At 43.5% G+C, this 221050-nt stretch overlaps 5 protein-coding genes across 12 annotated transcripts; 3 read left to right on the forward strand and 2 right to left on the reverse strand.

Annotated features, from left to right (window-relative positions):
* Positions 1-2203: 2203 nt before the first annotated feature.
* Positions 2204-38504, forward strand: TMEM181 (transmembrane protein 181). Of its 4 annotated transcripts, XM_063329412.1 has the most exons (18): positions 10210-10414; positions 11914-12025; positions 15426-15529; positions 21046-21101; positions 22446-22536; positions 23158-23276; positions 24387-24506; positions 27157-27237; positions 28245-28344; positions 29128-29258; positions 29803-29894; positions 30922-30979; positions 31644-31746; positions 31845-31896; positions 32562-32644; positions 33762-33851; positions 35571-35637; positions 36562-38504. In XM_063329412.1, the coding sequence occupies exons 3-18, from the start codon at positions 15436-15438 to the stop codon at positions 36638-36640; spliced, it is 1416 nt and encodes a 471-aa protein (XP_063185482.1). In that variant the 5' UTR covers positions 10210-10414; positions 11914-12025; positions 15426-15435; the 3' UTR covers positions 36641-38504. The 4 variants fall into 4 exon arrangements, with proteins under 4 accessions (XP_063185480.1, XP_063185483.1, XP_063185482.1 ...); XM_063329410.1 differs by lacking the exons at positions 10210-10414; positions 11914-12025 and adding an exon at positions 2204-2427; XM_063329411.1 differs by lacking the exon at positions 11914-12025.
* Positions 38505-41848: 3344 nt separating this feature from the next.
* Positions 41849-47279, reverse strand: DYNLT1 (dynein light chain Tctex-type 1). Its single transcript, XM_063329415.1, has 5 exons — positions 47145-47279; positions 44202-44243; positions 42862-42985; positions 42577-42654; positions 41849-42271 (listed from the first exon to the last, which is right to left on the reverse strand). Exons 1-5 carry the CDS (start codon positions 47169-47171, stop codon positions 42201-42203), a joined length of 342 nt encoding a protein of 113 aa, XP_063185485.1. The 5' UTR covers positions 47172-47279; the 3' UTR covers positions 41849-42200.
* A 2456-nt stretch (positions 47280-49735) lies between these two features.
* SYTL3 (synaptotagmin like 3) lies at positions 49736-84932 on the forward strand. Of its 2 annotated transcripts, none has more exons than XM_063329416.1 (16): positions 49736-50052; positions 54022-54590; positions 55934-56149; positions 59801-59865; positions 62192-62243; positions 63612-63684; positions 64649-64721; positions 68096-68220; positions 71993-72136; positions 74927-75105; positions 77385-77487; positions 79535-79705; positions 79909-80008; positions 81185-81293; positions 82199-82404; positions 83655-84932. In XM_063329416.1, the coding sequence occupies exons 2-16, from the start codon at positions 54481-54483 to the stop codon at positions 83783-83785; spliced, it is 1857 nt and encodes a 618-aa protein (XP_063185486.1). In that variant the 5' UTR covers positions 49736-50052; positions 54022-54480; the 3' UTR covers positions 83786-84932. The 2 variants fall into 2 exon arrangements, with proteins under 2 accessions (XP_063185486.1, XP_063185487.1); XM_063329417.1 differs by having other exon boundaries at positions 59801-59859.
* Positions 84933-85109: 177 nt separating this feature from the next.
* On the reverse strand, positions 85110-122969 carry EZR (ezrin). Of its 2 annotated transcripts, XM_063329418.1 has the most exons (13): positions 122418-122969; positions 104770-104853; positions 99831-99926; positions 98726-99000; positions 97954-98037; positions 97166-97312; positions 93922-94018; positions 90348-90511; positions 89264-89394; positions 88395-88555; positions 87986-88078; positions 86725-86976; positions 85110-86388 (listed from the first exon to the last, which is right to left on the reverse strand). In XM_063329418.1, exons 1-13 carry the CDS (start codon positions 122427-122429, stop codon positions 86224-86226), a joined length of 1761 nt encoding a protein of 586 aa, XP_063185488.1. In that variant the 5' UTR covers positions 122430-122969; the 3' UTR covers positions 85110-86223. The 2 variants fall into 2 exon arrangements, with proteins under 2 accessions (XP_063185488.1, XP_063185490.1); XM_063329420.1 differs by lacking the exons at positions 98726-99000; positions 99831-99926; positions 122418-122969 and having other exon boundaries at positions 85444-86388; positions 104770-104828.
* Positions 122970-208788: 85819 nt separating this feature from the next.
* Positions 208789-217274, forward strand: TAGAP (T cell activation RhoGTPase activating protein). 3 transcript variants are annotated; one of them, XM_063329421.1, is made up of 10 exons: positions 208789-208896; positions 209325-209409; positions 209519-209572; positions 210144-210210; positions 211652-211824; positions 212548-212709; positions 213160-213269; positions 213982-214177; positions 214773-214890; positions 215096-217274. In XM_063329421.1, the coding sequence occupies exons 2-10, from the start codon at positions 209383-209385 to the stop codon at positions 216271-216273; spliced, it is 2085 nt and encodes a 694-aa protein (XP_063185491.1). In that variant the 5' UTR covers positions 208789-208896; positions 209325-209382; the 3' UTR covers positions 216274-217274. The 3 variants fall into 3 exon arrangements, with proteins under 3 accessions (XP_063185491.1, XP_063185492.1, XP_063185493.1); XM_063329422.1 differs by having other exon boundaries at positions 211655-211824; XM_063329423.1 differs by lacking the exons at positions 214773-214890; positions 215096-217274 and having other exon boundaries at positions 213982-214186.
* The last annotated feature ends 3776 nt before the right edge of the window (positions 217275-221050 follow it).

Here is a 221050-nt window from a genome sequence, read left to right on the forward strand (position 1 = left end):
TTCGTAGCCCTCCGCTGGACTCTCTCCAGTAGTTCCTTATCTTTCTTTAACTGGGGAGCCCAGAACTGGACACAGTACTCCAGATGTGGCCTCACCAGGGCAGAGTAGAGGGGGAGGATGATCTTCCTCGACCTGCTGGCCATGGTCTTTTTAGTGCACCCCAGGATAGCTTTGGCCTTCTTGGCCACAAGGGCACATTGCTGGCTCAGTGTTTGGGTTTTTTGACAGCAGAAGTTGGTGGGTTAGTACACGGTCAGTGCTAACACCTCCTCCGTGCGAGCAACCTGCAGGCCTGACTGTCAGCTTCCCACAGGGGCTGTGATGTCCACTTATGGTGCTTGAGGTGCAGGAGACAGACACAGTTTGAAGCCAGTCTGGGTAATGTTCAGCACAGCAGGGAGGAAACCAGGTTGCATCTCTCTAATGGTGCTGCTTTGTGCCCTCAAGCAAACCCTGGGCTTTTAGGTTTCGGATTTTTTTGAGAAATAAATACAATAGACGTCACTTAGTTGTAAGTAATTAGATAGTAATCAGTTTTTAATCTTTGAGCCTATTTCTTATTATTTTGCTACACTAATTGCATAACTCCCAGCAGTGAATATGTTTTTACTCAGCTGAAGCCTTAAACGTTTTATTTCCTCCTTTTGGTAAATATTTAGAGATCCCATTGATAATTCCTGCCTCTGAGCCTTAGAGCTGGAATCAGCACATTCATCACACATAACAAAGAATTTTAATTCTTGCTTTGAGGGAAGACGTGGCTAAATCTTAATCACAAGTGAAACATTTACACGGAAATAAACACTTCCAGGAAAATCCTACGTGACTACATCAGCCACATGCACTGTAACGAGCAGGGTGCTGCCAAGTTGTGGCACACAGACGGCCACAGAAGCACAAGGGACACGCTGAGCCTGTCCCTGAGGTTCCAAAGCAGCCACCCAGAAGCTGGTCAAGCTCAACCCTGATGCTGGCCGGGCTCTTTGCTTCTCTGTGGAGACTGGTCCAGAGCAACAGTCCCGTGGTTATTAGGAATCTTCTAGTCTCCAGCCTAAATGTCCACGTGCCTTTTATCTTGTTGCTACGTCTTCTCAGGCTTAGAAATATTCAGAGTTAGGAAATAGAAATTCTCAGTCAGAGGTGAGCCTTCCTCTCTCTTTCTCCCACCTGCTGGGGGAGATGTTATGTCCCTCTCTCACTGCACCTCTTGTCTCCACATATTGGTGAGACATGGAAGTGGGTTTTTAAGTAAAAGTGCATGGTCTAGTATGTGATAAAATACAGAGTAAGGGCAATGCTGAAAAAACCCCCTGTCCTGCTTCTTGAATATGAATGAGGAAGATATATACATGAGAGGGACAGCATGGCAGACTTCGGTATTTACACTCTCTCTAAACAATAATGACATATCAATAGCAACGTATTTTCATATGTAATATGGATACCATCATTGACATTAATTCATGGCAATTATTAAGGTTTGAATTGAAATAATAATTTAAAACTGAGTTTTTAACTGTGAACGTGAATGTGAATTTGTTTAGGAAGAAAAGTTTAATACAAGTGAAGCTAACATGGCACTCTGCAAATTGACGGGATCTCAGCAGAAGCCACTCTGGAAATCTAAACAGCTTCATTCTTAATGTCAGACCATTTATGGCATTATGACTGTGGAAAGTGGATTTAACATAGGATTTCTTTTACGTGTGTTAGGCCGCTTTTGGTGGTGCAAATTTGCCTTATTTAGGTCGGTTAAAAGAGACAATAAAAATCAGGGCATTCATTTTAAATAGAGCTGGTATATTTTTAAGAATGAAACAGTTTTATTTAAAAAAAAAAAAAAAATCAAATTTTTTTCCGCAGAGGTAATGCAAGGTCTTTGCTTATTTCCCCGGCCAGCTGCGGGCCGGAGGGGAGAGGGAAGCGCTGGGCCGGGGGAGGGAGGCCCGGCTGCCCGGCAGCCGCTGCCGTGGGGGCCTGAGAAGCTCCCGGCACGACCGACAGAGCCCGGCGGCGGCGGCGGGGGCGGCGGCGGGGGCGGCGGCGGGGGTGGTGGCGGCCTCCCCCGGGGCCGCGGGGGCGCGCCCCGGCCGCCCCTCTCCGTGGTGCTGAAGCGGTTCCCGCGGGCGCGGACTGTGCGCCGAGGGCCCGCCCCTGCCGCCCCTGCCGCCGCCGCCGCCGCCGCCGCCGCTGCGGCTCCTGCGCCGCCCCCGCCCCGCGGCCGCGCAGCGCCGGGCGGGCCCTGGCGGGGGGGAGCCATGGCGGAGCGCGGGGTCTGAGGCGGCGCCGGAGCGGCATGGAGGCGGATTTCGCCGCCTTCGGGAGCCCGCTGTGCGGCGAGGTCAAGCGCTTCTGCCGGCGGGTGCGGGAGACCTACCGGGAGATCAAGGAGGACCTCACTCCCTACAGGGATGACCGTTACTACCGGTACGGGCGCGGGCGCGGCTCTCCCCCAGGGCCCCGAGGCCCTGCCCGCCCGCCTTCCTCCGGGGTGGCACCCTCGGCGCTCGGTCGGGGCTCTGCGGGGGGACCAGGCCGTCTTCACGGGGCGAGCGGGGGGGTTGGGCGGGGACCGGGGCCGGGCTCCATGCCATTACCCCCGCCGCGCACCCGGCGTCCCCGCAGACCCGGGCGGGCGGGCAGCGGCGGGTGGGGCGGTCTGCTCTGCCCGGGGCGGGGGTGGGGACGTGGTCCGGCAGCGCCTCTGGGCAGGAGGGCCAACACTCCTGCTTCTGCCCTCACGTATTAATATCTTTATGTAGGCGATAAAGGCAATTTCCATTCGCATTCCTCTGTGCTAGGCGTCTTCCACTGTGATGGCAAGCAGGAGGAACCTGGGATAAAGCAGCCGTGAAACAGTCCTGAAATAGCGCAAAAGTGTCTAGGAAATCAGAGTGGCTGGCAAAGGTTGAGGTCAAAAGGGACAAATGTACTGAGCAGACTACACCCGCGTTTCTTCTGTCCCTGGCCCCGTCTTCTCCTTCCATGAATGGCCAGTGATGGCTGGAGAGTGTGAATGTGCTGAGATTACACAAGGCTAGGAGGGACTTCAAACGTGTTGGAGGACTGGGTTATAAATTAAAAGAATTTCTGGATCAGAGAAAGGGTCTGAAATAGTAGAATGAAAATCAGGAGAAACAAATGCCAGGACCTCCACAGAGAAGGAACGCTGTTCAGCCACACAAACACAGGTTGGGGAATGAACAGTTATATAACATTTTTGTAAAAAAAGGGTATGGGAATTATAATGCTTCATAAAATAACTTCTTTCAACAGTGACATTGTCTTATACGTGTGACAAAGATAAAAGTCATTTGGGGTGTAAATGGGAGCACAGTTTGCAAGACGACATATAATTTAGTCACCACTCCAGGCCTTAGCTGGAGCTGTGTCCAGTTCTGGGCACCACACTTCAAGGGCCTGCCAGTGGAAGAGAGCCTAAGGACAGAGATATAGACAGTCAAAGGGCTAGAAAATACAGCTGTGAGGAAAAACTGGAGTTGCTCACCCAAAAGAAACATCCAAGTTGGGGGAATAGGAGGTTCTGTAAAGAGAAACTTGGTGCTCATTTGGGCAAAATACTACAGAATAACTTAAATTGTAGCAAGAAAAGTTCACATAAGACATTAAGAAAAACCTTCTGAGTGGGAGGGATGGTCAAACAGTATAGAAAGGGTTATCCAGGAAGACTTTAGTGTCTCCATTGTTGGAGGTTTTTAAAAACTTTTGACAAACGCATACCAAGAAAGACGTAGATCTGGCAGATATACTCCTGAGACAGAAGGAAAGATTAAGTACCTTGTGAGGTCTCTTCTAGCTCTATTTTACTATGAATCTGAGCATAAGTAATTGTCTTCGTGCACAGTGCCCCAGTTCTTCTGCTTAGATCACTTGACTTCAGTGCACTGTGTCGGTTTTCCCCAATGAAGGGGTATGTGGTCCATTAGAATCATAGAATCATAGAATTGCTGAGGTTGGAAGGGACCTTTAAGATCATCGAGTCCAACCTTTAACCTACCCTGACAAAAGCCACTTCTAAACCATGTCCCTAAGTGCCCCATCTACCCTTTTTTTAAACACTTCCAGGGATGGTGAATCCACCACCTCCCTGGGCAGCCTATTCCAATGTTTAATAACCCTTTCAGTGAAAAAATGTTTCCTAATATCCAATCTAAACCTCCCCTGACGTAACTTGAACCCGTTTCCTCTTGTCCTATCACTTGTCACCAGGGAGAAGAGGTCAGCCCCCATCTCTCTACAACCTCCTTTCAGGTAGTTGTAGAGGGTGATAAGGTCTCCCCTCAGCCTCCTCTTCTCCAGGCTAAACAACCCCAGCTCCCTCAGTCGTTCTTCATAAGGTTGAATTTGTCTTGTTGTTCACAATAGCAAAAACTACGGAGAGCCATGGAGTTTGGAAACACTGCCTGACAGCTTGGCAGAATTTAACATAGCCACCATCCTGCCTGTCAAAACAGCAGCTCCTTGTACCTGAGCACGGTGTGAGAAGCCATGGGAGGTGATAAGGAGTGATGGAAATGTACCTGTGTGCATCTGGCAGCACAGTAACGAATATTGGCACTAGAGTGGAGAAAGGAGGGGGAGATAAGCTCTGGAGTAACAAATGAGAGGTCCTGGGGGAGGCATTTATTCAGCTTTGTTCCCAGAAGAAACCCAAGCTCTCCAAGGTAAATTGTCATTAACTCATTTTCATGACTAAAAGTGTGTATGGAAGGACTTTCTGTATTGAAAAGAGAAGACGCTTCTCCACTGAATCAAATGAGCTTGTAGAGTTAGTGCTAGATTGCCCTTTCTTCAGTGAGAGTATCCCCATGAGGTATCAGCCTCAGGTCGTGAATGAAATGGAGTAACATTGGGCTCTTGGCAAGGAAATAATATTTCGTGACTTAGAAATCATGCTAGTACTTCTCTGCATTTGCACGGTCTTAACCTAAATGACCTAGCGTTAAATAAGTTTACTGTTACTGTCACTGCATACCTGCTGTTCTGGTGAGTGTTTCCCTTTAGCATTACTGATGGATGTAGCAATGGAACCTGCTTTTTAGGTTCCTGGTAAGGAGGAGGGTTTCTTAATGTTACCATGCATTCTTCTTACAGCCAACTCTCACTTATAGGAAGGAGAATTAGATACTTCATCTTCTTCTCTCTCTCTATATATATATTTTATACAATATGTTTGGTCAGGTTATAAATGAGCATGCCCAGGGATGTAATGGAGAGCCTTACTGCTCTGATGGCAGAGGGAATTTTGGAAATTTGACCAAGGAAATGCAGCGTGGCTTGTGTTTACCTCAAACCATGAGGTTCTTTAAAGTAATCACCTTCATCAGAGCAAATAATATCTTATACCAGACTAACAAAATGAAGAGATGATAAAAGCATGTTTTTTCCCTCTCATGCACTGCATTCACAAATGTGTAGCTGTCAGCTACTGCCAGCCTTAACTCTCCTGTCCCGACGGCTGAGCAAAGTCATTTGGCCATCAACTGGTGGTTTCCATTGCCTTTTTGGAAATAGAGTGGTCTAGTCCATTAAGTGATAGAGGGAGGGAGGGCATGAGCTTGCAAGTAATCAATATTTGCTAGAAAAAAGATTTATTTGGCTGCTAAAGTCTCACTCATGATTTCTATAAGGACATCCTTCTCTGAGTGTCAACAGGAAAACTCAAAGCTGGAAAGCTTTGGAGCAGATACAGAAATGGAAAAACACCAAGCAGTCCCCTTTGTGACTGGCAGGCAAATAGCTTTTGTTGTCTCAGGAGTGCCATTTGTATGCTGTGCTGGTGTGTGCTCATTCTCAGTGACAGGGGATTCGGTGGGAGGGCATGACCTAGCTCAGAGACGGCTGGTGAAGCTGTTATCCCAAGTAAGTGTGCTCTTGCTGCACAAATGGCTGAGTCATTTCTGATCCTGTCCGAGTTTAGTGACATCTTTTGGTAATGGTTTCCTTTAAAGCACAGTGATCATGAACATGTGGTTCAGCAGCTGTCTGTGAGCAGCCTGTTCTTTAAGCAGGGTTGACAACTAAAGGTGGCAGGCTCCTCAGCCATCTCAAGCTACGCCATCCTTGCTCTACAGAGCTCCAGGGCACTCAGCCACACTATACAGATGAAGGGGCGTCAATGTTGGTGAGTTTGTTCTGCCCAATATCCCAGAATAGTCTCTAAATTGTGCCTCCTGGTGTATTTCCCCACAAGCAAGTGCTAGTTTGCGCAGCCATCTGGGAGGGATGGAGAGAGCAGGGTTAGCCATGGCTCAGCACGCTGATTAACACCATCTGTCTGGGTTAATAGTTCCCTTAGGCAGACATGGCACTTCATGGTATGCTTGCAAAAGAGACTGTGTATTTACAGACTAATGGGCGTGATGGTAGACAACCTCATTGGTAACCCCAATACAAGATTGGTCTGGACTTGGTACACCTAAGATTAGTCTGTGCTACACCAGGAGGTGCTTGGTGCAGCAGATGAGCCGAGAGAAGGCAGAAGAAGGGAAAAGTGTTATGCTCTCCCATCCGTCCAGAGGACTGCCACAAAGCATATCAGCCCTCGACTTATTACAGCAGCTTCAGGTTTGTTCTAATTTATACTTCTGAAAAATTGCTCCAAACAAGCCACTTCAATGAACAGTTTGTTCTCTGGTGTCTCTCCCTCCCACTCCAGTATGTTCCTTCCGCCACTCGCATGCCTCCTGGTCGGGATGGCAGGGCAGGGATTGCTGATGGAGGGCTGGCAGCCGACGGCTCCCTCCCCTGCACTCGGCAATTTTAGGTAGACTATTGGTACAAAGACAGCTTAGTACCAATGGTACTAAACCACCTACATTTTTATCTCTTCCACATGTCATCAGATATGTGAAGCTCACCAGAAGACACCAGGCCTCACAATCAGCTCACTGTTATTTCAGTGGGAGTTTCATAACTCTACCCCCTAGCCAACGTCGAAGAGTTCACCATGCTGAAAATATTTTGATAGGAAAGCAAGCAATTAAAGTGCCTGCCGGGCAGAGAGGAGAGAGCAGGAGGGTGGCCAAATTGTGGTCTGACATCAGAGTTGCATAAATACAAGTAACAACTTGGTATTCTTGAAAAATCAGTTTCTGAGTTAATAAACATATCTCATTGCACAATTAGCTTGTACAGGAAAGCAGGGTGCTGATACTGAATTTAGTAATAATACCCAGAGATTAAGATAAATGACCTACAATCTGCCCTGCTTTAAATAAGGCACTCCTAAACTCCTATCATGCAATAATATGACATTTTGTACATCAAAAAGAAAAGACTACATATACGACATTGTGAAATGTATTATTTACCTTGCAGCTTTAGTTAGTGCTTGATGTTGCTTATACAGGTAACAAAAGAGGTAATTATAGATGATACTGATATTCTTAATTCCTCAGCTTCTCCTGTTAGTGCTTCCAGTTCATTAAAACACAGCTAATCTTCGAAACATGTGGGAAAAGTTCATTCACAGTGGTTCTCCTCCTTTGGCAAAAAGACCAGAGAGCAGCACATCATTTGACTCAGCAATAAAGACACACTGTTCCTTTTTCCTTAGAGAAGCTCTAGTGCCTGCGTGTGTCAGAGAAGAAACTTGAAGTTTGGCAGAGAGGGCTGTTGCGATAAGGCTACAATTCTCACCTTCTTAAAATCTCTCCCAAGTGCTCAAGGTACAAGTCTGTGAGAAGCCAAGGGGTCAGCAGGACCTTGCTGGAGAACTGCAGTCAAAGTCCCTGAAGGTTCATGCTGCTTTCCAGACCCAGGGCAGGACCTTCGGTTACTTCCTCAAGCCACAGATGGAACCTCTCTCTTGTTCTTCCAGGGCTCACTGCTGGGTCCTGACAACTGGGAGAAGAACCCGAATGACCCCAGTGTGACGTACACAGCTAGGGCTAGAAGGCTTGAAACATCAGAAGGAGGAGACTGGCACTATAGCTTCATGATTGCTTTAAGCTGCCATAAGCCGGCATAAGCAGCTGGAAGAAGCCATCCTAACTCTCTTTTCCGTGGTCACACATTTCTGCTCTCTTCTGCCCACAAATATTGCTGTAGCTGCACAGTGACTGAGCAACCTGTCCAGCAGAACACTGTTTTTTTTCTGAGTGACCTTTAAATCAGGTAATTTCCATTACTTGACTGGCCACTCTACTGCGCAAACATTTGTGCTGGCAAAAATCAAAGGGCTACAGAGAGGCTGGATTTCACCTTTTGTCACTAAAGCTGTAGGTATCAGCCATGAAAGTATAAACTGGTCATGAAGGTACAGCCTAAGTGTTAGGGTGGTTAGTGTAAGTAGAGTCCTGGCTGAGCTACCATTCAGCTTACTTATTCATAGATCAGCCTGCCTCTTCTTGCAAGCCGCATTCACCATACACTGTCTGGTTTCTACAATAGATGAGGCAGACCGCAGCTTCTTGCACTATTTCACCCCCGAGCAGGTCGGACAAGGCACGGAGTGAGGCACCTTCTTGTAAGGAGACAAGTAGAGTGAGGCTCTTGAGTGACTCTGTGTTTGTGGAGGGAGAGGGGTTTCACAGTGCCTCAGTTCCTCTGGGTGTTTAGTTTGAAAGCTCAGTACCATTATTTTCACAAAACTTACAGGGTGCAACGTCAATGTGCTCACGACCCTTTGAAAGTTGGTAGATGGCAAAGAGAAATGCGGACCCCTGGCTAATTAAAGTGAGCTGGATGTCAACCTCTGCCACCCATGCTCTTCTCCAAGTGACTTTTGGCAAGTCTCAGTCTGTCTGTGCTTCAGTTTCCTATCTGATCAATGAGAAGCCTGTATTTTTGTTTTGAGGAGAATAAATTCATTCATGTTAGTGAGACACCTGAGTGCCAGAGGGATTGGAGCAGTCATCCAAATAGCTCAGATGTGCGCACGGAAACGGCAGCAGTCGTAACTCTGCAACTGCGCTTCCCAGAGTACTGGAAATCGTCACAGATGCTGTAAGCATCATTCCATCGTTTTCTGGCCAGAGGGAACTTGTTGGAGAAGCCTGAAGCGTGCTGAAAGCTACACGCTGCATGTCATAGTCACGTGTGACCTAATGACTTCAAATTGTGGCTTGGCAGTGCCATCCTGTTCTGAGCAGATACAGTTTGTTAGGTTATCCCGATTACTCAAAGCTTTATTTTCTGCCCTAGGGTTGTGATTCTTTTTGACTTAAAATTTATAAGTGCCTTTCCTTCATCACTTGCTATTATGTATTTCTCAAGACAGCCTTTTTGTGAGACTACTAAAGGAACATCATGCTGTAAATCACAGATCTAACTGATGGGATAAATACCAGTATCAATGACTGAATTAATTCCTAGCATGTTTCTTTTGGGTTTAGTGGTGTTACACAAGAAACATACTGGGTCCCGCTGGTCACCAGTAATGACGTGAATTACCCGCAGGGCAACTGAATGAAACGAACAATATTATTAATGTTGAGAGTACCTTTAAATTAAAGTCACTCCAATAAAACCATCTAAGTAAGCTTTTAATGGAAGCATTTTATTGTTGAAGAGATAATTTTTAAATTTTATGCTGACTGATATATCTAAATATTTCTGGGGTCATCCTGAGATGGCTCTACCTTATGTATTTGATGAATACCAGAGCTGGGAAGTTACTCTGAATTTTATCCTGGCTTAGACACCAAGTATCCCCAGGTGTTTAAGTAACTGCAGTACTGGCTTTTTAGAAACAAATATTAGAGCTGTCAAAAATTAATGAAAAATATAACTTGGCAAAATCCTTAAATTTGCCTAATTCTCACAATCTGTACCCAATGGATCGGTTGACAATCACTGTTGCCCAGTCTCAGGTTACTTAATAGGAGAGCAGAACAAAATCCACCTTTATCTCAACACTGGTGCAAGAATAAAATAGCGTTAGGTGCGATCTGGGGATTTTTTTATTAAGCGGCGTGTTCAAAGTAGCGGCTTCGGGATTAAATTTAGGATTTAAGTTCCAGCTGACTTGTGAGCTGACTGAATCCTCCGTGAACGTGACGCACCAGCCCGGTCTCTCGAGTACCACGGACCCGCCCGCAGGTGACGGCGGCGGCGGCGGCGTTTTCACCCCGCTGGATCCCGACACCGACACCGCCACCGCCGCCGCCGCCCGGGAGCGAGCCGCGCAGCGCCGGCCCGTGTCCCCTCCGGCTCGCCGTAGCGCCGCCGCCCCCTGCCAGCGGACTCGCCCTTCGGCCCCGCGGCGGCGGCGGTGGCGGCGTGGCGAGGGTTGCCGTGACGTCTCCCGAGTCGCGTGGCGGACGGGTGACGCACGCGGAAGCCGCCGGCAGGCACCGCTGGCGGTTGTGCCACGGAGGCGGCGGCGGCCCGGAGAGGGCGGGCGGCGGCGGTGGTGCCGCCACTGCGCATGCGGCGCCGGGATGGAGCCGTGAGTGGTGGTGGGCGGGGAGGAGCCGGGCGGGGGGTCGCTGGTCGTGTGCTGGGAGGGGAGACCCTCGCGCGTGCTGGCGGCTCGCGGGGCTGCCCTCGCGCTCAGGCGTTGGCGGCGGGAGCCGGCCTGAGGGGAGGCAGGTCTCGGGGGGGGCGCCCACCGACCCGGCGCTGCCGGGAGCGGGACAGGGAGGTGATTGTTCGCTTGGGGCGGGAGCCGGGGGCGTCCTTGTTTGCCTGGGGCCGGGGCCGTGAGGAGGAATGCCGTCCTCTGGCCGGGTGCGGTACTTCGAGCTTTTTCCCTTGTTAAGACCAGACTCTTGTCATTGGATTTTTATACGCGTTAATTCTCGTTAAGGAAGTAAGATCACCGAGGATTAAATTAGTGTTATGTGGCTACGGTTCGTCGGTCAGAAACCTGACGGTAACTACCCACTTCTTCAGAGAAACGCTGAGGTTTCCCCTCTTACGTGGTGAATAACCCGCCCCTTATCTCCTCTCTCAGATTGGGTCTGTTAAGGAAAAACTTGTTTTGCCGGATATGTGTCCGCATGGACAGAGCCATAGTCGTGGCTAATTATTCAGACTTCAGTGAATACCACAAACAAGACACTTAAAAACCCCCAACCTCTCCCTGTGCACTTCAGCTATTCAGCATAGTCATAGTTATCTGACAGTTGTCATGTAACAGTACTATGTAGTACTGCTAATGTTAATTGTATGCATCTTTTTGTGTAGTCATGTGCTGCCTCATTAGTTATTAACCATGGTGGAATACATCTGCAAGAAGAAATTCAAGGTCTTCTGAGGGACACCAAAGCAAGTAATGTCTTTAAACCGTGAAAAAGTGCAGTATGTACAGATAGACCCAGTACTATGAATGTAGGTAGCATATACAATCATTTAAATCAAAGTGGGTTTGATGGTTTTATTTGGCAGTGAGCCTAAAATAGAAAAGAGCAGTTGGAGGCAGAGATGTTGAGGCTAGTATGTCAGAAAAACTACTGTGCATAAAAGTGAGTTATTTCTGATTTTAATATCAACTCTGTGCTACCTACTGCTTAATCCCACTTTTGTCACAGCCTTCCCATCTGTAAAGTGAGTGTCTTAAGTGAAAACTGTTGTATAAAAGGCTCTGGTTTATTATAGTCTTTACTCTAGTAAAGGCTGTGTTGTGCAGGCATGAGAAGTGATTTCAAGGTGAGGAATAGCCTGAGAAATATTTTGTTTAACCATTTGAGCCAAAACTTTACTCAAAGAGCAAGATTTAACCTACCTTTGCATCTCACATATGAATGGCTGCTGAAAGATTGCAGTCGTTGTGGCTGAGCATTTCCATAATTCACTCCATCACAAATTGCATTAACGCAATTTAGATTTTACTGACTACCAAGTATAGTATTTCTCTGTCTGTATATCAGTGCTTTCTGCTCCTTTGCAGTTAGTTTCAGAGATATCCAATTTAATTATAAAATATTTGGTTTCTCTCTGAGTTAGGATAAAATGCAGTACAGGTGGTAAAAGCTGCCTGAGAAGTCTGCAGACAGTTGTATGGCTGCTCTCAAGCTTCAGACTGCCTTGGATGGGCTGATTAAAGCATCTTCCACTGGTAAAGCAAAGCACAGTTTTTTACTTGTTTGAACTGGTGCTTCCAGAGGAACCCTTTTTGCTTTTTCCATAAATGCCTTTCAGACATTTCATTCTTTATTAGGCCTTTCCGATGTAAGAAAGAAGCTGTTGGGGGGGGATCATCAACTTGCACTTATGTATATTCATAAATTTTATATAATCTCTTTCCAAAAGGCAGATGTTAAACAGTGAACATACGGGAGGATCATTTATCTGCTTTGTATGTCAGCTGGTGATATGTTGAAATGAGACATTTAAACCACACAAGGAAATTCAGTTATTGCAGTGAGGGCTAATGAAGAATACATCATCTGACAGGAATGCTCTAAATTGTTGTTTGCTGTCATGATAAATGTAGTTAAGATTTGGCCGAGTTCTTACATTTGCTCTTCCCAAAAGTGTCCATGTTGCCTTAATGACCTATTAAGTAGCATATAGAGTCAGTGGCTTAAATGAGACTTCAGGAGTACCAGTATGAAAGAAGGAGGTAAAAGACACCCTGTGTCCCTTCTCTCTTTGTTAAATGCCAGCCTGACTATTCTTAGGTAGGTGTATACCTACCCATTTTGACTACTAGGTGTTACACCACCTGGAGAGGAATTGGAATAAAGAATGAGCCAATGTCTGGAACATGTTTCTTTGAAAGCTTGCAAGTGCATCTGTGCTGTGGCTTGTGAGTAAACCAAGGTGATAATTGCTAATAGCTGTAAAGCTGTGAGTGTTGGCTGCGTGAATTCTTGTGACTTTCCTCTGAGGACTGTGGAAATGAAGCTGCTTTTCATGTTCACGTTATGCGCTTTGAAACATCTACAGAAACTTGGAAAATAGGAAGCTTGTGCAAAGAAACCAGAATATGCATGGTATGTCAGAAGTATCCTGCATCAGACTTGTAGCTGTTAAGCGGATGCCCCAACGTAAGCTGTTAAGAACAGCACGAGCATATGTGATACTTTCCTGCATATATATGATACTGTTCCAGTCTTCAGCTATTCTCAAACCATGGACTTTCCAATCCTGGTTTCTGTATATTGAGTGGTCCTCACTGGGTGAGCACTCATGGTGCTTCCATGGAGCATTTAGTATCCACTTGAACCCCTATAGTTAATTTAGGCATATCAACATTTTATGTACCATTTTTCTGCATCAAGGATTTTCTTGTTAAGATTAGTATTATGGTATCTCAAGATAATATCCCATACGTGGTGTTCTTAGGCAGTCAAGGAATACCAGGTGATCTGTGGAACTGAAGGAGCCCTTGGAACAGATAGGAAAATGCACCTTTTTTATTTAGTTATATAGTTATTTTAGTACTAGTACAGATGTAATAGCTTTAAAGTGGTTTAAGTGCATGAAGGCTGAAGCGTTAAGACATTGATTTAAGGAAAACACTGTAGTTATATCCCTACAAAAGTTGTGCAGACAAATTCCGGTTTGAATTGCAGCTATTAATTGCCATTTTTCAAAGTCAACTTAAAATTGCCCAGAGAGGTGGTGGAAGTCCTGTCCCTGGAGACGTTCAAGGCCGGGCTTGATGAGGCTCTGAGCAATCTGATCTAGTTAAAGATGTCCCTGCTTACTGCAGGGGGTTGGACTAGATGACCTTTAAAAGGTCCCTTCCAACCCAACACATTCTGTGGTTCTATGAAAATCATTTCTCTGTGAGAATTCTGTGTCGTGATCTCTGTGACAGAGATCTGATCTGTTCCCGCTTATGATTGCGGTAATTTAATGCATGATTTACCTTTTTTTGCCTGTACAATCAGCAATTCTGACTTCTCAGACCAGTGCAGGCTTTTTCCCCAGGATAAGGGTGTGTGGCAGGAGAAGTTACGCTGTGTTTGCAGGTACTATGCCTGGGGTCCCATACAGCCAGTTTGTGCAAACTTGTGACATTTACAGTTACTTGCTTGCAATTCTCATTATTTCTGTGGGATTTTCTTCCCTTCCCCACCTCCTTTGTGACTTAAATTAAGATTTGGATCTTTCAAACTTTACAGTAAAGGAATAATGTAATTATTTTTGTAGTGCCTCGTTTGGAAAGAACGCAGTGATTCTTAAATAAAATAGAAGTTATTATAAAATCCTTTTACTAGTTTAAAGTGAATTGTTTGCCTTGCTTTCAAGGGCTGACAGTTATACAGGCCTGCCCCCGGAATTCAGGCTGACCTTATGGAAAGGATTCCGCTACCTTTTCTGCAGTTATTCATTGATGTGGTGAACCAGTAAGAGCACCATTCAGCTGATGAAAAGAAGTTTTATTCCAAGCTGAAAGGGAGTGCTGTCATTAAAGTCTTAATGCTTTCATTTCTTTCCATGATGGTGCTCTTACAAATTTATCAGAAAACAACACATCTCCCTCCCCACCCCTTTACACCCTAGCCCCCCCGCCAATACTTCAGCTTTCCCATATAAACTTTACAGCTTTCTATGATCACACCTGCTGGAATAGCAGTAGAAAATCAACTATATGTTGGCTCAGTTCTGGCATAACTCAAACCAGTATGTTGGCTGTATTTTGAAACATGGTGGATTTGTCCTTTTTTGAACTATTCATTTAACAAAAAGGAAGATAGAGGGATATGTTACATAAGATTAATTCTGTGATCATATTTCCCTTAAGCTAACGAAACTGAAAGTTACCTATTTCCAAGAGAATGCAATTGGTCATTTCAGTGCTTTTTCCCCCCCTCTATTTTGTGTTTAACCTAATGATAACCACCAACCAGTTGTGGAAGAGATGTCATTGCTTTTATGTGTATTTGTGTTTAAGTGTCTAATAATAAACTTAAGTTCAGATTTCTATTTCCCAAGCTTTAGTGGAGCTCCGACAAGAATGCAGAGCCTGAGCATGCACATCTAGCATATCTGGAGTTCTGCCTTACTCCTTGTTAGGGGTGATCCTGCAGGGAGGAAGTGTATATATGGAGTGTAGAAAACTCATCAAGATCTTGTGTGGGTAACCGAGATGTTAGTGACGTCAGTCCCTTTAGGTTAAGCTGTCATTGCAGGAGATGTGGTGTCTTGGTTGTTTAAATTATTAACATATGAACTAAAAAAATGTAACTTTTTCTCCCTCTGATAAATGTTTTCCTCGTGCTCAAGTCTTAGGGCAGTAGAAAACCCTAGCATAGAAAGAATGGGCAAAATGAATACATTCTGGGGTGCGGGTGTGTGTGTGCATACATATGTCTAATAATTCCTATCAGTTATCATTGCCCTCTAAAGTAGCATTAATTTATTTTTTTTTTCCCTTAGTGTTACATGTTACCTTGGATTTTGGTTTAATTTTCTTTGTGGAGGAATTAATGGGATCTGTTTTTCCCCCCTTTAGAAATATGACCGACAGCTAATAATTCTGTGCTTTCTTTTGCTTCCTGTAGGCTGGCACCGATGCGATTATATACACTGTCCAAACGGCATTTTGTTCTGGTCTTTGTAGTATTCTTTGTTTGTTTTGGTTTGACAGTCTTCATAGGAATAGCAGGTAAGGATGCTGTCTTTTAAAAAGATAACAGTTCTTGTATGCTTTGTCTAAACCTGTTGGTATTTGCAGATGTATTTAAATGCTAATGAGCTTATTGCCCCTGAGATGTCTGAGGAAGCATTACTTTTGACAGGGAGGGAGAAGTGTTTCTTCCACCTCATTTTTTCATGGGAGGACTACCTACACAGATTTGGTATTTGCAATTGCTTTGCAGGGAAGAGTCAGTAAAGTAAAACAAAACCAGCTTCATTGTAGCATAATTTTTTAGCTGACTGCTACATTAATTTTCTTCTTTGTATTTCAGTCTGTAAAATGGGGGTGCTAATGATTTCCTGTGGGGAAGTTGATAACTATTTGTAAAGCCTTCTTAATGTTTGGGTGATAAACATCACAGAAATATAAAATATTTAGTAATATAAAAATACGAACTTCTGTTGTTGAACATATATGAGCTTAGGTCTCTGGTTTCAAAGACCTTTGTGGGAATCATGACGTGGTCTGGGAGACTAAGCACTTAGTGCCTGGATAGTTACCCTGGAGATCAGAGATCTGTGGAAGTCTGGTTGACAAAGATGCAGATTGTCGTTAGACAGATGGAAAGCGTGGGAGCTTTTCCTGCCAGAGTATTTCCTGCCAGAGAGCTTTTCCAGGTCTAAAACGTACTTGAAAAAGAAGTCAGCATGGTATCACTGCAGTGTTAATAAGCTAATACTCTGCTGTCAGGATAACTTTGTCAACATAGAATTTAAGTGACAGAGAGGGAGAGGGGAAGGGAGGGTTTTGTGCTCATTAAGCAACCCGCCCCTCATGTAAGAATTATTAAAAGGAGGTTACCATGTCCCCCCACTTTACTGCTTATTTCCATGTCACCCAGGGTGTTCTCCTGTGCCACTCTGGCACCTTTTGACCTGTCTGTAGGGTTGTCTCTACCTTTGCCCTGTCCTTCAGTTCCTTTCGAATGAGGTGGGTTGCCCAGGCCTGAGACCCTGGGACTCATCCACTCCTGCCTGCCTTGGAAAGAAGGGGGGGTTAATTGGAGGCAGCTGTTTGGGCTTTTTGTGCCCATCCATGCCTTGTAGGCAGTACATTCTTCATAATAGCATTAAATAATAAAATTTGTCTGTGAAATGAAACCTTTTTTCCTGCTGTTTGATTTATTGTATCATCCTAAAGTCCAAACAGATTTCAGTTCGTGAAGGTTAACCACTGATATTCCTGTGACTTGCCTAAGGATGCTGGAGGCCATTATTTGGCCCTTTGGTTTTTGGTATTTATTTTATTTGGTATTTGGTATACCATATAAATACATTTACAAAAATGCATTTTATATGAATGATAAAGGAAAAAAACCCCTGGAATTACTTAATTTAGTGTCATTCGGCTTAAAAAGTGAACCATATCTGTAGTTGTGTATTTATTCAAGAGGTAATGGGCACAGACTTGAGCATCGGAAGTTCCACCTAAACATGAGGAGGAACTTCTTTACTTTGAGGGTGGCAGAGCACTGGAACAGGCTGCCGAGAGAGGTGGTGGAGTCTCCATCTCTGGAGACATTCAAAACCCGCCTGGATGCGTTCCTGTGCAACCTGCTCTAAGGTGACCCTGCTGTGGCAGGGGGGTTGGACTAGATGATCTCCAGAGGTCCTTTCCAACCCTATGATTCTGCCTGGTTGCAAGAAATGCAAGAAAGTTGTTTTACGTAAGACTAGTCATAAAGCAGTGCTCCTGGAAGAGAAAACTGAGTATTTAATTCTTAATTGATAGCAGAACCTGAAAGAGAGCTGTGTTGATGTGTTGCGTTGCATCTGCATGCAGAGTGGTCTGATGATGTAGTTGTCTTTGGTCCAGGGGACTTGACTGCTGTAAGTAATGCTTGGTCATCTGTAACCTGCCTGGGGTCCCAGGGCTCGCCTGTGATCACCTTCAGGAACTGTCACAGCTGTGGGATTCTTGTCCTTCTAAGATTGGTTTGTTGGATAGTTTTGTTCACAAAACGTGAACACAGTTCATTATGACTTAATTATTTTTAAAAGAATCCTGTTTACCTTGGGAGGAGACCCACTGAACGCTTACTGTGATGTTTTTCATGGCTTTTGTTGACAGCTCCTTGCTTCCTGTGAACAGAGGGAGGGGCACTAGCAATAGAGTGCAGTCTGAGCAAAGCTCACCAAACCCACTAAGTAAATGAAAAAGTGGGAGATAGAGCCATATTTTCTGTGCTACTTGAATATGCCATTGCCCACACTCAGCTTCTCTATTTGCAGTTTGGGAAGCCTGGCAGAAGTCTTGCTTCTCATCTGAGAAAACAAGACAATTTAATCTGTGGTGGCTGATGCTCTTCAGTTTTTGTAACCCAAGACAGACACAGACTTTTTTTTTTTTTTTCCCCAAGTTATGCTCACTTTCTTTCCCTTATCCCAATGGGTTTGTGTTATCTTTGGGGTGAGACAAGGTGCAGAGCTCGTTTTCTGTGCCTGTTCAGTTTTCATGTTCGCCACCTCGGGGTGGTTCTTTGCTTTCAGATGTGATTCTGTTAACTGAGTAAGACTAAAAGAAAAACAATAACAATGTAATTGAATCACCACTTTTTAGTAATATGAGCACAGCATTGTTTTGGCCAGTTGCTTTAAAAACCTTTAATATGTGTGGCCAGCAGGTCAAGGGAGGTGATTCTGCCCCTCTCACTCTGGTGAGACCCCACCTGGAGTACTGTGTCCAGCTCTGGGACCCCAACATAAGAAAGACACGGACCCATTGGAATGAGTCCAGAGGAGGGCCACAAAGATGATCAGAGGGCTGGAGCACCTCTCCTATGAAGACAGGCTGAAAGAGTTGGGGTTGTTCAGCCTGGAGAAGAGAAGGCTCTGAGGAGACCTTATAGCAGCCTTCCAGGTACCTAAAGGGGGCCTACAGGAAAGATGGAGAGGGACTCTTTATGAGAGAGTATAACGACAGGATGAGGGATAACGTTTTTAAACTGAAAGAGGGTGGATTTAGATTAGATATTAGGAAGAAATTCTTTACTGTGAGGGTGATGAGGCACTGGCACAGGTTGCCCAGAGAAGTTGTGGAGGCCCCATCCCTGGAAGTGTGCAAGGCCAGGCTGGATGGGGCTTTGAGCAGCCTGGTCTAGTGGGAGGTGTCCCTGCCCATGGCAGGGGGGCTGGAACTAGGTGATCTTTAAAGTCTCTTCCAACCCAACCCAGTCTATGTTTCTATGATTGCTTGCTAGAGGAGTAGCAGTTACAGCAGTAGAACCTAATTTTGTTTTTGCTTGCTGCTCTTAAAAGCTGTGACTATGATCTCTCTGCCCTAATATTGGTTCATATCTTCTAGTAAAAAAAAACTTTTTAAAAAAGCTCATTCTGTTGTTTTTGTTAAGACTTAACGACTGAATTATGATGATTTACCAACTGTAAGCACTTACTAAAATTGAATTATGATTTTCAAAACAAAAATGCCTTCCAAAATCTGTGCTGTTTATATGTACTTGAGAACTGAAAAGTTCAATAATGCAAAATTGACATTATGGTAGGTGCTGTTAGTGAAGTTAAACTGTAATTCTGGTATGACGCTTTGGTGAAATTCTTGATTTTTCCATTTAAAGTCTGTAAGATGGTTACTATTGTAGTTAGAGTGGTTATAAAAGCCCAAGCAATGCTGCATGTTTAGAGCTGTCATGACAGCTAACCTAAAATACTTCTTGCACAGATTTATCCCATATTGCTCATTTATAAACTTCATTCTTTGTTGTTTCTCTGTAGTAACTTTGAAGTCCATGGTCTTTGTGAAAAACTGTTTTTCTTGCATAATTTTTGTAATACTAAGTTTGTGGCTGAAACAGCATGTTTTGAGGATTAATAAATTACATTAAATTGACATATGCAAATATGGAAGGGGAGAGATCATTTGGACAGAGAAATCTTGCTGTGATGCCTCTAGAGTGACCCAAATATACACATATATATTCTGCCTGTGTCCCTACCTGCTATACATCTCCTCTGTGTTTGTTCACACTCCAGTATATAGATACAGACATTTTCCTACTCTTGCCTGTAATTTTTCTGGTTTAGTCCTTTTGTGTATGTACATATGCATGCATGATACATACTTTTGGGAATGTACATACATGCATGCATTCCTCTTCTCCCTGGTACCGTGTGTTCTTGCATACCTTAGAAGGCTAAGGGGAAACTGTACCACTGTCTGCAACAGCCTTTTCAGAAGATACACAGAAGATGGGGCTAGACTCTTCTCAGGGGTGCATGATGATAGGGTGAGAGGTAACAGAAACAAGTTGGAACACAAGAAATTCCAGTTAGGTATTAGGAAAGATTTTCTTACTGTAAGGGTGGTTAAATACTGTAACAGCTTGCCCAGGGAGATTGTGGGAGTCTCTGTCCTTGGAGGTTGTCAAGATTTTGACTGGACATGGCCCTGAGCAACCCAGTCTAATTACACAAGAAGGTGGACTAGGTGGCCTCTGGAGGTCTCTTCTAACATAAATTATGACTTTATTGCTTCCCATTTACTGCATACAGAACTAGAGGTACGGTGTGAGTGGATGGGTGCAGTTGATCAGTACATGTTAAGTGTGTGTGTCTGTATCCAGAATGAGTGGAGGAATGGTTGCACGAAAAGTCTGGTAGCAAGCTGAACATCTCCCACTACAATTGGCCATGAAACTCCATTGATTAAATGGATTGTCTGTTTTAGGAGAAACTGTTTATAGAACTTTGATGCAATTAAATTTATGTGACAATATAGATAATATAGCCCCAGATTTCTATAGAAAAGGAGGGGCCCAATCTGAGAACTGACTGAGAACTGTTTCTAAACAAACGTGGGTATTTTGGCTCAGACCACTGTGATGAAGATCCAGCACTAGCCAGAAAGTACTATTATTGTGGTTGTACAAGCAAGTACACTACATGTACATAAAAAGGCATTAGCATCATACACTTAAATACAACAGGATGTGTTTGCCTTGGTACCTGAGCCTTGAGTGCAATGCATTATGGGCACTGTGCTCTATGTAAATCAGATAGTTGTTGCAGTTTGGCTATAGAAACTTTATAGTGCAATTAAATATGGTGGTTTTTTCAGGTGGTTTTTGCAGCCCTTGTTGAGCTTCAAGTTGCTGTTAACAGCAGTGCCACTGCTGCTTAGCTAGCTTTTTTGTAGCTGAGTATTTTCATGATTGCAGTGTACAGCTTAGCTTGGGAAAAATACCACGTGGTTTGTTGTAGGAGTTTAGAGTACACATGCAGGGCTTCTAACGTGGAGTTCTTGATTTATAATTTGCTTCCTATTTAATCATGCCTAGAAATACTTTGGCCAAGACACTTAAAAGAACATTCAGGCCAAGTTTATTAGTGATATTGAAGTGTCTAAGTGATTAACTCTTCAGTTTAAACATCTGAAAAGTGGGATACTAGTTACCTGCTTTGTATAGTCTTTTGAACATTTCAATCCTTCAATATTGGTTTCTTTCTTCCTTCTTATATATTCTGTAGGTCCTAATGTAATTGAAACTTCTGTAGCAAGAACTGACTTAAATAACAGCCTAAAGGTAAGAGTTAATAAATATTGATGGATTATGTGAATGGCTTTATTTGATGTCAGTAATGCTAAACATTCCCCTCCTTCCCCCAAATTATTTTAAGTACTTAGATTTTTACTGGAAAGCTTCTTGGCCACATGGTGCTTTCCAGTTTGAAATTGAACATGCAATATGGTACTACCACTGTGTTATTTCATGAGTGGCTCAGCAGCAATTTGCAGTCTGTTACTTTCATGAGCAGGTAAGGTAGAGAATTCTACATGTTTCAGAACAGTGATTTCTGATAAAGTAACAGTTGAGTGTTGATAGGATTCCCTGGTGAGTTCACGTTGGAGATTCTTGTAGGGGGTCCAGAAATAGAAATTGAGATCATAAACTGAAAAACAATGCTCTCAGTGGCAACTAATGATAACGCTCTTGTGAGCTTCCTTTCTGTCATCTGGGAAGGAATTTTTCTTTTTCTTGTTAACTGTTCACTGTCACGTGACCAAGACATGGAATCTGGCTTCCTAACGTGAACCTTCAAGTTAATTTTCTCAAAAGCTTTCATATTTTGGTTCTCAGTTCTTGCATTTTTATTTCTGTCTAGCTGTTTGCTGTCAACCTAATAACTAAAGTAATTTTTGTGAAAGTGCTAAAAAGTTTTAGTTTTTTAGTTTTAGTTTTTTAAACTAAATTTTCTTTAAATACACTGGAATGTTTCTTTTTTTTTTTTTTGTTGGTCTTTTAGTCACCTGTATATGTTTGGATTTGTGCCGTATTATGTACTGTGTATTTTTTTTTAAAAGCATATTTTTTTAATCAAATAAGAAAAGTCTTTCCTGCATGTAGATTTTATCTGTTAATGATATCTTCTATGCTTTTGAAATGAATGTGAGATTTTTAGGAAACCTAGTGGAAAAATAGTTGTTGTTTTCATAATTATAGTTGAAAGGTTCAAAACTATGTAGCAGATGAGGGGTCACAAACCTGACTTTTGATGTAAAGTGCCAGAAATGACTTTTTATTTCCAGGCCAGGTCTCAGGATTTTGCATTTTGTATCCTAATGTTTTTGTTTTATTGCTGCTACTTTTATGTGCTTTAAGTAGTCATACCTTTCCTTACTTCAGAGCTGCGCAAAATACGTATGCTGTTTAAGCTACTTTTCTGAAAGACTTACATTTGAGCTGTTTATTATACTGTCCACACAGTAGCACGTATTAAATCTATTCCCAAGAATATTGTCACAAACATAAATAACATGCCTTTCATCATTGTCACAAACATAAATAACATGCCTTTCATCATTATAGCTACAGATATATCATGTAACAGAATAAGGGCTGGTGCTAACCTTGTGGGTTTTTTTACAGCTGAAGCCATTTAATTTAAGTTCGCCACCACTGTCTACTTACAATCAGCAGCTGTGGCTGACCTGCATAGTTGAGCTGGATCAGCAAGATGGTGAGGATCTTACCTAATTCTCAGGAAACTGCTATAGCAACCTGTATATTTTGTATTGTGTATTAATTTCATCTGTCATGTACATGATTGTTTTGCTTTCTGGCTATGGTTGGTGGGTTTTCCCTCTGACACAGTTTCTCCCCCCCATGCCCTGCCTCCAGTAAAGACACAGAGAGCACTGATCTTGAGAACTGGAAGCAACAGGTGCATGGGATAAGTTTTGTTGTTTTGTTTTGGGGTTGTTTGGGTTTTTTTCTGTGAAAGCAGTAATATCTAGAGAATCTGTGTCTCTGTTATTTTAATTTGGGGGGAATTAGATGTGTAGTTTGTATTGATATTAATTTTTCAATAAAATTCCCTGTAAGCATGTTAGAAATACTGTATTAGTAATTGTTGATCTGTCAAGATTCAGTACAGGGCATTTGTGACTTACTGCCTAAGTATGTTAATAAAAAGTTTTGGTTTTTTTTTATTAATATACAGGACCCCTACTTCAGTAAATTATAACTGAATAACTTCGAGTCATCTTTAGATATGTGTTTTTAAACTATACTTGGAACTCTATTTGAGATTTCATTTCTGCATGTAGCAATAGCTTAATATTCTCTCTTTTAATTACAGTGTCCCTCAAAAAGAATGTTAGTATGACAGTCAAAATACTTGGAGTGGTGAAGGATGGAAGCACACCATATGTTAATAACCAAGTTCACAATCGGACAAGATTACTCAGTTGTGCACAAGTATGTACCTGCTTAAACAAAACTCTGATGCAGTACGTTTTCTTTAAATCTCTTTGTGTGCATGTTACATTACGTTGCAAATGAGAAGAATATATCTGTTAAGCATGTCTTGGGAAAGACTCTGGAGTATAGTTTAATTTGTAATTGCAACCTAGCTAGTAATGCTGAGCAGGATACCTACTATCCGTCTTTTTCTGTTTCCTTCTATGACTTGTGTCTGTTACCCCTTAAAGACCACTCTTTCTTGTTAGAGTAGCTCTCTGCCAGCAAAGCGGTGTGTGCTGCGTAGCCACCTAAGTAGATTTATTAGCAGTGAAGCAAGGAATATTGTAGTAGAAAATTGGATATAGGGCTCCAGAGGAGAGAAGAGTTCTCCCCCAACACCTAGCAGAAAGTCTGGTTGAACTCAGCTGGCATCTGTGTTCTGAAAAAGCCAAATTTCTTACCATCTGTGAAGAAATGTTTAAGATTTTGAGTTTCTAGTATAATTTGCAATGAATTTTTTAAACTTAGAGACATCCAAAACAGCTTCTCCAAACACCAGTCCTTTAGGAAGAGCATAGCTGAAGTTTTTTGTGATAAGCATATAGGGTAAATCATATGTTTTCTCTTTATATGTAGACACATATAAATGATATTTGCAGAAATTAATGAACAGTGTTCCATTAGATTTAATTACACACAGCCAAGAGAGCAATATGCTTGGGTTTTCTCTTTCCTTTTAACTTTTAAAAATGAGTGAGCACAAGATAGCCCCATCTCCCAGTCCGATGACCTAGAACTTGACTGACAGTTATTCAGATCCTTCCTGGTGCTGCAAGCAGTTGCTTTCACCAGCTTAAGTGAAAAGCTAGCCTTGTTTATTGGTTCAAGCTTTGATCCTGCTGACTGACTTTATCAGTTTCTTCTGCTTTGCCTGGTATCTTTCAAGAAATTATCTGCAGGTCTTGTTTGAGTCTTACTCTGACTGATAAAGATTGGCAGGGCATATAATAAATATCATCAATATCTGAGCATTTGGAAACAAATTCTCCAACCTATATTAACAGCGCGTGTTCTGGAATAAATTGAACGCCTTTACATACTATTCTTCACTGTATGTGTTCACAGAAATGCAGTGAAATCATTGTTGCTCACCTTGGCTACCTGAACTACACTCAGTACAACATATTTGTTAGCTTGGAAGATCTAAATAAGCTAACATACACCATCCAGAATATTACTTTCACAGTAAGTATAAAGTTTTATGCTAGCAAAAGAAATTCCTTAGTTACTAATGCTGTAGAAGTCTGCTTTAACTGTAATAAAAAAGTTATCTTGTTTTTGAAGATAAACATAAAGATGCATCATAATTAATTTTTCTGTCACTACTAATGTCAGAACTATTGTAGCATTTGCTGTTAATAAGGGTCTAGACCAATTTTTTTAACTCTGTAAGGAAAGATTTTTCTTTCAGAACTGCTAATGCTGTTTTCCAGACCAGATAAATTTAGTCTAATTCTTGGGAGATATTTTTAACAGTAGGCAAGCTAGACTAGAACATCCAGTTTCTTCATTTGCTCAGAGATGTTGCCTCTCTAAAGCATGGTATCTGTTTCAGCCTTTCCAGTAGGTGTATCTGAATTAGCAAGATTTTTCGAGACTTTACAAAAGCATGGACTAGAAAGATTTAACAAACTCAAAGAAAAATGAAGATTTTTTTTTTTTTTACTATGCTTATGAGGAAGAGAAAAATGTTTATTCAGCTAAAATAAGCGGGCTAATAAAATAATTCACTAAAATAATCCCTAGTGAAATATCTAGCTAGTTCATAGTGCTAAAGATTGCTTATAAAACAGTTTCATCATCAGTGTGTGCTGATTGGCTCCAAAAAGAACTTTAGAAACATTTGCATTGGGAGAAAATGGAACTAAACCAAACTTATAATACAGGTTACTATGATATGTTCTAGCTGTATGCAACGTTCAGAGCAGGTAGCAAGCAAAAATCTTACTGTAAAACAAAAGTGTTTTTTATATAGTAAATAAACATCCTGAATATTAATATTTGTATTATTGTAGTGCGTAAAGCACATCATTAAAAATTAGCTGTAAGGGGGGGGGGAAACCCCAAACTCACAACCCTTTTGCTTAGTTCCAGATTTCAGAAAGGACCAAGTGTTGGAGCATTTATACTTGTACAGTTTTTCATCATAAAATCATAGCATCATAGAATGGTTTGGGTTGGAAGAGACCTTGAAGATCACCTAGTTCCAACCCGCTGCCATGGGCAGGGACACCTCCCGCTAGACCAGGCTGCTCAAAGCCCCATCCAGCCTGGCCTTGAACACTTCCAGGGATGGGGCCTCCACAACTTCTCTCAGCAACCTGTTCCAGTGCCTCATCACCCTCACAGTAAAGAATTTCTTCCTAATATCTAATCTAAATCTCCCCTCTTTCAGTTTAAAACCATTACCCCTCATCCTATCACTACGTTCCCTGATAAAAAAACCCTCCCTGTCTTGCCTGAGTTTCTTCCTAATATCTAAAGAATGTCTTCCTAATATCTGATCTAAATGTACCCTCTTTCAGTTTAAAAACGTTATCGCTCATCCTGTCGTTATACTCTCTCATAAAGAGTCCCTCTCCATCTTTCCTGTAGGCCCCCTTTAGGTACCTGGAAGGCTGCTATAAGGTCTCCCCAGAGCCTTCTCTTCTCCAGGCTGAACAACCCCAACTCTTTCAGCCTGTCTTCATAGGAGAGGTGCTCCAGCCCTCTGATCATCTTTGTGGCCCTCCTCTGGACTCATTCCAATGGGTCCATGTCTTTTTTATGTTGGGGTCCCAGAGCTGGACACAGTACTCCAGGTGGGGTCTCACCAGCGTGGAGTAAAGGGGGAGAATCATCTCCCTTGACCTGCTGGCCACACTTCTTTTGATGCATCCCAGGATGCATCATCTTCCAACCTAGACAATTCTATGATTCTATGATCTTGCTTTGCAGGCTGCCCTTAAGGCAGACTTGTGCACAAAACCAAAAAAACCAAAGCCCTGCTTTCCTGCAGCAACTAAAATTGTCATTTTATTTCATTATTACAATGATCTCTGGTAATGTCAGTTGAAATCATAGATTGCCTTTGTATAATGGTATTCTCTACACGTAAGTTTCATTCTACATTTATACTTTAAGAAGACAACACAGTGGTTGACATATTTAATCCATTGAAAGGTAAAGCTTCTTGTTCACATGGGCAGAGCGTATGTTGTACCAGGGAGTTTACATTTCTAAAGTGGCTTCAAAGGAGGAGCATGCCATGTATGAGGTAAATTTTCAACAGAACAGAGTTTATGCAAACTGACAAGTTAAAATTGATATTTGTGCCCTTCCAATAATTAGAGGAGAAGGAGGAGCTTTTCCTCCTTAAAAAAAAGTTATTTATTTCTAATTAGCTCATTTATTTTTCCCTTACTGGATTTTCTTTTTTCCACTTCTCAAACAAGAAAATAAGCTTTAAGAAAACAAAACCACTACAGGAAACATGACTGTACTTTTTCAACCTCTTCATAATGAATTTATGCATCTGACCTTGGTAATAAAGAAGACCATACTGAATTTACTCAATTATTGGCATTCAGACTTTGAATTAAAGTTGAATTGAAATCAATGAAGAACATCCCGTTTGTCCTAAGAAGTGCTTAAACACATGACAGCACACTGAGTATGTTACAAAATGGCAGGGTAAAAGAGAAGCAAGGATATTAGGCAGCTTTGGTTATCTTTTCATCAGTTAGTCCTATGGGTATGAACTTTTCAGTATCTGCAGAAAGTGCTAATTATTGATGTCGTATTTACCCTGTCAAAACATTGTTCATTGGGCTGTTTTTCTTCGGTTTTCTTGTAGTGGAAGACCTACAATCCAACTTTTTCCCAAGTGGAAATATGGTTCCGATTTGTCTTTGTAGTTCTTACTTTTATGGTCACGGTAAGATTTTGTTTTGTTTTCTTTCTGGAGTATATTATGTAGGTGGCTGGTAACACTGCTGTGTAGTGCTGTGCTTAGTAACTTCACCCCAGGCAGCAGAGTTGAGATATCACTGAATGGTGTAAAAAAATGTTTCTAAAATACTTATGTAGTTGCTGCTCTTATATTTTTGCAAGTAGTATTGAAGGGGACATTAAGAAAATAGGATAAATGGGAAATCCTGTTTTTCTGAACTTTGATTTTGAATTGAACAGAAAGAATTTTGCTTAAACAAAGGAAATCGTGATTAGATGCTAGCAAAACTATTTTTTTTGCAATGCAGGTAGGGTCAGATATTGGAATAGGATGCCCAGAGTGTGGACTCTCCGTCTCTGAAAATGAGCAAAACTCAGTTGAATATGACCTTGATGTAACTTTAAAGTCGTCACTGCCTTGAGTGTGAGGATGGGCCGAATGGCCTCCAGAGGTGCCTTACAACCTAAATTATGCTACAGTTTAGATTATCTCTCCCCTCCAACCTGGTTTGGCCCTGGAAAAAAAGTGTTTGGGAAAAAACCAACAAGATAAAATCTAAAATGCAGAATTTTCAGAGTAAGGACACTAAAGCACTGAACACTTGGTCAGCATTTTTCTCACATAGATGATGTCACTCAGCAGGTAACTGTGAATGTGATATGGAATCTTTTTTTAAAAAGTGAATTTAAGTGGAATTTGTTGGTAGTGTGTGACCAGTAATTAGGCAACATTTTTTCATACATTGTTGATTTGCATGGTATTAGTTGGTTTCCTTCCCAGTTTGCTTGAGATTAAGTAATTTGCATTGGGGTAAGCCAGAAAACTTGAAGCAGAAGTGGAAGCTAGGAGATGTGGCTCCTGTTTTACAATGTTCTCAGTGGCAAACACCTCATGAAGTTGCCTTTGCGATGTGCTGTGTTATCTCTTTACTCTGGGAAAACCATAACGGCTGTATTCCTTCCTTAAAAATTTTTGTTGTTATTGTTTTATAGTGTCTGTTTGCACATTCCCTGCGGAAATTCTCCATGAGAGATTGGGGTATTGAACAGAAATGGATGTCTATCCTCCTTCCCCTCCTGCTACTTTACAATGGTACTTGTATCCTGGAATTTTTAGAAAAGCTCATTTAAAAAAAAAAAAAAAAAAGAAAAAAAAAATGAAAAAAGAGAGTGAGAGAGTGAGAAGGCAAAATGGAATTTGGCCTTGAACTCATAAGCAGCTGTTTATAAGGCTTCAGAAAACTAATTTAAAAACAAAACAAACAGCCCTTTTTAAGTGTATCAAATTCAAGGGCATAATGAGTAGGTGGATTTCATTCTTTTCAGTCATGTGAATGTCAAGTCTGTTTGTTTAAAGCTCTGATTGGAATAGGTGGCTGCAACCATACTGAACCTTTCATATAGCAACATGTAAATGCAATTTCTGTGTTGTCTGCTAAGTCTTACTTCTTCATTTTTCAGATAATCGCACTTTAGTTAAGAATGGAGGTTACTTTTAGTCTGGTAAACCACATCAAATTCTATCACTCTCTAGCATTACCAAAATAATATTTGTCTTTCAGTCATTCTATGATAATTTTTAGGTCATCACCAAGAACAATGGTTTAGTAGAAAGTCTAATAAACCCTGAAATCTTCTAGTAATGTTGGCTACCATTTCAGATTATTTCTACAGCACAGAAGATTGCTGCTGGAGGCACCATTTTCTTTGTAAATTACTTTAAGATACAGCAAATTTCAATTTCATTTACTGGTGTAATTTGAAAAAATCTAGGGGTTTTTGTTCCTCTGAAGATAAATTCTGCTTTACTTTTCATAATGGAAAAGACTGTGCTTTTTCCCCTCTGTTTAACTTGTTTTTTCTTATATTGTTACAGATCCATTTTTCCCCCTTTCTTTTCTGGTGAACAGCTGGTTTCCTGGAATGCTGGATGATCTATTCCAGTCACTGTTTCTGTGTGCACTGTTGTTGTTCTGGCTTTGCGTCTACCATGGTATAAGAGTACAGGTAAGGGTACAACAGTATCTACTACTTACTGAGAAGACGGTACTTGTTTTCGCAGTTCTCTCAAAAGCTGACAAAAATGTAACTATTTTTTTTTTTAAAGAGAGGTATTTATTTTATTCTTAAAGTACAATGTGACACGTGAAGCTTTGGAGTTAAAAATATTTGTGGTAAAGTAGATTGTCTTGAGGCTAGCATGACTAAATGAGATAGATGGGACAATCCACTCTAAACTATTGCTAGACAGTCTTCAGAATTATGATGCCGTTATGCTTTGTTCTTGCTTAAAGGGTTTAGTTGTTGTATATGGTAGCTGCTTGTTTTTTAAACCACTTTAAAATACTGCATAAGATAAATATGAATTCTAGAGCATATTCCTATAGTTTATGTCTTTTGTAATCGTCTGTGCAGGTTAAAAATACAAAAGGTGAGTCTCTTAATCTAGTCCAAGTTGAATGAAAGAAGATGATAGTTATTTTCTTGTCAAGAATGAATGAAATCTCAAATGTGGGTTCACTGCTTCACCACACTATTGTTTTCTCAACAGGGGGAAAGGAAGTGCTTAACTTTCTATCTGCCCAAATTATTTATTGTTGGACTATTGTGGCTGGCCTCTGTTACATTGGGAATATGGCAAACGTAAGTAATTTAAAATTAAATGCAAAAATAACAAGCTGACAGTATTCAAGAATGAGAAGATTGTTTATAAATGAGAAGATTGTTTATAATTAGCTGTATGTGGTTTTTAATGCTCCGATTATGATATAGGAATGGAGTTCAAATTCTTACATCTTTCTGTTTTTCAAATTATGACTGATTTGAAAACAGAATTCCTCATGGACGATCTAGCAGTACATAATTTTATAAATCAGAGTGAGATCTAGAAATCACCACTTTGTCAATATGTTATGGCTCCCTACAATACTCCCTCTAGTGCTGTCTGTAGCTAGCTGTTACACAGTTAGGCCAAACTTTCTCAACTATTAAACCTGCACAGTTGGTATTGACACAATGCTCTCTCCCCTTAAAACTCAGTTCTTTTGCTTGGTTTAGTGTTTTTCTCTTTTTTTCCAAAATGTTGTGTTAACATAAAGGTGTCACTGTTCCCCACCCAGAAAACTTTCTCAGTTTTTTTATTCTCAAGTGTTTGCCTCTTATTTTATTTCTCAGAAGGAAGATACCTTCTAACCTTCTCCATGCCATTGTACATTGTTGAAAGCGGTGCAGTTGTAGGAAATACTTGTGCTAATGCTCTATCAGCAGAATTGTAGTGAGGGAAGGGCTTATACCACACTTAGTTCTTAAATATGATTCTGTCACCAAGGATAAATTTAAACACGAAATCCCTAAGACTTGTAGGAATTCACAAGATCATACATTTTCTAAAAAATAAGTGGGGAGATAAGACATGCTCACAATTGAAATTCTCCATATTCCTTGAAAATTGTGTTTGTGAAGAAGGGGGATGTCATGTAATGTAAATTGTCATGACTTCATTGGAATCAATGGCATTGCACCAATTTATACAGTCAAAATCCTTAGTTATAAACTCTGTATAGTAACTTTAAACCTTTTCTTTGTTAGAGGGTTTCTTGGTCAGTACGGCTTTTGACCTTGTCTTTTGTAATGATGTAAGTACCACTGTTTCATTTTGAATCTTTTCTAGTGTTAATGAAGTACATGATCCTACATATCAATACAGGGTTGACACTGGTAATTTCCAGGTAAGTCAGAAATGTTCTCTTGCTATTAACTTGTCACGTGTAGTTAGGCAATAGAAGGAGGTGGGGATTGTTCTTCTATTAAAATCTATAACACAATTTAGGAAATAGAAAATGCTGGTCTTATTCTGGCTAAGGTACTTTTAATTTTGCTTTAAATCATGCATAGGCCATGTTGAGCTCCATCCCAATGAGAAGAGTAATTATCTTGCAAATCTTGAGACTCAACACCACAACTTTAGTCACAGACTCATGACTGTTGGGATTGAAAGAAATTTTTTTAAGCCTCTTAAGTCAATTTTGTACATCTTTACTCCTGCCAAGATCCTCTGTCCTATTAAATGTCAGACTTTTTTTGTTTTAAAGGAAGATCTGATTTATATGGGTCCTCGTATTGTTCTCAGGAGCTGTGTTTTCAGAAAATCATTGAGATTCAGCTCACTGTGAACTCAGTGAACAAAATGATGACTCCTATTAAACATCCTTTCTTTACATTCCCCTACCTTGATGTATAGCCATCCTCATTTTGTGCTTCCTTTCATGAGCCTGCTTTCCCTGAATAAATGGACCATTCTATGTTGTGCTTTGGGAAATAATGATTTCTATTGAGGGAAGAAGAAATAGACCAAATCTTGTTAAATAATAAAAACTAACACTCTTCTTCTAGGGAATGAAAATCTTCTTCCTTGTGGTGGCAACCACCTACATTCTCTACCTTTTGTTCCTGATAGTGAGGGCATGTTCAGAACTTCGTAACATGCCTTATGTTGGTAAGGATTATTTCTTTTGATTCTTCCCCAAACAGGCTTGCCTTCTCCTAGATGCAGGTGGAAGTTTGCTAATAACAACTTTTCTCAATCTTTTTCAGATCTCAGGTTAAAATTCTTGACTGCATTAACCTTTGTAGTGCTTGTCATTAGGTAAGGCTTTTCAAAGTCTGTTTCTCAGTATTGTAACTTTATAACCTTTTTTTCAGGGCTTTGTTTATTTTGTATTATTTTGTTGATAATAAAATTGTCAGTAAAACTGAGGAACGTCTTTTGATATGATTTTTATGGCAAGCATTTCTTAATTTTTTTAATCCTTCTTGAGGCTTTTAGAGCTAACTTTATATTATTTCCATTACCACAGCAATACACTGCAAGATTTAGAGGTTCACATAGCAGAGATGTTTTCTGTACTGCTGAGTGGTCTGCAGTGCATCGTTCACCTCTTTTGTAGCTTTGTAAGCTTCACTTAGCCAAAGCAGAAGTTTAGAATTAATTTCTTAGATTATTGTTAGTATCTGTCTCCCCCACTCCAATCAGTTATTTCACATTACTGTTGACTCTTGTATTGCCTGTAGTGGGTGAAATCTGAGGGAAAGAGACCATGGGGGAGGGAGGTCTGCTTTGCTCAGTTGACTGCTGACTTTTAATAACAAAAGAGTCATTCTTAATTTAGAACTATGAAAGCAAATGTGTCTTAAAATAAATGGTCAGTATGTTAAAATAATTGTTTTCTCATTTACTGTTCTATCAGCTACCATTTCAATTTTGTGGTTTAAAGACACAGTACATTTACATGCTTTAACTTTTTTCCGCAGCATTGTTATACTCTACCTACGCTTTGGAGCACAAGTTCTACAGGACAACTTTGTTGCTGAGCTGTCAACTCATTATCAGAATTATATCCTTGTGTTATGATAGTGCTCAACTAAGAATATTAATCTGTTTTCATGCAGAAGCTACTTAAAAGTCATGTACCTAAGAACTGAGACCTTTGACTTCTAGGTGGGCTTTTGAAGTTCAGTCCATTTTGATCGAGGTTTCATGTCAGCATTTTGTAATGGCTGTTTGTAAAGATTGGGAGCTGAGACAGTTTCAGTCTAATTTGTTTACATCACACAAATCACAACTGCATTTGATATTCTTCAAAAGGAATGAAGGCGTAGCTATGCATGCATTCAAGTAATTTTAACAAGTTATTGTGACAAATTTGGGTGTGTTTGCTGCATGAATTCAATTTGCTATATACCTGTCAGTTGGCATGGGGCGTACCAAAACATATGAGAAATTAATAGCTTAGAAGTCACTGAAAATGCATTTGCGTAGTGGCCCAAGTCTACGTGTGGAAGAGGTAATAGCAGAGAATTTAAGTGGCTTGAGAGAGACTATTTCTGATGTCTGTTGGCAACAGGATTACAAACTGTATTTCTGGACCTGAACCATGAGATCCTAGTTCATTCTGCTTTCTGAAAGTGCCTCTGTGATTGCAACTGCTCCGGTTACTGATAAGCGTAGATACGTGTTGGGAGCTAGTAGAAAACAACATGTAAAGCCTTTAGTATTTTCCCAAAATGATCGCAAGAAGCCATCTCAAGTGTTCTATCTATAGATAGTCCTTTCTCCTTCCTTCTCAATCACTGTGCCAAGGAAGAATTTTTTGAAAAATAAACAAAACAACCCCACCTGAACATCCCCCTACTCAGCTTTCTTTTGCTGTTGAAGGCAGAACTATTCGATTTACCGTGCACTGCACCACTCAAGAGTAAACGTTATCTCAGCAAATGTTACTTGTGTTAAAGCTAAAGCTTTGTCTTCAGTGGGAGCTTTACCTTTAAATAGATTGAGTACATTCATTGTCATTGAATTTAAAACATGCAGTTTTGTATAGCCATTCATGCTCTCAGACTTTAGTAATGTAAGCATTCTTTCCATTGAAACAGCTTATGTATGGTTTGGGTCTCATATCCAAAGTTACAATGTGCGGAGCTATATTGAGCAATATCCTTGACACTTACTACCAGCAGAATTCTTATCATTTTACGGTTTATTGAACTTTTATCTCTACACGTTAGCTTTCGTGTATTCCCCCTCAAAGAATGCACTGTATGGTAAGTATAAGCAATTGTCTGGCAAACTCAGATGACAAGAGCTGTCATTTTAGCAGATGCTGTGTAACATCTTTGTATTTCAGTTGTTTCTTTACTGTTTCAATTTGCTTTGAGTTAACATAAGCAGAAGCTGCACTGCAACCCTATGATTCTATGATTCTATGATTCCATGATTCCTGCGCAAATTAGTATTGGAAATATGAAGAAACGCATAAAATGTATACAGCTAATCAGTTGGACTTGAATTCTTGGAATGCACTTAGGTCAAGCTTATAGTCAATAGGATGTGTGCATATAATGCACTAACTTTTGCACTGCCTCACAGACAGTCCTTAAGGAGCAGCAATACTTCATCTGTATTCTAACAATAAAGTTAGTATCTTGGCATGCTGGCAAAGTGGACTCTGAAATAGGTAACATGCTTTTGGAAAAGTAGGAGTGAAGCTGATCTCTAATGTGGGGAAATTTTGGGGAACTTGCTATGGGGAGACGTCTGCACAGAGCCCACGTAAAGAGAGATAAAGGATTTAATCAGTGGCACTTCTGTTTTTGCATTCCTATGTAGAGAGTGTAATCTGACTCACATGATGATTATAAAGCTTTATCCCTCTCTAACAGATAATCTGTTAGAGAGTTTACAGAGTCTGTAAAATAGGTTTTTATACTGAGTGCATTCTCCACTGTAAGCGTTGAGTATAAATATAGAACCATAGAACAGTTAAAGTTGGAAGGAACCTGGAAAGATCATCTGGTCCAACCTTTTATGGGAAAGAGAGCCTTGATGAGATTATCTAACACCCTGCCCAATCACGTCTTGTATGCTGAGAGATATGCAGGGAGAAGGCGCTAAATAGTGGAGCTGATCCTATTGCTAAACTTTTTAGAGTAGAGATGGATGGAACTGTTAGAGAAAAATGCTATTTTTCCATTAAGACAGACAGGAGAAATGGCTGGGTAAGGATAAAGTTAAAAACTTGCTGTTGGGTTGCAAGAAGTATTAGTTTATAGAAGGCAGAAGGTAAAAAGCTGCCAGGGAAAAGGTGTTTATAGCAAATTCCTGCATTGCATTGAATTTTACTTGCATATAATTATGAACTCCAGCTAAGCAGCACAGATTATGCAGGAAATGAAGGCCTTAAAACAAGGTAGAGGGAATTGTCTTAAATAGCCAATGGAAAGTACGTGCTTCCTTTCATCTCATCATAAAGGCACGAGTGCTTCCTCCGTCTATTACAAGGATGAAAAATAACTGGCTACTCATGGGCTTGCGTACAAGGGATTACAACTTCAGTGTATTTTTTTTGTAGTTTAGAAATAACCAAGAAGTTAATGACATCTCTGCTTTTAAATGCATATGAACTTTTGAATAATGATTAAAAATAATGAAGTCTGTCTTAATAACTCTTATGTGCAGGTTGAAATAATATGACATGGGAAACTGCACAAGGGAGGAAATACACTTATACAACATGGAGAATATCTATCTAAAAATAAGATTAGATAGTTATGTCATCTCCTTAACTCTTAAGAATATCATGATGTTTTGTCTAAAGGCTAAAAGAATTTAAAGGAGAGAATTCTTGTTTGGATACATTTTTGTTGAATTGTAGTAGTGACTGTCTTGGAAGTTGTCAAGTCTGTTGCTTCAGTATTGGATTACAGGTACAGCCAAATTTCTGTATTTAATGCGCTAAATTAACCCTTATTTGTATTTTCCAGAATCACAGTTGAAAGACAATCCTGCTTTTTCTATGCTGAATGATTCAGATGATGATGTGATTTATGGGTAAGATTTTAAAATACCTATGGAGAGTTATTTTTGGTGTGTTATTTTTGTAATGTTCTTTATTCATTAAATAAGTGAAGGCTTTGTAGGTTGCTAGTGAAAGTATTCTGCCTAAAGAACAGAAACATAACCTTGTTCTGAAACACAAATGCAATGAGAATGCGTGTTATTTTGGTTTTCCTTTTTTTGGTTACTAAAAGGGATTGCCAGGGCACTGATACAAACAGGTAAGTATTGGGATGCTGGCAGGTCATGAGGGCAGCAAGAGATGTGAAAGGAAAGGCCTTCCTTTTAAACTGGGAAGGGCTGCAGGAGCCAGGTGAAGTTAGCAAAGAGGCAGCTCATGTGTAAATGGTTTAGGGAAGAATGGCTCTTCTTTGGTGTCCATCACTTAATGAAATAAGAATAATCGAATCTAGCAAAACTTCCTGGACTTCTGTGAGTTTATGTGATATGAGAATTACAGTAGCACTGAAAACTGATCCCGATCAGATTTCTCTGTATAGACACCGAACAAGCTCATTTTCTGCCCTTGATGTTTTCACCTCTTACCAAGGTCACTGAAGTGGTTGGAACAGTGAGGATGGGGTTAATGCTGCAGTAACCTGAACACACTTGTGCTAGACTAGCTATAGGCGTTGTCTGAGATAGCTTGCCTTTGTTCAGTTAGATGAGTAGTAATAGTACCAGCTTGCTCCTATAAGAATCCTTGCAAAGAGTGGCTTTTAGTTACTGGAATAACTTTTATTATGCATCGTCCTTCGGAGAGAATTCAATATATTGTTTGTATCTCCAACAAGGAAGGCAAACAGATACCATACCAGCTTCTTACCCAAATGACTATTTGATGCCTCAGTGTAGTTTATTTTGGACTTCCTGTCTGAACACCGTATTCAGAGTTTTTAACAAGTATCTGTTTCACAGGAGTGACTATGAAGAAATGCCACTTCAGAATGGCCAAGCTATTAGAGCCAAGTATAAAGAGGAATCGGACAGTGATTGATTTTGATGTAGACAGACTTGTTCAGTTGGAATTAAACCAATCCTGAAGTTTTCCTAGATGGACAACTTCTTTGGCTTCCTTACTCTGCTGTCATCTGAACACCGACTCCGAGGAAGGACATTCTGTTTCTGTTTACAAAGTTAAAACTGAAAAAAATAATGCTTGAAAAAGTTGTGGTGAAAACTTCAGAAACCAAAATATTTACACATCTTATAAAATGCCAGATAGAAGGATGTCTATGGACTAAAATCTTTAAGTCTATTTCCATTTAGAAGTGTCGCTGATTATATGCTGATTTTAAAATTGCTTCCTTGCTGCTTGGGGTTTTTTTGAGGATTATGTACAGCATCCTGTCATTCATCTGTTGCGTTTGTGTTAGCTCCTTTGTATATTGTCCACTGCTGTACGAAGTGCCTCATTTCCCTTTCAATTTTCTACCTTAGTCTTTTGAGCTGGAGGCAGGGAATGAAGTGGTTTACAGTTTTCTCTCGTTTTTTTTTTAATACAAGAAAACACAAGCTTTCCATTCTTCGTTTGAAGAAGTGATATAGACTTAAGACCAATTTTTAAATTCATTTAAATGAGTTTACCAAATTTGTAAGTGTGAGATACGTGCAAATAGTCAACTTCTAGTGAGCCAAAATAGGTCAGTGGTGCAAAATTATCTGTATAATGTATGTTTCATAACATGCTTTACCGCTGCAACAGAAGTGTTTCTTTTGGTTTTTGTTTTGTTTTTTCAAATAGGCCTTTCAAATAGAAATATTTAGGCAGTAACAAATCTCAGAAGGAAGTCAGTATTCTTTTTTCTGGGTTTTTTGTATACTGGAGGAGATTGTTACAGAGAATACAGTACGAAAGTTTCATAGACAATTTCAAATTTCCAAACATTTCATTTTTAGAGACTTTTTCTACCAGAATTTTTCTGTAAGTTTTATTAGTAGATAGTTAATCTACATCCTAGGAGCAATTGTGGTTGCTCTCATATTGAACATGCATGAGAGTTGGCTTTTGGGCATGTTCTGTGCATAGTTCAACTTCTTTGTCATACCACAGTTGCCACCTGTACTGATCGGAACTTTTACTAGTCCATTTAGTGATTATCTGTGTTCCAGTCTGTGCCGGAATGGAGTTATATGGGAATTAAGTATTCCTAATACAGTGCTGCTGCTTCTCTATTTAAAAGTTGGTTTTCTCCTACACCATTATTCAGTTCTTTATTTAAGTGGATGCTGTTTGTTTCTAACTACTTTTATTTTCAGGTACTTGACCTGTCTGAAAGTATCCTTTTTTCATGGATTCATAACTGTGATTTATCTTGTAAAATTTCTCTGCCCTGCTGCAGAAGAAAAGACTCTCAAAAGTACTGTTAACGTATTAGAAAATGGTGCTGGCTTATGCTAAGGAATTGTACTCGTCATTCAAGTAGTTTAAGCAGAAGAGTGCAATGAAGCCCTACTAGATTTGCTGAATCGTATTGAGGAAAAAGTAGATTTGTTCCGCTTTGATGCGACAACTGCTCTAGATCATTCCAATTACAATAACCTCTCCTGGTAGCTGTTCCAAGATCATGAAGGGGAGACTTCCCAGGACAGCAGTTTGCTAAGAGAGGATCAAAGGAACTGCTTCATGTGGTTACATCCTTTCTGTCATGGCATAGTTCAGATTAAATGGTTAAATCAGTGCCCTGCTAAAGACAAGTGTGGTAAGATACTCTGTGTGTGGGAGGGAGAAAACTTTGTAAAACTATGTAGAGCTGTGACATTTTTTGAAGGTATTTGAAATTTACAACTTTCTGTACCAGGGATCATGTATTTGTTAGGAGCCAAAGCACTATTGTATGGCTAAAGCAAGGAAACTGCTGGGGGGGGGGGGGGGGGGGGGGCGGGGAGAGGAAGGTTTTTTTCCTTTAATTTCTTAATTAATTGGTGTCTGTTTAGAAGACCATATAGGAAAACACTAAAGAAGTATTTTGAGTTAGTGGTGGCTTTTTTTTTCCCCAGTGAACTGTAGTAAACTGTACCTTCAGCACTTCCTTTTAGAGTTTTATTTTAACAAGTATGGGAAATACCTTTGCATCCTAAAAAAGGAGAGCCCATCCTTGTTTTTACTGTGAGGCTTACAGCTGTTTGAATTTGCAAAGTCAGACTTGGGAACCAACTACGCATCCTTTGCACTCCCCAAATCCTTTTGACTTTCATTGGAGTAACAGTGGGTGCAGGAATTAGGTCTTCAGAATTTGATATTTACGTGATTCTTACATATTCAGATCTTTTTGGCTCTGATACTCTTTATTTCTGATCTAAATTGTTCTGAAGAGATAAAATGTTTGATTTGACCAATGTGCAAAGTATACTAATGTTTCTTACAGTCTGAACTGGTTGTTACAGTTAACCCTGAAATACAGTGTCATGCTCTGGGATTTCAGTGACTAAAGAAAATATTTTTAATCTAACTTTGATTGTCGTGATGTAGGAAAGTTAATGCAAACAAAACGGCAAGTGAAATGGGCTGGGAACAGCTTAAGAAAAAAATCATCACCTCAAACAGAAATAGGAAAGCCAAGAATGGGAAATGTGTACTTAAAATAAGTATCTTACTAAGAAAATTGTGAGAAAATAGTTTCTTTGTTAATTTTTAGAGATTATATTTAAGCAACGTTTGCCATGTAAAATAGTTTTGTGTTGCAGAAGTGCTGGAGTGTAACGATAAGCTTGGCTCAAGCACTGTGGCATCAATTTCAATATACAGAAAAAGACAAAAGCAGTGAAGCAGATGAAGAAATCATTTTGCTAGCAAGAAATCTCATTTTCATTCCTCTTATTTCCACAACTGGAAAGCAGAGACAATATTTGAGGAATATTACAGTACGGATTGTAAACAGCTTGGGAGTAGGTGGCATAAATTCACCTCTGAGTAAAGTTTTGTAACCTAAGGGTAAAACAGAAGAGATCTGGATAAGAAACTAGCTGGCTTTCCCTTCCTTACTGCTACAGTAATTAAATATTCCCATCACTAGTGGGACTGTATAAAATAAGCATGCAAAAAGGCCCCACAACATAGTGTTCCTGCTCTAAAGGGGATGCCATCTGTTAAATAACTGCGACTTCCATGTACACAACGATCAAGAGGGACTTTTGAGAAATCAATAATCATTGAGTGGGAGCCATTCATGGCAACCATTTTCTGTAGTATTTGCTTTAGAAATACAGTTGGAGTTGGCTGGGAACTTTCCTAGGACTGGCAAAGAATAGGAAGCATAAGGCTTAACCACTGGTAGGGAACAGCGAGTGCAACCAGCCCGTGGCATTAATACTGGGGAAAATGGGAGGACAGATCCAGCTAGGAAAGACTTTGATGCGTTGTCTTTCTCTGAGCCAAAAGACAACTTTGTAACCGTAGTCACCTATTTTTCCCCCATTTCCTTTTGCCAGTAATAACCTTTGCATCACTGTAAAATTTTTTTTAGAAGTTTGTAAATATGTAAAATGAAAATATGGAAAAAATGTGTACCAAAATGGTATAAAAATGTGTAAGATAAGTGCTCTGTTTAATGAGAAGCTGTAATTAAGTGCTGCTTTGAGAAAAGTGTGCATGAGGATGTGTTGAATATTCTATGTGTCTAGAAGTTGTGTTAATGACAGCAAATTATCCATTTATGTTGGAAAACTTCATGCTAATATGGAATATGAAGGAAAAAACATTTTACTTCAAGCAAAAGTTGGGTATTGAGTTTCTTGGAAGACTTAATGTGCATAATCATTGTTAAATATGTTCATAATAAAGTTTTATATCTTTATATTGTATCTTGGTTTTATTTTCCTTCTAGCGAATGACTAACTGTACTATTTTCATAACTTACCCGTGTATTTTCTTATGCGTATTTAAACTTGATTACTTGCACAAGGATGGGATCCAGGAGGCTCTGTCAGCACAGGTTAACCAGGGAATTACGATTTGGGCTGGGTTTTTTTGCTTACCCTGCCTGGGCTTGGAGGAGGAAAACAGTGTTGCTAATTTTCCTAAGAACTAGGCTAGCCAGTTTACAAAGGGGAACTGGTGTTCTCAAATGGCACCGCAGTGGCTATGCAAAGCCCACTGTGCTCATGCTGGCAGTCGGACTTCCCCTGGTGAATGCCAGTGGCAGCTGCCTTTCTGCCAAAGGTGCTGCTTCACCGTAGCTGACAGCAGAAATGGACAGGAGGGCGGAGGGGTGAAGCCTTGCCTAGCACAGGGTTTTCTCCAGTCTGGTTGGACACGCTAAGTGGAGGAGTTATCCCAGCGAGCACCCCCAGGCACCTAGCACTATGAAACAAATCCTCTACTGTCACTTCATTTTTCAGTAGTACGTCCTTCCCGATCGTGCAAACATAACTGTTGCATCAGCAGTCGTCTCATTCTAAACAGCTTTAGTTCAGAGACGGATTCTGAAAACATTTGAGAGGGCTTCCTAAACACAAGCAAATGCAGGTCGCTCTGACTTACCCTCCTCCAGGAATACTCTCCCCTACTTGCTTTGTAAGTAATTTTTTCAACTTCACTGGCCGGGAGCTACTGCTTACAGAAGCAGCACAGCTGTTCACCGAGGTAGTCTGAAATTCATAGCATGCTCCCATTTCTTTAATTAGCTGAAAAAGAAAACCTTATCCAAGCCTATGCTGAAAACTTGCTTTACTTGTTATTGCTCTGCAACTTTAGAGCCAGGAGACTTTACTCACGTGCTACTTAGCGATGTCACCTTGATGCAGTCTTTTGCCCCTTTCAGAAAGGATCATGTTTCACCAACTATCAGAACTCATCACGCTCGCTATCAGCAAAAGCAATGTAGAAGGTAGCAGGTAAGTTCAAGACCTACTTAACCCAGGTAATTGGCTGCATTCTCTGCATTCTATTACTATGCAAATAATTTTCACATTCTAGAATGCAAAAAACTTATCTGGCTTCGTTCAGGGAAGATAGTTATTTCTGTTACCATTCCATGCCCTAAATACCATACAATAAGATTAAACACGTCCCAAAAATGCATCCAAATTACTTTCTGATAAGCATCATCTCATTTTCTTGCAATTTTGTAGTGACTTTGGCAAAATTATGGAAGTGCTTCATCTTCTGCTATGTACCTCAACTACCTTGAAGAGAATTAAAAGAATTGGAACTTTTTTTTTTTCAGTAACAGAAGAATTAAGTTTAAATGAGTCACACCAATGGTTATGAATTTCAATAATTTAATGCTAACTAAAAGTACAAAGTGTGAAAGTCGGTGTCTCATTTATATTGGTCTTAAAAAAGAAATCTAGAGAAAGTGTTTACACTGCAGCAGATTTCAGCATCAGCACCTTGAAGAGAAGTTCTTGAAGTGTTAAGACAGTACGGCAACACTGGTACAATACTACGTACAAACATAAACCATGTAACAGCATGTTTTCACATTTCTACATTTAAAAAAAAGTTACTTAAAAAGTACATTAAAAACAGTTGTTGTTCAGTGTATTCACAGTTTGAGTAGAGATGGAATCAAGTGCTGGAGTAGAAAAGAGAAGGATGAATGATTCCAAGGCAATTATATTGCAAGTCCAAAGGCACTGACAATACAGTACATGGTCTTATTCTCCCATCTCACAGTGCAGGTTCCTACAAATACAAAAAAAGGGTTTCAGAGAAAAAAGAAAGTTACAGTGATTAAATGCATGGCCTTATATACATGTTTGTAATTGTTAAACTAAAAATCTTGGGAATGAAGCTTTCACAAGCTTAGTAACAGCTGAGCATTTAATATATAGCAGAGTTAACATCACAGCCAAATGGAAAAAATACCAAACTGTGTGCTATTACTCCAAACCTATAGCACTTGGAAAAAAAGAAAAGTATGCTGCCTAATCTTAACGGGACTAGCATTAAAGCTGCAAGCTGAAAAACCCAACAGTTGCGTTCCTTACCATCACTGGAGTTGTCCCAGAAGCAAGAGCTTGCGGTATGTAGCCCAGCACCATTCTTTTGCATAATCACACAGGTCACTGTTAGTCAGGAGAGAAGCTTTTAGTAATTTATCACTAACATTAAGCTACATTTTTGCTTAGCACAGTACATACATATGAATATAGGCATACATACATGCTTATGAGTAGCTTAGACATGGTTCTTGCTAAGATTTTCCTGCGCCCCCCACCCATCAGTGCACTTGACTGTACCAGTTCTAACAGGAAAGAGAAATTTGCGCTCACCAATGTACTTGAACGGCTTCCCCAGCTTTGTGAGTTGGCTTAGCGTTTGTTCCACCACACTTGTTGTCCACTGGTTCACTTTGCTATGCTGATAGGCGTTGCCACCTATCGCACTTTCTATGGCCTATTGGCAACAAAAACATGAAATAAGCTGCACTGATGTCAATCTGCAAGACGCCCATTCCAACAAGGAGCGCTAAAGATGAAACCCCATACGCACAGAAAGAAAAACCCCTAAATACAACTTGTCCATACTGATTGTTGGAAGTGTTCTCAATTACTAAAAAACTCGTAGGTCAGAGTTTGAGCCAGGCATAGGGGAAATTATCATAGATTCCATCTTCTCTTCATTTTGTGATATTTTGCTTATTTGTAATTCCTATCTCATGTCCTGAAGCCAGAGTTATGAAAAGGGCCTTGCATTTAAACAGTCCTGAAGAGACTGAAAAAATGCACACAACAATGCCTCACTTGCACACATTCTTCCATGGAAATGAACTTCAGATTCTTCAGAAGAATCATTTTTGGGAAACAAAACTCCGAAGCAAAACAGACCCATGTAGTTGCTGGTTACTAATAGAGCAAAAGCCTTCAGCCAAATAATCCATTTTACCTATGAGGATAGTTTCCCCCTTAAGATACAAATAAAAGTACATTAAAACTGCATGTTTTTCATTGACACATCTTTTTTCCTCACAGAAATTGTTTAAAAAATAATCACAAAATTATTTCAGATTCAGAAGAGATGGGAGCATGTATTAAAGCATGTGTATTCAATTTACAGAGTCTGACCAAAACAGTAATTTTGCAGCAAGAAAAAGATTGCACTAGTCTACCCTTTAAGAGGAGTTCTGGATACAAAAAAATAAATCCCTCTGGAAATTTTCTAGACAGGAAATTCATGTATCTTAGCAACAAGAATAGTTCAATCCTCTTTCAAACAAGCAAGAACTCATTTTGGAGGAAAAGCATCTCAAAAGAACAAAGTAACATGCATATGCAGATAGCCTATAAACCCCCCTATATGTTACTGAAATATAAAGTCTATCTCTATAGGGATTAACATACAACATCCCACTAGAAATTCTAATAGGCATACACTGCAACCAAAGAGGAGCATATGAAATTACTTTAATGATCTTTTGGATTTGTAATGCATATAACAACTAAAGCTAGGTATCATTTCCACTTGAAGTATGTACATTGGTTAAATCAACAATTATCTATACTTTAATAGCAACCTATTACATATCAGTCACTAGATTTTCTTGAATGGCTTTTAGCACACAGCATACAACATACTATACTCTCATGCCAACAAAATGAAAATATTAGTTTACCTCTTTAATGATGCTACTGACTTCATCAACAACAAAGGAAGTCTACGAAAAAAAAAGCGGGATTTTAAATAATGGACACACTATTTGGACACAGTGGACACATTCTTCTGTTTACAGAGTTCAAGCTTTGTTAAGAATATGCACTAGAAGCTTAATTTATGCTTGTCAGATTTCTTGCAAGTCAGAAGATAGCTGGTCTTCCTCTATTTTCTCGTACATACTCTGGCTTCCTGAACCCGGTCCAGTTAACATCTTAGCAAAGTCATGAAAGGTAACAGATGAACTAATACTGGCTGGCCTTTTGAATCAAAATTTTCAAATTTTATTTTGAAAGTATTTTAAGATAATATGTATAGCAGGCCTGTACATATATATTCTCATTTTACAATAAGCATTAATGTCCACAATTCACAGTGGGGTTGGTTGCACAGATAGCCTTAGTGTGCAGACACAACTTACAGTTAAATGAAACCGACATCTCCAGGGCAGTGATGCGGGCAAAACATCAATTCACAGCTCAAGGAAAAGCTGCCGTGACAATCTCAGCTGTGGATAGGAAGAAAACTGCCCCTTGGAAACCAAAGGGGAAATGCAGCTTGCTGGAATTGCCGCCACCTTTAGCCTTCTCTCAGGCTCCTGGGAGCAGAGATTAAACATGCAGAATGGGGACAGAGAAGGTCACAATATTTTATTAATCTTAAACCTACTATGTGTTTTCTTGTATGGCTAGCATGTTTTCCTGTTTTAGTCCCTCAGCTGTTGCTGCCTCCCATGTCAGGTGGTTAAAACAAGCCGAGGGCAGCCCGACAGCCCTTCAAACGGCCGGGGAGCCGCATGGTGCGTCTGCGAGCCAGGCACCCCGTTTTTGCTACAGGTATCTCACAGCCTCGCCTCACACACCAGAAGAAAGGAATCAAACAAAAGAAATGCACGCAACAGCAAACTAATTAATTGCAGAAGACTGAATAAAGATTTCAAAATTAACCTAATCAAGTATATGTCAACTTAGTTTTCTCTGGGAGGTCTGTCAGCTTCTTCAGCTAGCAAAGATGAACAACAGCCTAATTCCAGTGTGCAGGCAGGACATAGTTACACCTGTTCAGGATAATTTCAGCATTATATTCATCAAACATTTGGTCAGAAGGTGAACAGTCTAGTCAGCTGCAATGACATGCGACATTCAGAAATGAGCATGCAGCTGCATGTTGTCCCTGACAGAAGAAACTGCATGCCCTGGGAGACGTGCAGGCAATGCCTTTTCTCTGACCATTCAGAAGCATCAACTTCCTCACACACTTCAACATTTTTAAAAGCTTTTATGTGCTGTGGCAAACTGGCTTTTACTATTAGCTTCTTGACTTTGATTTATTTTCAATATGCCTCATTTGCATATACGGGTATGATACTGAATTTTACAGGTGCATACTTTTAAGGTACACCACTATATTTAACAATAAGAGCTATAATTATCAAAACATCCTTTCCCATAGAGCATTAGTCAAGAATACACACACCAGACATGCTGGCAGACATGAAGAATGCTGTCAGGCAAGATGATAAACCATATATAGATTTTTTTCTTCACAAAGTCTAGAACTCTGCTCAGAAACACCTTTAAGTGAGAACAAACATGGCTCAGCAAAGTAAACTGAACTAAATCCAACACAAATTCTCAAAGGTATTTAGATCCCTAATTTCTACGGAAACAAGTGGGAAAGAGCCATAGATCTATTTGAGAATTTGGTTCCAGAGTTGCTGTTACTTCTCGACCCTCTCCCTTTTTTAGGGGGAGAGCGTATATGGGTCCAGATGGATGACAAAACAGAACATTCTATGATAAAGTCCCGATATCCAGCTTTGTGATTTGTGTGCTGTAACTGAGTTACCAAATGACAGAACACTATTCCATCCTTTAATAAGATCATATTGGCACTGGAACAGGTTGCCCAGGGAAGCTGTGGAGGCCCCATCCCTGGAAGTGTTCAAGGCCAGGCTGGATGGGGCTTTGAGCAGCCTGGTCTAGTGGGAGGTGTCCCTGCCCAGGGCAGGATGGTTGGAACTAGATGTTAATGGGGCATAATGGCATAGCTGTCTCATTAGTGTGCCTGTAACATGCAGGCCATCTGCTTGAACTCTTCTTTCTCTATAAAAATAGCTTATTTGAGTCTTGCTCACGCTGATCTGAACCACATCAGCAAGCCGTCACCACCACAGCCCACTGCTCTGTCCTGTTGGCAAAGCCATAAACCATGAAAACTGCTTGGGCATTTTCTCCAAGTGACTTGCAGTGGCAACTTTTGGGAGAGAAGCAGGTGTGGGTCAATGCCAAGGGAAGAGGAGCCCAGCGAAGAGAAAAAATTATGAAGAAATTCTTTACTGTGAGGGTGGTGAGACACTGGAACGGGCTGTTCAGGGAAGTTGCGGGTGCCCCATCCCTGGAAGTGTTCAAGGCCAGGCTGGATGGGGCTTTGAGCAGCCTGGTCTAGTGGGAGGTGTCCCTGCCCGCGGCAGGGGGGCTGGAACTGGATGATCTTTAAGGTCTCTTCCAACTCAAACTATCGAATCGTCATGAGTCTATGAACACCCGAAACGCAGAGAAGGCGCTGGCCCACTGGCCCGGCCGGTAGCCACATCTGGGGACAGGGAGCTCCCGGGAGGGCTCCGGCCCGCCCGACGGGGAGGTGGGGGCGGGTGCGGAGCAGCGTGGCCGGGCGGCAGGAACAAAGGCTGGGCCTGTCTCCAGGCGTTGCCCGGGACGCGCGGCTCGGAAACACCGCCAACGCCCGCCGCCAGCCCGGCAGGGGGCACGGACGACGCCCAACGGCCCCGGGGCAGACCGATACCGGACAGGTATCGCCCAACACCCTCCGCTGTCCCGCAGCCTCCCGAAAGGGGAAGCCCCGGCGCTGCCCTCCCCCTTGTCCCTACCCCCCGGCCCGTTACCTCCTCCCCCGACTGGAAGTCGTCCATCTTCCCGCCGGAGCCCCCTCACGCCGTCAACCGGCACTCCGGCGCCGCCCCCCCCCCTCACCGCCGACGCCCCACACGCCGGCCGCTGCTCGCAAGTGCGCCTGCGCCCCCCGGCTCCACCGCCCCGCCCGCCTCCGGCCGCTCTGCGCCTGCGCGCCCGGCTCCGCGCGGGATCCGCCCCAGCGGCTGGCACCGCGCCTGCGCGCTCCTTGTGCGACCCCCGCCCGCCCCCCCCCGCCGGCGCTCTCTTTGCGCCTGCCGCAGTGCGCTCGCCGCCTGCCGGGCGCGTAGCAACGGGGAGCGCCGCCACAGCCACGGGGCTCCGCCCGCCCAGCGCTCGTCAAGATGGCGCCGGTTTCCATAGCGACGGCGCGGAGGCGCCTGGGCGGGGCGGTGGTGGGAGCGCCATGGCGTTGTCCGACTCCCGACACTGAGAGGGAGAGGAGGCAGCTGGTCTGGGTTGTGTTTTCCATACGGGTAGCGTGCTCTGAGGGCGGAGGGGTGGATCCTGGTGGTCCTTCCGTGGGAAGGAACATCTGACTCGTTTCAGGAAACAGCTTGGAAAGAAGGCCTGAGTATGCCATGTATGCTCAGGAACTGAAAAAAACAAACAAACGAACTAACCCATGGAAAGTCATGAAGAATATCTGTATTGTCACAGTCCTAAGCAGATCCTGTTATTTTTAGCAGCCAGAATTGGAATCTGGACAATAAAATTAAAGGGCACGCCTTTCACAGTTTATAGGCTTTGTGTGTGTGTGCAGTGTTTACAGATTGCCCAAAGTACTTACGGGATACCAACCTCCAAGAGACGATGTAAGCAGTGGAAGACGCTGTTTGGGTTCAGAGTGGCCTGGGTGAGCTGTAGAAACAGCCTAAACGAAGGAAAAAATAACTTCCAGGGGGCAAGTGCGAAGGCCTGTACTGAGGCAGGAATAACCAGCTCGGAAGGCAGACAGGGCAGGACCAGCTCACTCGGTAGCCATTCCATAGACAAGAGAGCAGGGGGGTGTATAAGGCGCGATTTACCTCAATTTGTCCTACAGTGTTAGGAGATGCTGTACTGGGAGGCTTAATTAAGGATGTATAGCTTGCCAGGCCTGGGAAGCAGCATTCCTACTGCGCTCTCTGCAGCAAGGCCTCACAAGGGATACTGTGTCCAGCTTTAGGCGTTGCATTTCGAGATGATGGAGGGAGTTACAGCCTGAGGGCCTGAGTGCGCCGAGGGGCCTCAGCCGTGGCCTCCTTCTCTGCGCCCTCTGCTCCAGGCCAGGCTCTGGGGCAGACCTCAGCGCTATGCTTCGGCCTTGTGTCCAGCCCTCCTTCTCCTGCAGAAGACGACCCTGACTGGGCACCTCGCTTTGGGATGGTGTGGGCGCCCTGCGGGCAGCACCCGCTCTGGGACGTGGCGGGGCTGAAGATGGCTGCCCTGCTCACCCTCGGCCCGTCTCCGAGTGCTGCCTGCGCTCCCTGCTCCCCCTGAGCAGAAAGCAGAGCCAATGGGGAGGTTGAACAAGCGGTGCTTGTTTAGACAAAAGAATAAAAGGCTATAACCTGGTTATACTCTTAGCGTGTATAAAATACTGCAGCAGTTTTTCATGTCTGGGGGTGAGAGAGAAAAATACAATGAGTTAAAAGTTGAGGCTTTGGTTAAATATTGGGGGAAAGCTGGTGCTAGGGGTAATGTTCCTCAGCCTGGATTTGTGATACTACAGATCTGTCACCATGGGTAGTTACAATCCTCAGGTTATTTCTGGTCTTTTATTTAGTTAAAATTTTGCCCAAAATGAAGGCCCAAATCATCCAAATATTATTTGTTGAGCGTAGCTCTGTGCCCCACTAACAATTGCTTTCTCTTCAGTGATACAGTTGAAGAAAGTGATTGAACTTGACGTACACAGGTGGAAATGTTTGAACCTATTTAACTTAATAAGGTTATAAAATTGCAGGCTGTTTAATTTTGCCACGTGAATAGAATTTCAGTGCTTTGTTTAATTTTAACTAAAATGTAGTATTTCTTAGAACACCCAAAACACTAAGAAGGGCTTCTGCATTGTACAGACAGTTTATCTGGTAGACCCAGGAACAAGAAAGGAGATTGGCCTACAAGAACAGCCTCTCTTCTTTTCCAGACTTCAAAATAATTTGGATGTAATTTTGAACTTCATTACTCACACTTGGTTCTGTAATAGAATGAATTGGGATATCCAATCCAAATAATATTTTAACTTTTAATCGTTACCTGAGATCAGATTTCCAGTTGTGAGGTAAAATAATTTTCTTCTTTTCATAGATGCATAAAAAAGAATTCTTTTGAACTTTTATCTGTACTAATTGCTTTGTCATTCAGACCTGAATAGAAAACCATTTTGTTTTCAGGAAAGAACCGTTTACGAAACAAGCAGAGTTTTCTGTGCAAGTCCTGGGGACACTGAGGTTAGTAGTATTTTCACATCTATAGTATCAGAAAAAGAAACGTAGAACTCAAAGCCACTTCTCTTCCTGTGTGTGGCTTGAAGACTGAGCGTATTTTGATGATATCAGTCAGCTTTTATAGTCTTTTGTGCTGAGTCTCTTTTTAATGTTAGAAAAATGAATAACTTGTCTGTGATTGCTAATTGCTGTCACTGGTAACAAAATCAGAGACTTGGCAAAAGCTGTTGTAACACTAGAGCTCTTCTTTGAGTGTGTTTGCTTTTAGCTGTTTTGGGGATGCTCCTCCGTATATACATCAGTCTAATTTTGGTGCCCAAAGGAAGGAAAGGGGGTGGAGAACAGCCACCAGTTTTCTTTAAGGAAAGATAAAAAAGTAATAAGAGTGCTACTCATCTCTTAAATGCAGGGTACTTCCATGCATCTTTCTTTGATGGCTGCTGAAAAGGTAAGGACATTGTTTTAATCTATTCTATATGACATCGCACAGGGGAATGCATTTTTACTTACTGAGATGGTGGGTTTCAGACTACAAAGATTTCATGGAAACAGCAAACTGGAACTTAAAAACATGTTTGGCTATGTTTTGTTTTTTGTTTTTTACTTTAAGTGCTGGGGTGGGATGTTATTAAAATCACAAGACATAACTTTGGTAAAACGTTATCAAAGAAGTTACAAATAATTTGCATGCATGTATGCAAGGATGTGAAAATACAACTGTTGCAGCCAGGTAATATAAAATAACACTTGTAATTTTTAAAGTAAGAATAAATTTATGTGATTTGCCTCTGTAGAATGGAAAATAACCATAAATTCCAGGAGCTTTTGTGATCATTTTTACTGTGAACCTCCTTAATCCGTGTCCTAGCTACTGATGTCTTACATCCATCTTCTGGATTAATGGATGAAGTAATCCAGTTATCTCAAGTCAATGAAGGCTGTGACTTTAGAAGAGTAGTTTATTTATACTCATTTAATTGTCATTATTTTGCTAATGCTTAAAGATCCGAAAGGACGTCAATAATACATTACATGTAAAATTGCTTTAAGAAAAAATAGCTTGCTAAGTCAGGCATTTCTAAGTTCAAGAACTTAAAAATTAAGCTACCTTTTGCAAACTTAATCTTGTCTGAGGTAGGCCTTTTGATTGCTCTTCAGTTACGTAACATACTATTTTAGCCTGATACAAGTGAAAAAAGCATGGTCTGCTGAGTTTGCCCCGTGTGCGTGTATGCCTCCCTCTCCTAAGATGTGACCATGTTGGTTGTCCCATCTCTTTTAAGATGGCTTTGAGACTTCACATGATAGTTTCAGAAAGCTACTGATCCATCTACAAGGTGCCTGACGCTATATTATTTTAAGTATGTAATTTAAAATAATGCTTGAACAAAGTATTTTATGTGAGCTTTGTGCTGAAAAAGGGAGAAGTGTCATGATATTTTTAAAGAGGTTGCTGTTGCTTTTGGTTTTACATACAAGGTGGTTGGCTCTGAGGTTAGCTGACTGTGTAAAACAGCTAGCGAGCTGGATTCAATGGGTAAATATGAAAGTAGGGCATCTGTGAAGGTTTTTAAGATTGTTTTTTCCTGCCAAGGAGCATCATTACTGAAAGCACCACTTCTTTGTTACTGACAAAAAACTAACCTAATGTAGGCAGTTTTGGTGTTAGAAAGGCTCTCTTTTCTGTTAGGAAAACAGAGCGCTTTTCAGTCCAGTCTGAACATTGCTGTGAAACGATTACGACCTCAAGTCTGCTGTGGGGCACACGCATTATCCCCCATTTGGGGGGATATAGTACTTTATTCTTAAAGCTACCTTGTCGTTAAGCTAGATTTTGAGTTATCTCTGAATGTGCAAGAAAAATTGACAGAACACAATGATTGTCTGAGCTTAAATCTTCATGAAGATTAAAAAAAACCCAACAAACCAACCATACGGATGTTCAGGTGTAATATTGGTAGAGCTGCTGGCTACGTGGTATATTTTAAGCTTTATTCTCTGCAGCATGTGACGATCTTGGCCAGTGGTGAGAGAGCCATGGTGGCTTCTTCCCTCTCTGCATAGTACAGATAGTGTAGGATGTCGGGCCCCTGGCACTTCACTCTGCAGTAAGCTTGTTCTGTTGTTTGATGCCAGAAGACGATCCTCGTCTTTCCATCCTAGTCCCTGTTGGCAGTCTACTGCTGGCATTAGATTCAATGCTTATGATTTATCACTGTGAATAGGATATGAAGTGTAGCAATAGACCAGCTGTTTTTGATGATGGTGTTTGTAGTATCAGTGACAGGCTGAGGTCGAATGCCCTTCTAGAGAATCCTGCCCTGGCTAGGGCAGAAACCGTGTCTCCTGGGGAGAATAGGTGTGAGCAAGCCAAAATGGAAACAAGGGGAAGCTCCAAGCTGTTCCTTCTCTCACACCATTTAGATTTATGCAAGATTGAATAGCTGAAAACATATTTTTTTTTTTAAAATTTACATGCATCTCTAAATAAGATTTGATATGCCTTCAATATTTTTCATAGACTAAGATGTCATCTGAAACCCATTTCCCAAACAAAACAGGCTTGAAATATCGAAAACTTTGCACTCTTCTATGAAGAGAGCCGGTCCTTTTTTAAAGAATTTGAAGGAGCTATCAAATAGCAACTATTTCTGTGCTTGCTTAACTGCAGATGTTGCTCTTAGTAACTGTTTTACAGTGGCACGTTCTTAATAGCTGTGTAAGACATTCGTATATTTTCTTTAAGATCTCTAAAGCAGTTTTATTGGATCCACCTAATAATAACTATCATGAATTTGCTAGCTTTTACTGATGCTTCAGTGGGATTTTCTGATGACATTGTAGATATGCTAGCCTTTGGAAATCTGGGGAGTTTATAGAGAGCGTAACTTAAGCTGTAGTGGGTGCTTTGCTACCTGTATAGTGCAGAAGTCCCCGCCTTTGTACTGACTGGTCTTTCAGATTGTATTGACCTAAATGGAGTTGAAGGCTCTGAACACGCTCATCAGTCCTGGGAGGTGAGGTATTCTTGAGGTAAAAGATGAAAGCAGGTGAAGGATGAAGGGGCCTTTGAAAATTACATACAGTGTGTTAAAAAATTGCTCAGGCTTTTTAGGTTTCAACTGAGTAATTTCCTGTGAAATTGCAGTTGGTAAGGAAATAAAATATGATTATGCCTATCTCTGTCTCTTTTGTTTCCACAGGAAACCAATCTTTTTTTTTTTTCTTTTTTAACACTGCTTCTGTGAAGTGCTTTGTCCTTTTGGTGTCTGTTGAAGGGTTTCACAAAAAAATAGAAGAGAATGCATACTGTTTTTAAATACAAATCATCACCTCCTGCTTTTTTTTGTGTGAAATTAACTTAATTGGAGCAAGCTGTATGTAATTTCCCGCATCAACAAAAATACATTGTCACTATGTATTTTAAAATAATGATCCAGCAGTGCAGATAGTTGGTCAGATTCTCAGATGAGGTCCATCAGTGAAACATCAGTAACTGCTTTGGGAAAGATTTACCCTTCTGTCCTAGTGTCTAGAGCTTCTGTCTAGAGGCTAGCTGTATGTATTTAGTTCAGATTAAGTTGGAAACACTTGAACCAGTTTTCATATACACGTCTCTAATATTTGGTGTACCGAAAGTGGAACTCTCTTACCTTTCTTGTAATACACACTAGACACTAGGCAGTAGTATTAAAACTGAATATGGTGTGTAAGGTGAATTAGATTGAATAATAATTTTCTTTTTCTGGTTTGCTGCAAAGTATATTAAAATTATTTTCTATTTTAGTGGAAGTTTTACAAAAGTGAAGGTCACAGAATATACCCAAAACACAGTTGTGATTCTGTTTTAATTTCATACTTCTCGTATATTTGTACATTAATATAATCAGTTTGGGGCAAAAATTTTTAGTGCATTGAGCTGGAAATAATATATATCTTTAATGTTTGTGTGTATTAACAAAGGTGATAGCGTTATTGGGTATTAAACCATTTATCAAGACTTAACAGACATAGGTAATTGATAGAAGTGACTCTTAGAGAGCATCTTCCCCTCTTTCCTCTTAGGCTTCTGATGTTTTGTCTTTTCAGTAAGATTAGATTAGAAAGGGGCACTTCTGTCTCAACCAGTGTGACTTTTCCAATCATGGGACCTGTAGGCCTGTGTTCAAAACTAACTTAAGCTTCTTTATTGGTTGTTTTACATTGACTGTACAGAAAATGTGATGGTACATGGCTGAGTGTTAATGGACAATATGGTGAGACCGTCTGAAGAACATGACTGTCTTAAAACCTCTCCTCTATCTGAATTAGTGCATGAAAAGTCTGAGTATAGGAAAATGTGGTCTTCACATACTATTTGAAATGTCTTGAAGAGGTGAGGAGAAGAGATAATAACATGTATTCTTTTTTTCCCTAGGCCTGAAAATCCCAAGTCTACAAGATCAAATAAAACACACACCCCGCAAGCCCCCAGCCCTGCTCCTTTATGCCATCTCTTAGTGAATTGTCTCTCCATCTGGTGACAATTAAGCCCTATCTGGGACCTTGCTGCAAGGTCTCATCTCTTTTGGAACCACTCTCAGCAAAAGAAGAAAAGAAGTTCTTTCATGTGAAAAAGACAAGACTGCAGTGACCTTGCTAACTGTTCATATTCCCTGGGTAGCAGAGACACTTAAATGATGACTTGTGTGAGGACAGACACGGTTATTTTTCTCTTCAAGTATATGACACAGTGAAACATATCACCAATCAAGTCAGAGCACAGGCACTTAGGACACACTCAGACCACATTATACTCTATAGAGTATTATCCATTGTTCTGGATGTAGTAGGACCATAGGACAGGAGTCTACAAAACAAGTGAAGGTTGGTGAACATGGCCTGTGAATTTAATCTGAACTTCCTTAAGGGACTGGAGCGAGAGGCTGTTCTGGAAGTCCTGTACCGTGACCAGATGGTGAGAAAAACAGAGGAGGAAAGAATAAGGTATCTGCCGTTCCCCTATTCCTGTATTTCTGTTCCTTTTTTCTCAGAAGTATTCTTCTTCCTCTTTGCTGTCCTTCCAAATGTATTCCTTTTTTTTTTTTAACTTCTTGTTAGCTGTTGCCTTTTTATTCTTTGTGAAAACTAAGGGTTATCCAGAGCTTCTTGGATTTACTATTACTAATGACTAATCTACAGTAAAGATGAGCAAATACTGGTCAGTGAATAATCTACTTGATGAATTTTACTTCTAGCCTTCACAGAAAGTTCAGCTGCTGCCTGTATTTTTCCTATGAAGAATTTATGGCATTCTCATCGTGTTCCTATGTATGCCTATAAAGTTCTGGTAACGCAGAACATGTTTGGGTCTTTGGCTGGCTCATGTAACTTATGTTGTGCCAAAACTGGAGTTAAGAATCATTGGATACCTCTTCATTTTGCTGAATCTGTCACTGTCCCTTCTCACATACAACAGGTAGCAAGCGCGCCACACTGCCTTGGAGGTTGTTGCTAGTGTTAATAGGTGTCATTCGTTAGGAAAAGGATTCTATTTAATTATCTCTGAGTGTGTCAGTTGTGAAGGATAAGGGATAATCCTCCAGCATTTTATTTGCTTTGTATCAGGGCTAAGGCAAGGATTTCCTTGCAGCTTGTACCCTGCTTTGTCACATTGTAAAACAGGGTATTTGTGTTGCTAAATTAGAAATTTTCAGTCTCTTAAATGTCGAAACTTAAACTTTGTTTACAGCAAACATTTATGTAGGTATTCCTGGACATATTAAATGAGTGTGAAAAGTATGTAAAGGGTTATAAAGAAAGTCCAAATGGGTTAGAAAATCCCTGACAACTGTTGATGAGGTAGCGAACAATTAAAAACATAGATCTTGATTATTGGCATGTGTAATGGAAGCAAAGTTAATGAAAGGGAGAGGCTTTGATATTTTGGTCTGATATGGTTTTTATTTAACTTTCAGATGATGCATTTGTTATGGTTATTCTTACTTGATAGGGGGTTTGATTCTTGGATAAATAAGATAAAAAACATCATCAAATGAAAGAGAGCACCATAAAGTCTCAGGTTTTGTATGTGAATATATAATCACTTGCACACACAATTGCGGTGCCCTGCCCTGGGCATGCATAACTGACATGAACAGAACCCCATTTGTACTAGACGGTTATTCTGTATGCACAGTTGTGGTTGTGTATACAGTCACAGTGCAAAAATGCTGTGTGTAGACACTTTCAGACAGTGCTCAGGTGAGGTCAAACTTGTGACTTACATGAGGGTTTTGGTCTATTTTATCTTTTTTTCCTTTTTTTTTTTTTTTAACCTGGGGGATTAGAAAACTGAACCTGCAGCTGCAGCAGCTTCGGTGGAAAGGGGCAAGAAATGTAAGCCATGAATACCAGGAGAGATGTTGCGCTCGCTGTCAGAAATCACTGGGGTTATTGATGAACAGAGGCGCAGTATGCAACGGGTGCAGTCATCGAGTGTGCTCTGAATGCCGTGTCTGCCTGAATCCCTGCCTTTGGAAATGCACTGTTTGTTATGCTCACGGGTAAGAAATTTTACTGGTTTGGGTAAGTGCTGTTTTACAATAGTTATCCAGTGAATGCACGCTGGTTTTGTGTGTATCTGTTGCTTAAACTTTTAATGAAACAAAGCCTCTGGCACAATAAAAATGTTGGATGAAGTCCTGGTAGCAATGAAATTGATGGGAATTTTATGTTCTACTTCATGTAGTCAGAATTTCCCTTCCTGTATTTAGCAAAATGGATCTTCAAGGTAAGTCAGAGTGACAAAAATGATAACGGGAAAGCTAACAGTTGTTAGTTTCTGAATTGTAGATAGAACTCCTTCCCCTGACTCCATACGGAACCAGTGCATCACAACAAGTTGCTGAAGGTGCTGTGGTTTTGGTTAGTATAGCCAATTTCTTGTCAATTTCCTAATCATGAGGTTTTTGCCTCATACTATAGGAGTGAGGAACCTGGATTGATGAATAATTTGAAGTCATGTTTTTTATATATTTAAAAAGCAAAAAGCTTTAATAACATTATCAGGAATTGTTTAAATGAGGTCAGAAATCAAAATTTATTTACTTTTAGTTGTTTTCTTCTTTTACTGTGTCACCTTGCTTTTTTTCGTTTTCCAGGAAATGGGAAACAATCTTTTACTGTATTGGTACAATTTTTACATCAAAAGATTCCATCATAGTCCCTCCTATTTATCGGAATCTTTCTAAACCAAATTGGTGAAAAATAATATTACGTAGGCAAAGAAAGACAGTTTTGAAAATGAATCAAGAGCTCTGCTGGATGATATATATCCCTGTACAAAGGGTGAGGATTTGGATTAAATTTTACTTTATGCCAACACAAGATTAACGCACCACTTCACTCCCTCTTAAGATGCCAAAATGAGATTTAAATAATGCCTGAGAAATGTAAGGCAAGGTATTGGGCTTAACCTAAATGATTTTCTACTACTAGTTTGAAGTTTCTATAGTTTGGAAGAGACTATAAACTATCACTAAAAATCTGTTCTCCAAATCCTCAGTTTATTTTGTGATTTATACATAAAATAGACAGATTAGCTCCGTCTATATTTGATACAAAGCAGTTACTAAATTTTGATGCATATATTTCCCTATCTTGTGCTTCACACGGTAAGCACTAAAAGGAAAGGTTAAAAAATTAACTTTCAGTATTCCCCTCTAGATACCTCCCTCCACTTCCTCTTCTTATAAATTGGTCTCCAGTTATTTTGTGGCCACAGTGGAAATCCCCTAACGGAGTAGCTAGTTGTTAAGCTGCCTTGTATAGTGCTGCACACCCTTAATTATTTCATAAGCTTGTCCAGATATTTTATGGTAAAACCAGGAAAGCATTATTTAAAAGAAATAAAAGACATTTTTACTTTTTCTTGAGGAAATTACTTTTTTTGTCTTGCCAATATAGAGGAATTCTTCAGCTGTCATTGATGTTCTCTTTATAGCAGAGAGACAGCACGTTTGATCTGGTTTAGTCGCGATGCAAAGTCCATTAAAATAGGTCAGACTTCTTCCGTTCCCTTCAGCGAGCTTTTCATCAAGGCTGCAAATGTGAAGAAGGGTAGGGAGCGCAGCAGTGTGGTAAATGTTACTCAGTGCATTTTGTTTACCCCAGTGAGGGGAAAAATAGGATGACTAAGAAATGTAAGAGCTTATTTTCAAGTCCAGAGCAACCCCAATTTTGAGATTTGGTTACCAGTAGCGTATTTTTTTCCTCAAAAAAACATTATCAGCAGCAGCACTAGGAGATTCTCACGTAGACACTAGGGTCATATTTGTAACGAACGTGCTTAAGTGCCTCAGTGGAAGAACTGGGATAGGTGAATGTTTGTTGTTTACAAAATAAGAAATTTAAAAAGACTTGTGAACTGACAAAGTTTGTATTCCTCACATGGAAGAGGCATCTCTTATGTGAATGGAGTTGGTATAGTGTGTTTTTTAAAGGAGTCTTTTCTTCTAGGTGTCTAGACAGACATTTGGTTTGAAGAAGGTTAGCCTATTTTACTTGACAAAGATAGTTGTTTATCAGCTTCGTTGTCATACTTTTGCTCATAGCTTAGCTTAATACACTCTTTAGCCTGAAAAAAAAAAAAAAAGAAAAAAAAAGTGTATTTCCAGATCTCCAGATCTTTTTTCATCTTGTTAGTGGTCTCATCATCACATGAGCCTGTGCAGAACTGGAGATTAAACTCTGGCATGATAACCATGGGTAGTGTGAAGAACATAAGGGGAAGGCTGGAGATGAGAACTGAGGCACTACCAATGCAGAGCCCTTGAAGATCTAGTGCAGCCAAAGATTTCAGACATTTATTAGTTAATAGGTCTCTGCCCAAAGTAAATAAGTATCCCGTCTCAAAGTTATTTTAACCTAATTTTCAAACTCCTCTGTGTTCAGTTCTGCTCAAGGATCAATGGTTAGGCATGAAAATAAATAGTGTGATCTACACAGGTAGTGAATTTTTTTTAATATTCTGCATTGCTACTTACAAAGGTATATTTTAAATGCCTTAAAATCGAGCCACAGAAAAAACAAACAGCATGCTATCTGTAGTTTGTCTGTCTTACCATAGAGTAAGGTGAGGTGTGAAATGTCAGACCCAGCGGTTTTGTTGCGTGGCCTTTGGTGGATATCAGCATAGCTCTTTTGTTTAGAGATTTTTCTTTCTTAAGGAGGCAAGCCTTACATGAATTTACTGTCTCTATGTTGTTGCCATTTGCAAGCAAGTTTGGCAGTGGGAATGGTAATAAAGAGATTAATTTCATAGAAGGAAAACGAACTACTGGGTAGAGAAGGAAGTTTATCGGTGCCTGCACTGAGGAAATTTTTGCAGTGGGACTTCATCCTATAATAAGCATCAGAAAATCCACAAGGAACAGAGATATTATACATGCCCTAAAAATTAGTAAAACATTTAGATGAGAATTTGGAACCTGAAGACTCCAGAGAATCTTCTCCTCAGTTGGAGAATTTTTTGCCTCTTTAATAACGGATGAGTTCAGATTGCAGACTTCATGTAATTCAGTTGGAGACAACAAAACGCAAGAGTCAAATCTGCTGAAAATCTGCCCTTGACAGAGCTATTTAGTCTGATATCATTTTATACTTGTTAATCATTACTTTTCTCATCCTGTGATCCAGGTGCCTGTGTATGACATGGACATCATTGATGTTAACCTCCACAAAATGGAGACAGATAGGCCATGAAGCTATCACACTATCAGGGTTGTGGAGCTCAGTGTTCCCTGGTAGCCATCCCAAGTTCTGCTTGGGAGCGTATCCACTATCACTGACTTTCCCTGCTTCTCAGAGTAGGCTGCAGCTGTAAGCAGTGGTGTCAGCAGAAGTGCCTGGGGCTGTTACGCAGGTTGGTTGTATAAACTGGAATGGACCCAGAACTCCTGGCTTCAGAGCAATGCCGAGAGCAGTATATATTGTTTTCCATGGGCATTCCTACATAGCAAAAAGGAAAAAAAATAATGGAGGGGAGGAATCCTTTGCTTACAGACCCACAGCAAAATCGGTCAATGGAGCGAGCAGTCATGAAATCCTAGTTTTATGGCAGGATTAAGAAGGATTGTTGGATTGCTAAATGGTTATCAAACACTTGAAATACACTTTGGAAAAGTTGATTCAAATGTCTTTTGCCTGTTTTTCAGAGATGTTAAAGTAAAGGCTGGTGAATGGTTCTTTGAGGAGCGAGCAAAGAAATATCCAGGTGAAGGTAATTGCTGGAACAGACCATAAACTGCTGTGTAATGTGTAGTCCTCCAAGTGAAACACAGAATGTAGTCTGCCACTGTATTTAATGTTTCTTCCACTTGGTGAGAGATTTGTCAGAAATTATCATGCAGTGCGTTTGTCTATGCACTAAATAAAACATGAACATAACCTAGCAGAATGTGTTTAAAAGTATAATTTATTTTTTATGAGTAATAAGAATAAGAAAATTGCTGGTCATATCAATTTGAATTAATGAGCGTGTAAGGCTTCTAAGAAATACAATGACATGAAATAAACATAGAAATGTTAAAATACATGTGCAGGAAGGAAATGATCTGGCATCCATGGTTTGTCGAAGTTAAAACTTCAGTTGTTTTCACTGAGAAAACTCTAAAGCTTAAAAAAATGACAGAATGGAATAAAGACAAACGTGTATAGCTATAAATCAACAGTGAGCTAAATGCTTTCTGTTTCTTTACTTTCAGCCAGCTGCGGCATTGCCTTGTGTTCAGTCTTTTCAGTGCAATTAAAAATACAAAACCGTAAAAGAAGTTACAGATGATGTGGATGGATTGCCCTATGGGCAATGTGTTTCACCGGTGAAGGGGCTGTTAGTCTTGGTTTTCACCTACAATGACTAATAAGGTGGAGAGGATTTCCTTCCTCTTTCCCATGAAGCAACAGTTCAGATAGGCAACTATTTCACTTTGTGCCTGACTGTAGCTAAATGTTAGTTTCATTTCCAGTATCTGCATGGTATCTAGATTTAAAAATAGCTGGTAAAAAGGAATGCACTGTAGCTGTTGTTCTCAGGCACCGAATCTGATATTGCAAGATACTAACTGTCCCTCTTTTCAGTAAAATAATTGAGTTCTCACCTTGCATTATCAAAGCTTTGTGGGTGCTTGAAGCGTTTTGCTGAATTAGTCTAACAGTAATAATGTTGAAGTCACAAAGATCTAAAGGATATATAGATTATAAGCCTGCAGGGAAGAATATGTTTTGTTCAGTTCCTTTGATTAGACCAACAGATATGATTAAAGGGGTTAAAAAATGGCAGACTTTTAAAAAACAGCAGCCGCAGTGGTTATGTATCCTTCACGCTCGGAGACACAGTGCCCTCTTCTGGTTTGAGAATATAACACAAGTGAAGTATTCACTGTAAAGTAAGTTTAACTGAAAACGTATACATTACAGTGAAGTTTTCTCATGTTGCAGAGTAAAAAAAAAAAGTTGCATCAATATGCTTTTCATTAATTTTGTATAGCTTATACATAAAGAAAAAATACTATTTTCATAAAAGTGATAGATTGTCTTACTGACTAATAAACTAAAAATCTAAGAAATCATATAATGCTGCAATAAATCAAGATACCAAATATTACTTAGTAATAGCAGAGCATTAAGTCTGGAGTTCTGATTGAAATTTGTAACATCAAAAAAAGATTATTATTTCTACCACCGCCAAGATCTGCTACTTATATGTAAGTAAAATGTTATAATTAATAACATCTTCAGCAAAGCATAGATCCCATGCTGCTTTCTGTATTAGGAATGATTAGTGGCTAAAGCCACTCCAGGCATTTTCAGCTGGCCATTTGTTACTTGCATCTAGCCCTTCTTCCTGTTGGCACTCACTCAGGAGCAAACTGCATTTTTATGAGTCTTCATTGTTCGTGCCTGGTGGAGCGATTGCTCCTTGGTGTTCTTTACATCATGTGTCTGCTCACCTGAGGAACGTGACATGGTTGAGGTTTCCCCACAGGGATGGCCCTAGCAAAGGGTTTTGCTCCTGGTTGTGAGGTAGTCATGTGTTTTTGTGACTGTTCAGGTCTCTAGTAGGAAAAGTGAAAAGAATTTTTCATAAGATGCAAGAGATGACCATGTGCCTGCTCTTGTACGCATTTTCAAGCTCTCCATAGTGTTTGACTTTTATGGTTGAAGTATTTAGTGCAGTAGGCCCAGGCACTACCTACCTTCTGGACCTCAGGAGGCTGAGAGCACTTAGTAACCTCTAGGAAAGGGCCTGTTAGCATCTGTACATGGTTGTCCTCAGCATTTGTGAAGAGCTCATCTGAACGTGTCACCTGCGAGAGGTGAAGGTGAAATCATGATGGTGTTTGTGATACAGGAGAGACTTGTGTGTTGCTTGGCTTGTATGCGGATACATCCGTGGGGATTGATTTCACTCCTGGCTTGCATGTGCATGAGCTTCTGTAAACACAGGCCAGTTCCTGAAAAGGCACTGATTTTAAAATGTATTATACAGGTGTAACTGCTGTTGTTGCTACATGACCTTTGGGTGTTATTTTATTTCTCCTTCACAGGCAGACATGAAACAGTTGGTGCAAAGCTCTTGAAATCTTATCAGAAACTGAGGTAAGACTCATAAAAGGACAAATGGTCCTAGGACACCGAGACTTTGTATAGGCCATATATTGTGTGTTATAAACCAGCCAGCAGACAGTATTTTTTTTATTATGAAAAACAAATTTAAATATTTCTGGAGTACAGATGATAAAAGCATAGAAGAAAATGCCACTTCTGTCTCTCGGCAATCCATAGAAAGAGTCTCAAGTACAAAAAAGAGTACTACGTTTAGAGTAATAGTTTCTTATTTTGTTGAAGGAATATGCGTTATTTTTTTTATATCTGTGTATTTTTTTTGCATACCTCTTCACACCGTTGTCTTTCAAATTTACACACTACTTGTAAATGGTCAGAGATTAGAATTATTTACTAGGTGTAATAGCAATAGCATTATTTGCTCAATGGGAGATGTTGCTGATTTGATTGGTTTGGAATAAATAATAGACAAGAAGCTCTGTATGCTGTAAAACGTGCTCACTTATCAAAACTTAAAACAAGTAAAAAATCCAGTTTACACTGAATAAATGCTTTGACTTGAGGCCTAAGCATGCCCATACTGAAGTTGTTATCAGTGATATATCATGAAATAACAGTTGTCTTAAACTATATTGTATAAAAGAAACCCTCTTCCTTAAAAAAATAAAAAGTAAAATAAGATACAAAGAGGGGGCTTCAATTTTATTATAATTATCTGGTGAGGCATAGCTGCATAAGACAGAAACTTATAGTCAGCTAGATACGATCTTAACCAGGGCTACATAAGGACTTGTGTTTACCGAGATGTGGTAAAAGAGAATCAAAACGGAAGTTCACTGCCTGCCTTTAGGGTCCGTGATTGTGCCGTGATAACAGAATCAGTCAGATAATGGTCAAATTTTTTTTCACAGACCAGGGCTATTTGCAACAGATGAAATGGCTGGAATGCTGTGAAGGGGCTCTAACAGCTCTAGGCCCAGGCAAGGAAGGATCCTTTTAGTGTTGTAAATAAAGATGACTGTTTTCTGAAAACATCCCTGAAACTGAGAATGAGGTGTGTTACACAGGAATTGTGGTTTAACACTTGGGACACAGATTGTAATATTGCCAGCCATATAGAAATCTGGGAAGCCTGTCCTAAATTAGGTCTTCGGGATTGTTTTAAATTAGTAATTCTGCCTAGAGCAACCCAAGATTGAGAAGATAGAAAGGTGGTCCTAATTCTTACAGACAGGCAATAAGCCTGTGCTGCAACTCTTAAACACACAGGATCTCAACCAAGATCTTTAGGTTGCAGGAAAGACGGATAATAAAGATACTGTGCATGAATATGGTTTATTTATCCATCTATTAGCATAATATATTAATTGTTGCACTCTTTATTGTCTCTTAAATTTCTAGTAAAATTTCTGTCGTACCTCCAACTCCACCTCCTTTCACAGAATCCTCAGCAGGAAGCAACATGGCAGTAAATGTATGTATCTGCATAATATACACATACACGCTCCTCTTAGGGTGTCATTCGTATGAAAAGGCCAGCCACAGGAATGCAGTAAATAGCAACTGCTGTAGCATCATATTGCAATATAAATGCTGCTTTGTGTTCCTTTGTTATTTTTTTAATGCTGCATTGGTAGTAGGAGAGAAAGGCCAGACTCTATCATGAAGGTTGTTTTCAATTAGTTTTCAGTTTTTGAGTTTTTTTTTTATTAGGCAGTAGAATACTGCACCTGGTTTTTGATGCCTTGCTACGTAAGGCTGGACTGAGATCTCCTAAGCTCCCCTCCAGCCTGAAGGATCCCATGATCCTGTGATACTCAATAGTCGTTTATAAAGTGATCATTCCATGCGTTACTTTCATTACTGAGTGAAAAGTGGTGAATTTGATGATTGCCTTTGCATTACAGTTTCTAGTGGACAGAATAGTAGGACATGACTCATAACTCATTGAAATTGCACTAAATTACGATTGCAGTTCATTTTGGACTGGGGCCTCAGGCCCTGGTTTTGAAGCACGTTGCAATTATGTAAACATTCTAATACGTGCTTACCTGGAGTTTGATGAAAACTCTTGATTCAGAGGCACAGGACCATCTGTAGTGGATAAGACTTTTCTACTTGAAGTATTAAATACGTTACAACAAATCAGTGATGTAATTAGTTGTATTTATGAAATTGCTATGTGATCTTTCTATAAGGAGTTCCACTTATATGTCAAAAAGTATGGAACTGAAAAGATTATTTTCCATCTTCAAGCATCAGTGTGACAGTTTCCAACCGTGTCAACATATGTCCTCAGATGCATTTGTCGATAGAAGTGAGCAAAGGGCTGCAGCCTTACCATCTGATTGTTATGTGGTCTGTAGATACGTGATCATGGAAACTTTAAAACAGCAAATATTTTGTGTTTTCTTACTTTTGGCATCTCCCATTTGCAGGAACTCAGACAGTCTAAAAGTTTTAATAAATCTGTGGAAAACTTGTTTTTGTCTCTCACAACACATATAAAAAGTAAGTAACTTTCACTGCTTTGTTATTCTAGAGTAATGTAGTCAAATGTTTCAATTTTTTGTCCAAATTGTTGGCCAAAAAATAGTGATAAACAAAAGGTATTGAGTAATGGCTGAAATGACTAATGCCAAGACTAAGCCAACCTGAAAAATAGTACACTAAGTCTAATTTTCCTTCAGTAATCTGCTGGTTGTTTAACAAGCTGGTGATACCAACACAGAATGCCTTTTTTATAAAGAGGTGAAAAGACTGTATTTTTTAAAATATAAATTATATGTCATGTTAGCACAGAGTAATAATCACTTTCTACTGTAGTGATCTTGGTGTGATCTATCTGACTGAACCCCAACTGACCCCATCAAAGAACCTGTCATGTAGTGGAAGTAGAGTTTATTTTCATTCCCTGGCAGTTTTCAGGAGGACTTCCTTCCTCTTTCTCAGTCTATCTAGTTGTGTGGTTTTTTTCAGTGCAAACTTCTGAGCCACCCAGTCCTAACAACTTTTCTTGCATTCTGATACTTTTGGTTCCTTCCATTCACTTTACGCTGCCTGCTATTGTTTAGGGTGCAGACTGTGTATGCCCCTCTAAGGCTAACTACACTGGGGACAGCCTGTCTTTGTGAAGAACAGATTAAAGGCATCAGTGACCAGAGGAAAACAACTTCTGAGTCTCATGAAGATTACAGGGGCTTGCAGATTTGCATGTATTTGAACAACCCTTAGTGTTTTCTTACTAGCATCATCTTAGACAACACCAAATATGAGATTAAACTTGAATAAATTTGGCTTTAGTGCCTTTCTGCCTTTCCCCCTAATTCTTGTCTTAGCTCTGGTTTGGTCTTTCCTCTAACTTCTTCCACTCATCCTAAAGGCGTATTCTTCTTTAAGTACAAAAATTTAATGTTGTGTTTGTGTGAACACATACTAAATCTATGCAGACAGACAATGGCTCTCTCTCCTGAAGAGAAGTGTAGTGTAGGGTGGCATAGGATTCTTTGTTACTGGAAGCTGGTAGCTGAGACAGCACAGAATTGGATGCAAAGTAATTTATTCTGCTTTCTGTTAGTTTGAAGCCTGGTCATATCCCACAGTTACTGGTAAACACTGTCAGGACTGCAGCAAGCTAATTTAGTACTTTGCTGCTACCAAACGGAAGGACCTACTCCTCCCACATCTTTCTTCCCTCCCTTTTTCTGGCCTTATGCTGCCTTCACTTCACTTGAATTACCACTAGTGTCTCTGGACCCCTCTGGAAACTGATTTAGATAATTAAAAGGGCAGAACATTAACCCAGACAAAACACATAGGTACTTTTCTGCTGGTTTAGTGAGTTAAATAGGCTCAAGGTACGGTCTATATGTTGGAGACTGCACAACAGAGGGTGCTGGGCCATGTATCTAGGAGCCAGGGATTGATGAGGGAAGAGCCGGGGTTGCAGAGGGTGATGGCAGCAAGTTGTTAGCTCAGTTCAGCTGTATGTGAAACCCCACTTAGGTGCTATCATCGGGTAGAACCTTTTAATTTCTGAGAAAATAACAGGCTGTTGCAGTCACCGAAGTCAATAATTAAAAAGCATAGGAAGTTTTATAGAGAGAAAAAGTTGGGCTTCTTGACTTAAGAAAACAGCTCTTTCAGGCAACATGGCCTCTTAATGAAGCCTGGTACTGTGCTGATAAATGCTTTCGGTCACGAGTGTCTAAAGTTAGTACTCTATATCTTATCTAGATAAAAATGTCCTGGTTTGCAGAGGTATTTAATACACCCAGATCTTGTGTATTGCAGTAAATAAACCTGGAGAACCTCGTTATGTCTCTGATTCTATCACTGGAGCCAGTGTGCGTGTGTGTGTCTGAGAGCAGTGGGAACAAAGGACTAGCGCGCGCAGCACAATGCTGCCATTGTACAGTCTGCTCTTTACGCTGTTACCTCCTGTTCCAACATGGTTTGGCAGCAACAGGAGATTATAATCCAATGGTTACCATTTGGTGAATGTAAAATGAGTTGGTAGTTGCAGTTTTATTTGCAGTGCAAAATTGTCCCTTGCACTGGAGGTAGTGTCCGTCTTACTGACCATTTGGGTAGAGAAGTCAAAGGAGGAATAGACAAGAAACTGAAAATATTTTTTTTCTCACAGTAACCTGCACTGTAACCTGTTCATTTTAAGAGAGTGTGAGGCAAGCTAGTGTTTCTGCTTCTGCTGCTGGTCAAGCTACTCAGATTCTATCTACTCCATTAGATCTCTCACTCCAGTCTCCTTTATGATCTCTGATCTCACTCTGTATTTTAAAAACCCGGTTTCATTTACAGTCCAAGATGACTTAATTGAGCTTGCCTATGAGTATGTCACATGATGCCTTAATGGTGTACACAGAGTACAGTAAACATCTGAGGACTGATTGCTGCTAAGAGCAAAACTAACCCAAAGTGGCTTTAAAAATCACACTTAAGCGTGCCATTGTTTTTGAATACCCTAATGACATATTGTCTGCTGTCTGAGGTTCCTCCACAGAGGCTCATGTTGTGAGAGAAATATTTATTTCTTCTGTATGAATTAAACATACGATAGCTATTTCATGTACTGCTTATAAATTGTTAATTCTTCATGAGAGTCTATCTGGGATTTACAACAAAGTGTCTGCTGCTAAGCCTGCTAGTTTTCAGCTTCAGAAATCATGGATTAGTGCTGCCCTTCACTTTAAGTGAAGTTCTGACTGTACCCTGAGGAATAAGAAGCAAAAAGTGGTGCACTAAATGTCCAATTGTCCTATAGATTTATTTGACAATAAACTAGATGTTACTGAAGTGCTAATTCAATATGCTTATCCATATGAGTAATGTTATTGAAGTCAATGGGGGCTACTCATGTTCTTAAAATTGTATGTGTTTTGGGACCAGAGTATGTAATATCTCTCCTTTCATCCGTATTTTGGATAAATGTCTAAATATTTTCCAATATGCTCTGCTTTCTAATTTCCACTGTCATGTCACTTTATGTTGTTATAATGATCTTGCTTCTATCCTGAACCAAACCAAACTGCTTTATGAATCAGACTGTATATAGGAATTGTAGTAGCTACTTCTGCAAGGAAACTGTATTTGATAGCATACAAGAATTCCTTGCAGCAGCTATAATGATAGGAAGCAAGGAATATAATTTCCAGTTGAAACAGCAGGAAAGATTTAGGTAGGCAAAATATAATTATACAAAATGGGACAAGCATTTACCTTCCCATCTGTTTCGTACCCTTAGGAGATCAATACTAAAATTCCAGGATGAAAATTTGAAAGCTACAAAATTAGCCTATAAATCTTGGATTTGCAAGGATTACTTGCAACATTTGTTATAGTGACTTCTCTCTTTATTTTCACTTCAGAAATCTCTAAGTCCCAGAATGATATGGCTGACAGACGTCTCCTAACCACAGATTATGGGCAGAACATGGAAAGAAGGAAGCAAAGAAGGAGCCAGTCTGACACTGCCATCAACCTTACAAGCAGGGTATCCGTATTATTATACACAGTCTCTAACTGTAAGGGCTGTTTCAGGAATGGAATATATTTGTAAGAATAATGACTTACACAGTGGAATTTTACTTTTATTATATGAGCAGGGCTTAGCTGACATTCACTGACTGTGGCCAGAACTCTGATTCTTCACAAGGTTTTTGACTGAGTCTGCACACTTGATCTCAGCCCAGAGCTGAAATGTTAGACTGAGATTTTACAAAGACCCTCACATAGGGAGGGAGAGGTTGGGTTCTTTTGCTCTCAGATGCTCACAGTCTCTCTTGGGGCTGATTGATGTCTGCTCTGTGTGATTATTGGACTGCAGGGAGATGCTTGGTCTCTTGTCCTCCTCCTGCCCCTCTTGCTGCTGAACAGGACCAAGCTATGACCATCCAAAACCCATCCTGACACTTTCTGAGCACTTTTGATTTGGCAAGGAGAAAATGTTGACTGCTGTTAGTTGTTGGGCAGCTTCCCTTTTCCTTTTGCTTTGGTTACAGTCTCTAGCTTTCAGTGTTTTCTTGAGAAGTTTGAGAAAAATCCAGTCATCTGTTTTTCCACAAATTGTGCAGGGCTAAAGGTGATGTCACACATCTGCTTTAAAGTAACACTGAAGATTTTGCTTTACAAAATCTGCTTTACACTTCACTTTAACCTCTCAAGTGACTGAACTTTGTCCATACTCAGTTTTCCATATAATGGGTGCTTACTGAATCACCTTGTTCATCTGAATGAGGTAAATGCGGTCTGCTAAGTGCCTGAATTAGATGCTGAGAAAAGCTTTTGCTTTGGGCCAGACCTCATGGCAAATATTACAGCTCCCTTGGTGCACAATTTTCAACTTCCTCTGAAGTGTTAGGTGTTGATAAATGGAAGAGACAGGAGGTCAGACCACATGGACTAGTGGTTTGAATTGGCCCAGCAAGGTCTGTGAACTCTGTGAAAGTAGTTCTGGTATTTTTGTATGCAATTATTTTATAAACAAAATTGGCAAACAGTTACTAACTACCTGAGTGCTGCTTTCACTGTGGCAAACCACACTTCAGTGTTACTTTATTCCATTGGCAGAGCACTGCTCTTTTAATGCATTGAAAAACATCAGAGTTGGAGATAATATGAACTTAAACTGCTTCATTGCATGCTGATCACACACAGCCTGTCATATTTAAAAGATGGATATGGGTCTTTAGCTTGAGAAATGTGTTAGTAGGAGATTCCAAATTATTTGTGTGGGGTTTTAATTGCTCATTTAAAGATTTAGGACTCAATTTATGTCCACCCTTTGCATTACAGATTTTGAAAGATAGATTTCAATATTGTTTATGTGTCCGAGCGCTGTTTCTCTGAGTCAGGGAGCTTTTGTTTCATTCGAACCAGTTAGACTATATTTAAACTAGAATTATAGTTTTGCTAGAATTACTGTGGATCTTTTTTCTTGTGAATGTCATCTTTGCCATTTATTTTTTTTTTAATATTGAAGGAAATTTTACTTGTCTATCCCTGCACTTATATGATGTCTTTTTTGTATCTTTACTGTGATTTTAAAAATTATTTTTAATGTCTGTCAATGGCACTATTGCATTATTCTTGCATTTATTTTTTTCTTTTCCATCTTTGTTTTTCCTCTAGTAAGGGTAGCTGTTTACATCTTTACAAGAACTATGACTTAAGTTTAGGGACAAAACCTGTTTTAAATTACACTTGCAAAACAATTAATTACTGAAACGTAGAACAAAATACGATGTAGAAATTTTACTTGTGATTTCCACCCCAGAAAGAACTTTAATTTTCAGAGAATGAATCCAAACTGTATTTTTTTTCCGCTAGAAAGTGTGGATTTTTCTCCCAGGAATGACTGGGAAGTAATAGCTGTAACTCTGCTGTTTTGAATGTGCAGGGTGTAAGGCTGGGGCACCACTTCAGTCTCAAGAGCACTATCTGTTTCTTAAGTAAGTTTTCCAAATTTGTGATATGTTTGGAACTTGATTCCTTCAGATTGAAGTTGAAAGAGATTATATTTAACTTCAGTAATAGTTAAAAATCCAATGGCAAGAGCTACCAACCAGTGTAAAATCTGGATTTAGGAAGTTCATTGAATAGTGTTTTCTAGGGCGCCTCATCATCAGAATCTCTAAGTTCATTAAAGGAACTGCAATTATACCTGCCTCAGTTGGGGAACAAGCAGACATGTGCAAGCTTTGGGAGCTGCTTGTGGTGTGTCAGTAGCTGTGGGTTACCCCTCCTGTGACAGCAGATGCGTGCGGCTGCAGACGTTAGAGCTGGGCTAGGTGGGAGTCTTGCTTATGTGACCTGATGCTAAGTTTAGCACTGGTAGTTCTGTTGCCCTGTCATTCGCTTATGTTCTGTTTAACACAATAGAGAAGTCTTTCTGATCCAAGTAGAAGCTAAAATTCAGTGTGTAGTAGGTTGTTTTGGTTAGCAAATGAAATTGGTGGTGTTCCAGGTTTTCATCAAGTGGAAGACAATCTCTCTGCTGAGAAATATGAAGTTTTGGTTTTGTTTGGGTTTTTTTTGAGGCTATATTCTGAATGCGTTTTCTGTCTGTTTCCTTCTCACAAGGGGACTTAATGAATTCTTACATCTATTCTTAAGGTAGGGCAGTTATTACGCATAACAATTTCTGTGTGCTATAATAACAGCATACTGGTTTGGATTTTGCACATCCTGTTTTTTCAGAAGCAATCTCGATATATTATCTCCTCGGTTGCCCTCATTCTTCAGTGCTTTCTGCTGACTGTGCAGGAGGGGTTCCTAGGTTTGTTAAATATATATTATCTGCTCCTTTTATGCAAGTAAGTCCCTATCCTTTTTGTTGATTCAGTCACACTATGTTCTTTCTAGTCTTTCAGGTAATCTGTGTTACACAATTTTTTAAAATAAATCATTTTCTTAGATCCTAACTATGTACAATTTCTTACCTCACTCTTTTCCTATCCATTGAACCATGATCATACTTTGCACAGATTGTATTATCCAGGGCTAGTGGCATGCCAGAATGAGCTAAAATCTATTTTCAGCATTTTTCTAGCTGTATGTATTAGTCTTTTGGCTCTTCATTCCATTAACTGTTGTTATTGGTAACAGAGGTGGCTGAAGGTAAATCTCAGGGAGTTTTGCTACTATATATACCTTAATTTTCCAGAAATGATCAGGGTTTTCATGGGAAGATTGGAAAGGTGAATGGACTTAGTCAAAGGAAAGTCAAGAACACCTCAGAAATTTAAACTTTTTCTGTAATAAAAGCTAAGTAAGAACTTGTGAGTCTGTTTCTGTTTTCAAGTCTCTTTCAACCTATATTTGTTCTGGCATGGGTAGACATAGGCATGTGTCATGCATATTGCAAAACACTATTTTTAATTTTTTTAATTTCCTGGAGGCAAGATTTTTTTTTTCTTGCAAAATTACTGTTTTGTTTAAGGCTAATAAGGCCTTTTATTGCTACTTTTGGTGTGTTATTAGTAGACTGTTGTTAGTAGTTGCTGTGGTAGTGATCCTTAGATTAGGTGGTGGTATGTTGATTTTAGAAGATTATGAATATAATGAATGTACTACTAGCTGGGATGACAGAGTTGTAAGTCAACATTTAAATTAAGTTACTACATTGTCTTAGAAAGTGTGCCACCTGCGTGACATTGATCAGAGTGAATTGTATTTACTGATTTTTTTTTTTTCTGATAGCATTCCTGAAGGAATCATGAAATTTTTCTTAAATTAAAAAAAGTTACTTGCTGAATTTCTTACAGATTAAAAGTACACCCAGCCTTCAACAGCTCATCACTAGTGCCCAAAATGACAGTGGAATTCTGACCAAAAGGAATTGCAAGGAGGAAGAAGACATGACAACCAGTCCCACAAGTGATGCAGTTTTCTGTGATGGCAGAAAACATGTAAGTTGGAGGGTGAAGCACACCAGAACAGGTGCCTAATGGGGACAGATACAAAAGCTAAGATCTTGTGCAAAATGTTGGTGTATTTTGGATTATATTACAAAATGCAGGAAGAATTTTACTTGACTTTGTATCTGATGAAAGGCTGACTGCCTTTGGCATGGTCCTCATAGTAATACCGTGAAAGTATAATACTTTTACAGCAGAAGCCCAGTCAGATTAATAATGGATAATTGATAGATGGATATATCCATTAATAATGAATAATTGATAGATCAGCTTCCTCTGAAATTTGCAAATACAACTAATGTTCTCCCCATTTTATATTGGGGTTGATATCGTGGACACAGTTCTTTCTAACCTAGTAGCTAGCCTTTTCTCTTAAAACTTCATTTATCTGAAGGGCTTTGTTATTCTGCAAGAACTGTGGTAGTGGAAATGTCAGTGGAAATTCAAATGTCAGAATGTCAGTGAATGAAGAGGAAGCTGACAGTGATGAAAGCCAGGAGAGCAGTTCATAGGTTTAGGGGATGGCATTGAATCATCCTCTGATGGATAGCATTTTGAATCCTGCAAATGAGAGAGAAGGAAGCCAGGTATAAAAGAATTCAGCACATGCTTTAAAGTTTCTGTGATTTACCGTGGAAGCTAATTTCTATGTATTAGCGATGAGGTTAAGCAGGGGGAAGTATCCAAAGAATCCATGACTGATATTGTAAAAGAGGGCACTAAAATGACTTTTAGGGAATCAAAATTAAACCAGCCTGGTCACTTTGCAGAGTAATAAAAAAATGCACAAGGACCTTCGTGCTCTCTCATAGTTTACAGCACTGTGGAGTCCAAGGTGTTAAACTGACAAATGGATAACAGTTCTGGATTACATTTGTGATTCTAATGACAACCGTTTGAACTGGACTATAGACAGCCTAGGCTTAAAAGTGAAGTATTTTCTACTGTCTTATAAAGGGAAAGGTCAAGATCCATTAAACTTCCCTTTATGGGTAAGTGTTGGATGTTGATTACCACTCCGTGAAAATGTATCTTCCAAAATATCAGATGGTGTTGCTTCCAGTCATGCCACCAGGAGTGCAATACATGAAGTCATTGCTAAATCCCTGTTCACAGAACCAAAAGGATAACTGATTTCTACATTGAATGTATTTGGCTTTTGCTTGAGTGGGAGACATACGTGATACTCAGTCCAAACATCATTAATCAGAACACCTACCCAGCCTCTCTAAATAATTAAGAGGTTCTGTGGAATAAATATCAGGGGCTTTTGCAGAACTTTTTTTAGGACATATGAGCTAAGACAAAAATCTATTTGCATTCCTTTGTCATGAAGGATTTTGGGGGAAAATAAGCATTTTCTGGTCAGATGAATAAAAATATGTCAGCGAGTGAAAGACCAGAGCTGAACAAAGCTGCAAGGGAGATTGATTATGCTGATAACACGTCTTGTGGAGGGAGCAAGATTCTTGCAATAAACATCGGGTCAAAACAGTCCTAACGCTTCTTGTCATTTCCTCAATAAGGATCTGACCCTTCTTTTGTCAAGTTTGTCTGTTACTTAAAGCTTATAAAATAGAGGAGATAGCTTCTTTAATCTAATTAAGCTGTTGGTGTGAATTTTAAAATGAATATTTGGCAAACTGCATAAACGAAGAGCAGCATCTGCATGGAAGAGAGATATGATCTTATAAACGCTATTCTGAACTCTTAGCTGCTGGGTTGGGCAATGCAGAACTCCTTGGTAAACCAGTCCTGCGTGGGTTGGTGTTTACTTTCAGAGGGAGGAGTGATCTTACACAGATACCTTAGCGATCTGGGACGGTGTTGCTGTGAGAGTAATCACAACAACAATTGTGTCTTCATGACATATGCTGTGTGAAAAATTTCTAGGGCTCACCTTAAAGAGTATCATTCTAAATGAATGGAGACCAAACTATTTTGACTGAATTGATAATTTGTTACACTGAAGGCTAGATAGCACCATAAAATTATATGTCTGTGCTGGGCCACAGAAAGGATTGTAGTCTCTTCCTTCATTGCAGTTTCATGATCTCTGTAAATGCTGGACACAAATGTTGTTTATATATGTGGATGGACAGCATCCAAACCTTTGCCCCATAGGCAAGAGTAGATGAGAGGACAGCAAAGTGTCAGAGGTGAGCTAAGAAACATCTTCTTTATGCACCAACATACAACAACTGGATGTCTTTGTATTTTAATCTTTTCTGAACAGTCTGCTGCAGTATGGAGTATGCCGTTTTTACATGGAATTGGGGAATCTTGTAGAATATTTACTGGATATACAAAGCCACTTTTGTTTCCTTTAATACATGATAGAACCTGACGTCTCAGCAGTGTACCCTATGAGCTATGTATTAAATGCAGTCTAGTTTGATGTTTTGTATCTTTTTGTTCTTAGATTTCTCAGGTTTTTTTCACTCTCTTCCTTTCAGAAACTTGTCTCATTTTATCATGGGAAGCCACATGGCAGTTTTATTTGGAGACAATTTCTAGATCCAGAAGTTACCTAAGAAAACATTTTCTTAGTCTAGAAAGCTTACTAAAGAGAAAAAGGCAATGCAGTAGAACTGCAATTACAGTCATAATTTTTCAAGGCTGTTATGGAAGCAACAGAATGTTTTATATAGGTTACCTTAAATCTTTGTGATTTGCAGAAGCTCTATAGTCATGTCTGTAAAGGTACTCACCTTTGAGGGAAATAAATGTTTTATCCTGTTTGACCTGAAGGTACTTTTCCCAAAATTTGTCTTTTCTTAGGGGAGTTTGTATAGTCTTAACAGCACTTGCACTGAGTCTGGCAATTTTGGCAAGGCTAACATCACGGGAGAAATAGAGTTTGCCATAAGATACATCTTCAAAGCTTGCATCTTAGAAATTTGCATCAAGGGATGCAAGAACCTGGCTTATGGAGAAGAGAAGAAGAAAAAGTGTAACCCGTAAGTAGAGAAGGAGAAATAAATAAGGAAAATATTCTGTTTTTAAGATACTTGTGTATGTTGTGATTGAAATTGATTGATATATGATGGTATGCCCATGTTAGCACCTTCAGAACATCCAAAATTTATACCAGCCCTTCTTACATATACACACTGCAAGACAAATAGGTTTCATACCAGTGCTTATTCCGTTCTAACCATTTTCTGCTAGTAACTGTCTCTTTCCTTGCCTGTGACCAGGGAGATGGGTATCTATGTTGCTGATGAGCACCTCTGGATCTCAAGAATAGCCGTTCAGATTTTAGCTCTCAAGTTGTGTCTGCAAAATTAATACATATGTGGCTAAAACGTGAGATGTCATGTTCCTAATTCATCTGCTGACTCACTGTGGGTCACTGGGTGATTGTTACACAACTTCTGTGCTTCCATCTTCTGTAATAAGAATAGACATTTCAGATACTGCAATATGTTTTAAAATCTAAAGCTGTTTAATAACTATGTATTATTGTAAGAGGAAGAAATACCTACTTCTGTGGATAAAATATGCCATAGAAATGTTTGGTTGGATAGTTAAGCCTTGGTGGTTTGTCTGTTTATTACTAAACGATCCTCTCTGACCATGCAGCAACCATTCATAGAAAATCACCAGGTAGAATAACTACCTACCTGTTCTGGCCCCTGCTGTCATGCCATGTTTGAACACTGGAGTGACCACATTGGAATTGTGGAGGTGCAGTCACCATCACCCAGAAGGAATATGGCTTTTGCGCGTCTTGCAAAGGTTGTGCGTAAAGACGAGCTTGGTGACAGAAGGAGCCTTGCTGGAACAGCAGCTCGTGAAGCAGGGCAGTTTGAGAGCACTTCGGAAGTGGGTCAAGGTTCTTTAAGTCTCAGTAATTAAGCCAGGCAAACAGGTCCAGGAAGCCTGAAAGGCAATGTGGGAAGTGCTGTATAGAGAATATTATGTCTCTATTGGTATATATTTATATATTTCTGTTGGTTTCCAGGCCAACAGAAGAAGTACAGTCAGTGTACTCACTTAACGCACTTGCTGAAAAGCAGACTTTTAACTGCTTTTTAAAACCTGTTGAATTATTTAGCTTGTTGACTGGTTTGATGTCTGACTGTCTGGTTTTTAATTAAATTGATCTGGGGTGATGGAGTAAGAAACTAAAACTCCTACTACCCGAATATTTTAAAAAGGTAGTTTTACGTATGGATGAGTTTGGAATGAATAGGGAAGATGTTGGACTAGGTGATCTGAAAGGTCCCTTCCAACCTGGGCAATTCTATGATTCTATGTTTAAATTCTGCACTGATGATATCAGCTACAGCTGATTTTATTTACCCAGTAAGTTAATCAAGAGTCTGTTTTAAAATTGGTTTAAAACATAATACCTGAGATAAATACAACAAATACCATTTAAAAATATTTAGTATTATGTTAACAATCACTCCTTTCCCTGCCAACCTGTGAGCCAGCAGTCTTTATTGCTAATACTCTTTAGTTCTGAAGCCATAACACAAATACAGCCCACTGAATTCAGCCCACTGAATTCATATTAAGGGGAATACTTAAATATTATTGTTCATGTGATCTACACATGAGAAACTGTGGGTAGGAGTCATTGGTGCTTGATATTGGTCCAACTTGGCTTCTAGAATTTTTTTTTGGTGATTTTCTTTCAATCAATGTTAGGGAAATTTTGAGCACTGTAGACACTCTCCCATTTTCACTCTAGTGGCTACAAATTAGAATTTGTGAGTTGTGAGTTATTATGTATTATTTATATGATTAGACCTTTTTTTGCTACATGGTACTTTGTGTTGTAAAGATGAGGTATTTTCTTCATGAAATGAAGCAGCAATGATCCTAAAGTTGATTGAGTCGATTTTTTTTGGTCTTTGAGCACATAATATGCTGTTTGTTTTCATCATAAAACTGTTAGTACAACTGACAAGGTTGTGGCTTGGTGGCTATTTTATCAGATGCCAAGAGTATGAAAAAAAAAGATTCCTATTCTTTTCCTTTCCCAGTTAGAATAGAATTGAAACACATTAGCCGAATGATATACAGGGATCATTATAGTCTGTCTGCTTTTATTGAGAAAGGATATAAATCACAATTTTCCATTTTATTGCTTGGAAAATTATAAAGTCAATAAAATTGTTTAAGAATTAAGAAAAAACTCCTCTCATCTAATTAATTTTTCTTCTTAGTTTGGTTCTCCTCCCCTTCTCCCCGTCACTTTCCATATATCGTTCTCTCTATCTACAAGGTATGTTAAGGTTTATTTACTTCCTGATAAATCTCCTCGGAGTAAGCGGAAGACAGCTGTCAAAAAGAGCACTGTGGATCCAGAATTCGATGAATCTTTGAAGGTACTGGTTTAGATTTTGTATCACTAAGTGTACTTTTCCATGGTAATGCCTCCTTCTGCAATGTAAAATCCTGCAAGCTCAGAATTGTCCTGGTAGGGGCAAATCTAGGAGTCATTGACAACAATAATTAAAAAAATAATGTTTTTCAGTCCAAATAAGAGAAAATGCTTTTGGAGGTACAAATAGTAAATTGCGAACCATCAGAAGAGTCTGCCTTTGTCCATGAAAACACTTTTAATGAATTCCAGTGTTCCGAGTTACCATGTGGCAAAAGCAAAGTGTCTTCCATAGACACTTTGTGCATTCAGGAACTGGGTGTATTGCAGAGCAGTTAGTGTTTTAGACAAGTTTCCCTTTCAACTAATATCCCTTTTGTCGGTGCCACCTGGGAGTGTCTCTCTATAGTTAGCTGAACACTAACTGAATTCCACCACCTCTAAAACGTTGTCTGCTTCCTTTTCCCCGTGCAACTGATGTCAGGCAATCTGTAGTGTCTGATTTCAAACATTAATAAACCCACCAGAGAACAGTAGTTATGATTTTAATTCCTTAATGCCTTGCAATATTACTTCTTGCATCCCTGTAAGAACTTTGTGTAGAAAACAGGAGCTGTTATTCGCAGTTCATAGACACTTAATGAAATGTGACGCTGAAGCTGAGTACCGTCAGCTGGGAGGGGCTGGATTAGTTTGGTTGTTCCCAGCTCCAGTTTTGTACTCGGATCACTACGAACCCATCTTTTTGTGTGCATCAGCAAGCTGCAGCAGCACATAAGATGATGACCTCTTCAGTAATGTATTGTCTTGGAAAAGATATGAAACAAGGTTAGTGGAGGGACAAACTTGTATTGTTGCTCCTTGAACTACAGAAGAGTTTCAGTTACCCCCATCTCTTGGTGTGTACGAACATCAAGAATTTGTAGCAAGTGAAACAGGCAAAATGTTTGAAAAGACCATTGTTAAAATTTGATAACAACAACAAAAAATTTGTATAAAATGTATGTGATGGCCATGTATCCCAAAGTATGTATGTAGGGTTTAAGTTGGGAGAAAAAAGAGCCTGGAGTTGGAATAACTGGTCCTAATTTTATAGTCCCTTTTCAATGCCAGAGCCATGCAGAACTGATAAAGGGAGAGGGAGGGCCATGCCTGAATTGGCTGCATGAACACTAAAGGTAGTTTAGTTAGAAATCTTTTAAATTAGTTTAATTATTAGTTCGTTCAGAGTAGCAGAAATGGTCAAAAGACCACCACAGTGCTAGTGCAGGTCAACTGTATCATGACACTGAGATCCTGCTCAGTGGGATTCATCTGCAAATTAAGGCACCTGCATTTAGGTGGCTGTATGTATGTAAGTGCTCTTGAGAATCACTGGGCGTGATTTGCCCTAAAGCCTACACCCAGCTTGTGATTCAGCAGCTTAAATGTGGGTAGCGATGCCCTTGTCCATGCCTTCACCTCCATTTTTCAGTCCATGTGGGTGCAGGTCACTTGCAGGCTGGATATCACATTTACCAGTCTCATGTAGGTGTATTAGATACCCAACAATGTCTCAAAGGTTTCTTACTATGTTTCAGGAGTGGATCAGGGCTCTAATTAGTGGTCAGCTGAATTACTTCCTTGCCCCTAGTGACTGCATTGGGTAGATGTCCACTTACTAGAATGGAAATTTTAGCATCTTCGCTAAGTGTCCTAATCTTGAACTGACCTCCAGAGCAGCCAAATTCTGCTGGGACTGTGAAACGCAAATATAAAAAAAAAAAAACCCAGAAAAAAATGGTCAAGGATTTAAAGTGCCGAATCAACAATCAACATCTTTAACAAGGCAGGCCAAGGTATTCCTGGAATGTTTTTTCATATTTGGGTGAGCATTATTTAGCATTTAAGTAGTGGGGTAATAGGCAAATTACAAAGCACATTCAGACAACATGGTTCTGTCTGCATCCAGATGCCGTCAGCCATGTGGCTGGGCTTCCTTTGAGCAGGTTGTGAGCATAGGCCTGTGTTCATCCTGTGTATTGCTGTGTAAATGTTGTTTATCTTTCTAGTACAAGATTGAATACTCACAGCTGGGAAGTCGGCAGCTTCAGATATCTGTGTGGCATGCAGGAGCACTCAAATACAGGGTGTTTTTGGGGGAAGTGGTGATTCCGCTGGCAGCATGGAATTTCGAAGATAACTCGATGCAGTTGTTCAACTGGTACCAGCTCAAACCCAAGGTGATTCTTAGTTTTTGTGCTTGTATCTCAAGAGCAGGATGTAGTGAAAGCTAAGAAAAGATCTCCGTTCTGAGGTCATTGAAGGAAAAATGCTGCCAATCCAGTCCATTAGGAAGATGTGTTGCAAACGTAAACAATCTGTGAGAGCAATGTGGAATAGAATGATTACAGTAAAGCAGATTTCTGTATGTCCCTTTCTTCAGCTTGAAAAGCCTGAAGACGATCTTGTCCAGTACAGCGGCGAACTCCTCGTGTCTGCAAGACTGTCAGTACCAGCCCAGTATAAAAATTTCCAGTTCGAAGGTATAAATCGTTTCAGTACACATGAATCCTTTGGCTAGAAAATAATTGAGATCAGTGAAGGACTGACAATATGTTCATATAATATTCCTGTATGGCATTGATAAACAGCTACTGCAAATAGTGGTTTTTGGTGTGCTATATTTTAAATTAATTGAAATACAGACATTTGCCAACTTCATCTTTTTGTTCTTTTTAATGCCAATGAAAGCTGCACATTATAATGACAGCAGTATGATGCATCCAGCTGTTTGGCTGGACAGCTTGTGCCTGTCGTGGTGTTGCCAGTAGATCTTATTCTGGAGGAGATGCAGCAGTTTTACTGCCCAAGGTGGAGACTGCCAATTTAGGAAAAAGGGAGAAGGGAAATGGCTGCAAGGGTACCAGACCGGCACCCTTGGCTTCCTCCAGTGGTCTCATTTTAGAGAGGTTGTTTCACTTGGAAGATGTTAGGTTCAAAATGTACAGTCAGGATCCAGTTTTTGGTAATGAAAGACTTGTGAGGTACATTAAGTATTGCTGTAGTGTCTGAGCAAGCACCTGCTGGTGGAATAAAATAAACACTTGGGGAGGGCAGGGATAGGACAACCTCACTTTCCTTACTTCCCTGGATCATAGTGACGCATGCAAACGTTCAGAGCTCTAGTGGCGTCTGCGTTCAGGATCACAGCAACAAGTAGAGACCAATAGAAAGATCTAATTAGCTGTTACATTAATTTTGTGCCCTTTTCTTTTCCAGATGACCCCAAAGTTACCAGCTTGCTTTCTTCCATTTTTCCTCCCTGTGCAAGCCCGTGTACTGCGTCTCTGCTCTGTAACTAGAGCTTTAATAGTGGAGCGGTATCACACTGTGGGTTTGGCTGTTTCTCCTGCTTCTGGCTTTGTTTCAGAAAAACACTCCTGTGGTACTGCCCTGTGTTTACTTTTCACAAATACAACAGAAAGCTCTGTGTTTGGAACAGGCATCACAAAGCGACCTGCTCCTTATTGCTTGCTTTTTTTGTGTGTGAATCATACACGGTACAAGCAGGTTGAAATCTGTCAAACGATCCTAATATAGCGCTAGGAGTCCTTATCGCAGTAGTACTGCTTAGTCATTTTCCTACTTAGTTATAGCAGCATCTCAGGCTAGCAGCTGAGATAACTGGTTATTTAATGTGATGAGTTCTCCTGTTTCAGGAAAAAAAGATGAAGGAGTTCCTAACTGCCAGCTTCAGGTTATGATATCTGGGGCCAAGAACTTGCCTTTGCTGAGATCTGCTGGAGTGCCCAACTCGTTCGTTAAAGGGTACGTATGAGCCCTAACACTTCAAATAGCACACGGTCTGTGCAAAGGTAAGTATTAATGTGTTCTCATCAGGAGACTGGCATGTGGAAGTGGCATTGTCCACACTCTCACTCAGACTTCCTTGTAATGGTGACATTTGGCTGTCTGCCCAACAGCAGCACTCAGCAGGGCAGTGACGGGTCCCACCTGAATGGGCTGTTTGGGTCCTGAATGAACTCCAGAATTTACTGATGTCATTAAAATTTAGAGTTCACTAGTTTAAAAATCTGCTTGTAGCTATTAGGAGAGGAGAAAAAAGTGCAAATCATGAAGGTATTTTCATTTCTATTTTCAGCTGTGCCTTTGCAGAATGAAAAACAGCTTTGCATATATTGAAAAGGAAACTTTTATCCTCTTCATTGTAGACATTTTAAAAAGAGGAGGGACTGAGTTTTTCTTCAGTGCACTGAGTAGCTTGTATGTGGGCTCACTTTACTTTCTTACTGTCAGGCATCTGATGCCGTTGGAACTGTGATACTGGGGTACACTTAAAACATCTCTTAAAGCCATTTCAGCTGCTGTGGCACCTATCCTCAGTGAAATGGGTGAGCATTTTATCTACTGAAAGGCAGGTTTTGGGCAGTGTTGGGTAACAGAATGGGGAGTAAAGACTCCCTCAGCAGTCAGTGACAGCAAAACAAAAGCAGATCAGAAGAGCCTACTTGCACCGCGCACACACTGAAGGCAGACAGGAAAAGGAGCAAGTCCCAAAATAAACACACTGGGCACCATGTTCTGCCTTGCACTTAAGCTGAACTTTTTTGCTATTTAAGGCAAACCAAAGAGTCATAGTTGATTATTGCAAATGTTCCATTTTCTGGTTGAGCAATCACTAACCTTGCTGAACTCTCATTGTTTTTGGGAAGTTGTCTTATCCTTCCAGGCCAAGCAGAGGTGAAGCGAAAGACTCCTGTCCTGAAGAAAGAAGCCTGTCCCCAGTGGAAACACTTGTTTGCCTTTGATGGTGTTACCCCAGTTCAGTTACAGCAATCGTGCCTACACTTGACTGTCTGGGAGCAGTCAGCTTTCAGCTCAAGTGATCAGTTCCTTGGAGGCGCCAAGCTTGGTGCAGGTAAGTTCTTTATCACTAAAAATTGAAGGTAATTTGGGAAAGAGTTCATTTAGTTTACATTCTAAATAATAACATTTACACTGTACTATTTATTACCTGCTGTCGTGTGCCTGCACATATAGCCGCAGGCCCTGTCCAAAGCAACTTGCAATCTTGGGCTTTGATCCTGCGAGAACTGATGCATGTGTTGTAGTTCAGATCTGTGCAGAAGCTCAAGGGTGTTAGGGGGAATTTTCAGGAAAGCCATGTGGCAACTTTTAGGGCCAGAGCCTGGCCATGGTAAGACAGGCACAGAAAAGCTGGGTGGAGGCTACTCAGCTAGAGATTTTTTTTTCTTATTTTTTTTTAAGACTTGTTCCTTGAGCTGTCTTTCTAAGAATTGGCTACTCTGAACTACTGTCTCATCAAAAGGAAGCACAAGAACTAATGATCTAGTAGACTCCAACCTTCCGTATATTTGTGCTTATAATTTGACACGCACAAATCAAGCCAATTAATGGGAGATACAGAAAGTGAAACTTGTGTGTGTCTGAGTTTTGGGCTCTGTTCTACCATAGCAAAGAGCCCTCTTTCTCAAGTCTGAGAAACCGTCTGCTCACTGAATAGGCGCGATTTAACTGGTAGTTGAGCAAGGAAGCATTGTCACTTGAAGACTGCGCAGAGAGACTGGAGTCTCTCACCCGTCTTCCCAGAGAATAAGTGCTTTGGTTTCAGTATTTGAGATGAAAGGCTCAAAGAGATTGAGGCGCTGTCATGGTGTCACATGCACTTCAGAGGCGTATTATCACTAGTAACAAGTCAGTGCTGTGCAGGCTTCCTCCTGAGCTTCTTTTGATTGTCCTACCCAGCGTTTTCCTTTCTGCTAGAGCAGGGAATACCTGATGCCAAGTGACGGAGACTATCCAAGCCCTAAGCCTAGCAATGCGTTAAAGTCACTGGAGATGAACTGAAGCAGGAGGCTTTGTGCCATTCTGCTATTTGTAGTGTGCACACCTGCTGCTCTGCTTTTAAGTCATACAACCAAAAAATTGTTCTTTGCTGCAGGCTGAGCATGATCCTACTTTAACAGGATGTAAATAATGCTTCAAAAATATAACTACAGTTTATTGCAATTAATGCCTTTGGAGGTACAGAACAGCTGAAATCACTGTAGAAGTGGGAGAAGCAGGTTGGTTGTTATGTAGTCAATTGGGCCAGAAGTCAGGGAAGCGAAAAGTAACCCTGTGACCTTTCCTTTTGCTTTCTTGCAGAGGAATCGTTTGGCTGCACAGACCTTGCTTCTCCATCAGTGCGGCAATGGCAGGAAGTGCTCCGCAACCCAAACACGTGGACGGACTTCACACTTGTACTGCATTCAAATAAGGAAAACTTTAAATCATGAGAGATTACCACACAACAACTTTTCCTTCCCCATGTCTGATGTTTTAAATTCAAGCGGCACATGCCTTTCAGCTCTGGGCAAAGGTGCACTGCAACAGTACCTACTCCATCTTTTGGGGAATAGAGTTATGCATTTGAAAGTATGTGATGTTCTGAAGGTTTTGTTTCTCCAAGAGTTAAGGCTTTGTTATCTGTGTCTGTAGCTGCAGTTTAAGGTTAGTATTGTTTCTTCAGGAGCGGCAAATACAGTATGCTGACAAGGCAACAGTAGCCAGATAATATGCAGGTTTCCATTTCTGGGCACGCCAAACTGTAATTATTAAATTTAATCATAGATAAGCTTTCTCTCTAAGAAGTAAGGAGGGTATATGCTTTCACTCTGATCTTGATATTTTATACATGTTCAGAGAGAATTGAAAACTAGCTTATCTTTACTTGCTGCAGATGGGTGATGTTGACACCTCCATGCTTCAGACTTACGTACAGTAGCAGTATTATTTCACATGATCCTAAAAAGCTCTGGCCTGTGGCCACATGCCTTCCAAATGCGTGCTCTATCATGGAGCTTAAAACCAGGTAAATGTATAAATTCTCCCTCAGTAGGAGTGTGGCACAACAGCTAATAGAGTAAGTGTGGTTGTAGGAAGTTCCTTGTTCTTATCAGCTGCTGATGCAAGACAGTATTAACAAGTCTGACGCGTATGGCGTACAGCATAGGACAAGAGTTTAGCTAAGGTTATCATTTATTCATGTGAACTGGTGGAAATGCAAGCTTAAGGCCCAACTACTGTGTCGGTTCATTGTGCCTCAGCTGTAGTGTTACAGTCAGCAGGAACTCCACATACACACTGTACCTAGTGCTGCTGCTGTGTACCTCTTCCCTGGGACTTGGGTGAAGATGGTCACACTGGTCATTACAGCACGCATTCTCCTTTCTTCCTTTCCAGGTCAACATGGCCTTTAAGGACTTTAGAGTTAAAGACACAGGGATTCATAGGCTAAGCTCAGGAACTAAAAGAGCAGTAGCACACCTTACACAAAATACACCCCACACAAGAAACGCTTGACACCAAGTCCTTTGTTACTTTGCAGATCTTTTATTTAGGTGTTTGCTGCTGCAAATAAAAAAAAAAAAAACAAAAAACCACACACAGGATTCAACTCAAGTATAAAGCAGCATAGATGTTGTAAATGGAAGAGAAGAGCTGACAACATACTGTATCTCACTTTCTAACAGATTTTCAAGGAAAGGGGGAGATTAGTGGGGAAGGAATGGTCACAGAAATGCTCTCTACTAGAGAGAATACAACTGTGATATAAACAAGCAGTCCCTTCATCTTTGGAGTCTGAAACTTTAAATCAAACATTTAAAAAAATTAGAAAATTTGTTAGAAAAATAGGTGCAGTAAAATTGTATATATTGGATCATGTGTACATATAACAATTTTCATTAAGTAAAAAAAATGATCTTTACAAGTAATGCTTTATAGCAAATAATCAGCTGCACTGTATCAGACTACAGTGTTGTTCAGGCATTTTTACAGATGCAAGTCTTATTAAATCTGAAAAGTAACAAAATATACAGAGCAAAACTATTTTCTTTTAAACTAGTATTGCAATCCACGTATTGCATGTTTTATATTTATATATATATATAAATATATATATATATATATATAAATACTACACTATAACTGATCAGGAATGAAGCTGGAATGCAAACACAGTAGTGTATTAGATTCCAACAGAGTATTTGCCTAGCTGTTACGCGAGGAGGGTATCAGGGTCCCTATACCACACTTCGGAGCCATCACCGCAGAATTTCTCCACTTGAGAACAGCAACCAGAAAAAGCCTAATTTCTACACAAAGTAGTTCTGAGGTGTCGTCAGTTCTTTTGGGAGCAGGGTGGTGGTGGTCGTCAAGACAAAACACAGGGTGTAAAACGACATGGACACACGTACATACAGGTACTTGCAGATCTCGAGTTCTACAACCTGTCTTTTCCACTGTTGGACTTGTAACTAATAATACAAAGACGTATGGCACAAAATTCACCCACAGTTGCTTATTTTTAGACCAAGCTGAATCCAGCACCTGCACAGGGCACGTATCTTCAACTAGAAGCACGGCCTATTAAAATTTTTCTTGCTTCAAGAGAGCTGTGACATAAGGCCTTTTGGCACTAAGCAAAGGCATGAGCAAGTTACCAGGATCAGCAGTACAATGAGTTTTTAACTATACCAAATTTAATAGAAGGTATGGAATAAAAGGGAGATTCAAACACCTCTGGGTTTAGAGAACATTTGTTAAGTGTCATACAGTGACTCCCTCCTCAGGGAAAAAAAACCACAAACACACAACAAAAAAAACCCCAAAACAAGAACACAGCATCAAGATCTGCCTTTCCCACAGTCCTGCCTTCTTGTTATAAGCGTTATTACATCGCCTCAAACTCATCAATTCTCTGCTTGGTGTTGCCTTGCCGGATCTGCCGCAGCGTCTTGTACTTGTCACGTCCCTGTCGCATGTTCTCTGAGTGGATAATATCATTGTGGGTCCTCTTATTTTCATCTCTAGCCTGGGCCAGCTCATCTGTCAGCGCCTGCAATATAAAGAACATTAAATACAGATTATACACGAGAAGGTTTCAGCTCATGCCAGTAGTGTTCTTTGGTGAGAACTGACAGTTGTTAGATGACTGGACAGATCAGTGATACGCCTACAACTTGTGCTTTCCATAAACACTATGGATCATGTAAGTAATCTCAAAGCCTGAGCAATGAGAATGATCTTTGTATACCTTGTCTTTAATACAAATTCCTTACAGGAACTGTAAACAGAGACTATCACGTTTATGTGCTTAACCAAGTGGTTAAATGATCTATTTTCCAGGAACTGATTGTTTCCGTTACTCCCCCTCCTGGAAACTTTTTCTTACCCTCAGTTGCCTCTGTACACGTTCATTCTTCTCTGCTTCAGTAATGCGTTTCTCCTCATTGCGGTCATTCCTGATCCCCTCGCTGGAGAACTCTGCGCTGTAGGCAGAGTACTCGGATCCTTCATCTTGCAAGTTATCCTGGACATGGTAGCTGACTGGCTCGTAGACGGGCGGTGGGGGTGGAGGCGGAGCAGTCATTACCAGGTGTAGCTCCTCCTTTGTCTTTACCAGATCCTCCTGGGCTTCCTTGGCCTTTGGGAAAAGAGTGAAAAATATTTTCATGCATTTCTTTACACCAGCTTAATGAATGCTTCAATGCTTATCTCCCCAAGTTTTGTCAATCTACTATGAAAAGCAAGAAAGGAAGAGTTAAATCTCTGCAGCTGACAGTGCTCTGTTACAGTCTTTTGCAGAACATTTTTTTTTTTTTATTTTGCTAGTGATGCTATCGTCATCCACTGCGTAATGTGCAGGGGATCGAAACAAAGAATCTTCTTCCAATAAAACATAGTCTAGGAAAAACGGTTCTGTGGGAAGCTAGTTACGTTCATCCTGTCCTCCGTTTGAAGAGCTCGGAGAGAGGGGTGGGGGAGAGCCTCTGTCATTCGCCTCAGTCCGGCCCAAACCACCACAGCTATAAATATGGCTTCCACAGAGCAAGAACTCAGATTCCTGATTTGGCATTTTTAATGCAATTATGCACTAGACAGTCAGCTTCCTCGCTACTTTAGTGGTTGTGCCCTCCCTGTAACTAGCCTGCAGCACTAGTTACAGGGCACTGGGCACACTGAGCCTCGCGTGGTTTATTTTTGGTTTTTGATTTATTTACTGCATCAAATTTTTCAACTCTCTAACCAGGAAGAGACTGGCCAGGAAGCCACGGACAACAGCACAGACTCCTGGTACCTGCAGTGTGGCTGCATTTGCAGCGTCTTCTCTTGACTGATATAATGTTTTCAGACATTACATCATGGAATAAATGCAGCATTTATACATGTGCCCCTTCCCCTCCATGGCTCCAAGACAATCAGCGCGCCTTTAGGTTTTATACAGGCTTCCACTTTGAATTTTGACTGAAGGCTTGTTGGAAGAAAGGTGTTTTGCTGGCATGTTGCACATTCATCACAAGTCTGCCCTTCTCTGCTCGTCTATGAGATGTTTGTCTCTGCATGTTTAGAGAAGTCACACCAGGCTGGGCACTGCGGTACGCTCTGCTCAAGCCTACAACTTCAGAGCATCTTTGTAAAACAGGGATACTCACTCTGATTTGCCACTCTTCAACCTCACTCTCTTTACGCCTCCGTGCCTCTTCCAGAAGTGCAATCTTGGCCGTATATTCTGCAAGCTCTGTAGCCTGTTGAATAATAAAACTGGAGTTATAAGGACTCTTAAAAAAATAAACTAAAGCAAACAAAAAAACAAACAGAAAACCGAAACATTGTTGACTGAGAAAAGACCCAAGTGTTACACTCCACTGTAATAAAAACTGAATAGGAAATTAAGAGCAAAAAAGTAGATTGCTTGTGATAGAAGCCAGTGCCATAATGATACTATCACATGGCCTAGTACTTCACTGCACTACGTTTTTCCCTGGAGAACAAGGCTTTGCCTTACTCAGAGGGCACAGTAACATGCCCACGTATCTTATCCTCAACATGACCGGGTCTTACCAGCTGTTCCTGGCTCTTTATCTGGTCCATAGTTTGTCTCTCCAGCTCTTCCTTGGCCTGCAGAGCAGCCAAACGATCCGCTTCCAAGCGTTCTGCTTCCTCCTGGGCTCGTCTCCTTTCCTCCTCCAGCTGAATGGCTCTTTGGATCTGATCTGAGAGCTCTGGAAAAAGAGGGCTCAATGCAGTTAGTCCACAAGCCCGGTCAAAGCGAAGGGATTACTGGCAGTCTCTTGGGTGACTGCAGAAGTCATGACAAGCACTTGAGTCCTGCCTGCAACATCCCTTCACTGCGCACCTCAAAGTAGTTATTTGCATAATACATCAAGCAACTGAATTCAGAAGCAGTCAGCCACACATTATAATTAAATCTTCCGCAAGATATTTGCGGTCTGTAACACCGACATGATTCTGCTGCCCTTAATTGACAGTTTACTGCAAGGATCAGATGTTGCTGTCTCTAGTCTGCTCATGGGTACATTGAAACAGGAGCTTCCCTTTCCCTGGAAAGGCTCGTTCCCAAAGTACTTTTTCTGTTAGGAGTTAGGTGAAGAGTCCTTGAGAGCTGAGCTCTGTTACTCACTGCTGGAAGAGGCCACACTACCCAAACTCTCTTGGCAACGGGGGAAAACAAGAGTTCGTGTGACCTTCAGTTCCCAAATACAATCAGCAGATTTTATGCTGCTTTCACGCTGTGGATGATCTCAGCAGCGCGCGCACATGTGTGTATTTGTTTGTACGGGCAGATATTAGTAAACCTTGACAAGAGATCGCAGTGTCGTCAGATTTAGGCTAGGTGTGGGCAGCGGCCCATATAACCCTTCTGTGGAGCACAATACACGAGGTCTGGTCAGCCCATACAAGTACTTTACCTTTCTCTGCTTTCTGAGTCTTCACCTCATACTCTTGTAGCCTCACCAGCAGCTCCTCCTTCTCCCTCAACATTTGTTCTTTCTCTCTCTCAATTATCTCCCTCTTCTTCTTTTCATTTTCTAGTTGTTGCCTGTTAGAAACAGATTTCATGCTTGAAGCTCGCTTTCAGACCTAAGCTACAGCCAGGCAAGAGAGTTGGCTGGGCATTTCTCCAGGCAGCTCCATGAGAAATGACCATGTGACTGCCACAAAACAAAAGCCAGAAGACAGAAATACATATAGCCTGTTCCTTCATTGCTTCGGAATTTTTACTCAGTTTTGGATATCTCATTTCATAAAAAATATTTGTATTTCTGTTGCCCACCCCAGAAATTTAGCACACCAAATAGCTACTGGAAGCAGAGAGAGAAAACCAGGACTCTGCTCTGCACAGCAGAGGAGATTTAACTTTGTTACTTCTGTCATAAGGAAAGTCAAGGAGGCATCAAACACAAGCACTGAGGGAAGGAAGACAAACAAGCCACAAAGACAGGAGAAAAGCGACACGATTTCTTGAATCATAAGCAACGTGCAGCCAGCAGCAGAAGTCCAATGGAATTGCTAATCCTTTTTCCATGCCTGTAAGAGGTCTCCCAGTCCCCTCTCCTCTCTTCACAGTGTACACACATCCTCCCTGGGAAGGTTTCTCCCTTACTCCCAACCATCCCATGGCCCAACACAGAAATTGGGACCTAACACTCAAGAGCTGGGAGAAGCCCTCTCTAGGTGTGTGCCACCACGCAAGAGCCCACGCCACCTTTACTTGCACATCTCCCTGCAACTCTCAAGACCGCAAACAGGACAGCAGACTACACGGCCACAGGTCCAAGCCAGCAGAGCAGTGCTTATAGTCCTGCCACAGGGCATCCCGAGCCCACCCTGTAAGCCAGAGCTCTAGAGCCACACGGGGTGGCTCACGGCCTTGCCTAAGCGAAACCCACGTTACCAGCCGCTGCCCCGCAGGTACAGCTGCCTGCTGAACCCCGGCAGTTCAGCGTCATTTCTCTTTGCCACCCCGTCCCTGCTCTCTATAGTCACGCTCACCTTTCCAGTTGTTTCTGGTGCTTCTCCTCCCGGGCCTGGGCTTTCATCTGCTGCACCTCAATGGTGTCGGGCTTCCTGCGCCTCATGTAGAGCTCGTGGTTGCCCATGCAGAGCTGCAGGATCCTCTTGTTAATTCTCAGACGAGGGGCGTAAAACACAAAGTCCTAGAAGAGAAGACACCACACAGTCAGTTTTCCAAGCGTGCTTTCTCTTCCGCCAACTAGCTGCAGGCAGGTCATCCTGCCACTAATTTCACTGTACTCAAGACAATATTTAATATTATATTATATTAGTATTATATTTAAATGACACAGGTCCATTTAAATATAGCAGTAGGGACTGCCAACATCATTTCAAGCCAAAACAATTGTTACATGTATTCTCCATTTCAAATTTACATAGAATTGACAAATTACTCCTCTAGAAAAAGTATCTTTTAGATAAAATTAACAGTTTCTATTTAGAGGAGACCTTGTGGAGTTTGGAAATGTTGCAAAAGATTCTGGCTTGGCAGGTAACCATCTGGGCAACTCACAGACCTCTAGTATTGAGTAATTAGTTTTTAAGTTTGCATGGCTTTGTGACCGAAAGATAAAGCACAAAACTAAAAATGTATTGCAGACTATTAAAGTAACTTTGTAGAATTTCCTGATCTATTTGAATCAGTATTCAAGGCACCAACTGTGTTTTTTCAAAGAAAGAGAAGAAATCCCCACCCCTGCAGAAACACCTTCCAGTATCATTCTTTCCTCTCCGTGGCATTTCCTAGCTAAGTTGAGCTGGACTGTTACACGAGTGTTGAGTAGAAAACTTTTTTTTATTATTTTTTCTTGAACAACCAAACATACAGATTATTTCCAATATCGGGTTGCAAGCAGTAACAAAACACGAGATATTCTAAAATTTCTGTTTCTGCAAAAAGAAGAGCTCCAAATTTTTTCTTATCTGTGTTATAACCAGGCTTTTACAGAAATGACACACCAGGCTGGATCTTCCAGAAACAAATCTGCTAAGGAAGGGATACAGAGGGCCAAGTCCATTACCTGCCTGACGATTTTTCTGAGTCCACGACCACCCATGTTTACAACGCAGTCTGAAGTTACACACTGAAAAAACTCTGCATCTATGTGCCCTTTTTTTGTGTACTATGTGGACGGCGATACAGGCAGTGGGCAAGCTGCCACACTACCACTATAAACCAGTACCCATTCCTTAGAATCGCTCTCCTGTGGACTGCCTCCCTGTTGGCAACAGGTGGAACCGAGAAGGGGCGCACAGGCTCTAGATTCTTGCATGGCAGCAGCGATCCTGTTTTTAGTTGCCGGAGCTGAGAAGCACAAGTTGTGGCTATCTCCAGGAAAACTGGCAGTCACACTAGAAGCAATGAAAAGCTCTCCAAGTCCTATTAAGAGGAACATGAATATGCTGACAAAGACTCGTTTTCTTCAACGCGTTTTCCTAATCCACACGCTGACTGCAAAAGAGGCAGCCAGCGCGGTGTGCTGTGGTGTGCTGTGCTGCCCCACCAAGTCCTGCCACAGCCATTCCGAGCTGTACAGGTCTGACACTGCGCACTGTCCCTGAAGGTTTTCATCCCACCTCCTACTTCTGACAACTAATTTAAAAAACAAACAGTTTGTCTACATGGTGATGAACAGGTCCTATCCTGAGGCAAGGTTCACTTCCATGGGAGTAAATACCGCGGGCATGGATGGTGGTTGCGTTTGTCATTTAAGGCCATAAAAGAACATGTTCCTTTCCTCATCCCCAGCCTCCCCCTGGTCTCACACAACTGGGAGCACCATCAGCCCAACTGGATATTTTAAAGATAACCTGGTAAAGATGTTGGAGTATGTGGGCAGACAGGCCTAAAACTTAAGTTGCAGGGGGAGGGGAACCTCAATCCATCCCACTGCTACCAGTTTGATGCCAGTGCCAGCAACAGATGCCCAGAGCCTGGAGAAGGATCGCGGGTCAGCAGGAGAGAGTCTAGTGGGAGGTGTCTCTGGCCATGGCAGGGGGGTCGAAACTAGATGATATTTAAGGTCCCTTCCAACCCAAACCATTCTGTGATTCTACGAAAAATTAAAAAGCTTATTCTTGTCAAGGTGCCACAGGACTCTACCCATTACATTAGTGTCCATTTAAACACTGACACGTAGAGTCCTCCAAATTAAAGGGGAGCTTCCAACCCACATCTTGGGTGGCCTGGCTATTTCGCTGTAGCTATAATACTTGTCTCTTTAAAAGGAGACACAAGCATATGAAAAGACCCAGACAACTTCCTCAATGCTCAGAATTAGTGTCCAGATAAATCCTTCTTTCAGGCATAGCTTCAAACATACCACCACCCAGAGGGAAAAGCACAACTGACAGAAGGAGGAAATGCAATTAAAGTTTTCAGTGTTAACACCTTTCTGTATCAGCCTCTTGCAAGTCTCCCATTTCAAACTCAGTCAGATTTACTGTTGGGGAGTGGAGGGAAAACTGCGATCCATAAACAGGAGATTAATATTTCATAACGTGTACAACAAGTCAAAGAGGCTCTTCTATTGAGAAAAGCATGCCTGACAGACCAGCTTTCTGTCTCTGTGGAGTTTTGTTGGCTTTTGCTAACAGCATCACAGAAAGAAGCTCCTCTTCCCCCAAAACCCAGGTCGTTATCTGGAGCAGCACACTGTGCATTATTATTCTTTAAATTACTGGGAGGATCTTTTTCTGTTAAAGAGATTTATAATCCATCACTCTTTGCCAAAGCCAAACTGCTTATTATTTCTCAGGGCTGTACTTACCCACCAAGGCCAAGCACTGGGGTGGGGGAAGAGAAGAAGAGGAGGCCTTTCTCAACTATTCCAATAGTTTCACAAGACTGACAGAGTGAGATCCACCTATACCAGTTATTCCACTTTACGTTCTCAACAGGTCAAAGTTGATAATTCTTCACTAAAATAACTCTGAAAACATGTTTGTAAGTGTTGAAAAAGCAACATTCACAGGTAGCTATATTTCAGTTTTCCACGGAAATCAAACCCCTGCCATTTACCCTAGTACTTAAGGTCAATGAACACCGTGGCCCTTAACTGGCTTTTACTCTTCCAGTAGTGTGGAAGGGAGCATATGTAGACAGGTAGTTTTGCAGTAGCATTTGAATGATTTTTGTGTTTTGTTTTTTTTTTTTAATGAACAACAAAAAAGTTACCCACCAGCTTCCACGCACTGAAAGAAGTAGGGAGAAGACTAGTCTCAGTATAATCTGGCTACACAGAAGACTCACAGAACTTGCAAAGAATCGCAGATTTAAGCATAGGGCTACCTACTTTTCTAGAAAGAAAAAAAAAAAAAAGACTCTGCACTTGTAAAATCCTTGTCTTTCTCCACGTTAGATACCACCATAAGCCCTTTATTTATGCTGCACAGAAAACCAGACAGCTCTAAATAGACCCTAAATACTAAGGCTCATTTTGCATCTAGAATATCTGCAGCTTTCTCCTTCCCAAAGACTACTTTATTTTGAGATGAAACAGCATTAGTTGTTCGTATGCAGTATCCAGGAATCCATACTAGATATACTTACTGGTGCCTTCTTGTCAATAGGCTTTATAACAAACTTCTTGTCATTGAAAGAGATGTTTCTGATTTCACTCCAGGGGAACCCAATCTTTGGAGTCAGCCTGGACAGAAGAGAAATATTTTTAAGAGATGCTGCAATAAACATTTTTCCCCCCCACACACTGCTTCTAACAACAGACTCAGTGGGATGCAACACTTCACACAGCTCTCCCAACAGAGAGAAGACAGGAGTTGAACCACAAACCCACAGGGAGTAGAAAAAGAAGCCCAGTCACCTCCCTTACAGAGTCTCTTCTCATTTTGGTCAGCCACGCTACTGACCTTTGGCTATGCAACAGGAATGGTCTCTACCGAAGCCACAAACCTGCTTTAAGTTCACTTTGAAGTGAGGGCCTAAAATCCACAGAATGCAGACTTTAGGTATATGTGCTGTGCTTCCTGGAGGCTTCTCTTACATCATGGGAGGCAAAAGCCAAAGTAACTCAGCTGCTCCCACCGTCTAGCAGCCACAGAGAAGTCTACCCTGCCATGTTACAGCTAGCCCAGTTACCGCCACGCTGCCTTCACTTCTGAAATGCTGGGCAGGCACGAACACAATTGGTAAAAGCAGATTTCTAATTTTTTTTTTCCCCCTCCCCTAGATTATAGGCGAGGCTAATAACAGAGAGCCCTGTTCTTTCCTTCCATGCAAACTGCTCTTTCAGCCCACCCCGCAAGTCCCCAAGCAGAACTTCACATGTTGGTCGTGCAACGAGCTGCACCACGTGGGCTCTCTCCTGTTGGAGACGGACTCCTTAAGAAGCAAAGGGCGAGACTCAGACTCCCAGCTCCTCCTCACTGCCTAGGAGCTCAGGTCAGTTTGTTTCTTTAAAATTACTTCTTTAAGCTTCACTAATCATTTGAGATTTTCCTCTCCTTTAATTTCTCCAGAGTCTTGCATATAAAAAGCATCAAGTTATTCCCGAGATCAAATGTTTCCAAGCCATTCCAGTACATACCCTTACATACCTGCCCATACTCTGCAGCAAGTTCTGATATTACAAGGACTTGCACATTTGACTGTAATTCCTTTAATTCCCCCCCAACCCAATATTTCAAGTTTTATGTTTAATATCACATTATTATTCTTTTATCTTATCAAGGAAGGGTATATTCTCTACAGACAGCAGTTACTGATTAAGAATTGTGTCTTACATAAATGATAATCATAGAATGGTTTAGGTTGGTAGGGACCTTAAAGATCAACGTCTTGTTATTATTTAACCCTTCCAATATATGTGTGTCTGACAAACACTGAAGTGCTAACCATTATTTCTAGCAAACGGTTTGAAGACACAAGTATTTCATGTTTAGCACTTAGAGAAACGTCTATCATCACAGTGAACCGCTCAAACTTTGTAAGAATCCTTTGTATGGAGCTCATTGGTTAAGGAAGGAAACTGGAAATTTTGGAGGAATTTGACTCATTGTCACAGAGATTGAAAGCTACTGCATAGCATGATTTTGCTGGGCCCAAGCATAAAAAACCCCACTTCATTTAAAATCAGACATCAAGAATAAAATACATCCTATGCAGAATTTAGCATTCCCTAACCTTTAACTCATCTGCAAGATTAAGCAACAGTGTGTGCATAACATTAAGTAAGAACTATAAAGAAAATTATTTGATTAGACTAAGATTAATTAAATACTCCAGCCTCTGTCATATTAACCCTAGATAATACAGCAGGACAGACAAGTAAAATAATTCACTTATTAATAAGTTCCATTGCCGACTCTGCTCTTTAATGCAGGAAAAAAAAGCTTGAAAATACCTAGAAGTGAGACGCCGCCATACACTGCAGCACAGAGGTTTGCAGATCTATAGCATGGTCTCATTTTCCTCAGGTTGAACTTCAACAATGAAGCCTTTGCTTTTTCACCTTTGCCCCTGTCCCCAAATTTTGCACGTACAAACCAGAGGCGAGGTACACGTTACTATTTTTCTAGTCCCCGTATCTGCTCAAAAGACTTAATTACAGAGTAGCAAGAATTACAGCAGAAACATGCAGTTTATTCCAGCACTGTATTTGTTTTGCAAACGCTCTTGATAGTTCTTTACAGTCAATGGCTATATTCTGTCTGCTTCTGCAGCTCGAAAAACCTGTTTGTGTGACCATGGTTACATAGCAAGACTAGTCGTTCAAGACCGAAGTATTACATGAGCGAAACTACTTTTCTTTCAAGTGACACTCCTTGTTTTCTGGGTGACAGCACATATTAGCATTGCAGAAAAGACTGTATTTCTCTTTGCCATCTTAACAGAAGCTCCGGAGAGTTCCAATTAACATTTGGGTTGCATTCAAAGCTTTTTGGAAGCAAAGACGTAGAACATGTGAAGTGCCTTCTGTATTACACTGATAGTCTCATAGATTCGTGACATGAAACTGAGACTTAGAATGTAGGGGAAAAAATAATTTAAAAAAAAAAAAGCATTCTAAGACAGCAACCTTCATCTAAAAAATGTCTGGTTTAACTCCCCTTCAATCTTTCAGTTGTGGAGTATTAGAAGAGACTAGCAGGCTTAGACACAGCTGTTCTCACCTTCCTTCTGTGTTTATTTATAGATGTAGTCTATCATTTCCCACCTAATAATGGCTCTGCCTTTACCAGAAGGGCTGATTAAAACTATGCATACCTCAGCAAGACATCATTTCAGTCCTCGTTCACGATAAATATACAGGTTCACTCCTTCCTGGGTTTTGGGTGTTATCCAGCTTTGGTTTCGTGTCCACCCCATAATCTGTCTTTTTCAAAACCAGGCAGCTGTACGCACATCTATCATTCACTTCACTATAGGAATGGCCTTAGATGTCCAAACACTCTGCAGGTATGTTAGCCTATCTAGGTTCTTGTATTGTATCCACTGCTGGCATACCTGGCAACTTGACTCAAGGAAAAGCTCCGTAAACTCCTGAGTTCAGGGTTCAGCTCTACAACTGTGCCCGATTTGCCAGATGCCATTGTACAACTGACATCTCTTTTTATACAGTAGGTAGCATTAGCAGGTTAGGCTACAAAGGTCAGGAAAGCCATGAAGGCATAAACGATGTGGAAGTTCACTTCCTAGCGCAGTTCTACCTACTGGTCAAAAACTGTAATACAAACAAGCTCTAAACTTTGCCCTGATCCTGTAAATGAGAAATGTCCTTTGGGTCCCACACCAGCCCTCGTTCTGGGAGATCAGAATAGAAAACAAAAAGCCTTACTTATCATCCTTTTCATAGATGTTGAGCCCCAAGGCATCAACCCCCAGCCAAAGGTCAGTTCCTTTCTTATTCTTGATTTCAAAGTAGTTAATTCCATACATTTCCAGGTCTTGAGCAATCTTCAGGTATTCCAGCATGGCATTCTCTCTGGTCGAGACAGGAAGGAGAGCAGATGTTAGCTTCTCATTTATCTAACTAACTATCTCAGAAAGCACAAAGCCCTCAGAAGAAACAATTAACTTCCTAAACACACACATCAAATACAGGGTTTAAAACTGAACATTCGTCATTTGGGACTCACTATAGAAGTTATGATATTACACCTATGAACAAACACACACAGAGTACTCCCATTTCCCGAGCCCTAATATTTCCGGACAGAAAATTAGCAACATTCATCTCTCTTGGCATTCATCCTTGTCTCAAGGTACAGTCAGCAGGAAAGGTGTAGTATCTGAACTTTCCTCACCTGCCAACGCAAATCTTCAATGAACATAAGGTTAGACATACACCTTTACTTTCACCCTGCTACTCAGTCGTCACTGATACGCTATGCCTCGTTCCAGGATCCTCAGGAAGCCATGCAAGACACCATTCTCAGCACAAGTGCAAATATCCTACTGAGTTTTACCATGCAATTTGATCTTGGACTAGAAAACATACATGAAGAGTTCCCACACACAGGCAACTCTTGCAGTCTATTTCAAAAGCACGTTGTAGAACCGCAAGCTTAAGGCAATCAACCAGTAAAAAAGTGACCAGCCTAAGGACCAATACAAAACACTTACTTGACCATGCCACTGTGTTCAGCATGCCACACCTGGATACGTTCTTCCCACTGCTCTCTGGAGAGTTTGTGCTGGTCCATCACCCTACACAAGGAAAGAGAAATTAGGAAGATTAGACTTTGTGTTTTGCAGTATCCATTGATGTTGATCTTCGCTATAGCTGACTGAAAAATTAGTCCTGCACATGAAGCCTTACTGAAACCAAGAGGAAGATCCTACTCAGCCCAAAAATGTACGCTGTGAAGCAGAGCAATTCAGAGTGAACAAAACCCCTCCACAAAGCCTTTCTGGTCACTGACCCAGCGACATGAGAGGCCTAAGCAGAACACTGGAAAAGAATCACATACACACTGTAGATATTACAGGGTTAAAACAAAGCAAAAGTGTCATTCCTGGAATTAGACACTGCTGCAGCGTATCATCAGGAAGAGTAAACAGAAGCCATTTGTCTGATAACTTACACTTATCCTGTGATTAGTCCATCCTGGGGATGGACTAAATAGCCTCAAGACACACACTGTCCAGATACAAGATTTTTAGGACTGTACGTCAGGATTAAGGACGCACAACCCAACATTCTCCAGGGATGACACATTCTTGACTGAATGCCGCTCTTTTCTTCTTATAGAGGAGACATTCATATTGCCAGTTACCAGCATGCTCTCGGTGAAACTCTTTGTATTTAAGTAGAATGCAAATTCTTGACTGTTAAACAAACAAACAAACAAAAAAACCCGAAAAAATGGGAGATTGCATCAACCAACTCTTTCACCTTTGGGGAATCAGACGCTCTGAATTGAGGTATCCAGGCTTGTGCACATCTTTATTGTAATCTCCAAATTTGGCCTGCACCGCATAGGAGCCAAGAAGTACTGCTGTTTCAGGAGGACAGTAGATCTCATCGCTGAGGATCCCTTCCTTCACCTGCAGGAAGAAGAGCTTCTGCGTGATGTCCTGGATCAGCTCTTCAGACACATCCTCTGGGAAGAACTTGGCACGAAATCTGAACTGGAGGGGATTCTCCTTTCTGATTTCTTGAGCAGAAACCTGACGACAGAGGTGACACCACAACTGATCAGGGTTGCAAACAACAGAATATATTGCCTTTACACAGAAAAAAGGATTTGGGGCATTTGCCTTAAGAGGTGAGTGACTGGCAACTCATTACTGGAATTCCTTAATTCTGGCTGCTTGCTGGTATGAGAAAACAGGGGGGGATGCATTATGTTTTACAACTAATCCAGTAAAATTCTGTTTGCACAGCAAGCCTTCATCACTGGAGAATGATTTACCATGCTGTATCAGATGGCAAACCCCATCCAGTATTGTATGCATTTGACAGAGAACAGCCCCCTGACATTTAACAGGTGTGTCACTGACTGTCCCATCAAGAAAAACAGTTCCTACCATCATAAGAATTGCAACTCCACAAACAAGAGCACATCTGAGGCATCCGCACACTGTTACAACTGCCCGGCCTTGAAGTGCAACTGCCCAGCCCTAATTAGTGCAACAACTGATCTTCCACAAACAGAGACTAAAACCATCACTAGCCAAGATGCTCCTCCAGTCACAGCAAGAATAGCTGCTTGCACCCAACACAGTACAATATCAAGCTGCTGCTGTACATCTGACAAATGCCATAAAGCTTTCTACAATTTACACAGAAAGACAGGGCAAACTTCCACCAGGTCACACCTCACCCAAACAGTTCTCATGGAGGTCTGAAAGTTTTCTCTAAAAATAATCCTGAGTTATGAGAATTAAGGAACAATCAACAACAGGTACAAGGTATATAAAGTTGCAACCAATAACAAACACATCAAGAATAATGTAAACTTTAACCTTCGTTCAGCAATTAGCCCGAAGTCTGTTACCTTTTTATCAAGCTTCAGCCAAGTCTGGAATCCCTTGTTGTCCACATACTGAAGACCAAAGTACCACACTTCTCGCAAACCTATGGTTTTAACCACCTGAAACAGAAAAGTCAAGAAAAAGAAGTTATTGTAGGTAACAGTTCACTTGAGGTCCAGGTATCCTCTCAAGTCCCATATCACCTGCAGGTACAGGCAACAGCCTAAATTTACTCATCTGGCATTTCTTAATTTCACCTTGTAGACAAAGATATACAGCTGCTGTAGTAGACGACAGCAACGGCATAGGCTAAGCTACTTGTCCCACCCAGTTCCTAGGAGAAAATGATTCTGGGCAAACAGAGAGACAGACAAAAGGGGCAAGTGACAGGCCACCAACTGCTTGACTGGCACACTGGCAGCAGGCAGGGCTTCTGCTCGCTTGTATCTACTGGTCCTTAAAACTGTACTTGGTGAAGCTGATAAGTTACTTCTTTCACCAATGCTTACGGTAAGATGGTCTGTAATGGTGTTAGTACTAACTACAAGTAGTTAGCAGTACTAATGACTCAAGTGACCTTGTCTGTCAGTCACCAAAGATTATTTGACTGGAGGAAGCAGCTGAGGAATGCTTCACACAGCTGCTGCAGTAAGCTCCCCATATGGTTTTGAGAATTAAAACAAGCTGCAAGTATTCTCAGTCAAGGGTATTCTTTTTTTAAACTCACACAAAGGCTCGTTTTGAAGGAAAAAAAATACATGGATGGCCCAACATTAGGACAAATTTAATTTCATATATTATAAATACTGACCAGATGAAAGATCCAGAAGCACCATCTGTTGATTGGATGGCACACTTACTAGTGAAAATAGTCCTGATGGGACACATTCCTTTTTGTCAGGGAGGAAATAGTCTAACAAGTTCCTGACCTCCTCCTACTCTTGACCACTTGTTCTTTTAACCCAGTAGTTTGCTGCCAGCCCATCTACCTGTAAAGCTGTGCTCTAGACAGAGCCGAGATCTAGAAAGATCCACTACGTACATATCTGGATCACTTCCTTGATGTTATTTGCAGAGTAGCCCCTCAAAAAGTGATGCAGGCATCATCATAGAGAGCTGAACTGAGTGGAAGACAAGAGCTTTTTAAAACTACTTTGCAAGTTAGGAAAGCATGACAGGCTCAAGAGGGTGTAGCTACATGTGCTTCAACAAGTCTAAGATCTCAACCAAGGATCCGTTTCGCCCTCACCATTGCTGGAGACATTGCTGGAGACACTCTGACTAAAGAGCAGACTTGAGACAGACAATGATTTTAGGACACTTAATGAGTTTTTGCTGTAGTTTCCCTTAAATTTTCATACTGGTGAGCTAGAAGCCAGTCTGTACCTGTAAGCAAGAGCCTCCTGGATTTGTTAAGGTAGATAGGGAAAAATGCACCATTCTGATTAGCACACTGAGAATTACTGTTTCCTGTGACATCATTGAATAGGCAATCTACAAAGTTTAGTGATATAAGCAGAACAAGAAAATTGCATAGTAATATGAAAAATGTAACTAAGTAAACATAATTTTTAAGGATAAAGAGGTCAGTGCCTACTAGTTGAGGAAATGGGATAGCTTCACAGCTAGACATGGTGGGCTGTATTCAGTAGGCTATGGTTTATATATTCTACTTCAGCAGGGCCGTAAGTAACTAGTTATCACTAATTAGAGTTTACCTTAGGAAAAAACCCAACCCAACAAACAAAAAACCCCAAACCCCACAATATTTTTTAAAAATACCTGAGGTCTGAAAAATACTTCAGCCTTTACTTGACTAAAATTCCTTTCACCTCCTCCCCCAAAGTGTCTTGTTTCACCACAGACAAGTTTTCTGGCAGCTACATGTATTTTTAGAAGGGTCAGAACTGGGCTTTACTCAATCCTAGCAGAAAAGCAGGGGTATGTTGAGTGTGGTGCTTCCTGTTGCACAAAAAAGTGTTGCAACTTTGTTAAAATAAAGAGTTACATAAATCAAGCAGTTATCAGGTCATTATTGCTGACTGTCTCTTACAACTGAAAAAATACATTTTTTCCATAAATCAAGTTAGAAAGCTTGCAGAAGTTATGACCCCCAAGTTCTTCCCAAAACCTAAAGGCAGGGAAGGAGAAAGTATTAAGCTAAACGTCACAATTTGGCCATTTGGGTCCCACACCGGCCCTTGCTCTGGGCTGAGGACATGAATGTTTTAGTCTGTATTCTGGAAGTGGTTTGTAAACTTCTTCCATAGCAAAACAAGGAAGAAATAAGAACCAAGGCATTCTGTTCAAGATGGGAGACACCTCCCCCACCTCCTCAAATGCATGAGACAGCAAATCTTAAGTCTGGCCACTCTACCCAGAAATGCATTCACCCACAGAAACTGCCAGTGACACTCTCTCCTCCATTTGAACCTCTTTCTCGTGGCCAGGACAGCACACGACCGCCTGGGAGGTACTCCAGCCCAGCTGCAGAGCCCACTGTGTTGGCTCTCGGGACACCTCGGACCGTTCTGGTGTAAACTCTGCAGAGGTCTGGCTTGAGTGGAGCTGAACTCAATATTCACAGGTTTCTATTACCTTCCCCTTTCTATAAAAGGCAGTTATAATCCACCTTACGCGCACGATAGATTTATGCTAGCAAAGCCTAAAGCACAAAGGCACTGCCAGAGTAGTTTTGCTAGCTGACAGGAGGCAAAGAAATCATCTTGTGGTTTTTAAAAATAGCCTGCTTCGTCAACACCCTTTCCCCCCCACCCCCCAGTGGTTCTGCAGTTCAAGTCGGGCCACTCCCCATACCTGCAAAAACTTGTTGCCCCCATAGGCTTTATCTGAGCGTAAACTCCATTCGAGATAAGGGCCTAGTACAAGGCTTGCACAGCAGAAGTGAAGAGACGATGCCAGAACGGTTGCAACTAAACACATGGTCTTCATCTTCCCTGTTTTTCTGCTGCACGCTTCTGCCTTAGCCTTCTCTCGGTGTGCAGAAGTGCACTCTAAGGTATGGGCTACAGACAAGAACTTCCAATCACAGGTTTTAAACTAGAGCCATAGGATGTAAGGAGCAAATCTTCATGAGGTGATATTCTATCCCAACAGTGCAATAAGTGCTGCAACAAGCAGTCTTCACAAGTTCAAAACTACATAGACAGCAAGCTAGAACTATCTTGGATCTGAAGCATCCTGACTTTTTCCATGTTCTCAGGATTTTCTGCTTCTCAGCTGAGGTCAAGAAAGTAGTTTCTCTTCTGCCAGAGATGACTGACTGTTAACAGATGTAAACATTAGTGGATACATGGTGGGGAAAAAAAGAGTCCTTATTGAATCCTTGTCACAAGGAACACAGGACATACTTACACTGTCTGATCTAAGGCATTGCTTTTTAAAAAAGTGGCTTTTAGTCATTTGGATTTTTGTATCCTCAGAGACAAAACACGAGTTCTCTGTTTTGAGTTCACATGAAACGGGCTGGGGGAGGAAATTACCCTGATGCAAGGGTGGTCAGCAGTGAATGGGAAGTCAAATGCTGGTTCCATAAAAATGCAGGTTTCATATGCACTTCACCAAATTTCCAGTCAATGAATACTTGAAGTTTATCCCACATCAGTAATAAACAAAAGGAATTAAAGCTATATTTAATGCTAAACACAATTTGTAGTTCTCTATTTTGTACTGCAAAGTTCTGCGGTGTTTATAATTTGGTTTCCTCCTTTCACTCCCTCCAAGAACCCACCAAATATTTGGGGTTTTTTTTTTTCCTGTTTGTTAGGGTTTTGGGCTTTTGTGGGCATTTTTGTTTAGTTGGTTAGTTGTTTTTTGGAAAAGTTGCCATAAGGCCTAGCAAGTTCTAGCTAACTCAGCGTAACAAGAAATTGTACCAACAGAACTTAGAAGGAATGGACACTGTTTAGCTGGTTCTGCCTACTTGAGTTAAAGCTCAACCACCCTTTGCTATGAAGGCTAGTGGGGGACAAGGGGAGAATTGCAAAGGAATTGCTATAACACTTTGTAAACAACTTATTGTGTGTAACTGAAGTCTGCCTAGATCAATTCTTAGTTTTCAGAGTTCCAGCAGGAATAGCCAGAGCAAGCTCCTTTTTTTTTTTTTTTTAAATTCCAGAACAACAAGTTAAATTTGTCTGCTGAAATATTGGCCTTGTTTTAGTTTTATAAGAGCAAGCTTCTTAAAAGAATAATAAAGTTTTACAAAGCGGTGTTTATTTATTTTAGTTGTCTTTATCTGACCTTTGTAGGTCCATCTCCAAACAGACCTCTATATTGTTAATGCAGCAGCAGGAAGAATAACAGTAAGGGAGGAGAGTCTTGGCTACTCATGCCCTCCGGTTCCCCGGGAACTCCCGGAGGAAGGCTGGACAAGTCTCTGCTCCATCTTGCTGCGCAAGGGCTTCTTACAAGGCATGTTGCTATAGTTGCTGCATGGAGATCACAAACTTTTCTGGTTTTTCAGTTGTTTGGCAAACTCAAACACCTGTGGCAAGTGGCTGCCTCCAACCCCGCTTCTGAATGAATGCAGCTATGCCTATAGAGCTGATTCTGAAGAGGTTTGGGGTTTTTTTTGCACAGGGATAACACTTCGAATTTAGAATTTCAGAAATTAATAAGAGCTAAGCTGTATTTCAAAGCAAAAGGTGCATTTTTACACGCTACCTATGCTGTCTAGACATTTTAGATCCCTTATGACATTTCATCACCCAACACTGCTAGGAAGACAGGTTTCACTGGAACAAAAAACATACCTGCAAGGATTTTTGCTTTTTTCTTTTACTGTGATGGAATTTAAAGATCTTAGTTCAGACCAGGGCCCGTTGATTAAGAGGTGGAGAGAAGAAAGAAAGGTAGATTTGGAATCCAGTCTTAAGAAAACACTATAGTCTGCAATGTACTCCAAACTTAAACAAGAGCCCACACCAACCCTTCACTGACCTGGTCAAACAGCTGTTTGCCTGTAGTGTTTGGCTGGATGGCAAACTCCAGCTCTGCATCCATAGTAACCACTCGAACATTGATCTAGGGAGAAAAACAAAAAGCATTGTTTAAGATGTATTTAAAGCTATTTCTCAGCGTTAACACAGTACTTTATGTACAATACAGTCTCCACGCTTTGATGCACTACCGTAACCTCTGTAATATACACACTTAAGGCCCAATTAGATTTGCGTTATCACACCACGAAACTTAATTGGGGCACTGACTTTGCTGTCTTATCCAGATTGCTCTACAGGTTTTCCTACTCAACACAGGATTGGACTGAGCTTCTGGTTTAACGGCAAGGCATTTCAGAGTTGACTGTTTTCAGGCCTAAACCCCCTTGGAGTAAGAGCACTTGTGAGTGCACAGCATAGCTGCCTGCAGGCCATCCCTTGGATTACGAAAGGCCCTAATGACTAAATTAAATTTAAGACTTATAATTTAACTTCCATTTATATTAGAGCTGGAATTAATCTGAGGTTTTAAAGGCAAAAGGCTGCAGATTATTCTTATGAAGCAATCAGCATTAACCCAATAAACGTTCATTCTTTCCCTCATAATAATCTACTCAGCACACAAAAACGGCAGCTACGGGAACCGAATGATAATATAGGGCAAGAGTTCACTAAGCTATTGCTGTTAGTGAAGAAACAGCATAACCAGATTTACTGCAATGGCAGCAGTAGGCTGCAAGACAGAGGTTACTATTGTATGCAGAAGGCAGTGACTAGAAAAAGTCTATTAGCAGTTAATCAGGAGGCAAAAGCAGCAACTAAGCTTCCAGGGAATAGCATAAGGGCTGGCAAAATGGCAAATCAGGGAAGGATTATCTCCAACTGTTCCAACTACAGGAGACTGTATTGCTTGCAATATTATACTATGTCTCAAAAAAAAAAAAAAACCAAACCACAAAACAAACCAAAAAACCAAACTACCACCCCAAACACAAATTAAAAACAAAATAAAAAAACCCCCCAAATTGTATGATTGGGTAGTGTAGTTCTACTAACAAGTTAGATTTGTAGCTTGGTATTTTAAAGGAAAAAGAAGAAAAAGTGGACACATAAAAAATACAAGGCCAGACAACGGGTAAGCTACACACAGATAAGATTTCATGACATTTTCCCAACATTTTACAAATGTCACATTACGGAAAGCCAGAGCTAACAGCCCAGGAGAGCCTGCTACAGCTGCGGCACTGGTGCCCAGCGCAGAGGCACACATTTGAAGAAACAAAAGGAAGGAGCAGAAGAGGAACAGAATCACTCACTATAAAACCTTGACATTGCAACAGTTCCCAGGCACTCAATAAAGTATATTTAAAATCTAGGCTAAGTGTCAGGTAAAGCAATGTTACAGTTAACACAGAACTGTGAATAAAACAAGTTGCCTCAGCTAAGTTTCGTCCAATGTATTAGAAAATTTTGTGTTCTTTTTAGTAAGACATGAAGGCATCAAGTGTCTTCAAACATTTATAGAGACGGTTGTTTTTCCTGCTCCCTCCCAGATGACAGAGGACCCTCCCACAGAAAGATGACTGAAGGCAGTTTCCAAGACATGGAACCCCAGAACTGAACCAGAGAAGATGACTGCTCAGGTGCCTTGTCACTTTCAAGCTACATTTATGAAGCATTGTCCTTTAAATTAGGATTTAAAAAAAAAAAATAATAATCTAAAAGCAACAAGAAAGAACAAGCAAGAAATGTTTTCTAAGAGCTCCTTTTCCCAGCTGTAGCATTTGGGATCCATAATGGAAGTAAGCTTAAGGCTTTCTTCCTGTGCCTTAAGAACCAAAGGTTTCCCAAACGCTGCTTCCAGTGTAGGAAGGGAGGATTAGTTCAGATACCACATTATCAGGAACAGCAAGACTGCAATTTGAAGATGTGACCTTAAAAAGCTCCTGTTGCTTAATCCCTCTCAACAATAAATCCCTAATCATATTCTAATCCCTTTCTACCCCCTTCAAGAAAACACATGCTCGTAATCCGCAGTTTTGTATTGTGCAAGTTATTTAGTACTTCTGGCTGAAGCACCACAGTGGGTGTGTAAAATAAATATCACTTTACAAGAAAGGATGTGCTTCCCACTCCTTACCAGAAAACCTGGAGGATGTTGGCTGAGCGCAGAATTCCTGTCACTACCGGTACATTCATCTTTTACCCCATCTCATTAGTGGTTATTTGCTAGTAAAAAAGGTAAAGTCCCTAGTCTAGGGGAATACCCTGTATTACTGAAACCCTGAAAGCCCCTCCTGGATACAGTCGCCTTCCTAAAAGATCAGCTATACAGTGAGCTATTTAGTGCTAAAGCCATCTACCTGCTACATCTTTTATTTCAGTATTAAGACCAAAAATTTAAGTCATCTGCTTTCCACTTCAGTCATTTAAAGCAATAAGCATGCAGGAACATGACTGCTTGGTTACCCAAAAAGCTTTCAAGGACACTTGGGCTGTGTGGTGAAGGTTAATTTCTGTGTTCTTAAGGGCCTGAACAACCAGCGGGACAAAGAGGAACTCCCTGGTGTGCCCTCAGACAAGCTGCTAGCCACATGACAGGCAGAGTAAGAAGAGACAGGGCCTCAAGCAGTTGTCACCTCAATGTGTTGATGACTGCCTGGGAAAATCCTTTGAGTCTCCTTCCTGCCATATTAAGTCCTCTTGCTTCTCATCTCCAAACCTTAGCCTTGACTTCAAGATGAACATAATGGTTTTAACAGTGCTTCTAAATGGATGTCCTACAACCACTCCACACAAGCTTTTAGCCACAGAGAAGCTGGTAGCAAAGCAAACAGAGCTTAACCCACTTGAAGCCCTGGTTTAGACACTCTGAAGAAACCTTGGTGTCTGTTAGGCTGAGAGACGATCAGTTTGGCGTTCAGCTCAGACCACATGAAACTCCCCATGGCGCCAAGATGATTAAATCAAAACCCAAGGTGCTAAACTATTCAAGATATTGTTGGGGAGGAAAACAGGGAACAACTCAGGCTAATTTCTGAACAACAGAAGAGCAAAACACAGTTACGACAACTTGTGAAAGTGAAGTCCTGCTTACCCTGTGTAGACAAGGCAGGTCATTTGCAAGATCCCTACCAAACCCTGGCAGTACCCCAGGATGAAACTGAAGCCATAACCAAAAAGAAAGCAGTTTTTAATTGTTTCAGAACACAAGGTGCACGGAGGGGGGATAACACACGGCTGTTATACATGAAATATGGGTTTTTAAATGCACACAGCACGCTTCCCTCTCAATAGGCCAATGCCGTAACACTTTATGATTACACTTTTATGTCTGAGCCTAACATACTTAAAATGAATGACAAATAGGGCCTTAGAAGATTTGCTTGTGTCTACAAAAACATTACAGAACACAAGGTGCTCCTCTTCCCTTCTCTCAGGATGCATAAAATTGCTAGCAAATTTGATCCAGAGGGGAAAAATGCTGTGGAAAAGGCAATGCCATTTGCATTTAAAGGAAAAAGAGCTCCATGAATTGTAACAGACAACAGAAACCGAACAACTTACTACACCAAATGCTGAGCACTAATTCCATGGCTTCAGACTGTTCAGAGTGGACTGTAACGTGTTACCTACATTTCCAACAAGACAGCGGAAGTAAGATGAAAGATGGAGCTGGAGAGAATTCAGAATATAGTTTAAATAATCATAACACTATGGAAAGTTTCTGTACTAGGAGTTACAGTAGTTAGAATGGGATCTTCCTTGCTTTAGCAATGCCCTCAAGTCATGCCTTTGTTCTTACTTTTTTGTTGTTAAGACAGCATCTCTTCTAATGCTAAGTCAGTAGATCAATCTATGGGACACTGCAGCCTTTCAGAGACTGTGCACTATATGGTATCTAACTTTGAAAATGAAAGTGCCATTTGAAAAACATTCAGAAAACGTTGTCTCTTAAGGACGTAACACATTGCCAACCTACTGAGTGGCAACATCTTCTCTGTGTAAGATCCAAGACCTAGATAGGAACCCAAGATGACATTGCCTCTTCAACCACTTCATCTCACAAATGCACAGTTTCCAGGCGTGTTGTACACTCTGGGTGCACAGGTAGGTTTTTTTGCTAAAGTCTGATTCTTGAGCTACAGCCTGTTGGTCCAGAATCTGTCTGTGGTTGCAGGCAACATATTATCTTTGAAGTTAACCATCATCCTCCTCCTGATATCGCAGCTCCACTGCAAAACATCCTACACAGGAGGGGAAGAGGAAGGCAGAACAGGAAAAAACCCCCACAGCCCTCACACACAGTAAGCCATCAAGGATATTTGACATCCTGATGCATGAAATCCAATACTCCTTAAGTTCACTTGCATAATAAAATGGTTTAGTGAAATCATGAAGTTGTGCAAGTCATTTAGAATACCATACAATTTATTTCCAGTGAATACATAAGATAAAGGGTAGTAAATACCAACTTTTACCCGCATATGCAAGACAAACCAGTACTCAACATGCTGCATATCATTATTATTATGCAGCTGTAAATGCCTCAGACAATGCTCAGGAATGTTTTCTTCCTCCTTCCAAGGAGGGATAAAGACCAGAGTCTCTTAAATAGCAGGTTTACAAGTGCAAATGCTGGAGAAGTATCTTTCCAAGTGGTGGCAATTAGCAGTATCATAGTGGAGAAACCTCCCAGATAGGCGTGCCTTCTTTCTTCAGTCACTGGATGTCTGGAAATCCCAGGCAAGCAGCTGGAACACGTAAGCAGATCAACCACATAGCACAGAGGGGATAAAGGGCTTTGAAGCACTGTACCTGCACAGCACATATGGTGAAAAACAGCATGCAGACCTGTTAAGGTTTCTTGCACATAAGCAAACTGACCATATATCACATGGACATGCTTGTGTCTCCAACTCTGGAGACATTCAAAACCCACCTGGACATGTTCCTGTGTAACCTGCTCTAGGTGACCCTGCTCTGGCAGGGGGGTTGGACTAGATGATCTCCAGAGGTCCCTTCCAACCCTATGATTCTATGATTGTGGTGAAGGAATATGTCATTCTTAACAACAACAAAGAAAAAACGGTAGTATTAAGAATACTACTAAGAAAGCAGTAGTATCAAGCTTGCATTCTCACTTCCACAGGTCTACTCTGCCACAACACAAGCAATAACTACTATTGTACTTGTAATAAATAACAGACAACTTTTTTGCCCTGAGTTGCAATGCATCTGCATGGACAAAGTAATCTCATTTCAACCTTAGCAACCAGACCTGTTCATAGATGCGTGTAGTGATTAGATATCTCTGGTAACAGGGAGAGCAATTTCACATAGCAGCATCAGATGAGCACTGAAACTGCTCTCTATTCTTCTACTTTCCATGCATTAGTGTTCGTTGGTTCCAGGCCCACCAATAAAGAAAGATATTGTGCTAATTGATGGAGTAACTGTAGTCCCAGCTCCTGGAAACTATTTTGGAAAATTTTCAACCTTGATTAGGAAAAAAAAAAAATTAATCCTAGAGGCTCCAGAGCTCAGAGCTGACCTACTAACACATCAGCGTCTACATTTCTCTATCCTCAAGTTACTTCAGTCAACAGCTAATGGTTCAGAGACTGGAGAGGAGAGGGCAACTCTGGGAAGTAAGCAGCACAGATAACCCAAGCAACTGGAGAGATATTAATTCAATTTAATATATTATTCTTTAGTACTCATGAACACTTATGTGTCAAGAACACAGCACCTAGAGCCAGTTGTTTCTTCTCCGATAGAATAACCTGCCTGATGAATCAAACCCCATCTAGTAATATAATTTATGTGGTCCCATATGACATAGACTAGGTCTCTGACCTCAGACAAATCTGAGCCACATGAAATTACAACTGAATGACAAGTTGTACACCAAAATTCTCCATAGCTTCCGTCAAAGCAAGAGACAATGTCATTAATATCAAGGAAATTATCAATTCTATTCACCACTGCAGGATTGCCAAAGCACAATTTCCATCTCAGTTGGGCTCAGCACCTTCATCTTGTTGGAACTACTGTTGGGAAATGTATTCTGACCTTCTCATGGCAGGACAAGGTCTTGAAAGAGGGATATGAGTGTGGTGGGGTAGAGGGAATAAGAAAACGCAGTTAAGTATTCTCCCAGTCCTGGAAGATGGAATGCACTTTAAGTTCACAAAGAGCACCTAGTCAAGAACGAAAAAGAAACCCTTTAGGAGGACAGGGTTGGAATGCAAAGATCTTGGTAGGTCTGAGAAATAGTTACAGGTGTTACACTTGGAGAGGTGAGAACGGAGAAGAAGCAGACAAAGAGATGAACAAATTACAGGCTTGCAAACAATGGGGTACAGCAGGACTGCAGACAAGGATGTGGCCTATTATAATCCCCACAAAAATACCACGTTTCCTTGTGTGATGCTATTGCATAGGAGGAAAAATTACATTCTTGAGTGTATTTGTCACCGGAAGCATTACAGAAGGTGACTACTCTGTTCTGCTTGCCTGATGACTTGCCAGTTGGAATGCTGTCACCCAAATTTGAATGCTTATTTTGGAAGGGAGCAAATTAATCAAGGAAAGTCTGCACTAATCTGCAGATCACGTGGTTTTGAGTTGGTTGCAGGGTTTTTTTGGGTTCTTTTTTGTTTCAACCTGGAGTTGATTTCTTAGCATGACGCTGGTCTCTTCCAAATGGGAGCTGTCTGAAGCATGAAGGGTTTATGGAGAAGACAGCAACTTTTAAATGCACACAGAGGAAAACACCAAAAAGCCCTCTTATTTTGCAGGCTGGGTAACAGGAAAAGAAACAATAATTGCTGGAGTGGTAAGATATTGGGATACTAAATAACCACTTCCATGAGGCCTTCAGACAACATGGGTTCATGTCCCCCCCAGTGCTACATTTTTGTGATTTAAAGGATCTCCAAGAAGCTAAAATGAGAAGGCAAATGACAAACCTGCAATTTCTCTTCTGTGGGAGGGAGAGTCTGATTCCTATGACAGTGGGAAAGAGACGTACAGCACAAAACTGAAGAAAGCCTTTCAGTAGGATCCACACGCTCCTCCCCTGCTCCCATGCCAGAATCTTTTCTGCACTACCTGTGCAACACCTAACATTTCAGAGAGGGCACTGGCAGCACAGCAAAACAGTCCCAAGAGTTCCCTTCCACACTGCAAAGCACACAGTTTGCTAATAAGGGAGAAAACAGCCTCATCAGTTCACAAAACATGAGTAGGGGACGGTCTTATTGGCATCCACTTGACTGACAAGGCAAGCTCATTGCACCGATTTAACCACCCAAGTTTCTCAGCATACCGTGTTAAATCAGAGAGACCGGACTGTGAACTGAAGGACACGTTCCATTTCAAATCTCATTGTGTTAAACATTGCTTCCTCATTGCAAATAAATGGGAACATTAAGTCACGTCCCACTGGAATTCCTCCGAGTCTATGAAGCAGAGTTAGGTACTGCTGCATTTGCAACAGGTAAAATTAGAGTTGAATAGGCTAGTCTTTGTTCCTTAAGACCTTGCTCACCTTCCCATGAGAGGGGGAAATACCACTGAGGGTAAATAAAGGTGTATATAATAAGCTAGAAAGCTAGTACTTACTTTAGAATTCTCCAGCATGGTTGTAGCCTTAACTACTAGTCAGCTTTAATGCAACAGCTTGTACAACCATTTTATTTTTTTTTTGTAGTAATCCTCAGTATTTAAGGAGCAATAACTATACTAGCTATACTTCACTGAATTTTTTTAAATTTACTCAAGAGAAAAGGAGACCAGGTATTTGCGGCTCCCATGCAAGGTGAAAAAGCTTTACAATTTCTGTGGAAGTTTTTCTGAAGAGAGGAAAAAGTACTTTGAGGGGAAGCCAAGAATAATTTTGACATGAAATCTGAAAGCTAGAGACTCTTTTGATGAAGTTGGTGGGAGGGTGCTCACATGGGCAGGAAAACCTTGAATACCCAGACCTGGGGAATCATCCAGAAATTCCAGTTTTAGCAAAGCAGGTTGAATTTTCAGAACAAACTTCCCCCTCCCTGCCAGCATACACAAACAGATCACAAAAAAGCCAACGCATTGAGTTTGGTTTTGCAGCCAGGTCACTTGACTCTTCTTTGTGATATAGCATGAAACCTTCCTTATAATTAAACATGAAGCTAATCCTAGAACATAAATCCAAACTTTTTCAGTTTATCTGTGCAAAAGATGCCATACTAAATTACATGCCTATCTCAGTTTCCTTAACCAAAGCCTGATATATCTTCTGTCAGCATATAACAACTGCATAGCATCTGCGTGAAAAGCTTTGAAGCAGCCATGGCTGTAATTCACTTCTTTATCTTAGCTCAAGCAACAATGCTCTGCGTGCCAGAAGATCATGAAGATTTCATGCAGGTGTGGCAAGCGTGCATGACATCGCATCTCTGACAGCCCTGGTTCCCAAATGCCTAGGCCTCAGACAGACTTCCAGCATTCTCCACCACTGGCCAGCTCTGTAAAGTTAACATTAGTTGCTCAGTGAAACCATAAAACCAAGCAGGTACTCTTCCCAGAGAAAAACCTTTCTCTATCCAGAGTTAACTGTCCCAGTTAGGGACAGTTGAAAAACTGAGACAGAGACCTTTTAAAGATTTTACAATTCAAATTGTTTAAAATCTTAAATTACCTAGGGACAGCCCTACGTTCTGACAAGACATAAAGCAATGCAGTTTGAGCCTGAAAAGCCCCAAGACATTGCCCTTTAACAAAGCCCCACATACCCGGGGAGCACAGATGTTTTTCATGCAAAACATTTTCTCAAGATCTGTAGGAACGGTTTACTCTGAACACAAGACACGGCTAGGAAGCAGTAATAGGGTTTATGGCACTCTCTTGATATGCATTAACTTTCACTTTAAAGACTCTCTGACACTGTATAATGCTCTATTAACACTGTCGGAATACCTGTGTTTTTCAAGGAAGGAACACACAGCCAGTGACAGCAGGCTCAGCACAGCACTGCTGCTTGGATGAGCCATTTGCCCTCAGCTGACATTAGAATGGATTTAGGAACACAGACTGCAGCAAGAATAGGTCCTTTGTACCTAAAGGATAAATACAGAGGGAAGCTGCAGGCCACGGGATCAAACTCCTTCATACACAGACTGTTTTATCATGACAGCTGTTGCATCTAATTAAACATAATGAAGTTGCAAGACTAAGGCTTTACACATGAGGTTTAAAGAACGCCTCACAACCAATCCTCAACTAAGTTTTACCTCAAGAAGTCACCGAGAGTCCAGAGCAAATCAGACCATCTTTTGTGCTCTTCTATCAGAAACATCAGTGTGGGGCCAAGTGCAAATAATATAGAGGTTTAAGATTGCAAGTTTTATTATAGTTTCAAAGTCTTTTAAACAAGTTAACATCTCCAATATTTATAAGTCAGCTACATAAACTAATATGATCCTTCTGCAATCCCCACAAGGGAAAATAAAAAAAAAATAATTGAGTATCTTATACTCTCGGTCCAGAACACAAACATCGTTTCATACCTCTGCCTGACTTTCTCATTCAGAAATGAAAGGTATGCAACAATCTATGCAAAAGCTGAACCTCACAGTACCAAGTCACAACAAAACAGAGGCAGGGTCTGAAGACATGAATATTCTAAATAAAAGCTATAATAGCCTCAGAGCTTTGCCTGAATACGAGCACCAATACCAGTGCCTTATACTCCAATGCTTATGCAGATGCAGAGGTTCTAGAGAGCACTAGCAGATACTCACTTGGAGACCAGGCAACACCACAACCTGTGAACGCACAGCTCTCAACACTTTCAGTAGACCCTGCATGAACAGTACTAGCACAAGGTACAATGAAGATTCTTCTGAGGTAGAAAACTGGCACGTTATGTTGAAGCAGGCTGGGCTGTGTGAACACAAGGAGAATCTACGACTTACGCTCTCACAGGATTATGCCTTCAGAGTTTAAAGGGGACCAAGAACCAAATGTTGGAGAAATGGTCTCAACAACTGTGCTCTTCCCAAATGCAGACATTACAGGATGCAAAACAGTATTTTTCATCAGATGTAAACTGGAAGAAGCTTGAGGATGTTTAAAGGCACGGAATAATTTCCATGCAAGGATCAACTAAGCTGGTTAGGACTTCTCGGTTTGAAAGAAAGTTAACTGAGGCTAGGATGTAAGAGCATATAAATTAATGAGTTATATGAACAGCATGGACAAGGACCATGTGTTCACTGCTCTATTGATAGAATAACTACAGAGCACCAACACTCTGAACAAGAGAAAAGTTTTTCAAATAATGCTGTAGCAAGGAGTTTCGTTGATAACTTTCCAAACAACGTGAAGGTTATCTAGGACAGCCTTTGTTAAAGCATGCTGTGGATGCTGGAGTTCACATGGTTTCAAGGGGAGACTGGACAAGTTCACAGAAATCCATTTAGTAACTCATTATATAGGAATTTTCAGACTCCAGGACCTCAGCAGCTCAAAGGAAAGCAATGCTGTGTATCTTTGAAATACTCTTCCTCAAACATCAGCTTTTGGCCGACATCAGAGGCATACTATTAGGCTACAGGGGCTTTCTGCCTGACCTGGCAAGGCCAGCCATGTTCTTATAGAAGTCAAAGCGTAGAAGGAACAAAAACTGCCTTTACTTAAGGAGAAATAGCAGTGTAGCAAGTCACACAAGGCCCAGTAATGATGTGTGTTCATTCTGCATTCTAGTTATGAATCCATTTGTTAAAGAGGGATTTATTGATCCAATACCCCACCCTTCTGTTTTACCTGTTCTGTAATCAGCTCTTTCATTTTACTCCATGGACTTCAGTGGAACATAGCACATGGCATTTGCAAAATTTATGAGTGGAATTATGTGATGTGATCACCTCCTATAGCTTGATAACCTGATCTATGTCCAACACACTACAACGCTCACACCTCCCAACAAGGTACTTCAAACAGTATGCAATGGGCGCTATTTGCTCCCAGATAAAGGGAGGTCATTGCAAGTCCTGGAACGTCACCTAAGCACAAGGAAATTGCTCTTGAGAAGTTATAGATTGCACAGGAAAAGCGATTGGAAGGATTGACAAAATACCCCTTCCTGACTCCTAAAACAGCTGGAGGGCTTCTGAGTTTCATACTCTTCACAGGCCCTTCACTTTATAAGTGTGATGGCAAACAAACATGCCCCCGTGATTCCCAAAGTGTACCCAGAGCACAGCGGGGACAGAAAAAGTAACTTCCAAAAGTTTGCCTGCATGGCTGTATGAGTTTTTAAGGGCAAAGTTATTCTCTCCCACACTGACATCACCAAATATCAATTATGCAAATCCACCCACCAATTCACACCACATACTTTGTGCACCAGAAACTTTCTATAAACACTTCTCTCTACAAAGACAAAAAGTTAAGCAAACTAAGCTTTCACGATTAAAGTGTATTCAGGTAGGTGTTAAAGAATAACTTTAGCTCCCACAAAGAACTCTGAAGCCCAGATCCTACAGTACAGACTTTGAAGTCCTCTACTAGGCTACTCGGGTTAAACTCAGGCACCCTGGTACAAATGCGAAATTCTTTCATCTCTGCTGCTTCGGGTAGCAGGCAGCTCGTAGATCTGCTCTATATGTACAGAACGGTGGACCTGGCAGAACCGAGAAGCTCTGTACCCGTTTCATAAGCCTTCTCAAGATTCATCAACTGCATGTTTGCTCGCATCCCTTTCTTTCACACATTCCACACTGAGGTTTGAACAACCACAGCAAACAAGGACAGAGAGGAAGAGATGGTGATAGCGATGCCTGAGTTTTACCCAATAGCTAGAGCACCTGCTCATGAAAATGGGAAGGAGAAGCAAACACACAATAACCCGCTCTCAAACTGGGCAATTCCATACTCCCTTCTCAAAACTAGCAGGAGGCCACAGGCCTTGTATAGGGGTGCCAGCACCTCTTCTGCCGAGCTTACACAACAGGTAGTCAAATACAAGTCCTTGGTCATCAAGCAACAGTTTCACTTGCTCACTCAGTCAGATGAGAGTCCTGCATGCTAATTCTTAGACTTTTACTTTGACAGCTGATAGTATCAGGTGCTCATCAGTCCCAGCTGAGAATATGGCTGCTACTCATGCTCTCTCAAAGATGAGAGCAGAGGCAGGGAAGGCAGGTGATTTTTCCTTACTATGAAGTAGGAACTAGAAAGAGAACCAAATCTGGATCTGAACAAATGAGTAATATAGGGGCAATACGGTTAGCTGTTATACTGAGCTGAACATTGTTTCCAGACTCACATAGCAGCAATTTTCTCCCTTTCCTAGGGGGAAAAGATCCTGTACAGTGCCAGTGAAAGCCAAGGACTTCAGTTGCTTCTGCAAAGAGCTATACATCTCAGCTCACAGGCTAAATGTTATCTAATGCTGAAACCAGGCTTCAAAGCAAGCACACAACGCAGCTAAAACACATTACTTAACACAGAGTGCTGTGTGGTTCAGTGATCTTAAGCAGCACTGCCTTCCTTCAAGGTCAATTGAGTGATTATGGGATTTACAGTGCACATAAAGCCCTTTGGACACAGAGTGACAAACAAGAACAACACTGATGTGGGAATCTTCAGTGGTCATCAAGAATTCTTATTCTCAAAAAGTCCTGACGTATCGCAGGTTGTTTTTTTCACGGACAGAGGAAGACTGTGGGCCGAGGGAGAGCGAAGAACAGTAAGGCTTATCTCCCCCCCCACCCCCCCCGCTCTTTAAGAAGGCTAAGAAATTCTTTAAGTAGTGACTAACATAACAGTTAACACCCTTGATTTCTCTGCAGCAGTTAACATCCCAGAACAAACTGCCCTCAGAAATGCTTACTCAGCTCATGCAGTAATTCAGATTTTTGGCACAATTGTGAGCTCATTCTCTTGTAACTTTAGTCATCTGTGAACTACTCCCTAAATTTACTATTAATAGAATCCTCCACCTTCCTTTTGCAGCTATGAGTGGGAGTTCTTATATTTGGTAAATTAAAGCTTCCTAACATTGCCATTTTGCACCGGAGTATACACCTCCTGGTATCAGTTAAGTACGCCATACACCATATTATCTGATGTACTGGAATTGGTGCTTACAAGGAAAGGGTAAGATTTTATTCCTGACTAAATCTATAGCTATCCATAAGCTAAGAGTATTTTAATTAATTACGAGCACTTAAGGATACAAAAATAAATAATTTTTATTTCAGCCCAGTTATATCTACTGTGAAGAACTTGGAGATAAAACTATGTGTAGTCAGCAGATACACATTCAAGAATAAATTGGGAAGGTCTAGGAACAATTATTATTATTATTTGTATTTAGAATAAATTCCTGTCACTGCACTTGCGTCTCTTGGGCTGGCTTATCATAAACTTGTTTAATTTTAATACCATAATCTGTTAACAGACAGCTAAAGGTTAGGCAGAAGACCTGCATGCTGTCTTCAAGTTCTTTTTTTTCAGAATTAATGTATATTCAACATCAAACAGGTATGGAGGACTTGTCTAACCACTTAACGCTTAGCTCACACTAGCACATTATTACAACGCAGGGCTGGGAAAAACCTTTTGAGTCATCAGTTCCAGCTCCTCACTCCCACAGGCAGCAGCATTAAATCGTGTCCTTGTCAAACTATCTTAAGGGATGCAAGGTCTTGTAATAGTCTCCTAATAAGACCAACAAGCAGGGGAAAAAAACAAACCCACCACACACACAACTGCTCTAATGTTTAAAAGTCCCTTAAACCACAAGTTCTGCTTAAAGCAGTTCCTCCTCTTTGGCATTTAAACCCCTTACATTTTATACAGGTGAAGGAAGAGGTAACTTGTTTAATTCTACCAGGCTAAAGTAGCCAGGCACTTCCTCATCATGAGGTGGCTTTCTGCCTCTAGCCAACCCAAACCCCTTCTCTAGGTTCTGCTTTGAATTTGACTCTCATGTATTCAAGGAAAGATCTCACTAGCACTTTCAATTAATGCTTTCCATTAGAGAAACACTATGCATTGCAGATGACACAGGCAACAAAACAGTCACCTTACCACTGATTAATCTATATACTTCTATCCTATATAGTTAGAGACCTTCTTCCACCCGTCTAAGTTTAACTATTGCAATGGGACCTTATTATCCCAGTCCTTCAATCCCCTTTATACGGCCACTCTCTGCATCAATAATACTTCCCCCTCAACAGCATGGTATAAGCAGATTTCATTAGTATGCTCAGCTTTCTGACCACAGGCCACTAGTAAAGGTATTAAAAAAAAATGGTGCCTCTTGAGATTATCCACTCTTTAGCACGAGAAGCTGTTAGATTGCATTTACTGCTGTACTTTCTTTACACAGTTTTATATACCTGCACACAAGTATTAAAAGTTCTTGTGTGACAATACATCAAATGCTCTACTGCAAAGCTGACTTCATTTCTTGTGAAGCTTTAAGTTTTTTCCACCAACTGGAAACAAAAAATCCACTTTTGATAATGTAACAGAGAATGCTGGCAGGTCAGATCAAATTAACAGGTCTATAGACCAGAGATCACATTTCCTTCTCCTTCTGTAAGTAATGCTCATTAGCCCAGAGCCATGCTGTTCTAGCCACAATTTATTAGATTGGTTTGTTTTGCAAAAGGATGTAATTCTGCTAAAACACCAACCATTCAATGAGTCAAACAGAAATAAACTAGTAACACACATCTAGGGAAAACACAGAGAGCACACAGACACTCCATCAATAAAAAGATGCAAGGCTGAGCAAATAAGTTTATTTGGCATTTCACTTGTCTTCAAATAACACAGCAAGATTTGGACAAGATGACATCTCTTGCATTTCCTTACATAATAATTCACCACCTATGAAACTTAACGAACCTCTGTACAGACTAGATAAAAAGTTATGCATCTGAACTGCTGATGAACTCCCAGCCATAAACCCTTACGCACCAGGTACAAAAAGTTATATATTTATAGCTTACCTCAGAGGGATCTTGTTACTTTGTAACTGTTACACATCGCAGAATGTCTGTGTCAAATTATAAATTAACACTTGCCTATATTAACAAATATTTTTATGTCAGAATTATTTTCTCAACTGGTACTAAAATTTATTTTGAGCACTGTAAACATGCATCAGATCCAACTTATTGTCAGTGAATGTCACCACAGAATCTGGAATACAGTTGGCTCTCTAGCACTTCACTTTGGTACTCAATTAAAATACAAAATCACTAACGTTCTAGTGTTAATGGACTTACCACTTGTTTATTGTGAAAGAATAGATTCCAAACATGGTCTGCAAGCTTTGTGTGTGCATGCATAATTTTTGTTAAAACAAAAGTTTCTATAAAGGTTTAACTTAGTGGTTTTTGGGGGGTGGGCGTTGCCAAGATTTTGCTTTCCGTCATCTTAATCTTTACTTGTAAGAATTGATGACCAGCCTGTCAAACTTCACCCACAGCAGAATGAAGTCTGACAGGCAACATCATATCTACTTATGCCATGCAGACAAGATACATGCAAACAAGCGTAGGTAATAAATATTTAGTACCCACGTCACATACCCATCAGAAACTAAAACTGCTTCCCTGTGCGTCCCAAGAGTTCATGCTATCATTCCTCACGCATGCCAAAGGCTGTTGTCATGTTCGTCCTGAGCACAGTTCTGCCTCTGGAGTGACAGCTTTACATCCTCTCCCCCTGCTCCCTGCAAACTGACAGGAATCCTATTTAGCTGCATTAAGAACAAATGAGCTGGGTTGGGAAGGATCCAAATCCAGTCTCAGTCTGAAGCAGTTGGACCAACCGGTGTGTTTTATTAAAATAACGTCTGCAAGATTCCTCTTTTCTGTGTACTGTAAGGTGAAAGTTAGCCCTACTGAACAGCAGGTTAAAAAAAAAGTGCTTGTATCATACAAACTATTGACACAGAGTCTTCTTCATAAATCCCAGCCAGTAGGTCACTTCTCAAATCACTAGAGTACAACTGTCCTTCCCCAGTGGAAGGTGGTTTACACCATCCACCTTTGTTATTCACTGGCTAGTCAGCCAAGAAACAAACAAAAATCACAATCTATGAATAATACGAACATAGCTATGTCAGGTAAAAGGACGAACATGACAGTAATTTTATTTTTTTTTTTTATAAGAGATTAAAGAGTTTTTCCACACCTATCCATGGCTTCCAGTAAGGCTTAGTCCTAAACCAGGATTTCAGATTATTCTGACCAGGATATTTCAAGAAAGCACTCTGTAATTAGCAAATGGCTAATAAGGCAGTGAGAGATTATTCACACACAACTTTTTACATCCATGCTTTGTAAATTACGTATTTTCTCCCCCATCTGCAGAAGGGTCTTCCAGTATACATTTTTATATGCAGTGATAGATCACCTCCTACGGGTGAAACACACCCAGGGAGACTAAAGATTTAGCAGTTCTTAAAAAGGATTGAGTGCATTTCTGGTTTACAGAAACTGCAAAATAAGTTAACCTAAGCACTCCTTTTTTGGAGGGGAAAAAAAAAAGTAGGAATTTAAACTAACTTTAATGTTATGGTGGTAAAACATCGATTACTTATTACCATAAAGATAAGCTTTTTTTTACTCCCATTTCACAGGGGGTAGCTGATACTCAGATAAGTCCTTCACTGCACTGCATTTTAAGAAATATTGCCTCTATTGGAAATAGATAGCAACAATAATCTGTTTTGATTATGCTCTTCAGTGTTCAAAAGCGCACCTGCTCCGATGACTGCTCAAAGCTTCGTGTTAGGCAGTTAGCTCCTCAAGGGAATTGTTTTTTTTAACCGGCGGAATAGTGGCAGATTTTAAAATAAAATAAGTAAAAAAAAAAAACAAAAACAAAAACAAACACCAAAACACTAGAAAATCGAGGGTGTCGAGGAAAAAAGAAGGAGGGATGAAATAGACTGACAAGTTTGTTCAATTAAAAAAAAAAAAAGATACAGAAAGAAAAAACAGGTTTTGATAATGACTGCTAGAGACCACTGCGGAGAACTGCATTAAGAACCCCTGGCACTTAGTCTTTACATCACAAAGCAAGGGGGGGAAAAAAAGTTTCTCCTACGTTTGCAGACACATGGACACTTCCCGTAGATAAATTGCACAGGCCATGCAAATACTACGTGGAAGCCGGTGCAGTTTTGCCATCCCTCGCTAAGCGGGAGGGCGATAAAAATCTCTTCTTGTATGAGTTGCTCGGGAGGGCTGTGTGTTCCGAGATCGGGAGCGCCGCAGAAGAAATCCACCCTTTGATCCCCGGCAGGCGCCTTCCCGGGTCCCACCGCTCCTTCCCGCCCTCCCCGCGGCGGCAGGGCCCTCGCACCTCCAGCCCACCCCGGGCGCCGCCGTCCCTCCGCCCGCTCGGTGCAGCTCTGGAGCCGCTCCGGAGGGCTCACGCTTAAACAAGCCGCGGCGGAGCCTTGGGCGCGGAGGCGGCGGGACCCCGGGAAAAGCCCTCACCGCCCCACCGGGGAGACGACCGCCCCGTCAGGCGCCCGGGCAGACCTCAACGGCCAGCGCCGGGCGGGCCCCGGCACGGTCCCACAGAGCGTCCTCTCCCCTCCCAGCCCCATGCCCCGCTTACCGGCTTCGGCATTTTGAGGGCTGCTGGTGCTTCTCCTGCTCCTCAGGCAAACGTTCACGCAGCGGCTGCCTCGCCTCAGCCGAGCGCCCTGTGAGGAGGAGGTGGGAGAGGGAGGAGGAGGAAGGAGCCGCTCCCGGCCACGGCGGCAGCACAGCCCGCGAGTGCGTCGCCGGCCGCCCGGCGGCGGTTAAGTACGCAGGTGGGGCCGCCGCGGTGACTCACCGCCGCCGGCCATTACCCGCCGCTCCCCCCCTGGCGCTTTCCGAGCGCGGCACCGGCCTCGCCCAGCTCCGCCGGGCACCCCGGCCGGCCTCGCCGTCCCCCGGGGCGCGAGGGGGGCACACTCGGGTTCAGCCTCCAGGCCCCGCGGAGTGAGAGGCGCGAACCGCCAGGCAACAGGTGCCGGTGGGCGGGGGCGGCGCCCGGTAACGCGGCGGACACAGCCGAGCGGCGGCGGGGCCTCCTTGGGTCGCCTCTCCTCAGTGTGTCCTCCCCCCGCGGTGAGACCCTCACGCCCACCGCCCTGCCCAGCGCAACATGGCCGCCGGGGCCAGCGCGCCCCCGCACCTGCCCCTGCCGCCGCCGCCAGCCGGGCAGGGCCCCGCCCGGTGCGGCGGGGACGGCGCTTGCCAAGGCGGAGGATGGCTCGGGGAACGGTGTCCGGCACCGGGGAAGGAGAGGAGTCTGAGGGGGCTCACCCTGCCGCCAGCCCCGGGACGGCGGAATGGGTTACCGGCGTTTCTTGTGATGAGGGGCACCGGCGTGTCTTCCGTCTGTAATAGTCGGTGTTGTTTCTTGCAGTTCAAAGCTGGGAGATAAAATTACTTAATCAAACACAGGATTGTTTTGTGTATTAAAGCACATTTGCAGCTACAGCAGCAAGAGAGAAAAGTTTGAAAATCCATTTAAACTCAGAAACTAGAAAGAAAAGAGTATATTCATCTGGCCCCGACCTTTCATCAGGACCAAAAAAGATCATGCAAGTAGCCTAACAATTTATAGGGATACAAAGATGACAAAGTCTGTGTCTCTGCCCCTTGTTCCTTCTCCCTCTTCATTCACGAACACACTGCTGCAGCTAAAGTGTCCGCCAGCTCCGTAGGAGCTGCTGGCCTCCCACAGCATCTCCTCGCTTGGCTGGTCGTAACAGCACATTGTATTTACATAGTCATGGGCAACGGCCTGTAGGACGCAGCTCTTCCGCTGTGCCGGCAATGGCATGCAGCTGAGCTGTGGGATTAAAGAAATCGCACAGCCTGCACCCACGCTGCTGCCTGCAACAGCCCCGCTTCAAGCAGCGCCTGGCTCTTGGGTCAGAAACGGCATAGGACAGGAACTGGGAGGCACAGAACAAGGCAAATAACAACCCAGTAAATGGAAAATACAGGGCAGTGGAGAGCCTGGTAAACATCAAGGGATGGTAACAAAAAGGACAGCCCTAACAACACAGTTCCTGCATAGGAGAAGATCCAAATGGTGTCTTCCCCCACAGAGTCCACTTGGCAACAATTGATAGTGCCACATTAAAATCGAAGAATCGTTATTGTGTCAGGTCTGTGGAGAAAGCCAAGTCAGAGGCTGAGAGAATTCACGGTTATGTTCCTTTCCTGTTGCATGATCCCTGGGGATTAGAGGAGGCTTTACTGTCAAAATGGAGCCCTGGGGGTGGCAGCCGGCAAGAGCAGGTGAATAGTCTAAGCTGAACAGATTCTAAGCAAAGGGCCATGGCATCAAACATCTTTGGGAAACAGATGTGGCCTCTGTTTTCAGATGAAACAATTCCACTGAGATTTGCTTGGATCAGGTTAATTTAACAAAATATGATTTGTGAGGAGGCTTTCTATGCTCTTCTGTTAAGCAATAAGTTTATGTTGGGATTTGTGCCTTATTCAGTAGGATAATACTGGAGATGGACCAGACCAGATTATCACAGTGTTTTGGGTAGGCTGCCAAGCACACGGAACGACTGTTTCAAGTAAGCAGTGCTGTAAGAACCCAGCTTTTGCAGCTCTCACTCAGAAGCCTAAGTGGCGTTCATGGATTTTTTTTGGGGGTGGAAAAGGATAGAGGTGAGATATTTTCATTCCTTAGTCTTAAAATCCAGATTTTGGTTGTGATTGGAAAAAGAAAAGCCAAACAAAGTACATGTGTCTGCATACCCAAGATAGGGTATTGCACAGATCTAATGGGAAGCTCATTTCCATCCTGGGAGATTTCCATTCCCAAAATCCTTTCCTGTCCATAGCTCAACATGGGTTTAGAGACGTCACCCTGGGGCTCCATGTTTGAGTGATTCCACGTCAGAACGATGCCTCATTTAATAAATCATAATCTCTTCAATGTCTTGAATCAGTCAGGTGAGTATTTGTTTCCCTATGTTAGTTATATACGCAAGCTTAAACCCCTTTTTATTTTTACACTTACCATTGCTACCTAACCACACAGACCTAGAGGCAAAAGGAATTTCGGTGACTAATAATTAAGTGTGGCAACATACAATCTTTAGGTTCCTGTTTGCCACAGCACATAACCTTGTGCCATTCTCCCACAATCACCTGCAATACATGGGGAAAGGTAGATACCTCAATGGTATCCATAACTACCAGCTTACTCAATGCCGCTCCACCCAAAACCAACCACCATGAACATGCTGAGCTTACACATGCAGAATTGTCTTCAGTGGAAGGAACCAGAACAACTGCCAGCTTGGAGCATAAGTTAGAGACCCTTTGCCTCCTTCTTGGGCTTTTGCCTTCTTCTAGGTGCATTTTCAAACCTCGGCTCCAGAGCGTGGTGCCTTATTAGATACTCAGTTAGGTGGGGGTAGCAGGGTGTCTTTGTTGCAGTAAGAAAGTCTCTTCTATAGCTGGGTCCCTGAGCTCTTTATGTTTCTCTCCCCACCTCCCCCTCGAATGGATAAGACAGTATATAATTCCTCCCTTTTATACAGAAGCCCACTCATCCTTTGCAGACGCAGTACAACTAGTTGAGCTCCCCTCTCCTCCAGAGGGGGGATGAAAGCCTTCAGTACCCTGCCTTTCTTTAGAGTGTCCCGATAGTCAGCATATTGAATTTTTGGAGCATGGACATCGTGTAATACTGAGAAGCATCATCTGTGAATGCTTACAGACTGAAACTCCTTTGGAGCCATCGGAGCGGGCATGAAATGGGTGCAAAGAAATCAACCCCCATCAAGACAGCCTGGGGCAGAAGTACAAATGTAGAAGCCAGGGAAATTTTCACATGAAAAATCTATGGAACTTGGTTACTTCTAGATTTAGGCGTTAACTAAACAATAGAGCTTTTATAGCCACCCTAACTACAGCATCTTCAGTCAGACCTCACAAATAAGCGTAAGACTGAAATCAAAATGAAGCCTTTAAATTACAGGATTAAGATCTGCTCTGATCCAGCACTTATTCTTAACCTGCTTTATTAAGAGGATAGCATTACTAGCAATTTACAGGAATTACTAAGGCAGAGGAGGTGATGAAAGGATCTCAATTGCTCAGCAGGTCAGTAGCAGAACCTAGTTTCTGTTTTCTTCTCTGTAACAGTTCCTGTACCTTACTGACCCCTAACCAAACTGTGCGTTGTCATCCTCATCAAGCCTGCCATCCGTGTTTTAAAGAGAAGACCCATTTATTTTTCCTGGTCTACTTTAATCTGTAATAACATTCCAACTTGATGTGAAACATTTATGAATTCCAAGTATTTGCCATAATTTGCTCAAGCAAATCCTATCACTATAAAGTGGCTTTTGCTTAACAGGCTCAGTGCCAGCCAGTTTTTAGTCACTGTAAAACTTCCTAAACTGGATCATCCCGGAACTGGGAAACATGGAACCCTGTGCCCTAAAACCGCCATTCGTGGTCACTCACACAAAATGAACAGTCTCAACAAGAGGCAGCCTTGAACTCCTTGTTTCTCCATATAGAAAGCTTCACCCAGGTTTAGGATTTTTGGCAAGGCATAGCTGGAAGAGTTTTGCAGCATCTCTGCTGGTTCGTTTGCCATTTTACTCTGGGGCTTTTTTACTAACTGGAAATCTATAGTAGCTAAGTCTGTCCTATTAACAGCTCACAGACTGTGCATTTAGTATAGCAGTTAAAAGAAAGGACATTCAGTATAGAGATTAAAAGAAAGGATGCCACATTCTGCACCATGTTGTACAGATTTAACGAGATTTGCCCTCATCGAGGACAGTCAAGAGGGTGATTTTCTTTGTCAATTGAAAGAACTGTAGGAGGAAAAAGAACCACATGGTTTTATTGACAATAGCTTCTTTTTCATTGTGCGTGACTGAATAGGCAGTTTATTCCCCATTGCAGTTTCTGAAATTTTGGCATGATAATTCCTGAAATGTCAGACTTCAGGAAGAGTGGCCAAGGACCTGCAGAGTTCTATTTCTGTCTGCACTGAGAGCTGCCTTCCCACTACCCACACTGAGCTTATTGAAAACCTGATGAATTCAGGTCAGAGTTGACCAGGATCTATTTGACAAAGCAGTGTTGACATTCTCTGAGTTTCTTTTGAAGGGGATATACAAGTGCAAAGCTTGTGCCTCATTTTCCGTTGTTCCTAAATGAGAAGCTGCTGCCAAGTTCAGTTAATGGTTTTTTTTCCAGTAAGCGTGGATTCCCACAAGTTACTTCGTACTAGCAAATGGTTAGGTGGTTTCAGGCCTGCAAATAAATCTCATTATATGATCCAGTGGTTACATGCTGGAAGGCCCTTATTTTTGCATTAATTTTATTTTCCAGCTGCACCCCCAAGCGTTGCTTGGGATTACCTGACCCTTTGATTGATCATCACGGAGCCCTACGGGGACATGCTAGGTTATGAAGAAATGTATATATAATGAAGTTCATGAAGGATTATTTTAAAATGTGGTAAGAAGGAAAAAGAAGCAGACAAGACTTCAAGCTTTTATCTGGTTTGTTCTTACCCATCATCAAAAGAGAGAAAAGCTCAAAGGAAGATTATGTTTCTTCTCCTCAGCAAAAATTCTGAAAATTTCCAAAGCCAGTTTGCTTTTGGCTCCCATTAGAATTGTCTTAGTAATAACTCTGGTAACACATTCTTTGCTTGTCTTCCATGGGAAACTTTCACAGGGAGTGATGCAAAGTGTGCAATAAAATCTTTTTGTGGACTGAAACAAAACATAATGTGGCATTTACATTTGGAGTATGCTGAGACTGAGAAATTATTTACAATGGATGGGGAAGGCAAGACATAGTGATAGGTAAAATATAGATAAAATATTAGTCAAAGTAAAGGCAGGTTTAAACACGCATGTGATCAGGGAAGGAAAATCTATGGTAATCATCTGTGTAACTGAAATCCACAATGAACTATTGATCTTACCAACAAAAATAAACAAATAGAAAAAGCACTAAGTTTTCTGAATCTATTGAATGAGAACAATCATGTCACAAAACATTGTTTAAAAATGTGTAAAATGACAAATGAAGTTCATGACATACTGAATTTGTGGAGATTATACTACACATGTAAATCCAGCCATGTTTGTTGAAGACTCAAAGCAAATGGAAACTAGGGGCAACGCAGCTTTTACGTCTCAAAATGAAATAATGATCTTAATGCATATGATAAGAAAGGAAAGAGGAAGGGAGTTCCCTTGGTTAAGTAATCTCTATTCCACCTTGATATCTTCCTTTGTGTGTTTTTTATTTGGAGTCTGATTAAAAGCAGAGCTGAGTACCATATACTGCAAATGCCCCCTGCAAGCCTGAACTCTTTCTACCAGGACCAGCTCTTTTAGTTTTGTTTTTGTTTTTAACATCAGACTAGAGATGTATAAGTACAGTGTTGACAAAAAAAAGCAGGTCAAATAATTGTAACTAACTTAATTCATGTGCTTCACAAATGGAGCACAGATGTGTGCTTAGAGCAGGTGTGAGCAGTAAGGAAGGTGGAGGCAAAATAAATGCCCATTGGTTGATAGAGGGAAAAATAATTCATCAGTCTATGTTCAGGAGTTTTTTTTTACTCCAGGTTGTTTTACAATTATGTATGCTGCTGACATTTATATCACTCTCACGGTGGGAATGAGGCTATAAGACTTCAAAAATACAAATAATAAGCAATTTCAAATTAACTAAGAGTGCCAAAATTTAGACTTTTAGGGCTAAAATAAGATTGTAGAGTTCAATGTACAATTAATGGACATAGAGTACCTTTTCTTTTCCTGTGATATGATGCTGACTCACACCTTTTAAGATCAGAAAGGCCATGTTATTTGACTTTCAGCGTAAACTAAGCTGTTGGGTTTCGCCTGGTGAGTCTCAAATCAAGCCTGTAACATTAGAAAGGCCTTAAATCCCAGTCTCAAGACTGAATGACAGTGATTCTACCTCCTGTCCAGTTCTCTCCATAGACAAGTGCTCTTTCAGTATGAGTTGTGAAAGTTGTTTGCGTTGACTGGCACTTGTATTTCTCATTCAATTTCAGAAGATGCACTATCTAGAATGCAATTTCCAGTTAAATACTGAGACAAGATAAAACATTTAGCATGACTCTTACCTCCACTAAGTAATAGAATTTGAGCATTACTCTCCAGCTATCAAAATAAATGACTGTTTTCTCTTATTTTTCCCTAATTGAAACAGAAAAAATTGCTTGATGCAGAGGTTACTAGATAAAGTTCAGAAGGTCCCAAATATCACTCTAGCCTATTTTTCCACTCAGTACTGTCTCTTTCAGATTATCTTCCTGTATTTTGCCTAGCCTCATTTAAGTGCTCTACACAACAAGGCCTCCCCGCCTTTGAACATTACAGATGAGGTTTATTTTGCAGCATAAGGCTGGTTAGCTTTAACAGCTGCATCCAACAACAAGAGAAACAGAAAATACATAATATTGGTGCTGCTGTTTATTGCTAGTCATACATTAGCCCTCCTACTCTGCATCACTTCCCTCTGCTGTAGACAAGAACATTTCCAAGTGCCACGAGGAGCTAAAGTTGTGTCTGCTCCACTCAGGCTGCAGCTGCCCAGCGGCAGTGCAGGCTGCACAGGGAACTCCCAGCACCGAGCTAGAAGCGAATATACAATAGAGACTTCTCTCGCAGATAAAGGAGGGTAATTTTGACCTTAATATATCAGGAGTAAGACACTAAGCTGGAGTCTGAAGTACAAGAATCCACCTATCTCCTGGGAAATCCTGTTTGCTCTGTGATAACACAATAATGCTGAAAACAGGCAGCCACTAATAAAGACGCAAGACCAAACACAAGGCAGGTATAAGCAGGGTGACATTGCTAAACAAAGCAGAACACTGCCTACTTTCACCAGACTTTAATTTTAACTCTGATATTTTGCAAGAGTTTAGCTGGAACTGTACCGCAATCAAATATTCATTCATGAGAAAAAGCTATTTGTGTTTCATAGCGAACAGCTCATACACAATTTACAAATGGCTACATATATCCTTAATTAGTTTTCAACAACCCCGCTAAACACTGAGGGCAAACTAAATCCATTTTATGTGAAGGCTGCAGATACACAGTCACCTTATCTAATCAGCCCCAGCTGCCTTAAAGTCAGTAACTCAGAAACAAAGAGGCTACCAAACCAGATAACTTCTGTGAGGCCTCGCTGGAGGAGAAGGGGATCGGGTTGATTACTGCTCACCTGCCACACTCAGGCATGCAGGCAACCTGAAACAAAGGGAGTTTTCAGTGCTTCCCAGTGACACACCTAGTTTGTGAAGTAATTACCTCTGACGCATGACACTAAAGATAAACACTGAGTCTTGTAGCATGTTGGCTAGCAACTCAAAACACGTTGGAAAATAATATCATTACGCTACCTTTAAAATAGCAGGTGGATTTCACCTGTTTGCAGCAGGTAACTCAGGACCTAGGTACTAATTGAGTACCACTTCAGCCTTCAAAATAGAGGTGAAGTGCTGCCTCAGAGGTAACCAGGATTTCACGCAGACTTGGTTTGCTCCTAGGCAGAACACGGCTCGGCATTTCACTTACTAATAAGCTGATTAGCTTTTAAAGGTGACATGATGAATTGTTTGGTCTCTTTTAATAAAAGGCAAATGTAAGATGAGGGGGAAAAGCTATGTGGTTGCATGTAACATATAACCTTATGATCACCTTCTCATCTGCATGACCTCTCAGCAATTCCTAGCAAGCCCTTTGGAGCCAGATTTGTTGGCCCACTGCTCTGTTTTGACCTTCAGGTGCTTACAGTGTGGGAGGAGAAGGGTGAGGTGCTGCTGGACTCCAGAAGCAGGGTGTTGTGTCCCTCCACCTGGTATCAGTTGAGGGTGAGGATCTGGTGACTCCGGAGCTGATGGCTCATGAGCTAATTGTTTAATTATCTTGCAGTGGTAAAAACATTGTTGTTGCAGCAATCGGGCATGAAGTAGAGTTTCTGTATCCTAGATTTTGTCTGGTTTTCCCAACTATGTCATTTGGCCTTACGGACTTTGCTTTGGGTGGTTTAGCATGAACATATGTCCATTAGAGACCTTCATAGACTTGCCTTGGATTATCTCCAAAGCCATGCTTAGCTCTATGCTGGATCTGAGAGAGACCAGGAGCACAAGAGCTGGAGACACCTTGTAGAGATGGCTGAACCATGTTGTCCCTAAAGCATGCTACGCTGTTACGTGTGGCATTTTCCTATGAGCAAGCGGGCTGCCCTGTGTTGTTCTCCCTGACCATGGGCTGCCCACCAGGGCAGATGGAAAGTGAGGTGAAAGTACAACATCAGCTATGGCCTTTCGCAGAGTTCAGTTTTAAGGCCAAATCCTGTTAGCGCTTGGGATATTGTTACAACAAGGGCTTCACAGTAGGCCATACTGGCTAACACGGGCCTGTTTCTGACACAGTGTGTTGAAGAGCAGTCACCTCAGGCATGGCCTCAGTTCAGTCTCTAGGTGCTCTGGGCCTAGGGCCACGAGTGGCTTCTTGTCTACCTTCCATGGGGAAACTGGTCTCTGTGAAAGCCTGCGAGAAATGCTCGGCCCACTCCATGCAGACATGGCAGGCCAGGCCTGCGGGGCAGTTTCTCTGCCCAGCCCTCCATGGCTGCTCTGCCAGGCAGGACAGCGGCACAGAGTGGGAAAACGGAGAGTCCTGGCTGTTGGCCTAACTTCCCTTCACCTGCCTGACGCAGTAGGCCAGGAACACGCCAAAAGGGCCTTAGAGACGACAACAAAACAGGGTGTGTATGTGCAGCTGATTCATGGGGTGGAGGAACAGCTGGATGTGCTTGCAAGGAAAGCCACCGGTCTCATAGGCGGGGACCCTCCACGATGCAGATGTGGCTCAGGGGCATCCTGGAGATCTGTGCCTAAGGTGCTCCCAGAAAGCAATGTGGACAGGACTAACAAAAGCAAAAAAACCTACCCTCTAGCAATACAGCATTTTTTCCAATTGTGTTCAAATTGATGGGAACTCTCCTCATCCCTTCAGGAGGCTGTCCCATAAGCGAGCAATGTCACAGCAAGGAATAATTTTCTACCAAGTTATCTTTCCTGGTATCTAAATGTGCTCCTTCCCTGCATTGCTCTCAGTACCCTCCACCCCTGTCGCCTGAAATAACTGCTCAGTCATCACTGTAGTGGGTTTAGCTGTGCTGTACGGATCCAGAGAGATAAGAAACAATATTCTCTAGATAACAGCGCAGACTTGCACAAAGTTCTCTCTTGTCTCAGAGTTCAGTCTGCACCCTTATTTGAAAAAAAAAAAAAAAGGAATGTAACAAAACCCTCCACTTTACAGGAATTACCTTAAAATGCAGCATGCAATATCATGAGTGCAGCGCTAAGGACTTTTGAAATAGTGGTGGTGTTTCAACTAAGATTTCTTTGCAAAGAAATGTGCATGTGATTCATGGGGCGGAGTAACGGCTGGACATGCTTGCAAAGAAACTCACCATTTTCCTCATGGTTGCCAATGTGTAGTATTTGAAACGATCTCTTTTTCTGTGCTTCAAGCAGCAATTAAGTATTGTGTTTCAAATGCCACGACACAGCAACTGGTGAGTAAAGAATGACTTAAATAAGAAGTACGAAAAAGTTTTGTTTGCTTTTGCAGGTGTTAAATTTCAGCAGGACAATCTTAACTCAAACAAAGCCCTAAACAAAAGTTACTGGAATTCCTGACTGACAACCTGAGTTTCATGTTAGACCAGGCAGATAATCAAAATTATCTCTCCTGGATGTAAAATCTTTAACCACTGATTTTTACCATGGTTGTAAAACTCTGAGTTTGAGTTTTTTCACTTCAGGTATAAAATTTTTGTTTAAATTTTTAATACATGGGAAAAACAATCGCAGCAACTACACGTGTCTAAATTATTTATTTCTGTAATGAGTATACTTTGAAAAAAAAACCCCAAACCAGTAAAACTTGCACTGGGAAGTACATTGCAGGATTGAAATGTGAATTTTTGTTATTTTCTTGCTCTTCTGGTAACCTGGTTATTCCTCCCTTGAGGAGAAATGCAATGCTATGTATCCAGTACCCAGATGGATTCAAACTCACATCCTGTAAGCCACCTCAGAACATTTGGAAAAAGGTAACTGAATCATGTTTAGACCCAGTAATTAATTCTGTGGAACCCATTTACAGGAAACACAGGTGCAGTGAAACCCTGCTTGCAGAGAAGAGAATGAAAGCTGCAAATTCTTTCAATGCAAACTACTGATGCTTGTAAGTAAGCCCCTTCCCACAGGACTCAAGCTTGTAATCCTGCCCTGATGTCAAAGTCCTTCAGAGTCAAGATGGTGGGACCAGGCCTGTAACCGAGGGGTTTAGTGGAGAAAATTCCATGACTTCACTACGACAGGCTCCCATTGTAATTCTTAATTGGTTACTTTAGATTACTCTCTCAGCCAACCCTTGTTAATGTGAAATGATAACCTTGAACTGTGTTCATGGTTTAAGCATTACCAAAAGACCTGCACGCAGCATACAGGGACAAAGTCAGAAATTCTTTTGCGCTTGTGTGGGGTCAGAATCAGGCTGATTCTGTCAGCCTGATCACAGGATCGCAGTAATCCAGCTGTTTATGGGCCTTATCAGACATTAGATTAAGAGTTTGTGCGTGCCAGTCTGGAAATGGATCTTACCAGCCTCATTCTGCTACTTTTAGCCACAGTGCTATTACTGGATTTATAGAATTGTAGAATCATAGAGTGGTTTGGGTTGGAAGGGACCTTAAAGATCATCGAGTTCCAACCCCTCTGCAATGGGCAGGGACACCTCCCACTAGACCAGGCTGCTCAAAGCCCCATCCAGCCTGGCCTGGAACACTTCCAGGGATGGGGCACTGACAGCTTCCCTGGGTAGCCTGTTCCAGTGTCTCACCAGCCCCAGAGTAAAGAATTTCTTCCTAATATCTAATCTAAACCACCCTTCTTTCAGTTTAAAACCATTACCCCTCATCCTATCGCTACACTCCCTCATAGAGTCCCTCTCCATCTCTCCTACAGAATTTGCTCTGCTCAGCAGTTCCTTTTGTATCTTCCAACCCAAAGCTGCTTTTTCAATACTTGTTTACCCAATGCCTCCTCTTTCACAGCCTCTCAACGATGCCCTTCAAGCCACCCCATGGTTCAGCTCCTCTTTGAGCCCTCCTCACCCCTCATCCCAGCTGGGGAGGCAGCTGCACCCAGGTGAGGAGGGAGAGAGAGGAGAGCCCGGTGGAGCGAGGAGCGGATCGATCCCTGTCGTCCCCAGGAAGGAAGGAAGGTGCAGCTCATCCTGAATTTGCCTGAAACACTCTCTCATCAAAGGCCAGCCGGCAAGCAGGAAGAAGGTTTATCAGGTGAAGGTTCCTTGGAGTTGCCCATCCAGGCCCTACAACAAAGGCCGAGCCTTATGGGATTAAGAGTTTTGTTCTGTGCAATATGGTTAATAAAAAAACTGCGTATAAACAGGGTGAGCTGGCTCCAGGTGTTCTGGGCTGGGAACAGGCTGCTCTGGGATGCACAAGGACCTTCACTGGAGCACATGTACAGGGCAGCTACAGCAGCCAGTAAATGTTATATTATCCTAACAGTGTAATGAGTTGGTTTCACTATTCTTCATGTCTTTTTTTCATTAATTATTAATATCCAGTTAGCATGGCAGTGAGCAGAATGTACCCACAGGTCTATCCATAAAGGAATTAATTTACTGCCTCCTTTACAATGGTTCTGTGTAAACACTTGAGTCACATTAAGTACTGCATTTTTATGGGAGTAGTGGCAAATTCAGGTGAGCAAACACAACACATTGGAGAAAACCAAGCACTTTTGATCCAGTCCCAGCCCGCGCCGCTACCAGCCTGTGACAGTGTGAAAATAAATCAATGTTGTTAATGAAAAAATCGAGGAACTGAAAATGATCCCAACATGCTCTTTAAAAATCAATGTTTCGGTTATTTCCACAGGACTTCTGCTTCATGCAGAATGAACACAGCATTAGAGAGGCCCTGCCCTTACTCCAAAACTCTCATGGATTTCAGTCAGTCGGGATCAGGCCCGGGATGGGTACCTGAAACCAAAAGGGTGAGAAAGGAAGCCCAAGGGATTGATTACTTCCCAGCATCTGAGTAATTTGTTAAAAGCACCTTAAAATACTCTTTAAAAATTAGAATTATTTATAAATATACAATTGTACAACCCCTGTATTGTCCTGTTACATCTGCCTCTGTAGAAGAGGCAGATTTTCCTCTATTCTTGTTCCCTAAATCACAAAGCAGGTTTCAAACGTCATTACTGCATCGTTTCTTTCTCTGCAGATGTAACACTGTTTCCAGCAGTGCAGTTTCACTGATGAATGGCAAATGGAACTGACCCAGATGGAGACTGGGATCTGCAAGACCCTCCTCAGATTTGCATTGTTTCCTTGCAGGTATCCAAACTGTTCGCCAGGACCCTGTGGCAAGGCATGTACCTCTTTGTGAGGCTACTGACTGGTTCATTCTTGAAACCAAGCATCCTCCATAATTCAGTGAAATGACAATATTTTTTAACCCCATATGTATACTTGCGAGTCTTGCTGAACTGGAGCCTGAATAAAGCATGAACCCAGCAGGCATTCCTGTACATGCTCAAGGATAATAGTTGACTAATCTGTAGGGGGAGAGGTGATGGACAACTTCTAGTGACTGATCTTCAGTAAAACTAATTTTCATCCTTAACATTTTTAGAATCATTTCAGTATGGTGTCTGTACATCGTCAGTCACTGTGGCACACATACTGCCCTGTTCTCTTGTAGACACAGGAGCTTCAAATTTTTACTCTCTACCCTCCCACATTCCGGTGCAATTCCTTTCCCTAACGAGCATGCACACAAAATGACCTCTGTGTTCCCTTCTGCAAAATTGTGCACTGTTTCCCTGAACTCTGGAGCTCACATTTTCACGATAAAAGGTGCAATTATTTTCCTGTGCAGCAACATTTGCAACAAGACTGTTTGTGCAAACAGATTTTCAGCCTCTCATTAGGTTGACAAGAATATGGGCAGCCTGGTAAGCGATCTTTTGCATGTGGCAAATTCATTTTATTTAAGCACCCCTTTACATTAGTCTTTTAAAAGAGCCTTCTGAATGCAAAGGCAGACACTACTGCTCAGTCTACCCTTCCCTGCGCATTACAAATTGTTTATTAATGAGGCCGTCTGAATCTGATTTTATGCAATCTATCATGAAAATGTGTTAACAAAGGTGACCTAAAATTAGCATCTTTTATAACTATAACATAATTCCCAAACTTTCCTCAATTACAAGCTGTTCCTTAATGGTTACAGTTCATTATTTGTCATTCTGGGGTCTCAGAAAGCTCTGAGCAGTGCACTAGGCATTGGCATGGCAGGCACTGGCAAGGCAGAAACTGGATCTATGTAATTCTTAAACACTACTCTCAAATCTCTTTTTCCCCCCAACAGATGAGATTCAGCGAGTGCAAAACTTTGCTGACATTCTTTGATGATGCCTTTGATTTGTGGTGGTGGCAAAACTGCTTGTCCCAATACAATTACAACATTTAATTGATAAAACCCACACAAATCAACACCTCCACTAACAATGCAGTTTCACTGTTTTAATGTTGGGGAATTACTTGCATTTTGCTTTTGGCACAGGTTCTGATTTAATTCCCAGTTAAGTCAATGACACCCTGGAGAATCTCTCGCTTTGCTTCAGTGACAGGGGATAATCCCAGCAGCCACAGTTTATTCTCCAAATATTAGTAGAAGTGCTTTGCTTATCAGGCAGTTGATATTGTTAGCTCAAAGGTAATAAAATCTTTGCATCCAAATATGAGCTTTCATGGGATCTTAGTTGACAGATGGATTTATCAATTGATAACACAGTCTTGGATTTCTTCTTAAATTTTGGTTAATTGAAGCATTTGGGAAGAAGTTTCCAAAACCACTCATTGAGGAACAATACTGAAATTATGTTGCCTGGTCAGGACCCTTACTGTCAGTGAACTTTGACTTTCCAATCATTGTAAACTGGCTTTAAATTAAGACTATTCTAAAACCAGAATCTAGTTTTATTTTTATTTGGCTAAAGTGACTGAAGACACATGACATGGTCCGAGCCAACCAGCTATGAGGCAGATCTATACTAAAACTGCAGACTTCACTTTCTGCTCCCTCCTTAACTTTTTCCCCTGTAAAGACAATTTAGCAGCGGGCTTATAAAAAATTCCATGAATCTTTATGGCCTGAGGGCATGGCCTGGAATACAGTGAAATTCTTGAAAAGACTCATAGGTTTCAATGGACTTGTAATCAAGCTCTGAACGTGAGAGGCAAGAGACTCCTCAATTTCCTTTTCTAGATAGTGGTGGAACACTATCAATGTTGGAACACTAACAGTGACGGAAGCGCCCAGCTCTGTGAAACATTGTGTAAAATTTTATAGTACGCTGTTGTATACAGCTTGACAGTGGTTCAGCTGTGACAGCGGTTCAGCTGTGACAGCAGGGGAACCCCTATAGTATAGAATAGGGTAATTCCTGAGTAAACCGCCTTCTGAAAGAAGATTTTCTTTTAATGAATTAATGGGCAGCAGATGCTGGGAGGAATGTGTTTCTTTGTCTTTCTTTCAACAGTGCTTCATATGTAGAGTAAATACATGGAAAGCATGATACACCTCTAAATATATGTATAAGACATATACCCAGGATTGCTCTTTAGAAATTAAGAAGCACTACCAGGTGACCAGTAGCATAATCTTTAGTTTAAACAATTCAATGCTTTTGAGAATAATTTTTAATCCATAAAATAAACAGGTTCTGAAAGCCTACAACAGAAGTTGGACAAAGTGAAAGAGCTTCTGCAAAGTTTGTGTATTGCACTCCACTTGCCAAAAATGTGGTCTGTCTCAGGAAATGGCATTAACTAAGCCAAAGTCCAAATTATTAATATTTTACTACAGGTGTTATCAGGCAAAACTGTAAAAAGTGCTTCTTCACCATCTTTGTGCTTAGCATGTGATAGGCCTATCACCTGGTGGAAACTGTCCAGGAGTCTTTTGGCCCAGGCTCCAGATTAAGGTAGATCTTGCCTGCGCAGACAAATTCCTGTGGGAGAGGAAGGGTTTACACAAATGAGTACTTCAGGGACACACTGATACGTTGTTGCATTTCCAACTTGTCTAACTGCCCGAAGAGGCACTGGCTGTAGAAAACTGGGGATTCCCCATGACACCCATCTCCACATGGCTTTACTTCTGCACCCTCCTGAGAGCTACGGCCAAGAATTCCAGGGATCATGATTCTTGCAAGACTTAAGGGAGGCAATTAGCACTGCTTGTTCAGTCTCGTGCTACGTTTGCCAAGCTAATACTTGCAGTTGCACCTTTCTCAAAGTGCTTAGTTGAACAGAGTTTGGTGAACTGGAGAAACATCCACGCCCATGTAAGAATACAACTATATCTTGACACCACTTACTGTTGAGCTCTTTGACCACATGAAATGGCAATCTGGTCTTTCATCTTCCCCAGGAGAGTTTTCAGACTGTAATCTCAGGTACATACCAACGTACCAGCAGACCTGCTGGAGAAGTGAGGGACTGCAGCTGCTAAAAGCGTACAACCCAGCCATAATCACAAACTGTTTCTATAAACAGAGTATGAAAGTCACACATGGCTTTTACGGGCCAGGTGTTCTGGAGTCTATTTTTGAGTGGCACTGAGTCCTGATAACATATTTGATTAAGTGTTCACAAAGCACTTGTGCAATATGCCAAAAATAAATCTGCAGTGACCTGATCCATCTGACTCTGTGCCATCCTGTCCTGCAGGAGTGGGAATGTGAGGATGCTCCTATCTAGAGACCAAAATCAGCAACCCTGAATTAAAGTTGTCTGTAGATGTAGAGATGGACACAGCCTGGCCACTTCCTGAGGGTTCATTTACATCGGCATCAGTGGTATGCAGAGCTACCACAGCACACTTTTACAGCCAGACCAATACCTAAAGCAGCTGTGGCTGCCGCAGCTGGTCCCTGTCACCCGCCCTCCCCTCAGGTGTATGCTTAAGCCCAGCTGTCCCTGCCAGCCTTTCATCTCTTCGCTGCTGCAAGGACACAGATGGACGTGCAGAATCACGGGATGTTCTTCCCTTCTGCAGGGAAGGTTAGGGATGAAACCCCTGAAATCTGGCTCTAACCACCCCTGCCTGCAGATCCCTCGCAACCCCGCCCTCGGGCGCTGCTGCCCGCCCCAGCCTGCCCCGGCAGCAGCAACCTTCTGCCCGTCTCCGCGGAAGCCTCCCTTAGCCCCGCCGCCATCTTGAGCGGGCAGCTCCAAACTGCCCGAAGGCAGCACAGCGCCTCGGGACAGGGGCGACCCGGGTATCCCCCACCTCCAGCTGGGGAAGAAGCCACAGTGTTCCTCCCCAACGCGATGAGGCTGTAATGGAGCGCCCGCCCCGGAGCCGCTCCAGAACCGGCCCCATCGGGGTAACACCCGGCTCCCTCACCCCAGAGGCCCTGCGCGTGCGCAGAACAACCGCCACCACCCGCGCGCCCCGGGGGAAGAAGGGAACGGAGGGACTTTGCCCTGGGAGAGCCCGTGTCGTCACAGGGGCGGCAGCCAATGAGCGAGCGCGATTAAAATAGCGCCCTATAAATAGCAGCCCGCGGGCAGCGGTTGGTGTCGCGCGGGTGCAGGTGCAGCGGTGGGGCTGGTTTGAGGGGCTGCTGCCTCGGCCCGGTTCCCGCCGCCTTCCCCGCCCCACGTGATCCCTGTCACGGCTCCCTGATACCGGCCCGGCTCGGGGAACCGGCTGGGCGCCGGCGGGGCGGCTGGAGGGCGGGAGCGCATCCTCCTGTCTTGGGAGAGGCCCCGGGGCAGGGCACGACGTCCTCGGGGCTTTGGTGCCTGGCCTCGTCACTTCGGCTCTCCCTCAGGGACTCGGTGACGCTTCCTCCTGATTTTAGTTTTGTTTCGTCCTTTGATGTCTGCTGTCCTCCTCTGTCTGAAGTGACTGAGGGCAGCCAGTGCCATGCTGTCACGAAGAAACACTTCCCTGGCAGTAATTTCTTGTGCGTGCTCTTAAAACAGCATCTGTTTTAAGATCTGAGACTGGCTGTTACCAGTGAAGGAAGTGGAGTGATAAAGCTTATCGTGTTGGCCTATATTCTGCCATCTTTTCTCCATTAGTCTGAAACATGCTGCGGTTTCAGAGGTGTTACAGGGCCAGGCCCGTTCTGTATAAGATACTGATGGAAAAGTCCCTGCTTGGGGCTTAATGCTCAAGCCTCCCAATCCTATACTGGCATGCACAATGAATGTGTAAACTAAGAGTATCCACGAATAGAGCAACATGAAGTGGGGTTGTCTTTTTATCCCTTTTTGCTCTTGGAAAGATTAGGATGCATCATATGGAGGTGAATAGAGAACAGTATTAAAACAAACATGACTGATTATGAAAGCAAATGGCCTTCTATTTGAATATTTTTGCTTTATTTTTAATATCTGATTAGGAAAATGTTAAAAATATGCCCAGTTCCTGACTATACTCAAAAGATTGCAAGCGCTAGAAGTGCAGTGGATCACTTGAATATGTGTTTTTACTTGCTTAAGCTACGCTGGTTTTGTGGAAATGCCCATAGCATACCTGTTCTTGGTCTGTGCTGTGCCATTGTGTTACGCATGTTCTTAGCTTACTACTTGCATATACTGCATTGCTACTCTCATATCAGATAAGGTATCTGCTGTAGGATCACCAGGTTTGTTTTTGTTTTGGTTTTGTTTGGGTTTTTTTTGTTGGGTGGTTTCTTTTTGCTCTTTTTTTTTTGGTGAGACCTTGGTAAGATAATAAAGAATATGCATTTGCTACTTGGGAGGATATCCTGCAGTGTATCTTATATATATATGTAACACAGACGAATTCTCTAAATATGGAGTTGCCACTGGATTCAAGGAGAAGTATTTACTGAAATGCTTAACATAGCAGCTGAGGGAGAAGAGGGATCATCAAATGAAATTATGAGGTGGCAGGTTCAAAAGAAGGTACCCCTTCACACGGAACGCAATTAAATCTTGGGACTCATTGCTACAGGATGTCGGGGATGTCAGAAGTTCAAAAAGCAATTAGGCACGATCTGCGCAGGGATGCTTAACACAAACACCTCTGATTCAGGAGCCCTTTGAGGTGCAAATCCGCATCCTGCGGAAGCATTTTGGGGAGCAGCCTCCCATGTCCTCACGCTGTCATTAGATGATTCGTGTCAGCTGGTCTCGGAGATAGAGGCCTGGACTGGTCTAGAAATGCTGCTGCTCTGACCAAGCACGGTCCTCTCTATGTTTAACTGTCATTTCACTCAACATGTTTTTTTCCACAATCTTTAATCAATCATAAACGGCAATCCTTGCAATAAACTTTTGTGGTACCTAAATGCCGTTTCTGTATGCTCCATGCATCTCACTTCTTTCTTGCCTGGTGCTGTGAGTCCAGAGAAGGGCAACGAAGCTGGTGAGGGGTCTAGAGGCACAAGTCTTACGAGGAGCGGCTGAGAGAACTGGGGTTGTTCAGCCTGGAGAAAAGGAGGCTGAGGGGAGACCTTATCACTCTCTACAACTACCTGAAAGGAGAGTGTAGGGAGGTGGGGATCAGTCTCTTCTCCCAGGTAACAAGTGATAGGACAAGAGAAAACGGCCTCCAGTTGCACCAGGGGAGGTTAGGTTGGATATTAGGAAAAATTTCTTCACTGAAAGGGTAATCAAACATGGGAACAGGCTGCCCAGGGAACTGGTGGAATTGTCATCCCTGGAGGTAATTAAAAGATGGATAGACGTGGTGCTGAGGGACGTGGTTTAGTGATAGTTTTTGTCAGTTAGGTTGATGGTTGGACTCGATGATCTGAAAGGTCCCTTCCAACCTAGGCGATTCTGTGAGTGGGGGATGGAAGGTTGCTTTGCTGTGTGCTTGTGTAGTGCTGCTCTATCAAGCTGAGCACTGGTCTGTGCCTGTATTTTCTAGGCAGTTATTTGATATAAATAAATATTAATAATCTGTATTTCTGAAGATGGCCGCAAGCCAAAAAGTTTACTGCTCGTATAAAGTGATGACTTCTCGTCCTAAGTGAGAAACCGTCTTCTTTGCTGTCAGAATTAGCCAGATGGGCCACTGAGAAAGTGATTAAAATACCAGCAATACCTGCCTAAAGAGCTACAAATTCCAGGCTCCACATCTGCAGCACTCGTGTTTATTACGTAGGAGCACAGGACCAGGCCTTGCGAACCCGCTGACGCCCAAGGCTGAGACCAAGGGTGAGGCGTTGGCGCGGCAGAAGAGACGTCGGGGGCTGCGTGGTGCCAGCCCCTGCCTCCCCTACGTTGAGCCACGTGCTGGTGCTGCACCTGACCTGGCAAAGCCTGGCACTGGCTGTGGCCCACGGTGGGTCCGCCCACGGTGGGTCCACACACGGCGGAGGCGTTCTCCTGCTCCATGTCCACGTGTGGTACACAGCAGTGCCTTCAGCAGAGAGGAGGGGGTGTCTCCGAGGGGCCACAGAGGCACTTGTGAGGGGTTGAGCGGGCACCTGCTGATGGCCAGCTCGGAAATTGGAAATGGGGTCAGCTGGGCTTGATCCTCGGATTTTTCCTTGTAGCAGGGACGTACAGTTGCGTTGTGTGACACAGGTAGCTCCTGTTCCAGCCTTTCTGCCAGAAGGAGAAGGGGCGATGCATACATTTTCCATTGAAGAGTCAGTTGTTCCTGTTGTTCTTTTTTTCCAAAGACAAGCCTAATTTTTGTGCTCAGGAATGGAAGTACCCTGAGACCATATGGGGAACGGGAGCATGATCATCCCATTGTATTGAACAATATTCAACATAGATCTCCCGAAAAAGCCCTAATTCCTTTCCTGCCAAGGCTGGAGAACCACTATAGACTCTCATGCTCATTTTAAACATAATGGAAATCCAACGTATCAGTCCTTGGGCAGTGGAAAACAACATGGGGGAAGACCCTATCCCTAAGGAGAAGTGAAAAGAGGACGGGCATGTGATTCTGCTGAGGAGTACCCTTGCCATATGGATAGGATTTTATACCAGTGTACAGCTCTTGGCTCAGGGGCACAACCTCCCAGGTATATAAGGATCCAGTTCAGGATGGATGTGGGTAGCCCAGCAAAAGCCAAGTGATAAACCTGTTTTTCTTCCTGTTTGCCTCACCCGTGTTCCTGTTGCTCTGCTGATCTTGCAGGGGATTGGAGAGAAGCTGCATATGTACAGAATGAGAGACAGCACGTGCTTATAGGGGTTGGCAATGGAAGCCAGTCCTGCTGCGAAGTCACATCTCTTTTATGCAACTGCCGTTTGTGTTGCTGATAGCCATCCAGACCATGGCTTGAGCAGCCCCTCAGAGGTAGCAGTTTCATAAGGGTGAGCAGTTCTTCAACAGCCGCTTAAACAGGCAGCTGCACCTCAGACTTAGATGCTTCGTATAATGCTTTTCTCCAGGAGTGTGTTAGCATATATTGTAAATAATGACAATAAAACTGAATTTAGTCTTTGGTTGGAGGTCACAGGCCTGGAGAGGATGGGGTAGGTCACCGAGGTTAGTCCCACAGGACCAGCAGCAGGGATTGGGCTTCAGTCCAGAATAGGCTGCAGGGCGGTTATTCCACCTGCCCCACTCTCAACATGCATTTATACCATCCTGGCTGCAAGCGTGTAGCCAACTTCTGTACTTCCTGGTAACTTTTAACAAACCTCAGACTGGTAGTAGAAGTCCAAAAGTCACAAGTATGAGGTCCCGTAGGAAGTGAGAGGTCAGGGGCGCTGGCACTGTGTCCCTGTGGTTGAGGGGTTTTCCAGTCTCAAGTCCCACACTGCTGTGCCAGTGCATGATTTTTCTTTCAGAGACTCTCACTGCCAGTCCCCACGTGCCTCTGTCTTAAAAGTTGTTTGAGGTTTGGGTTCTTCTCAAGTTCATATGGTGAACCAAATGTTTCCTTTGAACCATTCTCATGAATGTACTTTGACACAGTCTGAGCTTCTGTCAAGTGCTGGTTGCATGTTCTGGTTGTATCTATGTGTGCGTACACGCAGTAAAAAACCATTGTATTCCCTGGAAGCTCACACAAAGTCCATAGAGGAACAGGGAAAAGCTCTCCCAGCTCCTGTGAGTTTCAGCTTCTGAACAAGGCCTGACTTTGGTACCCTCTTCATTTTCCTTCAGCTCATCCCGGCCGTTCCCACAGGTGCTGCTGCAGCCCTGTGCGACCCATCTGCATGTGTCAAGCTACTGTTGGAGGGAAATTGCAATTCAAGTCAAAATCCAGAAAACTGCAGTTTTAAAATTGTTTGTTGGAAATAATCTGAGTGTACTTACAGAGGCATATACTGAATCAATAGTTGTTAAACAAAGGTACTATTAGCTGCATTTGTGAATTCCAGTATTAGTGAACTGATTGTTTGCAATGACCATGTTCTTAAGTTTTTTTAAATTAGTTGATTTTTATGCCTGGCTGGAACAGAAAAGTATGTTTCTCAGCTGATTCACTCACAGTCACCCAGCATTGCATGTGACCTCAGTGGAAGAGACAAGATTTGAGGAATCCCAGTAGTGGTGTCACGGCCGGCCTGCTCTCTCTCTGCCTGCAGCCCTCGGCCACAAACCCGCCACTGTCCCCAACAAGACCCTGTAGTGCTGTGGCCCCAGGTGGCTCCCATGGCAAGTCCATCCTTGGCACTGCATGGAGCAGGGACCGTGAGACTCTCCACAGGCACCTGTCAAGTGTCCAGTGTAAGGACCTTGAGGGTTGCTCTGGCAAATCCTAATGCTTGTGAGTTTGGCTCTGACACTTGAGTAAAATACCCTTCAGAAGCAGTGTATGCATCTGGAAGGATTGTGTCATTGAGGATCACAGATCAGGGGTGGCCAGCAGTGGATCCTTGAGCAGCGCAAGTGTGGTTCCCCGGCTGGAGCGGTCTCACACAATGAGCAGTGGGTTGTGCAGGCACAGACACTGCCAGGCACCTCAGGCACCAGCTTGGTGAAGAGGTACGTTGGCAGATGTGGCTGTCCACCCCCATGGAGAGCATGGGCCCATGGGGAGCAGGTGGACCCATGCTGGAGCTCTTTCCTCTTCCCTAACCCTTGATCACATGAGGATTTTGGCAGGCAGCTTACAGGAGCATGAAGGTTGGTCACCATGGAGTAACCTCACTTTTCCTCCAGCCTCAAGACATTCACTTGCCACCCCTGCACAGCACAGACCCAAGGATGAGCTGTAACTCTTGTTTCTGTCAGGCACACAACTCAGCTACCTCTCATCACCAACCAACTCCCTCCCCATGTGTCAGTTTGTCCCCGCTGCACATTTCTAACACTGCTTTCTGCAAATGTTCTGGGGCAAAAGGAAGGAAATGCAGCAGAACCTGCCCAACCACCGATCTGTCTGCTAGCAAGATGCCCTCTCTGGGTCGGTGCAGAGCAGTTTTTATTGGCGTAGGAACAAGACAGGCTTCTAAGTAAATCCTGTTGCTATTGCTATCTTTAAGTTGGGGCGAACTTAAATAATTCCATTTTAGGCAGAGGAACGTGACTGACTGCAGAGCACAGTAATGTCCTTCCACCAGCAAGGAGTCACTTGCAAAAGGTGGCTCGGGGATGGCCATTATAATCTCTTTCTTATAAGCTTGGGTACACCTTATCCATATGAAGAAATATTTTTCATCAAATAAGCATTCCATACTGCTGTTATCATTAAACAAATATTGTATTTAAGGAGGATGGAAGCAGGTTTATGAGTTTTTTACCAAACACAGCCATTAGCTGTTAACAAAAGAACACAGATTGCACCATACTTCAGGACTGAAAGAATTGTTTCCCCTATTCTAATACATTCTGCAAATTTACTGTAAGATAATTTTTACAATGTAGTATTATCTTCTTGCCACATTTGTTTTCTTAAGCACAGACTTTAAAGTATAGATATGATTTACAGGCTTGGATTGTATTTGTAAATTCTAATGAAGTAAAAATGGCACTGTCTCATATGAATGATGCTGCAGGATATCTAAACATAAGTTCTCACATAACTTTCCATAATTTATGCGTTATATATGCATATATCCCTATACCTGCATTATAGCAGTTGAAATCCCAAGCAGCATTAGCTAAAACACCTTGGACTTACCTTATAGTCTGTTGGCAATTTGAGACCATAAACAATCAATCGAACTCTTCACATTCTACTTTTAAAAAGTGTTGTTATGAAATCAAGAGTATGTCTTTCTAGCTATGACTAAACATGCTTTCTTTTCTATAGTTGTGCGTAGTTCACATCACTTCAGATAAGTGAGGACAGGGACTTCCTGCACAGTACTGTAATGTTATGTGAAATTCAGATAAGAAGCGCAAGCTGTCAAATTTCTTCTAAACATGGTCTTGACCTTTCATAAGCCAATATTCCTGAATTATTGCAATGGATACAATTCATTAATTTTTCTTATAGCAACCTAAATAACAAAAATAATGTCATAGACAATTTAAATGCAACAATTTAACACTCTAACTAAATTTTCCAGCTAATAAAGCACAAAGCAGAAGTGGCAGAAATTAAAATCTTCCAGTTCACCACTTCCCCCTTGGACAATTTCCAAAACAAATCTTCAAGTCAGCATTCGGTTGCTTGAATCCTTTCACAAATATCCACAGTAGTCCTTTTAGTGATGCTAAATCTCTTGTATAGATGTGACAAGATATCCAGTAATGAGTAATCCCTAAAACTGACATATAGTATTCCACTAGAGAAGCTAAAATGTTTACAGTTCTCACAAGCCACACCTTAATGTCCTTTTAATTTATTTTCATCCAGATAAACTTGGCCGTAATGAGGCTGATTTATATCAAGTCATGACAGGAGTCTCCATCGTTGTGGAAGCAAAACCAATGTGAAATCTTGGTCCCATTGACTTTGACACCTAAATGAAATTTTCACTGCCAGCCTTTGACTCCAGTCTTGCGTGTCATCAAAAGAAACTGAGTGATTGTTCTCAAATACTAACAGGCAGGTGTAGTGAGCATGGATTATTTTAATTTCAGATGGATGACATATATTTGGATACTTTTAGGAGTGAATAATAAATGAAAAATATAGCACGGTTTGTTGAATTACTACAACTTAAAAAACAGAGGAGCTTACAGAGGAATATTCCATCTTTACAAAGTGTCTGGGTCTACTAGCCCAATTTTGACCTCAAACCCTCTGACTACAGACACTCAGCTTAACACATTGAAATCTGCAGATCCTCAGACCGAGTGGATTTGTTAGGGGTTACATCTCATTACTTCTTATTTTCAGCTATCTACAGAGAGAGGTGAATAACTGACACCTTCCAAGGGAGTTTTCCATGTAACCAACAGCTGCCCTGATTATCACTGGGTGTCCTAGCCCAGCATGGAGGGAAGGCAGGCTCTGCCTGTGAAGCCGCACGTACAAGCGGTCCAGTGAAAAGTCTGGACATCCCTTTTGAGGCTATGAGATGTGGAGCCGGTACTTGTCTCTTCAGGTGTCATTCCTGACATCCCACTCTCTGGGATCTGGCCCGCTGGGTTAGCACATGTGGCATATAACGCTCTGAACCTGAAGAGTTTCAGGAACAGCAGCCTTCGCTCTGTTGCCTGCTGAGATGCCCAAGTGAGGCTGAAGGGCAGAAGAGGCAGACGTGACGATAGCTTTCCTATTGTTAGTCATTTCCCAGCACCCTGACAGCCCTCAGGCCCATCCTGGCTGGATCTCTCCCCTCTGCCTGCCTTGGGCAAGGGGTTGAGGGTGGCTGCTGGCATCCCCTCTGTATTGGCAACTTCAAACTCCATGACGGATCTTTGCAGGATGAGCCTAATCCTCTGTTTCTTGCTACAAACATTGTGGAACAAGTCAGAAGGTAGAATTTTATTACCATTTCAGTTTTCAGGTTTTTGATTTTGACCTGAAGCTATGGAAAGTGTGTCTTTTGGTACCTCGCCAGGTTGCATCACTAAGTCTGACACACTGGTCTCCCAGTCACTCCCATGGATGTATGTTTAGGGAAGTCCGGTCCCCAACCCCATCTCCATCCAACCTAAGGAGATTCCGGCAAAAATATTACACAACTCAAAATGCACGATAAGCAGGAACAATGCTAGGAAGGGCTTTACACTGAATAAGCTCCGCATGACAAATACGAAATTAATGCCTGCAACGTCAGCTGCCTGTGGCCATGGTGCAAACTGTAGACAATAGGTGGGTGTGCAAACCTGCTTTTGGGGGAAGACTTCAACCACACAGGTGAATGCGCTTTGCTTTAGTGTTATCAGTGACATCTGCTGGTAATAGACAGTAAATTCAGTTTTAATCTTTTTCAAGTCTTTGTACGAGTCTAAATGGCTAATCCTGATTGAAGTATTTTACAAAGTTGTATTTCCCAAAGTGTATTTCTTTCAGACAAAACCATATAATGACCGTGCTCCATGCCAGGAGCAAGGACTAACCAGGACACTGCCTGTACAGAGCATGGTATTTTTTGGTGGTGGGAAACTATGGAAGAAAAGAAGCAACCAAAGTTATTTAGTGTGCCTGAAAAGCAGTTGATGAATACCTGTTCTTTGTTATTGTTAGCTACATATAGCTTTTGTAAGTATTCCAAACCTCATAGCCCTTCTAAATCAATGAATATGGCACTAATTCAACTCCCAATTGGAAATACATAATTTGAATAATGACTATGACAAATTAAACAGGCCACCAGTGAAGGTGAAGGAACTTAATAAAGAAAATAGGACAATTCAGAGGTGCTGCAAAAGACTCCATTGGTAATTGATGGGTTGGGTTTTGCACAAAAAGAAAGAATTCTCATCAACGGAAGTGAGTTTAGCAGTGGGCCACCAAAGTGGATGGGGCTGGAGCACTTGTCCTGTGAAGGGAGGCTGAGGGACCAGGACTGGTACAGCCTGGGGCTGAGGTGGCTTCAGCAGAGCCTGACAGCAGCCCCCCAGCACCTGGGGGGGGGGTCAGCAGGATGACAGAGCCGGGCTCTTCCCAGCAGCGCATGGCAGGAGGTTGGACTGAGACCTCCTGAGCTCTCATCCGGCCTAGGCCAGGTGTTGATGAGCTAGGCAGCAAATATGGAAAAGCGAAACAGAGGCAGGCTGGTGGAGTTTGTTAGCATGCTCCAGCCTCTCTGTGCATCCCAGATAAGGTGTATCTAGTTGTAAAAGTTGTAAGAAAGGAGATTTAATAGGAATATGAGGAGTTAACTCATCAACAGTACATCCTACAGCAGCATTCTCCTTGGGATGTTTATCCAAGAGACATATACAACACTTCTTACTTAAAAGGAAAGAAAACTCCATCCCCTGTGAAGACCTACATGAAGAAGTGATCCTTAAGTGTACATACCGGCACATATATCATAGGATAGAATACCAAACAGACCAGCTGTAATTATCCAAATTATACTTTAAAGAAAATTCAGGGTCCTCAATAAACAGAAAATAAACCCAAAGGAAACAAACACAATTGTAATTCAAACACAAAATCACAGCAGGAGGAAAACAATAGGAATGAAAGATATAACGCAAAGATAAAAAGTGGTTTGATGCAGGACCATCATGGTGGACATGTGTTCATCACGATTTTGTGTTTCTTTACACAGACAGAGTTTAGATTGTTCAGGTGTTTCAACTGCAGCCTCGGAAGACTGACAAATAAAAGAACTTGAATACTTATCTTGAACTAGCCCAAAAGACGGGTGATATTTTAATCTATTTCAAAAGCAAGGACATGATTATTGACTGCTGAGGAGGTAAGACATTGTTCTGGTGAAAAGTGGTGGTCACCTAACTTCTCAGTCAACAATGGCCTTTCAGTAAGGCAAAAATTATCCAAGAAATGAATGGTAAAATTATTTTTGTGAAGCCAAAACCAAAACTCAAACCCAAATTTAAAGCATGCACAAGGCACCTGTGCATGCTCTGATGACATGTACTCTATAATGTCCGCTCTTCTTGAAAGCGGTTCCTGAAAGGACATTTCACTCCACAGACTTCTGAAGCCCGTGCCTAGACCTTTGAGTTTCAGCTAACCTTGAAGAATAAACAGCTCTTGGAGAAGTTAACTGATAAGGCAAGTGCAAAAAAGGACACTGATATGATATCAGTATGCTGAAAACGTGTCTTTCTTTTCATAGCCTGTTCCTCCTGAGACGCAGTGACAAAAGAGAGACCTCTGGATCTGTTATGTTAGGAGAATGATACTCTGTTTTGAGGACTGCCAGAAAGGTCCTTGAGGTATGAGCACATCTGTAACAGAATGTGCTTGAGGCAGATGTTTAACATTGGGATTTAATTTTGTTCTGTGGGTGTTGTCATTTTGAACTTCTGGAAAGTGTTCCTGTAGAAAAAAAAATGCAACAACATATTGAACCCTCTGCAACTCTCTGTGTTTCCACAGATGGATTCCCATACCAAAATAAATAATGTAGCCCAGCAGCCCCAGTCTGTGACATCCCCAGCTTGTTCGCATACCTGTGGAGCTGTCTGTGTGCTCTGGTGACTCCTCAGCCGAGGCACAGACAGGCAAGGCAATGTCCTCCCCAAATATCTCTGAGCAATTGTTTATAAGGAACTCCACCAACACTGTCACCTGCACAGAGAAAACAGTTCCAGTCAAAAGGGATGAAAACATTCTAAACAGTCTTTCCTGCTCCCGCCTGCTGTCTTTGTGTGAAGGGCAGCACAGAGCAGAGTGGCTTCTGTCAAAATCATAGAATCATAGAATAGCAGGTTGGAAGGGACCTCAAGGATCATTTGGTCCAACCTTTCTTGGCAAAAAATCCTCGCTTAAAGTCAGAGGGTGAGTCCACTTTGGAGGATGAGGCCTGATGCCGCAGACAAATTGATCTGCCCCGATACAAACAAACCGCCATCAGCCACAGCTTCAGCCTCACTGCCCAGAGGGCCCGTGGGTGGCAATGCCCACCAGGTGCCCCTTGCTCTCTGCGTGACAAGTATTCAGGAGCTGTGATACAACGTAGGGGACTGCAGGGCCACTGCTACTATTGCCCAGAGGAGGTGAGACGAGGGACAGCCTTGCCCATCACATTGCAGGCACCTGAGCTGAGGGGCACCCCCGATGTCCAGGGGTGCTCTTTCGTTCAGCTTTTGCAGTGGCGGTGGGACCCCTAGGGATGGCTCTGGGCTGCCTCAAAGCGGGTGGCTGCTTGGTGGGTTCAACACACCTTGTCATTCATCTCCTTCTGCACTTCCAGCGGGAGCGTGTTGTCCGTCTCTGGGCTCAGCATATTTGGGCCAACGCAGATGGCCAGATTGCTGGAGTCCATCCTGTTGGTCTCGGTGTTTTGGCTGATGTGGTGGAGCAGAGACAGCAAGTGCTTGAGCAAGACGAGGTTTGGTCTAGGCAGTTTGTCAGCCACCCTGCAGGAAGACAAACAAAATGTGACGTTAATGCATGGTGCAGCAGCCACCACTTCTTTATTCGAGCAAGTCTCAATTAAACTCAGACAGATTCCACTTCCTCCAGAGAGAGGCACGCGTGTGCTTTCTTCACTGCTTAGCAGAAGTATCATTCAGAAATCCCCAACGGCAGCTGAGCGTGTGGTTAATTAGAAGATCTTGAATGATGAGATCTTGACTGAAAGGCAAGCATTACAGCAGTCCATGTCTTTGAGTAGATGAGATGGCACCAGGAGATGTCACTGGAGACTTCCCAAAGGCACGTGAAAGGCTGCAGTTGTGCTGTGCAGCTTTCAAAGCACTCCCAGTTGGCCTCCACAGCTGCTCTTTCTAAAGGGCAAAACACGGCCATGGTCTCCACATGCCCGACCTCACCGCCAGCAGATGTGGAGGCTCCCTGTCAGTGCCTGTCCCACAGCGCAGTGACTGCTTTGGCTGAGGCACTGCAGCCTCTCTCCTCTTCCTACACTAGTCCTTTCATAGGGCAATTCAAATAACTTCAGGAAGTGCTGCTGCTAGAGCCCTCCAAACAAAACCCCATGGAGCAATAGCAAGCTGAAGTAAATGACAGGCTTTTAAATGAGACTCTCAATTTCAGGAGATGTCACTGGACACTACCAGCCAGTCCCTCACATTGGGGCTGGTTGCAAAACTTTCTGGTTGCAAAACTTACTCTTTCAATTCTTCAATTTTTTCCTGCTTGCTTGGCTTCTCCAGAGCTTGCATCCACTTCTCATAGAGGTCGGCCGACAGGAGTTTGGAGGGAATATTTCGGAGGAAGTCCTGCAAGGCCAAGAGATTTAGATGAGGCTTTGGGCACTACCCCTGAGCACACAGGGAGGGTCATCGTGACTTGGGCTGAGGAGACACAGAAACGAAGGAGGGCAGTTGGTTGTGGGCCTGGGCCTCCAGAGGGGCAGCTGAGCCCCAGTGCACGGGGGCTGGCATGTAGCTGCTCTCTGCACATGGGTCTTCACAACTGGGGCTTGGGCCCTGCAGGGTGGGTGCCTGGCTGCTATGGAAAATATCAACTGCAATTTTTTGAATATTGAGGTAAAATGCAGTCCTGGACATGTCAGCTGGAAGGAAATGGTTTTTACTTTGTGTTTGATAAGAAGCCTTCCACCACTGTGGGTTTGAGAAGAAGCCTTCCACTTCCTCACGGAGCTTTTCATGATGTCTACTGCTGCAGCTTGGGTCTTGCACCCACAGTGGCACAGGGGAGACCCTGGTAGTCTGCAGCTTCTGGTCCCTGATCAGAGCCACAGCAGCATCCCTCAAGTGTGTGTGTGGGTGTAAGAAGGATAGGAGAGGGGACAGAGGGAGATGGCACTGCAGGCACTGGAGGGCAGGACAGGCCACAGCAATCTGGCTGCAGGGACATATATAAAGACACTGATGTCACCTGTTGCACACCCTGCACTAGTGACACCTGTCTGGATTTCCCTCCTCTGATAAACCCTGAAGGTGTCGACCTTTTGCAAAATCTACTCGTAACATGAGGAGCCAACACTTGGGGTCACCCTACACAGTCTACACTAAGATCACAGACTTACAGAATAGTTTGAGTTGGAAGGGACCTTTAAAGATCATCTAGTCCAATGCCTCTGACATGTCCACATGTCCCCTGCTTAGTCCACACTGAGATCCTGGGTTTCGGGGCTTTCTCACTGCAGCTGCTGAGTATTTCCATGCTATGTCTCAGCCCTGGGCTGAACCCTTTCAAAAAGTTCAGCAAAACTGTTTCAGCCTGTCCTTTGAATGAGATTGGAGGAAAAATACATTTACCTGCTGTGATGGTTTCAGTTGGGACAGAGTTAACTTTCCTACTAGCAGCTGGTGTAATGCTATGTTTTGGATTTGGGATGAAAGCGATGTTGAGAGCACACTGATGTTTTTGGTGGTTGCTAAGCAGCCAAAGCCTTTTCTGCTCCTCACACCGCCCCGTCAGTGAGTGGGTTGGGGGTGCACAAAAAGTTGGGAGGGGACACAGCCAGGACAGCTGTCCCCAACTGACCAAAGGAGTATTCCATACCATATGATGTGATGCTCAGTATATAAAGCTGGGGGAAGAAGAAGGAAGCGGGGGATGTTCAGAGTTATGGCGTTTTGTCTTCCCAAGTAAACCATTATTATGATGGAGCCCTGCTTTCCTGGAGATGGCTGAACACCTGCCTGTCGATGGGAAGCAGTGAATGAACTCCTTGTTTTGCTTTGCTTGCGTGCACAGCTTTTGCTCTACCTATTAAACTGTCTTTATCTCAACCCACGAGTTTTTTCTCACTTTTACTCTTCCAGTTCTCTCCCCATCCCAACTGAGGGGAATGAGCAAGCAGCTTCGTGGTCCTAGTTGCTGTCTGTGGTTAATCCACGGCACCTGCCTATATTCAACCATCTTTTCAGATGTCCCAGTAAGTAACCCTTGTAACTTCCTTGCTATGGAGCCAGATTTTGGTGTTTTAGCTTTGCACCACCATCATGAGGTTCCTCAGCCAGGAGGTGGAAGAAAAGGTGCAACACAGCTCCAGCACACTTTGTAAGAGTGAAGCAGAGGCTGTAGCACGCAGATAGGCAGGATGCTGGACTTCTGCTTTGTGTTTGATGGTTCTTATGGAAATCTTCCTGTAATTTCCAGGAGGATAAAGGAAGTGGCAGAACAAAACTGCTGAAAACCAGAAGTTATTCCCTGGAGCAGATCCTCCAAAAAATTTATATCCCACATGGGTTCCAAAATACCTGGGGAAATTTTCAGAAGAGCTCAAGCTCCTGGCCACTTTGAAAACATGTCCAGGGACACTGTCCATGTGGAAATCCAGTCGCGCATCTCACTGGAAATGACAGGGCACATCTAAAATCAAATACACAGACACAAATCCAAACTGTGTGTAGAGCAGGCTGGATAAAACCAAACAAAACACTCAACAGCTACCTGAAAAACGCATGCTGTGCCTCAAAAAACAGAGATTATTGTGGGCTCATTGCCAAACCCTGTGTAGGGAGCAACCTTGTTCTGTTTGCACACTGCATTAAACACATTTAGTCTGCAGTCCCAGAGATGGAGCTGGTTATTCATCTCCTCCAGCATCTCTGGCCGCTTTCCCAAGAGCAGAGCTCCCGGCACAGGCCCTGACACCGCTCCTACCCCAGTCCCTGATAAGCAGCCACCTACGTAAATCACTAACGTTTTCTTCCCATGGAGACCTGGAAGGAGCGCTCAGCAAACATTCAGCTAAGCCTTATTGTGTGTACTTGTAGCAATGTTTCCAGAAGGAATGCATTCCTGCTGCCTCACTGCTCAGGATCCACCAGCAATTTATCTGCTGCTCTTTGGCCTAAAGGAACAAATATTGCCTCATTCCACACCACCTGACACCCATTTCCCTCCAGACCACAGGTCTGGACTCTTTTGCAAGCAGATCTTGCCAGTCAGGGTTGGGGACAAGAAAAAGATGCGGATGTGCCTCTTTTCTGAGCGTACAAACCCTTCAACATACAGTTCCGGAGCAGTCGTCGTGAAACATCCCGGGATATGCAGATCCACAGCATTAGCAGCGCCTGACCCACACACAGCAGCTCGGGGTATGATCCATGTCGTACCCCTGCCTTGTTAGTCTCACCCGCGCTGCTCTCTGCTGCCCGTCAGCGCTGCAGGCAGCATTTCTCCCAGATGCAGAGCTTTCCTGTGGCCCAGCGCAAGAGCCATGAGCTCTCTGGTGCCAAATCTCTTCCCAAGTAGAGACCCACCGGGCACACACAGCCCCCCCCACCCCGCACACATGAAGACAGACATTCATTCACTGTGGGGTCCCTGCCAAGGGCTCAGTGGGTCACACTTCCCAGCCCTCCAATACGGTCCACAGAGCTTCGCACAGCAGACAGCACACAAACAAGAGGCTGGACATCTTTTTTGATAAAAGCTCAGGGAAAGGAGGATTATGGTGTTTGTCTTCCCAAGCCACTGTTACGCGTGCTGAGGCCCTGCTTCCCACGGAGTGTCTGGACATGTGCCCGCTGATGGGAAGTCATGAATGAATTCCTCTTTTTTGCTTTACTTGCCCACGCAGCTTTTGCTTTTCTAATTAAACTGTCTTTATCTCGACCCACAAGATTATTTTTTTTCATTTTATTTTCTCCCCCTGTCCTGCTGAGGAGGGGGAGTGCGAAAGCATCTGGGTGGGGACCTGGCAGCCGGCCATCATCAATTCACCAGTCCTTTTTATTGCCACCCAACGTGGGGCATGAGATAACGACAGTTTTGATCTGGGCATACTATAGCTGTGGTAGCTGATAATTGGCAGGCTTCTGCGCAGGTCACAGAGCTTGTTTGGTTTACCCAAGCTCGATTTACTGTGTAACAGAGCCTAGGGCTCGTCAGCAACTGCTTTCAGCTCCCCTCTTTGCTGCACTGCTTATCTCTGTGTTTAGCTGTGCCTGGGAACATTCTGATAAAAGCAGTGGCCGTGCTTTTGGTCCTGGCATGTGTACTGCTCCTGTGCCGGGAGGGCTGTCCTGCAGAGAGGGTGAGGGATCGCACATCCCTCTTTCCCTCCAGGACTGATGTGGCCACCTCGTTGCTCCTGAGGTCCTCGCACATCCTTTTGTAAACTGCTCGACTAACGTCATCATCTTTTTGTCATTTGTGTGGAAGCAGGCTTCATTCTGACGTTAAGAGGAAACAGATTGTCAGTGAGGTGACAAGGAAACGTGCCTTTAGGCTGTCGATCCCTGGGTGGTAGGGTGTGTGGGAGGATTTGGGCAGCTGCCTGGGGTGGTTATCACCTCTGATAGCCTGGGATCTTACACCTCTACAGGCGTGTAATTCCATTGAATTGGCGCACTACTTGATACGTACCCCAGTGAAACCCAGCGGCTCTTAGCACTGTACTGGGTTTTTCCCCGTGTCTCTCAAGCCTCCATTCAGCACCATCAGAGGAGCACGGTTGAGGCAGGGACCCAAAGCACATCTGGGAACACCATGGATAAGATAGGGACTGAAACCCTAACTATAGTGATTGCCCCAGTAGTCAAAAAGAAGCACTGGATGCAGAGGTCAACGGGTCCATAACGTCAGTTAGTACAGGAGGAGAAGGAGGAAGGGTCTGATCAGGAAGCTGGTCCTTCAACAAAGAAGCAAGGGGAAGAACTGAAAGAAATCACCCCATCAGCAGAAACTCCCTGGTCCCTAACCTGGGAGAAAGATTGTATGCAGTATGCAAAAAGATTACAACCACCAGACAGGCAAGCAGATTGCTGCCACTACTACAGAAGAAGGCATCCGATATTTGAGGGAATTAGCAGTACTGGAAGTCTTCTACAGTGACCTGTACGACAACTAGGTCTCCAGAGATTTAGATGATGTCCAGTGTACACAAATCATGTAGAAGAGGATGGTCTGAAATGCATTGACATCATATTCCAGCCATCTGGTGACGATGCACCGGCCAGACTTTGATATACCAACTGCAGAGAGAGCATCCCATCGTTTCTGATGTTTTGAAGAAAACCTGTCTCCCTACTCATCCCCACAGGCCAGCGTCTCGGCCATTAGGGGCACCCTGCAGAGCCCTCCCTGCTTCTCCTCAGCCAGAAGGGCAGGGAGCCCAGGCACACACTGCATGGGCAGTCTCTGGTTCTTCCTGCGTCACCAGGAGGACATGACGAAGTGGGATGGTGAGCCCACCTCTAAGTTAGGAGCCCATGTATGCAAACTGTGGGGGAAGAGAGCTGCTAAGAAGGGGCCACCCAAGATGGCTGTCAGTTCAGCTGCTCCTGAGATAGTAGAAGACAACCAGTCATTCCCCAGGTACAGAAGAGGACTGAGAGTGCCTCCCTTGATTTTGGAGAAGGGACTACTGGTCCAACACTGCAGACAGAGGGTCCCTGCCTTTGGCCAGGAGGAGGAAAGGGATGACCAGGTTTACTGGACTGTGTGCATTTCATGGCCTGGTGCATCAGATCCACAGAAGTGTAAAGCTTTGGTGGACACTGGTGCACAGTGTACCCTAATGCCATCAGGGCACAGCAAGGAGGAACCCATCTGGATTTCTGGAGTGGCAGTGGGATCCCAAAGCTGTCTGTATTGGAGGCTGAGGTGAGCTGAACAGGGGACAAATGGCAAAAGCATTCCATTGTGACTGGCCCATCTGTATAGGACCAGCCGTGTGAAATGTGCCCTACGCTGTAGCGGGGGAGCATGGCCTCACCTGGAGCCTCTGGCAGAAAACACCTGGAAAAACCTGAGGTCTACCTTCAGGATTCTGGGGCTGGGACCGCTGAGCATCTGAAGCCCATTATATCCCAACAGCCAAAGAGATACTAGCAGCATACGAAGGAGTTCAAGCCACTTCAGAAGTTGTTGACACAGAAGCACAGCTCCTCTGGGCACCATGATTCCATGTGTGGCACTGGATTTTCCAAGGAAGCAACTGACGCTACGTGCAGTAAGAGGGTAACACTGATCATGCAACAGGCTTGAATGGGGAGCCCCAACCACCCAGGGGTCTTGGAAGAGATCATGGCTTGGCCAGAAGAAGAAGATTTCAGGGGATTGCCCAAGAAGCCTAAGAAGCACCACCGTCTGAGTTAGCAGAAAGTGAAAGGCAGCATGCTCTGTTTACTAACAGATCCTATTGTTTTGTAAGAAACCATGAGAAGTGAAAAGCTGCTGTGTGGACTCCCACAAGACAAGTTGGTGAAGCTGTTGAAGGAGTCGAGTGAGTCAAGTCCATTTGCAGAAGTGAAAGCCATCCATCTGGCCCTTGAGATTGCTGGAAGAGAAAAGTGGCCAGCCCTCTATCTCTATACTGACTCACGGGTGGCAGCAGATGCCCTGTGGGGCTTGTTACAGCAATAGAAGCAGACCAGTTGTAGCACAGAGGTACAACTGTCTGTATTGCTGCATTGTGGCAAGACATCACTGCCTGGGAAGAAAACGTTGTTGTGAAGGTATGTCATGTAGATGCTCACAAGCCTAAGAACTGTGCCACTGAAAAACATCAAAACAATGAGCAGGTAGACAGGCCACTAGAATTGGAGTAGCTCATGTGGGCCTGGATGGGGAATGTAAGAGTGAGCTATTTGTAGCTTGGTGGGCCCGTGAACATCAGGACATCTAGGGAGACATGCAACATACAAATGGTCTCATCATCAAGTGGTGGACCTGACCACCGAAGCCATCACACAGGTCACCCATGAATGTGCAAAGTGTCTTAAGCAAGTGGGCCAAGTGAGTAAAGTCTCCCTGGAACAGAGGGAATAGAGGCCTTGCAGATTTGGCTATATTGGACCACTGCCACAAACCCACCAAAGCAAGGGCTACATGCTCATCATAGTGGAAGCCACTAGCAGATGGCTGGAAATATACCCTGTAACCCATACTACTACCTGAAACAGCATCCTGGGCCTTGAAAGGCAAGCTTTGTGGTGACATGGTAACACAGAAATAATTGAGTCAGACCATGGGACTTATTTCTGAAATAATCTCATGGACTCCTGGGCCAAGAAACATGACATTGATTGGATGTATCTCACCCCTTATCACCCAGAAGCCTCTGGAAAGATTGAACGATACAATGAACTGTTAAGACTGCTGAGAACACTGTGTGCTGGGGCATGAAAACACTGGGATGTAAATTTAGCAGAGGATCTGCTGACCATCCTGGTCTTGCCCAAACAATTCCCCACGTACTGTGGGAGGAGATAAGGTCCCTGTGGTGCATGTAGGGAGGTGGCTGGGAAGAGCAGTGTGCATTGCTCCTCCCTTTGGAAAAAGGCAAGCCCACTCATGGGATTGTCTTCGCTCAAGGATCTGGGTACACTTGGCAAGTAATGTGGAATGATGGGGAGATCCAGTGTGTATCTCAAGCGGATTTAGTCTTGGGGGAAAAATAAACCACGAATTGAGTTGTATGCTGTAGGAAGTAACGCATCAGGAACTGCCTTAACTAATGGAGAATGAGCTTTACCAGGAACCAGGCAAGTGCAGCAGTGACCCAATCCAAGGTGATCTTGATGCCCAGCAATCCCACATGCTGCTTCTCCTGTCCTGGGCAATGGCCTGGACAGATGGGGCCTGACTCACTGGCTGATGTTATGGACATTTTGTGGGGGAGCTCCATGGAACGGGGGAATAATACCTCTCTGTATGTCAAGGAACAGGGTATAGTGGTTAATGAGGATGTATAAACCTGACTTTGAGGATGTATAAACCTGACTGTTGGGTGTAAAGAAGGTTCAAATATGTAGTATAAATGGTAAGTGCTGGTAAGAGGGGACTTCAGGAATGAGAAACAGATAGAATGGGATGGTCAGAGGATACCTAGATATATTAGGTAGTGCGGGACCTGAGCATGACAAAAATGCTAGGGAATAAGGGATGGAGATTGTGCTGGGTCTGGCTGGGATGAAGTTAGAAAGGTAGCTTTCCCCCTCGCAGCCTGTATGGTGCTGTGCTTTGGTTTTGGGGCTAGAACAGTGTTGATAACACATCACTGCTGAACAGTGCTTGGATGGTGTCAAGGCTTTCTCTCTTTCTCTCTCTTCCCTGTGCCCCAAAACCGAGTAGGCTGGAATGGGCAAGAGGCTGGGAGGGGACATAGCCGGGACAGCTGACCCCAGCTGACCAAAGGGATATTCCCCACCACATGACATCGTGCTCTGCAAAATAAGCTCAGGGAAAGAAGGAGGAAAAGGGGATGTTCGTGGTTATGGCGTTTGTCTTCCCATGCAGCCATTACGTGTGCTGAGGCCCTGCTTCCCATGGAGTGGCTGGACATCTGCCTGCCGATGGGAAGTTGTGAATGAATTCCTCTTTTTGCTTTGTTTGCGCACACAGATTTTTGCTTTTCTTATTAAACTGTCTTTCTCTCAACCCACAAGGGTTTTTTTTCCTCTTATTTTCTCCCCCTGTCCTGCTGAGGAGCAGGGGTGAGAAAGCATCTGGGTGGGTGTCTGGCAGCCGGCCAAGGTTAACCCACCACACTCTCACGCACATACGTGCTCACAGGCTTTGTACATCTGTTTCTATACCTGAACATACGTATGTACTCCCCGGGAGCTAATTCGCTTAGTAACAACAGCAGGCAAAGGAGACCGAGTCAGCTTTTCAGATGGGAAAAATAAATTTGAAATAAACTTCAGGTTTTGGAGAATTGCTATCAATTCCTTGAACTAATTATTGTTATTACTGTATGGCATGGAGCTCCCAGGGGGGCAAGAGCGAGCAGCATTGGCTGAACGTCAGTGAAATGCTGTCCCTGCCCCAAGCAAAACCCGGGTGCTGGTGCAGGTCCTGCACCGTTCAGGTGTTCCGAGCAGTGTCGTTAGGGACACCTGAGGGGAAGCTGTCAAGAGAAGGGATGGCAACAGGGCCTGGATCTCAGTATGTACAAGACGTGGCAGATGGAGTGCAAAAGCAAACGGGCTGGCTGGCAGCAGGCACTTCAGTAATGAAGCGTCACAGGAGCTCGCAGACTCCGCTCTGATTTTCCTGGGCTATGTTCCAGGGTGCGTTTTCACTTTTTTTTCTCTTGAGTATCTGCAAATGAAAGCCTGCTAAGCTCTTGGATAAGATAAGTGTCTCTTTAACTTCTCAGTCTCTTATGCATTTCAAATAGCATTTTTTTATTATCTTAATTGGAGACTGCCTGTTTTAATTAGGCGTCACAGTTAATCTTACACCGCTGACACTTTTGAGGCTTTGTGCAGAGCAAAACACGGGGTTTTTTTTTAGCATAAGCACCAAAAGAACCATGAATTGTAAGAAATAATATGACCACGTTTGCAATTCTTATTTTCACTTTCTTCCTTTCACTTTAGTCTTCAGTTACCACCTTCTGAAATTCTCCAATATCTCCAATAGGTCCTGGACAAGACATTGTGTGAGCGTAGAAAAAATTTCTTCCCTTTGCGGTGATCCAGAAGACATTTCTGATCTAAACAACAATAGGCAGAAAGCAACGATCTGTCTCACTTCTCTGAAGGCCTCAAGCCATAGTTTTATCTGTCCAACTTTAGCTAATATCAAATAATAAACAGATCTGTAAATGTAGAAATCAATCACTCCTGATCATGTTGTCTGGGAACATATTGCAACTTCCACAAAAGCTGGCCTGCGTTCATGTCCTGGAGGGCTTAACTGAGCCTCCACAATAATAGCACTGATGATGCCAAACCTCGTGTAACTTCCCCCTTGATTTTTGCAGGCTGCCAGAGGGTGTCACGGAGGGAACCCGGCACCTTGGAAGGAAGTTTTATTAATATTTTATACAAGAGATATGCTCAGCAATAAAGCTGAAAAAATACAAGAGGAAAAAACCCAAACAAACCAAAAAGCCCCCCAGAACTCCCTGGATCACACAGAGCCAGGAAAAGGAGGGAAATACTGGCAGAGCTGGGCAGCTGATTTGCAGCGGCCGGCTGTACACCAGCAAGGGCAGAGTCACTGTGATTAGATGCAGCTTTTGCAGAAGTCTGTATCTACCTGTCCTTTCAAGGGACCTGGGTGATTTTGAAAGGTGCTATATTTTGCTGTGTTTTTTTTTTTTTTTTCTAAGGAGTGCATTGTGGACAGTCAGGGACGTGATAATTCATCCCTTCCCCTCCTCAAGGACAAACTGGAGCGCTAATTATCCGTCCCACATTTGACAGCACGCTTACTTGTCCTTCTCATGGGAAAGAGCAGTTCCTATGCTTTTTCCTAGCTTAAATACCATAACCCGGACTGCAAGAGGTAGTGTCCCATCTGGAGGCAATTCATCATTGCCTGAAACAAATCCTTCAACTTTATCTCTAGCTGCCAAGCAGCACAGCTCAGTGAGAGCAAGTCACTTGTAAAATATGATGGTTAAGTACAGGCAAGTCTGTAGAAGAAATAGCCCACTTTGAACTGATAAAGTCCCCCTGTGCTTGGGTCACTTAGATTTCAATAAGAAGATGGAGTGTGCTCAGTAGTAGAAAGTCATTCACAGTTGTTTAAGATCCCTGTGCAATTCTTACCGGAGTTAAAAGGGTGGTTCCCCAAACCTGTGCCCAGGAGGATGCTGAGGATGTGTTTTCCAAACTGAACTGGACACTTTTAGGGATGACGAGTGCATTATAGAGCCTTTACCTCCAGGCCAGTGGTGACACAGTCCCCCATCCCTAATGTCCCTTGGCCTTATCACTCATTCCTGCGTGCCAGAGGGACTCAAATTTGGGCTGCAGGTTCCCCAGCAGCAGTGCTCATTATTTCCGACACCCTACAGCATTACATACATACCTGAAAGGAGGTTGTAGAGAGGTGGGGGTCTGTCTCTTCTCCCAAGTAACAAGAGACAGGACAAGAGGCAACAGCCTCAAGTAGCACCAGGGGAGGTTTAGGGTGGATATTAGGAAAAATTTATTCACCGAAAGGGCTATCAAACGTTGGAACAGGCTGCCCAGGGAAGTGGTGGAATCACCATCCCTGGAGGTATTTAAAAGACGGGTAGACGTGGTGCTGAGGGGCACGGTTTAGTGGTGGTTTTGTCAATGTTAGGTTGATGGTTGGACTCAATGATCTTAAAGGTTCCTTCCAACCTAGATGCTTCTATGATTCTATGATTCTACATTCATCCCTGCCGCGCTGCCTCAGTAATAATCCCGGTGGGGAGGGCTTGGCTGCGCCACCAATAAATAAGCAGCCATGAAGGGTCTTCTCTTTTTTTCACTTCGTTTCTCCCTACCTATCGACCTTTTGTCCCCCTTTTAGGGCGAGAAGACGGGTATCCTAGCGATCCCGGCTCTGCCATCGCCCAGCTCGGCATCCTGGCGGTCCCCTCGCCTTGGGCTGCCAGGGGAGGCGGCGACTCCTCCCTCGGCTGGGAGGGCTGGGGGGGGGGCGGGGGGGGGGGGCAAGCCGGCAGCGGGGTCTCCGCTCACTCGCTCCGGCTCCGCGCCCCAGGCGGACCGGCCCCGCTCCTCCGGCCGCTTTGCCGCCGCGATGCCGGGCCGGCGGGGCGGCGGGGCGGCGCGGCGGGGCAGCGGCGGCGGCGGCGGCGGCGTCGGGGGGATCCCCGCGTCCCAGACGGTGAGTGCGGAGATGCGGGGCGGGAGGTGGGGAGCGGGGCGGGGGCGCCGGGCAGCACCCCGCTTTCCCAGGTGTTTGGAGGTGATGGTGGCTGCTGCCGCCGCGGGTTATTTGAGGGTAGGGACTGCTGGGGAGGCTGCTTGGGTCTTCGAGCCCCGTCTTGAATTTGGTGAAAAGAAAAACCCGAGACTTCTCTTCCGTAAGTCTGGAAAGGCACTTCCCAGGGCGCTGGACCAGTCCCGTACTGTGGGGTTCAACACATTCGTGCTCCCAGGCCTGGACCGCAGAGCGCTCCTTATCCCGAGAAAGAGGGTCACAGGAGTCGGGTGGTATCGCGGTCAGATTATCAGAGGTCAGGCAAACCTGCAGTGCCCCGACTCCTGCCAGGGACAGCATTTGAAGAGACTGCTCGACGACATCCCTGCATGGTCAAACTGCTCAGACACCGCTTTAGGGCAGCAGAGTCCTGCAAAACACAACAAACAAAATCAAAGCCTCAGCCACGAGTAAATGGTCAAAATAAAACCGGAGGGTTTCTTGGCTGTATCTGTGTGAGGGAAAGAGTTAAAGAGGTTGGGGTTTTTTTATTGTCGTTGTTGTTGTTCTTGTTATGGGGAGGTTTAACATCATCGCAAGAGACACGTTTCACATTAGTGCATGCTGTGAACTCTGTCCCACAGCACCTGGTAGTCTGGTGTGAGCCCAGGACCAAAGCCCGGTCCCCAGGGGGGGTCTCAGCTGCAGCCATCGCTCCTGTCAGCGGGGAGAGGAGCCCCGGCCGCCAGCGCATCGACTGGGAGGCCAGAAGGGACCGTTACATCATTTAGTCTGACCTCAGACAGGAGCGAGATGCTGGCTGGGAAACAAAAAGAAAATTGCCGGGGACTGAATCTCTGCACCAAAACACAGTATTTCTTCATGTCATTGTCAGCTTTGACAAATAGATTCTTCCACAAAAAATGAGATTAGTGGCCGGGGCTCTCTGCATGAAGCGCTTACACAGAGATGCACGCATCATAAGTAGAAGCTTCAGAGCTCCCAAATATAATGACTGGAAGTGTATTTTACATGCCAGCTGATCTGGCATTGTTCCTCCTGCTCTTCATAAGTAGGACTGCTAGCAAAAATGGACCATTTTCCAGTAAGAGAGAGCTCACTGAAAAAAAGAGTTAAGAGGAAAAAAAAAAGAAAAAAATAATATGTTTTGTTCAAAGTTGTCAGCAGAGATGACATTGTAAAAAATCAGAATTTCAGATAAGCGTAATGTTCTCTCTTCTTCCCATTTCTTTCTTTTTAACCTCTCTTTATTCATCTAATTTTGGTGAGAAAGTGGGAAAGGAACAAAAAGAAAAAAAGTAGGTGATTATCTAGCAAAGAAAGTTGGGATGCTGACTGCCCGAAGATCAATTTTTTTCCTTACTTAACTTCTTTCAAAAGTAACCCTTCAATATACTCTGAAAAAATGCTATTTTCTTTAGACATAACACAGCCCTGGCACTCGCACCCATAGCATGGGGCTGGATCCGTCTTACTGCACCTTGATGTTCAGTCTTGTGCTTACTTCTAGTTTTTTGGATCTGGCTGCCCACTATTTCACTTAAGCCTGGTACTTTTTCAGAGTACCAATGCTGTCCAAAAATGGAGCAAGACAGTACCGAATGAGGCTCCTCAACTTACATCCCTCTTTTTTCAATATTAACAAGGTACATAAACCCCTTGCACTGGCACGGGAACGGAGCAGCACAGGAGTGCCAGGCTGTACTGGGATATGATCCCAAGAGACAAGAAGGGTTAATCACCTCCCCAGCCCTGTGCATCCATCAGTCCAGTGCACCATCTGCTACACACCAGTGGGTCCTCCCGGGAGCCTGAGAAATGCGTATCTACTGCCGATAGTCACGGATATCTGGCTTGCATGGTGTGGCAGGAAAAGGGATGACAGTATTTGCGGTTAATGAAGTTCAGTGCAAAGCTGCATCCCGCAGTAATTCATTACCTTGGGAAGCAGGGGTGTGATGCCAGACAAATAACTGGTCCTGTGGGAGGGCAGGACACCAGGAAGGCAGGACCAGGAGGGTGGGAAGATGGTGATCATGAGGAACCTCCCAGTGCCATTGCTGCTGGGGACAGCAGCTGGGGACAAAAGTCCCCCCACAAGCTCTGCTGTCCCCAGCAGCAGTGCCCAGCAGAGCTTGTGGGGGGATTTTTGTCACAGCTGCCTCTTAGAGAGCCTGCAGCAGGGCCCCTGTGGGGGCTCTAAATCACACTGATGATTGCACAGTCAATAAAGGAAATCTCACCAGTCTCCATAACCAGGCTGTTGGCTTTTAAACCTCTTCAGATAAATATCTGTTTACTGCTGTGTTGTTCGAATTTCAGAGTAACTGCACTGAGTCCAGCGAAGTTAGTAGCACAAAGTAGCTTTGGAAAAGGGTTTCAATATAGACCAGATCAAGGCAAATTCTGTTCTGCTTTATTTGATATAAGCAGGAGACACTCCAGTGACTGTGGGACGGCTAGCTTAAATCATGAGTGCCGCTGCTTATTTCAGAGGAACCACTCTCTGCCCACACTAATACAACAGAAATCCTCCATTTGCATGTATTTCTAAGTTCCTTCCCAGCCTGTGTGACTGTTTCAGGGCAGCAGTGTCCCGGGCTGCCCCCATCGCTCGGGGAGCAGATCCCTGCCTTGGGGCAGGCAGCACTGGAGAGTTGTGGCCCCAGCAGCATCTGCAGGTGGTTTGGTTTGGCAGCACAGCGCTGCCTTGGAGAGTGTCTGGATGCTCCTGCCCTGCGCTGCCTGCTCTGAGCCCTTCCCGCTCCCTCACGGCCGTGGGAGCTCACGCCAGCCCTTCCCGCCTGGCTTACCCCCTTGCCTCCTTCTCTTCTTCCATTTCCCCTACCCTCCCTGAATGAAACCAGTTATACAGTGATAACAAGATTTGGTCCCTTGCTCCCATCACCTCGGTCACCCCCGTTACGTGCCCACCTCATCTGTTCCCACCGTGCTGGCCCAGGCAAGGCTCTCTGCGCCGTGGTGCTTGTACGGCGCCGGTTGCACCCCCTCACCTCCTTGCGGGAGGGAGACAGACCCTTCCCCTTTGTAGCCAGACAGGGAGCTATGGGTGAGGTTGCCCCAGCTGCGGTGACTGCTGGGGGGTCAAGGCATGGCCGTACTGGGGAGAGAGGTAGTCCCACTTTCAAGGTGGCCACCCCATGGCTCTTGCCCCCTCCTTGCTGTTGGCCTTGGATGAGAGACAAACCAGGGGAGAGGTCCAGGCAAAAGCTCATTTAAAGGACTCATTTCCCCCAGGAGCCCCTTTTCCTCCTCATTTTGGTGGTCTGGTGTGCTGGGGTGGTCACAGCTGCCCCTTCCCCAGCTTCCTCCACATGTGCACATGCACGACGTGGCTGGGAATTTTGGTGTGTCCTCTGGGAAAACCTCGTTGAGGAAAGGCATCTTCACCTGCCAGCACACCTCCTGGAAACCCCCCCGGGCTCCCCTCTCTGCTTCTGCTCCTGCTCTTGCTGTCTGGGGTTTGGTTTAAGCGATCACTTAACATGAACCCTGTGAAATTTCTGTGTTCCCACCAGTGATGGATTTTTTCAGGAGGAGAAGGAAAGACGTGGCTTTGCCGTTTTCACAAGGACTCTCACCTACCACAGTGGAGGGGGGCGAAGAGGCATTTAGTTCATCCTTAAGGATTGTAGAAGTAGGTTTGTAAATTTGGGGGCATTTCTGGAAGTCCCAAAGAAACAAAAGTCCAAGGTTTTAGAAACAGGTATCCTCTTCAGCTAGTACTGGCCCTTGCCTGCTGAAGAATCTGGGCACCTAAAAGTCTCTCTGGATGACAAAATCATGTCCCTGTGTATTTCTGAAGGAGGTAGCACTTTGAAAGGCTTTCCGAATGAGTAAAAACAAGCAATGCGTTTGCACCTATAAGCCAGCAGCAGGTGGTTAGCCCATACAAGGAAGAATGACTAAACTCTGGATTTTCAGTTTTTTTGGTGGAGTGCTTTGAGCTCATAAAGGAGTTGTGACTTCTCTGCCAGTTTCGAAAGGCAAATCATTTGGTGCCGGGCTTATTCAGCACTGTCAGTGCCCTATATCCCACCACAATGCGCAGAGCAGTGGGATTTCTTTCAGGCTTTCACTCCCATTTTCCTGATTATAATCCAGCCTTCAGGCCCTTCCCCTTGTGGATGCCTGGGATGAAGACCTTGCGCGGTGCACGTAGGTGATTTCATTAAGCAAATGGCTTCCAGTGAGTGCACCTGAAATTCTGCAATCTGCAGATGTGATCCTTGCATTATGTGCTGTGTGTCTCGGAGTGAGGGCAGGTTACAGGCTAGAGTAAGAAGGGCCGGAGTTTAACTTGTGGCTGATACTGCGATGTCCTCCACGAAGCAAGAAAAGGTTTCTGTTAAGTGGAGGAAAACCCCTGAAGAGAGGAAGTATGATGTAATTGATAGTCAATACTGGCATAAATGGGTTCAGATTCTCCCAGCTCTTGGACCACAGGGCAAACTTGATTTGGCTTCTGTGTGCCTGCTGCACTCTCATTAGAAATCACATGTAGTTTTTTTCCACTGAAGTAGCAGCAACATGTGGGAATAAAGTTTTTCTTCACGGCTTAACACTGTTTTGTTCAATAAATCAAACGAAAATGACCATCCTCTCCATGTAAATTAAAGACCAAACACAAAATCCGACAGATATACCCAGGTTTTCCACCACCAACCCCTGACTTTGGCATTGCCTACCTGTACTGGCTTTCTAAGGGATTTCCAGAGAGAGCAGGGAGGTTTTACCAGGGATCACACGGGAGGCTGGGGAGGGGATGGCATCCCCAGTAGCCATGAAGAGCACAAAGGCTGGGAGACAGCTCAGCAGTCCTGGCGGGCTGGGGGGAGCTTCTCATGGAGCTCTTCTTGCACTGATGAAGATTCAGGCCAGAAGGAAAAAATGTACACAGTTCTAAGACCCTGGACCCCAATGGAGTAATTTATTGCTTTTACCTGAAACATGTTGCACGTGCTGGATTGACTCCCCACATCCCAGTTTCTCCCACTTCCGAGATTTAGTCCTTTACTACTGAATCGTGATATGAAACCTCTCACCCTGTCCAGACAAATTTTTTTTTTTCAATTCACCGGGAGGAAAGGCCATCACCTAGAGGCCTAAGGGAGGGAATAGTTTGGAACAACTTCTCACCCATCTCAGCGGGCAGCCAGTGTGCTCCTTCTGCAGGTGACAAGCACCAGAGCTGGGTGAATCACGGAAGATGTGTGCCCCATCCTCACTGCTGGGTCCGGGGACCTGCTTCCTCACCTCTGCCAGGAGTTAGTGAATTACTGTGGACCCTGTCCCTTGCCCAGCGCTGAGTCTGCTAAAGCACATAACCCAGCTGCAAAGCATGGTGGTTTCTGCAGGACGCGCTGCGGCTCCCCACCTCACAGGGGTGACACTTGGGTTCATGCCTCAGCCTCTCCAGAGACCCTCCAGCACCACAGCCCAGAGCCAGGTCTCGCTCTCCCTCATATTTGGAGTGAGAAGAGGAATGTCAGGTCTGGTATCTTCACTGGTGCCAAAACGTGTGCGTGTGTACATATGTAACTTGAAACATATTGCTCATCTAATCTTCACTATATGCACTTGGTAGATGAAATTGTGGCAACTCTAGAATAACCAGAATAACAGTAACAGGAGTATTTTCCTTACACTGATTCTGGGAGAGGAACAAACCTGTTCTTCCCCACAGTGCAGTGCTCTTTCTTTGCCCTCCTGTTGACACACTGTCCCAGGCACCCTCGGCATCACACTGCCTCCAGCCGTACCCCCCATCCCCTCCTCGAGCGGCAGTCGGGAAGGTTGCGTTTCCCTGAGCATCCCCACTCTGCTCTGTGGAGAGGTGCCTCCGGCTGGCTCTAGGTGGGTTCAGAAATGGTTCCTGGCTGACCTCTCAGTGCCGCTTGCTGGCAGACATTGCACCACATTAAGAAAGTGGTGTCTGCCCTCCCACGTGCAGCTTGTTTGGGAGCCTGCACTGAACAGTCCTTGTGGGTTTAAACGGAGGTGGGATGACAGACAACACTGATGGGTTCATAAGCTGGTATGGTCAGAGCTCAAGATACAAGGAAGTAAGCTGGGGAGAAAACAGACCTCTGCCTGGGTCAGGATTCTCCATCACTCCCCCCGCACTGTGTGTCTATTTCCATCACTAGACTGGGGATTTATCCTGACACTGCAAGCCCAGCGATGGACAGACCATGCCCCCCGCACATACCATATTTTAAACTGGAGCTGGAGAACTCCCCCAGGCTGGAGTCCTGGTGGGCTCAAGCATGAGGACAACACCCTACAGAATCTTAGGAGAATAACCTTTCCCCAAAACATGCTTAACTCCGTGTGCTCTGCAGCGATCACTGTGCGAGCAACATGGGCTTGGTCACGTACTGACCTTTTGTCGAGCAGCTGACTTCAGAAAAGCTTCTTGGTAATAATGAGTCAATGTTTATCAAGAAAAAAACCTGCTGCTCTGATAACAGACACGTGTATATAATAAGCAATTTCAATGTTAATTTCTTTGCCTTCTGATTGTGTATTTTAAGGTATTTGTCAAAGGTAGGCAGCAAAAAGGGCCATGATAATACAAGCATGGGAACAACCATTGCAATCACAAACCGGCTCCTCTGCAGGTATGAAGCAGCGTCACCAACTCCTGTCACACAAAGTCCCACATGCAGAGAGGCCACAGGAGTAAATACTCGCTCTCTACAGCTACCTGAAAGGAGGTTGTAGCGAGGTGGGGTCGGTCTCTTCTCCCAAGTAACAAGTGATAGAACAAGAGGAAATGGCCTGAAGTTGTGCCAGGGGAGGTTTAGACTGGATATTAGGAAAAATTTTTACACTGAAAGGGTTATTAAGCATTGGAACAGGCTGCCCAGGGAAGGGGTTGAGGCACCATGCCTGGAGGCATTTAAAAGATGGGTAGACATAGTGCTTAGAGATATGGTTTAGTGATGGTTTTTGTCAGTGTTAGGTTGATGGTTGGACTCGATGATCTGAAAGGTCCCTTCCAACCTAGGCAAGTCTATGATTCTATGATTCTATATACCAGTGTCAAACTGGTATAAACCAGGTGTAAACCAGGAATAAATATACCAGTGTCATCCCTGGCATTCGAGTCCTCCCCTTGAGCTACCACAGCGTGCCCACTCCTGGTTTTCACTGTTCCTAGTAGAAAGGGGTTTTCTAGTATCTCACCGCAGTGCTGCTGCAGCTTCACGGCCACACGTGCCAGCACCTTTCCCTGCAGCGAGAGCAAGGTGACTTCTCCAACTACTGCCTTACTGTTCTCTGCTGGTAACAGCCAGGAGCATCACTCTTCTGCTCTGGGAAACCGCATTTGCTTTGGGTTACACGCACCGGGGCACCATGGGGGTGGTCTCACCCTTCGCAGTGCTCGGTCCCTGACACCCTCAGGAGCACTCGGTGCCTCCAGCTCTGCTCCGCATCGCACGGGCGCCCGCCTTTGCGCTGGGCTGGTTTGCACTGACTCGATGAGATCTTCTTAGTTTCTGCCCTCTAGGAAATTAGTCAGTTCCTCATCTCACCTCCAGCTTTGGCAGCAGCGCACACACACACACACACACACACACGCACATTCTTTCTCTCTTGCCTCCTCCGTGATGCCCCAGCGGAAGACTGAGGCCATTTTTCCAGTTCTCCCAGGAGAGATCTGCAGATGCAGATACTAGGGCTTGTTTGCCATTTGTAAACCGCATGGAGTGGCATGCTGCTAACAACTTTCAGGAGTAAAAATGGAGAGTTAGAGGCGAAAGCTGCTGAAATTCTGGGACAAAGTTTCGATAAAAAGCAGATGGCATTTTAGTCATTCTTTTTCCCCTCAGTAAATGGGGCCAAACGTTCAGAAAGTTGTCTGTAAATATATCACCCTGTTTTGCAACTATCTAAAAAAAAAAATAATGCTGCAAATGTGACTTTAATAAGACAGGCATCCCCCAAAGGGTGGTAACCCGCCCTTTATCGACCTCATGTCAACGCTTGGCAGCAAGGAGCCGTTTCTTGCCTCTGATGCTCCTCTGCTGTGTCACTTGTTCCTAAAATAGCCTCACTCCCTGGTCCTTATACTCATGTTCGAATGGTGGGCCGCCACGCAGAGCCCGCTGTCCCGAAGCATAGATTTGAGGGATTTGAGCTCTTTAAGAGGCAGGCAGCTCCCCCGTGGGTTTGCAGGAGGCAGCTTACCCACCTCTAATTGAAGCCAGCGTGGCTGCCTTTGCAGGGCGCCCAGCTTGCTTCTGGAAGCCCAGCTGGGCTCACCCGGAGCGGCCTCCTCTCCCCCAGTGTTACAGAATCAGAGCGTGGAGGTCTGTGTCCAGCCCAGCTGCTCCAGGGGCCTTTTATAGTCAGTGCGGAGAAGTGGCACTTCTGGGAAAGGACATGGCTCCTCTTCTCCCAAAGCCGTCAGCAGAGGCAGGGAAGGAAGGATGGTGCCCTACAAGCACCCATGCCTCCCCACTGCCTGTGAAAGGAGCTTGGGGTGAGCAGCCCCCATGCAGACACTGATGCTGAGGTTGCCCTAATTTGGGCAGACATCCACCAGGGTGCCTCGGCTGGTGGCCCCAGGGCTTTGGCTATGGTGCTGTGGCTGTGCTCCTGCCCGGGCCAGCACTGTGGTGCCCGGCTGGCTCTGTGGGGCAGCAGCTGTTGTGCCAAACACTGCAGAGCTCAGAGACCTGGCACTTGAGGGGAAATTTGGCAGCATCAAGAGCACAAACAGACTTTATCCTCTTCCCACACACTCTTTGTAGCAATGACTCCTTTAAATGCTCAAATCCCTCTACCTTTGTGGGAGCTTTGCTGGATGATGGAAACTGATAACAAACTCATTCTCATTTTCAGCCCCTCAAGACCGTTCCTCCCCGCCGGTGTTCAGCACCATCGCTCTTATTCAGCAAAGGTTTGAGCAAGCCATGGTTGCCTTCAGCCAGGTACGTACATCGTGTGCCATGTACGCACTGCATGCACAGGTGTTTAATGCCCAGGAGCAAGGCGACAAACCTTGTCTTGCGTGTGCACATACCATGCGCCGCTGTCAGTGTCCTGCAGAAGAGGACCCCAGGCGAGTTGTAGGTGGGGGAGCGTGCACGTGGTGCCCAGGGCAGCTGAGCCAGCAGAGTCGTGGGTGCAGAGCAGGGGCTGCTGTTGTAGAAGCGATGGAGGGGAGAGGTGGTGGGAACGGCATCTCCTGGCATTGCCCCCAGCTGCTCTTCTCCCCCTCCCACCAGGCCTGTGAGAGCCCAGCGGGAGCTCAGCCTCTTCCTCCCATCTCTCCCACCCCATGGCAAGGGTTGCCAGCGCTGGCTCCTTGTTCATATTAGTTTCTGCCTGTGCTGCTGAGAAGCCTCTGTTGGCAGTTTCCCCTGCCGAGCATTTCAATCCTTGGCTTCACAACTGCTTTTCTTCCTTTTGGGTAGCAAAGCCTTTAAAACAGGCAGAAGACTTGGCTGTGATAGGATTTACTGCCTTATTTTGCTACAGGTCATGGCTTGCCTAGCCAAAACGATGGGAAATTTCTGCTGACATTACGGGCAGTGCCTCCTTCTTTTATTAAACTGATTTCCAATAAACAGAGAAACACTGTCATTTGAACAGCAGCTACTTCACTGCAATGCCCTGACTTCCCCTGTATCCTCTAAAAAACTCAGCCCAGTTAGTTGAAAAGCACTGCTAACTGGGCATGGTGGTGTTGCAAGTATGCACATTATGTGTTATAAAAAAAGCTTACAGCGGAAAGGCAGGAAGGGCAGCAGTATCTTGGGTTTTCACACAGCAAAAGTCTGAGTCGTTGAGCATTCCTCGCTCGGCGAATGGGGCAAGTTGTGCTGTACGAGCACTTGCAGTTAATTATTCTTCAGTTATGTCTCTTCAGAGTGAGCACATTTTTTGCATTTGTTTCTTGACATGAACATCAGGAGCTGTCAGACGGTGAGAAAGGCTGAGTTTAACACATTTTCCTTTCACTGGAAACATTCCTGATTGAAATCTGCGCAGCGGCTCTGTGTGACACCTCCTGCCTCGCCATACGGCTCCATCTCAGAGCCCAGAATCATCCTACAGCCCAGGGGGACAGGTGGAACTCAAATACTGAAAAACTGCCCAGGACTCACTGCTCTGTTTTCTTTGATGCCATAATTTACTAGCTGTTATAAGTGAAAAATACTATCACCCCCTGCAACCTCCCTGCAAGCCCTACAAACTCCGGGAGTCTAAGCCTGCAGGAAAAAGGGGCTGTCGATGCCTCTATAGGAAGGAGACAGCAGCATCCCTGTGTTGTCTGGTGATGGGTCCAGCCTCTGGCTTTGGCTTTCGGACCTCTACCTGGGAGAACAGACCTGGCTGGGCAGGAAAGTGGTCCCATGAGCACAATATAGGTCCTCCCTCTCATTTCTGCAGGAGGCAGCATTTACCAAGAGCACGGTGCGCTCCTGGTGGTGTAATCCACGTTGTTGCTGGTGCCATCAGCTGATTTGCAGCTGGTGCCAACAGCTAATTTGCCTGTGGCCTGGGCTTATGAAGGAGGGAGGTGTGCTCTGGCAGTCTCCCCCATTTTACTGTCCCCCCAGACAGAGCCAGTTTAAGGTATCTCAGCAGGACAAGAAGACGTCAGGTGCCAGCACTGGGCTGCTCCTGTGATGGGAAAAGAGAGGGAGAGGGCAAACATCAGAACTGGGAAAAATAGCCCTTGGGGACCTGGCTTTGTCTGTTTGCGCTTCAGGCGGTGAGCTGGGGCAGGGCAGGGGCTGCTGCTCCCCCAAGCAGCGGTTCAGCAGGAGCTGCTGCCTCCCTTCGCCCCAAGCCTTTCCTCCGCAGCCAGCCTGGCTGCCCAAGGAGCATCGCTCGCCAGGCAGTGTGGGCAGGAGAGATGTGATGGCTTTCACACTCCCGGCAGCTTGCTCCCCTGGGTGACTGCCTGCTTTGCCTATCCCTTGAGCTGGGGCTAATCCTGCCAAGTAGCTTAGGCAGAGCCTCAGGTGCTTCACAGGCACCTGCCGCACAGCACTAATGGCCATAAAGGCCTTGAATCACCTCATCTTGCAAAAGGAAGTATCGTTTCCACTGAATACATTTGGGTCAATGAATACACAAAACCTCTAAGGCACAGGCACACTTTTGTATAGAAGTGGGGTCAAACCCAGCTTCCTTTGTGCTGCAAACACAGTCCCTCCCCAAGACCTCCCAGCCCTGTGGCCAAACCACTGTTGGCTTCACCATGACACGATGCAACAGAGAAGGTCCACAAAGCCCTATGGAAACAGATTATTGTTTGTGATCAGCACAAACTAATCAGCCTTTAAATGAAAAATGTCTTTTGTATTCCAAAAAATGTTGTCATCTTGGGCAGTGCTCCAGATGTGCTGCCTGCAGACATGGTCTAGAGCCTCTGAACCTACAGAAGCATAAACAGAAAAATCTCTATTACATTTAATAGCGAGAAAATTGTCACAAGCTGGAATTGTCACAAGGAACCCACCTTCATAAAGCTGTTACCTTTCAGGATTCAGAGCAGTCACAGATGGAATATCCCCTGAATGTTTCTGTGCAGGTAGTAAGCTATACAAATACTATGGAACACCTACTCGAGCGTTACCCTTCGTAGCCACTATACAGTGAGGACAAATTTCCAGTGGAGGCAAAAGCCTTTGTGATCTGGTTGCCAGACCCATGAACCATCCAGTGCTGACTGTTCTTGGTCTAAATGGTGATTTTCCCTTTCCCCCACAGAGGTTCACAAACTACCTGACTGGGCTAATGCAGGTGAGTGTAGTAACTGAAGCATAAGTCATTTCCAGCAAATTGATGAGTTTATTCATCTGGCAGATTCAACTGCCTAGAGATTAGTTTCCTTCAGCTCTCAAACCAATTCCCAGTTGCAGTAGCACACAGGACACGCTCTAATCAACTGCTGCAGATCCAGACATTGACTGAAGAGTTAGCTTGTGAGATAAAGTCACTGTAGTGTCTGGTTTCTGGACCTACTGAGCAAGTATCAGTAGCATTAGGAAAAGGTAACATCAGCATACCTCCACACTTACTTTCTGGTTATTAACCAACACGCCAATCATAAATGCTTTGGATTTATGTTGGAAAACTATCAATCACAAACTTTAAGAAGTAAAGAGGGCAAACCTTTTGTTTTAAAGCACATAGCAAACTGAGACCCTGAAGGAACTTGCTCCTTGGGATCTTGTCTAGAGGACATTTCTTGACAGTTGATGCTTATTTTTGTACCAGGCATCTTCTGTATATCTGAGGCTGAGTTTGCATATTGCTCATTAGGTGCTAACTTCATTACCTGCTCCTGGCAGGGAAGACATTAAACAAGGTGCATCCTCTTCAAACATTTGTGGGGACAAGATTCCTGCTTCAAAGGTTTTCCACTGAGTTTTCCACTGACATAGTGCTGGAGAGGTCCGTGAACCCACACCAACTCTTGTCACAATGGCAGATGCAATTGCAGAAGATCAGAGGAGCAGTGTACTGAAGATGGCACCCAAGTGGGCTTTCAGGAGAGTGAGGCAAGTCTGATTTGCAGCTTTTATTCAGACATTGTGAAAATCATTTCATTAACCACTGTCTTGATTTCCAGCCTGATAGTGAAGCTAGCGCTGCATTTCCTTGCAGAGGGAAACATCTGTTCAGGGGGTCTTCACACTGATAGAATAAGGAGTGGGGGAGCTTGGTCTCTGTGTGATCTTTTCTGTGTTGCCCTGGCTCCTTCCCCTGCCCGGGCAGCCAGGTCCAAGCAGGGAGGCACAGCATGTACTGAACTCTCCTACAGAGATGCTGGATCCCATCCCAACACTGAAGATCTGATTCCTGTCATCATGCAACCACATTTAGTTGCCTTTTTTTATTTTTTCAATGGTGTGACAGACTTGCCTTGCCAAGCTAAGAAAGCTCAGGGAGATATCTGCAGAGATGCTGAGGGGGTGAGTCATGCAGCATCTGGGAGCTGATGGCAGCGACCCTTTTGTGGAAGGCTGTGGTTAAAGGAGGTGGGAGGGTTTCTTGCTGGCCACAGGACTGGGGTGGGCAGGTGTAGATGAGTCAAGTGAAAGCTGTCGTAAAACAAGATCTCTGAAGGTGAAATCAGGGGGGTTGCTGGTAACACTAGGGAGTTTTATGGGTCAGCTCGAAGCTTCAGTTTCCTTTCTCTACCCTCCTACTACTTCTTGACAACCATGCTGCTCTTGCCCTTCACTCTCTCTCTTCATCCACTTTTACTCTCTTCTTCCATTCTTCATCCTTTGTGTGCTTATACTAGCTAAATGCTTCAGTTCCCTTGTTTAACCAGCTGATGAGAGTACTGTGAGTTTTCTTTCATAGGCTGACTGATGGGAAAATAATGAGTAAAAAAATAATACTACCACAGCACGAGCTGTATGGAAGCATAGTGGACAGGGTACTGCCTTTCAAGGGAAGAATGGGCATCCACTCCCTGCTCTGGTCCAGACGACCTGGATCATCTTCCGTGTGACATTGCACCTCTCTGCACCACAAGTCCCCACCTGTAACACAGGGTTAATGATGCTGCCTTTCCTCTTAAGGATATGGCGAGGAAAGGAGTAGTTAACATCAGGAGGCACTTGACACAGCGACGGGGCGGATTCATTCGGAGGTAGGCATAAGACAGTCAGGAACTGCAGAGACCTGGAGAAAACCCAAAGATGAGGTTTTTCAGGGTAAGACCTGTCCCATAATTAACTGTTAGCATAACAGGATTCTGATCCATGTGGGGATCCCTCTTTTTTCATAATGCAAGTAATAAGTGAAAATACTTCATATTAATTGAGAGCAGTTTACTTGAAAAAGAGCTTTGTGAAAACAGGCCTATTTATAAACACAGACGTAACATATTCAGCTTCTCACGCGGGTTGGTTCAAAACAGTTCGTAGAAACTGTTCTGATGAGAAACTCAGAGGTTGTCTGACATTATTATAGAAGCTGTCTACTTTCTTTGGAAATGTTACGTTTTTTGTTGAAAAAAACAGCACTAAAAATATCACCCAAACTAAAAAGCTTCTCAATGGGAAAAATATGTCATAGTTGTCGGTAGAGACCTTAAAGCTTTCATTCTACCTGTTTTCATGTGAGCTCTAGAAACTTAGCCTGCGTGACTCGCCTTTGTGCCTTTGATAAATTACAGTCTCATGAAAGTTGCAATCCAAATTTGCTCAATAAACACCAAAACCATGGTTTTCAGACCAGGAAAGCTAAGCATGTTTTCAGGCAGCATGGACCTGCCACTGACTGATGTCACCACACACACACATGTGGCTCCAAGACCAGTCACCGGGTCTATGATCAGATGAATTTGATGGGGTGAATGGGGAGCTGAGGCATCTCCCGTACAGGGGTTAGCCCACAGCAGGACAGCCTGCAGAGCCCATGCTGCTGCTGTGACAAGAGAAGTGGCCAGGTTGTCCCTAGATGCAGATGCATCAGGGGATCCGTGACTGAAGGGACTTCAGATGTTACTGTTCGGTTCTTACTTGTCACCATTCCCTGTCTGGAAGTTATAGCCAGCAGCAAAGGCCAGTGGGTGGGAGCTCAGAGGTCTGGTACCAAGTCTGCCACTTCTATGTTATGGTGCTGAGTGGTGGGGCTTGAACTAAGCTGGAGATTTTCCCCTGGAGAAAACCTGGGAGCACTCACTTGCTCCGTTTTACCTGCGGACCGGTGGGAGCCGATCGCTCATCGGGTGGGCAGTGACAAGCAGCATCCAGCTGCTGGGGAGCAGCTGCTGCCCTCCCAGATGCTGAACTGTACAGTTATTCCACGCGGGGCAGAGGCTGTGCTTCCACCAAAGCACCTTGTTTAAAGCGGTAAAACTTCCATTATGTGTCCAAGCCTCAGCTGTAACCAGCTTACCTCTAAACAGGTAATAATTTCATTTTATTTCTAAATTAAACTCTCAGGCAAGCCAGAAAAGGTTTTCCTGACCTTTCTGCATACACACAGCTATTCCCATCTATGTGCCACAAGAAACGTGCAGGGGCAAGTGCAGTGTTGCTACTGGACACATCTAGGACTTAGCTGAGTCCAGCAGTACTGCAGACATCTGGACAAACTTTATCCAGAAACAGCCAGCACTCTGCGGCACTCACAGGATGCTTTTAGAATACAGGATTCTGCATTTTCTGGGGCTTTTTTTAATGTTGTACCTAGAAAAGAGAGCTTGTAAAAGACCTTAGAAGGATGAGGGCTTCCATGGCCCTATCAAAAGACTAGTCTGAGAAGAGATAGCCTCAAACTGAGAGATACGCTGACAAAAATCAGGAGCATCGCACAGCAGATCTCCGCGAAGGCTAATTAGCACCCATGACAGCTTACATCCTGTCTGCTGGTGGAAAGGAAACATGCTGTAGGCGTCCCAGGGCTGACTTTCATGCCTGACATTTCCCCCGTGCTGCTGCTGTTGGGGTGGGCAGCACAGCCAGCAGCACACCGGCATGCAGACCTCTGGCACCCCGGGGCCGGGAGAACTGGCAGGCAAACACCCAGCTGGGATGGGGGACTTGGGTGAGCAATATTGCTCTGACGGGGGTCGCAGGCTGACTTGGGGGGTGTACTCCCTGCTGATGCCACCCCCTAGTTAACCACCATCTCTTCCGCCTCAGCAGTTTTCTGCATGGCATTTGCTGCTGCACTCGGAAATCTTGGAAAGATGCGTGCAGCCCATTAACACGCAGGAGGAACGGTGCTCCCCAGCCCGCCGGGAGCACTGGTAACCCTGGCCATTGCTGGTGATGCCTCCAGGGCCTCCAGGGTCTCCAGCCAGGACCTCCCTGTGCTCAGCATCACGAGGCAGCCCACAGAGGTCTCCTGCCCTGGGCTCACTGCTAGCAAATGGGATGCTCTTGGGGACTTTCCCCGTCACTGGCACAGGATCGTCCCTGTCAGAAAGTGTTCAGGTGTTCCCAGCACTGCTCTGCCCAGGCCAGCCAGCCCTTGCCAGCAGCTCCCTGGCACCATCCAGAAACTGGCACGGGCTGGCTGTACCCAGTGGGTGGCTTGGACAATGCATCCCTGCTTGGCAGGGTGATAGCCTTGAACAGCAAGGATGTGGACTGCCCCATGCCAAATTGCCCCAGAGCCAGGCCCATGCAACGTGCCAGCATTGCCACGGCCTATGCTTGGCATCTCCCCAGTCACCGTGTGAGGACACTACAAAGAACCATCTTCTGCCCTGAGCCCAGGGCATGGGCAGGACCCAGCCATGCCGGCAGTGCAGCCCTGGTCTCTTTAGCTCCCTTCCCCACCCAGCAAAACCACTTTCCCCCTGTTCATTTCATAGATCAGACCTGGGTGTGAGACTCCCTGGTGCTACAAGAGCATTTGGGCGGCTACGTCCTCAATAACAGCACCATCTACCTCCTCTAACGGGCTGCCCTGTGCAGCACCTCAGCCCTTGACGGGTTCCACAGGATGCTCCTCGGGCAACCCTGGCACGCGTCTGCTTTCAGGGCACACAGGACAACCCCGGCTTCCCCACGGATGCTGAAGACTTTCACCTTGGCCGCCCACAGCGCTCTTCCCTGTAGGGGTGGAAGGTTTCTTACCAAACATGAAGGCAAAGCCGTTTCCTCCCAAAAGACACACCACAGGACCTTTGCATGTTTCCTCTGCGTGCAAAGCACTGGCAAACGCTGCTTTCCATGGCATCTGGATGCCCTGCCCTGCCCTGCCCTGCCCTGTTCTGCTGGCTCTCCCAGTGGTGGCTTCTGTCACCTCGATCAGCCCAGGGAGAAAAGATCAGGTGAAGGCACTGGATCTTGGGCAGAAGACGACCTGTGGGAAAGAAACCAGGCAGAAGGAGTGGGAGCAAGCGAGAAGACATCTCCCCTCCTCAGCCTGGCAGGAGGTCCTCAGCCCTGTGCTCGCGATGGGTTGTCACCATGGCTGGGTGAGCAGGGGGTCTGCTAACACCAGCACAGAAACTGCCTGTCCGGCCCAGGGAGGAGCATTTCAAAGCTACAAATTGCACCAGGGAGAAGCAGGGAAAAAGCATGTGTCTCCCATCCTGGAGCTGCCCCAGGAGTTTCGTATGAGGCCCCCTAGTTCGGGCAGGGAAGTGCAACTTCAAAGTAGGGGAATCTGAGGTGAAGATGGGATGGATGATTTCTCTTTTACCCTAGCTGGGGAGTGCCTGCACCCCAGGCCCCGGCTGTGTGGACCCATATGCAGGTGGTGGTCACATTGCCAGCCCGAGTGCAGTGGGGAGCACCAGCCCCTCGGGAGGCGCAGACCCACACCCAGCCACCCTCCTTCATTTCGGTGTCTCCTTGGCTGCTGGGTCAAATAATCACAAACACAGGAGTCTTTCTTATTAAAGCATCTTGAAAGCCCGAATCACTTTTGCACTTGGGATTTAGTGGTGGCAGCCTATATGCCTTTTGGGGAGGATGTCCCTCACCCTCTCCATATTCCTGTTCCCTGGGTCCGTCTAGCACTGGCCGCAGTGCCCTGCTTTAGCTACGTGTCTCTGAGACCTTCATAACCCTCCCAGGGAGCCTCTTTTCCCACCCCTGCCCCTCATCACTCCATTGTGTCCGGGGGAGACGTCGCCGGTGCCTGATCTGGGCCGTCCCCAGCCTCAGTTGAGCCCCCAGGGCCGACTGGAAAAGCAAATCAGTGGGCATGGAGGTGAGCTCCTCTGACCTGCAGCGCTGGGAGGACATTGCTAATCTGCATGGGCCCACTTCAGCGCCCAGAGCTGACCTGGGTGGGACTCCAAGCTAAAGCCAGAGCAAAGCCAGACTAAATGTTTCAGGCTTAGGAAAGTTTGGCATTTTCATGTTCCACCTGATTTTCAGTCCCGCATGTTGTGCTGATGATTTCCTGCGTGCCCACAGGAAAGTCACTGCATCCTCCTCCTCAGCATCCTCCCAGGGAGGAATACTGAGATTTGGCTGAACGAAAAGCAGCTAAGAGCTGGGTCCCGTTACTACCCCAATGCAAGTGTGCTTGGCAAGTACTTGTGCGGCTCACTTGTGCCAGTGGTGACAGGTACCTTTGAGAGCAGGAAACATGAGAGATGGAGCGCTGCAGGGCCCTCCTGATGCTATGATAAGCCCCAGGGCTGAGCTGAGCCAAGTAACTCTCATCCTCCCCTTGCTCACATGTGCGTAGGGCAGTGCTTCTTCCCTGACACAGAGCCTTCGGTGCTCACTGAAGCTAGAAGATCCAGCAAATCTCACCTCAGCAGGGTGAGACACCTCCAGGATTGTTTGGAGGTCAGCTTCAGACAGTGCTGTGGCATCAGCCCGTACGGGCTGTTTCAGCCACCAGCACGAATGGAGCCAGAGGGTTTTTCCACCCATTCCCCATCTGTGCTCTCATATTTGGCAGGCTTTTAAGCCCAGTCACGCAGTGCCTCCACTGCCAGGCAATCTCCTGCTAGCCAGGCCCAGGAGTACTTAGCACCCATGGTCAGCCAAGCAAGGGTGCCTGGAGCCTCGCATGGCTGCGAGGGACCCAGAAGGGCTCTGTCCTTAAGAAAACCAAGGTTAAAATGGGTAAACATGATCACACAGCTCTTACTGCATGACACCTACTACTCCTACTCTTTCTCCTGTCCACACATCACTTCCCACACCTTTTACTTCAGTCTCCACAAAACTGGTTAATAGTTAAATGTCAACTGAAGCAGCAAAACCTTCGCAATTCTGCACCAGCCCTCAGCTCCCCGCTACCATGCAGCCGGCACAGCAAGTGAGGGCTTGGGAGGAAGCAGCGCATACCGTGTACGTGGGTGTGCTCCTCTCGTTGCACAAGAGGAGGGCGTTACTGGAGCATCGCTGGTGTTTCTCATTCCACACATGACCCTGTCACCTGCTCTGCAGAGGAAAAGGCGAGTCGTGAGTGAGATGGGGAGCAACCAGATGAAGCTGCAGTTGTCTGACACAGGAGAACCTTCAAACCTCCTGAAGGTGTGCCTCACCATATCACTCTGACTGCTCTTTTTGAGGTCCCTGAAGATTTGAGTGTTACCTGTCATGGGAACCAGGTGTAAACGAGGTAGAAAATCCAGCTGTGCTTCTTAACCCTCCATGAGACAGGGCATACTGGGAGGTGCAGGATCCCCAGTCGGTCTCAGCCTGGTTCACTGGAGGATCTGTGGCCACGGACAGACCTGTGGCTTGCCAGAAGCAAATGTCATTACTGCCTTTCCAGGGCAAGTGCAAGCATCTATAGGCCACCCAAGACCCTGGAGTACTGCAGATAGGCCTGTGCATTAGGGTTTTTTATGGAAGCACAACCCAGCTGATGGACCTGTTACATCCTTAGGCACCAACCTTGTCTCCTCTCTTGTCCCAGGCAGAAGTCACATCCCACTGTCCACTGCTGGGAAGCTAAGTGGCAGGCTCTTAGCCTCTGATTACATCTTTTAAAACTCAGACATTGAAGGAACCAGGGCTGGTGGGCAGTCACAGTGGTTCTCCTACTCCACAGGTATTGGCAGATTAATGAGAGGAGACCTGGGCACAGAAATTTGGCCCATAATGCTGCAGCCTGAGGCACTGCTGCTGTTATTGCATATGAAAGAAATGGCAGTTGCTGAGATTTCAAGTACCCAGTGAAAAGCAAGGGACCTGAGAAGCTCCCACCGGAGGATGAAGTACCTCCTTGGTGCTTCCCGAACCGCACTTGTCCCTCAGTGGATGTGCTTTCATTGTAAATCAGTTATAGCCATAAAAGCAAAATGCCATTTGCTTTAATGTCAAAATGAAGTCCCACCTGCTGGGCAGGAAAAGGAATTTTAGCCAAACTCATTGCGTCTGCTTCTTACTGAACAACATAATCAATACAAATAATATAAATACTGTCAGCTATTGATTTTCTAAGCCTCTTGTATCCAGCCCGACCTCAGAAAATTCATCCAGGAGGATGCCTTATCCCTGTCCTCACTATGTATCAATCAGCTGTATGCAAGCCCTTTGCTTCTTAGAAACACTCTTGATCAAAACAACTTGTCTCCTCTGTGAGTTGATCTCTACAGATCCATATAGAGGAAATATATAAGTTCTGTCTGGGTATGAGTCTGGGTTTCCTTGAGACTTTCAGCTGTTTGTTAGGAAGACAAGCATTTGCAGGGAAGCTTTTATATACTCAAAGCTTGGTGTGACCTTTGGGTATATCAAAAACGATTAACAGAAGTAAGGACATTAATTTTACCATACAGAAGTGTTTGACACACTGGAACTGAAGGACTGTCGACACGCTGGTGTCCATATTTTTCAAAGGGTTTGGAAATTTAATGAAACTGCAGAAAGATCTCATAAAAACTGCTGCAGGGTTTGAGAAAGCTCTGCACTGTGAATCTGAAGGATATCAGCCCAAATAGATTACTACAAGGAAGATCAGAATATGACTCAGGGTATGTGTGTGGATTCATTCATGCAGGGGAAACAGCTGCCACAAGGAACTCTTGAAAGTAGCAGAAATAGGTGTTTGTAGAATTAGGTACTAGAGTAGGCACAAGCTGGGAAAAACTAAAATGTGGAAATAAACACACTGTTAATAAGCAATTGTGAAAGTTTGAACCACAGTGAAAAAAAAAATTAAGGTAAATGGCATTGTTTCTGCTGAAATGCCCAGGTCAAAAGGAAGACCCTTTTGGGGAATATATGTGTTAACAAAAAGCAGAGGTATTTTAGTCAGACACACATTGCTGGCTGGGCTTGTTCCAAGACTAATCAGCAGAAACTCCAACGTGGACATGCAGTCAGAGTGGACAGATTTCCTGGACTCTTCCCTGGCTTGGGATGGTGGATGAATCTATGTGTCCATGTTACCTGATTTCCTAAAGAAAAAAGAAAAACATCTCTCTTCTAGTTGATCTCCCCTCATCCTGCAGTCTTCACCTGAGCACAGTTTCCATCAGCTTCATCAAAGTGTTGTTCACATAATCCTGCGAGGCCAAGGCCAGATCTCACTCTTGGCCCTTCTCCTGCTTCAGACCATGACTCTGACGTGCCACTTTCACCGCTTCATTGCAAAATAAGAGCCCAATTACAAGATGGGAAAAGAATAGGCATCTAAAAGGGACCAAACACATCCAGAGGCACCGAAACAGACAACTTCTTGCCTTCTTGGGCAAGCAGCACCATTTAACTAGAGCCAGCCACACTTTGCTCTTATCCACAGTTGCAAGGTTGGCCCCGTGGTGGCCCTGGATCCCAGCCTCCCAGAAACCCAGCAATGAGCATCCATCTCCCCTTGGCTAGCAGCAGCAACCCTACTTCTACACACGAAAATGTGGACACTGATTATGTCTTACAAATTTCAAGCGAAATGGATTTTCTTACCGCTCATACTTCTCTTTTTTTCATATAATATCTCTAAAAATAATCCCTGAAACCCCCCTACCTTAAGTGTTTTTCGAAAAATAACAAAAAAACCCAAGAAACTCTCCAGTCAGTTATAAACAGATGACGGGAAAATCCTGCACTTGACTAATTGTAATACTGCGGCTGGGCTTTGTCTTTGGGGATTTCTCAAAGTTCAACTTCTGCATGAGTGAGTTAAGAGCCAAAGTGAAAGCGAAAATCTGGGCTCTGCTTGGAGCCCTGCTGAGCCAACCACAGGCGAGCCGGGTAAATCTGTGACCACTTTTACTGACCTGCACCAAACAAAACAAACAGGTCTTTTTGGTGCTGGCTTGAAGAAGAAACTTGAAAGGAGCTCAATTTCTTAAGAACAGCCGCTCAAAATCTGTTTTTGGAAGGTTGTCAGGGGACTTCCATGCTGAAAGTGGAAGAAGTGCAAGAAGTTGATTCACATTTCAAATAGTTGGTTTTCAGCTGAGGAAATCTTACCTTTTTCAGTGAAAGCATTTTATACTCAGTTAAACTTTTCATGATACAGAAGTAATTTCCAAAACGGTTTCAATATTCCCTTTGTTTTGCAAAGAGATGAATCTAATCTATTTTTCCTTAGCATTTTTACCACTTTGACCCTGACGGGGGCTCACCATGGAGCTGGGTGGGGGGAGCAGCACAGTCCAGCGGCCGCAGCTGCCCCATCAGCACCCTGCTCACTAACCCGGACCCTGCCCATGGGCACGTCACTGCCCCCCATCCTTGCCCCAGGGAAATCCACCCACATCCTGACTTGCTCAGAGAGCCTACTCACGGCAGACCTCTCCAAGCTCTTACGTTTAGGTTATAAAAATATTTCTGGGGAAAGCGGTAGCAGGTTCTTCGTTTGAAAAGGATTACCAGATCCCTTCAAACTGGTAACTGTCTCCTTGCATGGACCCCGAGTACCTGCTGTGTCCAGGCTATAACCTGCTCAGGCAGAAACCTGGTCCCTTTTTCACCCGTGGTGCCCTGATTTGGTTGAGCCCCAGGCACTGCACTATAATAAGCAAGGTTAATAATAATCATGCTCATGGCTAGATGATCAACAACATCAGAGTCAATCAAGCATGCCCACCCTCGAACCCCAAACCCAGCCTCTCTCTATCTGACATACTGACACAGTAACCTTTCCTTATCAAAACAGTCGATTGACTGTTTATCTAGCACTTAGGCATTCATCACTGGTTTTCAAATCAGCCATCTGATGTTCCCTGATTTATATATGAAAGGTGCAATCTTTCACTTCAGGAGAGTGACTTGCACAAAGCCCGTGCTCATCCTGAGGAAGTCATCGATATCCACCGCTCTTCCACGCTGGCGTTCAGCCACGGGCAGCTCTCCTCCTCCTCCAGCTCCACTTTTCTAGTTGGACTTCTCTGTTCAAACCCTGGTAATACAGGCCCTGGTTCAGATGCTATCTATTGAGCAGATCCTTCAAAAAAAAAATATGGAGGTGAGAGAGCCAGCAGCTCTGCTGTTTTAAAAGAACCTTTGAAATGTAATCATTCCAGAGGATACTAAAGGCAGAAGGGGAATGGCCCTGGGCTCCCCTTGGTGTGTGCAGGGGGGCTGCTCAGCTACAGGGAGGGAAGTCCATAGCACAGAAAAAGCCAGGTCCAACCTTTAAGTACATTTCGTCTGCTTCCCAGATCATAAATGTTCCTCTGGACTCTTTGCTGGGTAAAGTGCTCATTTCAGGGTCCCAGCTCTTGTTTTGTGCAAGTTTTGCAGCTAGAGGAAAACGAAGGAGGCTGGGCACTCTGAGGGGAGCAACGCTTCTTAAGCCCTTTATCCTCACAAAAATGCATCAGGAGTCAAACAGACTGCGTAGACCATTACTCAGAAAATGCTGCCGCTCTAAACAGGTGCCAGCTGGACGTGTTGCAATCTAATATGTAAATAGAGCTGGCTAGCGACTTTTAGCAAAGTATTTGCCCAGTGGACCAGGACAGCTCTTTTATAGAAAGAGAAGGAAAGGTTTGCTGAACCCTAGCAGACACAGAATGCGTTACGAAGTGTGATGATCCCTGCTACCTGATATTTGGTTTTAGGTTGGGTTCTGGGGTTGTTTGGTTTCTTTTGTTGTCTTTTTTTTTTTTTCCCCTGCAGCTGCTCTGTATGCATGCATTTAAATTCCTTGTGGCTCATACATTTAGTAAAAATGACCACATCCTCCTTCTGCGTCCCATCCAGGTCATTGTGCCACGTATTTGGAAATGCAGCATAAATCAGTCTAATTGTCCTTTTCCTGGCAGCGCTGGAGGAAGGGACTCTGATTGTGCTTCAGGGCCCAAAGGATTCGGTTTTGTTCATAGAAAGACCCTCTCCTCAGGTAAAATTATTAGCCTGAGCTCTAAATCCTCGGGGGAGAAAAAAGGACCAGCTTTTCTGAAAGAGTCTCTGCCAGAAACTTAAACCTTAAACACCCCTGGATGGCTTCTCTCTTCACACAGGCAAAACATTCAGCCTGCACACAGGTCAGCCAGCCCACTGCACTTTGTTGACTTTTCGCTTTCCTCCTACATTCAAACAAGTTGGTGCTTCTTCATAAAGCCCACACTTCATAAATTACTCAGGGGGGAACTTAATTTATCAGTCTGAAGGTCTGGGAAATAACAGAGGCTACACCTCCTGATTCATCCTCAACTGCAACATTCGCCTCACTGATGGACACAGCGCATCTTGTGTTTCCCATCAGTGCTATTCATTTCTGCTGAGAAGTGACTTATCAGAGAGAGCTGACTGAAAAAGAACAGAAAGATCTAAATGTATTCCTGTCTAATTTCTTCTCACAGTCAGTTCAGATGTAGTTTTTCATTTCCATTGTTTGGGGTAGTTAAAAAACTTTCAGTTATTGTATTAGATACACTTCCCATCAGAAATTCCCCTAGATGATACCTATAACCAGAACTCTTAAAATTGATTTGCAATGTCACTTCTGCAATACTATGGTATGGGTTTGGGCCATTTTTTTTTCTGCTGAGAAGCACAAGGAAGAGCAACAGTCTTTCCTGGTTCTTTGAGGTGTTTTTTTGCTTTGGGGTTGTTGTTTTTTTTTCCTGGTAGAGCTACTGGCAATTGCAAATATTGTCTTTGTTTTTCTTGGCCTCTTCTTTGGTGACAGAGGAAGGTGAATGGGAACTCAGCTGACACTAAAAGGAGAAGAAAGGTTGCACCTTTCCTTTAATGGAAACATTTTCATCTACCTTACGTATCAGAATGCATTAAAAAAGTATAATTTTAAGGAGCCTTCAAGGAAAAAAAAGAGTCATTAAACCCATAATTTTGAGTACAAGGTCATTGAAGCATTTTTTGTCTTGCTTATGTTGCATGAAAAGACTAAAGTAATAGCAGAACACATTAATTCACTTTGTTAGTCACTCTTTAACATGACTGTATGCTGCTCTACAGACAACAACCAAGATAAGGGTCTCTCTGGATATGACTGAGAGAACCGAGTGATGCGAAAAGCATAGGCTCTGGCAGAGAGGAAGGCTCTTCTCCCTTCAAGGACAGCAAGCTCAGAGTCCCACTGCTAAGATTTAATGCTTAATGTAAAAGGACAGCATATGTGTCACAGCTTGCATGGATTAGACAAACATTTGTTAATTGACTCTATTTTGGAGGGTAGAAGATGCCCCAGAAGAATGCTCCAGGTCCTTACCAGCAATCTTTCCTTTGAACACTGTGCTCTTGCGGCCACAGAAACAGAAGCTGGGGTACTGAAATGATTACCAGTGTATTATCATTCCTACTTTTTTCATACAAACAGCTTCTAATGGAGTAAGAACCTAAATCAGCCTTCTCCTATATTCTTTTGCCAAGAATAAATAAAATTCGTAGACTAGGGGCTTGGAAGAAAAAGCTTCTTGTAAAAGCATAAGAATTGCATCTATTTCTGAACCAAGTAGCATCATTTGCCATTAGAGATAGAAACCTGAATTAGGTGGCTTGCAAGCCTGATCCAACCTGCTAATTCCTACAATCCTATGTTTTATGTACACCATTTTTTCCCCGATGAGATGGCTTGAGCTGAAAATTCAGCTGTGTTCAAGGCTTCCATGAGCTGCAGAATATTTGGATACAGAAGTTAGCTGTGGTCACCAGTAGGGGCTTCCCACCACCACACGTCTTCACAGATCTTGGTTTCAATTGCAACTACAAGCAGAAGTTCCAGAATAGCACAAGAAATTATGTTCCCCAAAGTGTTTCTAAAATCAGGAAGTAGAAGAAAGCTGGTAAGACCTCCAGAGCTCGTACAAATCCTAGCCTCATTCACAAGGGATGCCATTCTCGTTGAGTGCTTCTGCCACCCAGATTTTTGGGCTTCCCCGTCCTTGAGCCTGTTTTAAATATAATGTAAGGGCGCTGTGTTTGGCTGTTCAGAGAACCACAAACCCTCAGGATCAGCCCACATTGCAGAAGTCCTCAGGTTGTTTGAACATGTGGCTTGGGGATCTGTTCTGTAGACACCTCAACACAATCAGCATGGAGAAAGGTCGGGGTAGTCCTCTTAAATGGGTGCTGTATGGCTCAGAACTATTATGGATTTGAATTATAAATGCAGTCTGTAAATCTGCCCTGGGTGTCTGTATTTTTCTTCCCAAGTGAAAATGTCAGAATCGTATAGACAAACAAATGCTTCCTATCTGTGTATATGTATGCCTGTATATGTAATTACACATTTAGTGGGACCGATCCTGTTGTCTTTTCTTTACACAATCCGTTTTTATAAAGAGACAAGGATAATAATGCTCAGATAGCTCTGAGCCTCTGCCCAGCCTCCCCCAAATTTTTTTTGTTCAATTTGGAATTACTAGATGGAATAAAAATAGCTTGCTTTGTGAAATTTGTTCACCCACTCCAAAAACAGAATCCTGCTTTACCACCATCGGCTCAGAGCAGTGGCCAGGAGGTTGTCTGTTACAGTGGCTGTGTACCCAGTGTCGTCTGGTAGCCTTGGAAGACTGTCGCAAGGCTGGGAGCACCATCTGCACTGATTGCAGCTCCTCAGCACAAAATGCACATGCTGAGGGCGGGTGGTGTCTGAAGAACTAGTTAGAGCTCCTTGACCCTCCTCCTGGGCCTGCGATTTGGGATTTGGCTGCAACAGCTTCCAGGTTAGAAAATACTTGCAAAAGGCACTTAGGCCTGTTAAGTTTCGTACTCTGGAAAGAAGATTTGTTTGGCTGATCTCCTCAGCTCTGCCTCCAAGGGTGTTTCTCTCATGAGACCCCATGCTAAGATGCCTCATACAGCAGAGACAAGAAGCTCGGAGAGGTCTGTAAGCTGACTGGCAGTGGTCCCAGGGGCCAGCCAGGATTTGGGGAGACCTGGAGAAGAATGCGGCCACCTTGGGCATGTCATTGTCTCCCTTTGCAAAGCCTGTCTTCTCCATCTCTCTTTTGCCCTGGAGGTGGGAGGATGGCAGATGTGCTGCTGTGCTATAACCTTGCAACCAACCAAGACTGTCATCTGAGGGGGGCTGAGGTACCTCAAGAACATGGCAGAAGAGACAAAGTGCCCCGGTGACTTGGACTGATAAACGCAAATGGTGTTCAGCGTATTAGAAATGCAGCTCGCGTGAGCGTCAGCAGTATGTTGCAGAAAAGAAGAGTTATTTGTATTTGGGCTGATGGATACAGATGTTCAAAAGTTCTTGTGTGTGTTCTGGTTTCTGAAGGTCTGCAAAGCCTTGAAGCCATCTGTGAAAGGCTAAAACCCCTAAGTGAAAAATATAAAAAAAATAGCTCGAAGTCACCCAAAGGTAGTATTGACAAATAGCAGTTTCTCAGGGCTCCAAGAGAAGAGATTTTGCCTCAGTTTGGGCTGACTGAATGCTAGTTCTCTGAGTAATCACATAATGTGAAAATGTACCTCAGGCTTTTTCAAATATATTGTGATTTTTAATCACTAAGTAGTCAGTCAGCTGCTGTGAGGATGACACAAGCAATGGTTGGTCATCTCAGCACTGGGAGAAGACCCAGTGGGGCAACGATGACCATCGTGTCCCAGCAAACGGAGAATTCTGCTCATGGGAATGAGCAATTCAGCAAGTTTCTCAAACAGCAAAATGCACGTAGTCGCTTTCAAAAGAATAAAACAAGCCAAGTTAAGTCACTTGACTGGCAACAAAATGAAGAGCTCATTTAAAAGAAACCGGGCATATCCGAGTTGTAGAAAGCTACCAGGCTTGCACAACGAGCCGCTAGATACTGAGGCAAGACACTGACCAGCTCCCACAGATCATATGACGCCGTCGGTCACATGAACCGGCTTTGCAGAGAAAACCTCTCTGATGTGCCTTTTAGACGGTTACTCAGCAGATTAGCTGCTGTGGCTCTTGGGAGAAGTTATGTACCTTCCCCATTTTGTAGCGTTATGTATTCTTAAACCCTCCTAAAGTCTGTTCTCAAGAGTCCTTAGCAGGGTTAAAGACAGAGACAGGCAAAGGCCCCCAGTCTCTGTGAGGTGAGAGTGGGCAAACTTTTACCTTTCCATATGCCAGTGTAGATTGTTTCAAGTCTAAAAGTGATTATACCCGGTCAGATTAAAGGGACTGTTTTTTCCCTGCTTGCTTGCTTAGCTCAGCACAAAGAAGCAGACCCCGCTTCTACTTTATCAGCCTCCCACACGCAAACAAAAAGTTTAACACCTCAGAACCCACCAGTTTCTCTCTGACGAGAAGGAGGGCATGAAGAAATGTCACCCAGCAATTGCTTTCTCAATGCACAGTGGGCTGGAGTGTCCTCTCACCAGCGCCGCTATTATGCAGCCTTTGCAGGAGCCCCTGGTTGACATGTGCAATCACAACTGCAGGTCTGCTCTGCCCTCATCCCGGTTTTGCCTTTCTGCCTACTGCTCGGTCAAACTGGAGGCATAAACCCAACTGCTGTCTGTGCCTGGGAGCATTTTGCACTCATCGTGGCATTGGCAAAGCAGGGAAGAACCCAGCTTGGAGCTCCCCCGTAGCATGATAGGAGCCTAAAGCAGCTATTATAAAACTGTCGGGAAAAATCAGACATGGGATTCTCAGTCTTCCTGTCATAAGGGAGGCACAAGAGTGGTACAGACCCATGCTGCTGAAGGGAACCTGGGCAACCAAATGGGATGCACCACAGGGTGTGAAAGAGCAGAGCGAGAGCTGCTGCTGGGGAGAACAGTTTAAGAGCAAGGTGCTGCTGTTATGAGGTGAGCAGTACAGGTGGAAGGAAAATGGTGGTGTTCTCTCCCAAGAGCTGCACAAGGGGAACGTCTTTCTTTATTAGGAACTGAAAGAAGCATTTTTCTATAGAGAAAAGCAAGAAGAAGTTTTTATTCCACCTCAGTTTATTTCTTCATCTGGAAAATAGTCTCCATCCAGTTTTCCTCTTAGATTGAAGGAAGCATGCTACTATTCATGTTTTCTATGCTACTCTGTACGTACTATGTGTTTACCTCATGTGTACAGTGTTGTGGGAAATACCGAACATCTGAGCCTGTGGTTCAAACCCCTCTATAGTCAGTGGGGAGAAAGAGGCAGTTGCAGCTGCAGAAACCCTTGGAGCTGCCTTAGGTTCCTCCTGTAGGACAGGATTCCTCCCCATGTAGACATGCCTTGCTCTCTCTCTGGACTACGGAGAGAGTCTAGATGACTAACTTGGAGGTAGATGTGTCATTTTAGACAGAGAAAATAGCCAATGGTTCTTATGCTCACTACCTTTTGCACTGACGAGGACATCTTATCAGTTCCTCACAATGTTCCCTGGACTGGCTGTGTCCACTCACAGTCTCAGCCTTTGGATCCTTTTTGGGCAAAAGCTGTTATTTTATGCTGTGCTTGAGCAGCACCTTGAGCAATAAGAGTTCAGTCTGTGCTCCTTCAGCGAACCCTTAGCGTTATCACACACAAAACTGACTAGAACAATCATCCTGAAAAATGAAAGTATGTTTGTCTCATGCTTGTGCCAGGGGAGGTTTAGATTGGATATTTGGAAAAATTTCTTCATGGAAAGGGTTATCAAATATTGGAACAGGCTGCCAAGGGAAGTGGTTGAATCGTCATCCCTGGAGGTATTTAAAAGACTGGTAGACGTGGTGCTGAGGGACATGGTTTAGTGGTGGTTCTGTCAGTGTTATGTTGATGGTTGGACTCGATGATCTGAAAGGTCCCTTCCAACCTAGGCGATTCTGTGATTCTATGATTCAGTGTTGGGATATCAATGCTAGTGTAAGTGGCAGGATGGAGGGAAACAATAGAGACATATGTCATAGGTCAGAAACCATGTCAGTACTAGTCAGCGTGTCTACACGGCAGTGACTGTTGATGATTTCTGCCATCTGAGGCTCTGGGCCTCCATTCCCAGGGTGACCTTGACTCATTTCACCCAAGTTGAAATGACTCTTCCAGAGATGGTTCCCATGGTTGCCCTAAGAAGGTAACCTAGAAGCGAGTCGCTGCTGCTCCCCTCTGCAGCAGTGGCACAAACTCCTGCTTGCAGTACAGGCTGGGTCTTAGTGAGCTGTGGGATGTGTGCAGCGAGAAGGCAGTGTCCAGGCATGAAGAAGAGCAGGAGGTATTCATCTTCAGATGCAGTAGTTCTTTTAGCCTTGTCTGGCCCACCAGCTTTCCTGTTGCCACTTTCTGATGAAGTTTGGTGACATTTCACACAGCGGTGCTGGATTGTGTGGCACAGCATTCATCTGCCATCCCATCTGGGCTATCTCAAGCTTGTGTCAGAATGTGGGAAGTGAAAGCAGAGGCACCACTTTGTATTTAGACTGTGACCACATTACTTTGAATTGCTCCTCTCCCCTTTGTAAACAGGCCGTGCAGAGAGCATGCATCACCCCAACAGCGGGGCCAGGTTTGCAGGAGGAGCGTGCTGAGAGGTGTGTATGTGTAGACAGCTGGATCAAGAAAGGCAGATGTGCAGGGGTGCATTTTTTGTTTACTCCTACCAAGTGGAAAGTGGTCACTCTTGGTCACAGATTTACTACACAGATTTACGTTCACCTAAGAGTGAGTTGTCTAAAACCAGTTAAACACCAGTAAGCACCATTCCTTTTATCAATACTGAATTGCAGGTTGCGACAGCTCTGAAAGAAATGGATGGCCTGTATAAAATCTCGAAAACCGCTGAGTTCTCTTTATTTCAGGTCAGGGCTCACCAGTAAGTGGCAGCTATACAAGACGTAGAGATCTAGGATTGAAAGGGACTACCGTAAAGACATCTTCTGGCTTCATGCACCTCTGTTTGACAAGCCTTCAGTCATTTTATGTTTCTCTGCTCTTAATCTGCCAAAGGGCAGGAACACTGCCTTTCTTCCACTTCATCTCCTTTGTTCATTGCAAATTTTCAGATGAAAATTCTGTTCAAATTGCACAGAACTCGAGTTTCGCAAGGTATTTCTCAAGAAACTGGAAGGGAAGATTAAAGAGCTGCACTGAAATAAACAGCAATGAGAAAATCTGTCTAGATGGACACTTGTCAGTCACAGACTGACAATAATTGTCCCAATATTGGGCCACTTTCCTGTCTTTTGTTGCGAGCTAGTGAAACGAAAGTTAAATTCAGTGGGTGGATTTTAATTGCAACATCATTGTCTGTGATGTCAGTTCAGGGATACGTTGAGCCTCTAAGAAAAACAGCTCCATAAACTGCAGAAGTAACTCTCCTTCAGCCCCTCTTGCAAAACATATTCCAGGAAATCATGAGGGAAATAATACGTCTAGTGAGCCATTTCCAGGAAAAAATACCTCAGTCTGGACGGGCCACAGACAAGAGAAACTGGACAGTGTGGAGGGGAAACATAATCACAGAAAACTGTCTGGTAACTGCATATCTCAATGCAGAAATAAAAATGTGCTAGAAAACATCACGTGGGTTGCGATGAGATGTATTCAAAACTTTGGAAATAAGGAAGATAAGAATATTACTTACATTTATCTTAAGCCCACTCCTTATGCCTTTGTTTCAAATCCAGGATGAGACAGGGGTCTTATGAAAATAACGTCTATGTCATGTGAGCAGAGACATTATGAGAGCACATGGAGTGAAAGCAGCTAACGTAGGTTTGCCCATGCAACCATAAAGTGGACACTTCCCAGTCACTTCCCAGTTTGACTTGGCAATTGAGATCACTTTCTTTCTTCAATGTAATTTTCCAGTTCTTTATTAGAGGGAAACCAGAGACACATTTATTGCTTTGTTGTGCAGGCACGCGCATCCTTTCACTTCAGATTTTGTTGTTTGTGAGCCTGAGTTTGAAAGTTGGGGCTCCCAAGCCCCTGTCAAGGAGAATTAGCTATGTTTATAAATCGGAATGGAAGAAAAGTGACAACCCAGCTTAAGCCAAGTCCAGGGAGATGGCCATAACTAGATGGCATTCCCACCAAAGTCATAGATTCTTGTTCCCCTTCTGTTTGGGATAAAAGTGTCCACAATCAGGAGAAGAAAAGGAATAGTGAGAATTAATAAAGACAGCCTACAGATACGGTTCAGGAGACCCTTTTTCTCCCTGTCCTTCTCATTCAGAGCAAGCATGATGCATGGCTTTTTCTCACTAACTTCAGGTGTCTCTAGAGAAAGCCTGCAGGCCCCTTCCAGCTTGTCTTCCCTCTTGACAGTCTCTACTGTGTCTTTGGATCCATCTCCCAAAGGAATAGCAAATGGAAACGCAGACGTAAACAGCTGAGCAGCTGGAGGACAGGTTCTTTCTGCTTTTCACTTTTCCTGTCTACCTTCCACGGGGGTCTCTGACATCCAAGCTACCACTACCCTTAGCTAGGGGCACTGCAGTAGTTGGGTAACACGGGGGTGATCAGAGCTGCTTAATCCTCACCGAGCAGTCTCTTTCATCTACCCAACTTCTGCATATCTTTATATGTAACTTTCACTAGTATCTGCATTTCTTACTCCACCCTACCATCAGACCTTGGTTTGAAAAGATAAAATAAGAGATAAAAATAAAATAATGTCATATCTGCATAGGTATTAAAGAATTCTTTCTCTCTGATAATAATTACTTAGTATTTTTGTCTCCTTGAAGATGTCAGCCAGATGTCCTCACCACAAGCCCTCCCGCTATGCCCCAGATGAGGGACTTGAGCCCTTTGTCGTTGTAAGGGCTGAGTCAAAAAACAAGTGACGGTGGCTTGCACCGAAGAAGGGCTGATATCGCAAAGAGAAGGATGCATTGATCTCTGTCAACTGCTGCCTCCCCATCTCATGGGCCCAGGAGCAATATGTGCCACAGTGCAGGTGGAAGCTGTTCAACTGACTAAACCATCTCCCTCCTCCCTGCTCCGTTGCAGCCGATTTGACAGCTGTCAGATGTTCTCAGCACGGTGGCTGCTGTTGTTGCTGGATTCATGCTGATGGGAACTTTGCCTGAAGTGTGTTCCTGCATTTAGTTGTTATTTGGACAGGCCAACAAAACATTCCCAAGCTTGGGAAGGTCTTTGACAATGTCTGGTGCTTTCTACTTCCCCAAAAGCCAAGTGGACTTTAGGAAAATAATGCAGAGGTATTTGTATCACTCTGTAGCTTTCCATATGCTGAACAGCAAAGACACTGAGAAGGTTTGCAGGTCCCTCAGATAACAGTTTTAAAACTCATATATAGCAAAAACAGGGATCACGATCAATTCCCCTTTAAAATGTGTTTAGCCCCTTTCTACAGAGAGCTACAGTCAGTGGGTACATTGAAGGTTTGTTACTAGCTGCTCTTAAGTTGAAGTGTGCCCATTCCCTGAGGTGCTGAGGGAAGTGTGAGTGCACACGCACTGTCCCGCAGGACAGCTGGTTAGTAGGAATCAGGTCAGCCAGCATTAATGGGGGGAGGCCCACTGACGACTGGGGACTCTAGTACAAATCTGCTCTGACATGCGCAAGTGCTGTCATCCATAATCAGATGATACAATAGGATGGTTTCTTCGTTTTCTCTATGCTTTTATTATTGTTCCATATTTTATGGGCAGATCCAAACACTTCCTGAATTCCCGCAAGACCACAGCAGGATTTGTGTTTTACACTTTGCATTATAACACTACTTATTAAAGAAAATGGTACCACCCTCATTTTCCTGTGGTGTCATGCATATCACATTTAATGCATCAAAGTTTGTGGAGAGAAGGAATGGCTTCTGCCTGTGCACAAGATTATTAGTATGTCAAAGTCCTGTTAAAGGTTTATACAGCATGGCATCATGGTGGAGATATGCCAAAGGATCTCGGTGATCCAGTGGCCACCTAAAGGAAATTACACTAAAGGAAACATCTTGCTGCGGCCCCGTAAGTTAGTCCAAGGCAGAGTTCATTCAGAGCAGAGTTCCACTAGGGACACAATGAAATCTCTTCATTCATAAGATTTTGGCTGGTAGTAGATCTTTGAATCAAAATCATTTTCTTTAGAGATGAGTCATTGACTAAAACTTGATTCAAGCACCCTTCGGAGCAACTTGTCTCTGAATCCCAGCTTCGCAGCATTCCTGCGCAATATTTCTGTGACAACTCAAATCAAAACCTAGATGCTGATCTCTGTCCCTTTTCTCTCTGTGTCCCCAGACCTGGCATTCCAGACAAGCACTCTGATATTAAATCCATCCTCTGTAATTATCAGATGCAGTCTAGGTCATGATTTTACCATCTGTTTTCTGTAGAAATGAGTTGGGGAATGCATCATGTAGACTCTCTGTAGCTCCTTTCACTGGTGCTGAAAATAAAAGGGATAACAATGAAAAGCACTGCCCAAGCACAGATTAGTTTTATCCCAGCCATGCTCAGTGCACAGCGACCATGAAGAAGAGCAAACTAAAGGGAGTTATACCTCACACTTGAGAGCCTGCCTGCTGTCTCCCTGACACCCATTTTATCCCAAATTTGCCAACGCAGTTATGTTCCCAGCTTCTATTTAAGATCAGGGTAGGTAAGTGGCTAAAAAGGCAATAAGGTCCTAAGTATCTTTGAGGATCTGGTCCTTGACTCCACTTCCTCACCAGAGCCCTCAGTGGTAACTCCCCAGCACAGCATTGCCCACAGCTGCCAAAACTCCAGCCTCCTCCCACCAAGACAGTGCAGAAGTCACGGCAAAGGAGAAAAAAATCCCATAAGTGGGCAAACGCTGTTTCCATCCCCTCTTCTCTTCCAAGGAACAGAGACTAGGGTGGTACCTTGACCATATAAAGTGGAGCCCGTATACATGTGCATCACTGTGAAAGAGTCTGTGGTTTCTGATGGAAATTCCCTGTTTTGAGGACAGAAATTTTTACTGAGAGTGATAGAATATTTCATGACAGCAGGCTTTTATAGGTGCTCTCTCATAAAGGCACAATCCCACACCAAACGCCTGGGATTTTTTTCCCATTCTTGTTGTCACTTATGCCTGTTTAATTTTGAATGCCACCTAAATCAGAATGGCGGCACTTTATACCTGTGGTGCATGGAGAGCCAGACTGCAGGAATTGGGCCCTTTTCGGTTATACCTACATGGATACAGAAACAGCCGCACAAAACACTGTGAGGGAAGGCACTTTTGGCGGGAAAATTCATTCTGCAAAACTAGTGGTATCTTGTGCATTGAGAAAAAGAGAACCAACAAAACCTGCATTTTTAGGAACTAAAACTAGGATCTGCTAAGCAATAATAAAGAGGAAAAAAAGAGAAGGAAGAGAAAAAACCAACCACAGTGTCTGACTGTAATTTCCTTTTAGAGTATTACCTCTGTGTAAGAAATCAGGCAACTACTTTTAAGTTGATGAAAGTTTTGGTTTTTTCAATCAGTACAACATAATTCAGCATTTAGATACTAAACTGGAAAATACAGACATCTTTTTTCCTTAGTTTCATTGAAATCACTTTATCTACATAGAATACTCGACAAACCTCAGCCAAAATTCTCTATGGTAAGCTAAGCAAAAATCACTGTTTGACAAAAGAGAGGATATTATTCCCCTTTGTTATCGGATTCCTTCCTCACTGTTAAAAATCAGTAATCTTTGGGGTATAAAATGGGCCTTTCTCTCATGACCAGGTACCCCAGTGTACTGAAAATGGAAGAGGGGAATTTCAAACTCTGAAGGGATACATAAGTCCAAATGCCATTACTTTTCATTTGCTCATGATGAGAGTAAAGGAAAGGGATAAACCTATTAACTAGAAGGATAAAACAGGGATTTCCACCTTGGTACCAAAGGTATTCAGTTCACACTCCAGCTCAGCGTGTTCAACTAAGCAGTTGTCTATGCTCTTTGCTGAAAACTGATGGACTGAATCAAGTGCTTGGATACCCTCTGAACATCTCAGTGCTCACACTCAGACAGTGTCACACTGGTGGAGAGGGATGTTCTCTGACTTGTTGTTAGGATATAGAGCAAGAAGTCTACCTCCATACACACACCCCTCCAGTCACCATCCCAGTGTTTTTTTAGAAGATTAAATATGAAGTTTATGAAAATTGGCCTCTTTTACTTTCAGCACTTCTTGTGTGTTTGACAGCCCTCCAGACATGCATTTGATGACAGAGGCACACCTTGGCACAGGCCTTGCTGATAGATAGAATTGGCTGTCCATCTAACCACCTTCCACCCTCTGTTTCCTCATCTTTGTAGCTCGAAACCTGAATGCAGTCACCGAAGCTTTATCTGCAAATCTGAATGTGCTGTTCTGGGAACAGTGGAACCAACCATCTGACATTTCATTCAGGCTTGTGTCCTTTGTGCCCTGATCCACCTCTCTGCAAAGATCTTGATCTCCACCATGATTATATACCATTTCCGTGAGGCACAGCACAGCTAGCCCAGAGCTACGGACACAGTGACTGAGTGGCTGTGATGAGTATGCTGATCAGCCACCCAAGACTGGTTAACGACTTTTTCTCGGGGAAAAAAATCCCCACCACCCGCTAATTTCCAAAACGCTTGTAGGAAATTCAATGGCTTATGGAAGAGTTGCGCACTTGCCTGTTGTGACTGAAATTAGTGTAGAGAGTAAAAGATATTGGTGATAGACGAGTAAAAAACAGATGAGAAAAAGGTTCAGTCACATAAGCCTTGCCTGTCAGACTAGGAGCCCAAAAACATACAAAGGACTAAATCCAGTTAAATCTGGTAAAACTTCTGTATGGCTAAAGATAAAGAATTTGGCACAGGAAAGTAAAAATTAGAGGACAAAGAATATTGCATGCGAGAAGTTAGATACCAATGTCTTAAAAGGGATATCTGTGGGCTGGGGGTTTCTGAGGAGCTGCCACTGAGGCCACTCAACCCCATGCAGAATTAGACACTTTTTGCTAAGGGGAATTGCGAACTTTCTTGTTAAGGCGGCTTAAAGCCTCGTTAGGAGCTTGAAGTTACACAGCAGCTGCAATGAGTGCAGCACTGTGCAGCCCTTCCCAAGCTCACTTTGAAGGAAGTAGCTCCTCAAAGAGCATGTAGACATCGTGTGACACCATATCCCAATATCTACCTGATGTTTAAAGCATAGCCTCTGCTGTGACCGTGCAGGAGTCTCCCATGTCAGATCCCTTCCCAGAGTTCAGGCAGAGGAAGGGGAGTTCATGCTCAGAAACTTTTTTATTACAGAATCTAGATAAAATGGTTAGTTCAGTTACGATATTGAATGGTTATTTCGTTGTGACATTGTCATATTTCCTCCTGACAATCAGCTGCATGCTTAAAATAAGCGTGTATTTGATCTGGCCAGAAGGTGACTGTCTCATTTCAATGTGGTAAGTGGAACTGCAGAGACCTCGAGGGACACAGGTAGTGCCCAGAAAATAACACATTGTCCTCACAGACGATGCATTTAAAATGCCTTCATTTGTCAAAGATTTGTCACTAAGCTAAAATTAAGGGCCTCTCTTTGCCACGTGGCACATAGGAGACAGAAGAGGCAACAGATGCCAAACTCTTTACGGGGTTCTCCTGTATGTACCACTTTTCACCAAAAGATACCAAAGCGCGTTATGCAGTGCAATGACCTTTTATTTTCGGCACGTTGTTCATGAGAAACTGCTGCAGAAAGAAGGCAAGCTGCCTTTCAGATGTTGCATGGAAAATCAAAGGGCAAAACAAAGCATCTCCTGGAGTTCACCCACAAAACCCCGACACAAAGATGCAATTACAGTTTTTGGTTAGTCTGAAAATTCCCTAACAGGGGGATTACTGAGCACTGTAGGTTTGATGAGTAAGCCTGTTCAGTTGTTAAAGTAACGACTTTTTCCATGCTTGTGATATTCGTTAGGATTTTTCCTTTAAGGTCAGTACAGAAATATTATCTGCGTTGTTTACTCATGTCAGTCTCACAGTTATGACAGGTTTACGTTGCGGCACACTCTCATCCAAAGAAAACTGTGGGAATGCTTGGTTCTGGAAGCAAACAGAAATGTTGCAGGGAGGAGGGACAACCGCTGGGACATAACGCAGGCCTCTCAAGCTCCTCTTCTAGCACATCTGGCTTTCCTAAAATAGCACAGACAGGAGTCAATTACAGAGATATGTTGTATTTCAGTGCCTGAGTTTAGCAAACATTTTCGCTGAGTATATCATTGGAGGTGACTAACTTAGAGCTATAATAATTCCAGGGGGTTGTGTTTGAAAGACACACTCAGGGGATCTGTGTATAATGGAGTAAGAATGGGCACTTTGCCTTGTACATACCAAATGGAAGCAGGACCCCCTTGCATACGTGCCAGCATCTTAGGTCTGCCGTAACTTACAGGATAATGAGTGTTCGTTTTTACTCTCTGAATACTAAGTTCAATTAAGCTACAGAAGGACAGAAATGGTTCACGGTGTTGCACAAGCAATACTAAGACTCTCCGTAGCAATATGGTCTTTGGTTTACACAAATGTTACAGCAGTTGCTGGATTGAACATCTTTTGGCTTAGTGTTTTTATGTTTTATGGTGCCTAAAGGTAAGACGATTCAATCTCTCTTTGAAAAGACCCTTCTTGAGGTACTTCTGGGGTACCTATCTTATCTCACCAAGTAACCATGTAACTGTTGAATGTATCTAGTAAAATTCAGAGTATTTCTTCTCAGCTTGTCCTTAGACTGAAGACAGGCATTTCTTTTCAGACCTGAGGAAGGGTTTTGTACCTATATCAGTTAGCCTGGTTAAACATACATCTTTCCCTCACAGACTTTCTTGCTAATACTAAATAAGGCAGTTCATGACTGTTAAGACCACACACAGCGGCTGTTTTCAGAGAGAAATATCCCAAACAAACATACTCATCTGATAAATGTGAGAAAAGGTAAAGCTCAAACAAAGTACAAACAAACCTTTAAAAGGAAGTGGAAAGGGAGAACAAAATCTTCTGTTCAAGCCTCAGCCACCACTGAATGGGGAAACGGACACGGTGGCATGCAGGTACCTTCTCTCCATACTCCTCACTCTCATCTCTGTGCGGTGACCACAGGTCTGAAAGCAAAGGCAGGGCTCAGAGCAGGCACACACGAGTGGAATAAGCAAATGCAGCTATAACAGCACCTGATCTGCATGGCAGCAGCAGTAATTAATGGCCAACTCTGCAGGAACGCAGGCCTGAACAGAACAGCCTGGCCTTCAAGCCAAGCCCTCTCCAGCAACAAGCTGATAGACCTGAACTCAATCTCAAAAGCATTTTTTCTTCCCCTCACCCCACTCTCTCTAGCAGGTGATCCCAGGTCCTGCTTGCTCTGGAGGGTGGGAATTCCTCTCTTATTCCTGGCCTGGAAGAGTCACCGTGCTTTTTCACAGTGGAGGCAAGGACCTGGCTGCCCTGGTCCCAGTTGTGCTGATCGGTGCTGGTGCCCGAGGTGCGCGATGAACCTCCACCCTCCGCGTGTCCCCTCCACAGCAGTAGAGACTGTCCCGTTTGCCCAGAAACCTCATGGTGCCCTGTGGCAGGAGGCAGAGCCCATGCCGTGAGAAGCATTTGCTTTCTGAAATCCTCATAAGGTAGTCGCGCTTTAAAACAGGATAGCAATACAAAAGTGGAGTGTTTATATAAAACACTAACACGGCGGCTGTTGCCAGTAGCAACAATATGGCAATCACCAGCTAATATGGAGATGTTTGTTTCAAATTTATCATCTTGATTTTGATGGGTGGCCAAAACTTCACAGAAGAACATTTTATTTTGCTGTGTGTGGATGTGCATGCACAAGGACAGGGCATGACAGCAAATAACTATTCCCAAAGAACAGGGTCAAATGTGCTCAGGGGAGTTTAACTGTAGCCAGCAGAGTTGTGCTTGGAAAGATTTGCTTTGCCTGACACTGCTTTTGCCTGGAGGATGGGGTCCAGGTGTGTGGTTGTAAATGATCCCATTCATGGTTAATTTAGTGGTCATAAGGATCTGGTTACTGGCAGTTCTACTCATCACTTAGGACGCAGGTACAACACAAGAATGACCAACTCACAAAGGCATCACTATGAGAAGAGTTTGGGGATATTCTCATCATACCACTGGGGTTCAGAGGACGCCAACTGGAGGCAAACGATGGGGAAATTCCAACTACTTCTGGTCGTTCCTCCTGGGCGCCTACAGTGACAGCCTTATTCATGGCCATGGGCGCTTGCTGTGCCTGGAGCAGCTCCCACTCTACCAGGGGAATTGTAAGGTCTTGCCACTCCTGAGCCTGGCTTTGTTTTCTAGTTTTTGTATCAATGGGACACATAGACAACGAAACACAAAATTGCACTCAGGTCAAGTTTTCTTGGTCTTATTCCAGACTGGCTCCTAGGCCATTGGCAGTCTGCAGATCATCTTTTCTGTGAAAGTGAGATGACTTATGCCTGAAAATCACATGCAAGTTAGAACTCAATGTGAAATCCAGGTTATCTCTGGTTTCCACTGATTCTCATTTTGAGATCTGAGATCATTTTGAAGCTGAAATTCAAAGCAAAACACAAGGTGCAGAAGCGGCAGAAATACAAGCCTACATCAACCAAAATTGAAAAGAAAACATTTGTATTAATCCTGAAAAGCAAAATCAAGATTCACACCTTTCTGGATTCAGTAAGAAATATAATCTGTCCCTAAGAACAAATGAACTTGGCAGAAAAGCACCATCTGTTTCTGATTTGCAAATGGACAACATAACGAAGCATAATAAGTGAGAAACCTGCTGGAGTAACAAAAAAAGTGAGTAGTATCTCACTTTTCAATACGATTACCTTCAACCAGAAATTTGAAAATAATAGAATTCAGACTTAGTTACACGCATTCTCTATTATCTCGCTGTTTATTGTAAGCAAGCAAAGATTTAGATCTGCATCCGCTCAGTCAGAAATGATGGACAACTTCAATTCCCCAACGCCTTTGTGCTGGCCACCTCGGGGAGCCCAAGGGATGAGTGATTCCCAAGCGCCACCGAGATACAACAGCAAGCTGAATTCTGATACAGCTGAACATCAACACAGACCCTTTGGGAAAGTGGCCTATATACGCCTGCCCTCCGCAGCTAAAAAACACCCATTGGAACCAGTCACCTGATGATGAGTGAAAAACTTTAGAGGTGCCAACTTAGTCTTGGGGGAAGCACCCACGAAAGAATAAACAAACCATCCTGCAAAGCAAATGCAACCGAAAGGGAGTCATGGGAAGGGCACAGAGTACACCTTGGGCTGTATTTATGATATTTTTGATTCGTAACTTTTCCCTGTGCAGTAGGAACCCAGTGTGTAGAAGGGTGGTGTAATCTAACCCACACTGAAATCTAACCTTGATATCTGATTAAGGATAGAAATCAGCTGAGCAGAGCTGGGAAAAACTGACAGTTTCACTTTCCAAAGGCAGGGTTAGCGTGAGCCCAGGTCCCACCTGACTAAAACTGCAGAAGTTCAGCACCAGCTGGGTTGATGGATCTCGTTCTGAACTGTTACAGGTAGGAAGTCGGGTCTGGCCTGGTTAAAGCTCAGGCTGCCCTCTTTTCTGTGATCAAACCTCTACAAGACACTCTGGAGAGCGGTAGGAAATTAGAGCTGCCCTTAGAAGATGTGTAAAAATGTGACCTGTTCTCAGGAACCCACGTGCCACCCTGTTCTTTGAGTCCATGGACAGATCGTGCAGAGCTTTCCTTTCCAAAAAAAAACCCCACCCAGCGACTCTCTGACTTTGGCATAAGTGCTTTCCTTATTTTGGTAAACGTTCCTGTCGTCCCCTGGGAGACCGCAGTTGTGCCAGTGAAGACAAAACTAGAATACAACCCCTTTTCTGCACGGAGAGGCACTGTTGAAGGCTCTTTCTGCTCTATATGGGCTTGAAAGAGTCACTGCTCTGGGCACGTCCTGCTGTACCCTTCTCACAGCTATGCTCCTGCTGCATCCTTGCTGGTAAAACAACAGGGCGAAGGCGAGTTTCAGGATTCATTCACACACTGTCATTTCTAGGAGCCACCATGTCAAACATTTGCGAAAGTAGTAGAAATAAACAAAAGTGAGCTGTGGCTGGGATTTTCCCAATTGTGGTTTGATAGGCAGAGAAGAAAACAGATGCTTTCCAGCCACAGCACATTTCTTCTTTTCTTCTTTTGTTTACTATCAGCTCCTGATTCCTTTCTCCTCCCAACTGATGCTGCCCCTTCATTGCTACAGTCTGGAGTCCTTCATCTAGGCATGGTGTAAGAGGGGAGAGGAGAAAACACCTAACTTGATGTTAGCTCATGGAAAGGGGAAAATCACCATCTGGTCTGTGCTGGCAGGAAGTGCTATATAAGGCTTCTCTCCAAAAACTGGCTGGACAAGCTGCTTGAGAATTGACCAAAAAAGAAGGCATGCCCTGGGAGAGGGAAGGGGCTGCTGGGGCCTGGGCGGAAGCAGAGGCATCAATCCAATGTTTGGGCTTCTACAAGGAAAATGCTTCACACCCTGAGGAGCAAACCCAGTCTCAAGAGGCCTGGATCTACCCAGGGTCGGCTGCTCTGCGGAACCTCCCTGCTCCTGCTTTCCCTCCTGTGAATTCAAGGCACTTCAAGCAGAACTGAGGGAAGCAACCTGATGTACAGAAGGGGAAGAGCTCGTACACGGGCTAGTCCTAAAAAACTCTTGTTAGTCCACCCCCTCTCCCACGCCCTGATCTTTGTGTAAACGTCCCCGTGTCTTTGAAGGAGAGTGCATTCACTTAGTCAGGGATGGCCTGGGAGAAACCCATCACCTGCAAACAGCTCCAGGTGTGCCCAGGCCATCTGCCATCTGTTCTGCTCACCCTAGGGCAACTGCTGGGATACGACGTTGCTCCACTGCATCGTGGTATAAGACCTGTACCAAACTGAGGGGCAGGCCATAGCAGAGGCTCTGCAAAGCAGAGCTGGGTGGTAGAGAGGGAATTGATGGTAGAGAGAAAATCTCTTTAGGCAGAGAAGCAGTTGTTGATGTAAGGGAACTTCACTTGTAAATTAGCCTTTTCTGCTAATATTTAGTTTGGAGATTGGCTTTGGGGCCTACCCTTTACACAGGAGGAAGCTGTGAAGCTGCCCTGGCTGGTAGGTGTGAGGGCAGCTCACGCTGTGCTGGTCCTCCTGTCTTCACCTACCTGGCGCAGCAGGTCTTTTGACCTCGGGACCCTGCGTATGCAGCTCTGCGGTGCACGACAGGAGCCGGCACGTGCTCACTTACTGCTTTTCACAAATAAAGCCAAGCTCCGTCCTGTGTGGCCGTACAATTACTCCGCCAAGCCATAGCTTTTTAGGATGCCTGCTATTCAGATGGGGCATGTTTGTCTGTAATGAAATAAGCTGATTTAAAGTCTTTTTGGCACAAATTAAGTCTCGGTGATACACACCATAAAAGAGATGTAAAAAATAGAATTATATCAGGAGAGTTAAAAAAAAGCAAACTGTTTTCCATATGGGCAGGCAGGCCTACACACATACCTTCCACATACAATGGCCATTATATCCCAACAACTGTTAATAGATGGGAACTAATTAGATAGAGATACAGCAGTGTGTGCCAACGGACAGTCTGGTGATGTGCAATCAATGCACCACCCATTACTGTATCTTTTCCTCTTGGGAAATTCAAAGCACTATGCCCCGTGTACAGCTGTGCCCTATTTGTAATCTAAGCTTCTGTCCCAGCTAATCACCACCCATTAAACTCCCATTTTCTTCACGAATCGCACATTTTCCGGATCAAACCCCGTGGCTTAATCATACAACAGACTGAGCTCAGAAATACATGCGCATACAGTGCTGGAAGCAAGGGCAAAGCAGAACTCAATCACATAGGCCCCCTAAGCTCTGAGATACTTAACAGACAGGTATGTTTAGATACATGTTTAATAGATGTACTGAAAAGTAGATGCCCTTTGTCCCAGGAATCCTGCTGGGATGACCAGCAGGGGTGCTGCGGCTGCCAGGGAGCCTCGGAAGAAATTCTCAGGAGAATGCGATGCATGATGACAATATTTCTGCAAGAATGTGCATTGGCCCATGGAATTTAGTAGGGAAATGATAGATGTCACCAGGGGTGCTAGTTAACAAAAAACCAGTTACAGCAGTGAGTAAAAGACCAGTGGTAAATGCACAGGGCTGCAGAGTAATTGATTCAGATTCCTCTAAGTTTCAGCCCTAAACAAGTCTACAGACTGATGTCTCTACAGGACATGGAAACGATGGGCCTCAGGAGGACTTCAAAGGTCACCTACAGCATCTCTCTCTGCAAAAGCAGGGCAGCTCTCCTTTTGCCCTTCTGGACACGTCTGTCTAATCAAAAGGGAATTTTGCCCCTTGGATTCCTGCAGAGTTGAGCTGAGACCACCCGTCTCTTTTGCATGACAACCCAGGGTCAATAATACATGGGCCAGGTCTGATGTGGTTAAGCAAAGAACGGCTTTCGGGGTGCATTCAGCAGCGGATGTAGCCATAACGTGCATCTGCAAAGAGCTGTGCTACGACACAGAAACGTCCCCTGCACACATGAAACGGAGCATCCACCCGGGGGAAGCAGCAGAGAGACCACAGTTTTACAAGCGTGTTTTCCACCTAAATCCACCGCTAAAATATTCCCTACCCTTTGACTCTCAGCCTTAGCCCCTCTTTTCCACCAGATCAAAAGACTGGTACCCAGGATACTGGGTTGTAATTTGCCTCTGTCAATGAATTGGTAGAACTAATACCATGCATTTAACGTCAAACATTGATGAATTTTCATAATGGCCTGGTAGAGTGAGTACTGTTGTCCTTATGTTCCTGATGTGCCCAGGTTGGGGGGGAGTCAGCAACAGACCCTGAAGAGTTACAGGGAGAGCAGAGGTAGATTTTTCCTGGATTTTCTTGTCTCTTCAGTTGAATTAAACTTCACTACTTGGACACATAATTCTTACAAACACATATTTTAATCAAGACCTTTTATTACATATGGTCATTCATTATGAAATTATTACATAACACCACTTCTTCTATAAAAGTCCAATGCTTAGATTCTCAAGAACTACTTGGCACCAGCAAAGTGTGTGTCTACATCTGCTTGCAGACAGTAAACTGTTGCCATTAGTTTTTCAAAAAATATACAAAAACATTTCTCTGAATCTTGGCTATTCCACTCCCCCATCTTTTAACTGTTCTTAGTGTAACTCGATCTGGTGGTGCGTCTTTAAACGGCAAAATCTAAGGTCTCCGAGCAGTCACAGGACAGACTGTACCTGCTGCCCTTTAACGGTAGGGAGAAGCTGCCCACACTGTAGCCCCCTCTGCACATCCCACCTCATGCTGGTGATGCTAGATGGAACCTTTACCTGGCGAGTGTCTCATCTTTTCCATCCATAACAGATACAAGGGTGCTATTTTTTTTTCTTTAAGGGAAAAAAAAAAAAAAGAAAGAGGAAGCCAGAAATTTCATTGCGTCTCAGTCCTGCCCCATGATGCTTCTTCCTGTCTGTGAATTTCCACCTGCCCCTTCTGCGTATATAAGGCAGCGCACGTGGGGTAGAACTGTTTAGTCGCCTGCCTCCGTCCAAAGGATTAGTAGCAGTGGGGAGTGATGCTGTTTCTCCTTTCCTCTGCAGTTCACAGGAAGTGAAGGAGCTCTGGCTGGACTCATTCCTTGGGTAAGTACTGCCCGGGATAAAATCTGTGGCATCGTGATTGAAGTCAGTGGAGTGCTCCAGATGCAGCTGTACAGGGATGTACAAAAATATAGATGGGGGAGAGGTGTGCCCACTGCTAGTTGCAGCTCGTGGGCAGAGCTGGCTGACTTGCTTAGCCTTGCGTTTGCAGATTAACAATCATACGTACCTGTCACCACTTGCTCATTTTTTGCATGGATTAAAAATGGAAAGCTGCTTTTTTTCAGTTTTAATCAAGCGGCAGATAGGGCAGCAGGGCATCCAGAGAAGGGCTTTATGATTGACTTGTGTGGGGTATCTTGCTGGTTTGGGATCATACGTAAATGCTAGACTGGCGTGCAGGGAGGAAAGACAAGAAGGGTGCAGTTTTACAAAGCTCTTTCTTTGTCCATTCCCTGTTCGATAAACAGGCAAACAAAAGGACCGAAGGAAACCAGAGTGTCCAGAGCTCCCCCGATCAAACTCCTAATGAAAGTGTTAAGCAGCTGTAATACTGTGAGTGTCTTCATTGGTTCAGCTCTGTCAACAGAGCGATTTTGAAAAGCTCTGATTTCTAAACGATAGCATTCAATTACTCATATAGTGTCTTTGTTTTCTTGCCTAGTCAAAGACACTAAATGCTGGTAACATGGAGAGTCTGATTGAACGCCAGTCGGAGGTAAGCAGCCGCTACGTTTCCCCCAATCCTTGTTGGGTACTGATGTGAGATACCTTAGCAAAGTGGGGGTGGCCCCTGAAAGAGCTGCCAGCTGCATACCATTACTCATGAGCGAGCAGAAGCCTTCGAAGGCAACTCCGTGCAGCACCATGCAGAAGGAGCTGGGCATTGCTGTGAGCAGCGTGTTCCCTGGGCTCCCGGGGAGCTTTGCTCAGGAATCTGACAGGCTCCAAAGCCATTAAGGCTCCCCAGAGGAGTTTGGGAGGGAATCCCCAGTGCCAGGGGAGGACACAGAAAAGCAGGCTGTGTCTGGCTGTGGCTTCTCTGGATCAAAAGAGCAGCCTGAAAGAGCACAGGGTTGTGGCCTGCCGGGCAGAACTGGGGTGGCTGGCTGCAGGGTTTACCACAAACCCCTCTATTGGGCAGTGAGGCAGTGTCACCTCTTCAGCAGGTGTTGGGTTTGCTCTGGTTATTCCCCGGAGCCTCTCACAGATTTCTGAGGAGCTGCAGTGACTCACTGGTAGCCCTCACTGCTGGTGGCAGCTCTGTAACCCTAACATGCTTCTTGCAGGCGGATGCCAAGAAATGCCCCCCGCTGGTCCCAGCAGATACTGAAGACGGACTTTGCCACTCAACTGGTGAGTTTCAAAGACAAACTAAGGAACTGCCTTCTTACATAATGCTTGCAAGCTGGTACTTCTGCAAAACCACCCGAAACTGCCCGCTCCACCTCCCTGAGAGAAACACACAGCCCTCAGTCCCATCCAGCAGATGGCTTAACCCCTGGAGTGCCACTCACTTGCAAATGACCTCTTTCCCTTATGCTCAGTGGCAGAGGTGATGGTGCTGAGTGCCAGAGGTCTTGTATCCCTGTTCCCTGGTCCTCAGAGCCATGTATCATTGTGTTCCCTGGCAGTGATGGGAAGTAAATGTTCTCCTTTCTCACTTGAGCATCACCACTGAGGTGTGGCACTGCAAGCGAGTACTGCTACCAGCGGTTGCACGCCAGAGTAAATAAGCCCTCTTGACAGCAGCAACAGCACTTGTTTTCTCTCACCATGCAAAACCTCAGCATCTGTAAACAACCAGGAGGAGACCATTAGCAGGGCAGGGTCAGATTTGGAGCAGACCATCATATCAGACCATTTTTCAGGAGTACCAGAAGCAAACATTCTATATGACACTATAATGTTAGGTGACTTTCTCATAGCTTTTAACCCCTCCCTACAAGGACTTGTGCTCTGCCACAAATACAGGTCCTGAGAACTCATCTGCGTAAGGCAACTTCAATTTGGAGTAGAAGGCAAGTTCTTTATAGGAAATTTGCAGAAGGCGACTCCTTTAGAAAGCTTTCTAGCGAAAGTATCCTTCTCTCACTGTTTCTGGAAGGGGAAAAAAGCCACACCTCTTCCCAATACAACCATCATCTCCAAATTCCTAGCATGCCTTCCTCTTTAAGAGGCAGATGCAAAACCCATGCAAAGAGATTTCTTACCCTGAAGCCAATGAAGCCCTACTGTGATGCTCCCATCCTCCGCAGCAAGTATCACCTTCCGCTGGCTGGCAGGCACTAGCTCTGACAGGACCACTACCATTAGAGCTGGCTCCAAAGCTGGCAGAACTGGAGCTGTGTTTTTTCATTTCAGCCTGTGAAAGAGGAGCCCCTACTTCCACTCTCGCCCTAAGGCTGGGGCACAGTCAAACTGTGTAGTGAAAACTGTTGTCATTGCCAAGTGACATATCTGCCTCAGATAGCTATCACAGAAACCGCTGCAATATCAAAAATCTCTATAAATGCTGTTATTTCTGTGCCTTGTATGTTCCCACTGTCTAAGAAGAAACAGTGACTAGAATGTAAAAGAAAAACAACCCGAAAACAGGAAAGGTGGTGTCCTTAGAGAGATGGTCACAGTTTTACAGTTCAGGCAGTTGTTTCCTTAGTAACCACTAAGTTGTCTTTCAGTTTTTCCCCGTTTAGTTTGAGTTGTTTCAACAAACATCTGCACACAGATGAAAGCCTGCATAGCATGCTCTGTTTATTTTTTAAAAAATGATTTTCTGTTTTCCTTTTGCTTGCAGCAGATGGCACAAAGAAAAGAAAGAAGGTGATATCACAGTCATTTACTCTGAGACGAAGCTCTACCAATGGGAATTCCCCAGGGCAGCTAGACTCGGGTGCCAAAATCTGTCTGTTTGGCCAGCCCCTGGCAATTATCTGTGGGGAAGATGACACCCTGCCCCAGCCGGTCCAGGTAAGCAAGCCTTGTGATACAGTTGTCATACCTCTGGCTCCCAGTGTGAGGCAAGATCCCTGGCACTTGTGCTGCATCACCAAGGAGACAAGCTCAGGCCCATCTCAGATGTAGAAAGGGTCAGGCCTGCGGGTTTTGTCCACTGGAAGTAAATTTGAGTTGAGACAACCCAGGACCAGGAATAGGAGAAGAAGGTCTGCTTCGTAGTATAAACATCTCTGATTCTACAGAAGTCATTTAAATAAATCTTTCAGCAGCATAAACTTCTAAGGACTTCTGTGTTTCCCTGAAAAAAGTGTTCAGCTATGGACTGCCACTGACAAATACCTAAACATTACCTTCTGGGTAAAAATGGTCTTGCGACAGTTCTCCCACTGAGTTTGACAGGCTTTCGTCTCTTCTAAGCAGTGTTTGCCTGGCTTGGGAGAGAGGGGATTTGAATGAAGATTTAAGCCATCCCTTGTTTCCTTCTGTAAGGAAGCAGAGACGACTCCACTGAAGTTAGTGGAATTCACCAGTCCAAAAAGAGGGTGGGTGGTGGGAAAATCAGGTTATTGCCTATATGCAATCTACTTGGAGCAAGAACTAGACACTGACCTAATCAGAGCACAGTGTACCTCCAGAAAATTTTTCTTATGTTTCTAAGTAAATATTCACTTGCTGAAGGACCTTCCTTCACCCAAGTAACTCTTTTCCCATTCATGCTTACTTTTTTCCCTGCAGGATCTCCTAGCTATATTGTATATGAAAGGACCTTCCACTGAAGGGATATTCAGAAAAGCTGCCAATGAGAAAGCACGAAAGGAGTTGAAGGAGGACCTAAACAAAGGAGGAAATGTTGATTTGAAAAGCAAATCTGTGCACCTGCTGGCAGTGGTCTTAAAGGTGAGTTCCTCTGACCTGCAGCATGGGCCCACTTCAGCACCCAGAGCTGACCTGGGTGGGACTCCAAGCTAAAGCCAGAGAAAAGCCAGACTAAATGTTTCAGGCTTAGGAAAGTTTGGCATTTTCATGTTCCACCTGATTTTCAGTCCCACATGTTGTGCTGCTGATTTCCTGCATGCCCACAGGAAACTCACTGCATCCTCCTCCTCAGCATCCTCCCAGGGAGGAATACTGAGATTTGGCTGAACGAAAAGCAGCTAAGAGCTGGGTCCCGTTACTACCCCAATGCAAGTGTGCTTGGCAAGTACTTGTGCAGCTCACTTCTCTGACAGTGCTGATGGTCAGGTAGCTCAAGCTGACCTGCCTCCTAGTGAGCCTATGTCACAGTGATGCTCCCTGTGTGCTCAGGGGTAGTGCCCAAAGCCTCATCTAAATCTCTTGGCCTTGCAGGACTTCCTCCGAAATATTCCCTCCAAACTCCTGTCGGCCGACCTCTATGAGAAGTGGATGCAAGCTCTGGAGAAGCCAAGCAAGCAGGAAAAAATTGAAGAACTGAAAGAGTAAGTTTTGCAACCAGAAAGTTTTGCAACCAGCCCCAATGTGAGGGACTGGCTGGTAGTGTCCAGTGACATCTCCTGAAATTGAGAGTCTCATTTAAAAGCCTGTCATTTACTTCAGCTTGCTATTGCTCCATGGGGTTTTGTTTGGAGGGCTCTAGCAGCAGCACTTCCTGAAGTTATTTGAATTGCCCTATGAAAGGACTAGTGTAGGAAGAGGAGAGAGGCTGCAGTGCCTCAGCCAAGGCAGTCACTGCGCTGTGGGACAGGCACTGACAGGGAGCCTCCACATCTGCTGGCGGCGAGGTCGGGCATGTGGAGACCATGGCCGTGTTTTGCCCTTTAGAAAGAGCAGCTGTGGAGGCCAACTGGGAGTGCTTTGAAAGCTGCACAGCACAACTGCAGCCTTTCACGTGCCTTTGGGAAGTCTCCAGTGACATCTCCTGGTGCCATCTCATCTACTCAAAGACATGGACTGCTGTAATGCTTGCCTTTCAGTCAAGATCTCATCATTCAAGATCTTCTAATTAACCACACGCTCAGCTGCCGTTGGGGATTTCTGAATGATACTTCTGCTAAGCAGTGAAGAAAGCACACGCGTGCCTCTCTCTGGAGGAAGTGGAATCTGTCTGAGTTTAATTGAGACTTGCTCGAATAAAGAAGTGGTGGCTGCTGCACCATGCATTAACGTCACATTTTGTTTGTCTTCCTGCAGGGTGGCTGACAAACTGCCTAGACCAAACCTCGTCTTGCTCAAGCACTTGCTGTCTCTGCTCCACCACATCAGCCAAAACGCCGACACCAACAGGATGGACTCCAGCAATCTGGCCATCTGCGTTGGCCCAAATATGCTGAGCCCAGAGACGGACAACACGCTCCCGCTGAAAGTGCAGAAGGAGATGAATGACAAGGTGTGTTGAACCCACCAAGCAGCCACCCGCTTTGGGGCAGCTCAGAGCCATCCCTAGGGGTCCCACCGCCACTGCAAAAGCCGAACGAAAGAGCACCCCTGGACATCGGGGGTGCCCCTCAGCTCAGGTGCCTGCAATGTGATGGGCAAGGCTGTCCCTCGTCTCACCTCCTCTGGGCAATAGTAGCAGTGGCCCTGCAGTCCCCTACGTTGTATCACAGCTCCTGAATACTTGTCACGCAGAGAGCAAGGGGCACCTGGTGGGCATTGCCACCCACGGGCCCTCTGGGCAGTGAGGCTGAAGCTGTGGCTGATGGCGGTTTGTTTGTATCGGGGCAGATCAATTTGTCTGCGGCATCAGGCCTCATCCTCCAAAGTGGACTCACCCTCTGACTTTAAGCGAGGATTTTTTGCCAAGAAAGGTTGGACCAAATGATCCTTGAGGTCCCTTCCAACCTGCTATTCTATGATTCTATGATTTTGACAGAAGCCACTCTGCTCTGTGCTGCCCTTCACACAAAGACAGCAGGCGGGAGCAGGAAAGACTGTTTAGAATGTTTTCATCCCTTTTGACTGGAACTGTTTTCTCTGTGCAGGTGACAGTGTTGGTGGAGTTCCTTATAAACAATTGCTCAGAGATATTTGGGGAGGACATTGCCTTGCCTGTCTGTGCCTTGGCTGAGGAGTCACCAGAGCACACAGACAGCTCCACAGGTATGCGAACAAGCTGGGGATGTCACAGACTGGGGCTGCTGGGCTACATTATTTATTTTGGTATGGGAATCCATCTGTGGAAACACAGAGAGTTGCAGAGGGTTCAAGACACTGTTGCAGGGCTCTTCTACAGCAACTCTTCCCATGTAGTTCCCTTTCATCCTCAGGTGGTCAGTGAAAACTAACTGGTGCTTTCTCTTCACAGAACACCTATGTGCTGCTCATCAGAATGACTCTGCCTATGACAGCCCAGATCCTGAAGCTGAAGGCAGCCCCTGTGCCTCTCAGATGGAGCAGCCCAAAGGGAGGAGCACCAGTGTGAGCAGAAGATATCCAACGTGCATCTCTGCCCCTTCACTGACTAATTTCAGAAATGACATCAGCACGATGGACAGGAGGTACTCAGAGCCAGATCTCTCCTTCCAAAACCGCCTTGAAGGCAGGATAAGGAAACAGAAGCTAAACAAAAGTGAGGACAATTTTCCTGTTCAGCAGAAACAGCTAGGGTTGGAGGCACTGGAGAAACGGCTTGCAATCTTACCTTCACAATTATCAACTGACTCTCTACCCAAAACATCCTCCAGTTGCTCTCTGGAGAGCTCTGATGGCTCTGTCTTCACCAGCTCCCCAGTAGTTTCACCCTCTAGTCCCAAAAAAACCTTTTTAAATAGGCCCCAGTCCTTTTCCACAAAGGCCACCGAAGACTGCAGTACGCCTAGCAGAGAGATCAAAAAGCATTCCATGTCGTTCTCTTTTGCAAACCGCAGGAAAACACTATTAAAAACCCAGAGCTGGGGGCCTGGAAAAAACATGGGTTTCCAGAGAGACAGTTTCACAAAGAAAGAAGATCATTTCTCCTGCAGAGTTGTCCAGGAGAACAGCCCTGATGATGACAAACCATTGCCTGTGGCTTATCAGCAAAGGCCCCGTTTCAGGTCAGCTGATGAAGTATTCAGAGAGGTAGACCAGAGGAATCCTGGAAGACCACCCTCTTATGAAGAGGCTACTAAAAACTGCCTGGACACTAAAGTTCCCTCCCACAATCTCACAGTTCAAATTATGAGATCAAAAGTGTCAAACCAGGATGCTTTGCCACCTCATCCATGCAGCAGCTGTGCACAGGACACAGCACGTACAGCTCTAAGGGATCTACCCAGTGGCAGAGTTTCTGCAGCAAAGGATTCTGACCTGGAAACTGAAACCCTTAGCATCACTGTGGGAATAAACTCCCGTGTGAGTTTACCCGTGACCCCGGGAGTCTACCGACTGAGAGCCATGTCTGAATCCTGTCAAAAGAACAAACTTGAGTATGTGGCTCGGAGGTGCAGCCAGCCAGTTTTTGAGGTAGACCAGATCCAGTATGCTAAGGAATCCTATGTTTAAAAAGCCTATTTCATCTCTTCATACTGTACAAAGTAAATATTGTAAAAATAGACATCTTGGTATCCTTTGTAAGATTTTACTTTCAAGAGACACAATAAGCTAGCTCTGCATGAACTTTTCCTTGAGGGTCCTGAAGCGTCTCTCAGCTTGACATGTCACATTCTTTCACCACAAGAGGTGGTGGGGAAGACCTGTATATTATTATGTAAAAATGCAAGTGAATATGCTGTATATAACCTGTTGTGTCGGAAAACTAGTTAGTAGTTGATAAACAGTGTTGTATTTGTATCCCCGAAAGGACAATTAAAAGGTTGGCAGGTCCAAAACCTGTCCCACCTTCCTTTTGTTTTCTGTACGGTCACAGACTCATGCCATTTGTCACGTGTGTATGCCAAGGTGATGCAATGCTTTGCTGATTTTCTGCATGAAGAAGTGGGCTGGCAGTTACCCCAACCAAGGAAGAGCTGTTCTGTCATCAAGGCCACTTCAGCACTCTTCCATAAACCCTCTGAACCTGCTGCCATTCCCTCTTCCTTCTTGCGGGTCATAAGAATGATCTGACAACTAACCAGCATTAGTGTTGTATACCGAGCCTGCGTTTAGAGCCACTGAAGCCCTACAAGGTCATTATGGGAATGTATCAAGTAAAACCTCATGAGGCCTGAGGTGCTTTTAGTCTAAATAAACTGGACAGACTAAGCAGAAAGAAAAAGTATCTTCAGGTTTGCTTTCATGAGGGAAAAGTACCCCAAACAACAAAAATTCCTGCAAGGAAACATTCTGGATTCCAGCTTCAAATAGCTAAAGCTGCAGCTCATTTAAAAAAAAAAAAAGGCAAAAGAGAAAATACCAGGCGCTGTCCTTATAACCTTGTAAAAATGACTGGAAGTGCAATGTGTTTTTACATGTAGGAACTTGTTTTGGTTAGCACTTACCTCCCCTTTTATGGCTTAGCATAGCCTTGAACCAGGAGCGGCGAGACCTGTTTTTCTCCTGTGTAACTTCACTACAATAAAACATTTTTCTGCATGAACCGTCCATTGTCTGTCTTTAAAACATCCAGGCACTACATGTACTGTATCTACTTTTATACTATTCTGCAGGTACTGCAGGTCTGCTTGAATGACGTGGGGTATCTAAGTAGCTGGAAGGAAAGTAATTGACTATCATTGTCACAACTATTGTTGTTCTAAGAGGCTGCAGGCTAGATCTTGGGAAGAAATCCCTCTCTGTCAGGAAAATCAGTTACACTGCCATGTAACAGCAGTTATCGGTGAGGTGGAGAGGGAGTTGCAAAGAGGTGATGCTGCTCCAAAAGCGGAGCAGATTAGAAAACACTGTACCAGGATCTCAGGTATGATGTTTTCCAGGTGTAGGTGTTCACAGGACACAGAGAAAGGGGAAGGAGGGTACCTGGTCAGACAGGAGAAATACCATACTGGTAGCCTGCAACTAGAGAAAATGCCACCTTACTCAGCCCCTAAGCAGTGCCAGTCTGCTTCCAAGCAAGCTGACTGAGAGGGCTCTGCTGCAAACTGCAAAAGGCATTTGCCATTTTCTGGTATCTGCAACTCCTGAGTCACAGAATCACAGAACAGGTGAGGCTCGAGCTCCTCCTCTCCAACCCCCTGCTCAAGCAGGGTCAGCTAGAGCAGGTTTCCCAGGACCATGTCCAGATGGCTTTTGAATATTTCCACAGATGGAGACTCTGCAACATCTCTGAGCAACCTGTTTCCGTGTTTGACCACCCTCACAGTGAAAAACTGTCTCCTTGCATTCATGTGGAATTCCACATGTTTTAATTTGTGCCTGTTGCCTCTTGGCCTGTGTCAAGTGGGAACAGCAACTTTCCTTTATAAAAAACAGAAGTGTCTTGCCCTCATGGCAGAACAAATGTGAAGAGATAATCCATGTGGAGTGGAAAGGCTCAAAAGCCACAGAACAGAAAACATGAACTTCAAAATGTACTCAAACAACAACATGACTACTTCTATGGTAAGTGACTCATTCTTTTTGACTGTGACAAGACTAAGGATCCTGAGAAGAGGAACTGCTTGTTTCCTGTCCTGTAACCACATCAGAAAACCGGGGAGAATAAGTGACCATGGCTACTTCAGAGATGAGGAAAGTCTCTCTTTAGGTCCAAGGTGTCCTAAGGCAGACATGACAATCAGACTGAGAAAGCTTACCTGAGCTCTAAATATTCAATACAAATGAGCCTAAATATTCCAGCTCCTGGATAAGAAAGTCCATTTGGAATTTCTTTTAAGGCACTTCAGTAGAGGGATAAGAGGGAAGATGAGCGTAGCACAGAGGAGCTCTACACAGTGTTAACAAATGAGGGGTAAGGTGAAGGAGTTGTATAAGAGAGCGGCCCAGTCCCCCTCATCTTGCTCTTGCTTTTTTTCAAGTCCAGGAAACACCATGAGTAAATGAAATCTGAATGTAAAGGGAGTCCAAAAGAGATTTACTCCCTCATGACAGTTAACTTTTTTCTTCTTCCATCTCTTAAGACTTGCCTGTTCAGTCAGCATTATTTTCATGTCACGTACCTTCAAACAAGGGATTTCTCTTCTATGCAAGCACTTAGGAGCATCAAAAGACTAGAATGACACAGAAAGCAGAGAGCTTTGCTTTAGCACTTACTCATCTGCTTTCAGCTCAGAAAACAGCTTACCCATGCTACCAGACCACCATACCACATTCAAGTATAGAACCCAACTATCCTGACTTCCAAGAGTAAGGCCCTTTAACCGCTACAGCCAACAAATGAATTATCTGAGCGCCTTTGTCAAAGCTGTATTTGACTCCTTAGCCAGAAAGATCAAATGCCCATTTACGGCTGGGTCAGCTGTACTGGATTTTGGCACAAGAGGTGAATTATGCCTGCAAGCCTCCTATTCTCCACAGGTTACTCCATCATCAGTATTGCATCACTTGCTTCGCACATCAAATTTTCAAATTAGATTTCATGAAAACACTCCAAACATGCATGACACATAAGACTGAAAGAGGACAAAAGGCACTATTAAAGCAGAAGATCCAAGCCATCGCTGTGTAAGGCAATGCTGGAATTAAAGCTATTGCTGCAGCCTGAATTCAGTTCCTTGTGTTTGCATCCTGCTGTTTTCAATCGCATGGTGCACTCTGTTCTTCCCCACAAGGACGCACCTGCTCTGGGTAGTAACCAAGGTAGTGCAGCAAAGGAGAAAGTTTTAAATACGGCACTTCCCAGCACGGCTTGCCTAGCAGGGCACCCAGGCTTTGGACGTACGGCTATGTCTGAATTTCTAGGATTTGAAAGAGACGACAGAAGGACAAAGTTATTCCTCATGGAACAACACGCTCCTCTTCATCGCCATGTTGTGCACCGAGCAGTTGCAAACTCTTGTTCTCTGCCACTTGAATTAGGACAGCAACTTACAGCAAAAGCAGAGTCATCAATGCTATGGCCAAACGTTAGTGACGACTGGGAGAAATACCATGCCTGCAGGTTTCACAAACATTTGGACTGGCACTCAGGTGCAGACTGCAGACCTAGACACATTTAGTTATCTGCATGCAAGCATAGACACATTTAGTTATCTGTATGCAAGCGTTTATATGAGCCTGTGCCTCATCTTCTGCACAGTCTGCATTTGAGTATCTCTCTGGACTCCTGGGACTGAGTTGAGTGCAGGTGGAACACAGTTGCCTGAAAGTAGGTGTCTACAGTCATTTGGGTAACTTAGGGCACTTCGAGGAATTTTCTAAGGCATCAAAAGCGGATGCAGGTCCAGATATTTAAAAAGCTGAATCTTTCCCTAAAATCTTCTCTGACTGTGATGGGAGCTTAGACTCCCACCTTACACGTTGATGCCACATTTAGATACCTTCAATGTAGGTCTCTATAATCTAGGGCTGACACTTACTTTTACTGACAGCAGGGAAACAGTAAAAATTGGGATTTTAGGCTCCATCTAAGCTTCAAGGGAAGCATTCTTGAGCAGGCATAGGCCCTCCTGCTTGTCCCCCTCCAAAGCTTGGGTCCTTCTGCTCCATCCCACCACAGACAACTCTGACTCATACCTTCCTCTTCTTCACTCCTGACTCCTCATCTCTGCCTCATTTTCCTTGCTTCCCCATTCCCAGCCTGCATTCCTCACCTCATCCTGTGCTTTATCTTTTAATTGAACCAAACCCAATCTACCCCTGTGGACTTGCTGTCAAAGTCCCAATTTAATTTCTGTCCTCTCCATCCCCAGACCCACTTCTCTCAGTCAGCCAGTTTGTCTTGCTCTTCCACTTCGTCCACGTTTTTCCCTCATATCTGTCCTGGTTATTATTGCAATAAGCCCCACCAGCACTTATCTAGTCTCAGCCCCATACATGTCCTCCTTGTTTCTTGCATATGGAAGAGAATCAGAATAAATGAAAGAAACATCTTTGCAAGATACAGGAGAAAATATACAAGTCATAAAGTCCAGTGATTACTTCAATTCACAGCTGTAACTATGGAGAGCCCCTAGGATGAAAATTCCATGGATGGATGTCCTTGACTTTGTGGGATTTCAGCAAGAGGTCTGCACATCTCTTGCTGTGGGGAAGTATGGGCTGTCAGCTTCTTTGGAAAGAGATTTGAAGCTAGGTTAAGGTAAAATAACATGTCAAAATAAACCATTTTTCCCTGCACCTCACCAAAGCAATTCACAAGATATGATGTTAGGCATATTTTTATTAATTTGCTTACGTTCCCTGAGAAAAGGCATTGTCAGTACGTTGATTTTTGCGGCCTCTA

Source organism: Chroicocephalus ridibundus, chromosome 3 (genome assembly GCF_963924245.1).
Source record: "Chroicocephalus ridibundus chromosome 3, bChrRid1.1, whole genome shotgun sequence".
In the NCBI taxonomy this organism is placed as follows: Eukaryota; Metazoa; Chordata; class Aves; order Charadriiformes; family Laridae; genus Chroicocephalus; species Chroicocephalus ridibundus.

What these genes read in the sequence shown, in the direction of transcription:
- TAGAP (XM_063329421.1), top strand. Translation starts at nt 209,383, where the DNA reads ATGAAAGTGTTAAGCAGCTGTAATACT. An exon ending in TGTTAAGCAGCTGTAATACT is followed by an intron (nt 209,410 to 209,518) that starts GTGAGTGTCTTC and finishes TTTCTTGCCTAG; the next exon opens with TCAAAGACACTAAATGCTGG. An exon ending in TGCTGGCAGTGGTCTTAAAG is followed by an intron (nt 212,710 to 213,159) that starts GTGAGTTCCTCT and finishes TTGGCCTTGCAG; the next exon opens with GACTTCCTCCGAAATATTCC.
- TMEM181 (XM_063329410.1), top strand. Translation starts at nt 2,297, where the DNA reads ATGGAGGCGGATTTCGCCGCCTTCGGGAGCCCGCTGTGCGGCGAGGTC. An exon ending in AGTCTTCATAGGAATAGCAG is followed by an intron (nt 15,530 to 21,045) that starts GTAAGGATGCTG and finishes TATATTCTGTAG; the next exon opens with GTCCTAATGTAATTGAAACT. An exon ending in TTCTTACTTTTATGGTCACG is followed by an intron (nt 27,238 to 28,244) that starts GTAAGATTTTGT and finishes ATTGTTTTATAG; the next exon opens with TGTCTGTTTGCACATTCCCT.
- EZR (XM_063329418.1), bottom strand. An exon ending in TAAAGAGCCAGGAACAGCTG is followed by an intron (nt 88,079 to 88,394) that starts GTAAGACCCGGT and finishes ATTATTCAACAG; the next exon opens with GCTACAGAGCTTGCAGAATA. An exon ending in GTGTACAGAGGCAACTGAGG is followed by an intron (nt 86,389 to 86,724) that starts GTAAGAAAAAGT and finishes TTTATATTGCAG; the next exon opens with GCGCTGACAGATGAGCTGGC.
- SYTL3 (XM_063329416.1), top strand. Translation starts at nt 54,481, where the DNA reads ATGGCCTGTGAATTTAATCTGAACTTCCTTAAGGGACTGGAGCGAGAG. An exon ending in TCTCACAACACATATAAAAA is followed by an intron (nt 64,722 to 68,095) that starts GTAAGTAACTTT and finishes TTTTCACTTCAG; the next exon opens with AAATCTCTAAGTCCCAGAAT. An exon ending in CCATCAACCTTACAAGCAGG is followed by an intron (nt 68,221 to 71,992) that starts GTATCCGTATTA and finishes AATTTCTTACAG; the next exon opens with ATTAAAAGTACACCCAGCCT.
- DYNLT1 (XM_063329415.1), bottom strand. Translation starts at nt 47,171, where the DNA reads ATGGACGACTTCCAGTCGGGGGAGGAG. An exon ending in ACTTCCAGTCGGGGGAGGAG is followed by an intron (nt 44,244 to 47,144) that starts GTAACGGGCCGG and finishes TTTTTTTCGTAG; the next exon opens with ACTTCCTTTGTTGTTGATGA. An exon ending in TCAGTAGCATCATTAAAGAG is followed by an intron (nt 42,986 to 44,201) that starts GTAAACTAATAT and finishes TGTTGCCAATAG; the next exon opens with GCCATAGAAAGTGCGATAGG.